Below are 288,358 nucleotides of genomic sequence, written 5' to 3'. Positions count from 1 at the left end.
AGCATCTCCGCGCCCCCACCACCTGACTGCAGGTGATCAAGTGTGTTGTTGGCGCTGCGTAGATCAATCAAAACATGAAAGTACCGCGAGAGTGAGTAGAAAGCATGCGGAGCAGTCTGCTCTCGCGATGCTTTGATATCATACGCCTCCATTTGCACGTTAATGGGCATTTCAAACAGTGTACGCGGCAACCGCAAACATGCGGAAAGCGGAGAGACGGGGGCGGTTACAGAGGTGAAGCGGAGTTGGTCCACAAGCCTTGCTCGTGCACCTAAGATCCTCTCCCTTTTACGGACACGACTCTTCATGGCAGTCGCTGTTGAAGATAAACACATTTCCACTAAATGCTGCACAAAACGCTTCCACTACATGAGAAACGCTGTAGCCGCGCGGCGATTCCGACCGGGAAGATGCAGCATTCTGGCTCCAAATGTAAAAGAAAAGTCCAAAATAAATCCCGTGCATCAGATCAGTTCAAAAAGCCTGTTAAAATCTATAGCTTTGATTGCTGACACCACCAGTATAACAATGTACAAATTTATATCATGTAACAGCTGTTTAAATGACATTGTGCTGCGTTGCGTTTTGAAACATTGTAAATATATCTATGCTAAAGACATTCGTTGTTTTGTATATGCTTAATAACTACACTTATTTATTATTTAAATAAACAAAACATACTTCGCTGAATACTTGAGTATTAAATCAATCAAACACCTGTACTGTTGAGAACATAACCATACATACCAACTTTGCTTTTCTTAATAGACATCTGATGTTTTCTTAAAGCTGACTTTTAATTTACTTACAAGAAAAACATTTAGTACTTCTCCAAAATTGCTTGGATTTATACTGACATTTAAGATCAGCTTTGTCACATTAGATTAAGCCAAAGTCCATTAGGTACACTGGTGGTAACGTACAGATGCAGAAATATAAACTATAATAATATATAATTACATATGTATGATTGTAGTTTGTGCTGCTGTCAAAATACAATTATAAATGTTAACAATAGCATATTTCTATTCTCACACATACTATAGTTGTGTGTGACCCATTTGACCTTGTGTGTGTGTGTGTGTTTGCTTAGACTACTTTTGTTTTGATTATGTAGACTTTTATGTAGACTCTTACGAACAGTCAAGTCACTCACTCAGAGGATAGTAAAATAAATATCTATTCAAATCAGAGCATCTTCCATGTCTGGAATGGATGTATTCTTGGGTCTATAAGGTAACAATAATATAACTTTTGTTTGAAATGGGTTTGGCTAAAAGAAAATATTGTTTTGTCTATAATACTATTAGGTCATTATACTATATGGGTTAAATAGAATTGCATTACTAAAAAGAGACTAAATACAATTTCACTGACTAAAACTAGACTAAAATGTCATCAGTTTTCGTCGACTAAAACTAGACTAAAATAGTAATGGATAAGTCTGACTAAAATAAGACTAAAATGGCAAGAATTTTAGTCGACTAAAACTTGACTAGACTAAAAAGAGTATGACATGACTAAAACTAATAAAAACTAAAATGACAGCTTGACACAAAGACTAGACTAAAACTAAAATGAAAACAGGCTGCCAAAAACAACACACGTGACATGACAACGTAAGAAAACATGAGTTTTGTCTCAAATCATTTTTATGTAAGTGTAAACTGTCAATGTCTTCAGACCGGAGATTTCTAACTTTATACATATGCAAAACTTTTGTCAGTTTACTTGTCTGATATTTCAGCTATAGACCATTTCAAAAGATGTAAACAACACTGGTCCAGAAACACTTCCCGTTTCAGTTTTTGACTGTTTTTTATTTTATTTGACATATATCATTATCTTTAAGGTGTTTCTTTGACTTTTTGATTTAGTTCTATATGTTCTGTTGGTTGTATTTTATCCCAACGTTTATCTAGTGTTAAAAAACTGAAACAAGAAGTGCTTCTGGACCAGTGTTGTTTACATCTTTTGACATGGTCTATAAGCTACATCAACATTGAGACTAGAGTTAATTTGTTAATTTAAAATGCCTGTCTATTCTGTGTTTGTATTCTTTTTTCTGTACTGTTTGTGTACGTTGCAGTTTTACACATACTGTAGAAGTGCCCTTCATAAGTATTCTTCTGTTTGTTGTGGAGTCAAGAAATGTCTAAACATTAAAAGATGAACATGAGACAAAAGTACAGAATCTGTCACATTATTTTTTTTAATGGTCACTTAGCTGTGTCCTGATTGTTTACACATGAAAAGCATAAAATGTGTAGGATCAGTTTGCTTCACTTATGTGCATTTGTGTACAACATACATAAGTCAGCATTTAATGCTGTTGTTCTTTGTTGTTAAAGCATGTATGTGTTGAAACATAAACAAAGGTTAATAAAATGTGACATTCTAAACTTCTGACATACTGATATTTATCTTACCAATTTCTGGTCTCCACAGCAAACAGAAAAATCTTGTCTTTACAGTTCTGATACTTATGGAGGGCACTGTATTGTGTGTGTGTGTGTGTGTGTGTGTGTGTGTGTGTGTGTGTTTGCGCGTGTATATCTAGATTTATTATTTCATGAGTAACTAGTAACTCGCTACTTGAGTATTATTTTCATTGCATACTTTTTACTTCTACTTGAGTAATTATTTATTAAGTTAATTGTACTTTTACTTGAGTAAAGTTTTTGGCTACTCTTTCCACCTCTGTTAAAATCTTCATGAATCTAGGCTGAGGTTGCCACGTTTAAGCCTAAATAATCAGACAGATAGCAGCTAGCTATCATAGCTTGCAGACAAGCAGCCTAGGCTAAAATGTTTTTGGTAGGCATTAGGCAAACATGTTTGCTGATTTTAATAAAGACCCTGTTATTCCCAGTCCTTCATATAGGCCGTGAGTTTAAATAAAAAAAATTTGGGGGGGGTGCCCTTTATATAGGTCAGAGCAACTGCCCCTAAAAAATCCTGTGCACGTCCCTGCCGACAGGTAACAGTGATTATTCTTTCTTTGGGGAATAATTATTGTTGTACTGTTATTCAGGTATATTGATGTTGTTCTTGTACTGTAGTTGTAAGGCAGTGACCTGTCTGCTACATGCTAGTTGAAATGGGAGTAGGGTAGACTGATCTAACGTTTTAACGTCTTATTTGTTTATTATCATCATTTCACATAATGAATCCACTGACGTGAGTCACGCGACACAGCATATGCCGGTGTTAAACAAACACTTGTGTTCAAATATTCGTGCATGAGTTTTGGAATGCGTTCCCTAGAAATGAGCTGTGAAGGAGGGAGGCTGTTTCTTACGCATGCGCTCATTTAAAAAACGCTTAGGTTACTCATGTAACCCCGGTTCCCTGAAATAACGGGAACGAAGCATTGCGTCAGTTTGCTGACGCTATGGGGGGGAAACTCCTGTTTACTCCGTGATTGAAGCCTATTGGTTAACGTCTGTAGAAAATACAGACCAATGACGTTTGAGCCCGCGCGGGGGCGTGGCACACGTCCCTATATAAGCCGGTGAAATACGTCAAGAGCTCATTATTATTCGACTGAAGCGCGCAGCCGAATAACACTCGCTGCGTAGACGTTTGTAGCACGGCCAGCGACGCAATGCTTCGTTCCCGTTATTTCAGGGAACCGGGGTTACATGAGTAACCTAAGCGTTCCCTTTCAATACGGTTCACTTCGCATTGCGTCAGTTTGCTGACGCTATGGGGGAACGTAATCCCATCCCGCCGTGCATACACAACGGACTGAGGTGCCCTTACCGGAGAGACACTGCATGTGGCCCTAACCCAGCATATACATAGCTCTAGCGAGCGCAAGTGTAAGCACCATATATGAGACAGTAATACGCATACAGTGAAGTTTCTAAACGCACCATGATGCATATACAATAGAGCACGAGACGGCGGGTTCCCTGAGCGCGCCGCGAGCTGTGCATGATTTATTAATAGGTAGCCATGACGGTGAGCTAGCAACGCACCGTGAAGGCATACAGAAACGCAATCGCGTGAATCATTAAGCCGATAAGACCTGTGCTTGTAAGGCAGGGACATCCAGGCTATAAAATCTGACAAACGTAGACGGCGAGGACCAGCCGGCCGCGTTACAAATGTCAACGATAGAAATCCCCGTAGACCAAGCCCAAGATGAAGCCATACCCCTCGTGGAGTGAGCTTTTAAACCAACTGGACAATGTTCATTCAGGGAGGCGTAAGCCAAAGCAATGGCTTCGACGATCCATTTAGATAGCCTCTGTTTAGTGAGCGGCATACCTAAGGAATGTTGTGCGAAGCTTACGAACAGCTGATCTGACTTGCGGTATGAGGCAGAACGGTCCGTGTATATTCTTAACGCTCTGACGGGGCAGAGCGTGTTCGGGGTTTGTTCGCCGTCCGCCGTTGGAAGGGCGAGAAGTGAAACCACCTGAACTCTAAATGGCGTGGTCAAAACTTTAGGAATGTATCCCGCTCTCGGTCTAAGGATCACTTTGCTATCGTTAGGACCGAATTCCAGACACGACGGGTCAATTGAAAACGCGTGTAAATCGCCCACTCGTTTAACCGATGCCAACGCCAGGAGGAGAGCGGTTTTAAACGAGAGAGCGCGCAGGTCAGCCTGCTCGAGGGGCTCGAAAGGGGGACCGCGCAGCGCTTTCAGGACCGTGGACAGATCCCAAGACGGGACCGTGTTAGGTCGCGGTGGGTGTAGTCTGCGAGCGCCTCTGAGGAATTTAATGATTAGATCATGTTTTCCCACGGTGCGACCGGCGATAAGGGCGTGATTCGCCGTTATTGCCGCCACATACACTTTAAGCGTCGAGGGCGCGCGACCGCTGTCCAGCATTTCCTGCAGAAAGGAGAGAATATGCTCCACTTCACAGGTGTTTGGGTTTAAGTCTTTCGTCGTGCACCAATCAGAAAAAATAGACCACTTTTGAGCGTAAAGGCGCCTGGTAGATGGGGCACTAGCTTCAGTTAGAGTATTTAACACTCGTCCTGAAAGGCGTGAAGGTTGCCGTTCAGAGACCAAACGTGTAGATTCCATAGCTCCGGCTGTGGATGCCATATCGTCCCTCTCGCCTGAGATAGGAGGTCTTTCCTCAGCGGTACTGGCCATGGTGCTGATGTTTTCAGCTGCCATAGGTCGGGGAGCCACGGTTGATTGTGCCAAAACGGAGCGACCAGAATTATCGCGCATTTCGTCTCTCTTATCCTCTGAAGGACCTGTGGTAACAGGGCCACCGGAGGAAAAGCATACAGAAGACACGCCGGCCATGCTTGCGACAGGGCATCGTGATGTCTCGAGAAGAAGATCGGGCAATGCGCGTTCTCGTCTGATGCAAACAGATCGATCTCCGCCCGGCCGAAGACGGTCCATATTCTCTCGACCGTCTGAGGATGCAGTCTCCATTCTCCCGGCGGCGGACCGTTGCGCGAGAGAATGTCTGCACCCGTATTGGCTACACCCGGTACGTGAGTCGCTTTTAACGAACGTACGTTCGCGTGAGCCCATAATAAAAGCCGTTTCGCCAGCCTGGATAGGGAGCGAGATCTCAGCCCTCCTTGGTGGTTTATGAACGAAACCACCGTCATACTGTCCGACCGCACTAGAACGTGTTGATGTTGGAGTTTCGGTCGAAAGTGTCGTAGCGCTAAGATAACCGCCCACATCTCGAGGTGGTTGATATGTAGCTGAGACAACTGGTTGTTCCACGCACCGAAGGCGAGCTCGCCGTCGCAGTGAGCGCCCCAACCCGTCGCAGACGCATCCGTAGTCACCACTTTCCTCCTGCTCACGGAGCCGAGCTCCGTGCCCGAGAGGAAAAGGTGAGGGGATGTCCATATCGAAAGCGCTTTCACGCAGCTGTACGTGATTTTGATTAATAAGCGGCCCGACAACCAAGCACGGGGCGGAACTTTCGCTTTCAACCAAAACTGAAGCGGCCTCATGAACAGCATTCCCAACGGTATTAGTGGGGATGCTGCTGCCATCAGACCCAGCATTTTCTGGAATCGTTTGAGAGGGAGATGTGAACCCGCTTTGAACGATGCCGCCTCGCGTCTGACCGTGAGCGCGCGTTCCTGTGTAAGCCATGCCCGCATCTTTAATGAGTCGAGCGTCGTGCCTAAGAACGTGATTCGCTGCGTGGGGGTGAGCAAACTCTTCTGGAGGTTGATTTTGAACCCCAAATTCTCCAAATGCTGGAGTACAACGGTCTTGTGCGCAGTAATTTCCCTCTCTGACTGTGCCAGAATAAGCCAATCGTCGAGGTAATTCAATATGCGGATGCCGCTCTGTCTGAGAGGGGCGAGAGCCGCATCCGCACATTTGGTAAATGTGCGTGGTGCCAGAGATAATCCGAAGGGCAGAACTTTGTACTGGTATGCTGTCCCGTCGAACGCGAATCTTAGGAACGGCCTGTGACGTGGCGCTATCGGAATGTGAAAGTAAGCGTCTTTCAGATCCACTGATATGAACCAATCGCCCGGTCGAATTAACGCCATGATTCGTCTGGCTGTAAGCATTTTGAACGGCCGTTTGGCAAGAGCGCGATTCAAAACGCGTAGATCCAATATCGGTCTGAGGCCGCCGTCTTTCTTTGGAACGAGAAATAACGACTGTTAAAGCCTGATTCGCTTTGATCCGCCGGGACCGTCTCTATCGCGTCTTTTAGTAATAAAGAACGCACCTCTTCCCTGAGGATCTGTATACGATCGTCTGGGACAGTGGTGTAGAGAACGCCGCGAAACCGGGGTGGTCTCCGGGCGAATTGAAGTGAATAACCGTGTTGGATTACGTTTAGAATCCAGCCCGGCATACCGGGGGTGGATTGCCAAACGTGAAATTTGACGGCGAGCGTCGATATGCTTATGGACGTTAAGCTGTGTGTGTGTGTTTGTGTGTACAGAGGAGGAAATTTGCTCTTTTTGTGAAAAGGTAAAAATTTGTGTTTCGCTGTTACAGCGAGGGTGTGTCCAGCGCCCGAGGGGACTGAAACACGCAGAACTTTCGAGGGCGGGCCGGCCGAAGCGGGACCAGAGCCTCTTTTCCTCCTCAGACGCTCTTCAGGGAGGCGGTGCCGGCGTCGGGTCCAGCGTAATCCTAGGACGGGGACCGCGGCGTCGAGGCGGGCCAGCCGGTCGTGCAGGACGCTGGCGCTTGACCTCCGGTTCAGCTCTCGGCTGGGGCTGAGCTGGTGCTGGCTTAGGGCGTTGAGTTGGCGGCGGTTTTGGGCGGCCGGTCTCAGACGCTGAGGCAGATCGTTTCGGTAGAAAATGCCGCATAGCCTGCGACGATTTCTGTGCCTCAGTGAAGCGCTGGGTGAACCCCTCCACAGCGGAGCCGAAGAGCCCCGACGGTGACACGGGCGAGTCAAGAAGGGCAACCCGGTCCGTGTCCTTGATTTCCGTCAAGTTCAGCCACAGATGTCTCTCCAGAACAACCAGGCTGGCCATGGCTCTTCCTACAGCCTGAGTGGCGACTTTAGTGGCGCGAAGGGCCAGATCAGTCGCGCTGCGCAGGTTTTGAAAGGTCGACGGGTCTGGACCTGACTCGTCCATGTCACGGAGGAGTTTTGCCTGGTATACCTGCAGTACCGCCATCGTATGGAGAGCGGATGCAGCGTGTCCGTCGGCGGCGTAGGATTTCGACGCCAGGGTCGATGTCAGGCGACAGGGCTTCGACGGATGGTTCAACTTAGCCCTCCATCCGCCGGCTGAAGACGGGCAGAGATGGGCGGCGACAGTTTCCTCGAGCGGCGGCATCTTAGAGTAGCCGTGTTCGTCGGCGCCGTCCACTACGGAGAGGACGTGGGAGACGGCGCTCTGGGCTCGGGTGGAGTGGGGAGCACGCCAGGATTTGGTGAGCTCCTGGTGAACCTCAGGGAAAAACGGCGCCTGCCGTTGGCAGGATGATTGACGGCGCCCGGGCTGCAGAAACCACTCGTCCAACCGGCTGAGTTGAGGCTCTGACGGCGGCGACCACTTGATATTGAGCTCCGCCGTAGCTTGCGTCAAGATGCGGATGAGCTCAGAGTCGTGAGGACGCGACTCGGTAGGTTCATCGGCGGCGGCTGCGTGGGCGTCGTCATCCGAAGCCGCCCAATCCTCCAACTCCTCAGAGGATGACATCATCTCCAAGTTGTCACCGGACCCAAAGGAAACCATGCCGCTAGCACTCGGCAGGGGGCGTAAGTCCTCACGGGCGAAGGTGACAGGATGACGGCGGGGAGACAGAGCACGCGGGGGATGAGCCGGCGTGGACTCGGTCTCAGGGCGTCTTCCAGCTTCACGGCTCCGCTGCTGTTTAGGCGGGAGAGCACGGGAAGCCTTCCGTTTAAAGATCTCGAGGCGGGAGCGCAGCACCGCGATAGGAAGGAGCTCGCAGTGGGCGCAGCCCGCCTCAGTGAGTACGGCCTCGGCGTGGGCAGGACCCAGACAGATGACGCACTCTTTGTGGAAATCCTCCACGGGCAAAGGGGCTCGGCAGGAGCCGCAATGCCGAAGCGACATTATCTCAACGCGCTTCTGCTCTTTTAGATACTCTTGTAGGCTCACCAGAAAGCGGCAGGGGAACACGCTGGTGTGTTGTAGTCCGCTGCAGTGCTTGGATCGACGGCGAGTAAGGGCTTCTTCTTCGGAGCAGCGAGAAGGTTCGCGCTGAAGGAGAAAAGTAAAGAGCTCTTGACGTATTTCACCGGCTTATATAGGGACGTGTGCCACGCCCCCGCGCGGGCTCAAACGTCATTGGTCTGTATTTTCTACAGACGTTAACCAATAGGCTTCAATCACGGAGTAAACAGGAGTTTCCCCCCCATAGCGTCAGCAAACTGACGCAATGCGAAGTGAACCGTATTGAAAGGGAACTAAGTAACCGTTTTTGGATTCTCAGTCGGCGAAAAACATCCTCTTTTGCGCCTTTAACTAAACCTAACGCACATATAAATCTCATCCCCCTTCATATCTTCACACAAGCATAAATGTAGTAATATGAACTTAGATATGTATTTAACTTTATTTTTCCTTTTTTTTTAAATGCACTGATAATTTGAAAATAAAGAATTAACTTTATACAGGGAGTGAGTAATGAGGAAATGCCATTTTACCTAATGCTTCGTCTCCTTCGTCCTCGCGATGGAAAGCAAGCAAGAATGCACAAATAAGAATTAAGAAGCATCCTCTCTCGCTGTATTTTGATGTCATTTGAATGCCTGTCTGCCTTGTGAAGTTGAATACACCCGTCGCCAAGGTTTTTTAAATGACTTTTTGCGAGACAAAATTACGTTTTAGCTGCATGACATCAATTAATGGAAACGCCATTATTTCGCAATAGTTTTTGAAGTTTACTTTCTTACAACTGCGCTTGAGAAAATTGTGAAACTTTGGAAAATCAATGTATGTCCAAAATGACTGAATCTCATTTGTTACAGACAGAGCGTAAAATACAATATTTATGCACAGTTCTGTAAAATTATCAAAATACACGCTGTCGCTGAAGCATTCACAGATATATCATCTGTATCATCCATTGGCTTGGGTTTTTTGTGCTTACATGAACACACAAGAGCCCATGGAGATTCTTTCTCCTCTAAATAACTTGTCATAGTCAAATAGTATTTTCAAAGGGTCCATTTATAATTGCATGTTTATCTTACCTTCTCATCGCTTGCTTTTATATCCACACACCACTGCCATAAAAGCTGTTGTGAAGACACTGAGGAAGATTTCTCACTAATTAAAACAGCATGTGACAAGAATCTCTCAAATACTAATGAATCAGTTCAGACATATTGAACCAGCACTTTCAATTAAAGCCGTATCCATGGCCTAGGGAGGGCAGACGCCTTAGGAAGGGCTGGGGTTTAACAAATGAATTAAACATGTGATGCAATCTCTACATGGCATTAATTATTCAGACCTTGTGTTGTATTTACACTGCTTAATATTACTTCTTCGCAAATTTAAGTGCTGATTCCTATCAGCATAATTTAAGGGTTAATTTTCCTAATCAGTAGACTGGCAAATGAAAATCTTCTAAAACGTAATTGTTCGGAAAAATAAACCGTTTCAAGTGCAAATCTTAAAAATAATTGAAATCACACAGGACTACAGTATAAATCCATCAATCACATGCCAGTCATCTCTTGTGAAATTGATGACATCGTGCAGGGATACAAATAATTTACTTTGGAACTTGGAAAATGTAAAAAAAAATAATTACTTGACGTAAATACATCACAAGCTTTGCGAAAAATCTCTCTTTGATTTTCCTGTCTTGGAGTCAGTTCATCAGACATGAAAGATTTGAAAATCCATCTATTTACGTAATCCTCCACCCATTCCAGAGTTGGACACAAATTGTCTGCGCAATGAGAAAAGTGTTACTCAGTTTGTGCTGGTGTGAACCATGACTTTTGTCTCTGACCTACTTTAATGATTAGAGCTCAGGCACTCTTATTGGATTAAAGGCTGATTCCTTTAAATGAGCTTGGCTGGTTCAATGCCCATTTTGGGAAATGTGATGATGTCGCGACACAAAGCCTGAGAGTTAATAGAGGCCTGCATTGAGTACAGCAGGTGAGAGAGATGGAATAAAGAAAGATAGAGACAGAGTGAGAATTTTCAACCACTTCCCACTAAACACAGGACGTCGGATAGACGTGCAGATCATGTCTATATTGGGTCCGTCGGTCCATGACCAATTCTGGACATCTATTCGACGTCCAAACTAGGTCCACTATTTGGACGTCCCACCATGACCCTATTTGGACGTCATAGTGACGGGCAACATTTGACGTTTGAACTGGGTAATTTTTGGACGTCATTTGGACGTCATATTTACGGGCAGCATTTGACGTTTAAACTGGGTAATTTTTGGACGTCTATGACAGGCCTATGTCTATATTACATGATTAGGCCTATAAAAATGTGTTTATTTACAAATATCAGCATTATTGTACCAACATGATTAATACATACGAATAGTCTATATTATTATTACAGTACTGTTTTTTTCTGCTTTCTTGAATTACATACAAAATTCATCTAAATGTACCATTAAAAATATGTAATTAAATGTGTAGTTCGTTATATTAAAAGTATATGACCATACTAACAATTTAACATGAAAATATTCTCATATATGTTGAGTTCATGATATGAATGCAATAAGAATGCTTTATATATGACATGAAAGTATGGCCGCGTGGTTAGAGAGACTTGTTTGTGACCCGGAGATCGAGGGTTTGAATCCCATAGCCGGCAGGAAATGTCTGAAGGGTTTCGGTGCGGTGGATGGGTGAAGTGTAGAGGCAATCATGTCTTTTCGCTTTTTTCATGTCTCTTTTCCTTACACGGCGGTCCTACAGTTGTCAACATTTTTAGACGTGCAGAACACGTCGAAAAAAGACGTCGCCTGGCGTTACAAAACAACCCCTTTTATGGACCGGATTCGGACGTCCAAAAATTACATGAAAGAAACGTAATTCCGACGTCACTTTGCGCAGTGGTGTTATGCTTGAATAGATACTAAAATTACTTGCCAACCTCTTTTCCACTTTTCTCTCACATCAATATTGGTATACTGTCCACATGCTCAGTATATTTATGCGGTACTAAGGATAAGCAATGTTCTCCAGGGTTTGACAATGTAGAGAGATACTTTAGCATTTCAGCATCCAGTTTCACACTTGATACCTGAAAAATATATGTTCAACTATATATGTATAACAATATATGTATTCTTTCTTTTACTGTTTGATTGTCAATGAGATGAATGCAGAGCCGATCCTGGCCTTAGCTTTAATACCCGAATGAAGACGCATGTTGACAGGCGCGTCAACCGCATGCGGAGCTGCATAGATAGACTGACAACTGGAATTAAAGTATCGTGAGATCAGACTGCTTGTTATAATTTTTAATGGCTCCCGTGGCACAATGATGTCACTCGCCAGCTGGTCTGTGCAGCACTGCATGAAGTTAAGAACAAAGGGGCCCCCTAGTGGTGCAGGGCCCTACGCAGCTCGCGTAGCCTGCGTATAGGGCGGATCGGCTCTGGATGGACGGTACTGTAATGCAAGAAACTAATATAATGTTACACATCAGATATTTTCACAAACAGTTAACCAAACATGTGGGGTGGTGATGGCGCAGTGGATAAGACACACACCTTTGGTGTGAGAGACCCGGGTTCGAATTAACTATGACACACCATTGTGTCCCTGAGCAAGACACTTAACTCCTAGTTGCTCCAGAGACTGCGACCTCTGACATTTATAGCAATTGTAAGTCGCTTTGGATAAAAGCGTCAGCTAAATGAATAAGTACTTAAGACATAATAGACTACGTTTGCGTGAATTCTGGGCAAGACAGATATTGTGTATATATGGGATATATCGCGAGCTGTCTGTTTGTGCGTATGCTTCAGATGTACCAGTCAGCGCAAGGAAGATCGTTTCCATGTCTTCTCGCTCTCAATTAGTCTTTTAACATCAAAGTCCTGCAATTTTTTTTCATTCCTGAATGTTTTAAAACCGTCAGAAGTTCTTCACTTCCGATTAACCCTCATGTTGTGTTTGGGTCATTTTGCCCTGGAGAGAATTTTCTTTTACCCAAAAATAATAAGCTGTTTTTTGCTTAAAAAAAAAAAAAAAAAAAAAAAAATATATATATATATATATATATATATATATAAATATATGATATATATATATCATTGATCTGATATTATGCACCATGGAAAATCATGATTTGTGAAAATATATGATATAATAAAATAAAACAATTTGATTTAATAGTGCCAATGTTAATCACGCTATAGTCTGCTTTAATGTTTAACCTGGAAGTTTGTTTGGAAACACTTTTATTTTGTACAATATGGCATAAAGTCACACTTGGTGTGTTCCTGGTCAGATTTGGGAGCAATTCTGAGTTTAAAAGACATGTAATAGCCGTCCAATCACAGTCCACACATCAACACTAAAACAAGGCAAAATTTGGGATGTCCGTAAAAAATTAAATAGACATCTAACCATAGCTCAAAAATAAATGAAATAAAATAAATAAATAAATAAAACCATGCACCTTATAATCACTGCTGACTTTCCTTAGAAATGACAGAGTTTCATACATCTCAAGTTATTTTGGCAAAACAAAATTCAAGGCTATTTTGTCTAGAAGTGTGTTACTCCCAAGACTAGTGGGTATATCTAGTTAACCTATATGGTAAAATGACGGCCATTGCTTGCTGGGAAGACTATATGTGTTAAGGTGCTTTGTGTTCGTGACAGCATTATTAAAGCGGTATATGACATGCCTTTAGACACAGGAATTATAACCCCAACGTACAGATTTCAGCAGGTTTGATCCAAATATGCACATGCACATCTCTAAAATCTAATGCATCCATTCACAGTAAGTTTATTTCTATCATAATCTCAGCATCAGGCAGTGAGCTGCATTAAATATTTTAATCCTTTAGTTTTATCCTCCAGCTGAACATTCAACAGCCCATCACAATATGGATGGGGTCATTTTCACTTAATAAATTAGTAAATATTTAGCCTCTGTTAACAAGATAAGACACATTTTCACGCTTATATATACAAAGTGAAAACAAAAACTTTTCAAAAGCCACATGTAATGAGGATGATCTTTCGTACCAATTAGGAAGATGCTGTATTTCATCTAGTATCAGATAGTAGCAATAATGGAGAGTGTGCTGTTAGAGCTGCCTTTGAATGTTTTATGAACACTAACACATGCCAGAAGTATTCACTCTCTCTGTCTGTTACTGCACCCAAAATACAAAAGTTTGATTCAGCCTTTTGTAAACATCTACATCTCTATTCGACTGTTCTGAAGACAGATTGGACAATCCTGACAAAACAGAAACAAATAATTTTGCATAACATGACAAACTACAGAATGAAAATGAAAGGTGTCCCTTATTCAAATTGCGGCCTTAAAATATGTCATTCTTTCTCCGGGATGCTAAGGATAGAACGAATGGATCCTTCGCAGCTTCGGCTATTCCAAGATTCATTGCGCGTCTGTTACGGCTGGATTTAAAACCTTTGTTATATAAAGCAATGTATTTTACATAATCAAAGATTCTTGTCACTGTTTTAGCATTATAAATTATGCTTTGTATTATTATTATTCTGTGTATGCTGCGTTTTACTTTCGTATATAGTATTTTTAAGGTTGATTAATTTGATATACTGTTAGTTTAATAAGCATTCAGTCTTTGCTCTTGCAAATTCCACCATGTAAATAGTTAATCTGGTGGAAGCGCTAGCTTTTAAAGGGAATGGGAGATGAGACTGTGACGGTTTATTGTTTATGTTACGCCCAAAACACACCATGACTTATTAACTAATTCCCCACCAGCCTTTTTTTTTTTAAAGTTGCCCGCCAGCATAAAAATGCCTTCCAGGAAAATTTTCTGACAAACAAACAAAACGGAGAAAAAAGTTTTGTCCTATCCTTATTTGTTCTTTTTATAACCTCTTTAGTTTCAAATTAATTAAATTAGTTTTTGCTTCAGTTTTTTATAAATTGGGTAAGAGCGCCGTCTAGTATAGTATAGCAGAATTACAGATTACCGTAAAAACTCATCAGGAAAGCAGGGAAATTACTCGTCAATGTCGGGGAAACAGTTAAAAGAATAAGTTCAACACTTTTGGACCATGCGCCTGGTGTGCTGACCGTTTTTCCGTCGTTACACTAGGGAAAGGCAATTCGGACACACCCTTGCACCTGTGCCATGCCCTTCAGACCATGCACTTGTATCATTACAATAGGGCCCCTAAGGTTATGAAGCCACTTAACAATCATTAGCAGAAATGCCAATACCGTCACGACCATAGTGGGAAAACGCTTTCTTGTTGAGTGTATGTATTTTTTACACTCTGTATTTAATAGTAAGCCCTCTTGAATGTCTCCCATAAAAACATGTATTAAACATATTAAAATAAAAACAAACATATTCTATATGTCATGGGGTTTAAAAGGTACTGCCCAACAGGAATGACCCAGAAATGCCCTATTGACCAGCCAATGTTAAAACAATGCTTATAAAGGGTAGAAATTGATGTTCAGCCATTGCAGTAAATTTGGCATTGCTCCTTTAATGTTCTCCACGTCTGTTCTGCTCCATTTGAAAGAAATATGCACATGAACTAGCATTGTTGATGTGTGAGCAGAAAGACTGCCATGGCACCATTACTCACTCGCTCTTTTATACTGAGCTACCTTCAGGGAAACACCAGCACCACACACTAAATACACCCATAAAACCTTATTACTGTCATGCAGTGGCAGCCGGTGACTTCTTTTTTCGAGGGCGCATGATGCGAAGTTCGTCACAACATGTATGTAGCCCGTCATGTGTGTGGTTTCTTTTTCAAAATATGTGTTCTGCGCGTCGAGAGATCCTATGTGCATTACGTGTCTTGTCAAAATAAGTGCCTTCTGCTGCCAGATACTCGCATAATCTCATGCGTAATCAGAGTTCAGTGTTAAGGGAGTGTCTTGTGTGTATTTTGTGAACGTAAGCATCTCTTTTATCATAAACGGTTTTGATGCGTACACTGTCAGAAATAAAGGTACACAACTGTACCTTTTTTGTCAGTGGGGCTGTACCCTTTCAAAAAGTACAGCTTTTCACCAAGGGACTTTATTTTAATACCTCAGAGCTACATACTGGGACCAAAGAGATCTTATTAGTACCTGAAAAATACATATTAGTATCTCAAAGGTACATATTGGTACTAAATGTTTACATATCTGTAACTAATGGTCCATACAATTACCTTCTTAAAGGGTGCTGCCCCACTGACAGCTAGGGTACATATTTTGACATTTTTCTAACAATGTAGGTCCTTAAGGTACGGTCGGTAATCTACCCAAAATTGTATTCTGTTTTGTATTCCTGTAAAGGAACCAAACGGAAACTTAGGGTACAGCCCCAGTGACAGAAAATGTAAAGTTTTGTACCTTTATTTCTGACAGTGTATGCAGCAGGCACTTATTTTGACAAAACACGTGATGCACATGGTTCACATGATGCAACAAACACATATTTTGAAAACACAAGCAACACACATGACACTCGGAACATATATTTTGAATTTGCACCCCTTGGATGAATTTCATTATGACTGCCACTAGGGGGCGAACTCAGACAGTCGTGTCCAAATGTCGTGTACAGTGGAAAGGTGGCTTAAGGGTGCCAAAAAAATTAATTTTTGAGAAAATCACCTTTAAAGTTGTGCAAATTAAGTCGGCAACACATATAACTAATGATAAATGATTTTTTTATACATTTATGGTATATTTACAAAATATATCTTCATGGAACATGATTTATATTTAATATGTAATGATGTTTGGCATAAAAGAAAAATGTATAATTTTAACCCGTACAATGTATTTTCGGCTATTGCTACAAATATACCCATGCAACTTATGACTGGTTTTGTGGTCCAGGGTCACATTTGCTCTTATTTTTTTACTATGTTGTAAAAGAGTTGCGTGTGTGGCCTCCACATCTTTAATCATTATAATAATACACTTTCTTGTCCTGAAAGGAAGAAAGAGAATACACAATCCAGTGTCCCTGGCTTACCCTCTCCATCATCTGTCAGCCGTTCTGAGAGCATCATACCGGGTGTCCCAGCCTCCCTCAGTGTTTTCTTCTGTTCTTTCTCTCTTCTGTTTTTTCTGTCTCTTGCTTAGGGTCCCTTCAACACCGCTGTGACAATGCCGGTTATGCTATGAAGCCAATTTGACAGCTGCTCCCACTGAACTCATTCAACATTCCCAAACTTCCACCTGTCCCTTAAGCCACAGCTGTTTGACAACAGACCCTAACGGAAAACTGGACATAAAAAAGACAGAGCACTGTAGGGGAGGAGTCTGATCCTGTGCAGATGAGATTTTAAATGACTAATGCTAGGACTCATGCCTGGCTGCCCGACAGACCTACATTACAGCTTAAAGCTAGAAAATCTCCCAGATACTCAAATACCGTGCTTTATTTTTCATCCAAGCAAAGGATATATGGACGGGATACAGGATTATTTTCCCTTGAGGAGACGTGTGGAGTAAATATCTTCCCATTGCACACCAGTTGATCCAAACACACACACATTGATTCGTTCGCTCAGTCCTATGTGATGGTGTAAACAAAATCATCATGTCGCTAAGCAACAGCCTCTATTAGTACAGCAGCTTGTTGTAATGTAAAGCCTGAGTATGTAAGCCAAATGCTTAAAGGGACATGAAATTTGACATTGACACATTCGGCAGATGCTTTTTTCCAAATCAGTATTTGTGTTGCCTTGGAATCAAACCCACAACCTCATGTGCTGCTAACACGATGCCCCAGCTACCAACTGAGCTGCAGGAAGACTGCAATATATAATACAATAATGCGTGTAGCAGCACTACAGTATATAGATCTATAGGAAACTTATTTGTGTACACTGCATCTTTCTTTGGTAATTTAGTCAACATGTTTATTGCTTATGCTACAAAACACATCAGGTGTAATGGCACAGGTTATTGTTATTAAAGTTATTGTTTTATTGCTTGTGCAAAGTTTGTTTCTGGTCTTTGTGAATAAGGAAATCCTGGGCAACATGAAGTGCACATTGCACTACCTCTCACAGCCTGAGGGTGGCACTGTTACCACATTTACAAAGCATATCCTGACTGAAGATTGGTACTCACGTTAAGGTCACTCACACAACCCTGTAAGCAGTTACTGTAGACACATTTATGCCATGCACAACAAAGCCGCAAGCCTTTACAACGCTCTTATATACTACAACCTGACATGAAAAGGTCAACAAAGAAAATAATAACTACAGCATGCTTTGTTTCCCCTGCAAAGATAGCCATACAGTTATCAATCATTCAGCTATTTTCAAAATAGGGTTTTAAAAATCTAAAACAGGCTGGATAATCCCTGCTTCACTGTCTTTAGAGTCGCTGCATATAAAGATTCAAATGAAGCTGCTAAATGAACCCACATGCATAATGAACAGGATGAATAATTAAACAGCTAAAGTGAAAACGCACTAATGAACAATACGGCGGCACATTTGCCAAACTCTGACATGATGAAGGATAATACGCATACGTTTACGCAAACATAGCCTCGGTCACAGTTTGCAGGCAGAGCGTAAATTGTTGATCAAGCCATTCAAAGCGTTCAATTCAAACACAAGAACAATCCGTTCACAGAGATTCGTTCTGCGCGTGTATAGTGCACCCCAATGAATGCGAGTAAACCCCTACACAAACTTCAATGACAAACTTCACACAGTTTTGCCATTAATGACTTTATTTTCTGACAGGTGTGACTTGCAAATTGCCCTGCACGTGGAACAGCATACACAAGTGGCTCCAATGCTGTCTGTAAGAGCAAATAACCAAAGTCAAGGCTATTTTTATGATAGCTATGACTAGCATTTGTAACCATAGTGACAGTGACCAAAGTACATATCAATAGTGGCTTCCATTGCAACAATACGTTGATCCTGTCTGTAAAGAGACAGGATAAAAAAAATTATATATATATATATATATATATATATATATATATATATATATATATATATATAACCTTTGTATAATTATTGACTAAAGTGAAACTTTGATGCTGCTAGTCTCATATCACAATATGTAGCTAATCAAAGTGCAAGTTTATTAATTTGAAACATCTCTGAGTGATCTTTTAAAGTGGTCACACCCAGACCACGAAACCTCCGGATGGCACGTGGCTCAGATCTCAATTGTCGTGAGTTACTTGAATCCCACACGGTTGTCAAGCAACACAAGTTTACTACACCAGACCAGATTAGGCATGTTGATTGGTTTAGCTGTGACCTTTCACCCCTGCTGAAACGCTTCTGCTTTGGTCACAATTGTCGGAGCAAGTCATCAATCACAAGCGGGTACCCGTTGAATTCTCAGCATCACATTATGGTTTTCTGCAATTCAGTAATGCGTTAAGGAGAAGGGTACGCAAGCGGTACAAAACACGCTTAACACGCCCACCTGCCGTAGCTCCTCTTGACATTGACAAACCTCTCCGGTTGATAAACGTTTAGGAAAATGGTGGCTGGTATGCGCACATGGTGTTTACACGCACGGATACACCTACTTACACAACTATACAAGCAAACAAATACACTGCATTCAACTTTCACTGACCTGAAGTGCTGCGTATGCAAGTTATAATATAATAACCAATAAAGCAGCAGTGCAATGGTAAGAAATGACTTAATTGGTGACATGCGCGGCAATATGACATCGGCACAGATCAATAGCATTTCTGTTAGCAGGTCTAAAGTCCTCACAGTGATCTCATCCCAGCCTTCACTTTACACATGGTATATTTAGATCAGAACCACTTAGACTTCAAAACAGTCCTCAAGCTCAGTTAACACACACATATCTCTGCATTCTTGCATGCTTTGCACTCACTCACCCTTTATTCCTCATGCAATCCTTCACTCTTCTATATTCATGTTGCCAAGAAGGAAAAAAATGCAACAGAGTTCCAACAAACAAGTGAACATGAACATCAGACACCGGAGCAGGCTGTGAAGAAAATGTCCTACCGGAATCTCATCCAGTGGGGAAGGGAGAAGGTGAACAGAGGCAAGGTATACGGAGATGGAGAAAAACGTGTCTGCCCGTGTACGCCTCCGCTCTGCTCCACCAAATCAATTTCACACTCTCTCACCTCCCAGTCGTTGTGATGTCATTCATTCATCAGCTTCCCGTTGCCATGGTAACGCTGGCCAGCGTGCCCCTCATTTAGCCATTCCTTGACACTGTTTTCTTGCATGGGAGTGCAACCCTTCTCATATCAGCGAGCGTGTCCCACCCTTCCACTCTGTAAGGTGTAGTACACGCCTCCTCCCCCACCAATTCACACTTAGCATGTGGGTCGTGTTCACATTCAAAAGCAGTGAAATCAGTGAAACACAACAGAAGGAATGATTTACCCAAACCAAATGATCTCACCTGTTAAAAGGAGAAGTTCACCCGAATTAATATACGATTTGAATAGTAACCACAGCTGTCAATCAAGATTTTCACTGAATTACACTAGTTATCATGTTACAATATGGCTTTAGAAGACTTGGAACATGGACTTGCGTACCTTACGTACCCAACTATGTTTAACCCTTCAAAGTCTGGTTTGTTTGGCGTGTGATCGCTCCGTACCTTACCCGGGTGCGATATGCCTAAGCAGAGGTGGACTTTGATAAGATTCAGTTTAGTTTGGGGGGCTGAAATGTTTTGATTGCTTACTGTGCCGGGTCACTAATCTGAAAGCTTGATGTAAATCATGCGACTGCTATTTCCACCCCAACTTTAACTGTCACGGTAAAAACTCCTCTGATACGTACAACACAATTACATGCAGCCGTGTGTCACCACGGCGCAAATGATCCCAAATAATGTGCTTGACAATATATGGCACTGTGTATAATAATTGGTTTAAGACATTAAATTACCCCAAGAGAGCTTTAAAAGCATATTAGGAGCAGTCTGCTCTCAAATCGCTCTTGTTTTACTTTATTGTCATGCCATTCGGTATGCGCAATGCGACATGAACAAACTTATAATAACAATGAACTCCATTGTGCTCACCAAGATAAGAGAGCTTGCATATCTTCCAGTTTTCTTCAAAACAATCGCATCATAATGAGGTTCATAAAGTTAAGACCAGCAGGGAGGGGGGGCAATTGCACTTGGTTACAGTTTGGTACGGTTAATTACAAAATGAGTACGCCCTAAACGACCCCATAGCAATTTTTGACAGTACCTTGTCACCATACTTATTGAGATTCATGAAAGCTACATATTTGTTTACTAAGGTTGAAATGACATGATGGCTAAATAAACAAACTGAACATTTTTATTTTTGGGTGAACTGTCCCTTTAAGGAGTATATCCCCTCAGGCACAGCAATAGAAATAGCGACTAATAAAGACCCTCGACAATCACCATGCAGAGTCGAGTCTCATTATCTCATACATCAAACACACACGCACACAAATGAACTGCTTTATTGGCACTCTATGACTGTAACCCCATGCCACCTTGTTGATTAGGCCAGTTTTTACTGTCAAACACACATACACCAACACACCACGCTGCAACCAAGTCTGGGTGCTCGAGTTAAGCTCCCCCAATTTCATTCAATGGTCTCCAGTAATGAATAGTTAATGGGACTGCCCCCCTTCATTATAGTGCACTCTATTCGTCTCTAGTCTGACCTTGGGGGTCCACATCTTCATACAGACCCTGTACCTCTTCATATTAATCATAGAGACGTTCAAGTCTGTAAAAGATAAGAGATTCGCCAGGAACCACCTTCCGGGCTCCTTATTACTGTCTGGAAGAGTACAGTCTTTATCACTTTTTTGCTACTAATATTACCAGTCTGAATAATTACAACTAAATTAAATCTAAATTGATTCTGTAAGAACACATTCAGGATGAGCTAACCATGCATTAGGTTTATATAACGATGTGTGAATGGAAATGACCTTGAACATAATAGCTGTTCTATTCCTTTTCTAAATTGACTTACTTGCAAATAATGAAGGTCATTTCACGTGACTGGCATTGAAGTCTGTAGAGCGAAGCGGCAGCTATGTTTGACCATGTTAGCCACTGACCTTTCAAAGGGCAACTTATAACTCCCACACAATTTGCAGGATGTATACAATATCTGTTTGCAACAGATCCAACTTTTTACCTAATTTTGATTGTTTAACACTGTATGTGACCCTATCAGGGTAAAGCCTCAAAATCTAATTATAAGATTAGGAGCATCAAAGTTTGATTTCAATCATTGATTTCATATGGATTTCAATGTTTGACATGACCTTACTCAGTCAATATAATAGGTTATATTTTCACAGATTTGTTTTATTATGTAGGATGTCTTAATGTAGAACACAATTTTAAAATTGATCTCAGCTATACAGTCTTGCTTTCACACAGATCCATACTTTTAAAGTATTTCAACAGTTATCTTGTTTGTTTTCCCGATGTTTATTTAACTAAGAATGGCCATGTAATCCATCCAATCAGCATGAAGAGGTCTCTAATAATAGCAGTCCCTCACCTCTGTCCCATGACAGTTTTGCAGCATCCCTCCTCCATCACCTCACTCTTACCGTGCGTTTACACCGCCACTGGCAAGAGCGTAAGTCATTTATTTTCAATGAGAGCCGGCGAGCAGTGGTGCGTATTGGACGGTGTGAGCATCAAGGAGAGTTGAAATTAGCTCAACTTTATGGTAATGAGCTATGACGCAGTTTGGCTGCAACCAATCGGAAGGTGGAAACCAACAGAAGTCCTCCGCTTGAGGAGATCGCTAGCGTCGTTGGCAGGGCAACCAGAGCGTTTTTCTAGAAAGACACTGTACACTCTGTGTACCAGCACTGGTACCAGCTACCACTGATATCCGAAAATGGGTAAAGAGGTGGGACGTTGGTGAAGCTGAGGTTGCTGGTCGTTGAAACCATGCCCTCCTAGCTCGACTATTGTGACAGCAATTGCTGTTCAACGTCACTCAAGTGGCAACGCCTTTAATTATGCAGAACTTTAAGGCTTAATATAATTTAAATGTATGAGTTACAAAAAAATTCACCCCTTCACAGTTGTCATGAAGGGCAAAATAAGCTATACAGACCAAAAACTATTTTTGTACCAGGCTGTAAACATATTTGTAAAGATGGGCATTTTAACATGGGGGTCTTTGGTAATTGACTTCCTGTAGCCAGCCTCTAGCGGCCAGTCAATGAATCACAGTTTGAATCACTTCCATATTGGCCTCATCAGAGAGATTCGAAGGTTGCCCCTCGGTGTAAACCAGAAAACTATCAGTTATTTACAAATAAACGGCATGAGCTCTGCCCTGGGACAAAGAAGGAAATTGTGACCATCTGCCCAGCAAAGAGGGGTCTGCATTACATTGTAGTTGTAGAAGTGAGTGATGTCTTACTGTATGATCAACAATTACTGTTTGCTTTATTACACCAGCAGACAGGAAATCAATCAGATTTCTTTGTTCTGTCACTAAGGCTGAATATAGTACAGGCAAAGACAGATCATGACAAATGGGGCATTTGGGGACAGAAAAAAGATTTAAAAGATCTCTCTAACTATCTCTCTCTCTCATCTATTTATCCACCCTTTCTTTCTTTTAATGTACCTTTGTCTTTCCGTATATAATCATTAGGGCCCTTTAGGCTGTTTCTGGTATTTATCAATCGGTCAAGATAATGGGGCGGTTTCCTGGACAGGGTTTAGATTAATCCAGGACTGGGCCTTAGTTATTTTAGGACACTTAAGTAGTTTATCAAAACAAACCTTACAAAAAAAAAACAATATGGGTGTGCATCTTGAGACAAAACAGTTGCACTGATATGTTAAGATACAGTGGTGTAAGAAAGTGTTGACCCACCTCCAGATTTCTTATGTTTTTGCATATTTACCACACTTTAATGTTTCAGATCACCAAACAAATTGGAATATTAATCAAAGATAACACAAGTGAATACAGCGTGCAGTTTTCAAATGAAGGGTTTTTTATTAAGGGAAAATATCCATGTGTGTCATCCAAGCCATTGGATACTTAGCAAGTAACAAGTACAGTAATATTACTGTCAGCAAAATAATAAGCAAGCCTGTGTACAAATTACGCTCAGTAAGGATCCCCTCATGACTTCTCCACGTAAACTGTGAAACTGTAATACTACATGACAGTTTTGAAAGCATGTGTAAGAAGATCCCACAGCAGTGGCAAAGCCTGACAGTACAGCCAATACCTTGCATACAGTAAATAAACAAAGCTCATTTGTCTATCAGTGCTCCTTAAGTCTACCAGTACAGCTAATCTGAATTACATGAATACAGCTGGCTCTCTCACAGTAGTGCATAAATAAAAAGTTATGCATTCATTCGGTTGGCTAAATCAGATTCAGTGTTCCCATATCAAGATAATGTCCTCCCAAAGTACGGTTTATGAAATGGATGACCATAATGTTCACCTCAGTGGGAATGAAAGTGTTTTATATGAAAGCTACAGCCAATGCACTGCTCGGGGGGAAATGGTGCGACAAAAAAGTATAAGAGAGCAAAAGTAGGTCATACACTATACACATCTCTAACTCACAGCCTTCCTCAAAAAAGACATCAAATAACAACGGATTGTAGGCAAGCAGGCACCGAAGATCAGAGATGTAAATGATTTATGAATTAATGACGATCTGTAGCTTTGAGCCTCACATACTCCCCACAAAACAAGACCGGAGAGAATCATGTCTCCTATGTAGATGGAAGTGGGGGGAATGGTTTTCAAGGGCTCTTGTACTTGTTGGGTTGAACAAACCCATTGCGCAGTAGTACAGTGTCCATTTTTTATTATATTAATTGTACTTTTCCTCATGGATTTAATGCAAAGCATGCAAGGATTTGCAAATGTTTGCCCATAGCATGCATCAAAACTTCTAAAGTCTCAGTAGACATCAATGGTTGGTAAATATTTCTACATCTACAAAGATGTTTAAGTATAATGCGGGTGGTAAAGACCACAATAATGACTGCACTGCACTGCCTGCAGGTATTAAGTGTTGATGATGTCACTTTGAAACGCCAGCTTGTCAACCCATTAGAAAAAAAACACAAAGATGAGATCTCCTTAGTATATTGACTATTTCTCATACACATCAATGAGATTAAATAGACAGCAAAAGAAAATAGTCTCCTGTCCTTAGTCTTAGATATGTCTCCTGAGATAAAGACTCAGAAATCTGCTTGTAGTCTCTATTAGTTTCTTATAACGCTGCTCATTGGAACACTCTAAAAACTATTTTGTTAAAAAAACACATTGGCCAGTCAACATTGGCAGGTTTGTTATGTAAGGGATAATGTAGAGGCAGCCGGTAGTTATCGGGAATTAAGCCCCGACAGTGTGATCAGGACCCGACGCGAAGGGGAGGTTCCAATCGCTGGTGCTAGTGCTGGTTTGGTGCTGGTTTAGCTGGTGCTAATGCTGGTCCTGATGCTGGTTTAGTTGGTGGTCACTAGAAAACTAGCACCAAAACACAGCATATGCTGGTCTTGCTGGTATGCTGTTTTTTCCAGCAGGGACGACAAATCGCTTGATTGTTTCCTTATCTTTGTAAGTCGCTTTGGATAAAAGTTTATTTTATGAGCTAAGACAGAGCAACATCTGAGCACTAACATTGGGTCTCATTCACTAAGCATGCATACGCACATTTTACAAACAAATTTGTGCGTACACATGCTTAGTGATCGAGAAAACGGACGTTTTAAATCATGATTGAACAAAAACTTTCCTACTAAAATTTATTTTATATGTATGCGAAAACGTAAGAACAACTTAGACCACACGTACGCAATAATCATGAACCAGGAAAAAGAACTCTAATATATGTGTTATATATTTTTTCCTTGGCTGGCATTGAATTTTGTTAATAAACACGCTTAATAACAGAAAGTAATTTACTGGAGGGAGTGAAAGTGGCGCATTAAATTTGGAAACCCATCTGGCTCAGCTGCAGTAATGTTTCTTGTCTTGTCACCTTAACAATCACGGCACAGCTTTTGATTACTAACATCTTTCTTGCACTTCTACTAACTGAGGTATTGCGCACCTGTCCTCTTTTGGTGGGTACGGCCATGGCCATGGTTGGATATTGCAGATTAAGGGGCGGTATTTGTGTAATAAGATCCCCTTTTGACATCAAAAGGGAACCAAATTTCAATGCCCTTTTTTACGTGCTTGCAGAGAAAGGTTTATCAAAACTAAGTTGTTTTTCACATGTTCTAGGTTGGTGGAAGCACAGGGGATCCAATTATAGCACTTAAATATGGAAAAGTCAGATTTTCATGATATGTCCCTTTTAAGTAGATACAACTGTCACTTTTTACTGTGTAGTAAACGATTATGGCACACCACAACTAGGGCTGGGCAAAAAAATAGATTTTTCGATTAATCGTTTTTTTTTACGTGGTCGATTCAGAATCGATTCTCAAAGAGCAGAATCGATTTTTTTCCTGCAAAAAATGAACGTAAGATTAACGTTAATCAAATTACTAGTCTTCTTCACTAGATGTCACCCTCTTTTTTGCCTTGCGCGATGTTACCAAGGAGCCTGTCATTCTTTCATTCAGTGCTTAAAATGGCGGTTTTAGGTGTTTCATCGACGTTGATGCCACCTAAACATAAAAAGTAAGAGGTATGGAAGCATCCCGAGAACCGGAATCGAAAATTTAATTGAGAATCGGAATCGAATCGATATGATAGCTTGTGAATCGAAATTGAATCGATCTGGAACATCTGAATCGATACCTAGCCCTAACCAGTGGCGGAACTAGAATTTATTTAATGGGGTGGCCAGGGGGTGGCCAAAGCTACTTTAGGGGGTCCATAGTCCATAAAAGAAAATGACGTGTAACCATGTATCAAGAAAGCATAAATTAATCTTTTGATCGCATTAGATGTAAACATAATCAATCTAAATAAAATCTTTCTACTGTATTTCTTACATCTGATTTACTGTCTGTAAAAGGGATTCACCCAAAAATGAAAATTCTGTCATCATTTACTCACCCTTATGTTGTTCTTAACCTGTATTTTATTTTAATAAATACAAAAGAAGATATTTTGATAAATGATGGTAAGCACACAATTAATGGTATATCCATTGAATTCCATCATGTTGTTTTTATTCCTACTATGGAAGTCAATGGTTAACAGCTGTGTGCTTACCATCATTTATCAAAATATCTTCTTTTGTGTTCATCAGAAATAAGAAATTCGTACAGGTTAAGAACAACATAAGGATGTAAAAATTATTTTCATTTTGTGAACTATCCCTTTAATGAAGCAAAAGATCAGGAAATCTAAACTCCATGATAAACCTTAAACTTACTTCAAATAGCAGAGCTCTACACAAGGATGTTTATTTACGAAGATACAGAAGATGCAAAAGTTTTCTTTTTTCTTTTGATATTTAATTAACTTTAATGACAGAGAGACTTCAACAGGTTAGGCTAAGACCGAATGCAATACAATGTTTATTCGTTTAAGACGTACAGTAACCAAATGTTTACTATGAAAATCACCAAGACAGCTATTTTGACATTTGAGCATTTGGCCGTTTAAACCAAAAAGACGCGAAGTTGCGAGCATGAAGGCGTTTAAGCTCTTGCTCTGCACGCGCTCTATCGGATATGTGCAACGCTCTTTCAAGTTCAATGTGGCTATCCAGTCGAATTAACAATCATACAGTAGCCTATAAATATCACATCAAGAATGAAAACATGGTGCTGGGTTTTGTTGTAAACAGAATTGGCAATCTTAGACTTTATTCAGTCCACAAGAAAATTACCACACATCCAGCATATACGGTGAAATCATGTAGTATTAGCAAATAAGACTTCACTTACATCATTTTAAAGAGATTCCAATTATGTAGACATGACATTTATCTTCTGATTGTATGAAAAGTATTCGTTAAGTTACAGTAATTTTTCTGACGTGTTTTTGAAAAGAAGTCACTGATGGAGAGATAACAGAACGCGCAGTATGTATATTTTCTTAATTTTGTGAAAAGCACAACATTCAGCTTTTATAGACATACAAAAAATGACACCTTAACGTTTTAAATGATGTATAAATAATATCTGTATGTCCAAAATCAGCAGAGTAATCAAAGTCTCTTTGCGCAGTGATTGAAAAATAAAGAGTTTGTGCCACGACCGCAGGGAGGGTTAATATTCATAATGTTTTTAACAATGTGCTGCGCTGCCGCACGTCGAAAATAAACATCGGGATTAAGTGAAAGTAGCGCATTAAATTTGGGTTATACCATGGTCTGTTTAAATACTCGATTCTGATTCGCTGGAAGGTGTGCATTAAAACCGTTTAACGCACAGGTAGTTCCAGTCAGTTTGATTAAAGTTAGAAATTAATCCACTACTATAAACATTGGTAACCATAGTAACACAGTTACACTTGCAGAGAGAGCGAGAGAGAGATTTCCAACTGTTTGATTTTTGTTTTCATTTAATTTAATCCATTTCAATAAATGTAATGTGTCCTTATATAGTAATCGTGGTTAGAGACGTCGGTTTTATTTCACACTTTACATAATTCATTTAAATAAATGATTAGTTCAAATAAAGATTGCCTTGTCACTGTCAGTGTTGGCTGTCATTCATAAATTATTTAATGAGTTTAAATAAATATGATAATTCATTTAAATAAATGCAATACAATGGCACTACTTTATTTAAAGCGGACGGAGTGCGAGCCTTAACTTAAGAAGATGACCGTCATTTTTTACCTGTCGGTTAAAATTACACTGTAAACATTAATTACAGCTTTAACTTGGCAAATAACCAAGGTATAAGCGGGATAATCCACGGCTAGCCATGCATTAAAGGGTTTTAATGCACTTCGCAGAGGCAACCACCCTCCGCTACGCGTCGGGTGGTTCTTCGCCTCTACGTCGTGCATTAAAACCCTTTAATGCATGGCTGGCCATGGATTATCCCTTACGTGGCACACGGGGTGGCCAGTGACCTGTCAAGGGTGTCCAGTGCCACCCTGGACACCCCTCTGGCTCCGCCACTGGCCCTAACCACAACAAACCTGAGTCTTTAAAAGTTCCCACGACTAAAAGCATCAGTTTTGTACCATGCTTGTGTCCCCAACACTGAAATGAGATTAACCCCAAATAAATTTACAGTGTTAGATAGCCCTTTAATAAGTTCACTGATCATTAGTCAAAAACTAATTATGATTTATATTCTGTAGTAATAAAGCAGGTCCGACAACAAATAAAATCACCCAGCTCACTCATTCATTAAAAACAGGTCGACAACAAATAAAATCACCCAGCTCACTCATTCATTAAAAACAGGTCGACAACAAATAAAATCACCCAGCTCACTCATTCATTAAAAACAGACATTATGCAGCAAATGCTCTTTTCTGCTTTAGTAACCTGCCAACGCGCCACCACATCGGCTATCAAAAACTCATTTCTGTCATTACTGATATATGACCGGGGGGAGCACTGGCTTGCTGTCAGTGTTTTAATGAAAAGATAAAACCTGTAGGGCAAATTCTGTAGGTAACTACTCAACACAAACATTTCAACCTCTATCACAGCATGCTGGATTTTCACAAACTGTAAAGACCACAAACATACATAGATTCTGCACTGGTTGCTAAATTGTATGCTAAAGGTGCCACCATTTTAGGGAGCTGTGTTTTTTCTGGATAAAACATACAATAATGCTTATATTTTTGTAAATTGATTGATTTTTGTAAGCGGTGTTCTGACCTAGAGCAAAAGAAACACTAAACTAAGTCCACCATAAAAATGTTTATGCATGTAGTGTAAATATATTATAAATAAAAATAAGCCAAATCAATGCGTGACAAGCGTAGCACAATTTGTTAATATGTTCAATGAACAACTTTACATGTCAAAATATCATAATGATAAGAAAATAAAGATGAAACATTTTTGTACTCCACATAGATCATAAACCTATAATGCAGCTGAGAAATGTACACGTTGTTGTGCTTTTTTAACCACTTGATTTTGTTTTTAGGACACACTCCACTATTTCATAAGTGCTAGGTCAAAAGCAGCAACCCGGTTCACACAAATAGGTGCGTTCGACTTCACAGAGCGCCGCAAGAACTGACAGGTGGATGACATTCAAGTATCGCGAGAGCATTTCAAAAGCAGACTCCTTTGTGTAATTTTTAAAATCACACTTGCTGTACTTTGATAAAGCCAAACACATCCAAATAAAATAAAATACACATTTTAAAGCCTGGCTTTTTTCCAGTGGTTGAGAGGACAGCAGGGAATGCTGTTATTAAAAGGCTGTGACAGCTGTCAATCAAACGTCAATCTAGATTTGTACCCTTTTGACCCAACGCTGTAATAAAAAGTAACATATGTAATAACTACATTTTCCAATTTCCAGCAACATGAGACATGATTGGTTCTTCCAGTGACTTTATGCAAATGAGCAATGGAAATGCACTCTTATCAACACACTCTTCCCAGACTTCAAAGCAGTCTGAACCACATTTTTCTTTCTCTTCTTCTCTGTCTGATGTATGATGAAGGTTTGTGTTTTGATTTGTTACAGTGACATGTTTCCTCACAAGCGGCTGCATTGATCTTTGACCCTGCTGTTAGATGACAGGATTGATTCTTTGTGGGGCAGTGCTGAGAGAGATGCATAGAGATCTCTGTTATTGTTACAGATCTGAAACTCCATCACACTATGACAGACTTTCTTCAAGCGTATTAATGCATTTTATATCATCACTTCCCAGAGCGTTCACTGACCAATGAGATTAAATGTCAGCGGCCACTACAGAGGACTTCATTTTACATCATAAAGATAAGGACTCAAGCTGCCGTACATCTGAGGAAAACAGTCAGACTGAGAGGTCAATCATGGACAAATTCACTATATATACATTTCTATTTTCTAATCTCTGAAATAAAATGACAGGAGCTGAAAGAATCACAAAGTTTCAAATGAAACATCATTTTCTAGGAGAAGAAAATCTCTCTCTCTCTCTCTCTCTCTCTCTCTCTCTCTCTTTAATATCATCATAAAATCAAAACTGACAATTGTAGCAGTGTTCATTCTAAACAATTTATTCATGTGGGTCATATTTTTTTAAATATTGATGTCCACTTTAAATCAGAATCTGTACTTCTGCCCTTTTGTGGCAATCCTACACTGATGACGTCTAGACGTAAGATAGACGTCTTGGGTGGAGTATCCATTAACCCCGCCCCTCTAACTGTCAGTCATTCCGTTTCACTCGGAAATATATCACAGTTTAGTAAAGTAAAGTCGGTTGCAACTTCCTGTTCATGGGGACTTTAAAAGCATGTATACAGATACTGTATAACCAATATCAGTTAATAATAACAGAATGACATTGTTTTCCTTTTTGGGTGATCTTTCCCTTAAAAAAAAAAATATAGAAACCATCATATAAATTCTAATGTATAAAATACAAATTCTAATGGTCTCCAATATGAACCATCACCTGCTACCCTTAAAACCATTACAAAATTCCTTTATATAGGCCGTTCTTAGTCTCATTACTCTATGATTTAATGGTGTTGGATCCCATCCAGATAACATCCCACCAATCCAACACATTACCAGCAGAGACTGGTAATATAATTCCCATTATAACCATTACATCTATATGAATTTACTTGATGGTTTCTATTGTTATTTTAGGAAGGGTTCTATTGTTGTTGTTGTTTTTTTGGCAGGGATCACTTTAATATTTGATTGTTCAGCTTCATCTACCACATTACCTACAGTACCAGAAGAACAAAAGAGAATGAGAGACAGTTAGATATGTGAATATGATGTCTTTTGTGTGCAAGTGATCTATCTTCTCACTAACCATCTGTTCATTCAGTAAATCGTCATATCTCTGCATGTATGTTGGGCTTGAGTGCTTCTGTCCAGTCAAGCAGCACAGAGCTGGCCAAAGGAGAACAAGCAATGAACTTGTAAAGAAGACAGACGTCTCACAAACCCCTTCTGATCCTCTTTAATCCAGCCAGTTATCCATTAATTTTCTCTATCGACCCCATCTGTTACATACATGCACATTCCTGGTTCTCTTTGTTCTTCTCTTTCACCCACATGACTTTGAGAGGTGGCATGTGCTCTTTATCTTTCATGTTTCATCTCTCATTACATATTCCATCTACTGCTCATTTCCACAGCATCTCTGTCCTCTTTGTCTCTTTCTCTTGATTTTTATATTTCTGTTCTCTCTCGCCCACCCTCTCTTCCTAAACTTAAAAGAGGCACTTTGAGTAACTTGTTATGCTGAATGGACTAAAATGAACTGAGATACCTCAGAGGCTGCACCGTCATTACTAAGGAAATTGAATGAAGTTCTCAATTGTATTGTATTTATAAGTGAAGTGTAATATCTTTGATAGTAAAATAGTTTTTCCTTTCTCACCTTGATGTTCAGAAACAACTACCAAAAAAGTAACATCATAGTAGATTTCAAAAGATGGTGAGGTATTCCTATAAGAATTAACTTGCTATGTTTTTGATGTGCACAAATTAACACAGAAGCATACATTATTGTGTTAACATAAATAAAAGTCCAGTAATTGTTTGCATGTATATGGGTTAGGGATCGTCTGCTCCATAGACAGTTTGTGTATGAGATCATTGATGCAGGATACGTCTGCCAATCTGCTCCATGCACCTGCCCACATTCCATTCCAAAGCCTGAAGAGCATGCCAGCTGTTCCCAAATCCCAAACACACACACACACACACACACGCACGCACGCACGCACGCACGCACGCACGCACGCACACACACACATTGCTCTGTTGGCACCCATAACATTTTACACATCTTCATGCAAATGATAACTAAAACCACTAAAACAAACAAACAAACAACTGCTGTACATTTGGCTATCCAGCTAACTGGCATCAAATCCTTGAAAGATACTTAAAGTTTTGTTTGAGGTGCTTAGGGTTACGTTTACATGAACTGTATACTTCAAAGTTTAAAAGTTTTCCTTACAGATGACACCGTTGTCTAAACAATCACCAGTCATACAATTCCATGCAAACAACTTTTGTGACTAAAAGTTTTTTTTTTTTGGGGGGGGGGGTTGTTTGTCATGTAAATAGCTTGTAAACAGCCTCTTTGTAGAAATGAAACTATAGATAGCTTAGATATTATAAATTTTGAGTTGCATCTATGATATAATCAGTATTTATTAGTTTTGGATAAACAGAAATTCAGGTTACAGTCTACACTCAGATTCATACATTAAATTTAGATTCAGATTAAGTAAGGGATAATGTAATGTAATAACAAAGGGCTACCTTTACATTGTCCCGCTTATTACAAAGCTGTTTAACTCATATGTGAGGTAAGGAACATTAAATATTGATTTGAAATATTTCATTTGATCATTTTTAACAAATGCAGACCTTTCTCAAGGAAAACCTGTTTACTTTCCGTGTTCAGATAAGACAAGACGTTTTTGCTTTAATCATTTGTAAATATAATGTCATATCGACCTCGGCATGCAGTAACATCGTCACTTCTGACTACTTCCCCTCTCGCTCAAACTTCCATCAATACTACTGCGCTCAAGGTCTTAAGCCCGATTTATAGTCGTGCGTAGGTTCTACGCCGTAGCTACGGCTATCCGTATCCTGTGCGTAGCTCTGCGTAGCCTGACGCGCACCCTGACGCGCACCTCACAAAAATTTTAACAGCGCGTCGGATCTACGCGCACCGCAAGCACTGCGATTGGTCCACCAGAACCCCTCCCATCAGATAAAAAACTGTGTCATAGGTATTTCTGTTTGTGAAGGTGAAAACAAAAAATAGCCATGTTCAGGAGTGATTTAACTCAAACTGCATCAAAAGTCGTTGTTTATTTACTTCCATCATTGCTGGTCTTCTCAAATTATACACAACAAGTTGCTGTTTCTTCTTCGTTTGTGGGTTAACTCGCTAAGCTTCTTCTTCTTTGACGTTCCCGCTGCTACTGTGGTTACACGAGTGGATACTGCCTACCAGCGGTCTGCGCGTGTGTTTGCACGTCGATGCGGACGATGACGCAAAAGTATAAATGAAAACCGACGCGGAACCTACGCCGTTGGACCTACGCACGACTATAACGAGCCCTTTAGTGCCGCAAACTAAGTGCTTTTCCACCACACAATATAGTTCTCATTTTTATCCTCTTAAAAAAAAACGCCACATTTTGTTGCCACCATACTTACTCGTGTAACTACTCATGACAGTCTTTAAATAGGGAAAACATGGAAGTGTTTGGTGGCTTCTAAATTCATCCCTGTCTGAATCCTAAGGAATGAATGGGGCTAGGCTAAATGCTAACACATTCACAACACAATGTACAAGGCTGTTGCCAGGATTTTTCAAATACCGCCCCCACCCCCCAAAAAAGACACTTGAGAAATACATTTTTGTATTTTTTAAACGACTTATTTATTTTCAATAAAAACATTATTTATAACATTATTACTACTATTTCCCTCTCTTCTCCTTCTAACTCTTTTTCCTCCTCAACTGCCTGACTTCTCTCTCCTTTCTCCTATGTTGAATTTAACATAATAATAATAATAAAAATAAAGTCTCACAACAGGCCAGAGCTCAGTTAACAGGTTTATTAACATACAAGCACAAAGTGCAGGTCATGCTTATTAAAAGCAACCTGATCTCACAAATTTCCGTGGCATAGTCACGGAATTTTGTGCTCATTTTTCCGTGGCATTCTCACGGATCTCCGCATTTTTCCGTGGCCCTGCTACGGACTGTCTTTTTCCGTGGCATTCTCACGGATTGGTTACTCAACTGTTTTGTCCTATTTTCTTACCATTTTCGCTTCGGTTTAGGGTTAGATTTACATGAAATGACATCCCTACCCAAACCCAACTCTAACCCCAACGCCAGGCGACAATTGTTTAAAGTTTAGAAAATATAAAAGAATAAATCAGAAAAAATTATATAAACCAATAGTTAAAGTGACATACTAATGCAAACACCAAATCTAACCCTAAACCGAAGTGAAAATGGTTTGAAAATAGGAAAAAACAGTTGAGTAACCAATCTGTGAGAATGCCACGGAAAAAGACAGTCCGTAGCAGGGCCACGGAAAAATGCGGAGATCCGTGAGAATGCCACGGAAAAATGAGCACAAAATTCCGTGACTATCCCACGGAACTTTGTGAGATCATGTTGATTAAAAGGGTAATAGGCTATCCCTTCACAACACATTAATTATCCATATATTATTTAGCTTAATTGTCAGTGCAGATTAGTTCAACATTTCAGTAGGATATAGGTTTGAATCTCATTGGTAGCCCTATCGCATCTTATATTGTAGGCTATTTGCTGCATAAGCATTAACTTTCTCACCTTCCCTCCTCCTCTTTGTCTGCTCATCTTCTGCTGGCTTTCCAAACGATAATTTAGTTTGTTGCAGCCTTTTCATTTTCAGTCATTTGAATGAAAATCACAGGCAGAAATTAGCATGGCGTCAGCTTTATTTTGAACAATGGATTTGTGGGTATTGGAGTTTATGTGAGATGTGCGAGACACTGTGTTGCGTTCTTTAATTGGTTAAGGAAACACTCCGCTATAGCCGACTTCTTTCGTTAAAATTAACAAAAAATGGCAATGGTATCTGCAAGTGCGTGTCACGTGATGGTCAGTAGATGCAAGGATAATTGTCTTGTTGGCTATTTTCACATCAAAATGAAACGAAACTTCAAGAAAAAACTATTGAGGACATGACCTCTGTGTCCTCAATGGTAGCTACGGCCATGGAACTGTACAAAGATTAAGTGCACACAATTAATAAAAATAAGTATGTATTAATTTGTCTAAGTTTAAAGGAGCATTTCTCCCGTAGAAACATTAATCTTTATTGAAAGTGTGTCATATTTGTAGTGGAAATGTAACATACATTTCGAATTTGGTGCCTATTTGACCAAGAAAAGGGGTGTTTGTAGTCTCACTCCCTCAACAAAGATATAGCACTTCCTTCTTTCAATGATGCAAAATGATGATTTTTACATCATTGAAAGAAGGAAGTGCAACACTGAAATCTGTATTTCTCCTGTCTCAGCGGCAACTGAGAAAATGATGCACGACCATTCAAAAACATGACTGGGGTTCTAACTATACAAAGCTTAATGCAAATGGGTGAAGTGTCCCTTTAAGAACATAGTAAAATATTGAAAACAGTGGTGCTTTCCTTTAAACTCACAAATCTATATGCAGCATGTTGAAGAAAAACAAACTGCATTTTGTCAATTTTTAGGTCTGTCGTGGAAGATTTATCCAGTTCTTGTAACTATTTCTTGACCAGAATAAGCTGTACTGGCATTTTAAACCTAAGTTGGTCCTAGTTGTCTGTCATAAATTAGGGCTTAATGATTCACTTTACAAATGTCCCCTCTTGACACTAACATGACCCTCCCGGTGCATGTCCTGACCGGCCCAGACATACAGTAGATTTTGACACTGTTACCCAGCCAGCACTATTTATAGCCTGGAATGAGAAACAGTTAGCAATGCCACCTATTGCTTGCCAGTAACAGGTGAACAAGTTGACATCTCAGTTTTGTAAGGGAAGTGAAATTAACAGCAAAGCTTACTTGCAATTTTTTATTTCTTTATTTTTTATTACGGATTATTTCTTAGAAAAAAGCTTTTTTCATTTATCTGGACTAAATGAGTGTGAAATGTTTTTTTATATATATATATATTTGTCTTCTTACAGCTTTATTTACAGTGGAAAGTTTTAGTGTAGAAAGACAGGATGAAGAATGAAACGAGATGAGAGAGGGAAAACAGGACCGTAAGCCAGGACTCAAACTTGTTGACAAACAGTCCAAAAAATGTCTCATGATGATTTGCCATATGCATGTTTGGTCACAAAAGACAACAACAACAAAAAAATCATTAAGATTCAAAGTTATAGAAAAATAAATATATTTGGGTGAACTATTCTTTTTAAAGCTCCAATTTTTCCTGTGTTTTCGAAGCTATGATTATGTTTACGGTGCGCAATAAAGACGGTTTCAGCAGTAACAAAATAAACAAGCGGCTGTCGCGGTCCGCACGTAACTTCTGGTAAACTCCGCTAATAATAAATAACCACAAAGTACTTTAAACGTAGTTTATTTATATAACAAGCAAAAAAACAACACATAGATTACCTAGGAAACCAAAACATTTGTTATTTTTGACGAGGCATTTGTTCAAGAGATCAGTTTAGCAACTAGTCAGACCATTAAAAAAACGAAACCGGAAGTAAAGTTCAGATCCAGACGTGTATCACGTGCGTCTGATGAAACCGTCATATATATTTTCTATACCGCTATTTTCACTGTCCTAAAAACGGGCTGATGTCTTCCTTGTTCTTGCAGTCCCTACTTCAGAAATACATATATGAGTTCTGATTGTGTAGTTTGTTAAGTGCCCTTTTTTGGCATATTCCTGTAGGCGGAGGTGGGTCAAAAATATATGTAAAACTTCAGAAAAATGAACCAGACATTTTTGTATCCTTGAAAAGTGAATTACGTTAAAGAAAATATATCGCTTGCCATTGAACTTTGAGCTTTATGATTTTGCAGGTATATTTATGCTCTAACAGCAACATTACACACTAAGTAAATAAATCTAGTTATAATTAAAAATGTGCATGAGACAAAACACCTTTTACTTGATAAATCACACTCAAAGACATTCGCTGAATCTTTTTTGAAAAAGTTATAGGGTCCTGCCTAACAGTATTGACCCACACTGTGAAATATTGCTCTGTAATGCTAAAAATGAGTTTGCTGTAGTGTTTCCTGTTGTCACTAACAAATCAGTCAGCAGCTGAGTGTAGAGACGTAAGAGGCTGAAACAGATCTGTACCATTTGGAAATATACCAAGATCCAAACAGGAAGCAGAGTAAGTTGAGCTACTTAAACTCAACCGCCCCAGAATAGAAATGAGCCAAAAGCATGGCCCTGTTTGATTGTCTGTGAATGTGTGTGTGAAATCAATTGTAACAAATGGCCAAAATCCTGAAGCATTCTCCAGATTTCCAACATTATTTTGGGATCAACTCCTACAAGTCATATCTTTAGCTACAGAGAACAAATTCAGAGCAGTTAAGCTCTCCTTCAGCAGCATTAGGATCAACTAACTGTCAGACAGGAGTCTCATTTCACTCTTTTGGAAACAAGCATTATATGTAAAGTCATCCATCATTTACTCCTCGGTGCTGTCTGAACATCACAGTGAGGAAGAGAAAAAGCCAGAAACCCTTTCAGAGCCGTTCAGCCTATTCAGAGTATAATGCATTTGACATCGCTTTTAACTTGCTATGAATCAATTATGTAATTAAATTATTTACATAAAGTTACATTTATTCAATTAGCAGACACATTTAATGAAATAACGCCCAAAAATATTCCAAACAACACACGGCATCAATTGTGAGTTAAAGTCAGTCCCTGCAAACCAGCAACGCACAGCAAGCAGCCACTGGTTATGAATTAATAAAGGATACCATTCTGTCTTCCCATAAGAAAAATATTTCTCCAAAGGCAATTTCTGAGAGGAGATAATCAAATTAGATTGTCAGAGAGTCGCGAAATGCCCCTGATGCACAGCATATAAAAGCAGGGAAGAAAATACAAGAGAGACAGATGATTGGTTCTCTCCCTTGGGAAAGATGCTGATTGGATCATAGTGAGATGTTCCCTCCCTCTTAAACAAGCACACACTCACGCAAACAAACAAACAAAAACATATACACTCATCTAAAGGATTATTAGGAACACCTGTTCAATTTTTCATTAATGCAATTATCTAATCAACCAATCACATGGCAGTTGCTTCAATGCATTTAGGGGTGTGGTCCTGGTAAAGACAATTTTCTTAACTCCAGTCTGAGTATTTCACAATCTGCTCAGTTACTGGGATTTTCACGCAAGTCATTTCTAGGGTTTGCAAAGAATGGTGTGAAAATGGAAAAACATCCAGTATGCGGCAGTCCTGTGGTGCCGTGTTGATGCTAAAGGTCAGAGGAGAATGGACCGACTGATTCAAGCTGATAGAAGAGCAACTTTGGCTGAAATAACCACTCGTTACAACCGAGGTATGCAGCAAAGCATTTGTGAAGCCACAACACGCACAACCTTTAGGCGGATGGGCTACAACAGCAGAAGACCCCACCGGGTACCACTCATCTCCACTACAAATAAGAAAAAGAGGCTACAATTTGAACAAGCTCACCAAAATTGGACAGTTGAAGACCAGAAAAATGTTGCTTGGTCTGATGAGTCTCGATTTCTGTTGAGACATTTAGATGGTAGAGTCAGAATTTGGCGTAAACAGAATGAGAACATGGATCCATCATGCCATGTTACCACTGTGCAGGCTGGTGGTGGTGGTGTAATGGTGTGGGGGATGTTTTCTTGTCACACTTTAGCAGAGGTGTAAAGTACTTGAGTAATTTTACTTGATTACTGTATTATTTTTGGGGATTTTTACTTTACTTGAGTACATTTTAAAATCAGTACTTTTACTTTTACTTAATTACATTTTTTAAGAAAAAAAGTACTTTTTACTCCTTACAATGTTATTTACAGTCAAAAAGTACTTATTTTTTAGAGATCACTTTATTCTATTTTCCCTTACTCTTACCTTACTTAAACTAATTGAATTGTGCTGACGGCCAGTTTAATTAAAATGTTATTTATTTTCCTTGGCCGAGATACAGCGTGTGCCACTGAAATTCATACGGTCGTAGCTCAGGCACCTTCAGTCCGGGGTGTTCGCCCTTCGGGTCCCTTATCCTACCCGAGAGGGCCTTTTCAACGAGCCAACCCCCGACTCTCTAACCCTTTCTGTGGCCGACGGTCTCCTGAATTTCAAACGTCCGTGGCTCGGTCGCTTTAAGTCCTAGGCATTCGCCCTTGGCATCCCTTATCCTACCTGAGAGGGCCTTTCCAACTAGCCAACCCTGACGCTCTAACCCTTTCCCCGGCTGAGATACAGCGGTCATTCCCCTGATTTTCCCACGACCGTAGCTTGGATGCCTTTGGGTCGCTTATACCCGAGGGGACTTAAGGTGCCCGAGCTACAGCCGTGGAAAAAATCAGGGAAAGGACCACCGTATCTCGGCCGGGGAAAGGGCTAGAGACTCGTGGATGGCTTGTTGGAAAGGCCCTCTTGGGTAGGATAAGGGACCCGAAGGGGGAACGCCCTGAACTTAAGGTGCCTGAGCTAAGGCCAAGGAAAAATCCGGGAAGGGTTGACCATATCTCGGCCCGAGAAAGGGCTAGAGACTCGCGAGTGGGCTCGTCGGATGAAGATTTTTTCGCTTCTTTGAAACCGACAACACATTAAGCTATTTTCTTAAATGTGTGCTATTTGCAGCCTCTCTATCAAGACTAAGACCTTGTTCACGCTGTCAGTCCAAATCTGATTTTGTTGCATGTCTGACTGGACAGACTCAATGTCCACATTGTGTATCACAACTGTTTAGGTCCGATCTGTGCGTCCTGTATGGGTTTTGCCATTTTCTGGATTATCTGCACTGTTTCTATGGCAATGACGTCACACTGGCACAAAAATCGTGTTTTACATTTTACGTGACGCAACAGCATGACGTAACCGAAAAGCTACAAAAATAAGATCAGAGCGGTCAGACTTAAATGTATTTCTGGAAATGTGATTTGAAAAGTATTTCAAACCACCTCTGGAAATAGCTTGAAACAGAAAAGAAAAAAACAGATTTCATGTGGTTTTTAGCCGTTCAAACGTTCTAAATGTGATTGGGTTCCAATCGAATATGCACCAAAATCAGATTTGGACTGGCAGTGTGAACAAGAACTAATAAGAACTAATAACTCTTTCTGCACTGGCTGTCTGTGAGATGCTTGATACTTAATTTTGAAAATCAGCTTCTGCTTTAGTTAAATTCAAGGTTTCAAAATTTTGAGTAGCATGTTGCATACTGAAATTAGGTCGTTTTATAGTTTGATAATGAAATACAATGAAATGCAAACAGTGTAAAGCAGGATAAAACCCTGTATGTGGTGCATTCACTTCATGTTTTTAGAGATTAAAAGCTTAAACAAGAATCTCTAGTTTAAATTTTTCCTGTTACTGTTACTTTTTTAATACTCAAGTAAAATTTTAATGTGGTACTTTTTACTTTTACTCTAGTATGATTCTGGCAAGATACTTTTACTTTTAATTGAGTAAAATTTACACTCAGTACTTGTACTTTCACTTGAGTAACATTTTTGAGTACTTTTTACACCTCTGCACTTTAGGCCCCTTAGTTACAATCAGGCATCGTTTAAATGCCACTGCCTACCTGAGCATTGTTTCTGACCATGTCCATCCCTTTATGATCACCATGTACCCATCCTCTGATGGCAACTTCCAGCAGGATAATGCACCATGTCACAAAGCTTGAATCATTTCAAATTGGTTTCTTGAACATGATAATGAGTGCACTGTACTAAAATGGCCCCCACAGTCACCAGATCTCAACCCAATAGAGCATCTTTGGGATGTGGTGGAATGTACAAACTGTACAAGGATGTAGAAAGAGAGAAAGTGTGTGTGAAACTAAAAATGGGAGTCTCGTTAGCTGCCCACTAAATCAGGTTAATGTTGTGGATTCGTTCCAGCACCCCGGTAGCTTCTACCTGAGCGCATGTCAGAAAGTTAAATTCTCAAAGACACCATCTGTACACATCATTACTCACTTATATTGCCTTCCACCATCTACACCCCATTACTCCTGACCCACTTTTATATCCTGAGATTGCTGTTTTTGATCAAATATTCCTGCGTGTGAACACTGAATATTACATTTTAGACACGCTGCATTTTCCCACTCTTCTAAGTGGTTTATAAAGTCCAGAGAGAGCTCAATGTTTAAAACAGCTGCTTAAATGCATAAACAAAACATAATGGCTATCATCAGTGGTTAATACTCTAAAAAAACAAACGGTGCTATATAGCACCAAAACTGTTGATTTGAATCGTAACCATAGAAGAACCGTTTTTAGTGCCATATAGCACCGGTGAAGCACCTGTGTAGAACCATATAGGGGCCATATAGCACCACTATAGCACCACATTTGGTTCTACATAGCACTATATGGTTCTACACAGGTGCTTCACCGGTGCTATATGGCACTAAAAACGGTTCTTCTATGATTACGAGCAAAGAACCACTTTTGGTGCTATATAGCACCGTTTGTTTTTAGAGTAAGGGATAATGTATAAGCAGCCGATTGTTATCGAAGAAATAAGCCCGACAGTCTGACCCGGTCTTGTATTACACACTGAAGGGTCTTATTTCGTCTGTACATTATCTTTCTTATAACATGGCTTTTTACCTCATAAGTGAGGTGGGAACATTAATATTGATTTGAAATATTTAATTTGCTCATTTTTAATGAATGCAGACCTTACATATGGAAAACCTGTTTACTTTTGGTTTTAAGATAAGATAAGACGTTCAAATGTCACGAATACAGTATTTTGTTCAATTATTTGTAAATATAATGTTATAAATGTTATTAAAATACATATTGATATTTCATTTTTGTGTTATATTAAGCTGTACCTGACAAAATTATTTGCAGCATCCGGGTTACCATGACAATGTCGCCACTGGCCAATTAGAATCAAGCATTCCAACGAGCCATGTAATAATCACGGATATTAATTTGAATGTTTCATCAGCTTGAAGCCAGAGAAAGGCAAAATGTTGTTCATCAACACAGTTTCAGCAGTAAAAAAAATCACCAAGTGCAACTATTTAAATCATTATGAACGTTGTTTCCCAAAATGTGTACTGTAGCTGACATACAAGTTTCCAACACAGAAACATATGTAAAATAATAAATTAAATGCCTTATCCAATACCACACAGTTTGAAAAGGGCATACTATGGTCAAATCTGACCCTGCCTGTGAAAACCCAGCTAAAGTCATATTTTGTAATTACTGTTTCATACAAAAAAATCATCCTATATAATTGTACATTTTTGTGAAAATATAACCTTGATATCTTTAATATTAATGGAGTATAAGTTCATGTCAAAGATTGAAATCAATGTGAAATCAGTGATTGAAATAAAATTTTGATACTCCTAATGAGACTTTAGCTTGGATTTCAAAGACAGGGTCACATATTAAAATGAATGTCTTTAATCAGACAGTAATACAATGGTAAGTTGAAAGGCAACATCCACTGGACAATTCTACATGAAAGCCATTAAAATAAAAATACAAGATAAAATGTTAAAATATTAAACATATTTCATACTAAAGAATAAGAAACAACTTTTTGGCCACTAGCACTGCCCATTCAGGGACCTCAGTACTATTTCTAGCTTCCCTTTGGACACTAACACATCTGAAGGGGTGTCTTGAAGACCCCTCAGAGAAGACAAAACCCACACTGCTGTTTGAATTTAATAAACACAGAAACGCACAATGAAATGAGAGCAGAAAGCTCAGACTTAGACCCAGTGTCTCCCAACTATAAGTCCCATTTTCAATTTTACTATCAATATTATGATAAAAAAATCATATAGTAATACTGTACTTTAAAGTTTACTATTTAAATTACCTAATCAGATAACAAATATTTTTCAAAAACTTTTTCTAATAATACAAAATGTAAGCTTTCCCAATATACAATGTCTTTATGTGTTACCTTAGGCTAGGTTCAGCACTTTGTTCAGTTCAGAAATAAGTTCGAAACACACACGCACACACGCACACTTACCTCGTTGTGATCTGATCCAGCACTTAGGATAACACTTCTGTATTGGTAATTTGTATAATCCAGAAATCTTCTACATCACTTCTCAACGGATCTCATTGTAACTCCCTTAAGTTTGTATCTCTCAGTCCCTCACTTCATACAGTCTTCCACAATTAACCCATCCATCTGCACGAACCGTTTCACAGCACTCGAGAGACAGAGAAAAGGGAGGAGCCACCGCAATGAATGAAAAGGAGGGTGTCTATTTGGGCGAACCGTTCTTTTTGAATGCAGACTCAATGGCATGAGGGAATTTGAAATAACCGAGTCGTCTAAAAATGAGCAGAGAGAGAGAGAGAGAGAGAGAGAGAGAGAGAGAGAGAGAGACATACATCTGCTTAGCAGCAAGCGAGCAGCTGCCCTCAGACACAGGACTTCTGGTGCTCATGAGATTTCTGCAGGGGGAGGGGATTTCATATCACCCACCTCTACCCCTTGACTTACCATCACCTGTTGACATTATTCGATTCAAAGTAAAACATCATTTATGAATTTAAGAATTACCTCAAATGTCATCATCAAGTCATTTTTAAAGATTTCTAAGTAGATTTTTGAAATGTGGCCCTGAAAGTCATAACAAAATCAACAAATTTCCTTACATGTTGGCATTTAGCAGATGCTTTTATCTAAAGATATAGAGCGAATCATCTTGAATATCTCACTAATGAAAGTGTACAGAAAAGACATAAGATTATTTAGTTTTTAGGACAAGTATCCGAGAAACCAGAGATCCAGGAGTCTCCATTTCCATCTAATATCCCAGACATCTGTTCTGGTTGTCAAGGAGAAACAGCTGAGATATTAAAGACATTTCTTTTGTAATTTTTCAAACATGTCTGTTCACATGGCTGTTGCTGCCCACCATCTGCATAACAAAGACACTTGACCCTTTAACGCTGACCTCTGGAAAAGAGAGAGAGAGAGAGATGATGAGAGTGGGAGAGTGAGAATTTTGTTTAGTCGCACCTCTACTCTACACATTTCTACCAGCATCACAATGTTGTTGACTTCAAAGTCTTTCTAAGCAGGTCGAGCAGACAACTTTTATGTGTAGCTAGATAAAAAAAACTGCAAACCATCATCCTAAGCTGAAGATAAACATCCGAAAGCACACATATGCTGGTCTTTTTTAAATTGAGGTCAGCTGGATAAACTCCAGCAGCGCATCTCCTAACTTTGGCCATTTCAGTATTTTAATCCCCCTACAGCATAGCATTTTGCTTAGATTAAGTTGTTTGTACTGTATGCCAGTATGCATTATGAATTAGTCAAATAGTTTCAACTTTACTCCCTTAGTATTGAGGCATAGTGTTTTGTACAAAATCAACACGTTTTAAATATAATAATGTGTTTTTTAGCAATTTAATGTACTGTAGTTCTAAATGCAGGTTCGAGAGGAGCCTATACATTTAGGCCTGTCAATCATCATTTTGGGCGTATATAAGGCAGCCTTCAGGCCTCCGGGTCCAGCTGCAATTTTTACGGCATCCCTCCTGCTCCCAATATCCTCCTTCCCTGCTCTCTTTTTTCCTCTTTGCAGTTTCTGTTGGGCGGTTTGAACTTGAGGCTCGAGCCCCAGGCTTAGGTTTGCTCTCTCTGAAGGTTCAGAGCTCTGGTGCAGAGCTCCCTTTGAGGACAGCAAGCCAAGTTCGTTTTCCATTAATCATTAAGACCTGAATGTGCAGGCAAACTCAGGGCCGGCCCTTGGGGTTATGGGGCCCTAAACGAGACCTTGAAAATGGGCTCCACTGGTGCAGTGTTAATTTTGGCAGCAAATTCTGATGTAGTCTTAGTCTTAGTCGTTTGAATAACACACCATTTAGTTCTAGTCATTTATTTAAGTCATCTGAAATATTTTAGTCTTAGTCTAGTTTTAGTCGACGAAATATCATAAGAGTTTTAGTCTTAGTCTAGTCTTAAGTTTTTTAGTCTGTTATGGAATGGTATTAAGGTTTGAATATGCAATACAGAGACAGATTTAATAGTTGTTAAAGAAAACACGTATTTTATTTTATTCTTAATGTCAAAAAACTGACCGTTGCTTTTTCACAAAAGATAATATCACATAAAATAAGCATAAGGCCCGCTCTACCTAAAAAATATACATGGTCCCTGAAAAAGATATGCCTTCTCCCTAAATGACATGCACACAGATACACACGCGCGCAGACACACAGACAGATACACACACATGGGCGTCGGAACCATTATACGTGGGTGGGACAGGACCCACCCACTTTTTAAGACCAATGATAATGGACCCACCCACTTTTTCTCTAATTTAGCGCATTTGTCTGTTCACTTATCAAAGCGCTGTTAGTCCAAATCCATTCCACTAGCAGGATCCCTAACCTTTGCTTTTTTTACACCGCGGACCCGTTTCAGCTTTTAAACATAATTCGCGGGGGTGAGTGGACGCTGAGTTGCTGTTCGAACATAGTGCTGAAAAACCTAATTTGCCAAATGTATAACGTTTTAAACAGAAGTAAATGTCAAACAACCATGCATTAGGAAAATTAATAACTGCTTTATTTATAGTATATTTTCTATAGACGTGTAATACCATATTATAGCGGATTATTTTACTTTCATTGTTTCACGAGTTTGCCTGCCCATTTAGTCTTAATAATTAACGGTAAACGAACTTAGCTTGCTGTTCTTAAAGGCAGCTCGAACCTTAGGTCGGACTCGAGCCCCAAGTTCAAGATACAGAAGAAAAAAGGAGGAGATAATGAGGAGAGATGCCCCAGAAGAATTGCGTCTGTCGCGGAGGCACAGAGATCCCGTTTTGCTTTTAATGATAATTAACACAGCACTAAATGTGGTTCCTTTCAAAGGTTAAAAGTATAGGCTACTTGTTAAAATATTATTACTGCTGTAAAATAGTTTTGATAATTTTGATTATGGCACGATCGCTGGATAATTTTCAAGTTTTTTTTACAGAAGCCAATTACTTTTCATTTGCGATATGAACGTCTTCACGTATTGTTATTATTTGCGAGGTACATTTGCAGATAATTCATAAAGTCATACCTCTGTTTAATCGATTGTGTTTTAGAAGTACACATGCTCAAACTCTTATGACAGCATTGTTTCCCGACGGATACCATAAAATAAAGTGATCTCATTTCCAGAATCTCACATTTATATTTCTCTAAGAGAGAGAAAGAGAGATTGGGTATAACAAATAAAAAAGGTATACAAAAGTTGTATCAGTTTACCTTCATTCGTTTTTCTTACCTTTTATTTCCTCAAAATAAAAAATAAACATTGTAGCCTACTGTCAGCAGAGTAGAGAAAAAAATGACACAGAGAAAGATAAATGAAACATGACATCTGTCGTTATTTGCAAAATATAATTAAAGGGCTATTTCCAGAATTTCGACCGTAATAGGCTACTGTCTTTAATTTAATAAACGCAAATGTTCAGGCTAATTAAAAGGAAACATGAAAATGTCATCTATTGCAGTAAATGTATTTTTCGGGGTTTGGGGTTATGTGTGGACCCACCCACTTTTCATTTGTTTCCGACGCCCATGTACACACACACGCACTTACACACGCACTTTGTCCAGTCATGTAAAACCACAACATATACTATGATAGTAACGTTACACATTTCATTCAATTTGAGGACACTGAATATTTATACTCAGTATTAATTCAGACAATCTAATACAATCAATACAGTTCAGATGTGTATTCCATTTGTTTCTATGTTATTCCAAGATTAGCGAAAACACGGTGGTTTATCTTATAAAATAACCTTAACGTGCATGTTTACCTTTGCATGTATTTCTGGATGAGTCATTTTTACAGGCTGTCGTCTTGTCATATTTGAAGTGTGACCAGATTAGACGCTAGCTCTGACATTGTTGTTGTTAATGAGACATGTCTTCAGACCGGGTGCACCGCAACACGTTAGCGTGTTGCTAACGAGCGAAGTCAACTGAAATCAGCCAAAGCTGGGTAACGAAGACTGTACAACTAAATATAATGTAAATAACCTGTTGTGAAAACGAACTTTGCCGCGGGTTTTTAAAATGCCTCTACTGCCTGCTGCCTGCGTAGATCAACCTACACTCAAAGATTCGCTCTGATTGGATCCCACAAAACTTTCCCCACAAAATGAGTAGCTCTGATTGGATCTCTTCTCCATTCGTCCCTCCCCAACATTTTCGTCTTATTTTTATTCGTTGACTAAAGTGTCAGTTATATTTCGTTACAGTCTTCGTAATCATATCTGACTTTTATTTAGTTTTTATTTAGTCTTCGTCCGTGAAAGAAGGTTCGTTGACGAATATTTTTCGTCATTGTCTTCGTCAACGAAATTTACACTGCACTGGTGTAAAAAATTTCATATCAATGCAATTTTGACAAGTGAAATTAAAAGTGAAGTATTCTGTATACTGATTTTGAACCCTACTATAGTATATTTTTAGTATTTAAGAATTTTACTATACAGTTTACTAGTAAATTATATAGTATAATAGTCTTTTTCATGTGGGTTAATTTAGAAAGGGTTATGGAAGTTTTTCTAATGTTTTTAAATTGGCATAGGCATTAAACAATGTAAAGCAGAAAATACCTTTACCTTGTGATTGCTTTTTCCTCTGCTTTTCTCTTTTTCTCTTCAGCTGCTAAAAGTTATCGTTTTAATGCCATTGTTTGCCAAAGCCTACCACCGCAACCTTACAAAAATAAGTCTTGTTTTTATCTTTATTAAAAGATGTAACGTAAACATTGCGTTGTTATACGATACTACATTACCCATAATTAAAATCGTTTCATTTCCAAGCATGCGCAATGAGACACACCTCCTCAAGTGCCATCGCGTCATTAACATTATGCAAATTAGCATACCCTGTTTTTAGTTTGTAATGTTTTATGTATTTACTTATACTAAGGTTTTGTATTTATTATCATTTTACTGTAGATTGTTGTGTGTGGAATTGATCCTGTCATTAAATCCCTGTGGGTTTTTTTACCTACTGTTTTTGTAATTCCTATTTTAATCAATAAGGTATTTGCGGAAGCCGCGCGTTCTGCTGATCACGTCTATGAGATTTGTGCAATGACAAAATAATTTTTAGGCATGGAGGGCCCTCGTCTTGTCACCGTCTTGTATTGCCTGTTGGATGGGCCGGCCCTGGGCGAACTAGTGAAATAGGGGCTCTTTAACATGAAACCGCAAGGACAGTGTAAGTTGCTCAGGCATGCCATGGATTTGCGCACATATGACTTTAAATGAGTACCAAGAGGCACAGATACTTAAACAGACATATTTTGTGGACATTCCATTGAAAGATGCAATGATATGTACTGTAACTGAAGCAACAAATTTTAGGTTATGCAGAAATGTAGGCAGAGGCACGCTACGGGAGCCAATGCTGTGCTGCACTTTTTCCCATGAGCTACACATTTGCTTTTGTCTGAAATAAAACGTTTACCGGTCCATCCATCAATAACAGCTCTTTGTAAATCCTACATTACATTGTGACAGGCCCACAAAACAATCCTGGTTGAAATGTACGTGGCACTGAGACCCTAAAGGTCAGTCTAAACTGATCAGAGACCCTAAATAAACGTCAGCCTTTCTTTTTTTGTTTAATGTTGACATACTTTTGAAGGATACACAGAGCAGCAGGTGCTGCACATACGCCTTATTCAACCTGCCACCATGTTGATTCCAAAACAAGGCTGTGAGGGATAGACGTCCAGAGCGTGAGCTTTAAATGCATTGTTTTGTACCGGGATGTTGGTCATTTAGCCATCAAAACACAGAAAATACATCATTTGATAAATTTCCACAGGACATAGAACCTGAGAAATCATGGATTGTTAAAATAAGAAGGGACATATGACCTAATTTTGAAATTAGAGCAGCGTAATATATATACAATCTGTTTTGCTATTAGCCTGTTGGCTTATCACTTTTCTTATGTTTTAAACATTGTAAGCAACACTATATAGTCATATAACTACAACCTCAAATCAGAAAAAGTTGGGACACTGTAGAAATTGTGAGTAATAATTTATAAATCTCATAAACTTATATTTTATTCACAATAGAATATAGATAACATATCAAATGTAGAAAGTGAGACATTTTGAAATGTCATGCCAAATATTGGCTCATTTTGGATTTCATGAGAGCTACACATTCCAAAAAAAGTTGGGACAGGTAGCAATAAGAAGCCAGAAAATTTAAATGTGCATATAAAGGAAGCAGCTGGAGGAGGACCAATGTTTAGGATTAGGAATGTTGTCCCATTCTTGTCTGAAACAGGCATCTAGTTGCTCAACTGTCTTAGGTCTTCTTTGTCGCATCTTCCTCTTTATGATGCGCCAAATGTTTTCTATGGGTAAAAAATCTGGACTGCAGGCTGGCCATTTCAGAACTCAGATCCTTCTTCTAGCAGTCTTGACGTTGTAATTGATGCAGTATGTGGTCTGGCATTGTCATGTTGGAAAATGCAAGGTCTTCCCTGAAAGAGACGACGGCGGAATGGGAGCATATGTTGCTCTAAACTTGGATAAACCTTTCAGCATTGATGATGCCTTTCCAGATGTGTAAGCTGCCCATGCCACACGCACTCATGCAACCCCAAACCATCAGAGATGCAGGTTTCTGAAATGAGCGCTAATAACAACTTGGGTTGTCATTGTCCTCTTTAGTCCAGCTGAAATGGCATCCCAGTTTTCAAAAAAAAACTTCAAATTTTGATTCGTCTTACCACAGAACAGTTTTCAACTTTGCCAAAGTCCATTTTAAATGAGCCTTGGCCCAGAGAAAACACCTGCGCTTCTGTGTCATGTTTAGATATGGCTTCTTTTTTTGACCTATAGAGTTTTAGCTGGCAACGGCGAATGGCACGGTGGATTGTGTTCACCGACAATGTTTTCTGGAAGTTTTCCTGAGCCCATGTTATGATTTCCATTACAGTAGCATTCCTGTATGTGATGCAGTGCCATCTAAGGGCACGAAGATCACAGGCATCCAGTATGGTTTTCTGGCCTTGACCCTTACGCACAGAGATTGTTCCAGATTCTCAGAATCTTTGGATGATATTATGCACTGTAGATGATGATAACTATAAACTCTTTGCAATTTTTCTCTGAGAAACTCAGAAAACTATTTTTCGCCGCAGCATTGGGGGAATTGGTGATTCTCTGCCCATCTTGACTTCTGACAGACACTGTCACTTTGACAGGCTTTTTTATACCCAATCATGTTGCCAATTGACCTAATAAGTTGCAAATTAGTCCTTAAGCTGTCCCTTAAATGTACATAAAATTTTTCTGACCTCTTATTGCTACCTGTCCCAACTTTTTTTGGAATGTGTAGCTCTCATGAAATCCAAAATGAGCCAATATTTGGCATGACATTTCAAAATATCTCACTTTCAACATTTGATATGATATCTATATTCTATTTGTAAATAAAATATAAATTTATGAGATTAGTAAATTATTCCATTCCTTTTTTTACTCACAAATTCTACAGTCTTTTTCTGATTTGGGGTTGTAAGTACATAACTACAATTCGTACAGAATACAAAAACGCAAGACATACGTTAAAAACTTTCCTCCAATAAAGTTTTTTTAAGCACATTGACTGGAATCAACATAAGCAGGATTCCTTTCTAACAAAATAACATTTGTAAAGTTACACAACTCTGGGGTTCATAAGGGGTTTTACATCTAACAATACTTGCACAATGAACTATCACATAAACAGCTTGTTATCAAGTGAATCACACATTATTAAGCTAATGTTCATGTTTTGAAAAAACATAACGAAGAAAATACATGGGGACATACTCTCATGTTTAATACAAACTGGAGATATATACTTACAGTAGTTGTTGTCATAAAATATTGTATTGTTGCACTATATTGGTGTTTTAAAAAAATAAACATTCTTACAACATTAGAAATTAGCGATTAGCCAACACACAATACGCTATACTCATCTCAAATTAAGTCATATGTCCCTTTTTATTTGAACAATCCATGATTTCTGAGGTTCTATGTCCTGTGGAAATTTATCGAATTATGTATTTTCTGTCTTTTGATGGCTAAATGACCCGGTACAAAACAATACATTTAAAGCGCACGCTTTCGACGTCTATCATTTTGGAATCAACATGGCAGCAGGCTGAATAAGGCATATAGGCAGGATTTTCATTAGTTCTAACTTTACTTCTGGTTTTATTGTACAATTAACCATTTTCCTTCATCTTTCCTTTTTTAGATGAAAGAAAATGCTTTACCGTATGATGTGACCACTTTAAAACTTTGTGTCTTGTCAAGCCTAATAATAAAATGTACTTTTGTGTGTGCTCATGTATATACTGCCATCAGCTTATTTCTGTATAACCTTCCTTATTGAACAGGTCATACTCAGTAATGACTTGAGTCCAGAAAAAAATCAGCTACTGTCTGTATATAATTAGACCAGTCATTATGTGAAATAACCTTTCCTCTATTCCATCAGCCACTCACATTTACATTATTACTATCACTGTGTGTGCCCTGGACAAGTGGGTTTCAATTTGCTTTGGCCTCACTGAATCAAAAATTATTATTCACATGCCCTTTAAATTGAATGGGGCTAACAAATCAGGAGCTCAGATGCAAAAGCCTCTAAACGCCACCTGCGTCAAAAATGAGATAATGGCATGAACCGAATGCTCTTGGCACTTTACATTCATCAAATACTTTTGCTTCAAATCTGCATAATTCTGGCCTTAGGCCGTTCAGAAATACCAGTTCATTGGCAGAATCCATTAAGGATTTAATAACAAATGCTCATTTACAAAAAAAAAAAAACGTCAGATGCTAAATATATTTCAATCACAATTTTTTTGATTTATTAAACTGAAATGGCAAAATAATAATATAGTATAGACACTGTAAAAAATATTTGCTGCTTTACATTTTTAAGTTTAATCAACTTGAATTTACGCATTACTTTAACTTACTATTATTTACCTTGACTATGAGTTCTAATAACTTGTAAAATATAGTTGAAATAAGTCACCTTCATTTTATAAGCTGTAGCAACTCATTTCTAGTCAAGATAAATAATTTGATTATACTTGAAAAATTAAAGACACGAAAATATATATATATATTTTAAATTTTACAGTACAGTATTGACAGTATTGCAGTTCAGAGTGAGTAAAAAAATTGTCACTTTATTTGAAATTAAAAACTAAATAAAAAACATGTTTGTTGCATGCAATTCCCTATAGCTTATATTAAATATTTGTGAAAATATTTTCATATTTTATTAGATTATTTGATAAGGTTACTGAAGTCATTCGATTAGAATTAGAAATTAGGATTTCATTTCATTTTGTTTGAGCCTGCAGGTTCCTGGTATTGCTCAAGTATGGGAGCTCACATTAACCCTTAAACAGGCAATGTGCACCACGGGATACGCTTTCTTCAGTGTCTTGTTTGGGGCATAAAAAAGATTTTTCAATCAAATCCTTATATGACTTATCAAACCTTGGTCTGTCTTGAATATGTGGGTAACATTATTTGCTTCAAGTTTTTTTTAATCAATTGGTCAGCCTGACCTAAATCCAACATGGCCACCAAGACAGTCAGATTTTGTGGTAAGTAAATGAATATTAATCTTACTTTTTTTCTTTAAAAAAAAATTAATACTGCTAATATTAATTGTGAACATTGTCTTAAGGTGCTAAAGAAGAAAATTTGGTTATATGTTAGCACATTTTGAAATATATGTATCCCCTGAGATACATTGCCTGATTAGGGTATAAAAAAGGGATTAACCACATATTGCCTATCTTTGTATTTTGAGTTGAAAAATGTAATAAATGATCAAATTTGCAGGTTAAACTGATATTCGTATAGGATATTTTCTTTTGCGACCTCACAACAGCTAATTTTATGGTATAAGGAATGATAGGGAATATGAGTTATAGAGCTGATACCAATGAATTCTTCAGATTTTGAGAAAAGTGACGAAGATGAATTTTTTTGTGACAATGCAGTGGTGTTTTAGAACCAATGAATTTAGGTAATTTTCCTCATGCCAGGCATGTATTCCTCTAAATTGCAGCCAATAAGAGGCACATATAGACACATATAGTTTACATTGAGGGGTAGTTCAGGTTGTATGCAAAATTAATCAATTCTTAAATAATTTAACAAACTATTATTATCTAAAAAATATAATTGTTTTGCAGGTGGAGCAGAAAAAGCACCAACGAAGCCAATGAAGACATTTAAAAACTGCTCATTCTTAGTTAGGCCTAGTTGGGTTATTTACATGCATTGTTACTAGTAAACCTGTTGTTTACACTGTTTAAACTGGATGAAAAAATATGTATGGCAATGTTTAAGAGCAAGAGAGGAAGTCAGAATCACATAATTTTTTCTGCAAATAAAAAATACATTTTGATGACTTAATCCTTTTTTATACCTTAATAGGGCAATGTATCCTGGGAGATACAACTCATAAAAATTTACATAAGTCCAGATGATACAAAAAATACTAATTTTACATATTTTCTGGTTGTATTCTAATAAAGAGACTGAAAATGATTATATATGGTCATTATACAATTGTAAAAACAACTCATCTAATTGTGTCGGTGGCCTAAAATGTTTGCACATAAGACATGTTTTACAAAGACACAATACATTCATTATTATGCATATGCCATTTCAGTTTCTCTGAATTTTTACTGTCCCACAGCAATTCAGACAAATCTTTTATTATTTCATTCCTTTAGTGCTATGTAGGAATTTCAATTTTCTCAAAAACTGTTTAAGGCTGGAGAATACAAATTATAATTCATTCTCCTGTTAAAAACTTGAGCAATATTGGAGGAGTTTACATTGTTTTGAGTGATTCACGAAATTTAGTTTATGTACAGTATACTGATTTAGCCACGATTTGTCACAATAAATGCGAAATGTTTATTGAAGGGTGCCTGTGGCCGAGTGTTAAAAAACAATAGGGCAAGTTTTGCATACATCATTAAATACCTTACAGAATAGCCCTAAGACAAACAATACGACTAAAAACTAGCTAAGCCTCCATACAGTATGTCCAACCCTGCAGCCCAAACCTGTAGCCGTTCATCTTTCAACCAGATCTGGAGACGACAGTCTACAGGCAGAAATAGTGGACTAGTGTTGTTTTATATTCATTTCCAATGTTATTTTCTTATTATTCCCTCCTAAAGCTGAAGGCCTTGAGTGGACGTGTGGTAAGGGAGCAATTTTTCATCGGTCTGTCCTTTGACAGAGGGTTTGATGAATAGACCTTAACTTCTCCTCACTACACATGAATTATTAAAGGCAATTTTCTGCGGCTCTTTCTGCAACAGTAGAAATGTAAAAACCACAAACAATGTGCACCAGCTGCGATACAAACAAAATTTTAAAGGTAAACCATAAATAAACTATTCATTGCTACTGCCATCATTACAAGCCTTTCAGTCATTGCATACATCTCAGAAACCTATTACACTCATACAGTATATTCCCATAAGGGAAACATCAATCTATCAAAGTTTATGCTGAACTGGCAAATGGGCTTTGTTTGTGTTCTCAAGTCTTGGCTTCACATATCAAACAAAACAGGGAATATTGTCACATGTTTGACACAAAGTGGCTTCAAGAGATTTAAATGCGATGTGATTAAACAGCTACTGTTTACCATGGCCGAGAAGTGCAAAACAAAAACAAAACAACTAATTGAAAACACAAAGGCACATCTAAAATCAAAGTGAAAAGTCAAAAAACACAACGATAAATTAACAAGTCAGAAAATAAATAAGTAGGAAAACAAAATCAAGATGCTCAAAGTCAGTGCTCCCAAAAATATTTAATATTACCAAGATCCGTTACTGGTATTGATATAAATGGGGGAGATAGCAATGGTCAGGACTTTATAGTGCCCTGCTTCCCAATTTGCCTACTGTGCATCCAAATAGTATTTGAAATTAGAATAAGTATGTCCAAAATAGCATGTATTATCCATAAAGTTCCCGTTTGGTCTCCCTTTTTAGGTGAAAATTTGAAATGTAGATCCATGGGCATTCAAACGGTGGGTGAGATTATATTTTAATCTCATTTCCAATTTAACCTACCATTTGCTATTCCACTTCCTCTATTATAATTTGAAAGCCATGAAATTCAATTTGCAATGGACTTTGCTTTTCCATTTAAAATTTGGTATACAATGTATGTTCGTGTAGGCGAAAATGCAAACAGTTGGCATTTGCGTTAATAAAGTCACATTTAACACCCACAAGTATGACACGCAATTGAAAATACAATTTGCAATTTCTTTTTAATATTGTCTGTGAAATAGTGATATTATGTACAATTATAAACATTTTATGAATTAGATAATAATTGTCTCATTACCATACAACTTACCTCAAATTGCTGGTAAAAAGGCATAAACTTTATTCTTCTTAATCTAACAGATACCTGTTATGTATGCCAGCTCCTTAAGCATTGCACATATTAAATCAACATATAAACAAATTTAATTTTCAAATAACTCTAAATTAAGAAATAAATTTCCTTAATTTAACTGGTGTGACAGCGCAACGATGCTGTACTTTTTTGGCATAGCAACTTGATACTTCATGTTTCCTTTTTTTGTGCGGACGTCCTATGAAGAACGTCTCGTTTAATACGAGGTTGAGGACTCTCCATACACCACATCCTTCAGAGGATGCAACCTCCGAAGGATGCAAAGGATGCAGCGTTCTAAAACGAGACCCAGGGTTTCTCAGTGTGTGCATACTGTGTTGTTTATATGTCATTATTTGTCATGTAATGTTTACTCTATTGTTTAATTGATTGATGCAGTGACGCATCATTTACATAATTTGTTAATTCTGTGTAGCGCAACTAAACTCTGCCCTCTCGCAGTCAGTTGTGGGTAATATCAGCCGAGTGTCCTACACTTCGAATATTTACCTAAAACAGTAGACCATCCGAGAACTTTATGGACACTTTTTCCTATGATTTGGGATTTCCCATACGGAAAAAAAATATTTTCCAAAATAATTTAACATATTTCAAAATATACAAAAAATTCCCAAAATATATGTACTAAACATTTTTTTTAAATAAATTTTAAAATAAAAATGTATTATAGGTTTGAAAAGATTCTAATTAAATATATTTTTTCAACTGCAAAAAATACTTATGATTTTATATTTATATACATACTTATATTTTTTGAACATATATTTTTGCCTTATGGGTTGTAAAATTAGAAATGTATTTGTTGTCCCTGAAATACATTTTGAAATATGTGAATAGCCTATATGAAGGTTTTTAAAAAATATATAGAGAGAGAATTTTATGTTTTTAGGTTATATTTAAAACATATTTTGGTCAAATAATTTTTTTATTTTTTTTATTTTTTGCCGTATGGAATAATAATTCTAATGTCCAATACTATTTAGGATGCATATTGGGCATGCCTCACTTTAATTGTTTAACACTACGGCATATGAAGCAAGATTAATAAATAATGCGCATTTGCCACCAACTGGACAGGGCCGAGCATTACATTTACAAGTTAAAATAAATCACTTTCAATGTAATGTCAAAATGACAGATGGCTTTTAGATTTTTCCGTCACTGCTAAGAAATTAGTCAAAGACAAAAGATTTTCGGTTTACACGACTTCTATCTGAAACATCCATTGACACAGGGTCTCTTTCAAAATTGGGATCTGAACCCACAGTTAGGGCAAAGCAGAAGGATAACATGCACACTGTGCTACCAGCTGTACTGTACGTTCACTGAATCTTGATTGGTGTCGTCCAATCAGCCGTAATTCTGTTTCCGCAATACACCTACCTTTATCAGTTGGTAGATTTGTTGTTGTGTTTTTATGATGTGTTATAGACCCCTTCACAGATAACGTCACAGGCGGTTCCCACTGCGCATGTCGGGGTCAGAAAAGTCATTACACAGATTGAGTTGCGTATTATTCGGTATCGTCAAAAATGCCTACTTACGTAGTGGGCTTTGAAAATCGCACCAGGTCTGCCGTTAAGTTTTTCAGGATTCCTGCAGAATCTCAAAAACAAAAAATACAACATCTGTGCCTGCAAGCAATTAAACGTGCAGACTGGGACAGTGCAAAGATCAAAGAGGCTTCTGTTTGTAGTGCTCACTTCATTCCAGGTAAGTCATTATTTTTCAACCCGGTTAGATTAAACTAGAAAGCCTTAATGGTATGAACAGTTTGACCCCATGCTGTGCGCGCACCCGATAGTCATTCAATGTTTACAAACCTTGAAGGGGTCTATTTTGTCCTTGGATTTGCCATTGTGTTTCTTGACTTGGCATTATGTTTTTAATTTGTTGTTTTGATTTTGCATTTCTCAGCCACTGTAACTGTTTGCATACATTTCAAAAAGCATCATATTTTTTTCCTGTTTTTGTTTATAATGTTAGTAAAAATATGCGCCAAACGCACAACATTCTGCACTAATGTGTCATTCAAACAGTGAAGGCATAGAAGAGCATCAAAGTTTGATTTTTGTGTAAAAAAAATAGAAAATTAAAAACAATACATAAAATGACATGAAATGCAAGTCGTGATAGGGACACAAAATACTATTTATAGAAATTCATGCTGCGTGACACGAAAAAAAAAAAACATTTGTGCTCAATGACACGAAAAAGCAGAAAATAGTCTCCATAAACACAAATAAATAAATCAAATATTTTCTGACTATACCACAAAATGCCTTGAGGTGGTTGGTTTTTATGGGGGGATTCATAGCAATGAGTTTGCCCACTAGAACAAAGCACTGTGGGGTCAAAAACAATGCTTATGTTAAAAATATTGTGTATATAACTGGAGGTAATATTGCAGTAAATGCATGCAGAACTCAAATTGGTATGGCGGTCTTGTGCGGGGGAACTGGTGCCAGGGAAGTGCTGTGAGAGGAGGAGACTGTGTTGTAGACGGGGAACATTTTAGATTCAGGAACCCCCTCTAGTATATATCAGACATGCCAAATAGGATATAAGGAGAAATCCAAGGAGAACAAAATGCCCATGGGAAAAAATATAGGCGATGCGTTTGGAGAGGAAGGAGTAGACAAATTAAGGGGCAATCTTGTTATTCAGTACTGTACATTCTGAGCTCTGTAGCCTTAAACTATTAATGTGCTTGTGTTGAAATTATAAATTAGCTTAGTTGACATGAATATCAATATCAAATTAATTTTCTTTATATTTAAAGCATATCTAACATACAGTATACACTATTAAAAGTGCTAGGTTGTTTTAAACCAAGGGCTGGATCAATAGTGGACAGAACACACCCATTGCTGCGTTGTTGTTACTGCCAGAGATATGGGCTGAAAAAGGAATATACAAGTCTTGGTCTTCTGGGAAAATATGTAAATGGGAACGCATGCATGTATGTTTGTGTGTGTGAATGGCCGGCCACATTGTGTGCACAGCTTGTTTCATTTCCTGCGGGACAAAAATGTCTCTGTCGCTGCATCTTTCTCCCCATCACCCCATTCGGATCCAATCTCCTCAGAACCACATTCACAATGACATCAGCTTCCGCCAACACACCAGCAGTTGCCATGGCAGCGCACAAAGACATTTTTGGGAGGGAGAGGGGCGTTGCTTGGCTGACACATTGAAGAGGCTGACCAATCCCCTCACCCTGGGTTCAATGAAGGTTTGCTGTACCAGATGCTGTGTTTTTCTTTAAAGCCATTGGTTGATTGCATGTTTGGCCTTTTCACTGGGCCTGCTGTTTTTTCTCCTCTACATTATAGATTGAACTTCAGCCACCCCTCCCCTGTGCATTCCTATTGTTTTTCGGACTGTGGTTTGCAAGCTGTAATGGTATGTGTCCCCAGACGGCAGGTTAAACAACTGTTACTACCGCACTAGTAGTGCAAGCTTGCAATCTGCAACAAAGGTTACATATTGTTTGCCCCAGACCAAACATCTATTTGCCTCCTTTTGACTCCTCAGCAAAATTGTAAAATTTTTCATAAGATGCATCCCCAAGTGCTTCTAGACAGACAGGAGAAGTTTTTAAATCAAATGTGTTTTATTAGTGTTTGCGTAAGCAATAAGGTACAAGCAGCTATGCTGTGTTATGAATAAGTCACGGCCAAAGGGCGTTGTAAGGCACGAAGCGAAAGTGGTCGATACAGCACCAACCTTGAGTACCTTATTGTTTTTGTCAAATATTAAAGAAAAAAATATTTATGAGCACAACTTTCATGAAGTAAAATCACTTAAAGTCTTCCTTCCACTGGATAAAATACTGTAGTCCCTGACCAACGATGAACAGCAACAGTTTCACATGTTCACAAAGGTGTTGTGCAGTGATACACAGAATCATTGGGTGCAGTGGTCCAATCAGAATCAAGGGTTGAATCTAAACATTTTATAAATTAAATTAGATAGTACTTAGTTAAATGGATAGTTGACAAAAATGATAATAAAACCCACAATTTACTCACCCTCAAGCTGTTTTTAGTAATTTTTGAAAATATATAGATCTTTCCGTTACAAAATTATATTTCCATTAAACAAAAATAACTAGCTTCCGGTAACGCCGCCATTATTTTCATTTATAAAGTTTTAAATATGGATATTTCTATGACAAACCTGCACTGATTACCCTCAGAAGGCCTTCATTTATCCTCCTGGAGTTGTTTAGATCACTTTTGTGAAGAATGGACGGTGGATCCCATACATTTATATTTTAAAAACGGAAAGATCTAGGACATTTTCTAAAATAACTGAAAATGTGTTCGTCTGAAAAATGATGGACCTAAATAATGGGTTTAATATAATTTTTGGCCGAACTATCCCTTTAACACACCTAAATCAGAAAGCAGATGACTCTGAGCTGGATCTGCACCGCATACGTACTGGAGCTGCTGACTTTGGTGCAAATCCGGTGTGGAACCGGTCCAAAGTCGTCTGCTAATGTTCTTTTTGTATACAATGTATATTCTTCAAATGCCATTCTATTAGGGTCCTGCCGAGGACCAGTCAATGGTTAATAATGAGGGAGTCATTAAAACAAGACAAATAATGATCCGTCCATCAATTCTCAAAATCCACTTGTCCTCTGCAGGATCTATTACAGCATCTCAAGATGTAGGCAGGTGACACCGTGGATAGCTATTGGCAAGTTATCAGTTGCAGGGAAAAAGTTATGATATTAATCTAAATACAACCTGTTGCTCATACAGGACTGAAGCTAACACAAACTATTAACTAAGGCAATAACAAAATCCTGGTCATATCGTGCATGATTCATTCAGTGGATTTATCAACATGTATGATCACTTCCACTTCTGATGAAACACACCCTAAATACTGTAACATATCTTGGTAATGTACACTTCTTGACACACATGCTGATAAAATGCATACCTTGAATGCACCACAGGTCACTTTGGATAAATGCATCGGTCAAATGCATAAAAATGTTTTTGTATTTTATTTTTTATAAATTTTTTGCAGAACAGCATAAGAATACTCAGGATCCATTTGATGGTGGTGCAGGACACCGTCTACAATACCATTCAATCTCCTCAATAATTTCCTTCTTCCTCACCTGCAACACCGTGAGCACACGGGAACATCAGAAATGTTGAGAAATGAGAAACATGTGATGAAATACAAACTAAAGTAGTACAGATGATGATAAGCAACAAAACATTTAAACATTTAACATTTAAAACAAACAATGCCTGCAGCATCCTTAAAAATCCCCATAACCTCTGAGGAAGTTCATGTTTCAAGTTTACACTTAATGTTTAAACACGTTTAAATATTTAGGGTCAGTGAGGATTAAACCAAGAAGAGATCTGTTAAAACACATAATTTATGTTTAATTCATACTGTAGCAGTCTTACATGAAAAAAAAAACTTTGACTGATTTCAAAGTATATTGCTTCAAACTAGAAAGTGTTTAGTTTGATAAATTGTAATGTAATTTCCATCCCTCATTCATTTTTACTGGAGGAGAGAAAAAACAAAACATGCAATACATGTAATAATTTCTGCATAGTGCGCCCCTAGTGGCCACATCTGGTTTGTGCACACATCATTAATTCTACATCCTCAAAATAAATCATTTATGTTAGACATGAATATTTTATTAACCTGTGTTGAGCAAGTTTAATAAAAATATTTTAATATCATTTTAGAGTTCTGGTTTTATTTCAAATAAATAAAATCCTACACGATGATGTCACAGGTAGGGGTGGACCCAGATGTAAATAAGGTCACGCCCCTTTCTCCACCTCGAGGAGATTCCCAAAGCCACCCCAATGACCAGACACACAAGGTAAGCATAAAATTAAAATATCCTTTATTAAATTACTTAAAAATATTAAATAGGGAAGGGGAAACGGGGGACTTAAAACAATGGCCACTCTAGGCTCTCCTCCACCACCACTGTATCTTCACACAGTCCATTCTCCTCATGTTCCTTCTCGTTTTCCGTTCTCTCCACAGGAGGCCACTAGGGCACAAAGACACTGTTACTGAGACTCCGAGTATTTCTCGCCTCCTCTGCTGTTTACAGCTTTCTGGGTAGGTATCACGTTCACAATTTGTTCTTCGATTATTCACTCTCGTTCTGCTCTCTCTCCACAGGTGGCCGCTAGGACACAAAGACACTGTTACTGAGACTTCGAGTATTTCTCACCGGCTCGGCTGGTTACAGCTTTCTGGGTAGGTATCACGTTCACAGTTTGTTCTTCTGTTATTCACTCTCGTTCTGCTCTCTCTCCACAGGTGGCCGCGGCTCTGCTGTTTACAGCTTTCTAGGTAAGTATGGTTCTTCTCTGTAAGTCAGCAGAGGGGCGAAGGTCACACACCACCTCACCGGGTCGAGCGCTGCCCTATCTCCAATGCCCATGGGCCGGTCGACTCCTGGACAGGGGCGCCCCTTTGTAGAGACCGCGGGGGCGGCGGACCCTTTCGCCTCTGACTCTGCGACAAAACAGACACAGGTAAATTTACACCACGAATATTTCCAATATTTACTCACGGTCACGGGCAGCTCTTAGTCTGCGTCCCTTCGTACTCCAAACAGCACACTACAAATAGTAACAGTAGTTTCTGAGGTCGTTGGCCTCTCCGTCTTCTGCCCAGTGGAAGAAAATGGATGATGCGGGGCTTCGTCTACAAGACACACAGCAACCCACAGCAATTACACAGCACCACTCCAACGTGAAAAGATTTATTACACAGTCTCACTCACCACACTATAAGTGCACCACAACAAGGGAAGCGCCCGGTGTCCTCCACTGCGCTTGGGCTACGATAAGGCGATGGGAAATACGACCACAATAAGTCTCGTTGCGGCGGCTGTTTGAATGTGTACTTCTAACGGCTCGCCCACCACACTCTGGTAGGGGTAGGGCCGCCCTCCTTTTCCTGGAGGTTTCCAATGGCTACACAAGTTAATTTTTGCCAGTTACTCCACACAGAAAGGGTATACTCACGGCGGATAGCCTTTATTTACGTTGTACCAGACGGTCAATATCTCTTCCTGCTTTACTCCTTCAGTATTGGTTAGAACAAAGTTCCTTCTTACCCATAGGGCTTTCCTGTTCACTCCAGCAGGTCCACAATAAGGACTGAAACGAGAGAGAGAGAGAGAAACACAGATAGCCACCACGTCCAAAAATGAGCACAGCTCCGTTTCCCAGCACACACTAAGCACAGGCTTGACAGCACAATGCTCTCTTCGGGGTGCTCCTTTTCTCCACTCACGTATCGCCTTTCTTTCACCCCAGGCAGCTCCTGTCTTCTTTCCGCGCGCTTCAAGCGCAGCCCGGATCAACAGAGCCTGCGGGCTCTTCAAAAGGTACGTAGTTACCTCTCCTGCCCTAAGCAGAGGAGCTCTCCCCGTGTCAATCCCCCTCTCGTGCCCGAACTCCGAACTGTGATCTAACCGTGCTTTATATACTCCTCTCTGTACTTCAGTCATCCAATTGCCCAGCGATCTCTTCAACTAGGCACAGCTGTGCCCAATCGGCTGATTACAGCCTCCGCGAATCTGCCGGATGTCCGGTGTTTCCGTTCTTCGGTCTGGGCGGAGACATCCGGGCGGAACCAAAGTTTCCCGACTTTTGGTTCCGCCCCGAAAAGATCGTCACCTTGTGACAATGATATCAAAGATCAAAACTCTATAGTTTAACATAACACATTCTCTGCGGGAATGTGCAAACCCCAAAAAACATTACAATTATTCCTGAACGAGCTCCTTTTATTCCTTTGTATGTCTCTTTTTCCATTCATCACACCAGGAAAAACTAATCGAACGATATGAAAAAAGTCTGCTACCTTTATCCTGCAAAAATGCCTGTTATTACCCTGAACCCTCCATTATTGTCATCCTCAAAGTCTTCTCGTGAACCACTGAACTCAACATAACCAAGTACATAAAAGACTTCCCATCTGGAATCTTGCCATGCACAGAGATCAACTTAATAGCATGAGACCTCTAAAATGATCAGCATAGCTTACAATCCGACTCTTTTTAAACAGAAGTCACCATTTTGAAAGCAAATCAATATAGAAACATTTTTAAAAAGTGAGGCTCAGCCGAGCGAGCCTTTTTTTGAAAAATAATCAAAAGAACCGGAGCAAGAGGCATTGCTGAACCCAGTTCATCGATCTTCATTGAGCTTTTCGATAGACTTGAAGTGTGTTTGACTGATCTGATCTCTGAAATTGGCCGTTCCCTCCGTGCTGCCGAGTCGATACCTCAGCATGAGAGACAATTTCAAGAAGCCATCTCTTCCTTGGGCTCCTTAAGCTACAAGTCTCTCACTGGGTGAGCTATTGAAGGATTTGGTCAATTTTCACAGAGATTTTGGCAGGCTTGATGCTCTTTTCTCAGTGGACTGTCTTTGATTTGAGCGTTGCTGAAGGATCTAAATCAATAAGAAGGTCCTGCCCCGGAAATTGCTAAGCAAGCACAATTGAATACTTTTAAGGTTTACAGTAAGTGTGACAGAAATGTTTTTTAGAGGTGCAGCATTTACTTTTCACACACTTGTTTGACACTTTACACATATTTTTAGATTCAAATAAAATATAAGCTAGTCCAGCAGTATTGATATATTACATTTACATGTGCATTTGGCAGGTTCTTTTATTCAGATTGACTTATAGTGCATTTCGAGGTACAAGGACAGAAAAAAGGTACAAATGCTGTCACTTGAGCAGGACCCCTACTGAAAAATCCAGCAAAAAGATTAGCATAAGCTGGTAGCTGGTGTTTGCTCGTTAAAAGTGGTAGTAGTAGTGGTAGAATTGTGGAACAAGATCTCAGGAGTCAGGAAGTAAATCTAACATTGGATTCGGACATGCCTTGATGCCTTCCTGCCTTGGAAAGCTGCCGCAAAAGGCAGCAATTTAGAGTTTTCGTACGGAGCCTTAGTTTTGCGTGCACACGTGAAGCTATTGCGTGCGCATATTAAACTATCACGTGCGCAAGTGAAAGCGAAAGTTTCACGTGCGTACGCGATAGTTTCATGTGCGCACGCAATAGTTTCACGTGTGTACGCAAAACTAAGGCTCCGTACGACAGGCATTTGAAGGCACAAGAAGGTTTCACGTGAGCACATGAAAGTAAACTTTAGATTTAGGATTTGGTAGATTTGATTGTAAAGTGTGCGTATGCAAAAATCCAAGTCCATATTTACAGTATAAAAAAACTCTCTTTTGAAAAGTGCTTAGCGCAGGGGCGTCAGTTTGTGTTGAAAAGTGGTGGGAACAAAAGATCAGATGAAAAAAAAAACATTACAGCAGGATGGGAAAAATATTGAATAACGGCGCATCAAAAATGGGCACAGTGAAGGCCGGTCAACAACACAAAAATACTCAGCATAAAACCCTCAACAAAAAATTCTTAAATTAAGATGCTTTTTCTTAAATAAGTCTAGTTTTTAGACCAAAAATACCAAACGTAAGTGGTTTTGTGCATAAAACAAGCAAAAAAATCTGCCAATGGGGTAAGCAAAAAATCTTGAACATTTTTCTTAAACACTAAATTCAAGAAAAATTCAAGAAAAAATTGCTTACCCCATTGACAGAATTTTTGCAAAATTGTTTAAATTTGATTTTTTTTAATTTAAGAATATTTTTTATATTTTTACTGAAAACAAGACAAAAATACTAAAAAAAAATCGAAATCTGACGTTCTTAGTATTTTTGTCTTGTTTTCAGTAGAAATACCTAAAATTCTTAAAGCAAGATGTATTTTCTTGATGAGCAAAATTACGTAAGAAAATAAGTCTAGTTTTTAGACCAAAAATAACAAACGTAAGTGGTTTTGTGTAAAACAAGCAAAAAAATCTGCCAATGGGGTAAGCAAAAAAATCTTGAACATTTTTCTTAAACACTAAATTCAAGAAAAATTCAAGAAAAAATTGCTTACCCCATTGACAGAATTTTTGCAAAATTGTTTAAATTTGATTTTTTTTAATTTAAGAATTTTTTTTATATTTTTACTGAAAACAAAACAAAAATACTAAAAAAAATTGAAATCTGACGTTCTTAGTATTTTTGTCTTGTTTTCAATAGAAATACCTAAAATTCTTAAAGCAAGATGTATTTTCTTGATGAGCAAAATTACGTAAGAAAATAAGTCTAGTTTTTAGACCAAAAATAACAAACGTAAGTGGTTTTGTGTAAAACAAGCAAAAAAATCTGCCAATGGGGTAAGCAAAAAAATCTTGAACATTTTTCTTAAACACTAAATTCAAGAAAAATTCAAGAAAAAATTGCTTACCCCATTGGCAGAATTTTTAGTCAAGTCTAGTTTTTAGACAAAAATTATACATTTTAAGTGAATTTGTGATTAAAACAAGCAAAAATTTCTGCCAATAGGGATGAGAAAATTTTGCTTAAATTAAGTGTTTAAGAAAAAAGAAATCTTATTTTTATTTTTGATAAATGATCATAAGATCAAATGTAGGATGTTTTCTACGAAGCATTTTATAAATGAGGCCCAGAAAAGTAAAGTAAACCGTGTAAGTGCATGTTTCTTCCTTTATGAATAGTTAAACTGATTTAACACCTAACAGCTAATTGCTCATTTCAAGGTCATGGGTAAAGTTATATTCATATACAGAAATATGAATATATTGATATTTAAATTTATGCATTTCGCAACACTTTTATTTAGAATTAAATATCATACATTTTTACCAGTTTTGTAAGTTATGAGCTGTAAGGAAAGATAGGGCGCATTACATTAAAAAAATATTAATTAGAGGCTTTGCATGTAACATCATCCACTCTCTATTTATGAATATAGATTAAATAAATCAAAAACCTGTTTAAATCCTATCAGGCCTGTTCATCTTTATTTGGGTGTTTTAAATGACTATGCTGCCGTCTAGTGGTCTGTAAATGTGCACACCACAAAACAGATCAAAACTCTGTTACACTTTAAAACCATGTGCACCCCAATGATCACGACAGGATTTACTTATAGGCTCGTAAAAAAGTCCTCTTTATTTTGTCAGTGCCCCATAAACAAATTAAAGCATCTTGTAATTGCAAACTATAATATGTAATAGAAAATTGTCACTTGCTAAACAAAGCAATCTGTTCTATTTCTTACAAAAGACACGAGACACTTCAGTAGTTAAGCAACTGTGTTTTGATGTATGATGCCATCTAATTTCTTCACAACATCTGCTCAGAGATTGAAGAGACAGGCTGTTTTTGTGAGAGTGACCTAAAGCACATACAGTACATACAGTAACACAAAGAAATGCTTTTACTTTAACGTCACAGTGGCTCCACAACGTGAAAATGTCGCCATCTGCTGTTCGAGAATGATGACAACTACATCTTAAACTGAAATGGTGTTAAATGATACTAAAGCCTTCTCCTGAAATAATTAAAGTGCTTTGTAAGCATTAACTGTCCATTAACCAATAGGCACAAAATATTTTTTTCTGTAACATTATAATAAACAATTTGTTTTCATTGTACTCTAAAAACACAAATAATTTTCCTTACAATACTAACAAATAAAGTGTATACAAAGAAAAGTAAATGTGTCATAGTCCAAAATGCAACGCAACAGCATGTGTTTCCAAGTGAAATGAAATATTCAGTATGGGATTAGATTTTAAGATTTGGAATTGAATGCACTAATATATTGTGCGAAATGTATTATATGTGTGAATCAAGTACATTCGTATTATATATGAACTGAGCTATGAGTCATGTGCGGTAAACACTCTGCATAAACAAAACAAGCGGAAAAAACATCATCACACATCCGTTCACGTCACTAGCGCCCGCGGTGAAAGTGCCACTGGGTTGTGAACTGTAGCTGGTGTTAAAAATTCCCTTTTCCGTCAGTTTTAGATTACTAAACAGCTCTTGTATGTACATGCATGAAGTCATGTCCAGATCGCAGTACCAGCACATGTGTCCCAAAGTCTTGCCCTATACTCAGGCCAGTTTAATTGCTCCAAAGAAAGTGGAATCCCCATCCAGAGAAATATTTGCTTGGGAACGAGGTATCAGAAGCTCCAGTTTGTCCCCAGGGTCCAGCTTCACTACACCTGCACATTACACAATCAGTTATATTTATTTATATTTGACAGTTCATGTATCTTTATATATTTATACACTATCTATCTATGCGTTCTTTTTGTAATGCTGATAAACATTAAGAAGTAAACTGACCCCCAGTGTAGCAGGTGTTGTAATACCGGACTTGATTTGTGCTCTGAATGCAGCGAAACAGAACCACGTGTTGACTCTCATCACCTACAACGTTCTTCTTTATACGAATCACAATGTGGCCCATGGCGAACATGGGGTCTATGTAGTACACCTGGGAAAAGGAGAGCTTCAAGTTTTGAGGAAGAAAACATAGCACTGTGTTGGGATGTCACAAAGTTTACTTGAAAGGTCAAAGAAGCCTCAAGCATGTGTGATACTGTAATAACATTGATGTACCTGACTATAGATGAAGAAGAATCCTTCTTCTTTGACTAAAATGGTGCCCTGGTCTTCCTCCAGGGCGGAGCCACGCTTAATTCCCGTCTGCCATGGGACCGCTGTGGACATTTCTAAAGCAAACTCTGAGCAAAAACAAATAAAATGTGCCACACAGACATTGTACTGAAATGATCAGGGAACTTAACCATAAACTTTAGTTACTCAGTAGTACTGTATGTACGCAGGTGCCAGAAACAACACAAGGTTTGATAACCACAGCCGTGGGTTTTATCAGTTTTATCAGTCTGGTTTTTATTACATAAAATGCCACTGACGCATAAATGCTCTGTTTTTGATGATATGAACCTTTAAAACAAAAACACTAGCAATTTATAACTCCTTCATTACCCTTCTGAAAGGTTTTTTTCTTATTGTCCCCCATCATCTGCAAGCACGGCTGAATTTCTGCGGAAAGTCAGAAGAGTTTATATTTGAACAGGCAAATGATGTACAATGATTAAGTTTTACATGTATTTGTGAATAATACAAAAAAAAACATCACAGCTGTGCATTGCTAGCAGTGGTGCTTTGGCAGCTTTAATAATAATCTAATCAGGTTTTGCATGCGGTGACTCATAAAGGAAGAGGATATGTAAATGGGTATTGGTGAACTATTGCACAATGTGCATGTTTTTAAATTAAGTGGTTTTAATCTTGCACCATCAAGGAGACTTTGTGTCCCACACCGTCGCTCTTAGCAAACGGTAAAAACCCCACATCTATTTAGAGTAAAGTGGAGAAAGAGACTTTAGCTGCATCTATCCACATCTTCAAAAATGCTCGAACAAACATCTACTGTAGGCAAAACGTGTCTGCACGAAAACAGATGGAGAACTGTAATGATATGATTGTAAGATAAATAATAGAGATGTGGGCTTGCCTGATAGTTGACCAAGACTTCTTTTTGTCATTTCATTGTGGTTTGGTGTGGTATTAACCATCTTAGTTTGCTGTAGACACTTGAAAAACACACAAAATGTGACTGATTTCAAACATACAGAGACCTGCTGAATATAACAGCTTAGACCAGTTTAGACAAGTTATGGTGTTAGTGGTGTTACAATAGGCTCTGGTTTGTTAGGTACATAAAAAAATACTTAAAAAAAAATTGATGCCATAGAAGTGAAGCCACAGAAGAACCCCCCTTCAAAAAAAAAAAAATTGTCGTATGTTACTATTTTTTTTCTTTTTCTTGTATATAATATTTTAAATAATTTTTGTTGAATGTATTTGAGTTAACATATTCATTATGAAACATAACATTATTTTTTGTAACGCTTAAGACTTGTTCCAGACTATTGTATGTTTGAGCTGTCATAACTAAAAAATAAAAACATCTTGCACTGACATATCTTAACATACATCAGTGCCTTAGTTTCGTCTCAAGATGCACACCAGTAATGTTTTTTGTAAGGAATGTTTATAAAAACTATTAGTCACACTTTATAATAAGGGTCCATGAATCATAGGGGCGGTTTCCCGGACAGGGATTACACTAGTCCAAGACTAAAATAAATGTAAGAGGTGTCCAAACTGCACAAACACAACCTGCACTGACATATCTTAACTTATACAACGGTTGGTTCCAATCCTTGATTCTGATTGGTCAATAGGTGTGCTTTATTCACCATAAAACACGGCTATGACCGCTTCACCCAACGGTTCTGTTTATCACTGCGCCCTTAGCAACACCCTTAGCAACCACACATATCGGTTTGTTGTTTTTATTTGAGCTTTCATGCATATTACACATTGGAACACATTTTTGTTAATGGTCAGGGACTATTTTTTCTAGCGGAAGGAATGCTTTTTATTGATTTAGCTTGATGAAAGTTGCACTAATATTTTTTTTACTTTAATATGATGTGGTAACCGATTATTCACGATAGAGCACAACCTCTCGTACCTAATTGCTTACATACATCAGTGCCCTTTGTTTAATCTCGAAATGCACACAAGCAATGTTTTTAGTAAGGCATATTTGTTAAAACTACACTGTAAAAAATTTCTGTAGAAATGACAGTATTACTGGCAACTGGTTGCCAGTAACTTACTGTAGATTTTACATTTATGTTATTTACTGGCAACAGTTTGTTCAAAGTTAATGCATAATTACAGCTAATTTTTTACAGTGTAGTTATATTTTCTAAGTAAACTAAGGCCTAGTCCTGGTTTTAGATAATCCCTGTCTGGGAAAACACCACCTAATGAACTAAGACATACATTCATTTTTACTTCAACATGAACTAATGCATGTACTAACAATAAACTAATGAAGAGTCTGTATAGGGACACTCCACTTTTTTGAAAATATGCTAATTTTGCAGCTCCCCTTGACTTAAACATTTGATTCTTACCCTTTTGGAATCATTGAGCTGATCTTCGGGTCTAGCAGTACCACTTTATCTTAGCATAATCCATTGAATGTGATTAGACCATTATCATCACACTAAAAAATAACCAAAGAGTTTCGATATTTTTTCTAAATAAACCTTGACTCTTCTGTAGTTACATTGTGTACTAAGACCGACGGAAAATTAAAAGTTGGGATTTTCTAGGCCAATATGGCTAGGAACTATACTTTCATTCTGGCGTAATAATCAAGGACTTTGCTGCTGTAACATGGCTGAAGCACCTGCCATTTAAGTAATCAAGGGGACTATTTTCGGGCAGTGCGTAATATCATTGCGGCTGCTGCAGCCATGTTACATCAGCAAAGTCCTTGATTATTACGGCAGAATGAGAGTATAGTTCCTAGCCATATTGGCCTAGAAAATCACAACTTTTAATTTTCTCTCGGTCTTTGTGCACGATGTAACTACAGAAGAGTCAAGATTTAAATAGGAAAAATATTGAAACTCTTTGGTTATTTTTTAACGAGATGCTAATGGTCTGATCAGATTCAATGGATTATGCTAAGCTATGCTAAAAGTGCTAGCGCCAGACCCGGAGATCGGACGAATGTATTCCAAAACGGTAAAAATCAAATGTTTAACTCTAGGGGAGATCGAAAATGAGCAAATTTTCAAAATGCGTGTTTGTGCTGCCTTACTTTAAAAACATCTTATACTGACATACCTTAAAATATATCAGTGCCATTGTTTTGTCTCAATATGCACACCAGCAGAGGTGTATAATACTTAAGTATTTTAGTTACATTCTCCAAGCATCTGTGCTTTATCAGAGTGTTTGTCTTGGGAAAAAATTTACTTTTCTTTAGTAAAAACTTTTCACTACATTCTAAAGCATAGAATCATACTGTGTATTCATTATATTTTGCATATGAAAATTGATTTAATGCCTAATTACATAAAAATTGTGTACTTTTACTTTCTTGAGTAAAAGTACAAACAATTACTAAATGTTTAATGTACTTAAATATTAAATATAAACAAAAAACTTCAAATTATGAAATATAGTGGAGTAAAAATTATGATAATGTGTTTTGGAATGTATGTTTTCCAAAGAAAAACACTAATAAGATACGATTAAATGAAAATTTACTTTTATGCAGAAAGTACAAACACTTAAGTACTATACAACTCTGCACACCAGTATTGTTTTTTGTAAGGTTTGTTTGTAAAACAAACATAAACTTACTAATACAACTTAAACCTGTCCGGGAAACTGCCCCAACATGTTTTTAGTTGTTAGTTAATGTATTAATGAATGAATTAATGTGTTGAGTCATATTTGTAGTTAGTTTATGATTAGTACATGCTTTAATTCAGCATTACTTCATATTTAAGTAAGAATTTATTTAGGTATTACTTTATTGTGATTCATGGAGCCTTATTATAAAGTTATATCAAACTATTAAATTTCCCGATATAACTATAAAAATATAACTAAGGCCTAGTCCTGGATTAATCCCACAGTTTAGTATTAAAACTGTATAAAAATGTAAACTGATGTGTCAAGTTTTTAAGGTAAACTCCCCTTCCACTTGAGCAATAACAGAAAACTGCAGGATCTCTTAAACCTAAATAAAATTAAATCCTAATGTCTAATTTTAAGAAATTAGTCTTTTTACTTCATTACGCTCAAGATGTGTTTAGTGCCAAGAGAGGTCACATTAAACACTGAGGATTTTTTTTTTTTACATATTTCCTGTATTTTCTGTTTGTACCTTATAGAATGAAAAATAAATATGGATGGACATTAAAACTTCTAAAACAACAAGTCTGGTGGTGGTGGCCTAAGACTTTTGCACAGTACCGTAGGTGTTTTGAAGTAAAGGCAGCTCAAACATGCATTTTAGTCTGGGTCTAGGATAAGCCCTGTCCAGGTAACCTCCCCTGTATGTTTTATGTATTAAGCTTATACGTATTGGAGTCCAGTATATATTTTCTGGTCATTCTCAAAAAGGCGATTTCCATATAGACACAAAGCTTAGAGTTTAAGATACAAAAAGCTATATTTGTAACAACCCGACTTGACTTGGTCTTCACTAATCATCAAGTTCCTTTTAAATAACTTTTACAAAGTACTCGATACAATTCATTCCAGGTATTATTGTCCTCACCTCAATTGTGTCCTGGCACTCCTCTTGTTTCTGGTGCTGGGTCAGTTTCTCTGCTCCCTCCACAGGTTCTTCCAGTTTCCCGCTGTGTTCCTCTCTCTTTCGGCCCACTTCGGCTCTCAGACCCTCCACCTCGGCCTGCAGAGCCAGAACATGATACAGGGAAAGAACAGAGAGGGAAGAAGAGGTGACGACGGCAAGAACCAGGACCACGAACACCCAGGGCAGCCTTCCACTTTCACCCCGACACGAGCCAATATCTCCAGCAGGCATGATGAAAACAAACTTCTAGAAAAGAGAATTATTCATGAGCAAAATCTCTTTGATATTTATTTTCTACAAGCTGATTTCAACTCACCTCAAAACATGACTTCAATCATTTGAGATCCTCGCAGTGAACATTTCTGGATCAGAGATAATCCACAGACTAAAGCTCTTCTGCATGAGCAACCTTGTTCCTGATGTCGTATCAGTTAAATTTGTAGATGTGGGGAAAAGAAAACTCTAGCTGTTAAAGGTTTTACAGTTCAAGTCTTGCCTTTACGTCTTTAGCTAACAGTTTGGTTTTCGCACCAATGTTCTCCCTTTCCTGCCAAGCTTTCCACGCCTACTGTACTGAGCGCTGCAATGCAACCGAAAGTTGCTTTGTCACCACCTCCAAAAAAAGCGGAAAATGTCATGGCAATGAATAGTGAATATGAAAGTGTCTTTGTTATATTTGTCCGTTATAAATCAACAGTGCATATGTAAGCATAAATTACAATGACTAATAAAAACACAGACTCTTTTTAAAGCATTGTATCCATGGTGAAAGAGGAAGCAGACACTTTAAAATCAGACGCTGGGCGGCAAAGTTATCAGAAGGGTTTGATTTCTTTATTGCATGTCACCAGACGGAAAATAGAAAGTGTGATTTAATTATATTTACATGAGAAAATGGTTCGACTAGAAAATCCATAGTTTAAAACACATATGTATTGAAAAAAGCATGAGACACATTCAGATCTTAAAGTCTTTTGCTGTAAAAATGCAAATGAGCAGGGCTTGATATTATATTTAATATATTCAGTTCAGGAACAAGATGAAATGAGAACATACAAACTAGCCCCAGATAACGGCCAGAACATGCCAAGAATATTTTTATCAGTCAAACTATGTATTTATATTAAATCATGACATTTTAGCATCTTTGTATCAATGTTTATGTTATACAGTATCCAAAAGTTACACTCAACCACACAGACATTCAAGAGAGTATCATGGCACATAACTGTGATTGAACAAAAGGCTTGGAAACAATGAAACTGAAAATCATATCATATTTAAATTGTGAAGAATTACCCACAATTCCTCAAATGACCATTTATCGTTCCAATGATAAAGTATTTCCTTTAAGTGAAAGATTTAAAGGTAAAAATAAAGGATGCATCTATGCAAAATTTCTGTGCCAACATTGATATTTAATTACTTTGAATGACATCCACTGAAAGTGATAGTTTTGCTTTGTAATTATTGTTTAAATTATTATGCTCTGAAATCCTAAAAGTGCACAGCGAACAAACTGCAACACTGTCACCCAATTCAAAATACAAAAGCAAAGCATGAGTTCTTATACAACTTTATCATTGGCTGCATAGTAGGATACAGGCCGATATATCGGTGCATCCCTACTAAACAATTATGTACGAAAACCACTCATTTGCCTTCCCCTGCATCAGCTGGTTCCCCCATCCCACTCCTTGGATACAACCATCCTGTTTTTACTAAAAAAACATAAATAACTCACAACTGAATATATCTAAAGCTTCTATACAAACAATCTCTCAATCACATCTGAAAACCAAAAGTCCTAATCAACCCAATCTTGAAAGGTGGACTTTGGAAGCCTGACATAACCCCTGGTTCAAAGATATCAATATTTGCATGCAAATGCTTCGAAATCTGTCATCACATTACAAGGAACGCAAATGGAAAAGTGCACCAGAGTTGAACAAAATGTGCTGATCGTCTAAAGCATGCAGTTATTACAGACTTGGATATGCATTGATGCAACACTACATGATGGAGCAGGGTTGCAAAGTCCACGGTTCAGGATCATTTAATACTAAAACCAAACTTATGGAAAAGACAAACTTTTACTGAACCTTCTTCCTGTGTTTTATCTCTGATGCATTATATTAACTGATCAAAATGTATGCCTTTCAAATTGAGAGTTCAATCGAATATACTTTAAAAATAATACTAAGGAAGTGAATGGTGCCCCAGCTCTGTTTGACTATTAACATAAAAAAAAAAATCAGCAGAACAAAGAAATGTATATAGGTTTGGAGCAAATTTTGGGTGAGTTAATCATGACATGATATTTATTTAAAAAAAATCTTATTTCCACCCAAACCTTTCAATCTGATTTGATTTGTCGAAAATTTAAATATGGAGTTAATGTTGTGCTATAGGTTTGACTCAATGATCAAATTTTACATGTCATGGACCAAACGTGACATGCATAGGTGAATATGCGAAAAGTTGAATTTTAAGAATAAAATTGTTTTTTTTTTTGTTGTCCACTGTTTACTTTCATCATTATTTAAAATTAACTCTGTGAGCTGGAAGGTAAAAATAATGGCAGCGTTTTATTTACCATTAACTTTTATTTTCTTTTAGGAAAAAAAAAACAGAATGTGGCTACAAATGGGCAGTCATTCAAACATGATCCAAATAAAACAGGTCATCGGCAGAGATTTGATGATAAGCACTTGTCCTGATTTAAATAATGGAAAAGTTTAATTTACAACCTGTGCAAATGGACTGTGCTTGGATCACTGTCAAGCAGCTGTTATGTGCGATTTCACTCGTTCTGTTAAAAGATCACAAAGCCTGAGAGACAGAGAAAAAAGATACTTTAGGCTTTTTGCAATGGTATTTTTGTTCAGCGCTCACAGTGTACTTCAGCCACCATCAACACTTCTCAAACACAGCTCGAAATGCAAATACAAAACGCGAGATTGAATCACAATGAGCCGATTTCCTGAGTGGATTTTAAACCTTCTGTTAAAAGAAGGCTGTGTTATAAATAAATCTCTAACAAATGACAGACGACTACAGTAAACTTGAATGAGTGAAATATGGTAGACAAGATGATTGGGATCAGTTGCCCGTGATCCATGACTGTATTCACTGGCATTTGAAAGGCAAAAATGATTCAAAGTATAACTGAGCCCTCTGTTCTGTTTCACATAAAAATCTAAATTGTAACACTTCACAATGTGGCTGTATACATAACAGCTTAACTGAATGAATACAGCATTTATTGACTTTGGCTAATGTGCATATTTTTTTTCCACTGAAAGTTGTTTACATTATTATTTGTTAAAAAAATGAAAATTCTGCCTCAAGTTTTTACAAACCTGCATACATTTCTTTATTCTGCTGAACACAAAGGAAATATTTTGAAAAATGTTTGTAACTTAAACATTTTTCAGACCCGCTGACTTCCAAAGTATTATTTTTCCTTTCTATGGAGGTCAATGGTGCTCATGCGTACCGCTTGATTACAAATATCTTGCTTTGTGTTCATTATACGGGTTTATAACAACATGAAGGTGAGTAAATGGCAGACTTTTCGTTTATTTTTGGGTAAACTATCCCTTTAACAATAAACCCAGTTGATAAATGCTGTTGCTGTTCATATGCATTAAAGGGACACACTACTTTTTTGAAAATATTTTCCAGTTCCCCTAGAGTTAAACATTTGATTTTTACCATTTTGGAATCAATTCAGCTGATTTCCGGGTCTGGCGGTCCCACTTTTAGCATAGCTTAGCACAATCCATTAAATCTGATTAGACCATTAGCATCACACCTAAAAATAACCAAAGAGTTTCGATATTTTTCCTGTTTAAAACTATTATAATCAAGGACTATTAAAAGTAACCAAGGGGACTATTTTCGGGCATGCAGTGCGTAACTATAGAAGAGTCAAGTTTTAAATAGGAAAATTATCGAAACTCCTTGGTTATTTTTTAACGTGATGCTAATGGTCTAATCAGATTCAATGGTTTATGCTAAGCTATGCTAAAAGTGGTCCCCTCAGACCCGGAGATCAGTTGAATGGATTCCAAAACAGTAAAAACCAAATGTTTAACTCTGGGGAGATAGAAAATTAGCATATTTTTTTTTTAAAGTGGATTGTCCCTTTAAGTTTTAAAGTACACAACCTTACTGTAAAGCGTTACCAGAATAATCTACACAATGTATACATATAGCCAAATTCATCGAATTTTATTTTCTAGTTTTTTTAATTTGCAGTTGGTGAGGACATTGTGTATACACTTGTTAGTCGATGTGGATGTATTTCCATGTAAAAATTACAAAGAAGTAAGAAGTGATTAAACGATGCATTCAAAAATCCCAATGACGTCCGGTGGCCTCCTTTAGGACATAATTTAAATAGTAAATAATAAATTCTTGTTGTGTGTGATCAATGAAAAAAAGCATAACGAGTTGGAAAAAAGAATAAACAAAAGCATAACTTGTACATTCTGATAGGGTTTAGATTCATAGCAGTTATTTTTTATATAATAGTGACATTAACTGCACCCTGGGCTGTCTCTTCTCTGGCGTGGTTTTTAAGCAGTTCCTTCATAAACTGCTCCAGAGCTGCGAAATACCCTTGGCACTGCCAGGTGTCATTGTGCGTACCCTCCGGAAAGATTCCAAGGCGTTTAGTCCGAGACGGAGACAATTCGTACAGCTGTTTCATCATTACAGGGGGGATGAGTTGGTCTGATAAGCCCGAGATAAAGAGAGACGGCATACGGCACCCTGTCACATGCCTATGGGACAGGAATTTGTTCTTGTAGCACCACAGAGGCAGGTAGCGCATGGGAAAGAACGAAAATAGTGTGGCCGCCATGTGCGGGATGCTCAGGAAAGTGTTCTCCACCATGATGGCGGCCACTCGGTGAGGGTTGCCCGAAGCCAGACGGATAGCTACCGCACCTCCCAACGACCGTCCGAACAGAACCACTTTCGTCTTGTCGATGTCCGGCCGGGTCATGATGTAATCTAACGTGGCCTCGGCGTCCTGGTAAAGTCCCTCCTCGCTAGGTTCCCCGTCGCTCTTTCCATAGCCTCTGTAGTCCACCAGAACCACGTTGGATTTTAGATTGACCAGCATAAGCAGGGCGTTAGGCACACGGTGGCCGATGTTCCCTGCGTTGCCATGGAAATACAAAATGGTTGGGGCGGAAGCAGGGTTTTCACCGGTGTAACGTAGCAGGATGAGGTTGAGCCGCACGCCGTCCTTAGTGCGGACGTACACGTTCTCGTGCGGGATTCCCGTTGGCATGGGAACGTAAAGGCGGGAGGATGATGGCTGATCGGGAAAGTAAAGCAGCACGTCCTGGAACTTGTACAGGATTCCCGCCACAGATGCCAAAATGAGTCCCAGCAGTATGAAGCCCCCGTATAGGTGGAAGGTCAGAATGAGGGCAAGCAGGGAGAGGCGACAGGCTCCCCAAGACCACGCGCAAAGGGTCAGCAAACACGCCTCCAGTGCCCCCCATAACCTCCATGGCTTCTCCATGACGACCGGGATGACAAGAGAGTCTCCAAACTCACTGTAGATGCAATCTGGAGAAATACAGCCAGTCAGATTGATAGTAGATTATTATTAACAAGTGTTATTATTATTAATAGTTGCTTATGGTCATCACAACTTGGCACGTTAATGTTGGATTTTATAAAATGCAGACATATGTGCATATATATAATCTATTTTACAATGGCTTTGAGTTAAAACTATTCATATGTTATATTAGATTTTCTGTTTTAAGTCATGATTTCATCCATCCTAAGCTGTCATCTTATACTTCATATTATGACTATATAGTTAAAAAAGAGGGAAAATATGCTGTATGTATGTTTATTTTTAAAGTGATATGCATGCGTGGCATAGCATTTCTTGTGCCCACCCCTACCATGGTATAAAAATGAAATACCAAAGTATGATACCATCAATGTACCACCACAGTACTCTTTGTAGTGCACTGTATGTTCAAATACATGCATATGAATATACATTATATAGATATTTAAAATCTGACTCATTTCAGGCCATCTCTGGTAAAACAGAAAGCTATGTTACACCCCTTAGGGTATTTAGGGACCAAGTCCAGTCTTGACCAGTCGTTCCACAATTACACTGGAATTCAGATCAGTTTTTATGCAGCCCATGTAAAGTTCAAACACCTGGTTTTCCTAAACAACATACTGTACAAATAAAATAAAATCATGTAAGTTAGTTAAACAGATCAATGTGTATCCGCATTACAGACCTCGCATTTAGCTCAAAATGTATGCTGGATTTTCAGTCAGCTGTTGACATCTTAAATGAGAAACACCCCAGATTCTAATACAGCTGACACGTATCATAAACACACAGATGACAGATTGATGTTGACAGTTTTTGACAGCAGCTTTCCCTCTGGACTTCATGTAAGTTACTGCACTGCTAATCAACCTGCTAGCACAGTCAAACACACATCTGCTAACAACCGCATATAAAACTACTCACGTTAGCGCATTATTTAGCGACACATCTTCGGAGAGGTCGGGTAACAAGCAGGTAAAATTGTCATCTACACACACATCCCGTGAAATTTCAGCTGGTCCACTGTGGCTAGCAACAAATCTAGCCTGAAATGCTGCTGTGCACTTGTGTCGCGTCTAGGAGCTTCCGGGTGGAAACGGCGGAACCAATTTGCTTACGGTTAGTTCAATGTTTTAGTTCAATACAATATTAAGAACAAACATTCTTTTATGAGGGATTTACAACAATAATAGGCTGCGTTTACATTTTGCATCAACATGCGATCTCGGTGATCCGTTCACGCAGATCCGATCATCCGTATATCAGGACACGGCGCGTTTACATTTGTCACATAAATGTGGCTTCTGTATCTGGATGTGTGATCGGATCCCGTGCGGGGAGACGCGCGCTGGGTGGATAGCTGTCAATCAAAGTGGGTACAGCTGTCTTTAGCCACACGATTTAGGGTTTTCGCGCTAACCGCAATCCCGTATTGTACAGTGCTACTGAACAGCAGAGAATAACTAGCAACCCCAACAACCGTGATGTCCACATTTTAAGCGTTATATTTTTTAGCTTTAAAAGCCTTATCTTTAAAAGCCTTATAGCGTCCGCACCGCGGATGAATGTCCTGTTTAACTTTACCTGAACTTGACTTTCACCCGCATGCTTTAAATCAACAACAAAATCCGTGTGAAACATGACCGACTCCACTGTTTTATTCTGCCGTAATAACGGGCTTTTGCCTCTGCCTAAACGTATATGTATATTTATATTTTAACCATAAACTGTTGTTAGTTATGTTTCCTGGTAATTTTAATATGATTTAATTAAAAGAGCTAAAAATTTCCTAAATTTCCTGTTCATAGTGCGTAAGAAGTAATGTAATTTACAAACACATATAAGTAACCTTGCATAAAACCAACACTGAATAAATGTATTTGGTTAATGTTATTATGGTTTGTACGTGTTTTAAAGTAACTTAAAATGTGTTAAATGAGACAGAAACAGCCGATTGACCAGAAACAAGCGGAACATTCACGTTGATATGTCGCCATGGAAACTCAAACATTATAACGATCCTGAATTCTGCCATTAAATATTAAATCTCTCTATGAATAGGAACATATAACATATGCCTGAATAACTTAAATACAGTCAGCAGTGTTAAAATGCTTTTGAATATCGATTTATTAAGATACTTTTAAGCGTAGCTTTCATTGCTCCACAAATATGAATGTATGCGTCTCTCACCTGCGCTCCATGACCTAACGTCCTTTATTTTTGACAGTTGTCAGTGAGAGGAGATGATAGTGGGCGGGGTTTTTTGTGACGTTGACCTGTAAATGCAGATACGATGGCTGGATTGCGTTTACATTACACTGAGATCCGATCACAAAGCGTCCTCGACTACCTCTGCATCAGGACACACAGATCGGATAACATTCCGATCACAGACGCGTTTACACTTGTCTTTTCAATGTGTATGTGGACAACATCCGGATACAGGTCGCATGTTAATGCCAAGTGTAAACGCAGCTGATAATAATAATAATTCAATCTTTACGAATCATGATTTGAAGATTGCATCATTCCCAGTTCTATTTTAAATGCGCTTTACATACTGTGGTAATGGTTTCCTGAAATATTTTTGTTAGCTTGTTGCAAGTATTTATTTTTTCATGTACTCTTGCAGTATTAACAACCAGCAGTATATCCTGTGTTGTAACTGTGTTTTGGCTGTAATTTAGTTTATGGTGTCTAAGAGAATACAAAGCTGGGTAAAAACATATTTACATTATGAAACATTATTAAACGTATACATTTGATAGGCCTAGCTTACACAAATTTAATTTTATATATAGACTACTACAACACTAATAGTAGGCTACTGTTTAGGTCTGTGCATTTTCTTCAGACAGTGTTTAAGTGTACATTAAGACCTTGGACGACAACCTGCAAAAAAAGGAAATAAACCCATCATATAAATTCTTATGGATTTAATATCTATTCGGATGCCTTATGATCCATAAGCTGATTACCATTTAAACAATAAAATTAAATTAAAATCAATAAAATATAGGGACTCAAAATGTGCTCAACCGTTTAGCTCGGCAGTTAAAGCAGGTTTTAATAAGCAAGGTTTTAATTTTAATTATACCACAGGACTGTCGAATGCTTTATTCTGATTGGTTGCGAAATGTTCCATAGGTGTTGATTATCATATTATATTTTTCGATAAACGCACACCTAACCTGTCAAATGTCTTAAAAATAGGCACCAGAGCAATGTTTGCCAGAGGAATAATTGACTCCGGTCCTTTGAATTATTTGAAAAAAATTTTTTTTTGGTATTATCAGACCTTATATAATAATTTGTATTGTTTTTATTACCTTAGAAGGGCCATTTTTATCTACACACCACAGGTCTCCTTATCGCAGCCATTTTTCTACAGTATCCATAAACAGACAAACTGCTCTAAAGTGGACGTTTTCGTCCCTACGTTGTCTCAGACAATGTGAGGTTGGTTGCAATTTGCAATCTCACCACTAGATGCCACAAAAAACCCACATTACAACTTTAATTAAAGTCACCCACAAAGCTAATAAATCACACAAAAGTGTAATCTACTGTAGGTCCTGTTTACACTGCACTAAGTGTTTCTGTAAACTAACTGTTGAGATAGACATTATTTGCATTCATTCCCAACTAGCAAAAGCAAAAAGTACTGCTGTGACATAATCTATAGTCTATTTATGAAGGGAGGATCCCTTTAACAGTGCTACTACACCCTAACTTCAGTTTCATGTGATATTTAATCATAAAGTTTGTCAAAAATTATCTTCTTTTAAAGTGCAATACAGTAATAATCACAATAATAAGCAAATAGTTTCTCTTGATATGGCTACAGTTTGCTCACAGTCCCAGAACATCTTTTTTTCCTCTCTGAAGCATATTACTACACTCAAAATCTTCAATACTGGCAAATTAATGGAGCTACATGTTTCTATTATAAGATTTTAAATCTTTTAAGAGCCTGCTGAAAAGGCTTTGTACAGACTTTACAGTCTTGGACTTTTGCATTAAAATGGTTTTATGTAGCCTAACTGTCTGCACAAACAACAAACTTGCAAGGTCTATTTGTGTCGTCTCACAGTCCTTGTGGCTTTACTTTTGCCTTGTCTGTCTGTGGGTGATGTTTTTTTGTTATTGTTATATCTGTAACCTGGTAGCATGTTGGCCTCAGTATAGGGTGTGGCAGTCCGGTTAATCAGGTCTGACCTTGTATAGTTGGATAGTTTACAGATGGGTCAAATGTCATAATCTTTATTAACAATAGCATTGTTCTTTTTATACTCAAATTGTTCATGCCTATAAACATATAGTGAAATCAAAACATGTTTATCATTTTGCAGGTATTATTTATGCTCTAACAGCGACATTACACACTAACTAAGGTTTGAAAAATGGGATCAGGAAGATTGTGACCTTTAAATAACTTCCCATTTCTACTATGATATGACCTTGCAACAGTGTAGTCTGCTTGACATTCACATCAACAATAATCAATTTCACAAAAAAAAAAAACATTTGTTTGCAGTGGCGACTTCTGACTTTTTTTCGAGGATCATGATGTGTGTTTCTCAACATGATCTCATGGAAAGTCATGTTATTCACAAACATTTTTGATCAATCTATTCATATCCATGGCACGAAATTCAGCTTTTTTCGCGCCTTGAGCACCAATGTCTTTTTCGTGTCACTTGTACAAATATCTATAAATAGTTTTTTGTGTCCATGGCATGATTTTCTTTTTCATGTCATTTTATGTATTGTTTTCTCATTTTTCACCCTATTTTTAAATCATTGTCATTAGGGCACGGGAAAAAAATCTATTTTTCGATTAATCGTTCTTTTTTCGTGATTGATTCAAAATCGATTCTCACAGGCCATGAATACATTTTTTCCAATTTTATTTCCGCAAACATTGAACGTAAGATTAACATTAATCTAATTCCTAGTATTCTCCACTAGATGTCACCCTTTTTTTGCCTTGCGCGATGTTACCAAGAAGCGAGAGGCGAGCCTGTCATTCATTCATTCAGTCAGTCTATATTCTAATATATTATATAATATTCTATATAATCTATATTCATTGAGTTGAATCAAGATTCAAGTATAAAAATCAAGTCGAGAATCGGAATCGAAAATTAGACAGAGAATAGAAATCAAATCGTTTTGATAGCTTGTGAATCGAAATCGAATCGATCTGGAACATCTGAATCGATACCCAGCCCTAATTGTAACTTGGGGTTGGGGTCAGATTTGGGGTTTGGGTTAGGATGTACTTTAATATATTGGTTTCTACATGTTTTTCTTCCGCTTTTAAATTCTTGCCTGGAGTTGGGGTTTGGATGTCAAAAAATAACAGAAAGTGATTCTGACCCCAACCCAAAGCGACATTGGTAAGAAATAGGGCTGGGTATCGATTCAGATGTTCCAGATCGATTCAATTTCGATTCACAAGCTATCAAATCGATTCAATTTCGATTCTCGATTCAATTTCCGATTCCGATTCTTGGGTCGGTTTTTATTCTCGATTCAACACAATGAATATAGATTTACTACAAATACTATATTGAAAAAAAATAACAGTGAACAGAAGTTTACAAGTGGGTAATTAATAAAAAGAAATTAAAAGCTACAACACTAACGTTGTTGTCTTGCTTGCGAAATCTAAAATACCTCCATACCTCTGACTTTTTATGTGAAGGTAGCATCAACGTCGATGAACCCCCTAAAACCGCCATTTTAAGCACTGAATGAAAGAATGACAGGCTCCTTCGTAACATCGAGCAAGGCAAAAAAGAGAGTGACATCTAGTGAAGAAGACTAGTAAGTTGATTAACGTTAATCTTACGTTCAATGTTTGCAGAAAAAATTATGGGGAAAAAAAATCGATTCTGCTCTTTGAGAATTGATTCTGAATCGACCACGTTTTAAAAAAACGATTAATCGAAAAATCTATTTTTTATGCCCAGCCCTAGTCAGAAAATAGGAAGTCGTGCCAAGGACATGATAAACAATTTATAGAAATTCACAATTTCAAAATTCTAAATTTTTTTTGAAATTCTAATTTTTTATAGAAATTTTCGTGACATGAAAAAGACATTCGTGCCCAGGGCAGTAAAAAAATGAATCACATTTTTTCGTGACTATAATACGACTTTCCGTGAGATCAGTCTGGTGTATAGCTTGTCATGTCAAAATATGTGTTCCATGCGTGATGTGAACCTCACGTCATGTCAAAATAAGTGCCTGCTACGGATGCTTTGTTAGGGTTTATGATAAAAGAGGCGCTTGCATTTACTTGTTTAATTTCATGTGTAATCAGAGTTTATTGTTAAGTAAGTGTCTTGTGAGACTTGAGCATCTCTTTTATCATGAACCCTTTCGATGCGTATTTTGACATGACACCTGATGCACATAGGTTCACATATTTTGACATGACAAGCCACACACGACACCCCTAACACACATTTAGTTAGTTTGGCTCTTCCCTGATGGCTTCATGAAGGATCACCTTTGACTTATAAATGTCACTTATTAGACCCAGCACACACTCTCAAAAACACACGACCACCCAAATAAACCACACAAAATAAATAAATGATTTTCTTATTTCATCAGAACACAACTTTAATCATTTTAGCAGTATAATCATACCTTTGAAAAGATCATAACTCGTGAGATTGTTTTATAAATTATTTCATCAAAGTTTGTAAAAAAATTAAATAGGTTACTCAACTAAATCATCTATAATATTACAATATACCGGTAGTATAATAATATCATTTTTTCAGTAGTCATAGTCATAATGTTATCTCTATATGCCTTTAAACCTTTTTTCTTTTCTTTTTCTTAAAGTCATTGCTTTGCACATCACATACCATCACAGCCTTCAGGTGCTAAGGTTGTGACCAAGAGGACAGTTCTTGCGATTAAAGCACTTCGCTCTCAGTTTAGATCTCAGCACAAACCAACCAGTGATCTCTGACACTTAAAAAAGAGGATTAAAAAAGGACACCAACTCAGAACACAAGGAAACCTCGAAATCAAACGGAGACACACATTGTTAAGCATTCTCGTAACGTATTTACAACAGAAAAACAACTGAGGTCGAGGGCTGCATAGGTCCACAGGATTCAAAAAGAGAAAAGAAAGTATTTCTGCTTGCTAAGTGTGTATTATGCCGTGTGATGTACTACTTACACAACTGGATCTGTACTCGGAAATGACCGTCAAACATGTGCAAGCATAAAATATGTCTTATATATTAGGTTTGGTGGTGTGATATTAGCAGGCATCTGTTACATTCAATCTTGTTGGTCGCTGAGACGTACTGTATGATGACTGGACCCCACAAACACAGAGAAACATGTTACGAGGGTAACAAAGTCAGACAAATCATGAAGGTTTTCATGTGAGTCGGTTTGCATGAATTGTATCCTTCATTTGCTTCCAATATGATGTCTGCAGTGGCATTCATCACATTGCACACATTAATATTCAAGGACAGATTATGAGCCGGGCACATAACCACGAGTTGAGAGAAACCCATAAACGCAAACATAGAAACAGGACTGTAAACTAAAGTGCTTCACATAAATAAAGTGTTCAATCTCATAAGGCCGACTTTATTTCTCACAACTGTGACTTTCAATTTCATTATGAATATAATGTTGTTATTTGGATATCTCGCAACTGTGAGAAAAGTGTGGTGTCTCCAATGAGGCGGGTGCCCGGGACCCCAATCCATCCTTGATTGACATAATTAAGAAACCGACACGGTGCAAACCCATTACAAAAAATATATACACACAAGTGAGGAGCACATATATGTACGTACGACTGATGTATGCATGTGTTGCTGTAACAAACATCCAGAAGTGAAAAGACACTGATGGACATCCATTCCTCCGCTCACCCTTCTGTTCTTACTATCTCCATTTTTCTGGCCCAGTTGAATTATTTGAAGAAAAACGGAGGGAACCATTTCTGTTCCATCTCCTGTCGAGCAGGTGGTGTCAGCCGAATGTCCAGGGTTATAAACTAGCTAATAAGCTCTCATGAGGCTCATCTCTCTCGCTCCCTGTGGTTTCTTCTAATTATTCATTAGTGAAATCCTCATCATACTGAATCCGATCCCTGCACACTGGACGACCCTTATGCATCCTAAATAGATTTCTGCCTGTTTTCCCTTAACATATGGACTGACTTGCTTCATCGTGATCTTGGGTCTGAAAGACATTGCATGACATCGTTTTAAAAAAAACAGGTTCATGAAAATAAATGATAGACAACATACTGCCGATACTGAATAAAAGCCCTAATTGTGATAATGTTAAAGGGATTGTTCACCCAAAAATGATTTATTCACCCTCATGTTGTTCAAAACCTGTATTCATTTCTTTATTATGTTGAACACAAATAAAGATATTTGGATAAATGATGGTAAGAACACAGTTTTTTCCCCATATTTGTTTATCCTACTATGGAAGTCAGTGGAAATCGTCAACCAATGTTCGAATTGAGCGGGGGCTGGGCCGGTCCCAGACCTCTTATAAGCATTGAGGGACCCCATATAAAGCACAAAAATATAAATTAGAGGGGTACCCTGCTTTTTAGAAAAAAAAAAAACAACAACATACATTTAAAATTCTTGTTCTAATTTCGCATTAAAATAATCCAAAAGATTTCTGTTTAAAATAAGTATAACTCTCAAGTACACCTCACGCTGCTTTCTAGGGGAATTGACAGATTGTTAGATTTATGATTGGTTCAGAGGCTTTTACCTCATTGCCAGCCTTTTTTTTTTTTTTTTTTTTGAAAAGTTGCCCGCCAACATTTTTTGCGATTTTCACAAAAGTTTCACAAAATGCTTTCCAGGAAAAAAATTTAAAGCACATATTCTACACAAATTTTAAATGAAAGAACAAGCCCTCTGCTTTCAAACAAACAATTAACAAACAAACAAACAAAAGGGGAAAAAAACTTTCACCCTATCGTTATTTTTTTCTTTGTTTATAAACTCTTAAATAAGTTTTTTTTTTCAAAAATTGTAAATGGAATTTTTTTAGAGATCAGATTCAGAATGATTATCAAAACATAAACGGAGTGTAAAATTAATAAATATTTGTTTGCTTAAGTTTTTTATAAATTGGATAAGTGCGCCATCCAGTGGAGACTTGGTATTACAGATTACCATAAACCATAATTACAATAAAAACTAATCAGGAACACGTTTTTTTTCATGCAAATGTTTTCTCTTAATTGACAAGATTATTTGTCAATGGCGGTGAAAGAGTTAAAAAATTCTTTCCAAACTATTATTTTACACTAATTTAAAGGAGCATTTCACCCATAGAAACATGAATCCCTATTGAAAGTGTGTCATATTTGTAGTCGAAATGTAACATACATTTAGAATTTGGTGCCTATTTGACCGAGAAAAGGGGTGTTTCTCCAAAGATATTGGACTTCCTTCTTTCAATGATGCAAAATGATTTTTACATCATTGAAAGAAGGAAGTGCAACACTGAAATCTTTATTCCTCCTGTTTCAGCGGGAACTGAGGAAATGAAGCATGACCATTCAAAAACATGACTGGGGTTCTAACTATGCATATAAAGCTTAATGCAAATGGGTGAAGTGTCCCTTTAAGGGGTAATAAATGGTTATAGGGTTTGAGTTAAGGTTAATTGGGGGTTTCTTTAATTAAAACGTTGATCCAGGATCACATCTTACTTTGTGAACTCACGGCGACCCTATAATGACCCTTAGAAAGGGGACCCACCATAATCTTTACCATAACACTGCCATCAACATTGTGATTATCATCTTCTTTTGTGTTCAACAGATGAAAGAAACTCATACAGGGGTAGAATAACAAGAGGGTGACTAAATGACACAATTTTCATTTTTGGATGAACTGTCCCTTTAATAATAGACTATTATATACCTGAATCAGCTTGAGAATAAATCAGTCATTAGATCAAACTCTGGACTAAATTCAAAAGCCTTAAATAGCCAAGAAGTAAATTAACACCTTGGTCCAAAAGTGCATTAATTTGCTGGGAATTGAAAAATAACTACATAAAGTAAAAGTATTTGGTCATTGAGGTTGAACACTTTTTTTTTTGTCTTTTTAAGTCCACCGAACATCATTAGCGAAAAAAATCACTTGTGCTTCTGACACCTCGAAATGTCATTCGCTAATGCTAATTTATATTGCAAAAGGGCAAATGGGTCGTTTCTTTAAGTGAAGATTTTACATTTTCTTAAGTGTTTTATCAACAACAAAAAATCGCTAATATTTCAGATCGTCAGCAATGCAAAAAAATTACAGCCACTCTTTTTGATTTTACGCTAATGAAGATTACATTTAAAAGTGGCAAATGTCACCCATTTGTATTCCTATTTGTTTGTTAAAAGACATGCATTATGTTGTCTATCAAAATGGTGGCTACTAAACACTTAGAATATATTTATTTTTATAGTTAGCATACTTAGCGCTAAATTACGAAATGTGCATGTTGTGTATGTAGAGGGCCAGTGTTACCTTTTGGACATGTTTGTGATGTTTTATGAGTTTTAACACTGTATGGAAACAGAAGTGTGACTGTATCATTTGACAGGTTCACACGGGATCTGTCTCTAAAAAGGCTTTAGTTTTTTGTGTGTGCGTCTGTGTCACAGCGACACATCCTCATTAGAGAGTAATACCTGTAGAAAACAAATAAAAATATAAAAGCCCTTAATGATGCCTTACTTTCTCATAAACAATGTTCATTTTAAATATCTTAAGGTTTATAACAAATGAATATAGTTTCCACTGAGTTGCTTAAGCCTCATGAATCTCTACATGCAAATGTTGCAGGAATGTCTGAATGTGTATGGAGTACACATGATGGGTAAGCCCTTTACTGTGGTAAGGAACGTAGTATTTAAAATAAACTGTACGATGGATCCTCTCTGTGTTTGGGGTGTTTCGTTTTATAAGCTCTGACTGGCTGGGTACGTGCTGCAAAATAGCAATTCGGATGCTATTTAAAATATGTGCCAAGAATACCTGGCTACCGGATTTGGATTTATTCCTTTGAAATTTAGCGGTGTGGTCAAAACAAGTGTGGTTATAAACTGATTATAACATGCAATTATACTGTATAGATAATATATAGTCGTAATAAAATAGATATGCCTACTACTAAGGGCAGAAAAATTGATTTGGGGACTTTTTGTTGTTCCTTTCCCGGGACAAACACAAAAAGGATTTCCAAGTCTGGATACAATAGGACCTTTTTAGTTTTAAGCACTTAAGCAAAATGTTTTAAACATACCCAGACCCCAAAGCTACCGTGACCTGGCCTACCAGGAAGTGACATTACATCAGCAACAAAAACATCAGGGATAGGATCTTAGTGGGAGAATCTGAGTTTCGGGGTATTTACCTAAGCAGATTTGTCAGAAATTCAAACATATATAAACTGCTATAGAGGCTCTAGAGAAACCCTCATAATGGATAGAGCAGCATTCAGAGAGTTTGTGATTACAAATAGAAAGAAGAACATCTAAGTGGACACACACGAATGCAAGCACAGGCACACATGCACACGCGCTCAACCAGTCACCCACATAGACACTCGCTCTTGAATATTCACTTTGATACTGTACATTTAACTCATCTGACTATGCCGATCCTTCCTGCACAAAGACCCGAATGAAAAGAAAGAAAGAAAGAAAAACATGAATTAGATTCTGCAGTCATCTAGTGCAACAGAAATCTAAATCATAGACACAGTGTAAAAAAACATGGTGCGAGAGAACTCCGCCCTCTTTCGACAAAGGCTACGGTGTTGTCCCTTGTTCTTGTTGCTTGATTAAATTTGTCCAGAGTTCGGTTCAGCTTTTCTCAGTTCGTTTTGTTTGCTTGGTTGATTGCACGTCCACAGTCTCCACCTGAACTGTACTAAAGGTCCCAAAAAGCATTACAGCAGTTACCCACGGTCCGTCACGCGATCGGGTTCGACACTGTAACCGAGTGGATACTCCCATCATTCCTCGTTGGAGGAGTTGGAGGAGGTGAGGTTGAAACCGGTGGGACTGTGGGATGCTGTGAGAGTGGCAACAGTATGAAGTAGGACGAGGACCAGCAGGCAGAATTTGAGTCTGCTGTTGCACAGTCTAGAGGCTGCTGACGATGTCAGGGATGTCCCGTGCTGACACGACGGGTGAGTTCTTTTGAGAGTGCCTTTGGAGCTGTTGTCCGTCCTGCTGTCCCATCGAACGTCGCAGCATTCTGTCTCTGCGTCTGAAGGGTTGTCCTCTTGGAGCCCTGAACAGCAAAACGCACATGTTAACCACAGCACAGGACATTACAGGAAGTTTATCCCCTTAACCGGATGGTGGCCAATAGGGGAGAAACGTATAATTATGGTTCTACTGAAGGAATATTTCACCCAAAATGTATGAAACGTGATGCCCAGCTGATGTCAGACCAACGACCACCAGCTGCCCCATATTATCTACTTATCTGTGCAAATATACATATATATAATGTTTTATCCCCATAAAATTGTAAAAAATTTTTTTTACCTATTATATAATATATCCTCTATAGAATCAGCTATGTTTGGCTCTCTCCCAAGGGTTTTATTTCCCTCCTAGGGGTTTATTACGCCCACCGGGTTTTTAGGTTTTTTCAACCCCTGGGAGTCTGTTGACATTGGCTTAACTTAGCACCCTCTTAGGTTAAATTTTTACTACGCTCGCTAGTATGGTTAATCTTAACCGTTGTATTCTGCTGTTTATGTTTTAAGATTTTTCTGTGTTTTTTCCTGCATCTATTCATGTAAAGCTACTTTGAAAAGATTGTGAAAAGCGCTTTATATAAATAAATAAAATAAAATTGAAATTTATATTTACTAACTTTCATGTTGGTCCAAACTTGGTATTATGCTCCATTTTGTGAAACATAAATAAACACGAACCCAATGCAAAAAGTACATTTCTTACTTACATGTTTTTGTCTTGATTTCCAGTACAAATACCTCAACATTCTTAAATCAAAATGCATTTGGTTAAGAAGCAAAATGATTATTGATATTAAGTGTTGTTTTCAGAAAAAAATCAAGTTATTTCTTACCCCATTTCTTACCATAAGCTCACTTGATTGTGGGTAATTTTACTTGTTTAACACTGTCAGAAAAAAATGGTTCTCACTGGGACCTTTCTAAAAGTACACCTAGGCACCCAAAGAGTTCATATTAGTACCGCAAAGGTACATATAGATGGATTTCAGTCATGTGACCTTTTACGTCATGCCGCCATCTTGAGGACCTACCGAGTACCAGTAGGCTACTGACAAGCATTGGCTAGCTTGCTACGATTTACGGATTTCTTATCTTTTCCTGTCTATGATTCTTACGGATACAGTAAAGGGCTACGAAAGACAACATGTCGCATCTCGACTGTCATAAAAATAAATGTACTTAAAAGAAATATATATTGGTTAGGGTGTGATGCCTACTCGATCCCTGATGCGTTCTTCCAGCCGCTGTCCGCTGCTACCGAACTACCACTATTTTACAACATAAGAAGAAACTTTGCACAACATGAAACTTTGCTCGAAGTATCACCTGGATCTCTACACATGAACGCGAGCATTGAAAACATTGTGTGTGTACACAGAGTTTACTAAAAAGAAAGGTTTTGTACAACTGACTTTGGGTGTTATGGTGTCCGCTCGTCATCTCTGCCAGACGTAAATAATCGATTTCCGAATGCGAATGAATGAATCTCATATGAGGCTCCTTTTTCAACTAGAAGGTCAATATTGTTTTTCACTTGCGACAAAACAACGAATTATCCGTGCATTTTTATGGAACTATGCTTTAGGAGCTATCCATCTTTACTCTCCTCCCTCCTTACGTCGCAATTGGAGATCGATACATCTTGACTGGGAAGAAGGCGGCGAGCGGACGCCAAATCATCCAAACACAGCATATTGAAGGCATAGCTTCTAGTTCTTTTGCGATCACTTCAGGTCCTCAAAATGGCGGACGACAAGTGATTGACGTCAGCTGATATTCATGTATTGGTACCAAATGTATACTGTCATATAAAGACTCAGATTCCCAGGGCTAGCACCATAACCCATCAGTCATGTTGACTACCACCACACCACACCTGTTTGTAATTACCATCATCACCATCACTTTGGGTACGTCGGAAAGTTCCAAGGTAGAAAGTCATCAAGGCACTCAGAATCCAATGTTTGGGTTACTTCCTGTCTCCTGAGATACCTTTATCAGTTCTATGTGTGTGAGGGAGAATGTGATTGGTTGAGCCTGGTCTCATTTCGTAAAAATAAATGAGGGCCAAGAAGGAACTGGAGCACAGTTTTAGTGTAAATAAAGTTTTTTTTTTTTACTTTTTACAGCTTTTGATAGCATTTCTTAGAGAGAAATGAGTATTGTTGTTTTTAAATATGAGATTAGTTATCACAAAGGCGCTTTCAGAATTCCATTACGCTCCCTATAAAGGCTGTCCGAATGCGTTTTCTAGAGCTGCCTTCATGACCAACGCTGCCTCCTAAATCACTGCCTCATTAGGGGTTAGTTCACACCAAAATTACAATTTTATCATGAAACATAAACCCCTGTGTCGTTTTAAACCTCCAAGTCCTTTTAGATTACATTTTAGATATTTTTAATGAAAACCGAGAGGCTTGTTACTGTCCCATAGACTGCAGTTTCCCAATCAAGCCCAGAAAAGAATAAAAGACATGGCCAAAAAGGTCCATGTGCCTAGCCTAGAAATCTAGACGCACCCTAGCGGCCGCAAAATATATTTGCTGCCAGGGTTTAGTCTAGGCACTCACAATACACTTAACCGGTCCAAAAACCAAAATTTGGTCAGGCCAATCACATCGTGTGTAGCGTCTGTGGGGCGGGCTTAACATGATGACGACAGAGCTGCAACGGTTCCTACTTGAAAACAGAGAATGGCTGCTGCTGCTGGCGAACAGCTATCTTTTGAAGCGGCTTTGGCCGCGACTCTGGAGGACTTAGACTTATGTTTTTCTTTGAGAGAAGAGCAAATAAACCCTACTGAAGTCCTTTTTAAGCAAGAAAGATGTGTTTGGAGTTTTGCCGACTGGTTACGGTAACTACGTCACCTTCTTCGTTGCTCTGATCCGTCATAGCGCTATCCTATTGCGTGCAGAGGCATTTTGAGGGACAACCTTATATCCCGCCCCTTCCATTGAGCCGTTTGTGTGAAGAGTTGCCAGACCTTACATCTTGATGTAGGTCTGGCTAACCAGGCTACCATGTGCCATCAGTAGTTTAATAATCATTTTATTTTATTAATAAAATATGGACCAAGGAGGAGAACATAATATTATTTTTGCACTACTGATGGACCATTTTTGGCCATGTCTTTCATACTTTTTTTTGGGTTTGATTGGGAAAGTCTAACTGCAGTCTAACTTTTCTCATCGAAAATTTCTAAAAAATGTGTTCTGAAGACAATCGAAAGACTTGATGGTTTAGAACGACACAGGGTAAGTGATTTATGATTAAATTGTACTTTTGGGGTGAACTAACACTTTAATCTTTCAGATGCCTCTAGTTCTCTTCAGTTTCAAGTTCTGTTCATTTGTTGGGTGCCAGTTCATGTAAGAGTAAAAGGAAATTAGTTGGCAGATGATTGTGCAAAAGAAGCAAAAAAATTTTTTTTTACATGTGAAGAACAGATGGCAAAAAAAAGAAAAATCATTTTTTAGAATTTGAAGAATTGATGGGAAGAAACCACAATCTTAAGTCTTAAAGACTTCTGCATTGTTTGCTGTCTATTATGCTGTGGTTGGTCGTTGTTATGGGGGTTTTGCTAAACACACTTCCATATTCTGCAAAACAGGTCGCATCTCGTCTGGTTCAGGTCTTCTGCAAGTGCTTGATTATGAATAGAGATGTTTAACTCTTTCTCTGCTATTGACGAAGAAAATCAACAATTAAATGAAAACGCTTCCCTGCCAATGACAAGTTTTTCCTGCAAATCGTATTTCCGCTATTTTCCACCAAGTGGCACTTTTACACAACTTATAAAACCCACAAGTATCCCCTTATGGCAAATACTTTCAACCCTGTGTATTGTATTTTTTTTTTTTTTTTAAGAAATCTACCCGTATTTGATAGGTGATAAAAAGATAACAAATAAGGGTAGGATGAAACTTTTTTTTGAAAGCAGAGGGTCTGTTGTTTTATTTGATATATCCCTATCTTGCAGCCAGCGCAATTGACTTTGTCAGTGACGCATGTATCATTCGTATTTTGCACCGGCGCACAGCGGGTTTTTCCCTCCACAGACGCACGTCGGCAAACTAGGGAATGAACTTGCGCTCCCTGGGCGGTTCAGCGCAAAAAAGGAGGCGTGTTCCGGGGCAAACCATCCCTGATGCGCGTTGTTCATTATGCTATTTTAAGGGCGCATGCTTGACCAAAATGTATAGCGTGCACAACGCGCACACACTTTGCTTATCTAATCTACACAGATGGAACAGTTATTTTTGCAAATCATAAATTGTTACAATAAAAAATATTAATACACGAGATAAGGGAAATCATTGTGGTGAGCATTGTGGTGATAGTTTTTATTTATTGTGTGGCTGCGTTAAAAAATTCTCATTCAAATAACGATTAAAATATTTTCATAAGTTTTTTGTGTGGCTGTATTATGTTTATTTGATGTAAATAATAATTAAAATGTTTTCATAAGAAACCTTAATGTATATGAACTTGATTTGTAAGAGTACTTTGGGGTTGGACCTTGGTTGCGTTTCTTGGGTCCGATTTCAAAGCCCCCAAACCCTTTCAGTGGTGAGGGTGGACGCAGCGATGTCCTCTGCTGGTGTCAGGTCATGTGTAGGCAGATCCACCTCCGGTTACATGGCGTGCCCGATTTATGCTTGCAAGCTTGGGATTCCCCCGTCTCCTGACATCATTGTAGCGCTTGGCGCAACGATGGGGATGCCAGCTGATGAGACAATTGTGGCTATTTCCTCTCACACCTGTTTAACCTACGCTGATTTGGGCGAGTTTCTCCTATCTCCATACAAAACAACTTCTCTGTCTTTGACTGCTCTTACAAGAATGTCGGTCTCCTCGGCTGTAAACCGCTCCTGACGGGCGCCTGGTAAATCCGTCATAATAATAGCAACCCGCCATGGAACTTGCGCACTTGCGTTTAAAGGGAATGTTGGATGACGTTCTGATTGGTTTATTTGACGCCCAAACCACACCTATGAATAATGAACCTACTTCAGATCAACCCCTTATTGATTTGCGCCTGGCGCAAGAGTTATTTCTCATGCCGGAAAAAATAGCGACAGCGCCCAAGATCCGCCCACAAAGTACTTGCGCTTTGCGCTTGGCACTTGCGTTTCAGATCGATAAAATAGAGCCCATAGTTTGTTAATGTATTTAATGCAAAAAGTTTTCTGTAAGGCATTAAACTTTTGAGAAAATCATAAACAAATGCTGGCACTGGCTGGCAACTTTTTTTTTTTAAATGCTGGCGGGGAAAAAGTTAACTCAAGATGCCCTAAAAAGCTATGAAAGATAAGCATAACCCATGTCTGTCACATATACAGATATTTTAGGGGCAGTTTCCCGGACAGGGTTTGGATTAATCCAGGACTAGGACTTAGTTAAATTAGGACATTTAAGTAGTTTTTGCAAACATACAATACTACTTTCTTTTTCTCCCTGACATTTGATTACTTAAACAGAATAAATGCAACAAACAAAAATAGCTAGCTAGGTTATCTAAGTGAAATAAAGTACACTTCCATAATGTACTTAAAGTGCTCTATTTTCAAATACTAATTTTGTACTGGACATGCTTCTTTAGTACTTCTTAAGAACATCTAAGTGTACATATCTGTGCTATTTGAAGACATGCTTTGTATAAAAGATGGGTTCAAGTTTACTACAAGTGGTAACTAAATACATTTTTTCATACAGAGATGAGAGTCTCAAAATAGCACAGATAAGTACATTATATTATGATGTTCTTAAGATTATCTTAAGAAGTACTAAAGAAGTTTTTTTTTTGTATATTAAGTACAAAATAAGTGCACAAAATAGAGCACTTTAAGTACATTATGAGAGTGTACTACGTTTTAACCTGGGTAGCTGAATACCTTAAAAATATAGATATAAATATACATACTACTGTTATCATTTTCCTGTCATCAGGATGAAAGATGAGACCTGTTTTCTTGTTTGTTTGCCAAAAATCCTATTAAGCCGGTGTTGGGATTGACCCCGTGGTTGGTTATTAAAGACTGTTTACCTTTATCATATCTGTGCACGTTTCATACAACACAGTCGTTTTGTGACACATCTGTACATAAATGGTACATATTAAGACCTTTGTAAAGGGTACTGTCCCAGTGAAAGCTAGGGATCATTTTGTTCTGACAGTTTAAAGTCCTTCTGTGCTGAGTAGAGGAAGTAACCAAAAATAACCCACAGTTGAAAGGGTTTTTTGCATTGCCTATATCCAACCGATTTAGCATATGCTGTCTCGTATGAATGCAAACTGTACTTTTATGCCACTATTATTGTGTTGTGTGATGTTTCAACTATAAAGTGTACTTTAGTGCTATGGAAATTATTTTTCATTTAACAGGCAAAAAAACACAAAGATGAGTAATAATAGCAGATTATAATCCTCTAAGGTAGTCTGATACGTTTACTGTTCCACTTGACCTTGCCACTTACATATCACCCATGACAGGTGTTTCAGATCATGTTGTGATGATAAGGGAGGCATATGTGTGGGAGTGGTAGGTATAAAGTTTAGCACCGTGAGTCAAGTCTGTGTTAAGTGCAGATACTTAAAGCGATTAAAGGGCATGTAATTACAGTCTGACCACTCAGCCGGCCTGTGTGCTTACGCTCTTCATTTATCATCAGTCTGTCTCATTATTACACAAGCCTGCAGGCCACTGGGAGGCCGAAGCGTTCGTTCATATGCAGTCATCGGCATGCATCCGCTAGGATTAGAAGATAAGCATTTCCTGATAAACAGCATCCAGTGCTTGGAGTACACCAGCCCTTTAGTTCTCAACATTCAGATGAGAGAAAGCCTTTTTCATGCCCTCCGGATTCATAACCATGATTGTTGTAATTATTCAAATCAAATGGCGGATAAATTAAAGATAAAGTGTTTATTAATCCGTCGAGTCAATTCGAGTAGTGTGCAAATAGGTTACAATCACGCTTATTCTTTTAATAAAAGATTACAGCGTCACAGAGGCTTGAATTGCACTTTTTGATTTGGCCACAAGGTGGTGACATAGACAAGGTGTTTGACAAAATCTGAAATATTTATTGAAATAGAACCTAAAGGCATTGAGGCACAGCTGAATTCACTGCTTGCATAGCATCCTGTCCACAGAAATGTTTAATAGGATATCCCACAAACTGCTGGACCCTGTGTTAGTGATCCCATTCCCCCAAAAAATATTTATGAAAAGATTAACTTATGAGATATTGTGGTGCCTTGTCGAAAGTAGTTTTCTTAGGATTTTTTTTCATGCAAAAACACACAACCAATAAATTATTTAGCTCCACCCGCTTGCAGCAAAACAAGAAACAACAGGTGATTTGTAGAAGAAAAGGTCAAATTGCCCACCTGTGCATATAAAACTGGGGCTTCCTCCGTAGATGAGCTCATCATTGTCAGGCAATATGAATGGACACCTCTGCTGGACCTCCAGGCAGTACTTCCTGCAAGGGATCCTGTTGCTGCAGTGCATCTGTGTGATGTGGAAGAACTGGGCACAGATCCACTGTTTATAGACAGTCTGCACAGAGAGCAGCACAGAAGGAGAGCCAGAAGGAGAGTTGTTAGTGCTCCAGAGTCTGGGTATCCATTGCAAAGAATTACATCATCAGTACCGCCATAACAATCGGCCCCTAAACCCTCCCACCTGTGTTTCTTAGCAACCTTGCAGCCTCCTCCTCCCTCCCATTTATCAGCTTTTAACATCAGTACCTTATTAAATTATATATCATAAACTATCATAAACCACATTAGCTAACTGCTTTACCTTTAGTATTATTTTTCATTAAATAGATAGTGCTCAAAAATGTCTGTCATCATTTTCTTATTCTCATGTTGTTCATAACCTGTATGAATTTATTTTTTCCTGATGAACACAAAAGAAAATATTTTAATAAATAAATAATGAAAAGCCGCTAAATGCAACCTCTGTCAAAAATGATGATGGGAAAGTAAAACTTGTGCATTGTAGGGCACATCACTCTGTTGTTAGGCTTGCATCATAATGCAACGTTTATAAAACTTTACTTCATTACGTCACCTATGAACATGATTTGTGAGTACTGTCAGATGGAGAATAAAGCTAAAGACTACAACTTCCATCATTCTATGCTCTTTTGCAGCGTCATCAAGCTTTGCTATTGTTGTTTAGCGACCTCTAGCAGCTAAAATTACATACTGTGCATTTAAAGTGATAGTTCGGCCAAAAATGAAAATTACCCCATGAATTACTCACCCTAAAACCATCCCAGTTACATATATCATCTTTAACATTTGGAGTTATTTTAGTAAATGTCATTGCTCTTTCAAGCTTTATAATAGTAGAAAAACAGAGATCGGGCAACAACTTCTGACTTTGAAGCCTAAAAAAGTGCATTCATCCCTCACAGAAGTAATCCACATGGCTCCAAAGGATTAATAAAGGTCTTCTGCGGGTAATCGATGCAGTTTTGTAAGAAAAATATTCATATTTCGAACTTTATAAACTATAATAGCTAGCTTTCGGTAACAACGCAGTGTTGGACTCACGGATTCACAAGAGTTTCACCTTTTTACCTTTATTAACCCCTTGGAGCCATGTGGATTACTTATGTGAAGGATGAATGCACTTTTGGGGGGTTTTAAGTAAGAAGTGGTTCCCTGATCCATGTTTTCTATTATTATAAAGTGTTGCAGAGCAAGGACATTTACTAAAAGTACTCTAAATGTGTTAGTTTGAAAGATGATGGACATGTGTATCTCAGATGACTTGAGTGTGAGTAAATCATGGGGTAATTTTGATATTTGGCTGGAGTATAGCTAATATAAGATAAATTACAGTTTTCCAAATGATCTAAATCAATGATTTCCAACCGGTAAGATACATGATCTAAAAGTCCATATTTGTTTGAATATCGCAACAGCAATCACGTCACGTCAGATAGAACGTATGTCCATTCAAATACAGTAACACTACATTAAAGGGGTCGCAAAACAGCACGTCCGCGTCGCACCGCTGTGACTCCGTGTGCGATAACCTGAAAGTAAGCAAAATCCTCACCCCTAGGTCAGTTTCAAACACACACAGGGTATGCCCTACTTTAGCACCACTTTTTGATGTACGCATCACAGTACGCATCACTTTTTAAGGGCTTAGGGTTCCCCCTCTTCAGCATCATTTGTTGAGTTCAGTCATATGACTTATGCATCAAATAAAGATGCATTTTAATTCACTGCATGTGTACAAGTAGAAATCCTTTGTCATACAGCCGCCGAAAAAATTAAGAGACCACTTCAGTTTTGCCTTTTGTCATCATTTATACATGTACATTCAAAAAAAAAAGAAAAAAAAATTATGCTAAAGAGCACTAAAAGCTTGCAATCATAAGTGAACCATTTTTAGTACTACTGTGTATATAGCACGTATAAGTACCTATGAAGAACTATATGTGGGTGATATAGCACCACTATAGCACCATATGGTTCTTTATAGCACAATATGGTTCTACACAGCTACTACACAGGTACTACATTGGTGCTATAATTAAAAATGGTTTCCCTATGATTATGAGCCAGTGTAACACTTTTAGTGCTATTTAGCACCGTCTGTTTTAGAGTGTAGCCTATTGCTATAATTTCAGTCCTTTGAGTTCTAACAGCGACCCTCAGGAGTGACAAAAAGTCACCCTAACATAAAAACAATGTACAAGACTGAGAGCATGAAAGCACACATGAAAGATGTGATTAAAAATCAGGGTTATTCCATAAAATATTGACTTTTGAATTGTTCCTAAAATAAATGTTTAAACCTTAGCATTGTGTTGTTAAAAATGAATTTGAACTTGTTTTAGCATATTCAAAATCTGAATCTTTTTTTGTTATTTTGACCATTTTTTCCTATTTCAATTTCAGTAAATAAATGCAAATAAAACATAAGACTATTTTTATTGGGAATTTGGCCGAAATGTTTTTTTTTTGGTAGTTGGTAGAATAAAACAAAAAAGTATCATTTTTATTTAAAGGTGCAGTGTGTAAATTTTAGCGGCATCTAGTGGTGAGGTTTGCGAATTGCAACCAATGGCTAAGTTCACTGCTCACCCCACGCTTTTGAAACACATAGAGAAACTATGGTATCCACCACCGGACAAACATGTCATATTCGGAGACAACTTAGTAAAAAAAGTTTGTCCATTAAGGGCTTCTGTATAAACATGGTGGCACAAAATGGTGACTTCCATGTAAGGGGACCCTCGGTATGTAGATAAAAACGTCTCATTCTAAGGTAATAAAAACATAGCGGTTCATTATAAAAGGTCTTTATACACCCCTGATGATATGGTTTTGTATATTATTTATTTTGCATTTCTGTCAAGAGAGCCTTCTAAAAATTACACACTGCACCTTTAAAACACATACTTATAAATAGTACAATTAGATGAAAATAAATCAGACTTAATTGTATTATTTTTTTTTAAAGGGTGAGAGATTACAGTCATTATGCTTATATAATAAACAAAGCCGATTCTTGAGTTAAATACTTGAGAGCTCTAATAAGTCTCAAAAGCTATGAAAGAGCAATCACTGAGCAATAAATTGTTCCACTGGGGTGAATTAAATGTAAGATACCTTTTGTTGGCCGTACATACATTTGTAATGTTAAAATTGTCATTAAATTAGATGAAAACAATCATAATGTCAACTAGGGCTGAAACCAAAACTCTTCTCAAGGGTTTCATCAGCTATAAATGTAAATGTGCAATATCAGACCAATAAAATAACAAAAAAGCCATTTGCTTTGACAGTTCTTCATGCACAACACAATAGCCTTGTTAAAACGCTGAATGAATGGACCTTAATGCATTAATGCTTTACGACTAAGAATCTCAGGTTTTCCAGCAGCCATGAGTCACAGCTGAGCTGACCTAACTCATGACATCACTTCCTCCCATCATGAGAGACTAAAGGAACTGAATCATCCTCCTGAACTCATCCCAATTTCATTTAGAGAAGGAACAGACTTAAGGATACCCTATTCTGCATTGGATTGTATCCGGTTTTCGTCAGCATCCAGAGGAATACGGGTAGGTCCTCAACGGTGTCTCCAACAAACCCCTCGGGCAATTATGATTGCAGTGAGTCACTGTCTTAAGCACAGAGTCTTGGTTGACTGCGCCCGCACACAGTTGTACATCATGTCACATCTCCATCCCAGATGAAATATTTATGTGGCGTCACTCGTGTAAACTCTTTAAAAAGCACATTTCCTTCCACAGCCTTGATTCTCTACCGCTGTGGTCGCCTGTAAGCGCTTATTAGATTTCCAGAGAGCCAACCTCTCAGCAGGCGTTTGCTAATGCCTGTTCATATAATGAATCCCTCCTGAGATGGAGGTAAAACAGACGTTTGTAAAGGATGACAGATCACAGAGTGGGGTACGACCACATCCTACTGTCTCTTCTCCTGGCCATTTCATGTATGAGTGATTGACATTCGAGGCGAGCAGTTTTTTACAGGTGAAATAATCTTTTGTGGAAGTTATCTGAGGACGTGATGCACTCGAGTCAGCATTATATCTGAACTTGACAGAGGGGGAACAATCGCTGGACTGCGGTAATACACATCAAAGATCTCGCAGAGCCAGGCTTTTGACCGTCAGCATAAGGTCTGGTCAACACTGCAGTCTATTCTGACTACAAAACTCCCACTTACACATAAAGAGACCTGAGTGACAGGTAAAATGGCTTTTGGTGTTAAAATGTAATTTAGGGGGCAGGGGTGTCTGAAATCAATGATGCCGCAATAATAGGCCAGTGTGGATAAAACTCATTTACCACTTTATCACATACTTGTGATTTTAAAAATAAGCAGCGATGTCACTAGCTTTCAACAACTCAAAAAGTATTTTTAAAAAAAAACAATCACGGATGTACTGCGATGAAAGTTTTATGAAACAAAGTTTTTAAAATTACTAACAAGTTATCGACACCCGTAGTGTGTCAGCTATTGTAAAAGTGCGTAAACACGTCAATGCTGTCAAAAAGATTAGCATTTACACAAACTCAAAAAGACAATAAAATACACTGTGCCAGTAGATGGAGATGTTACTTTGTAAAGAAACACTACATGGCTGCACACATACGCAATACAACAGAGCGATACTTACAAATGATATTAAAGGAATAGTCTACCCTTTTGCCATATTAAACTATGTTATTACCTCAACCTAGACGAATTAATACATACCTATCTTTTTTCAATGCGTGCACTGTACAGCGCGTTGCGAATATGTTAGCATTTAGCCTAGCCCCATTCATTCCTATGGTACCAAAAAAAGTTTTATTTTGTGGCACCATACTTACTGCTATAACTCCTCATGTAACAATCTTTAAATAGGGAAAACACGGAAGTGTTTGGTGGCTTCCCTGTTTGGTACCATAGGAATGAATGGGTCTAGGCTAAATGCTAACACATTCACAACACGCTGTACAGTGCACGCATTGAAAAAAGATAGATATGTATTAATTTTTCTAAGTTGAGGTAATAACATCGTTTAATATTGGAAAAGAGTAGACTATTCCTTTAAGACCAACAGAAAATTAAAAGTTGCGATTTTCTAGGAACTATACTCTCATTCTGGCGTAATAATCAAGAACTTTTCTGCCGTACCATGGCTGCAGTAGGCGCAATGATATTACACAGTGCGCAAAAATAGTCCCCTGCTATTGAAAGTTACTAAGGGGACTTTTTTCATTCGCTGCTTAATATCACTGACAAATACAGTTCCTAGCCATATCGGCCTAGAAAATTGAAACTTTTTATTTTACGTTGGTCTTAGTACATGATGTAAATACAGAAGAGTCAAGTTTTAAATGGGAAAAATAGCAAAACTCTTTTTAGCGTAATGCTAATGGTCTAATCAGATTCAATGGAATATGTTAACCTATGCTAAAAGTGGTACTGCCAAACCCGGAGATCAGCTGAAAGAATTCCAAAACGGTAAAAATTAAATGTTTAACTTTAGGGGTTTTTGGAAAATGTGCATATTTTCAAAAAAAGTGGAGTGTCACTTTGACCCCCCCCCCTCAAACTGAGGTTTCCACCCTAAATAATCCATTCACTGCCACCTATTGTTAGCAAAGAATATCGACACCATACCAACTTGTTTCTGATAAATATTTTTTTGTAAAAATAGTGTTATCAGTGCTCAGTTGTTCTCGCTTTTATTAATATTATCACGTAATAATAACTAACTAAAGGGGTCAGTCAGGTACAGTTTTCAAAACTTGCATCAAAAGGGTTTTTATAAACAGTGAGCCTTGTTGTTTATAGTCAGCTGCCATGTATACAACAGCATTCAACCAAAATACAACCTTTTAAGTACAACTCTTATTTGATCAACCCTATACAACATAGACATGTACGCCTTTGAAGAACACATACACTCTATACAAAGTGCTTTACAACTGCATTCAAGCTGTACTCTTTGTGACTTCCTTGTGATGTGAACCTATGACCTTGGCATTTCTTGCATTATGCTCTACCAGTGAACCAACTTGAATGCGCTCATACTGACTGTCATTCAAAATGTCATGCAAAGTGAACTTGAGATTCAGCTTAGCTTACATGGTATGCTTGCCCCCTCCGGAAAGGGAACATCCATGTCACCCTACAATTGGGATGAAAGAAGGTATACTAGATAGCAACATCGATTTCCATCTTATCGATTGATTGATCATTGATTGATAAAGTAAACAAATAAACTATGGAATAACACAACGGTTTCATCAGACACATTTGCGGTGACACGATTACGCTTTTAGATGGAACTTTACTTCCGGTTTGTTTGCTGGTCGGACTAGTTGCTAAACTGAACTTTTGAACAAATACCTTGTTAAAAAAAACAAATGTTTTGGTTTCCCAGGTAATCTACGTGTTGTTTATTTTGCTTTTACATAAATAAACTTCTTTTAAATGACTTTGTTGTGATTATTTACCGGAAGTTACGTGTGTTCCACAAAAGTCGCTTGTTTATGTTGTTACTGCTGAAACCATCTATACTTCAAAACAAGACTATAGGGAAAATGTTTTGTATGAATTTTTCACTGGAAAGGTACCTTTTAATATGTACTGTTTTGTTACAGATACCTTTGAGGAACCAGTGTGTACATTTTACGTACAAAAGTCTACTTTTTGAAAAGGTACCGCCCCAGTCTACTTTTGTACCTTCTTGTACCTTTTATTATTATAGTATTTCTTGGCTACAATCATAAAGATGTCACCTGTTTTACTTTTGTAGGTTGTGGTGCTTGTGTGCACTTAATAATGTTGCTACGATTACTCTATGCTTTTTACATTGTTTATGATATTTTTGCAAATTTCTTATGCAAATACCTGCTCTTAGATTACTTTTTTTCTTCTTTTAACTCTTTCCCCGCCATTGACGACTTATCTCATCAATTAAAAGAAAACATTTGAATGAAAAAAACGTGTTCCTGTTTTTATGATAATTATGGTTTATGGTAATCTGTAATACGGTGATTATCCACTAAATGGATAATTACCCAATTTATAAAAAAATATTTATTAATTTTACACTCCGTGTATGTTTTGATAATCGTTCTGAATCTGATCTCTAACAAAATGTCTTTACAAAAACGCAATTATTTCATATTTTTGCCAAAAAAATCTATTTTTGAAGAAAAATACACACATTTAAGAGTTTATAAGCAGTAAAAAAATAAGATTTACTTATAGCGCATCAGAAATGAGAATGTAAATGTGTTTAGAAAGATTTGCCCTAAATAACAGTCTCAACTAAAAAACATAGACATTTACTATGTTAACTTTATGATGAATAAATAATTTGTCAGGTCTTCCAAACAAGGATTTTATCCTACAAAGCAATAAAAGCCATGGTAAAAAGATGATGACAGCAGAGTGTCAGGTAATATCTGTGTCTGATAAATGCATGGTGCAGAGGAGGTTGTAAAACTCTTCAGAAAGACCAGTCATCATGTTTTTAAATACTTTGGGCCCTATTTTAACGATCTTAGCGCATCGTCTAAAGCGCACGGCGCACGGTCTAAATGGGCGTGTCCGATGCCACTTTTGCTATTTTAACAACGGGAAAAATGGTTTGTGCGCCGAGCGCAGGGTCGAAAAGGGTTGTACATATTTTCCTAGTGAGTAATGGGTGTGTTTTGGGCGTAACGTGCAGTAAACCAATGAGAGACTCAGCTATCATCCCCTTTAAAAGCCAGTTGCGCTGTCGCTGTGCAGAATCCCTATTTAGATAACGGACCTTGTAAACTGAAGAACTAAGCGGAGGAAGAAGGCCACCAGTTTAAGAATAATGTTAGGTTGTTTTCACATATGTTGGTGCGCACCGTGGTGCAGCCTCGGAGCGCACCAAAATACATTGTATCATTTTTCAGGTGTGGTCCGTGTTCACATATATATATTTTTTACTTTACTCGAAATGCCGCACCGTACACCATGTGACAACGGTCAGCGCTGTCATTGGTCTCTGACAGCTCTTACCGTCTCATGACCACCCCCACGTTTCCACGACAACCAGCCTGACAGGGAGAGCGCAGCTATCAAGATGTGGAGATAAACGATGCACGTCTTTGCGAAGTTTCTTTGCTTTAACGCGAAATTGCGTAGCTGTTCTATTAAAGCCTTTCTCACGGAGCCGTTTGCTAAAAAGCCCGTAATGTCACTATTTGTGTGTGGAGGACAGCTATGCATTTATAAAATCATCAGCTCAAACGTAAAGGAGACCGCGAATCTCTATGCAACGGACCAGGATTGGCTTGTTTGTTGTTAACCCACAATATAACACCCGGCTCACGTCACAACGAAAGCCCAGTGGCTCAAACATGTGGAGAACTTCCTGTATTTGGTTCGGCCCGAGGTCCAGCAGTGTTCACACCACAGGTGGTTCGCCCCAGAGTTAGGCAACAGCCGCTCCGAGACCACCTGTTTAGAGCGGTCTCGGAGCGGCCGTTTAGTGCGCACCCGAGTGCGGCTGTTGTGTTCACACTGACCCAAACGCACCGTACTCGGAGCGACACGTCATTTGGGCCGACCTAAACAGTGTATATGTGAAAACACCCTTAAAAAAGTGTTGTTTTCATTTTTATTGAATTTTTTATTATTAAAACCTTTAAAAGCCTTTTTCTTTTTCTTAGTCATAGAAGTACAAATATCAGGCTTTGAATTGCTGTCCTAAATGTATTGATATCTTACATAATCAATGTAATCGCATAAAATGATTAGCAAATATGCTAGAAAAGGTTTGTATTCTAAAAATACAAACAAAAGATAAAGGATTTACAAACGCGCAGAGAGCCGAACCGTTTCAGCACTAGAACAGCGCCATATGGCCGGGATTTTTTACAAAGCATTATTTAAAATGTTTCTCATCTTACCATATCCACAGGTACAGTGTCATCATGTACAATAAATCCGTAAGATAGCATTTAAAAACGTTTAAAAATAGATCCATTTGTTTAAGCAAAGCATTTATTTACTTACCAGACTGCAGGTGAAGCAGCTCTTTGTGCCTTCTAACGTCTCATAATCTGTCCTCATTTATGTCCAAGAGACTCAATAATAATCTTTTACATTCAATTCTTTAATCTTTCATATTTAAAAGCGTTTTTGTGCTGCTGCCATTCATGTATGTGATAAGCAAACCCGCGTTGTCGTCCCGTTTAGGCGCATATTACTAATGCGCTCTTTAAATAACAAAAAACACTATTGCGCCACTATTATAGTGTATTTTAGTTGCCTCAAAATAGCAACGCGCCAACAATGCATTTGATATTTAAACAACGTGGCGCTAAACGTGAAAATTATAATTGCGCAGGGTGGAAACTAGCAAAAGACACTTGCGTCGCGCATTGCGCTGCATTGCGCCGGGTGTAAGATAGAGCCCAATGACTTAAATAGTGAAATTTTTAAATTTAAAATATCTGCTAATGATGAGAACATTTGGATTATTATGTACATATAGAAAATCGGCCAAATATATCGGCCATCGGCTGCCCTGATTTCTAAATATCGGCATCGGCCAGAGAAAAAGCCATATCGGTCGACCTCTAGTCTAAACCTGTATGAGTTTCTTTCTTATGTTGAACACAAAATATATTTTAATTATAGATGTAAGCACACAGTTGACGGCACCCATTGACTTCCATTGTATTTGTTTTTCCTACTGTGGGAGTCGGGTACCGGTAATATGTTTGAAACAACTGAATTATTGTCTACAAAGTAACATTTACACATAGATCTTCAGATTATTATTTTTTTTTTATATCATGGCAGTGTTTCCAAACGCTTGGTACTGTACTGCACATTACATGTTTTTAAAAGGCTTACCAGTATCTATTATCATATATATATACTGAAACACCACTAGATGGCGCTGCAACGGCCTAGAGTAAATGTCAGCTATCAAATGGGTACGATTTTTACATCATAGTAACAATTTAATAGCCCAATAATTGAAATGATAAATGTAGGCAGCATGAATGAATACAAGATTATTCCTGCAAACACAAAGGCTTACAAACTAAAACAACAGGAATTGGACTTAGATGATAATTTCTAAAACAATTAATATTAAAACTGAACTCGTGAATACGCTGTGAAAAAATGTAAACAAGCTACCGAGACACAGCACTTAACTGTAGCTAACTCAAAGATATTATCCTTGAATATGAATCATGGCAGACTACAATGGTTGAGTGATGGGTGAAGTGTTGTGACACTCTTTTAACTGGCAAACAGTTTAAAGATGCACCAGCGTGATGAGATGACGGCCACACACGCACGTACACCTCAAACAGTTATACTCGCTTAAAATGTCCTGCATACATAACCATGTCCACGTGGCATGCACGAGCAGAGCCCTGGAGCCTGCGAGGGTGCCGGCATGCTGGTGGCATTTGGAGTTGGCACACGATGACATTAATCCAGGGCTCATTTACAGTGCCACCGTTTGCAAGCATGCTTATATGGAGAGAGAAGCTAATTCCTGTAAATCCGCAGAGGCTGGGCGTTGTGCGCAGACACGTGGAGACTTCAACGTGTCAATGTCAAATCTGTCTGAATCTGCCCCATAAACGCTGATATTTTCAACCAACTTGAGGTGCTTTCCATCCTAGTACTGGCCTTATCTGATAGATCTACTGTTTTTGCAGTAACCAATAACAGCTCTGCACAAGACCTTTGTCAGAAATAGCGGGCGTTCAGAAGCTAACTAACAAAGGTATGGAAACAGAGTACAATGTTAAAGCTCAGAGAGATTTCATGGCATTCTTAGTTAGGTTTTAGATATTATCTGCTTTAGTTGTTCTCCTAAAATGTCTTTTTTAATGAGATATTAAAATAGAAACATATAAGCGTAGATAGAAGTATGGATAGACAGTCTCCGCATAGTTTGATGCGAGGATAATGGTTTATATTTAAATCTTACATTTACATATGCATTATGCTTTATTCCAAAGTAACATACACTACAGTCAATTTTATTTATCAGCTTTCACCTTTGATTGACATGATGAATGTGAGATTACTTGATCTTTTTATGGAGAGACAAATCTAAAAAGGATGTTTTGTAGGCAATTTGCTGTCTATTTATTCTCATTACTGTCAAGGATACACAACACAGGTGCCAAATGTAATTTGTCTTTCATATCTCACCATGAACAAGGATTCCTATGTAACAGCTTTCACAGTGCATCACCTTTCACACACAAACCATTATTTCCCCCTACTTCCCTAAAAACTCTCATGACGTGTGAATATATTTTTTATTGCGCCGTAAGTACGGCATGACCCCCCTGAATCTCTCCTGTCCTGCGCTCCATTAGAGATGTGATGAGGGCCGAACCCTCGCAGATGAGAATAAATGCATTATCACTGCACCACACAACCTGAACGATCGAGGTGAGGTTGAATCACGGGCACAGTCTCTGCTGAAGGACACGGCATTGAAAGAGCCATAATAACTGAACAACACCGCACTGCCTGCCCCTGTCTTACCGTTCTGCTGTGACCCAAATATTTGCCTCTATCTGAACAATACAATATACAATACATTTATTTTTTATTAAATATGCATGTCAATTAATATAATGTCACAGACCTCGTGTATTAGAAAGCATAATCATTTCATCCAATCATCTTATCTCAAGTCTTTATTATCAGTTTGATGCTTAATGCACCGCTGACTCTGCTGTAGCGGCCAGCAGATGGAGGTAGCGTAAAACTGGACCACTGCAGGTTTCCTCATTCAGCACGGCAATGCTGCTTTCATCCTTCTTACTGCAGGACAAGTATACACTCACATATTCAAGATAGAGGGTCCATAAATGTCTCGATAGCCCTGCTTTTAGTGCTATTCAGATGTTTATACGTGATTTTACTATTAGCTTAACCACAATGTCACATGACCTAATCAGGTTGCAAGTGCTGGGAAGTTTTAATAAAGAAACACACAAATACAATGCACTGTATTTTTTAAGTTTAATCAACTATACATAACCGTGTTGATTCAAATCCAAGTTGATTAAACCTTATAACCGTTTAAACCGTTTAAAACCACATGTTTATTAATTTTGCTGGAAATTTATGTTTCACCCCAACCCTAACCGTAACTGAATCCTAAAATCTGAGGGAAATGATAAGTGAGATAAACAATGGTTGTAAGCTTCAACTTGAAACAAACTGTAAACTTATTTCTGAAATCTGATTGGTTGATTGAAATGCTGTCCCAAGGTCAACATAATGTTGCCTGAGCACATCAACCGCCGGATGGCTCCACCACAAAAAAGCTCTGTAATCAACAAAAGGAGACAATCTCCACAAATTTACACAACTTGTATAAATTTTGAAGTTTAAATGCATTTACTAGAAATTAAAAGCTAATCTTATTGCAATTAAAAATCTTATAACTTTATAATAAATCCTTTCAAACTTTTAAACACGTTCTCTAATAAGGTAATACCCATTTCTTTTCTTTTTTTTTGCAGTTGTGCAATGTAAAAAATAAAGGTACAAAAGCTGTCACTGGGATGGTACCATTAAAAAAAGTCCTTATATGGAAGAGTGCACATAACTTTTTTGGCCTGGTTCTCAAAGAAGCACGTGGAGATGTTGCTTGGTACTTACACTATTTATAGCACAGTCATCCTACATGCTGTAATCATCACTAATCTCCTGACTACTCTCTTCGCCATATTTTTGGGGTTTAAGCATGGTAGACAATGATGTACATAAAATAAAATACAGTACAGGTATCAACAACCAATAATTTTTTTTAGAGTGTACTGTCACTTTAAAGGCACACAAGGCAAGTCTGAGTATTATTTCTCTACTAGCTCCCCCTAGTGTCTGGGAGTAAATGCGTTCTATATCTAAGACTATACGAGACTGAAGGACACCGGGTCGGATACAGCGAACTTGCAAGTGGGGTATTCTTCCAACCCAGTCTCACCCCATGTCGTCAATATTTGACGACACTTGACCATTCGTCATATGTTGACGTGAAGGGTATACCTTTCGCGTCATTTTTTGACGAACTGGGGACTTCAATACTATTACGTCCGTTGCATTCTCTTTCCTATTTTATTACCATTTGCGCGTCGGTTTAGGGTTAGATTTACATAATGACATCCCTACCCAAACCTAACTCTAACCCCAACGCCAGGTGACAACTGTTTCATTTCGCGTACCTAACTCTAACCCCAACTCCAGGTGACAACTGTTTTAATTTCGCGTACACTGTTTAATTTTGCGTAATCTAACCCTAAACCGACGCGCAAATGGTAATAAAATAGGAAAGAGAATGCAACGGACGTAATAGTATTGAAGTCCCCAGTTCGTCAAAAAATGACGCGAAAGGTATACCCTTCACGTCAACATATGACGAATGGTCAAGTGTTGTCAAATATTGACGACATGGGGTGAGACTGTGTTAATTCTTCCTACAGACGGTAGGGGCGGGCAAGAGAGTCTTCATTCGTCATGTAATGAGTCATTTAACCATATACCGACTTACGAAGATGATTTATTAACATAAAAATGCTGCCTTGTGTCCCTTTAAGTGCATGGATCCAATATATTCTTACACGCACATTTTATTTCTCAACTGCTTATATTCATTTAATGTGTCAAAGACTGTGCAATACTACAATCACAGCGTTTTGAGATTATTTTGTGTTAAAATGTCCGCTCAAGTGCAAAAAAAAAACAATTTGCGTGCTTTCTTTACTATTCGCTTGTAGTGGCGTGCTGTCTGAAGCCTTGAGATGCAGATCGGGCTTACGCTTAGGGGTGCGGGCAAACAAAACTTATCAAATAAATCATCTTTAGCCCGGGATACACTGCAGGATTTTTACACTCCTATAACATATATCACACTGTGCGAAATGGATCGCTTAAACTAGGGTACGACAAGCATGTAGACTGGACGATTAGGCTTCTGCGGCAGCGTCACACGTTAGCGCAACGTCACCAGCATGCACTTATGGTAAACAAATACCGGTATGCAGGTCGTAGCAGCAAACACACTGTGTTTTGATCATGCTGGATTTCTGACACTGTCAGAAAACTATCGTAGGCTATCTCTGGACGCAAGACCGGGAAAACCTCTCTCACTGTACAACATAGAACCACTGATGAAGAGCCACGATCACAGAAATCGCGACGATTGTTTCATGTCGTCTGGGACAGCTAAAAATCGTGCAGTGTATCCCGGGATTTAGAGGTGCGTGTCTTTTTGAGCTTAAAGTCGCAATGAAATTGAAATGAAAAACTATATATATATTTTTAATATTGTGGTATTATTAACAAATGACTTATTTGTGAGCTTCATTATTTTTAAAAAATTTGTGTGTCCTCATAATCTTTAATCAAAAATACAAATCTCCTCCCCTCCTCAAAACGATCTCTTCTCACTTCTGGTCAAAAGTATGGCAGGTGGGCGGGGTCAGGGAGAAGATCGCAGCTATTAGCAATTAGCAACACGACCCAACTTCAAACGATCCAATCAGATCTCGATGGACAAATTCAAATCCAGCCCTGCCTTATTTAATCTCAAAAGCCGTTTCATTCGGATATACGTCACCACGGGGAAAATAAGGCAATCGCTACTTCCGTTTCATGGCGACTTTAAAGGCAGGGTGTGTGATCTAAAAAAAAAAACCACGCACCCCGCCTTTAAATATTTTAATTGGCCAATCGAGCCAGTGACTGTTGCATCGATGTAACAACACATTGATTTTAACATGTTTGTAATAATTCTCTTACCAATGATGCACAGAAAAATCCCTTGTCGTCACATTAAATTAGGTGACTATGTAACAAAATTACAGCAACGTTGGTACACAAAAGCGCCTTTTAGATCAGTGTCTGGGCACATTCTGCAAAAAAATACTTACTTAGTATTTTTGTCTTGTTTTAAGTAAAAATATCTAAAAATTATTTAATTAAGATGTATTTTCTTGATGAGCAAAATGACCTAGGAAAATAAGTCTAGTTTTAGACCAAAAATATAAACTTTAAATAAATTAGTGCTTAAAACAAGCAAAACAAATAATAAATTCTGCCAGTGGAATAAGAAAACATTTCTTGAAATAAGTTAATTAAGTTAATTAAGTAAGCACTTAATTCCAGAAAATTATTCGTATTTCACTGGCAGATTATTTTGCTTGTTTTAAGGACAAATTCAGTTACATTTTATATTTTTTTGTTTAAAAACTAGACGTATTTTCCTAGGTAATTTTGCTCATCAAGAAAATAAAACTTAATTTAGGAATTTTTTGATATTTTACTGAAAACAAGACAAAAATACTAAGTAAAAAAAATCATTTTTTGCAGTGCATTTTTATTTTAATTGCGCACATGCATTTAAGGTACAAAGGTGTACTTTTTGAAAGGTCTCGAACAAGTGACAGCTTTTGTACTTTTATTTCCGAGTGTGTGCCAATGTCGCATTGTTTTTGAGATTTTCATGCATGATGATGTTTAAATGTGATGACGTGATGATGTTTAAGGTTCAGATAACATCTGAATTCCTATGTAGCAACTTGTTAGCAACTGCCCTTTCAAAGACACATAACTTTAAAAATGTATTAGATGCATTTTATGTTGTACACAAAAAAATATATATATCTTGAACTTGTGTTAAGCTAAGACATTAATTGAAGGCGTTTAACCAAAACCTCATTTAAAACCCCAACTGTGGGACTAGTGAACAGGTACTAAAATGCTAACTCACTTCTGTGTTTTGCCTGCAAAAAGACGTAATGCCTGCAGCTCTCTATTCAATGCTGTTATATTGTAATGTGCTATGGGGAGAAATGGCCCGATTCAAGGCTTGTTGCAACCAAATCTGTGTCCCCCCCCCCAAAAAAAGTAATTGTGATGTATCATTGCAATTACTTTACTGTTCACAATCATGTCGGAGCATCCCAGATTCCAAAACAAATATCAAACAATAATAATATCTATTCAACTGGACATTGCATGCTTTATAACTAACACTGACGGCCAGAAATATGTCACTAATATGTCATGTAAGTTTCTGTAATATCTTGTGTCACTGTAGAATCAGTCAGGGGTGCGTTTCCCGAAAGCATCGTTAGCCAACTACGGTCGCAAGTTCCATCGTTTCAGCATAGTTCACCGATGCGGGTGTTTCCCGAAACCATCGTTCCAGCGGACATTCGCAAAGTGCATCGTAAAGTTGTGTCGTCGGAACTACAGCTCTTCACCTGTCGTTAGAAGCATCATTCCTTGATATTATTATATGTACGTTGATCATGCTTTTGAACTAAATAAGCATAAAACATGTAGTACAGTCTATCCATCATTCTAAATACATTAAAATTGTATTTTGCGTCTTTAAATTTGTAAACAGAATGAAAGCGCTGTATTTGAAAACTGCGCATGTGCTCGGCGAGCTTTAAGACCCTGGGGAATCCCTGGTAGGAGTGACGTAAGAGGAAACTTGCACATGAATGAAATATCTTGAAAATAAACAACAGATAACTAAATCACCATAACAAAATCAGTCTTCCGATGCAATAAATGTTATTTACAACAATAATCTGACATTAAACCGATTTGCACAGATTCATTAGTACTTCACCTCCCACGTGACATCATTAACTATGTTGGTAAACCAACATGGTTCAAACGACGAATGTGCGACAAAGTTACTATGCTTTCGGGAAACAGTCGTGACAAGGTAGTTCATTTCTCCAACTATGCATCGCACCCCAGCATGTGTGTTCAGAAGATTATAATGTTTACAATCAGTTTAAACACACACAGTTGTCCTCATGTCTGTGGTCAGTTATAATATAAAAAGATCAACTAGTGTGTCTTAGGCATAAGACTATGATAGTAGGCTGTTCATGTATGCATTTCTTATCCAAAGTGTCTTACATTCTTATTATTCAAGCTATACATTTATACTATACAAGTGTTTCCTGGAAATCAAACCCACATCCTAACACAATGCAGCTACGCTAGAGAAACACTATTTCATACTTATTCCATACTGTAACCTCTGTGCTCAAATAACCCACAGCTACCTCCTGTATCACATGATGAGCCAGAAGTTTAGCATCACACAAGCCAGATGCATCACCATGTTTGACAATGCAAAAAACGCAGGCGCAAACCTCACTTCTAAATCTAGGCGTGATGAGAAAAGCAGGGCAGGAACGCAGACTGAATCAAGAGCAGTTTCTGATGCAGGCTTTGTCACTTTTGCTCCCAGGCTGCAGTATAGAGTAGATGGTGTGATCTCATTAGTATGAAGAGCGGAGGGAGTGTTGGTGCCGGAGCTTTGAGAATCAGGCGACTGCTACAGTCTGTGCCCTACTTACCTAAACCCTGTGTAAGGACCTGCCTGAACCTGCTACATCAAACACTGCTTCAGCTTACATGATAAATGACCACAATACCTTAGACGCACACCATGTGAGAAAGAGAGAGGAACACATTTCCATCTTACATAATTCAGCTTCGTCTTTCCCTACATTATATTTATGTCCAAACCAATGGTGACCGGTGTCTTCGACCGGTGCAAAGCTCATCACAACATGTATGTAGCCGTCATATGTGGCTCATCATTTTAAAATATGTGTTCGGCACGTCATGTAAACTTATGTGCATCACATGTGATGTCAAAATATGAGCCTGCTGCAGACACGTCAAAGTGGTTACTTATAAAAGAGACGCTCGCAGTTAATCTCATGTGTAATCAGAGTTAACTGTTAAGGGAGTGTCTTGCGAGTATTTTGTGAACACAAGCGTCTCTTTTATCATAAACGCGTGTGCAGCAGGCACGATTTTGACAAAAGGCCTGATGCACATGTTTCACATGACGCAACAAACACATATTTTGAAATGATGAGCAATACACATGACACTCCGAACACATATTTTGAATTTGTGCCCCTCGGAAGAGAAGTCACCAGGTGCCACTGCTCCAAACGTCTGCCAGTGGGATTTTATTGCAAACCTAATATAAAATTTCTCATTACAAATTATATTGCTAGCATAAGGAGCTGAAGAATAAACAGGAATTTTGCTTCCTGTTCAAAAAATGTTTGCTTTTGTTCATCCAAAAAATTTAATTAAGTTTCTTACTATTTACTCCCTCATGTCTTTCAAACACCATAGGATTTGTGAAATAATAAAATATCCAGACTGCATTTCAAAGGAATAGTTTAGCCTGATCTCACGAGAATTCATACATATTTTATGAGTTGGCTGATTCGTATGAATTTATACGAAGTTAATCGTGCATACAATTCTCATTAAAAAAACAACAACAACAAAACCCAACCCCTAACCCCGCACCTAACCCCAACGTCACAGGGGTCAAGTCAAAAACTTACGAATGTGGTCGTATGAATTAAAATATGTACAATTTCTCGTCAGATAGTGTTGGATAGTTCACCTTAAAATTCTGTCAACATTTACTCACCCTCAAGTTTTAACTTTGTAAAAAGTTTTTTTTTTTTTTGCTAAACAAAAAAATAAGATATTTTTCATCGAGAAAGAAGCAAAAGCTCAAACTCTGTTTGGTATTTTTTTTATTTGTGTTTAGCATAACAAAGACATTTTTTCAGGTTTGGAACCACCTGAGGTGAGTTAATGATGGCAGAATTTTCATTTTTAGGTGAACTAGCCCTTTAAAAGGTACGGAGACCCTAATGCGGCTTTCACATAGGATGCGGTGTGCGTTGCGCTGCGCTATGAAACCCATTGATTTCAATGGCTTGCGCCGCGCAAGGGCGGTTTTTTGTTGCGCTGAGCAAAGCGCGAGTGCAGCTTGCGCGAGTGCAGCTTGCGCTCACGCCGCGGTCAAAGTTCAAAATAGTTTAACTTTTGCGCTGCGCTCTGTGACGATTACCCGCGCGGCCAATAGAAACAAGGCATCCAAACAAGCAAAATGGACGAAAGCTTATACTCGGGATTCTCAGAGCTGTATTATACAAGTTTATGCTCCTACAGAGACATCGGAATAAAAGCCGTGTCATGGAAACACGTAGCAATTCAAGTTGGCATGTCAGATGTGTTTTAAGTCAAGCAGCTTGTTGTAGGTATGCTGAAAGTAACGTGAAATGGAGACGAGCAACATCAGTCTCTGTATTCCTCGTCGACTATTTAACGCAAATTTAAACACTGTAGTAATTTATTGAAAACCCCGCCTACTTTGGTCTGGACATCAGAGCACAAATCGCTTGGCTGCGCCGAACCCAGCGGCGAGCGCAGCGCACACCGCATCCTATGTGAAAGCCGCATAAGGGGAAATGTAGCAAAAATTAAATAAAGTTTAGTTTCGCATGCGCATATGAAACTATCATTTATATAAACTTTTATGTTAGGCAGTCAAGAACATCAGTGAATATTACCCTTAATTATTTTAAAACAACCTTTATTTTGTGAATCTGTCCTCTAAAAGTTCAGGTGATCCAGGGTTTTTCAAACTGTGGGTTGGGTTCAGTCCAACTAATGACAAGCAATGACAATGATTTTGATACGGTACAAGGTAATGGTGGTGATGGTGCAGTGGATAAGACACTTGCCTTTGGTCTGAGAGACCTGGGTTCGAATCCACTGTGACACACCATTGTGTCCCTGAGCAAGGCGTGCGACCTCTGACATATACAGCAATTGTAAGTTGCTTTGGATAAAAGTATCAGCTAAATGAATAAATGTATTTTGATATTGCAATTAAATGTACATTTCAACAAAATAACACTGAAACAAGAAAAAACGACTTTTAAAGAGCACCTATTGTCCGACTCATGTTTTTATATTTACTTTGGTATTTAAGTGTGTATTAGTACATACGTTAACAATATGCAAAAGTAAAAATAATTACAAAATTTTAACCATAAACCATGCAAATACATTGTATTATACCAAAAACACAAAATAATGTTGTTTTTTAGCAATGAAATAGGTGCACTTTAATACAAGAGTATTTAAACAGATATTTTATAATTTTTTCTTTCTTTCTTTCTTTCTTCTCCGTTCGCCAATCACAGTTTCTTTTGACCTGTCGCTTTTAATCTGACAGTCTGTGTTTAACTTTCCATTCTCGGGCATTAGCCAAGCTGTCCTGGAGGACTGCATTATTCCATTATGAGCAGGCTAATAACATTGTAATTGACAAAAGGCCTTTCTGCAGTCTCAGTATTGGTTTTTAAAAGCCCCCATTGCCCTGTCAGTGCTTGCCTTTGATGTTTCATTTGCCGCCTCTGAAGCCCTAACCAGGAGACACGGCTCAGATTTGGTGTTAAACTCTCTTTAACTTACTCATCTCTTAGACACTTTCTTTTCCTCTGACAACTTTCAGATTCTCAAATCTCAAAGCAGCTAAAAGCAGGAGCTCCTCAAACAGGAGCACAGGATGTTTTTAGTGTCACTTTAATTTCCATCCATTATATAACCACATCTATAGGGCTAAATTAAGGCTAAACCCCTTTAATTGACTTCAAAATGTTTTCAAAATTCATATTATACTGGACATAACTCATCATTATAATCAATAAAGCTAATGTTCAATATTACAATGATTTAATCTTGAAAAAAATCTGCAATGCGATGTAAAATGAACGAAACAGTATCTTTAATGAAACACCTGAGCTTGCTTGTTTGACATTTTTGACACCTCAGATGACAGAGTCTAAATTTGATCTTATAAACACCTAAAGATAAGCTTATTAGCGAAACCCTAGTGACACCCTGGCAACCATCCAGAACACCATAGCAACCCGACGAGCAACTTGCTAATGAACACCTCACCATCTAGTTTATAAATGAATGCTTACGTGCCCTTCTATTTACACGTTATCAACCTTTAAAAAAGGCTATTTACTAGGGCCGGGACTTTAACGCGTTAATTAAGATTAATTAATTACACAAAAAATAACGCGTTAAACATTTTAACGCATTTTAATCGCACTTATTAATAGAGTCATTCGTAAATGCTGCAGACCCTGTTTTAGTTCGAGAACTCCGGGGTTGTGATGCAGTGTAAATAAAAGTAGACGGAACCTAAACGAACAGCTGATTTTAACGTGACAACGCATCAATTTCAAAGTAAAAATGATTTATTCTGGTAAATGGAGGTTTGCAACGGAGGTTTTGCCCAATAAACATCTACCAACAAACTACAGATTATTTTAACATGTATCCTAATGTCTGTTATATGTTAATGTTTGAGTATTGTTGGGTTTAAATATTGTTGTAATGTTGTTTTGTTTCAATTTAATTAGTTTATTACGAGTTTAATTTAAGTTTTGTTTGCTACTTTAAAACGAATTTCGTTTCAAATAATTTGTCTCGTAATTATAAACAATGTTTTGTTGTTAGGTTTTGTGAATATAAATTAAAAAGAACATTAAAAGCAACACCGTGCATCTCATTGATGCATATGCTACCGAATGCCAAAACATGCAGTGAGTAGCCTATATCACTTACTTTTCAAAAAATCAGCCTGGCAGTGCCCAGAAGTTAAATTTACACGCGCATTTAGAGCATACTGTAGCAGCACGTTTGATTTGCGGTGTGCTTAAGACTTTTAAAAATCAACTTCATATTAATTTTAATAGGCTACTTTGACGGAGGACACGCACAGAGAACAGCGACGGCAGGTAAAGGAAAAAAGTTAAACGAATAGAGTCAGTTTGTAAGAACATTTTTAAATTGACTATAAGATCATCAATATGAACTCTGAACAATGAACTATTATAAACATAACAGCAAGAAAAGCTGAAGAGGAACTCGCAACATTAAAGCAATAAGCATTTATGTAGGCTAAAGATATATATCACCTCTTATTTTTTTTAATTTAGTTAAGTTTCAATGGTAACACTAAAGGCGCGTACATTATGCAGCGCTTTTCACATCCGAATCCCACTTAAGAAACCTATAAACGATGTGCAACTTAAAAAATATATTATGCACATTTTTATATATTTTATATATAGTATATTATGTTTTGTTGTTTTTATACGCGAGGTGGGGCATCCGCGCACATAGGTACCAGAACACAGACAGTCAAAACCTGAGAAGTCCCGAACCCTGCAATATTAAACAAACTACTTTAAGAAATGCGGGCCAGGAAGCGGGTCGGGTATAATATATATATATTTTTCGTTGCGGTCCGAGTTGCGGGCGGGTTGTTTATACATTGACCCGCGCATCACTGGTAAGCGTCGATAAGAGCATGGTTGTGTGTAAGATATGGAACAAGGAATTCACATATCACCGCAGCACATCGAGCCTCAAGTATAATCTCAATGCAAAACATACAGCAGCTAGGGTGGACATTAGCCCGACTCCGGGTACAACGACATGGTTGAACAAAAATAAACAATATTTTGTTAAGCTTATGTATTCAGTCATTATTCATAAAAATCCATGTAAAAATTACTTCTTAATGTTCTCAGGTCAAATATTTATATGAGATTAAAATGCGATTAATTTAGATTAATTAATTACAAAGCCTCTAATTAATTAGATTAATTTTTTTAATCGAGTCCCGGCCCTACTATTTACATATCTTGTATGTTGGAAAACCACTAAAACTCAACAGGTAAAAATATTACCTGTCATTGATACACATTTTAATGCAACAACACGACTTACGGATAAAAAGCACAGGAGTTCAACAAAGAAAAATCAATACACCTGAAAACCTGCCTAAGTAGCGTTGGTTAGGAATCAGTCGTCTATTAAACAGCTCCAGTGAATCATCAGAGGTGAGAGGATGGCAGATGCCTCCTTCGGGGATTGAGGGGGTAAACGCATACAGGGCAGGTCAAAGAGCAGACCGCACAGGACCGGAGCAGTTACCGCAGAAGGAGTGCATTACAACACGCTCCATGTCACAGGTCACACCGCAATCTACCATCCTACTTTCAGCCTCACACTCCAAACAAAGTCAGTTTAATTAGTAGGAGACAGTGAGAGACCAAGTACATAAGTGAACAGTTCTGATTTCAGCATCTGGTACAAAAACCTGGGAAGAAGTCGTTCAACAGACTCATCAATATCCTTTTATAAAAACAAATGTCTTAAACATTGTTATTATAGCTGTATAAGATCTTTAAGGGGCAGTTTTCTGAACGGGGTTTAGATTTATCCAGGACTAGGTCTTCGTTATATTTGGATATTTAAGTAGTTTTTACAAACAAAGCTTACCAGTTGACCTACTGCTAAGCCACGCCCCCTCTACTCACTCGGACAAACAATCAACATTCGGTGACAGACGTTATGGCAGCTGTCACAGCTGGAGACATTTCACAGGAGGCAATTGATGATTTTTGGAGACAGAAAGACTATATATCATCTCAAAGTCACCAAAACAGAATAACTATGCATTGGAGGGTTATATTAATAATTTTATTTTTGAGAAGGTCGATGGAAAGCTTCAGCTCCATGCAAAAATGTACAGGTTTACAGTGTAAACGCAATAAACCACATCTCGTTCCCATCATGATCAAATTAAATATGTACAGGTCTAAGTTGCATACATTTTCAGGACAAGCCTTTTCACCTTCTTTACCAAGAGTACCTATCCGTTAGTTTGGTGCTACAGTATTTACACGAATCATTTAGCATAAAATTGCTATTAAAAATAGCATTTGTTATCTCGGTTATTTACAGATACGTTAATAAAGCTAAGTGACATTATGTCCAACACAGCTAGAAGCTAACGTTAACGTTTTCTAATGTTAGGCTAACGTTACGTTAGAGATGTTAAAGATAACGTTCAAATACGTTGTTGACTTAGCTTAGAACAGATGTAGACATCCTTGTTTAATTTATCCACGTTTAGTTGGTGTTGTGGTTTACAGCATAACTTAATCCAGAGCAAACACTTATTTGATGTGGCTTGGGAAAAGGTAAAAAAATACTGGTAAAAAATACACAACGTCGCCCAGCATCTCGGGATACCTAGTGTCGGAGTTGCATGTACCCATGCACACCGTTTGACCATTTCAAACTTAAAATGACAAGAAAAACATATAAAAACGAATGAAAACTGAATGAACTTTAATGGACGTGAAAGCAGAGAATGTCCGAGTGTATTAGGTTAGCTAGCGCACTGTTATTGGCTCATCGCGTTTGGGGACGTGGCTTAGCCATAGGTCAATTCTGAAGTAAGCATCTTATTAAGACAAGATATTTACAGCCAAATAATTTTTTTTTTTAAATAAAAATAATTTCATTTAATTTAAAGCACATTGTTTAGGCTCGATAGGTGCAAGGCCCTTGGGTCAATGCGGTGTCTTCATGAAGTAAAAGTGAGCCGGTATTTTGTGCACCTATACCTATACAAAACAAATGCCATACAGAAGGCATTGCATATTAATAAAGGGCATTTTTCATAGTATGTAAATTAAAGTGGACATTTCACAAGACATTTTTAACATTTTAAATAAATGTTTGCTGTCCCCAGAGTACGTATGTAAAGTTTTAGCTTAAAATACCATATAAATAATTTATTATAACATGATAAAATTGCCACTTTGGAGGTGTGAGCAAAAATGTGGCGTTTTTTGGGTGTGTCCTTAAAATGCAAATGAGCTGATCTCTGCACTAAAGTCTGTGGTTGGATAGTGCAGATTTATCAGCGGTATTATCCACTTCTGACATCACAAAGGGAGCCAAATTTCAATGAACTATTTTTTCACATGCTTGCAGAGAATGGTTTATTAAAACTAAGTTCCTGGGTTGGTCTTTTTCACATTTTCTAGGTTAAAAGAAGCACTGGGGACCCAATTATAGAACCCTAAACATGGAAAAAGTCAGATTTTAATGATTATGTCCCCTTAAATTAATGTTATGTTATGTTTTGGAGCAACATAAGTGTAAGTAAATAATGTAATGATGTTTATTTTAGGGGCTAATAATCTGTATCATGACTATGAAACTGCTAAATTCACTTTATTCATCATCTCTTAGCTGTCTAATAGGCTAAATAATTTTAGGGTGGCTAAGATGACAGACAGGGTGGCTGAAACCCCCCTAAAAGGCTTTAGAACCGCCCCTGCTATCAGCCATCCCTCAAGATTTTTATAAAATCCATCATTTTCTTTAACATTTTAGGACCTATACCATTTACATTTATGCATCTGACAGAGGCTTTTATGCAAAGCGACAAGTGCATTACAATATTTTATTATCAGTGGGTTTGAACACATCATCTTTTGCTGCTAACGCAATGCTCTACCACAAGGGCCTGAAATTAACACCCGACCACGCGCCAAATGCGGGTGGATTTTGCAATTGGCGGGTAACACTGTCAATCTACCAGCCACATTGGCGGGTAGCCAATGCGAATCAGTGATGCGCGGGTCAATGTATAAACAACCCACTCCCGACCGACATTTTCAACTAACCCGCCCGGAATTGTTCAAAATAGTTTTTAAACCCGACCGACTGACCGCGGCCCGAACATCATTAAAATATTTGTCTGGGTAACCGGCAACCGCTCATTTCTTATCAACCTGCGCATATCACTGATGCAAATTGAGTGATTCATTGAGAGGATGCGACTGCTGTTTCGCAACGTTCATGCGATTGGAAAGAAGATGAGGCACTTCTCTGACTACGTTTGGATGTGCGAGTAAGTATTAAACTGTTGATGAGATGGGATGAGAATGCAATGGTGACATAGACTACAGTATAATCACAGTTGCACAGATGTGTAGTGCTGCTGTGACGGATCAGAACTCTTGATGTGTAAACTTTAAAGAGAGTTGCGCTTCTGTGTCTTATACTGTAGTATATTAACATACATTTTGCGAATAGAGTAATGAAAAACAAACGTATGTGGGGCGTTTATGTGCGCAGTTTGTGCCCCCTCCGTATACTGTATGTGCGCGCGCGCGCGGGTTTAAGGGCACTCAATAGGGAACATCGGAGAGACGCCTTCCTCAAAGCAAGCGTACATAAAGTCTTTCTGCTCTTGACAGGGCACATATAATAAACAAAATAATCTCAACAGTATTTTTATTATAATAAAACATTTCGTTATGTCTTAACTTAAGTGTATGTATAGGGAGTCAAAAACTGTGTCTGTGATGGTCTTAAAGAGACAGTAACCTCAATTAACATACTTAAGTCTGTGTCATTAATGTTAATCAAACAACCTAAGACAAAGAGAAATTCACTTTTGTAGCTCTAAAAAATTATTATATTTAATTCATATATTAAAAACAGTGTTATCATTCACTATTCAGGCAAAAAAAAACTGGCTGGTAAAAAGTCACTGTGGCAGGTGGATTTCTAAATCCACCTGCCACAGTGGCTGGTGGTCAAAAAAGTTAACTTCAGGCCCTGTCTACCACTATACATGTACAGTATGCATATGAAAAAATTGTCTTTAACTAAAGAAAGGAAGTCATTTACAGTACATCTGTGATGGCATGAGGGTGAGTAAATTAAAATAATATTCATTTTTGTGCAAACTGGCTTTTCTTTTGAGGGGATATTGTATAAGGTTAACAGGATGATGATCATAATATTGAGGACATGCTATAAAATTATATCCAGTTAAAACCATAATGGGGACAAATGAAAGTGTTGATCATAACAAGAATGACCCACAATTAAGAAAACTGTACCTGTTAACCTCTAAACTACCTTTGCTTATTTGTGGAATATAAAGCGTGTAGCAATTACACTACTGTTATCATAGTTAAAAAGTCATTCGTCACACCAGCTGCTGTAAGATTACAAATAAGCAGTCAACCTAAATGAATGCACAAACAAAACCTAGCTTCACTGAAGACACATAAACCCCCCTAGCTAATTAAAATCCCACTGAAGCACACAGTGCAAAGTACATTTCCGACCCGTCAAACTGAATATCCGCAATAAAACATAAGAGCAATGTTTTATGTACAAACAATCCCAAAGAGGCGAATGCACTTCTAGTAGTCATAAAAATTAGCATAGCGCTAACAGACCTGTAGCCTTACTCTGAAGTATTTCGCGTTTTTTGCATCGCGTGATAAGATATACAGATGTACGCCGGCTAATAACGCTTGTTATTCAACAGGCCGGATCAGTGTGCTAAGCAACAGTAATTTTAGACTAAACAAAGCGGGTGGACGCAGGGGTTGGCTTGGCAACTCTCGTTCCTCATTATAGTTCCAGATAACGCCGTGCCCTAAACAAACTGCACACGGTAGTAGGGAAAAGATTATTGTCGTGTTGCCTTCTCTGTGCAGTGCAATAAAAGCGAGCTGTGAACCGGGAGGAGGTATAATGTGAGACTAAGCTAGTGCTTCACCTGCGGTACACTACACACCGAGGCAATGAGATGAAAAACCTTCTACTTCCTACAGTCAGCCAGATAATAAATAAAGCCTTTTAATATAGCATGCCCATGCCACGTAAATATCATTACCGACAGGCAGGCCTTATTGCGCGCTACAAAGCTTATTAAATATTAAAAACACAACTCGGACCAAATCACATTCAGCCGAAGCTAAGAGAAGTGGGCACCCCTTTTGTATTCGGTTGCGCTAAGGTTATGAAAAGAGAGAGAGGGAATGAAAGCATTTATTGAAGCAATGATTCATTTTAAGGGTTTTACATCAATGAATTGTACATTCATATTTCAAGCATTACATTTTTAGGTAATCATACTGAAAAATTTAAAGCGAACTCATTGGCTTATCGTATTCAGCCTTTTCTCTGCCTTATTTTTTATGTATCTTCAGCTTTCTTTTTTTTCTTTTCTTTTGATTATATAGCTGGGTCTTGTGCTCAGCATGAGTCTTAAACAGTGTTTCTCTTCTTCTAGCACTCCAGCAAGAGGTTTAATTGTCTCATCAGCTGTTTAAACAGCCAGCCAACGCAACACAATGAAAGAGAAAGCAGGGGTCTTGGGAGCTTTTTAAAATTTTTCAAACTTTACACAAGCAAAAATGTACACGTTTCAAACAAACGGCCCCTTCTTCTTTTAAGCCTACCAATATGCTTTTTGTTTCGGAGTGGTCTTTTCCACAGCAATTCGATTTCTTTTTTATTGTCTATGTAGCAGCGTTTCATTATCCGATACATGATTTTTGTTCGTGTATTTGACAAACAAACCAGCGCAGTGCCTCGCCATCTTTATTAAGCGTCAGATTCGGATGTGGTGCACACAGATGGGATGCCACCTCAGCCCAAGCCCACTCAATACAGCTATATATTATGTCAAGATTACATTCACTCCCCTTGTCTTGCCTTACAAAGGAATCAATAGCCGGACGGCCTTTAGAATGACAAGATAAGAGGAAAACACAGAGATTAGGCCTGAACCAGAATGAGTCTTGCCTACTAAGGATACAAAAAATAGAGAGAATGATAAAACTATTTTATGAAATAACATACAGTACAGACCTGGAATGTAGGGATTTCAAGAAAAGTCATGAACAAAACCAGCCACCTCTGAGATGAATCACGGCATTAGTAACAAGTGAACAAAAATGCTGTACTTAACATCTTTTATGAGGCAGTTAGCTGCTCACCCTATGAAGCATTGCCAATGACGTAATTGAATCAAATATGTTTGTCTGGCACAACTGTATGGCTCCCAATAAAATCAACAAAGCTGTCTACACTGCAAACAGTTAATGCTTGCACATAATGCATAGTAGATATCAGGAACATAGACATGTTTATGATGGTTTCGAAATAATTGAATTAGGGTTAATGAGTTTTTTTTAATGGCTTACAAGGTTCATTATACGATATGACAGACTACACATGACTGCCAAAAAACTGCATTACCACCTTATTATATTTTAAAATGGAGATATGACAGGTTGAACATTTACATCAATTAGCAGACACTTTTATCCAACGCAAATGAGAAACATCTCAAGCAATTTGCCATAGTAAATGTCTGCACGATCAAGTTGCTCTTGACAAATATACCTGAATATGTTCCAGAATCATGCTTTTTCCGTACTAAAATAGGTGCCAGATCCAATTCCAGACCTGCCAGATCTGACTTGTGCCGGCACACATTATCTCCTTGTGTTTTTGAAGATAATGGTGTTGGATTAATGGTAGAGTGACTCTTAATGCACTAGAAATGTGGGACTGATTTATGTAGCCATGTACTGGAAATCGTAACGCAAATGAAAAGTAAATGAAGCTGACAGGATGGTAAGAGGTGATAATCCAACCTTTTCTTGTTGTTTTTTTGTACACTACAGTACATTTTTCCATTATGTCATACAAGTCTTGGCCACTTCACATGATCAGACAGCTAAACTGGTAATATTTAATATTAAACCTGACATTCGCTTCAGCATTAACAAGACTCGAGGAATACAAACAACTGTAACACACGAAGTAGACACAGCAGTTGACTTATTAAACATACAAAAAATAACTGTCTGTTCGCTTAACCATACAAGTATAAAGCAGTCAACGTGGAATGGCATTCACAACCCATTTACTGCCGTGATTTACAGAATGTTCAGGAAGAACAAATATTTAAATTAATGATTAAATTGTGAAAAGTGGTCGGTTTGTACAAGAAAAGGAGAAAAAATTGAAGGACAATTGAATAGAAAATTCATTTTGGTTGTTTTTACATTAAATCAGGGGTTTTCAAACTGCACACAGTACAGTGAGATATGGTTGGTCATGCAAAGTCACTTGGCTTTTGCAGTGAATGACACAAAAAACTGTTTATTCGAATGGATGACAATTTTGGCTATTTTGATGCCATAAAGTATTTTCTAAAATACCAGGGTGTCTTCTAAAAAAAAAACCAAATGTTTGTTTCCCCATATTTCCATCTGAAAATATTGTGGTGGGTGACGAGATGCATAATGTACATGTTTACGTGAGTTGCAAAATGAAAGTTTGGGAACCCCTGCACTAGATTATGTCACAGTAGTCTTGTTGGAGAAGTTGAAGCTTTTCAAAAGCTTTCCACAAGATTTTTTTATGTCATACACTGTCAAAAAGTACAAAACTGTAAATTTTCTGCTGCTGTGGTGTGGTACACTAAGGTTCTGTTTTGTACCTTTACAGGTATACAAAACATAATACAATGTTTTAATATTTTGTGTACATTACTGTACATGTACTGTACTGTACATGAAAGTAGTCTACCCGCATTCACGAACATATGAAAAGTGCTAGACATCTCCGTTTCTCCTCCTTTAGAAATGTCTGCCCAATCTGAACAACGGATGCATATTATGTAAAAGCCCCCCACTTTCATTCAATTCCCTCACCTTCAAAATAATTTGCATACATCCGGCCTCTCGCCTCCAAAGTTCAAGGCGAAATGTCGAGTCACGTTCTGAGGTGTGCTCTTCAATCTGTAACATTTTGGTCTGTCCGTGTTCTGAAGACGGCCAAGTTTACATTCTTTTGAGTGGCAGCAAAGGCAGCCAATAAGCATCAAGTGCTTGCATTTCATAATGAAGTTGCCATTTAAGACCGAAGGGACACCACATATGTGCAAAACCATCCGTTTAAAATCCCCCACCTTAATATAGCTTTCTGAGAGAGGTTTTTAGGAAGCTTCTAAGGCATTACAGACCCAAACAAAATTTTGTTGTCTGTATGCCACATCACACAACAAGAATAAATACCCCGTTCAATCATTCTATGTCACCTTTAAGGATCAATTGTGTACATTTAAAGATACAGTGCAATGTTCTGTACCCCTAACATTTAACTGGTACAAAATTGCTCTTTAAAGGTAAACAATAATATTGTACCCCAAAAGTTGTTTGTTGTATACCCATAAAGATACATAAATCACCCCAGTGACAGAAAATGGACAGTTTTAAACTTTTTTTCTGACAGTGTATATGAACAGATATGAACAAGCTTATTTTACAGTACGGTGTGTGTGTAACCTAAAGAAAATGATGATGAGGAGTATAAAATAAACATGATGTTACTGCGTGCCGGGGTTGAGTGCTGCAAACTAAGTGCTCTTCCGCCACACAATATAGTTTTCATTTTTTGGCAGCTACCTTAGCTTCTCATTGCATTTCGAAATTGAGGTTGGATGCAATGCACAATCTTACCACTAGAAGCCGCTTACTGTACCTTTAAAGGTTCTTTACGATACCCCCCAAAAATAGTTATTCTCTAGCACCTTTATTTTTAAGTGTATCAGGTGTCTGAGACTCTCCCCTCTTTCTGCCATTGGTTGGGCCAAAAGATAACCTGAACCGACTGAACCGAGCAATGCCAAATGCACTACAGAGCCAAATCAATGGCTTACTTATAGTTGTCTCTGCGTATAAAACTGAGATAGGAGTGTTTTAACATCTAAAACAATTCCTGCATTTCCCACAAATTCAGTTACCGTATGTTTTCATTTTCTGCCATTTACACTGACATATGAAATCAACATTTATATTTGCTCAATATACTGTGGAAAAGAATCATGCAGAGAGAGAGAGAGAGAGAGAAAGAGAGAGACAACCCTGCTTTAGGCTATTCTAAATATAAAATATTGATTAAATTCAAGGTGCCTTTGCAGTCACAAACAACACAACCAATACAGACAATATCACGCACCTAGTGTTATATATTTACTGATGCCGATCAAATGCACTGCCATTGAAACGTCCCTTACACGCGTCCTTATGAGAAATGAAATACCATTTGGCAACTGGTTGAAAATATTTTCTTATCTGTGTCACAAAACATTTCCAGACATTTTCAAATGATAAAGGACCGGGTCATAGTTGAGAGAGAGCTCAGGGAAATAAAAGGACAGAAATGATGTTTATTAGATTTAGTTCCGCAGAGCCATGATTAGCTTTCTTCTGAGCCCATCTGCAGTGTGTTCTGCAGCAGACACACGCTGAATGAAAACTGTACCACAGCCTGCAAGGTTACAGCAAACACAGTACAGTGAAAAGCAAAAACAACACTTTCATCCATAAACACCGAATGCTCAGTAATCAGATAAACTACCAATTTAAATAGCTTTATTCAAGCTATCTAAAAGAAATTTTTTTCTCACACACATACACGACTGCAGTTCGAGACTCCGATGTTGGGTGTTTGTACATATTTGCCTCATTTAAGCCATTAATTACCAGGTTTTAATTGAGCGTGGCCACTGTGGAGACAGAGCAGTCTGATCCGGATAGATTTAACCGAGCGAACTGCAAACTGGGAATGGAAGTGTGGGTTGAAATTAACACCGCTCACTTTTCCCAATGCTACTGACTCTATCCATCTCATCGCATAAACACAACTATCCACAGTGTGAGTAGATGATAAACCAGTTGCACTATTTTACGTAGAGGAGCACAGAGAAAGCAGAGCTACTGTAGCATCCGTTGATGGATTGTCTCTACAGCTAATTCTGTTAGATCACAGGGGTTGATAGTGCTGATGGTCTTGTTGCAAACCAAAACAAATTAAGACCTGTTTATCGGTCCAGTAGATGGATGTCAAAATGTCCCTGAGGTTATCACTATTTATTCTATTAAAAAATGCATTAATTCATGCACACATAGGATTATAATGTAGGTGATTTACTTTCGTACGTGGTTTAGTCGATTACTGTGTTTGGATTTTATAAAATAAACTGTAAAAAATCTCTGACATGCACATCAAAACAGGCAAATAAGGCTAAAACTCACTGCACATCTTCAAAGGCTATCAAAGTAACACATGTGCATGGGTTTGTGTGTGTCTGCCCGTGGTACAGACCAGAAAATCAAAGGCAGAGGTGAAGGGTAACTCTCTTCAAAGCCGGTTGCCATGCACGGCAGGCGCGCCGTTTAATTAAAGCGGCATTTAGGAAGAAGATCATGGCCTCTTTATCCCACACACGCAGCTTTGGCTCAAATACGAAGAACGGGAAGCAATCAACACTCGATTCCAAGCTGTTCTTATCGTGATGCTAATGGTGTGTATGGATCATCCAGTACAACATTCATGAGAAATACGAGGCGGGTTCAGGGCTCGCTTTGGAGTGTGCACGACTATCCAAATAGCTACTATCCATACTATCCAAATAGGTATTTTTTTAAATCTGCATCAGACCTTAATGTAAAACATACACATACAAAAATCTCTGGGTTGTTTTTAAACCATGCTGGGTAAAGATTGGACAAAACACAGTGTTGGGATAAACTTGACCCAATGCTGGGTTGTTTTAACCCAACTGCTGGGTTACTATAACCCATGGGGACATAACAACAAACCAACATTGAAAATGAGCAGATGCCTAACATGACTGAATTGATTGATTTCCAAGTTTGTTCGAATGTTATACATAATGAGCAATCTATAAAACAAAAACCTCAAAATCAAAGTTAAAATGTTATACTGTTCAAGTTTGTGAGCTTGAGGGGAATTTCAAATGTTGGTATATTGAAGTGTTGATCTGATGTCCATTGAAATGGGCAACAATTTACAATTAAAGAGTATTTCATTTTTATTATTATTTGGTCTCATTTATAGAAGCATAAAGAACTGTAAAAATGTACTTTTAAATGGTTCTCACACTTGGAACATTATTCAGGTTTAAAGGGGTTAAAACCAGATAATCTTGTTAGATCCAGCTATTTTTTTTACTGGATGGAGCAGACAGCAGACAACCGTGGGACAGATCTGCACCGGATCTCCACCAAAGTCAGCACCTCAGGTGCAGATCCGGCCCGACAAGTGCATTATTGTTAACAGAATGAGGAATAGACTTTCACTGAAGCAGGTAAACATCATTGTTTTTTTTTTTACAACAACATGTAAAACTTAATAAATAAATAAGATAACCGTATGTGGACTTTACTTTCTGTTATGTAGCCTACATTTATTTATTCGCTCCACGTGGGTTTAAACACATTTTTAAAGTTTTCAAATTGAAACAAATATACAGAATATAATGTGTGTTGCTGATATTTTATAATTTTACGCTTGTCCTGAAATTAGGGAGATAAACTGAAAAAAACATGAAAATCTCAAAATCTCATGCCTTAAAGGGGCTGTGTGTAGTTTTCAGCGGCCTCTAGCGGTGATGTTTCAGATTGCAACCAATAAGTTTACAAGCGCGTGCTCGAACTCATGAGCGACGGCCAGACTGAGATGCTACACACCGGAGAAAGCACCACACAACATGCTGGAAACTCAGGTAAACTCCAACTGCAACGTTAAATTGACTGCATTTAGCCTATGTAATGTGGCGTTACATAGGTACATTTACGGTAAGATAACGAAAACGGTCGAGTGGTCACATTGTGCGATCAATATCGTAGTTAAATCCATGTCACACTGTATAATCTCTTTTTATACCCAAAACAAAGCGGAGGTTTCTCCATAATTCAAATGCCCTGCCGATGTTAATCCGTGTTTTTGTACGAAGTTGATCCGATTCACGTTTGGCTTTACGAGCTTCAGCAGATAATTTTTTCCTTCACAATATGTGGAGTTTGTGTTGAAGTCTGTTGTGCTGGGAGCAGGTCGTTTCTTAATGTTATCAGACATGTTGCAGTGTCGTTGCTGTTGAGTGCAAAGTCAGTAAACAAGGCGAGAGGCTCGGGAGCGCGCATGCAGGTGACGTCACTGGATTTCGCGCCAAATCCGGCCCAGTACTTTCACATAAAAATAATAATATTTTTTTTCAGAGGTAATAGCAAAACCCACAAAGTGGATCATTTTAATGTGAGATTACAACCCCTTCACACAAAGGCAATTGAAAAGAGATTAGTTTAAGTAGAAACACTGCGTACAGCTCCCTTAAATGGAACATATTATGCCCATTTTTACAAAATGTAATACAAGTCTCAAGTGTGCCCAGAATGTGTCTGAAATTTCAGCTCACAGATTATTTGTCATATCATAAAGCAAAAAGCGCTGTTTTTATGTGTGTACTTTAAAATGCAAATGAGCTACTGACTTCACTACTTTACCACAATGAGCACTTTTGGTTAAAAATAGATCTCATTCCAGTGAATAAAGTCTGAGACAATACTATGTTTAGGCGCATTAGTGCTAAAAACACTTTTAGAAAAGCTTTTTGATCAAATTAAGCAATCAGTCAGTGGCCATGGGTAGGACTTTGTTTGTGTGACGTCACATTAACAAGGAAATCAAAATGGCATATCTTATGAGATTGCTTTGGTTTAATGGGGATTAAAAAGGAAAGGGGGGATTTTTTCATTGTAGGGTTGTTGTGTTTACACTTTTCAAATATTCAAATAACATTACTGAAAAAAGCCCATCATTCATTCAATTATGTCATTTTTAATGCAAATACGACATTGTTTGAGATGTCTTTGTTATGAGAACTTGACATACCAAGACAACATGACTGACCACTTGATACAAATTGAATTTGTCATTAAACTGTCATTAAGTGTTAATACTCTGTCAGATGTCATATTTATGACAGATTTATGACAATTTATCATGTATTGGTTTATGTCAAGTTAACCAACCATAACAAACAATGTCATCTCTGCATTAAAATGGACACAAATGAACAAATGACACTTAAAGAAGGTTGTTATAAATGTGCATAAAATCCCCTTCATATTCATGACACATGACAGTTCTTTCTGGTTCTCGAATCTGAAGAGCTCTTCCCAGCTATGCAATATTCTACTATTAACACCACAGTAACCGCTTCACCGTTTGTATCATTCCACCGCCACCTACTGGTCATTTTAGAATTAGTGAGGGAGGTTTCCTTAAAGAGGCCCTTCCACATAAAACCGTTTTTACTTGTATTTTTTGATATGTGTTAGGTTCATATGTGTTTGTGTTGTGTCGTGAATGTGAAAATTAACTTCCACCTCCTCTGTCAGCTCTAGCCACTGAAAAGAAATAAGCGGAGAAATCAGGTCAGTTTAAAAAGCTTATCAGTGTGACGTGGAACTGATCGAGGTCATTAATATTCATGAGCTCTTCAACTTGAGACCGCGCCCACATATTACGTGTAGTTGAGTTAGTTTTCATAACAAGTTACTGCAAGGATGGCTAAACGTTAACCGTACCATATTCGGGCCATTGTTTTTCGTCAAGAGACATCATTCCTATTAAACGAGGTAATCATACCAGTTGCTACATGTTCGGATGTTCAGAAGAACGCTGGATTTGAAGAGAGACTGCGATTAAAAAGCAATGCTCCTCTATCAATATTGGATCCGGACGTAATGGTGGCGCAGCTTATGTGAGTAAAACGCTTTAGTACTGTGTGTCACTGTGGCGGCCGGTGTTTTCTCTTCCGAGGGACGCGAATTCATGCTGCACACTCTTTGATAGGGTTTATGATAAAAGACACGCGTGTTTGTGGGAGTAAAACACTTTAGTACTATGTGTCACTGTGGTGGCCGGTGTTTTCTCTTCCGAGGGACGCGAATTCATGCTGCACACTCTTTGAAAGGGTTTATGATAAAAGACGCGTGTTTGTGGGAGTAAAACGCTTTAGTACTATGTGTCACTGTGGTGGCCGGTGTTTTCTCTTCCGAGGGACGCGAATTCATGCTGCACACTCTTTGAAAGGGTTTATGATAAAAGACGCGTGTTTGTGGGAGTAAAACACTTTAGTACTATGTGTCACTGTGGCGGCCGGTGTTTTCTCTTCCGAGGGACGCGAACTCATGCTGCACACTCTTTGAAAGGGTTTATGATAAAAGACACGCGTGTTTGTGGGAGTAAAACGCTTTAGTACTATGTGTCACTGTGGCGGCCGGTGTTTTCTCTTCCGAGGGACGCGAATTCATGCTGCACACTCTTTGAAAGGGTTTATGATAAAAGACACGCGTGTTTGTGGGAGTAAAACGCTTTAGTACTATGTGTCACTGTGGCGGCCGGTGTTTTCTCTTCCGAGGGACGCGAATTCATGCTGCACACTCTTTGAAAGGGTTTATGATAAAAGACACGCGTGTTTGTGGGAGTAAAACACTTTAGTACTATGTGTCACTGTGGTGGCCGGTGTTTTCTCTTCCGAGGGACGCGAATTCATGCTGCACACTCTTTGAAAGGGTTTATGATAAAAGACGCGTGTTTGTGGGAGTAAAACGCTTTAGTACTATGTGTCACTGTGGCGGCCGGTGTTTTCTCTTCCGAGGGACGCGAATTCATGCTGCACACTCTTTGAAAGGGTTTATGATAAAAGACGCGTGTTTGTGGGAGTAAAACGCTTTAGTACTATGTGTCACTGTGGTGGCCGGTGTTTTCTCTTCCGAGGGACGCGAATTCATGCTGCACACTCTTTGAAAGGGTTTATGATAAAAGACACGCGTGTTTGTGGGAGTAAAACACTTTAGTACTATGTGTCACTGTGGTGGCCGGTGTTTTCTCTTCCGAGGGACGCGAATTCATGCTGCACACTCTTTGAAAGGGTTTATGATAAAAGACGCGTGTTTGTGGGAGTAAAACGTCTCGGTTACGGATGTAACCCTCGTTCCCTGAAGGAGGGAACGGAGACGTCACGTCGTGACCGACGAATTGGGAACTCGCTTAGAGAGACCAATCTGCTTCGTATACTACTAAAACGCCAATGAACTTGGCATTGAGATATTTGCATAATGCTGGCGCCGCCCCGCCAGGTGCATATATAAGCAGCAGGTGCAAATAGGGAAATTAGCTTCTTATTCGCTGAGAAAGCCGGAAAGTGTGACCGGCCGTAACAGCAGGTGGCAGCACCTGTGGCGACGGGACGTGACGTCTCCGTTCCCTCCTTCAGGGAACGAGGGTTACATCCGTAACCGAGACGTTCCCTTTCAGTCGGTCACTACGACGTCACGTCGTGACCGACGAATTGGGAATCCCTACCAAAACGCCACTAGGGGCTGACCTCTTCCAGTGACTGCGTAAAAGCCCTCCGGTTCCACTTAAGGAGGAGGAGATAGGTTTTAAGGCAGAAGGCCGGGCACTAGATGTTCCATAACCCCACAGTAGTGCCAGCGACTGGGAAGCGCCCTACCTGAGCGGGATAGGAACGCTGCGGAAGCCACCACCCGTCTTAAGGGCTAATGGTGGGCGAAAGTCAACCGTAGTTGAGGAAAAAAGACAGCCGTGGCTGTGTAAGCAAAGCAGTGCTCTGCTAAGGGAAACGTGGGCTGGTAGGATTAACCCCACGGAAAAATACTCACAAAGGAACCCGGTGGGACACAATGTGGAGCCCGAGCCAGACACGTAGGTTCGCGAGGATACAGCTAGTGAAAGGCTGACAGCCAATGCTCCGCAACAAAGGCTGCCAAGGCAGCGGAGGAAGAACAATTCAAACCATTACGCATTTTTGTTCTGAAGGCCTTCCATACTGACACAGTTATGAAGCATCAGTTGGAGGCTGCAAGCCGACCTGCGAGACTGTTCTCCGTGCTCCCCCTGGTGAGGAAAGAACACGAGAGGATACAGGCTCGATACGAACACTGTAAAATCTAATGAACGTATTAGGTGTCGCCCAACCAGCAGCTCTACAGATGTCTGTTAGCGAGGAACCACGAGCTAAAGCCCAAGATGAGGCAACACTCCGTGTGGAGTGCGCTCTCAAATTAAAGGGGCAAGGAATACCCTGAAGATTATAAGCCAGGGCGATAGTATCAACTATCCAATGAGACATCCTCTGCTTAGTGACAGCTTTCCCTTTCTGCTGGCCACCATAACAAACAAAGAGCTGGTCTGAGGTCCTGAGGCTTTGCGTGCGAACCACGTAGAGTCGCAGTGCGCGTACGGGGCACAACAAAGCCATGGTTGGGTCTGCGTCCTCCGGGGGCAGCGCTTGCAAGCTCACCACCTTATCTCTGAAGGGAGTGGTGGGAACTTTGGGCACGTAGCCTGGTCTGGGTCTCAGTGAGACAGCAGGACCAAACTAAAGCACGAATCGTCAACAGAGAATGCATGTAAATCCCCTACTCTCTTCATGGAGGCCAATGCTATCAGGGTCAGAGTTTTCATTGATAAAAACATCAGACTCGTAGACTGCAAAGGCTCAAAAGGGAGACCTGAAGGCTTCAGCACCATGGACAGGTCTCAGGCGGAAAGAGGGAGGGCGCGAGGGGTTTAGCCTACGAGCGCCTCTTAAAATGTAATAATTAAATCATGCTGGCCAACTGATCTGCCGTTGATAAGTGAGTGATAAGCAGAAATAGCGGCGATATCAACTTTAATGGCGGAGGGACAGCCTACCATCTAACCTATGTTAAAGATATAAAAGCACAATGTTAATGGCATTCTCTGGGGTCCTCGCGTTTGCGAAGAGCACCGGTGACGAAAAAGGTTTCATTAAGCGCGTAAGCCCGTCTTGTGGACGGTGCTCGAACCGCGTCGATGGTGTTAGATACCGCTTGCGATAAATCACCTAAACCTTGCGCGCGCTCAACGACCATACATGGAAATCCCACAGGTCGGGGCGCGGGTGCCATAATGTGCCCCTTCCTGAGAAAGAAAGTCTTTCCTCAGGGGAAATCGTCAGGGAGGGGCTGTCGCGAGGAGCATTAACTCTGAAAACCCATTCCTGGTAGTCCAGTACGGGCGACTAATAAAAAGGCTCTCCTCGTCCTGCCTGACTTTGCACAGTGTCTGCGCAATAAAGCTCACTGGAAGGAATGCGTATTTACGCACCCCCCGCGGCCAGCTGTGTGCCAACGCATCCACGCCGAGGCTGCCCTCGGTTAGTGAATAAAATAGGCGACAGTGGGTATCGTCCGGCGACGCAAACATATCCATCTACGCACAACCAAACTTCTTCCCATTTAGCTGGACCGTCTGGAGGTGGAGTCGCCATTCGCCGGGGGCGCAGCTCGGGAAGCGCGTCTGCCGCTGAATTGAGCGAACCCGGGATGTAAATGGCACGAAGGGACCTCAGATGCTTCTGACTCCAAAGGAGGAGATGACGAGCGAGATGCGACAGGTGACGAGAGCGCAAAACCGCCTTAACGGTAAATAACGCAACAGTCGCAATGTTATTGGTGTCGGCTAATACATCCTTCCCTCGCATCTCCATAGCGGAGCGTACAAGTCCCAGATATACAGCGCACCGCTCGCGGCAGTTGGGGTGCTATGCACACCCCTGAGACTGCAAGCCCGTCATACGTGGCTGATCATCCCGTGCTGAGGGCATTGCAATATACAGAATGCCAGGAGACCCCTCAGGGGCATATCTTCTATCGGAAATGCCGGGTCTACCACGGGGAAAAATTGAAATGACACGCAGGTGCAATGTTTACACGGTGTATGTCGGTGTGCCACGCTCTCCTCGAGACTCGATCGTAAGCCAACGCTGAAGCGGTCTCATATGAAGCAGCTCGGGCGGCGTCACAGCCGCAGCATGCTGTCATATGTCCAGGAGCTTCTGAAATTGTTTCAGAGGGACCGCGTACTTCCCTCGAATTAAACCGAGGCAAGTCAGAACTGACTGGTTGCGCGCTCTTGTTAAACACGCCAATTAGTCGATCGAGTCTTATTTCCATACTGAGAAAAAGGATCCTCTGCACGGGGCAAAGTTGCTCTTTCCCAGTCGACCTGAAGACTAAAACGAGCGAGATGCCGAAGCATTAACTCTCTGTGTTCGCGCACGTCTGCCAAGAACGGGCTATTATAAGTCGACGTAGAAAAAAGCAGAATGCGAACAACGCTCTCTCTCTGACATTTTAATGCCGTGACTAGCACATGGAGACACGGAGAGAGAGAGACAGCTCGAATGGTGTACTTAGTATTAATATGCCCACCCCACGACGCAGAGCGAAAAACGGTCTAAAGCGAGGGGAGATGGACACATAAAGTACACGTCTTACAGGTCTAAGGCTGCAAACCGATCTGAATATTGAAATACGAGCCTCGGCGTTATCATCCAAAAAGAACATCTTCGTAGAGCCGGTGCGTAAATCAAATCGATCGTAACCCGCCGCGTATTTTGGGTACTATGAGATAAGGCTGGAAAAACCCTATCATCATCATCATCTCGGTAAGAGGGACCGGCTCGAACATCCTTCGCCAACAGGATATCGACTTTTGCACGCAGTACATGTGCATCGGACGCTTTCACCACAGTGAAACGAAAGCCCGAATTTTGGGGTGTGCCGGATTCGTAACCGAGGCGGATCGTGCGTAAAACCCAACGAAACGGGCTGGGAACTGAAGCCAAGCACCCAGGCACCGTACGAGGAGAATAACGACACTACCGAAGTACCCGCGGTGGGGCAGCGAAGCGAGACAGGTGGGACTGCCGGTGCGTCTGCTGTGACAGCATAAACATCTACAGTATGTGTGTGTGACACTGACCTGAGCCCGCTGAGGGTGACGGTCGTCTGGTCTCCTCTGCGGAGAGCGCAGACTCCGATAAGGGTGCTGGTGGTCCGGTCTCCTCAGCGGAGAGCTCGGACTCCTCAGGTCACCCGCTGGCGATAGAGGAGAGGTAGGGTGAGCTGGTGTGTGCCCGCTCACGGCTCTCTCGATCCTCTGGAGACCTGGAGAGGGAAGAGGAATGCACTCTATGTGTGGTTAGTGGGTACCGGCTAAACAGCCGGTGGAACATATGCAAACCAAGGATTTTCCACCCGACCCTCTATCGGGGGAAGGAGCTCCATCTCCTGAAGAGTGATCCTCTGCCAATCCGGGTCGCCCTTCACTGGCCACTTAAACTCCCGATTTTCACGGGAAGCGGCTAAGCGGGCGGGGCGAGCTGCTGACGACCGGTTCCCCTGCGCTGCCGAGATGGGGTCCGAGGAGGGGAACGGAGGTGGTCGCCGCAGGACGCCGACGGCGAGAGGCAGACTGAGGAGCCGGCGTGGTGGACCAAGGGCAGCTCTGTTCCGCCGGGGCATGACCTAGGAGATCGCCTCAGTCTGTGCAGCGGAGCTGTACGACTCCCCTGGCTCGCCGAAGAGGCCGGTCTGTGAGACAGGAGCATTCAAGTTGTTCTCGTCTGCGTCCGTCATGTCAGCCAGACACAGCCAAAGGTGGCGATCTTGAACCACTGAGGTGGACATCGCACGACTGAAGGTCGCGGCCTCCCTGGTAAATCCTTTGTGAGCCTGCAGCAACGTTATTACGTGCAGGGCTGAAGCCGCCTCTCCGGCATGCCTGATGGGCAGCGTCCGTAACCGGACGACTGTCTACAAACACGGGAGGGAAGGGTTGGGTGGTCCCTCCAGGAACGCATCCCGCTCCACTGAAGGGGTCCCCGCCCTTAGCGGCTCCGTTGGTGAGGGAGGTGAGGGGTGAAAGCTGAACGGCCGGACGGCCGCAAATCACGTCAGCTCTTCGTGCCGTCGGGGAAGAAAGGCACAGGAGGAGAGGACCGAGAGGCCCGAGCAGCTCCGAAGTACCAATCATGTGGGCGGGACGGTTCGGGCGGAGAGGGGTTAACCTTTCCAACTCTACCGTCTCCGCCGCTCGCGGGCACGGCCGCCATCTCCGGAACGACTCTGCCTCGGAGGAAAAATGGACACCCCTCTGATGCTGCAGAAGTGACGGGACCAGCAGGAGGTCCAATGGATTCGGCAGACATCGTAGAACACGACTCTGCAGTCTCCACCGGAGCCTCAACCGGCTGAGGATGAGAAGGCCGGTAGGTGGAGGACGCATCCTCCGTCCTACTCAGCGTAGTGACGCGAAGGGCGCCCTGCGAGCGCTTGACAGCCGCACCATGGCGGCGTCAGCACTGCAAAGGCGCGGACAGCGTTCCCGTAGAAACGACAGTCGTCTCCGCAATCCAAGAGGGTTATGCTCTCACAGAGAGAACAGAAAGTCTCCACGAACGCAGCCCCGGAGTGCTCGATGCCTGAGCACGAAGACAGCGCTCGTGACCGTCACTGGAACCCTTATACTTCTCGCACCCAAGATCGCACGGGCGAAAAGCTATCCTGAAAAGGACGCTGATCGCCGTATATACGAGAGAGTGGCTGCCTTTAAAAAGACACAGAGCTCTCACGTATCACTCTTTTAGGGAAATCACTCTTTAGGTGCTCAGCTGATGATGCGCACAGGGAAGGCAACGCACACACTAAACTCAAAACAAAAAAGATGCAGAGCCGTGGAATACTGCGAGCGTCCGCTGTGTTAGTACTGCTTGTCAATCAACTTCAGCAACCGTTCCCAGAAGAGCAGAGAGTAGCTTCTCAGTAGCAGATAAAGCCGGCTTTCGAAGCGAAAAAGCTAATTTCCCTATTTGCACCTGCTGCTTATATATGCACCTGGCGGGGCGGCGCCAGCATTATGCAAATATCTCAATGCCAAGTTCATTGGCGTTTTAGTAGTATACGAAGCAGATTGGTCTCTCTAAGCGAGTTCCCAATTCGTCGGTCACGACGTGACGTCGTAGTGACCGACTGAAAGGGAACGCTTTAGTACTATGTGTCACTGTGGTGGCCGGTGTTTTCTCTTCCGAGGGACGCGAATTCATGCTGCACACTCTTTGAAAGGGTTTATGATAAAAGACACGCGTGTTTGTGGGAGTAAAACGCTTTAGTACTATGTGTCACTGTGGCGGCCGGTGTTTTCTCTTCCGAGGGACGCGAATTCATGCTGCACACTCTTTGAAAGGGTTTATGATAAAAGACGCGTGTTTGTGGGAGTAAAACGCTTTAGTACTATGTGTCACTGTGGTGGCCGGTGTTTTCTCTTCCGAGGGACGCGAATTCATGCTGCACACTCTTTGAAAGGGTTTATGATAAAAGACGCGTGTTTGTGGGAGTAAAACACTTTAGTACTATGTGTCACTGTGGTGGCCGGTGTTTTCTCTTCCGAGGGACGCGAATTCATGCTGCACACTCTTTGAAAGGGTTTATGATAAAAGACGCGTGTTTGTGGGAGTAAAACGCTTTAGTACTATGTGTCACTGTGGCGGCCGGTGTTTTCTCTTCCGAGGGACGCGAATTCATGCTGCACACTCTTTGAAAGGGTTTATGATAAAAGACGCGTGTTTGTGGGAGTAAAACGCTTTAGTACTATGTGTCACTGTGGTGGCCGGTGTTTTCTCTTCCGAGGGACGCGAATTCATGCTGCACACTCTTTGAAAGGGTTTATGATAAAAGACGCGTGTTTGTGGGAGTAAAACGCTTTAGTACTATGTGTCACTGTGGCGGCCGGTGTTTTCTCTTCCGAGGGACGCGAATTCATGCTGCACACTCTTTGAAAGGGTTTATGATAAAAGACGCGTGTTTGTGGGAGTAAAACACTTTAGTACTATGTGTCACTGTGGCGGCCGGTGTTTTCTCTTCCGAGGGACGCGAATTCATGCTGCACACTCTTTGAAAGGGTTTATGATAAAAGACACGCGTGTTTGTGGGAGTAAAACACTTTAGTACTATGTGTCACTGTGGCGGCCGGTGTTTTCTCTTCCGAGGGACGCGAATTCATGCTGCACACTCTTTGAAAGGGTTTATGATAAAAGACGCGTGTTTGTGGGAGTAAAACGCTTTAGTACTATGTGTCACTGTGGCGGCCGGTGTTTTCTCTTCCGAGGGACGCGAATTCATGCTGCACACTCTTTGAAAGGGTTTATGATAAAAGACGCGTGTTTGTGGGAGTAAAACGCTTTAGTACTATGTGTCACTGTGGTGGCCGGTGTTTTCTCTTCCGAGGGACGCGAATTCATGCTGCACACTCTTTGAAAGGGTTTATGATAAAAGACGCGTGTTTGTGGGAGTAAAACGCTTTAGTACTATGTGTCACTGTGGCGGCCGGTGTTTTCTCTTCCGAGGGACGCGAATTCATGCTGTACACTCTTTGAAAGGGTTTATGATAAAAGACACGCGTGTTTGTGGGAGTAAAACACTTTAGTACTATGTGTCACTGTGGCGGCCGGTGTTTTCTCTTCCGAGGGACGCGAATTCATGCTGCACACTCTTTGAAAGGGTTTATGATAAAAGACACGCGTGTTTGTGGGAGTAAAACACTTTAGTACTATGTGTCACTGTGGTGGCCGGTGTTTTCTCTTCCGAGGGACGCGAATTCATGCTGCACACTCTTTGAAAGGGTTTATGATAAAAGACGCGTGTTTGTGGGAGTAAAACGCTTTAGTACTATGTGTCACTGTGGCGGCCGGTGTTTTCTCTTCCGAGGGACGCGAATTCATGCTGCACACTCTTTGAAAGGGTTTATGATAAAAGACACGCGTGTTTGTGGGAGTAAAACACTTTAGTACTATGTGTCACTGTGGCGGCCGGTGTTTTCTCTTCCGAGGGACGCGAATTCATGCTGCACACTCTTTGAAAGGGTTTATGATAAAAGACGCGTGTTTGTGGGAGTAAAACACTTTAGTACTATGTGTCACTGTGGCGGCCGGTGTTTTCTCTTCCGAGGGACGCGAATTCATGCTGCACACTCTTTGAAAGGGTTTATGATAAAAGACGCGTGTTTGTGGGAGTAAAACGCTTTAGTACTATGTGTCACTGTGGTGGCCGGTGTTTTCTCTTCCGAGGGACGCGAATTCATGCTGCACACTCTTTGAAAGGGTTTATGATAAAAGACACGCGTGTTTGTGGGAGTAAAACACTTTAGTACTATGTGTCACTGTGGTGGCCGGTGTTTTCTCTTCCGAGGGACGCGAATTCATGCTGCACACTCTTTGAAAGGGTTTATGATAAAAGACGCGTGTTTGTGGGAGTAAAACGCTTTAGTACTATGTGTCACTGTGGCGGCCGGTGTTTTCTCTTCCGAGGGACGCGAATTCATGCTGCACACTCTTTGAAAGGGTTTATGATAAAAGACGCGTGTTTGTGGGAGTAAAACGCTTTAGTACTATGTGTCACTGTGGTGGCCGGTGTTTTCTCTTCCGAGGGACGCGAATTCATGCTGCACACTCTTTGAAAGGGTTTATGATAAAAGACGCGTGTTTGTGGGAGTAAAACGCTTTAGTACTATGTGTCACTGTGGCGGCCGGTGTTTTCTCTTCCGAGGGACGCGAATTCATGCTGCACACTCTTTGAAAGGGTTTATGATAAAAGACGCGTGTTTGTGGGAGTAAAACGCTTTAGTACTATGTGTCACTGTGGTGGCCGGTGTTTTCTCTTCCGAGGGACGCGAATTCATGCTGCACACTCTTTGAAAGGGTTTATGATAAAAGACGCGTGTTTGTGGGAGTAAAACACTTTAGTACTATGTGTCACTGTGGCGGCCGGTGTTTTCTCTTCCGAGGGACGCGAATTCATGCTGCACACTCTTTGAAAGGGTTTATGATAAAAGACACTCGTGTTTGTGTGAGTTATTAAATGTGATAAAAAAACACATGTGTGTGTTTGTGCATTCGTTACACACGCATCGAAGGGTTTATGTAAAAGGGTTTGTGTGTGTGTGTGCGCGTGTGCGTGTGTGCTGCTACACGCACAACGAAAGGGTTTACGATAAAAGACACGTGTACGTTTGTGTTTGTGTGTGTGTTTTTGTGCGTGGGTTTACGATAAAAGACAGGCGTGTGTGTGTCAAAAGGGTTTATGATAAAATATGCGTGTGTAAGAAAGACACTGTGTCTTAAGACACTCACTTAACATTAAACTGATTACACATGAGATTAAATTGAAAGTTAGTTTGAACGAAAAACTGTTATCCAATCATAGCAGTGGGCGTTTACTTCCAAGTCGTCAATCCAGCCCGCCCATTAAAACGGATCACTTCTCTAACCAGCCTCAAAATCAGGGTACAAAATAGCCTATTACTTATTGCTTTTGATGTTTTTGGATGTAAAAACCATGCAAACGTCATGAGTAGACCTCAGACAACAGTCTAAAACAATAAAAACGCCAGAGGAAGGGCACCTTTAAACACGTGAGTCATTCGCTCATCTCTGCCTGGAAAAAGCTGCTTCCAGTGCAGATGGTCACACACACGGGCACAAACACGCTAATGTTAAACACTTTATGTGTGTCTCAATAAGTTCCCTAGCTCGTGAATCAGTCTGTGAATCCCAATCAGAAGTGATTATCCCTAAGTCCGTCGAAGATCAGCGCCCTTGGATGTAAACTTTCGGGGATGTAATGTTACCACAATTACAGTATGTCACATCGTGTGGACGATTAAAATACACTTTGAATAAAGCAATGAAAACTTTTCTCTGGAGCGATCTTTTTTTTGCATCTATCCTCCCATTAAGGGCGGTTTCATATTTGGTGGGATTGCCTGGTCCGAACCCGAGTTCGATTGCTCCCCCCTCCCCATGCCCCCCATGGACTGTGTTCACATATTATTTTTGCATCCGAACCACGGTACGCTTGCATCATCAAGCTGCAGCCGGCGCGTTCTCATGTTGCTTGGCAACCGCTGTAAATGAGAAGACGACAAGTGTGATTGACTAACTGCAAGCAGAAAGATGATTTCTGAATGCCTCCGCAAAAATTGACGTTGGCGGACAGACCGCGTTGTCATCGAAACGACTTTAGTATGTTTGCGGAAGACAGACGAATGTGCGTTTCTGTATTATTTCTTTGAAAACAAAACCAAAGGTTTAAAAAAATAAGAACAAAACTCAAGCAAGCATTCTATGCATTTTGTTGTCAAGGTAAGTGCACGCACACAAACACACACGTCTGTTTTGGTGGGACATTCTATATAATACGTAATTAACAGCGGTTCATTTCCGCGATTTGGTACGATTGCGCTCACATTAGCAGCGAACCGATCTGGAGTTCACATGAAACGAACCCCAGACCACCCTTTTTAAGCAGACTCGAGTACGTTTCGCGAGTGCGCACCCGAGTTCGGAAGACAGCGTTCACATCATCCAAATGTACCGAACTCTGATGTCAATCGAACCCGGGTGCGCACCAAAAGTGCTAATGTGAAAACGCCCTAAAAGGATGCAAAACACAGTTTGGAACCGCAGGTAAAGATACTGGCTCTTACATTGGGACACTTGATAATTTATTTTCACGTGACTATTAAACACATTGTGAGATATCACCATTGATATTTATAAGCAACTTATCTCTGACTTATAAAAAAACTGGTTACAATATAAAACACTTAATTATTCTGTTTTATGTAGTACTGACAAGAACAAACTCCAGCAAATAAAGCGAGTGCTCCTACCGCATTAAAATTAAATGGAAATCAATAGTATATAAATATAGTTTTATTAACTTTTACCTTTTTTGCCAAAACAATAACAACACAAAATACACTAAATATGAATAAAAAAACAAGACATAGTTTCATGCTATCAAATTCTGCTGGTTTGATCTCATTTTTGGTCATCAAACACAGATAGGCCTACATCAGAGCCAGGGAATCCCTGTCAGAGATGTAGCCCAGATTAGGCTGTGGTCAGCGTGGTGCGTCTGGGTCTTGTCTGAATATTTCTAAGCAGATGTTCAAATAGGCGCTATCCTTACTAATCGACTGCAGATTTGAATATTATACATATATTCTCGACTGAACTACGCTTTGTGACTAAGAAACGGTAATATTAAAAAAAGAGCTATTCCGTCTATTGAGTTATTATTACATTCAAACGGTACCTATTATCTTTGATGTGTTGAGTAAAGCCAACCTGATAGCTTTGTCACTGCTAACATGCCGCTGAAACAGTATTTAACAGCTTAATTGTGACCATGCAGAGTTATGACAGAAAGCATGCTTTCAACCTGCCAGCTCCCCTGTGAACCTATCCGAAGAAAGACTGATTGCTTCTGTCGGCGAACACACAACACAGGGGATGCGTGGCTCCACACATGCCCGCGCACTCGGCGGAAATAAATGTACGCTCTTTCTTTAATTACCAGACGAATAACTCTATAACCGTGCAGGCATATTAATAATAGAAAAAGTCATCCAAACTCTGAAACCATTAGCGCCTACTGTGTTGGGACTAATGCATCTTTTTAATAGGGTGCGGAAGTGTCATTGCTTAAGGAGACAGGCATCCTCTAAGACCCTGAGCCCCTCCTTGCTTCAAATGCTGTGATCAAGTGGAACAGCTGTGAGTAGGATCTCGTTTTTTCCATTACCTTCTCTATAGTCTGTCTAGTATCACTGCATGCAAATGTAGGGTACACAGACGCTTTTATCCAATACACTTATATAACAGCGACCAGTCTCCTGTAACCTGGATTTAAAGAAACAGTGTCATTTTTTGTTCACTTCCTCTTGCTGTTTCACTATGTGTTTCAAAAGGAAGGGGTGAGCTATGGACTGAGTTCTTGGTTGCAATTCACAGTGTCACCACTAAATGTCCCACATTGCTACTTTAACCCTTTCCCCGCCATTGTCGAGTTAACTTGTCAATTAAGAGAAAACGCTTCCCTGCCAATGACGAGTATTTCCGGCTTTCCGCAATACCGCTATTTTTCACCAGGTGTCGCAACTTATACAACCCGGAAGTAACGCCTCACGTGAAAGAACTCAGTGTATGTTTTTGAGGATCTCTCTGAGGTCTCTTCTTTCATTTAATATATGATAAGTTTATATATTTAAAGAAGAACATTTTCTGTCAGCAATTAAACTTTGGTGAAATTCATGAAAAGTGCTGGCGCTGGCTGGCAACTTTTTTTAAAAACGCTGGTGGGAAAGAGTTACAGCGCATTCACACGAGGCGTAAGCGTTGACGCTTCCCATTCACTTTTAATGGGTGACGTCAAGCGTTGGCGATATGAATTGTGGATCCGTCGGCGCCAGGTCACTGCCGTTGCTCGCGGCAGAAGTTGAACGTTTCTCAACTTTTCAAGCGGCAACGCGAGCGTCTGCCAATCAGATTGCCTTATGCAAATAACCTAGGTAGAGCCAGCCAATTACGTTTATGGAAGACCGGAGCATGTGCTGCGGCCACTGTGATTGGCTGTTGGCCACGCTTCAGACAAGCCTTCCGTCAAGCGTTAACGCTTTCGCCCCGTGTGAATAGGCCGTTAATCTTTTTGCAAATACTACCCATTTTTCGTTGACTGGACAAACATGTACAGTAGTGTTGTCAAAATATAAATCGGAAATAAAAGCTGCAATCCATAACTTTGTGTCTATATCACCATTTCTGTTTGAATCATCAAATTGTTATGATGGCAACATACGGTTTTACGGTAAACCATTAGCTTAAGATAAGCAATTTCACCAGGGTTTCCCGCAGCACTTTTCAGTTCGGGCGGCCCACCTAAGCTGGGATACCCTACCACCTTAACTAGGTCCTCCAAAAAAATAATTCCACCAAACGCCACATGGCCGAAATAAGAGAAAGACATGGTCCGTCACTGTCTGAAGAATAACTAGCCTGTTGATAAAACATTTCATTCATTAATAATCTAGTATGTGTTCATTTTCTGTCATAGTTTCTTCAAAATTGAGTTTTATTAGAGTGTTTTAAATAAAAATATTTTTATCATGACGCATACGCCTCGCCCCTTTGATTGCCACGCCCCCGGCCCACCCACCTGCACAACCCTACCACCTTAACTAACACATTTTCTGCGGGAAACCCTGTTCACCATTGTTTTATATTTTAATAGCAACTCAATAAAATGTGACCCTGCTTTTGAAATCCAGGCAAAAACGTTTAATCAATCATTGATTTTACACATTGATCTTTGACATGACCTTACTCAGTCAATATAAAATATATCAAAATTATAATTTTATAGACTATTCACTAAATTATGTAGGAAAATGTGAATTTCTCGTGAAATGTCAGTGTTTTACATGAAATCAGGCCCAATAAATTGCAGATTTAACTAACAATAATTAACAACAATATTGCTGCATATCAAAATCAAAATATCTCTACTCAAATATCTCGATCTTGATGCTTTACGCTCACAAGTTGCTGTTGACAGAAAGTAGGTGACTTTGAAAGCAATAACAATGCCACAAATATCCATCCGTCCAGGACCTCACATAACCCATTTATAATTTGGTTCCCCTGTAACTAGTGACAAAATTCAAATGCTGAACTGGCATAGGTATTGTTGCCCTGTACTTTATTATTATATACTTTATTATTGCCAGTGGCATCCAGAGCCCTCAGCGACATTTTCAGATTTTTCAAAGCAGGCAGTGAGCTGTTTTAGGACATATTGGGCTCTGACACACGCTCTCGCATATAAATATACCTCCTCTGGGCACATCATCTGAATTTCACACTCACAGAGATGTCGCTGCCATATTCATCTCTCCCATTAAATCTTTCCACGTGACAGTGTGCAGTTTCTCCCACTGAGGAACAACATGTCTCTCTCTCTCTCTCTCTCTCTCTCTCTCTCTCTCTCTCTCTCTCTCTCTCTCTCTCTCTCTCTCTCTCTTCCCAGGAAGATGTGCTGCTCTTCATCTTAATCAATATATTAGAGTGCAAACTGTTATGCACACTGAGGAGGGAGACAGTGGCCATAGAAGGAACTACAGCATTTAGTACACTTGCAAAACCCTACTAAGCGTTCTGCACTGTTTGTTGCCATATTACAATACTGTAGTGTATTCCGCTCAATCTACTGATTCATTCATTCATCCAATCTCCCTATTTACATTACGTGCCTTAGGCCACATCCACACAAACCAAACACGTCACATGAACCCACCAAAACCGACTTAAATCGATTTAGTACTGTATACATGCCAGACCTATGTGATGCTGTACGGAGACACAAAAAAACAGCAAAGAAGATTTGGAGCATGGGCATAAACCTTGTTGTTGTCCATGATCATTTGTTGCTCACAATAGTAGAAGATAAAAAGATTTTGCTTTAGGAAAGCTTATAGGCTCATTACCTTCTGCAGCACGAACACAATCTGCCATTGTTGTTGTTGTTGCTGTTAAGGCCGAAGTATTGTACCGTTTTTACCCATACATGAGGGTCAGCGTTCAGTGCCCGTGACGCAATTTTTGTCATCAGAAGAGTGCGCCCGCCCTTTACTGTACGCTCACCATTAAATTTTTCAAACCCTGCATACATTGTAGGCGTAGGTCGTGCATGCACCTACAGGAGAATGCAGTATGTAGCCACATTCGCCAAACGTCTTTGTACACGTACGAGTCAAATAAACTACATTTTGCAAGGCAATACGTTCAAATGTGAAATCACTCCATTACTAGAGCACTTTCATATTTTCAGCATCAGGATTTTAGCAAAAATGGTACTAAGATTAAGTACACTAAGAGGGTTTGGATGGCCCAGTATTTTAGCATTAGAGTATGTTGACAACAGTTTAGACCTACAGTGATAACATACAGTAGGTAGACGAAAATTTACTTCTTATCATCTGTGATAAAATGTAACTAAGGCAATAAAAACACCTAAAATAAAGCTTTTCCTCTCTGCAGACGGTGACAAATCGGCCATTAATAAACTTTACTTCACCACTTCATCAATATTTTACAAAGGACCACTGCATTCTCTGTGCCTATAAACTCTCATTGCATATAAAACAAACAGCAAAATGTTATTTATAACAGAAACGGCTTTCTGTCGTCTCACCATGACAATGTGATGTATGCAATTGAAAATGTCTCCTATGCTAAAAGTTAAGGATGCTCAGGGAAAAATGCTATATAAATAAATACAACATTACCAAACAGGTTAAGTTAATCTAGACAAAGGGTCTCCAACACGTCGCTCGTAAGCTACTGGTAGCTCGTGTCTTAACTCTTTCCCAGAGGTTGCACCACAGGTGTATTTCAAGGACCAGTAGGTGGTATTATCTTATGAAACAATCCAGCATTTATGAATCTTAAAGCATCCTAACCCTAATACTGTATTCATTGTAAATATATTAAGACACATACTGTACTTGCTTAAAGGCGCTATGAATACATGATTTAATACAAATAGTGAATAGAGTCCTACATACAAATATTTTTACAGTAACGCTAATGTTTGTACTTAATGCCATTCCAGCATCTATGGCTATATTAAAGGTGAGAACTGGTTAATCAATACACAAGTTAATAAGTACACAGATTTGGGGAGGGGCAATTCCCAATTCACCTAACTCGTGTGTTTTTGGCCTGTGGAAGGAAACCGGAGTACCCGTAAACCCACGCTGACATCCGGAGAACATGCAAACTCCACAATGAAAAGACACCTGACCTAGCCGGGGGCTCGAATCAGAAACCTTCTTGCTGTAAGGCAACATTGCTACCAACTGAGCCATGTAACTAACTCATCTGTAGTCAAGTTACAATAAAGAGGAAAAAACATAGCAGAAAATCAAACATTTGCGAGAAAAACACCTAACACTGCATGACTGATTCCTCGAAAGGTCGACCGGAGACAAACAGTGATTGCAGAACGGTGTCTGTTTCGGATCAACACAGCCATTTCACCCCACACAAATACACAACAGAAGAGACTAGTGTTACAATAGAGGGAGATTGACAGTTAACCAAATTATGATGCATCCTTACCCATCATGTGTCTACTTCTGCTAATCAATATCCTGTGCAGAAAGACAGCTGATTGGGATCAATAGATGTCCGCTCTCTCAATTAATCCATTTGTCATTCCACACCATTAGCGAGGATAGTTCAATAAAATCACAGGATTTGATTAATTCACGTTTAGTGTTGCACTATTTTTTAGAAAAGAAAGAGAAAGAGAGAGAATGCATATCCATGTTTTGGTGTTGTAAGCATAAAACAGTATAATGTTTTTTTTCTTCCTGTAGCTCAGCTGGTAGAGCATTGCATTAGCAGTGCAAGGGTTGTGGGTTTTGAACTTACTAATAAAAATGTAAACTGTATCCTTTAATGTTCTGTAGGATGAAGCATCTGCCAAGGGCGTAAATGTAAATGGCGCTACAAACAGCCAAGAGCAACAGAGTTTGAAACACCTCAGTACAAAGTACAAACAATACAGTAATGAACAAAAAATCCTGTAGCTCACTTGGTAAAACTGTGGTTCAATCCCCAGGCAACATACTGTACATGCAGCACTAATAAAAATGTATGGATGAAAAGAGTATTTTGTATTTTTAGTATTTCAATAATCAAAGAGATCCTAAAATTTTACATCAACCTCCCATCTCTATCTCAGCAACCATTTTACTGTAGCTATTGGAAACACACTCAAGCTGTCCATGTGAACTCCATGCCTGTAATATTACTCCCCTTTTAATAAAGCGAATTAGAGCTCTTCAACCATTTATGTCTTGCTAATGCTTGAGCTGAGAGATCGAGTCTCTGAGGGGTGATATCCATGTAAAAAGACTAAACAGGCACAGAGGCGGGGGAGACGCAAAAGAGAGACAGACAGAGAGAGAAAGAGGTTTGCCACATTAACAAACAGATGCAAATGGTCAGATGGGGCATTAGGACCATGCAGTCTAGTGAGCGCCATCTTTCCTTATACTATGCTTTAGAATTTTCCTTGTCGTCCTCTAAATCATCCTTGCTCATTTTCTTCATACTGTCATGGCTTTAAATCAGCGTGCGGAGTAAAACTGGAACAAACCCAGTGGCTCTATAGACTCCATGGGTGAGACTTTCATTAGCACTATTGGTTTTCTAACTCTCCTAAAAACATTATGTCTTTCAAGACTGCCAATGCGTGCATTTATACAGTAAATACATGTTGGCGCACAAGCACAATGTGTTATAGCAGGGGTCTCCAACCTAAAGGCTACCCCAATTTATAAAACAAACTGGAGGGCTACTTTTTTGATATACTTTTTATTTTACTTGTTGTTTTATTTTATTTTACTTGTAAATATGTTTTATCATTGTTTAAAATGTTAATATACATAAAATAAGCCGATTGTGTGTAAAATCTGCTGGTCTCTCTAGTTTTCCCTCATAACCTCGCCGCAATCTATTGGTTTAACAAACCACTACACAAAAATTGTCCCAAGCTGTTACTGGGTCTTAATATGTACCATTTAGGTACAGATACAGTATGTATACTTTTGGTACCAATTGAGATACCTTTTGAGGTACTATGAACTCTTTAGGTGCAAAGATCTCCTTTTTTTAAAAAAAAAAAGTACTGCTCCAATGACAGCTAACAGAGAGTGAATGAATATTTGAATTTTAATATCACGTCACAATTGAATAAACTAAACTCCCACTGAGTTTATGTATATTTGTGTGTTTGTTTTGTATAGAGTTACCTTAAACTCAAAAGTATTCTCTTTCCCCTTCATTAGCTGTTATCTACCTTTAAGGCAGAATAGTGCTGCTCTTATGCTCATGTTTACCCTCTGTTGCTTTCCAAGAATAGCAGAGAGCATCGGACCACCCACAGTCCACATCCTCTCCTCCAGGTCAAAAGCTGCGGTGCACACAGTACCCTCGTACTGTCAATTGCATTTAATCGATTTGGCTCCAACAATAGCATGCTGAACTCAAAGTATTATCTAAAACCACACCACAGACCCACAGAATTTGGTAAGATCGACTTAACCTGCACACTCGGTTCACAAACAGTTCCTCCATGGGAGGTCGAAAGTTTCGTGCACTTAAATTAGCTTCTTGCAAAGAGCCCTGAAGTGCCTACAGCTGGAACATCGGTTAGGAGGATTCTGGGAAGCTTAGGAAATTTAAAATATGTTTTTTTTTTTGGTTAAAAAACATTAAATACAGTAATAGCTTCATTATTTACTTACATAACAGGCACTTTGTTCAATAGGTTGTACTGTTTGGCCATGTCTAATGTTTCTGTACTGTAGCTCAACTAGTAGAGCATTGCATTAGATTATGAGTTTGATTTCCAGGAAAACCACATACTGATAAAAGAAATACACAGTAGCTTGAATCTACTGTAAGTCGCTTTGGAGAGAATAATTTAATATATGACATATGTATAGGTAAACTCGAAAAGTCTTGTGCAGAGGTGGAAAGTAACGAATTACATTTACTTGCAGTACTGTAATTAAGTCATTTTTTGGGTACTTCTACTTTTCGAAGTAGATTTTAAAATCTATCATTTTAATCAAGTATGTTTTGTTTAAAGTATTGTACTTTACCACAACTTAAATCTTATCCGTTACTGAGTAAAAAAAAATAACGCAAGGTGTCCAAGGTCTAGCAGCTTTGCGTAAACTCGGAGAGGGAGATAAAGGTAAAAAAAAACATTAAAACCATTGTATAGCTTGAATCCACTGTAAGCTGCAATATGTAAAAACGCATATATATATATATATATATATATTTTAACTCTGTATTTATTACATTTTTGTTGTAAAACCCCCCAAAGAACATTCCAAAATATACAATTTAAACAATTATAGAACACCATTCCCCACCCCGGCCGACAAAAATAAATAAATAGACAATAAATAAATAAATAAATAAAATGAAGTTCAAGAAAACATAGATAAATAAATAAATAAATAATTAACACAAACAACAACTACTGTGCGTATACATACTTTCATACATACAAGTACCCAAAGAATAATTACAAATGTTCACATGCAAATGTCGGTTGTTGAAAGAAAAATATATTTAAAAGCAACCAGTCTTTACTTTTCACTTTGTCTATCTATTCACAAATTGCACAAAGGGGACCATATCTTTTTAAACACCTCTGCTTTACCTCTAGTTGCATAGGTCAATTTTTCAAGAGCAAGATTAGAAATCATCTCTTTAGTCCAGTGTGAGAGAGCAGGTCTCTGAATATTTTTCCACTCAAGTGCAACTACGCGTTTGGCTTGTAGTAGACTGAAATCTACCAGATTTCGGTATACTTGCGTTAACAGATACATTTAAAGGATATATATGTAGTAAACATAGTTTAGGGTCCAAAGGAATATTCTCTCCAATCATTTCAGAAATCACATCCAAAACCTCCTTTCAGAATTCCTTTAACTCTTTACATTGCCACATGCAATGAAACAATGTACCAGTTTCATCATTACATTTTATGCAGTTGTCTGGTATGTTAGGGTTGATCCTATGCAATTTAACTGGGGTGATATATGTCCTAAACATCCATTTATACTGTAGTATTCTACATCTAGTATTGATTGACTAAGTTTGGGCTAAGAGGCAAAATTGTTCCCACTCTTCCACAGTGATCTCCACCTAGAGATCTCTTTTCCATGCTGAGAGAGGTATGCCTGGGAGCTCTCTTTTGATCCAGATAGTAATGTCTTGTAAAGCACAGAGATCTTTCCTCTTAAAACGCATATATTTATATGTAATATTTTTTATAAAAAACAAATGATATGGCCTTTTAATGTTGCATTAGCTGAGCAATAGACAGAAATATAGACAACAATACATCACAATGCAAGCTAGCTTTGAAAGATCCCGCCCTCCCTCTAGAGTGCTTTCTAATTCATACGGGTTGTCAGCGTTAACGCTTCTTTTTTACTTTTAAATGGGTGACATCATGCATTGCTGAACTGAATTGTGGATCGTCTGCGTTACGTCATTGGCATTGCTTTCAATAGAAGTTTAACATTTCACAACTTTTCTAAAACCAACGCAGGCGTCAGCCAATCCGATCGCCTTATGCAAATAACTTAGTGCAGACGTTTACCTATCTCTAGCCAATAGCCATGTGTTGCAGTCCACTGTGATTGGTTGATGTTGCTATGACAATCACTTCAGGGCTACGCTTCCGAAACATAACTGTACAGTAAAGCCACGCCTCCTCCAAAACACATGAACTTTGCTTTTAGCTATCCAGGTATTACTAAGATTATCTCTGTTTTTTCCTTCCTTTTCTTGTGCCATGTATGTATTTTGTCAGTCAAGAGGAACATCAGGTAATTGGTGTTTGCATTCGGTCTTCATACGTTTTTCAAATGTCTTCTGAAGCGAAGCATTGGTTTTTGTAAAGAAAACTTTTACATTTCAGTCTTTATAAGCTATGCTCACTGGCTTCTGGCAATGGCAGTACACACATTCAAAAATTAGTCGAGTTGAAATACGAATATTTGTATTATATATTTGAAAAATAGTCAGAATATTATTAAATATAACTCTGGTTGAGTTCAACTGAAATAAGTCAGTCACAGTGGCTTAATGGTGAGTAAAATATGTGCTGATTTTCATTTTAGGGTGAACTATTCCTTAAACACATTCAATAGCATTTTTCCAAGTAAGCTTGACTCAGATTAAAGGTGTCACTGTAAAGTTAATCCAAATATGAGATAAAATAAAAGAGCAGGTCCTTTTTAAGATAATCCACAGACTTTCATGTGTCTTATAAGTCCATTGCTGCCCGCTGATCAAACAGAAAACATGAAATGCTGTGAAATCCCCACATAAAGTGATCCATTAGCCAGAGAGATCCTGAGATGAAAGGGATCCTTGCATCCTGCCCCACCAACACAAAGTTCAGTGTAAATAAAATTTTGCTCCGAATACTGCCCATACATATTCAGAGAGAGAGAGAGAGAGAGACGGAGAGAGAAATATAGAGAGAGGAAACATCTACAGTTTGTGTGTAAGCAACAGAGCGAGAGAATTAATGCACGTCATGACGGTCTGATTATTTTCCAGGTAAAACCAACGCCATAAATCTTACATTCATAATAACAGACACAGACGCACACACATGCACACACGCACACACTGTGCTCCCATGTGTCATCCATACAGTTGCATTTAGCACTATTTGTTTTTGTATACAGTGATAAACATGATATCAAATCAACATATACTGGTCAAACAATAAATCTGGAATCTTAAACACGTGAATACACACGCACAGTGCTGTAGAAATATTATTGCCTTTTTGTCCTATAAATATTAATTGAAAATAAATTCCATTTTAATCTATTTACATTTTAATCAAAATTATTACATCATACGCTGTGTTATTCATCAAAGTAATGACAATTAATCACATTTATGAATGGCTGCTGTGAAAAGCCCCCAAATAAGTGCAATTCAAAGACAATACATTATTGTGGCAGATCAGTAAATCTTGGATATGCATTACAAAGCTGCCTTAAGTTAACATATTGGTATTTGTTATATATATTGTTTGAATACTATGATTGGATTTAATACGAACCTTATTGCAGTATGCCACTGTATTCAAAAGATATAAGTATGACATTTGTGTACATTTACTTTTTTGTACTGGTTGCCATTAATATATTTTGTGCATGACTGCATGAATGCCATAACACAATTTTTTTTTCAAAAAATCAAAATATGACCAAGCATGATATGGTTTTTAAAGTATGCCTTCCTACATTATGCAACCTTTTTATATTAAAGAACTACATAGATGCAGATGTCATCTTTCAATTAGTGTGCACACACTGAATGGTGTATTCGACTTCATGCGACGCTGTGCAGAACGATCAGCGGCTGACTTAAAGCAGCACATGCCGGTTAGTAATTTGGTCCGACTTGAGCTGGCACTGAAGGCACGTGACTGTGTCATATGGTTTAAAGAACCACGAGAGCGATTCGAGATCAGCCGCCTGAGTCAGCCAGCGCAGTTCGCAAAGAGGAGCTGCACAGGCTGTAATGACGACACAGCTGTTACATGATTGGTCGGATTCACCACACGCCCTTAGCTCCACGAATGCTCACAAATCTGTATTTTTATACTACAACTTTTCATGTAGTCACAATGTTATATTGTGTCAAGTTCATCAAAATAAAATGGATAAAAACCGTAGACCCCACTACATTGGTATTTAATATATGCTTATGTTAAACTTTACTCCTGTAAAAACAGATGCTGCAAGTCTCTTCAGTTCCACTAATGCTCATACATGGATATTCAAAACAGTATAATTCACTTTTTATGTTGTTTACACTTTACAAATCATGTTTACTGCGATAAAGCAAGCAAATGGCACGTGATCAGCCATGCCTGACGTAAATGCAGCAAACTACGGGAACCACAGCGTGTCCGACTTCATGTCTCCGTTTTCAGCTCCTCCCCGCCTGCACGCGGCTAATCTCGCCGATCGGTTACATCCAGCCGCAGCCGATGTCGAACACACCTAATATCTGCAGGTTATTTACTAAAAATGCGCAAAATAAATAACACAGGTGCAACAGCTGATTTCCATAATGACCAACGCAATCTACCAAGAGCTGCGCAAATTAGTTCAGGGTCGCAAATAAGCAGAGCTGATGTTTCTGCAGGTGCAGGTGATCTACTTACACCTGATGCACTTAAGTTCAGTGCCACGGACATCTCAGCAAACAACTCAGGGTGTGAAATGCCGCTAACAAAGTACAAAAAAACTGGAGGAGAAAAAATAAAGGGTTACAAGAAGTTTTGAAACACCTGCTATTGTGTGACTTCTCCTAGTGACTCCTCTTTTATTTCCTCCTCCAGCAAATAAAAAATAACATGCCTTGGCAAACAATATTTTTGAATTCCTCTAGCATTCCAAATAAACGGCACAAATACCAGTAATATAGCATCCACAAACATTAGAAAATCACATTGCGTAAATCATTTACAACAAATTTATGGTTTGCGCTGATGCAAGCTGTTAGTAAATCTGGCCCCTGGACTGTTATAGTTTGTATCTATATAAACTAACTTGGAACATGGAAGAAGGCACCCAATCTGTCAAAATATAATAGAAACTTGTTGCATCTTTGTCGCTGTGTGTCGCCCATCTCTTTCAATGAGGTCGTTCCTAATTCTGGTTGTCCACAATTATAAACAAATGAGTAACTGTACACTGCAGTAAATGATGAGAGATCGATAACATGAACTCCACTGCTTCACTCCCATTGCAAGTCACTCTCGAAAGTCGCCGATCATGTGCATAAAGTTGTACTTTTCCAAAATTTTTAGAGTAGCTAGACACACCCACTTCCTGTTACAACTTGGTCAATGAGCTTTCACTGACATGAACGAGACGGCATCTTTCTGCCGTTGCTAGTCGCTGGTTGTGTGCACGCAGCTTTAGCAATTGGCTCTTTTAACGTAAGCAACCGCATGGCAATACCCTGACAAACACCCAAGCTTTGTGGTGGCAGGCTCTGGATGACTCACATTTTGTAAAAAATCTCGGTCAAATTTAGTCTGGTTGTGGCTTTTAGAAAAATTAATATTTCTGTGCTTTTCCAATTGAACATGTGGTAAATGAAACTGGCTTTTATACGACTACATCTATTCAAAGCTCAAATCAAATGCTTTTTGTATTCGTCTGAGTAAGTGTCCGTGTTTATTAGACACAGAAGCTGTTATGGAGAAAGCAGCAACCTTCCCTTTAGACAGAGCAGATCTGCAGTGTCGAGTCTCTGTGTTAATGAAGTCATTATTAGCTGCCACTGACATAGAGCTAAAGTAGCTTGTTTTCATTAAGATTCATGCCAAGATTTTCATCTTTGCCACAAATCACGCAGCTGATCTCACTTCATCTTTTGGACTGTTACAGCTTGTCTCTATGGGAGCTACTGGGAATAATCTCGCTATATTATTATTTATATTATAAATAGCATGTTGTAAAAAATGTTAGACAATACTGTTTGCACCAGTGTATATAGTGGTTAACTGATAGGAGTTTACCCTTACAGGAAACCACATGAATTTCAAAAAAACGTGCACTGTGCGAAAAAACATGATCATGGAAACCCATGGGATCACATGTCAACTTTGATGTCAACACATTTCATATGCAGTCCCATGGGTTTTTATATTTACATGGGATTGGATAAAATTTATGTGGATCCATAATCATTTGAAAAACCTTTTAAAATAAAAGTGTATATATTAGCCCTGTGATGTAATGTCCTTGTGCGTTTGTGTTGGTTAGGGATGGCTGCCAGTGTTGGTGTTGCACACTGCTCAACAAATGGGAGTTGCTCCCGGGGTCCAAAATTAACACGTGCCAAGTGCCAAATGCAAAAAAAAATTGGCTTTAGGATACAAGGGAGTTACTCGCCAGTTGGCCGGAAACTTTATTAGCAACTCCAGCATTGCACAGCGTGAAGCAAATTGTAAGAGGTGTGTATGAATAAATGACAAAAAAATGTCTGGTTTAAAAATCATCTGTTCTTAGGAACTCCATGTGGCGACACATATGCGCAATACTTCTCACATTACATGACCAAATTTTTAAAAATAAATAAGAGAAACCAATCGCCCTTTACGTTACAGTTTTACAGAGAGATGGAGACTGAGTCATCATACTTATGACGTTCCACCTACATTCAAAATTATGGTGGGTTATTTTCAGCCCAAATTTGGGTCAAAAAGGATCAATCCGAACTTAAACAGTTTCTTGGTTAATTTAATTAACAGCTAGGTTCGTCCTATTTTGATTATTTATTTTATTTTATAAAAACTAATGCAATAAAGGTAATGAGTTCGGAAAAATATAAAAAGCCAAATACTTTCCACTGGGTCTTTATTATGTATGACATCACTAAGGTGCCGAATTGAAGGTATAGTTACTGACTGTTACAGATTTGCTGCGCAAAATGTGTATATATATATATATATATATATATATATATATATATATATATATATATATATATATATATATATACAACAGCAAATCTGTAACAGTCAGTAACTATACCTTCAATTTGGCACCTTAGTGATGTCACACAAACTTTTGCGAAATGAAAGCGTTTCCACTAACCGTTGACATTCAACTAAAACTTTTTTTCTTGCGATAACCCGTTACAAACATCACATCGACAGATGTTGGTAGGTTTACTACCCAATCCACTGCACTAGCTATTATTTTTAATCAAATTAGGGGTGCTATCCAAACATTAATGTCAAGAGAAGCGGCAATGTATGAGGTGTTTCTTATAGGTAATACATTATTTTAAATCGAAGGAGATGTAGGGGATAATCCAAACATTATTGGCAAGGAAACTTCTTATTAGTGTAATTGGAATCAGACATGTATTGAGGTGTTTCTGGGAGGTTTTAGTACAGTACATACGGCGACATCTTCAAATAATGATTATGTACTTATGTACGTCAAGTGACCTGAAAATGACAATAAACTTTCCATTGCAGTTTTGCAAAATACAAATTTTCAGAATTGCCTGAAAAACACCACCTCATGCAAGTGTAAAAACTTTTTTGGCAATATATGGGAGTATTTGTTTCCATTTGCCGTATTTTCAACTCGCAATCTCAATTTGCGCAATTTGAAGGGTAATGGAAATGAAGCTTGTTTGCATAGAAATGATTACAGAACAAAATGCAAAATTCCATAGCATGACAAACTCAACAAAGATGCCAGGGAACGTTAGTTGGATAATCATCAAAACATTTACAGTATCTATACAAGCCCACTGCAATAAGTTGGAGTGCAGACCCCACATTGCTGCCTCCAACCTCGTATATGAATATCGTCGACTACCTTATTGCAGCTTATGGTATAAATGAAAATACTTCTGAACAATTTACTACTATAAATATATAAACTATAAATCACGTAAAGCCCACAGAAATGTAAGGAATAGCAGGGTACAGGATTTATTTACATCTCGACAAAAGCACAGCGACAACATGCACAAAACATCAAAGGTAGAGTGGCTGTAATGAAAATGATGTCATGTTATATTGTATATCATCATTGCCTGTTTTCATTATTGCCTGTTTAAGGATTGTCATGCTTCCCTCAGACACGTAAAAAAACTATAGTAACAATTATTTTGAATGATTTAATCCTATTCCCTCATAAAATCAAATATTTCAAAATATTTGTTTTCTTAGTTTTATCATCCATTATGCAAGAAACCAGAAACACTGTTTTAATAAAAAACATCATCACCATCTAACAAACAGTGTGACATACTGTTTAAGTAAACCAGAATGTATTTAAAATGTAATAGTGTATTTAATTAGCACGTTCACAGCCAAAGTAAATTGCAAAGTTATTGACCTCTTCTATTATGAGGCTTACTATTACAGCCGACAAGAACGTACCATTTGAATTATAAAATCAAGTGAATGAAATAAAAACATTTTTTCTCCTATTGAACTCCTCGGCTTTAACACCTTACAAATACCATACACCCATAATGCATTTTTGTTCTGCCGATTGTGATGTCACCTGATAAAAAACCATTAGTGTAATATATCAAATGGACCCACAATGAATGGTTGGATGTACAGAAAAACTGATGAATTTATGAATGTTCATACATATGAAGAAATTAATAGATGGCTGCCTTGATTGATAGATGATGTATACAGTAGATGAATGTACAGGTGCATTCATGGATGAATGGATAGATGTGATGTCATGAATGCACACTGCATTATCTAAAAGAAAAGTTTAATAGCAGGTGTTGATCTGGGCCCATCACTTTCTCAGAAACAGCATCCTGAATGTGGTCAGGATTAACAGGGATGGAAGGAAGGGACAGTAAGCACCTCACTGTCTCACACTCTGAATACTCAATAGAGCAGAAGGTGATGTGGGAATGTCAACGGCTCTTTGAGTGCTGAACAGTCTGATTAAACAGGTCAGGCAGCAGGCTGAAAGGATTTTGTGTGCTTATGAGTGTGTGTATATAATGGGAATGAGTCAGTGTGCTTGCACATGTTTTATAGCTCAGGACATCACAGTGAAGACGTGGATGAAGGCTAGCGGGGTCTAGCTTTACAATACAGGCTTGATGTAGTTCTATTATGATTGACAGAGTTAGATATTCAACAGGTCATGCAAATCCTGGTGTATAGTGTAGATTTAAATGCAAACCTCATTCGCAAACATCTGCTTCCACTGTATTGGGTTTTACTGATTACATTTTCCTGCAGGTGTCCTCCCACAATTGTGCTTCAACAATGGAGTTCACACACGATGAAGCTCTCTTCCCACATAATGAGAGCCGTGAAGGGTTTATATTTCATCTGTATTCATTAACAGCACCGTTCGGCATTTCTACATGCATTATCATTTATAAAGACGAAATCAGCTTCTAAAGCAGATACGAATGTGGGTCATAAAATAAACATAGGGAAACTCATATTAAACAGAGCCAAGAATCGGAGACTGATGAAAGATGCTTCAACTATACCAATAACTGACTGTCTTCTTATAACTACAATAACATATTCTTTTGTATTTATCTTCATTTCTTTTATATTCATCTGTTAGTGTTTCTACTTATCTCAGTGGTACAGACATTTTTCAGTCGGTTACTTCAGTCAGCACAATCTTATGGCAATATATACCCATTTTATGAGGCGAGTAATTTGTATGAGACAAAATCAATCATACAATTGCATTCATACGTTTTAGTGCGATTTGCCCCTGTGACGTTCGGGGGGAAAGTCCTTTAGAGCAATGGTTCTCAAACTGGGGGCCTTTGAGATTGTGCCAGGGGGGCCCCAGTTTTATGACATTTTATTAAATACATTTATCATGAATTCTGTGTAATTAAACCTCAGAAAAAGAAGGCCCCCAACACTGTATATTTTAATAAGTTTTGTTTAATTCAAATGCTATGTTTTATATGGTTTTATGTTATACATTTTCTTTGGGGGGGCACTGTACACAAAGAAGTTCCGACCCTTATGAAAATTAACCATGGTTTTAGTGTGGTAAAAGTGTAGTAACCATGTTTTTTTTTTTTTTTTGGTGTATTGATTACTATTAGCAAAACCATGTTTTTACTATACTAACCATGTTTTAACTATGTTTTTTGAAAACAATGGTTGTCAAAACGATGGTTATTTTGTGGTTACCGTGGTATTACTACAGTGGTTTTAACTGTAGTAAAACCATGGTTAATTTTCGTAAGGGGAACACCGGAGAAGTTTGAGAACCACTGCTTTAGGGACTTGCCAGACATGTTTGCTATTTCAGTCATGCAAGAGTAAAGTCGTATCTACTTGAATGGGGAAAGACAGATATTTCTAAAATTGCGTGCTAAAATCACAATTAAACAACATATTTTAGATAAACAAATAAACATGACATCAACTGTACTTTTGTTTCGTAAGCTCAAATTGTGCTAAAAACATGATATGAATATATTTCCTTGGATTTAAATATATGGAAGGCCAAATATATTTTTAATGCTTTAAAATGTATTTATTTTTAATATTTCAAAATATACTAGGGCTGTCAATAGATTTAAATATTTAATCTAGATTAATCGCATGATTTCATGAGTTAACTCGCGATTAATCGCAATTTAATCGCACATTTTTATCTGTTCTAAATTTACCTAAATGTAACACTTTTTAAGTTTTTAATGCTCTGATCAGCATGGATTTGGTCAATATATATGCTATATGCAAATGTATGTTTACAAAAGCCTGTTTACATTTTCAACAGAACCATCAGCCATAGTTTTATATATGATTTTCGCTTTAGAAGACTTTGTTCTTTCTCCATTTCTGTTTGCTGCTGCATCATTTGTGACCTGTGTTGGCAAATTGAGTTGGGATGAGCAAATTTTCAAAAATGTTTCATTTATATTTTAACATTCTCTATTAAAAAACTTCAAAACAGTTGGAACAATTGTTGGAATCTGACAAAACATGACAGAACTATACCTGTTTACGCAGAGCAAAAACAATATCAATATATGTTACATATATGTTTTTCTTTTATTGTTTAATTTTGACATTGAGACAGACCTCTTTAAGATCCTCTATGCAAGGGTTTAATATAATGTTACACAACAGATACTTTTCCTCAACAGTTAACCAAACATTCACTTCAGATATAACAGATTATTGGTCATACCTGCGTGAATTCTTGTCAAAACAGATATTTTTAAAACTGTAATTTTGTGTTAGATGTCTGTTTATATCGGGGTCACGCACTCACGTGTTTGTGTGCATGCGCTTCAGACGTCTGCGTCAGACATCACTTTTGAGTAATAACTCTTAAACATCAATCAGGTCCCGAACTTTATCTCTCTTAATAATTATTTTAACATCAAGCAAGTCCTACAGTCAATTTTCTATCATTTCTGAATGCTTTAAAAACAAAAATAAAAAGTGAAAGAAGACGCATCTTTGCTTTATTATGGATTTGGGACGGTACACCTCTCAGAAAACGAGATAATTTTAGATGTTTAATGACCATTTACAGCATTGGATTCGCTAGACGAGAGCTTAATATTCTTATTTTAAAGACTCATCTAGACAGCGCGGGTCACTTGCTGCGTCTCAATTCATCCAGCTCTGGGTCAAACAGAAATTGCATGTTGCGTTAATCACGCGTTAATAAGATTAGTGCCTTTAAAATGAATTTGCGTTAACATGTTATTAACACGTTAATTTTGACAGCCCTAAAATATACAAAAAAAATGCCCCAAAAATATATATCGGTGAAAAATATATTTTTGTGAACATATATTTCAGCAAATATATTTTTTGGCTATTAATTATATATTTACAAATACATTAAAATGTATATTTAAAAATATCGATTTTTTGCCATATGGGTGCAGACGCTTCAAAAGAGTTTATGATAAAAGGACGCTTTTTTATTTGTTTCCAATGGTAGCGCAGCGTTTTTAAAAAGAGCCAGCAGCTGGCGGGTTTTGTCTTTCCGCGTTCAGGGCTGAGCTCGCAGAGTTAAAAATGTTCAACTTTGTGTCAAGCTCACAACTTGACAATATCACTTTTCAGTCAGCTGTCCAATCACAGTGGAGAAGGACAAATAACACAACAACAAACCACCGCATAGTGTCAATGACTAATCAACAAACAGAAGTATCACAGGTTTTAACTGGACCATGCTAACCAGTCAACCTCTGATCTTTTGGTGTTTCTTGAAAAAAAAAAAACATTTGAAAGCACACAACTTCAAATTTTATCCTTTTAAATGGTCAAAGATGTCGAAAAATATTTTTACAGTGACAAATGTTTAATATATAAATGTAAATTCCATGTGTGTGAAGTTTGAAAATTGAGCGTTAGAGGTTTATTTAAAATATCAAGTGATGTTTGATTTTTCATTTCATAAAACCCTTTTTACCATCAATGCCTAAATGAAACCACCAATCAAAATCCTATAATCCAAGTGCCCTTCCATGTGGTTTTCTTCATGTAAATTTTTCTTCATGAACACTTTTCACCCCTACATGAAATCAGCCAACTTCACCATTTCTTATCCATTCTCATTTGCTGATATTACAGCATACAGACTGGCCATATGTTTAGCTTTTTCTACTTTTCAACGCTTTCACTCAAGTGCCTCTAACATCCCCTGTAGGGGAGATGGGCTACGGTACAGTCATACATCATACAGCTAAATATGCCCCTTAAATAAACCTCTGAGCCACAATGTCAAAGCGTTGACTGTTGCTGCGGCACCAGAATAGACTTTAAATATGATTTTCCTGTCGAAAATGACATGTAGCATGAAGCCGCTGATAGCTCAATTACAATAACTCAAATGCCATGTTTCGGTATGATTACGCCATTCACCGCATCCTAAATCAAGCAATAATTAATAAACCACGCTCACAGCATGACAACTCGTGACAGTAGAGAATATAATTATCCATATGAAAAAATACGAGTCAGCATTAGGAAGAAATCTTTTTTCACAGGAAGAGAACAGATGGTTGCACACTTCAATGTGAAATGGAAACACGTAGAGTATCTCAGATGTAAAGGCATGACTAGACCGGAAAATTACGGATGTAATTTCTTTGCTGCTTTGGGTTTGTTTAAAATAATCTTTTACTAGACATGCACGACTTTCTTCTGTAAAAAAACAAAACAAAAGGAAAGATTTGAATAACATACTAGTTTTTTATGCAATTACAACAAATGACAACGGAAGCATTAAGGTTTAAAAAAGCACTATTAAAAGCCCTATTTAATAAAAGAAGTATTTAATATGTGTCTTATGTTCAAAGACTTTTGAAGCCATGTGATACAGTAGCTTTGTGTGAGAGAAATTTGTTATTCATGATAATCTTCCCATCGAGTGGACTCATAACTCAAGAGCTCTTATTGATAAGTCAGTGAGTTCAACTTAGACTGAATTGAGTACAAATCATTCAGACGGGTTTGGTGAAGCTTCTAAACTGACATCTGACATTTTAAAAGAATCATTTTTTTTCATGAGCTCTTCGTGAGAGCTGGGTAAATAGAGAAGTGATCTGTAACTTTTGCCTCTCTATCGCCATCTCTGTTGGAAACATATTACATATTGAAGTCAAATGACGTCAATTGACATTTGCCATAAAATCCGAACTGACAGTTCATCTTACTGTTGCGAATCAGAGTAAGGACAGAAGACAAGATTAAAAACTGATTTTTATCTTCTTGATCAATAACTGGTTTTTGTGTATGGGCCTAATAATCTTTAATCAAAAATGTTAACCTCCTCAAAATGACCCCTCTTTGAGTAATTTTACTTGATTTAGCTAGATAATTATTATTAAAAAATAAAACGTATTATTAGATTAGATGCAGATTGACTTTCAAATGCAGATTGACCACCCAATTTCCTGTCATGAAAAATAATGATGGTTCATTCGTGAACAATTTGTTCCCGATGACTCTGGAGTAACGAGTCGTCTCAGAGAATAATTCATTTATTTTGTGTTGACCGCATATGTGCAAAATCCATTGGCTCTGTGCCGGAAAGAGAATTGATTAGTTCACCTCTCAAGTCTTCGGGTCCGTAGAAGTCGTGTGTTCCTTTCACAGATGACAACCCAACAGTGTTGTGCCTGAACGAGTTCATTGAACGAAAGCTCATGAACTCGTTCATATTTTGGGCAAACGTAAACTAAACGTACTGTTTTACTGCCTGATGAACGTTACTGTGAACTCGTTCATTCTGGTGCTTGTGAACGGCACGCTCTCAGTTTAACATCGTTCAATAGGGTGCCAGATTTCTATAAAAAAAAGGCCTAAATGTGTAGCGGAAAAAACACCCAATCTGGCAACTCCCGCGTTTCACGGCTGTATGCGTCATCAAAACAAAGAGCAGCATGGAGGTGACGGACTGGACGCTGCTGGAAGCCAAGAAACGCCAGAGTCTGGAATGCCTGGATTTATGACGTTGTAGAGATTTTTAACACCAGCAACAACTGCTTTTGTAGCCCCGCCCACAGGTTCGTGTGTAGGGAAGTAACACATATGAGGTTCAACAAACCGTATGCAGCGTCCCAACAATCAGCAAACATGCCTTTAAAAATTGCCAAAGTTTGTACATTGTGAAAGACCACAGTCGCTGTATAACCTTCCCTCGAAACCTAACATTAGGAACGCCTGGTTGAAGTTTGTTTTCAATGAAGTTCCAGCTAACGTGGGGAAAACAGAGTGGTTGTTTACTTCATTGTATCTCAGATTTATTTGTAAAGAAGTCGATGCTGGATTTGCAAAGAGACATGTAATGTCGGGAAATGATGCTATCCAATTATGGCAGTGGTCGTTTACTTCTAAGTCTTCAATGCGGCCCTCCCATCAAAACCGATTATTTCTCAAGCCCTTAGCTCTAAACCAGGGTACAAAATAGCTTATTATTTATTGCATTTGATACATATGTCAAAATGTCATATGTAGACTTCAGACAGTAGTATCAAACAATAAAAACAGCTGATTTATTACCCCTGTAACAATTTGTTTGTTGAACTAAATCATATTTGTTTTGTAGTGTAAATATAAATTATAATTGAATCATCCATTTAATGCATCACTATCAGACTCATTACATATAACATCCCTTCAACTGGAAAAAGCCAGTGTGCATAACTTAAAATGAAGGCATAAGGGAGCGATTTCGCTGACGATATCATCTATCTCTGCCAAATGAACTGACAGATCTCCTGTAACTGTTAAAATGATCAATAGTTTATCAAGCAAGGGATTTCCGTGTTCATTCAGCGCATCGTTGGTCAGCCAATAGAAACAGCTTACATCCCAGCAGCCATTGTCAGCAGTGTCCCCCATCATTTGTCATCATTTGTTTCTGTTTGTGCTGGCTTGTTCAGTTTAGCCTTATTTAAAGACTTTAAATACACGCATAAATCGATTCCTGGAAACCCACTGAATGCATGTGGTTAATCCACTCAACCATGTATCAGTGTGTGCCAGGTTATAGGTGTCTGTGGGGGTATTAGCATGGCATTTATGTTTGATCCATGTTTGGGAACAACAAAACCATATTTCTGAGAGAACAAGACTATGCTTTTGACAATTGGGTCATGCTGGGGTCACACTAGACGTTATACGCAGGTCCATGTATATATGGATATGATATCACGAGCTTTAACTCTTTCACCGCCAGCGTTTTAAAAAAAAGTTGCCAGCCAGCGCCAGCGTTTTTCATGATTTTCACCAAAGTTTAATGCCTTCCAGAAAATGTTCTTCTTTAAATATATAAACATACAATATACCAAATGAAAGAACAGACCCTCTGCTTTCAAACAAAAAAACCGTTTCATCCTACCTTTGTTGGTTCTTTTGCAATCAGCTTTTGAATATGGGTAGGTTTTTGCAAAAACACCATATTTTGAGCAAAAAGCAAAGATAATTTCATTTTTGTGATGGACTTTTCATAGATATCCCATTCAGAGCGATCTTTAAAACAGACACGGACATGCAGCAGCTTGCCATAGGGCAATACTTCCGGTTTTAAAAAGTTGCGGAAGGGCGCCACCTGGTGGATAATAGCGGTATTGCGGAAAGACTGAAAATCTCGTCATTGGAAGCGTCATTGGAAGCGTTTTCTCTTAATTGACGAGATATCTCGTCAATGGCGGGGAAAGAGTTAAGGGGGTCGCACACTGGACCAGAAGCGCCGTGCCATGTCGTGTCGCGTCTAGGACACCGGAAGTGCCGTACACCAGAAGTGCACATTAAATAGCGTTAAATAGCGTCTACTCCAAAATGCTAAATATATGTTAGCAGCCAATGTTATTCGTTAATGATTTGGGAGAAATATGATGTTATTTAATGTTAAACTATGTGAGTGGCGCTCTGTGGCGCGACAGGGATTTGATCAACTTCCTGAGTCGTAGCTGGGCGGCACAGACAGGCGCCACCTGTCGGTGCGCGTATACTTTGTAGCGCACCAAAATGCAATGCATCATTTTGCATGGGTTTGAAAATAATCTAGTGTGACCATGGCATTGGGACAGCTTTTGCCGAAGTATACACGCTTTAGATGATCAATCTGAAAGTGCTTTTCCTTTTTAAAATTTATATAACCACATCATCCTGATTCAGCACAGGACTAGCATGCAACAACCGTCACTCAACCCTGACACTTCACGCTGTCACTTTCCTAGCTCCAAAGCCTGCTGGGCTGTTAAAATGGCCCGGAAGCTTCCTGTTGTTGAATGACATCAATGCCTCTTTTTTTGGCTTTTTTCATGAATGGTCTCACAACCTGGGTCACGTTCAACGAGACCCCCTCTCTCTTTTCAAGCCTACAAGCCTCCCACGCTCTCTCCCAGGGGAGTAAAGACCAAACTTGATCGATACGTATGCAGCTCAGGTCTCGCTTGTGAAGAGGACGACTTCATTAAGAACATACCACCCGTTTGTCACAGGTAGTACAGGAAGTACACTATTAAAAAGACAAATTTGCATTAGCAAAAAGTAATTTTGAACTGTAATATGTAAAAAGAGTACTAAACAAGTCAATCTTTTTAAAAGTTAAGCGGTGAGTTCATGTAAAGTGAGAATACAATAAGAATACAAACATCTGCATTCACCCAGACCTTGTTAAAAAAAAGGCCACAGGTTCTGGTATGACAAACATCTGCGTTTCCTGCTGCATTATTTATTTGCTTGCTATGATAAAGCTCATCTGGTGCATCAATAAATCTCACAACCAAATATAAATAAATACTAATCAAAAATGGTACTACACTTGAGTGCAACTGAAAGCACATGGCATCAACCCTCATTACCTCATTATCAAGTACACATAGTGCCACCCAATGCATTCACATGCAATGCAGAGATTAAGGTGAGTCTGAGGGGTAAAGTTTTTATTGCAGAAACAGGCCTAAGATCAATGTGAGAGAGTCATCTGAATAGTGTTTCTATCAGTTGATGCAGAGCAATCACTTACTAACGCAGATACCTACTATATACAGTACCAGCAATACTGTTTTGTGTGTGAAGGCAAGATTGATAGTTACAGAGAAAGAAACAGAGAGAGAGAGGGAGGGAGGGAGAGAGAGAGATGGGGGTACAGGTAAGCATTTACACCGGGCTGGTGCATTGCAGGTGAGTGCTGCAGTGCTTTACAGAATGACCCTTTTTCAACACACTCACAAGGACACACAAACACCAGCAAGGACACAAATTTACATTCTGTTACTCTCACTTTACATTTTACAAGCTCATATATATGAGGCTACTATTACGTCCTCCAGATCCCCTATACTCTTTAAAATAAAGGTGCTGCACGATGCCACACAGAACCATTTTTAGTTTAATGCAGGGTTTTTCATGCATAGAGATTTTGGAGGCAGATTTTGGAGGCCAAATTTCGTGCCGCCTCCGGTTTCTCTGTCATTCACGGAAAACATGAACACTCCTTGCATTCAGTGGATTATCATTTGTAAGGGCAGCTGCGGTCTTACGCCACTATGGTGGCGCTGTTTTATTGTCAGCACAGTAAAGCCGCGGTCACACTAGACTTTGAGAATGAGAATATGGCCCTGTCGCGAATGGCTAGCCTGGCTAACACCAGACCAGTCTCATAGAGAATGAGACGTGGTCTGGGAACCATATGCTCATTTTCTCATATTTGAGGCATGGTTTACGAATGCCCAGAGCCATTTATTGGGCGCTACGAATGTCTATCAAATGCGTCTGTACGTAGCTCATGGCCAATTGTTTCAATAATAACAGATGACGTATGTAGAGCGACATAAATTCAAATGTAAACGACTTTTATCAGTGCGTGTGCACACAGCTGAAAGCTATGCAACTAAACCGGTACCGGAAAAGCAACACAATTTAGTGGCAATCACAGTACAGGCATAATGACAATATGATATTAATGAATACCACGTACCATTTATACGTTAATTGTACTTCGTTTACGACGATGCCTAGCATGTTGGTCCTATAAAACTCCATGGTTGTCATTCTTTGCTATATCCAGGTGACTTCCTTCTTGGATATGAAATTGTTTAACGCCAAAAGTTGCTATTTTTTTAAATAAACTTGCGTTCAAAACTACTTAGGACATTATCTAAGGCTGCATTGAAAAGTAACTTCGTGTCTGCTCCCGTGTTGGATAAACAAAACTGCTTTGGTGGGTTGCATAAACGTCGTCATCGTCTTGCTGCCCCCTCCCCGTTCTGTGATTGGTTCCCTATTTCAGGGGCAAAAAAGGTCCATAGTTTGAAATGACAGATGGGACACCGTACTACTGACTCGTAGAGTAAGTGAGCACGTGCAATTTAAGGCCATGAGACCAAGTCTACATGAAGTGCGTAATTTGGGACAGGTCCTATTTGCCAGATGTTGCTGCGGAAAGATCACGGGGAAAAGCTCATCAATATGATCATTGGCTTTGTCCATTTGTACTTTTCAGTAGAGAGAAAGGTCAAGCAGTGACATACTGGTTACAACGCTCCATGTGATACAAATTGGCAAATATCGTTGCACGAGCTTGTGTTTCCGGTCTGACTTATTTGCATTGGTATGAATGGAAGTCAATGAAATGAAAGTCTAATGTAACCGGCCCTTAAGGCGTGAACAAACTTAACAAGAACTGCAATTTATGGAGTTCCACCTGAGCTATATTAGCTATATTCCAAGGATGTGCAGGTAAATCACTACAGACATAAGCTGCAGCAGTATTCCTGCATGAAATTTTTCGGTGTTTCAACATCACAATCACGTTGGCGCGTTTAATACACAAAACTTGTTTCACGTGTAAAAAAACGCTTAGGTTACTCACGTAACCCCGGTTCCCTGAAATAACGGGAACGAAGCATTGCGTCAGTTAGCTGACGCTATGGGGGAAACTCCTGTTTACTCCGTGACTGAAGCCTATTGGTTAACGTCTGTACAAAGTACAGACCAATGACGTTTGAACCCGCGCGCGGGAGGAACGCGTCCCTATATAAGCGCGGTTCAATCGTCAGGAGCTCATTATATTCGACTGAAGCGCGCAGCCGAATAACACTCGCTGCGTAGACGTTTGTAGCACGGCAAGAGACGCAATGCTTCGTTCCCGTTATTTCAGGGAACCGGGGTTACGTGAGTAACCTAAGCGTTCCCTTTCAATACGGTTCACTTCGCATTGCGTCAGTTCGCTGACGCTATGGGGGAACGTAATCCCATCATGCCGTGCATACACAACGTACTGAAGTGCCTTACCGGAGAGACACTGCGTGTGGCCCTATACCCGGCATATTCACAGCTTTAAAAGCAAATGTGTAAGCACCATATAAATTGTTGACGCGCACACGGTGGGGTTTTAAACGCACCGGGGGCACATAACATAGCACAAGACGGCGAGGTACCGAGCGCGCCGCGGCTGTGCGAGATAAGTAAATTCAGAGTCACGTTGGTGAGCTCGCTGAGCGCACCGTGGTGTACACATAAAACGCATGAGCGTGCATGATTGAGCCGAGAGAACCTGCGCTCGTAGGGCAGGGACGTCTAAGCTGTACAATCTGACAACGTAGACGGCGAAGACCAGCCGGCCGCGTAGCAGATATCAAATATAGATATAGATACCCCTGTAGACCAAGTTCATGAAGAAGCCAAACTCGCACAGAGTGGGCTCTATATAGGACATAGCTCATAGAGGGGCGTGAGCCAGTGCGATGGTTTCAACGATCCATCTAAATAACCACTGTTAGCAACAGACATACGTAGTGAGTGATCTGCGCAGCTCACGAACGGCCGATCTGACTATAATATGCGGCAGAACGGTTCGTAGCGTGGGATTATACAGATACCACAATAGTGTGAACCCAGGTGCACCCTCGAGCGCATCGGGATGCATATAGGTAGTATTATAGTGCACAGATCGGTGAGCTTTCCAAGCGCGCCGTAAATGTGTATTGACTATAAATTGCACGGGCACAGGTGAACACTTGAATACATCGTGAATGCATATAGATGAATCAGAGTGTTATAATGCACAGGCCGGCAAGATTCTCGAGCGCGCCGTCATGTGTTCTGATAATAAATTGTGCGCACACGGGTGAACTCTTCAGTGCACCGTGAATGCGTATAGATAAATCAGTGCACAGAACGCGCCGTGAATGTGTACAGATATGATTGATGAACGTAACGGTGGGCACCCAACGCACCGTGAACGTACACAGATGAACAACAATGTATGTGTCACAAAGCATAACACAGCTGTGTATACAGGTGAGCTTTCCCAAGCGCATCTTATTGTATACCAAAATGTTATAGCGTGTACATGTGAGCTTCTCTAAGCGCACGGTGGACGCATATAATTAAAAACCATATCGTGCATACAGGTGAGCTAATGGGCGCACCTTTAATGCAACAAACCTCAGTAGTGCGCGAAGCAGGGATGTCGAAGCTGTAAACTGACAACGTGGACGGCGGGGACCAGCCGGCCGTGTCACAATTGTCAATGAGAAACCTCTAAGACCATGCCCATGCTCTAAGACAAGTGAGCATAATTGTCACGGGAGGTGATAACGTCAACGATCCATAAATAGCCTGTATTGACAGGTGCTCTAGTGAGTGATCTGTGACGCAGATGAACAGCTGATCGTCTGATGTACGTCAGACGTATGTGTCATACAGGACCTTGGACAGTTCCAGAGCGCTGTGCCTCGGGCACCGTCCGCATCTGAGAAATGACAGGCTTATGAATAAAGTGAATGGCCAGCCGTAAAAGCATGGTTCGCTGTTACCGCCGCCGTCCGCATCTGAGAGATGACAGGCTTGTGAATTAAATGAATGGTCGGTCGTAAAAGCGTGGTTCGCTGTTATCACGGCCACATAGATATAGGTAGGGGAGAGAGCCGCCGTGCCTCTGTAGTGAGGAGAAAAGTGTTCCACCGGCGATTCGCGGGGGGTTTTGACTTTCAAATGTCACTAGACAGAATGGATCAGACTTTGCATAAGGACGCCTCGTGAAAGGGGTCCTAGCAGCTTGTGTCAATGTGTCATAAGGCACGTAATGTAGGTCGTGTCCCACGGATGCCATCTCCGCACGCCCATCGTAATGGGTTAATATTGGTAGTTAAGCATGAGATGCGTATCACTCTGATTGAACATAGCTTATAAAGCGATGCAATGAGTTTATAAAGGAGATGACTCGTCAGCTTGTTCAGGGGGCGAGATCTCAGTCTGGTTCGGTAAATAATGAAACCACCGTAGATTGCCCGACCGCATTATCACAATAACACGGTCGAGAGTGCTGCAGTGCTAAATCATCCTCTTAATGTACCGTATTCACAGTACAAGGTGATTTATATGAGACAAACGGCGTTCCACGCGCCGAAGGCTGATTGCCGTCGTAAAGCGTGTTCAACCCACAGCAAATGCTGGGCTAGCTCGTAATGACAGCACTTCATGCAACCGTGTGTAACTTAAGCAAGCTTCCCGGCCGTCAGCTCGGGGCGGGACCTTTGCTTAGTCAAACTGAAGTGGACTTATGAACAGAATGCCACGATATTCAGCTTTCTGAGGCTCGTTAGAGGGGTACGTGTGCCCGTCTTAAACGAGATGCCGCGCGCGTCTGACTGTGCGCGCGCTTTAAGCTTTGAAACTTATTGTGGCGGGTAGCAAGCTCACTTGAGGTTGATATTACCCTTAATATCTCAGAGTATTGGAGCGGAGGTGTGAGCGTCTTCGGATCCGCTAATATAAATCAGCTATATGGCCGAAAAACGTCATAAACCGCTTGGCTGTAAGCCTTTGAGTGGCCGTCCGGAGAGGGCGCGATTCAAACGCTTGGAGCCATGCAAAAGTCTGAGGCTGTCCTTCCTCTAGGAAGAGAGAATAACAGCCGTAAGACCGTGCTCGTTTGCGCCATCAGCATCGTAGCGGAGAAACTGAGGTGGGCTGCGAGCGAATTTGGCAGAAAGGTGTTAGAGACACCGTACAGTCGTGGGGTGTCAATACACAGTATATGGCCAAACCGGGGTTTTTTCGGCTAGCGTCGATAGAATTATGGACAGCGGGCCGTGTGTGCGTATTACTGATTGCTTGTCAGTAAGGCGATAAAGTGTTTAGAGACACCGTACAACCGTGGGTGTCAAAACACAGTATAGTAAGCACGGAAATTACTCTTTTTAGAGGAATTAAATACCGTTCGCCACTATAGTGAGGTCGCATAGCCGACAGTATTACACAGTATGTTTGGATAAACAGCACACAGAAAACATTTCAGGGCAGTCCAGCCGAGGCGCGACATAACCCCTTTTCTCCCAGACAGTTTCGTTCTCTGTTGATGCAGCTGTGCTGCGGAGACCAGAGCTCAGCCGTTCAGGTGCACAAGCCTCAGTAGTGACGGTGACCGAACGGCTCACGGAGCAGGGTAGTATGTCTAGGTGGTTTAATGTCAGACTGAACCCATCGCAGAGAGGAAGTCTGCCGTGAGGCCCGCGGTTTTGCCGTTTATTAAAAGGGCAGAAAAACCGGGTATATATATAAGAATGTACCAATATTCAGCGCACTGATATAGGACGGGACTGAATAAAGGGAGGTATTCGGGCCTCAGTATATTATAAACAAATTCGTTCTGCCTCTGATTCCGTCTAAACCAGAGAGAAATTACCAGGCAGACAAAGAATGAGCTATCTGAAGTGAGATCGGCTCAGGCCAGTAAAGCTCTATAATAAGTGTTTTAGCGCTCCAATAGAGGCGTGTCCGCCTTATCGAGCAGACGAATGAGATCGTGCCGCTCCAGGAGGGGAGGGGCATGAAGCTCTCTTATAATGAGTGTTCTTGGTGCTCCAATAGCGGCGAATCGGCCCTATCGAGCAGACGAATGAGATCGCGCCGCTCCAGGAGGGGAGGGGCATGAAGCTCTGTAATCGTTGAACACTGGACAGCTGCATTTAGAGGCAGCGAGCCGTAATACCGCGTGCTAGCTAAGCCGTTAAGAGACCTCACCACTGTGGGGAAAGGAGCGAGGGACTCCGCGAGCGTGGAGCACGAGTGGCTGTGCTATGACAGAGACAGGGGCAGACCGCCCGTGTTTGCTTGTCGTATGCATCTATCCAGGTCTACGGTTCCCCGCTTGTTCATCTCAACAAGAGAGGAACGGCAGAGGGGAGCAGCAACACAGACAGAACAGCCATGCGTCGTGACGGTATCACCCGATGCACTCGGGGGATTAATATATGTGCCAGAGATCTCGCCACTGAATGTAAGAGGAGCGAAGGGACTCTGTAAGCATGAACGGTTGCGGTGTGACAGAACACAGGGGGGGTTAGTCCGTGTGTGCTTGTCTATGCATCCATCTAGTCTCATGGCTCGCCGTGTGTTCAGCCCGGCGAGAGAGGAACAGCAGGGGGAGCACGAAACATGGATAAGACAACCAAAGCATAAGCGCGGTCCCGGCGTGGGAGGTGCCAGACCGGTAACGCGCTCGGAGGAAATTCATAGCAGAGAGGCTCACCGAGCCGCTGTGCTGGACGCTATTACAACAGCGCCTGCTCTTTTAGCTTATAGCTTTATATTAAAAATATTGATCTTACCGGGCGGCCGCAGGGGAGACCTCGTCAGGCGTGTGTCCGCTGCACAGGGCTCGTACCACGGCAAGCGAAGGCTATCTTCGGTTCTCGACCGGAAAGCGGCAGGGGAAGACGCTAGACCTGGACTCTGCTATCTTCGGTTCTCAGCCGGAAAACGGCAGGGGAAGACGCTAGGCCTGGACTCCGCTGCAGGGCTTTTGTCAACGGCGAGGTAAGGCTTCTTCTTTTTCTTCGGAGCAGCGAGAGGTTCGCGCTGAAGGAGAAAATAATGAGCTCCTGACGATTGAACCGCGCTTATATAGGGACGCGTTCCTCCCGCGCGCGGGTTCAAACGTCATTGGTCTGTACTTTGTACAGACGTTAACCAATAGGCTTCAGTCACGGAGTAAACAGGAGTTTCCCCCATAGCGTCAGCTAACTGACGCAATGCGAAGTGAACCGTATTGAAAGGGAACACACTATTTTTCACACAATTTACTTATCTCTATATCGCTGTTTTCACTGTCCTAAAAACAGGTTGATGTCTTTCTTGTTCCATGAAGTCCCTCCTTCAGAAATATGTATTGAGTTCTGATTGTGTAGTTTGTTTAGTGTGTTGTGATTCGATAGCAGCTTAGCTTAGCCAGAGCCGTTTGAGCTTAGCTGGCGACTGACGTTCTACTGTTCTACTGACATCATTAAAGCAGGAAGTAGAGGGCTGTAGTCCAAACCGGCCGTTCGCTGTAGGTTTTAAAATGTGAATTCTGTTGAAAGGGGACAGAGAATGAAAAACCATTTTTACCTTGTCTTTGTTGAATAATGGTAGTCTACCCGCATTCACGAACATACAAAAAGTGCTAGACATGCTGAACATCTCAGTCTCATAGAAATTCCTCTTTTAGAAATGTCAGCCAGAAAACGGCCCAATCTGAAAAACTGATGCTTATGACATCACAGGCATCTCACTGCCCCTCCACTTTAAAATAATTGGCTAAATTTTTTGAGTGGCAGCAAAGTCAGCCAATCAGTAATGAGATTGCAAGTTAAGCCAGTAGGGGGAGCCAAATAGGTGCAAAACCACTTGTTTAAAATCCCCCACCCTGTCACCTTTGAAGAAAATATATTGCCTGACAGTGAACTTTGAGCTTTATCATTTTGCAGGTATAATTTATTATATTATAGCAACATTACACACTAACCAAAATTTGATAAATAGGATCAGAAAGAACGTGACCTTTAAAGAATCATTGACTGGATGGTTCTTTGGGGAACCAAAAATGGTTATTCTATTGCATCGCTACAAAAACCTTTCGCAACACCTTTATTCTTAGCAGTCTACTCACTCAAGCCTCTTAAATATTTGTATATTTTTGCATAATTTACAAAAAATACCCTTTGTACACTTTCCCTGACAGACTATAATTTCCTTGCTACAAATACAAAGATTGCAGTGTTGTGATTCGTCTTAGTCAGTATTTGGCTTAGTTCAAAGCCCACAAAAGTATTTGTTAAATTGCCTATGATTTAATGTCACAGATAGGAAAAATTCATTCCTGGTACTTTTTAATACTTTGCACTCCATGCATTACCCCAATCACATCTGCATATTTCAATTTTTGTTACATTATGCATTGGGCAGTCACTTTTATCCAAAGAAAATTACAATGCCCTAAAGCAGGCGTGGGGAATCCTGGTCCTGGAGGGCCACTGTCCTGCACAGTTTAGTTCCAACCATAATCAAACACACCTGAAAAATCCAATCAAAGCCTTCAGGATTACATGGAAATTAAATGCAGGTGTGTTTGATTAGGGTTTAAATTAAACTGTGCAGGACAGTGGCCCTCCAGGACCCAGGGTTCCCCACCCCTGCACTAAAGCCATAAAGGATTATAAGTATGCATGTTACCCGGGCATATAACCCACAACCTTTCGCAAGCAACGCAATGCTCTACCAACAAAGTTACAAGAGCAAATCTAACACAAAGTGACACAGTATTTTGCTCTTGAACTGTCTCTTTAAATACTACGGCGCGAGATCTCACCCACATTTTACAGTGCCTACAGGTTCATACTGTTTATCATTTATTTATGTTGATCATTTATTTGGAAATGAAGAGGATAAAAAGCATTACGCCGCTTCAGCATTGATCAAAGCTACACATCAATCTAGTAGTGGCTAATGCATTTTTTAGTTTTGCTTGGTTGATATTAAGACTGTGTCAGGCACTGTAAATATTTGATGTAGTGGAGGTATAGAGACACACACACACATAAAGACAGAGAGAAAGAGATGTGGGTGTGAAATAAATCTGCTTTCTTTCCTTATTTTTCTTTCTCTTACTTTCTGCCTCTTTTTCTTCCTACACTTTCTCGACGCTTTATTCTTCCCACACTTGCCGTTCTCATCCCACTATTTAAATTCCCCACCGTCTCAGTGTCTTACTCTGTATGTGTAGTCATCTGTATCTGTTGTGAGCCATTCGGCGAGGCATAAAGCATTCTGATGTATTATACATCACACCTTTCATTATTAGAGCACAAAGTATGATCCTGGCTCTGAGCCTATTCATTACCAAACTAACTGATCCTTGTCTACAACAAACCACCATCTGATCTGTGCGCCGGCACGCATGCGATGTTTGGTGTTGGTGAGAGGGTCATTTGAGGCTTTCAGAGTGGTTCATGAGAGGGTGACTCAGAACATTAATGGACCATGGATGCAGAGCTTTGATAGGGGTCATTACGGAGTAACGCCAGTAAGTGGCGGTTAGAAGAGGTGGACGCCAGCAAGAGGTGCCTGCGAGAGGGTTGCTTGATTTGGCCGGTTTATTAAAAGGACAAGCAACCCTGTTTGACTGCAATAAGTATCGAGTCTTTTCCGGCACGGGTTCGTTCTTTTGTTTTACCAAAAACAGTGCTAATAATTTGTTAAATTGCTGATATGTTTTGTGCTGCTTGTAAAACGTCATGCGTTTCATCTCCTCCTTTCAAAAGGAGATGACAGAATAATCAATACTAATAAATCTTCCTGCGTGTATGAGTGGGCGGGGGAATGCATGAAGGCACAAAAGTAATCAAAAATAGCAAGCTGTAGCTAGCAAGGGTGAAGGGTCAGTCAATGAGGATTAAGCAATCAACATAGTGACTTGTGAGATGTCTTGGATAGGAGGCTGTCTACCTATTTAAACGAATAACAGACCAATTTAGAAACTCAAGCAGGTCAATACTTTATTTATTTATTTTTTCTTTTCTGCAGATTTTGGGGGAATAGTACGGAAGATGTTTAGAGCTCATGAATAAATATAAGCAACTCTTCGTAGGTGGCAATGCGGTTAATCAGCCACTTACACGCGAGACGTAAATGGCGCACCACACGTGAACCACATAAGAGACTAATTAACTGACATTAGCATGTAGCTAAGCCAACAATTTAAGGATTCTAATAAGCACAAGCCAGCGAGCACAAATACTCAGAGAAATTATTAATTACATCTCGATTTGATGGTTTTAATTATAATACTGAATGTTATGAATTCATATGTTTAGAATAAACAAATCTCAGTTGCATTCGCCATCTTTCACTGAACTCTATACAGTGCATTATGGGACCCCAGAGAAAAATTTTATTGCTCTGCTTATATAACTAAGGAGATTTGATGGAGTTCTCAGTTTTGTCTTAGTGTACAAAACTTAGTGTTAGATATTCTATAAAATAATAATAATAATGAGACAATTGTCAAAATACATTTGTCAGTGTAATCTGTCATGATTCTGCCCTTTTGTCCTGGTTATACTCTTACACTGCGTCTGAAAGCGCATACTTCCATACCATATAGTACTGGAAGTAGGCGGTTTCGGACGCATCTTTCCTATTGAGGCAGGATCATGACAGTTTTTTGTGGTAGCACATGGCCTTTGTTTGAGCTGTGTGCTTCCTTGGCTAAGTCCGAAATTGCATACTGTGACAGTAGATACTGAATTAGATGAAGGTAAAACAGTTAGAACAGTCCGTTCTATATAGCATGAATATGGATAGTATGGATGAATTTGGATGTACTACATTCGCAATGTTGAAACATCACGTAACATACATCATCAAAACAAACAGTTTAGTAGTTAACTAGATTTAAAAAAAAAAAAAATTCAATAAAACAACAACTTTATTGGACATTTTGGACAATTTTCAATAAAACAACGACTCTCCTTATTCTTCTTTGGCCCTGTCCCAAATGGCGCAGTTCATGTGGAATTTCGTTCTTGTAGCCTTAAATTGCACATGATCTTCTAGTCTACGAGTCTGTAGGGCCGGGGTGTCCACAATTTTTTGTGTGGTGATCTACTTTTAAAATGATAAAGCTGACAAGATATACCTGCTTAAAAACACGGTTAATAATTTTTATAACACTTTAAATGCTTGTTAGGACTATACCTCTACATTGAATTTAGGGCTGTCACCATTACTCTATTCTTTTTGAGGAGTTTAAAAAAAATTCTTGAGTACATGTGGAGTGCTCCTTAAAATAGCGGAGACGCGGTTTAGTAAAACAAACTAGAAAATGACAACAGTATCAGAGGCATACAAATCAGCGCTACGCTGCCTCTATCCCTCTCTTGTTTGCTCGCTCACGCACACACACACACACACACCGTGCGCGTGGATCAGCTCCTGCATGAAGGCAAGAATGTGCATCCTGGTGAATTTTGGAAGTTAGACGACTGAGCTGCAGCAACCTGGCATAACATTTATAAAAACAAATTTCAGAAGAAAGGCACAGACCATAATTACTCTAAGACCATAATGCCAATTTCGCATGTGGAGCAGCATTTAACTTATGTGCGATCTACCGGCATTGCCTTTGCGATTAACTGGTCGATCGGGATCCACGTATTGGACACCCCTGCTTTAGGGTGTCCCACCTGTCATTTTTATGCTCCGATGTGTGCTCATCAGCGCCCCCTTTGCACCCTTGATGCTGTCTTCGGCGACTTCTCTTCCTATTTCCGGCGTGACGCCAGAATACGACTCAAGTCAAGGGTCCCTAAGGTCTGCACTACATTATGTCATCAAAGTGTGGACTCTGAGGAGGCCCACAAGTTAGGAGTGTGCCATCTGGGACAGGGTCTTTGTTTGATAACTCCTCTCCCGGGGGCTCACAGGATAGCAAAGTGTCCATCGAATGAACACTTCGGGATCTTGCCGGAAGTAGTAGCTTATCCGGGTACTTTTCGCCTAATGTTTTTGGAATGTTATGAATTCGGACATGCTACTCGACTTACCTACTGCTTTTTGCCTACTTTATAGTATGGAAGTAGGCAGTTTCGGATGCAGCCCTTGTCTCGTCTCCTGACCCCGCCCCCTCGTCTCCTTGTTAATCACCATGTTATTGTTTCATGATTGTCACCTGTTGCCCTCTTGATTTGCTCCTCTATTTAATGCCCTTGTGTTTGCTGTCCTGTGCTGGTTTGTTTTGTGCTTATTCTGTGAGTACGTTGTCAGTAAAGCGAATTTGTGCCAAGTCAAGTTTACTGTGGAGTTTTGTTAAGTTTAGTCAAGTTCTGTCATTTAGCATAAGTCCTGTCAAGTCTGTTGTAGTTATTTTTCCTTTTGATTCAATACAAAGTACTTTCAAGACAGGCATCGCCAATACCGATACTTCGATAGTGATTACTATTACCACATTGCTTCTTGGGATGGGCGACACCACTTTTACAATGTGCAATGCTGATACTTTTTTTGTACACGTTTAATGATGCCAATACCAGTGCGTGCGCACGTGTAGGAAACATATCCATCACAGAAAACTTACATTTTTGAAAAGCATAATTATGTATGATTTATATGCTGCTTCCCTCATGGAGTCCTAAAATGTCCACAGAACGCTATAATTTGATGTTCTTACTATATTTATTTTGTGGAGATGTTTTGGTCCCCAACGTAACCAGGACACGTGCGCACACACGTGCACACGCACTTTTATATTTATTCTTATTCATCTAATAGTAACAACAAAGAGAGGGAGTGCAGTTATTAAGTTAACTATGTCCTCTTATAGCTGGATAGGGTCTCTTTCTGAAAACTCTAACAGACTGAGGGAGACTTGGCAGCTTGTTTTTGTTCAGCCTCTTTATAAGTTTTAGGGTGTGTTGTTTGTAAATGTTTAAACAACAGTGAAACTCCACCCCTAACCCCCACGTCATGGGGGCGAAATCAAATCATATAAAACTTACAATTGTGGTCGTACGAATTAGCCACCTCATAAAATGCATACGAATTGCAGTGGGATTGTGTTGATAACATTGACTCTTGACTTTCAGACTTTCTCTGAGCTCTAGTGGGGACATCTGTGATTTTCATATGTGACCCGTCACGGAAACCAGGGACTCAAGTCGGCAGCACAAGTTTCGAGAAAATGAGAAACAAAGTTTTTTTTTCGAAATTTGTGATTTTCGTTTTATTGCAGAATCTGTTAGTTGAGATCACGAAGAAGCCTCTCCATGTTTGAGATAGCAGTTTTTGTATATTTAAAAGCGTACATTTTGCGGTTAAAATAGGCTTGTTTTTCCGGAGATTCTAGCGTGCAGCGGGGGGCGTCATTGTCTGTGTGTATATTTACAAACTGTATAAGCTTGTGTTTTCGCCTCCGCCCACAAAGGGAACAGCGTGACTACTACATAAGGATAGTTCGCCCAAAAATGAAAATAATGTAATTAATGACTCACCCTTATGTCGTTCTAAACTCGGAAGACCTCCGTTCATCTTCGGAACACAGTTTAAGATGTTTTATCGTTAGATTTAGTCCGAGAGCTTTCCCCTTCATTGAAAATCTATGTATGGTTTCCATGTCCAGAAAGTTAATAAAAACATCATCAAAGTAGTCCTTGTGACATCAGTGGGTCAGTAAGATTGTGTTGATGCATCGAAAATACAGTTTGGTCCAAAAATAGCAGAATTACGACTTTATTCAGCATTGTCTTCTCTTCCGGCTCGAGCGTGAAGTCACGTGACTGTAGTGATGCGCTGCCCTGTTCCTCAGACATGTTTGCTAAGTTTTTTTTTTTTTCAAACTTATAGCCTGCGTCTCCCCAGACTGTAAAGCTCGGGCGCACAAAACAAAAGAAAAATAAAAGAAGCTGGGGCGGAACAAATAACAGTCAGCCGCATCGTACGTCAGCCGCGTCACTGACTTTATGCGGCGCCGCAGTCGGATGACGTCAAATTCCCGCGGGAGCTCTTCAAGAAATCTTACGGAGTAGTTTAATTTCGACTCGCTCTCGCGGTACTTTGACGTCATCTGTATGTCAGTTCTTGCAGCGCAGCATGAGTCCAAACACACAGAAGTTACACAGATATAGTTGTATTCTTCATATAATTGGCTACATGTTTTGTCTATCAATATTTTCCATGAAGTCATTGGCTGATGGAGGAACGAGCGAGCCATTGGTAACATCTCTAAAGGATGTCACGTTTTCGACGGCGCTGTTTGGATGATCTATTATACACTACTTCCCTATTTTAAATACAAACTTTGAAGGCGGGTTCATGTGTTTAACGGAATGTAAGCTCATATACCCTTACATGTTACGATTTAAATAGTCTTAAGATTATATATTATATTGTATTACCAGACATTCATGCGAAATCTGATGTAAACAATCTATATTTCACGGATTATACGCATTTGTGGACAAATATGGACATTGGATAATCTGAAACAGACTGGATTCGACTTGTGATCCCCACAAAGGTAAAAGAGTCATGTTTATTTTTGCGGGTTGTCATTTGGTCATAAAATACTACATATGATGCTAGAACATCTCAAAAAGGGTTTTACAGGGGGCATGGCTTAGCTAAATGAGATGTAAATGAGCCCTATTGTCTCCCCCAGCTGAAAAGAAGAGTCCCTTTCGTCTTGATTTTCTCGGTTTGAGTATTTCTGAGTTCCTATATTCAAATGGCCACAACTTCTCCAAATCTTATCAGATTTCCATGTGTTACACATCGTTGGAAAGCTTAGAAACTGCACTTTCAGAATCTGTGAATAACTCAAAATGCCCAGATCCGACTTGTGTCCCTACTTTCCGTGACTGGTCACATATGTGTTTATTTCAGGAGAAATACAGTAGGATATATGAGACGATAGTTTTCTTTTGTTCTCCATTTACTTTCATTGAAACAATAATGGATTAAAAATATCTCATCTGTGATTTTGCTTTTTTATCAAATGTCTAATTCATGTAGAGTATTGAGGTATCATATTGTGTTTCACAGTCATTTTCCAAAAATCTCAATGCATGCTATGGTACATTTACGCTTTCATCCAAAGCAGCTTACAGTGCATAACAAGGTACACATTTGATCAATGATCTACCAGGTGAGTTACAGTCTAGGTCATAGGCTTGCAAAGTCTTATAGGAAATGCACAAACATATATAATGTACAGCTTCAATGTGTACGAATCCAAATTTAACTCCTTCGTTAAACAGAATGAAACCAGCATGAGCCTCATTAGGCGCTGATGATGAGGTCATCACAGTGGGACACGGGTGAGTGGCGGCAGTAGTGCTTATGGGTTATCAATAAAAGCACTTGCCTGATAGATGGACAGTCATTTAAAATGCACCCCATCCAAAACTAAATCACCTGTGTAATCTTTCACTTTAGAGACATGTGTTCCTGCACGTGTTCGTGTGTATTTAAGAAAGTGACCATGATTGTGTTTTAACGACGGGGCCATTGAGGGGCTTAATTGTCTGTGTAATCCTTTATGTTCTACATCATTGACAGTAAGACTGCTGAAAGATTGTTGTAATGTCTTATTTTCCTTTCTTAACTGTTCTGACTTTTAAATGCCAGACCTATCACAGAGAAAGTGCATATTGTGTATCATTATCTATGGAACTTGAACGATATGTGTTCAATTAGTGTCCCTTTTTAATGATGTCACCAGATTTACCAGAATGCAACTCCTTTTCTGAGTCAGGGAAAATCAAGGTCAGACTTTAAAAACAATATCCATACCTTCTGCTAAGCAAGAAACAAAAATTAATGTAAAAAGTACAACTTTTCTCGTCATCATTCGCCTTTCTACTAGGTCCATTGAAACATATCAAGGGCAAGCACAGATTAAATCTGCTGATTCCTTTATAGCTATGTTTTTTATTGAAAATCCAAGGATGAATTTTCTGCAAAAGGGATTTCAACGTGTCAAATGGAGCTCAAATGGATCTGAGGAGTTGCTGAATGCATTATGAAATTAGCCAAAATGGGTTAAAAAAGAAGAGCGAGGGATTTTAATGACAACCATTTGAATCTTGCTGAAATGTGAGGAGCTTTTCATGAAATTTTGCTTATGCAAATATCATGCAGGTCTGCTGATAGGCAGAAAGTGACGATCACAAGCCATATGGCATCACTGTAAGCCTTGTTGGTGCTGAAATGTGTGTTGAAACAGTGAAACAAGAATGACAGCTGAGGTTTGCATTAATAAGCTCCAAGTCTCTATACAACAACATTTTATTAGTGGTGCCTTAGTTTGCATAACATTTTTCACATGATTATGGTTAGGGCTTAATCTAACCATACACTAACCGTGTTACAGATGTGCATTCTACAAACCTTAGGCATACATTGATGAAGACCTGAGTCATATTAAATGAATCAGTAAAGAGAATAGAAGTGGGCTCTTTTGACTTGGTCCAGTAGGCAACTGCCCACAACACCCTAACAGCTACAGTACCTATTATTGTCTTATCAAACTCCCACAACATCACTGCAGTGAGATTTGCACTTTCTTTAGAAAATGTATTCTTTCTGTTAAAGCTGCAATCTGTAACTTTTGCCTCTCTCTGTTTGCAACATAAAATTGCAGTTATTTGTTATTTTCTGTATGTCTGCTGTGCTTCAACAGATGAATCTGTGATTGCTGCATCAGGGAGGATCTGTCATTATACATTGGCATGACAGTTAGAAGTACATCCTAAAATGGTCATCTGAACAGGTTATATATCTGCCACGTTTGACTTAAAGGACAAGTTCGGTATTTTACACTTAAAGCCCTGTTTTCAGATGGTTTATGATGAAATAGAACGGTTTTGACTGAAATTTGGACATATGATGCTTGCCCGAGAATTTTCGGGGGTTTGTTCTATCACCTCCCACCTCTACAATAGCTGCATAGGTGCACTGGAACAAAAATGCCTTCCTAAAATGCATTAAACTTTCGTTTACAAAGACGTGAAACTCACCGAGTGGTCAGGGGTGTTCACTGATATGCTCACACAAAAATCACTGCAAAAGATTTTTTTTCAGTATGGACCTACAAAACATAACTGTAGCTTAACTGTAATTGTAGAACTTCAACCTAAATGCTAGCATATAGCATAAACTAGCATGTAGCGTTAACTCAACAGTCACAACTTTGGTTTTAGCATTGTAACAACATTGTAAGTAGTTTAATGTATAATTTAATGTTGGGGTGTACATCAAGACTTTAACGTCACTAGGGGTGCGACGAATCACAAAACTCACATTGCGGTTTTTGAAGCACAGATCAGATCATTTATCGGATCTGCAAAAAAAAAGGATGGGAAAAAATCTAATAACAAATCAAGAAATTACAAACATTTATCAAAAAGAACAAAGTTGTACATTAAGTAAGGTCTAAAATTATCATTAGATACAGAAATCGAATCAAATGAATAATTACACTGTCTTTATTGTATTAATTAAATGTAATTATTATTTTTTTAGAGCTTCAAAAGTGATTTTCTCTTTATCTTGGTTTGTTTGATTAACATTAATGACACAGACTTAAGTAGGTTAATTGAGTTTACTGTCTCTTTAAGACCAACTTGCACAGACTGGTTTCTGTTCGCTTGCTTTTTGAAACACGTCTCTCTGTTTTCTCACCCCATTGGCAGATATTTTTGCTTGTTTTAAGCACAAATTCACTTACATTTTATATTTTTAGACTTTTTTTAGGTCATTTTGCTCAAAAACACCATTGTTAAAGAATTTTTAGATATTTCTACTGAAAACGAAGACAAAAATACTAAGTTAGAAAATAATTTTTTGCAGTGTAAGTTGTCCAAAGATAGTGGGAAAATGCTTTGCATGAGTTGCTTGCTCTTGACTCACTCCACCTGTGGTACACCTCCAAGGGAATGTTTTTTTATATATAAAACTAAAGACTCTTCAGAGATATGAAGGATGCAATCCCACTAAACATGAGATTAGCAGAAACACTATGCATTATGTGACCTTTATATCAATACCTAACAATAAAAAAATTGTGCTGGGAAAAGATTAATCGCAATTAATCACTTTCAAAATAAGTATGATAATATAAATAGTGTAAATATATGATAGTATAAATATATGAGTGTGTGCTGTGTGTAATTATTATGTATATATAAATACAAACACACACACATTCATGTATGTATCTAAGAAACATTTACATGTGTATATATATATTTATGTATATTTTTATATATTCTACATTATATTTTTATAAAAAAATATATATTTAATTTAAAAAATCTGAAATGACTATATGTATGTGTTTGTGGTTAAATATACATAATAATTTCACTCAGTACACACACACACACACACATATTATGCAAAAAATAACTTTTATTTTGAATGCGATTAATCGTGATTAATCTTTTCCAAGCACAAAAAAATACTATATTTAGTCTTGTGTAAACTTTTTTTTACTTTTGCACGTTATTTTAATTTTGATTTTTGAGAATGACGGCATGTCCAGTCAGACTGACATATGACTTTTGGCTCAAACTACAAAAATTAGATATGGTTGCATTTTCTCCCATTAAAAGTTGATAAGCTTGTTTATTTTGCCGTCTTATCTATACATAAATAATTCTACTAGTTGCAAGTAGCAAATTAAAATATTTGCATTCAGCTTTCTTTTCTCATTGCCATCCATGATCCATAGAAATCCATAATGTTTTAACCAAAATTCAATCATCTATCTTATAAGGACTGATACAGGAAATTAATAATAACATGTGAGACCAAACAGACATGTGTTTAGGCATGTTCACACATTACTGTACATTATGCACGTCAAGCTGTATCTATAACATACATGATTTTCACAGCTTCTATATTATCACACTTATCTGCTTTTCTCTCACTTGAGTGCTTGTGTGAACGTGTGTTTGTGTGCATGTTGAGACGATTGATAGGGAAGCGTGCGTGTATATGTGTGTGCGTATGTGCACGCTACCTTCATCGTAACTCATTCATGCTTTCTTGGTGAGTGACACATTGGGGGCTGTCTGTGGTTGCTAAGCAGTCTCTCTCCGGTTCCACCTCAGCACCCTGCCGCGATCTCTCCAGCAGAGCTGAGCTCACACGCTCCCTGCTGCAAACCCCAACATGCTGCAAATCACCCAATAAATGTCTGCTTGACCCAATAAACATCCATCATCTGGCCACTACACAAAATACTACATTTCCCGAGCTGAGCATTGGTGAGCGTAGCTCAATGCCCTTCATAAAGGTCAGGAAGCCCTGCTGCAGTGGACAAAGGATTCTACAGATTCATGTGATGCAATCACATGACCCCTCGCAAGGTCTTCTGATTCATTACATTGTGACATTGTGGCAGTTATTAGATTTTGAGTCTTCATACTGTTTCACATGGATGACGTGTAACTTGCCAGTATTGGATGATGGCTATTATATTTCTAAAGGTAATGAAATGTAGAAAACATTGACATTTATTCATTTGACAGACACGGTTTAAAATTAACACGACTGATACCTGTGAATCTCAAAAGTGACTTTGGCATTGTTACTGTAGCACCACATGCAAAAATTCAAATGTGTAGACAATAAATAAATATTTTAGCTAGGTAAGTGGATGATTTTTGTCAGTTTGGCATTAATGAATGCCTTACAATGCACAATTCACTAATTACTGTAAAATACTGAATTTTTAAAAATAAAATATACAGCATGTGCTGTATTACATTCACATTTATGGATCTGGTAGACACTTTTATCCAAGTAACACAGTGCATTACAAGGTATATGCATTTTATTAGTGTGTATAGATCGAACCCATGACCTTTTGTGCTGCTAATGTAATTATATCCGAATACATTAATATATTTATATTTAATTCAGACTCTTTCATTTTCAGAGAGGCCTCGGCGTTTCAACTATTTAATTTTGAAGAAAAAAATTATTCAAGGGTACAGAAACATTCAACCATTAAAATGTATTTTTCTACTAATTAAATAACTGTAATTGGCCATCTGAATAAAAAAATAAAAAAGTGCTTTACCATTTTTCCTGCCTTTCTTATAAATCAGTAAATTAAAAAAAATTCAAGGATAACAACAATTATTATATTTCAGCATTAGAAATACTACTGTGACTAAAAAGCTGACACATACTGCTGGATTCACCGTTACAGAAACATACAAACAATTTTTGTATTGGCAAATACTGTTAGTTTAGGGCAGCGGTGGAACAAACCAAACATTGGTTTAGGGTTGTAACTGTATACCGTTATGACGGTTTACCATGGTATCAACATGCATGGTTATCATGCCATGAACATTTGTTTATCCACGATTTTGGGGAAAAAAATTATAGCAGATCTCAACTGTACTGCTGCACATATGCAACTTCATTCCACGTGACTATTTATATAATAGACCGTAAAAATTCAACCACGGCAATCATAACAACTGTCCTGTTTCTATAGACGGTTTCAGCAGTAACAACATAAACAACGGCTTTCGTGGAACACCCGTTACTTCCGGAAAACTCCGCTAAAAATCAATAACAACAAAGTCCTTTTAGAGAAGTTTATTTCTGATAACAAACAAAATAAACAACAAGTGGATTACCTTAGTTCATATTTCATAGCTACACGTATAAAAAGCTACACAGAGCTAGCGTTGCTGTGTAAAATGTGTACTATAATGTATACAATGTTAACCACAAACCGGCTGCTAAACATCCCTTCACAAAGCAGTGATCCATGATCCCTGTCTCTCCTTGTCTCAAGGAAACAAAAACAATTGTTATTTTCGACAAGGTATTTGTACCAGAGTTCAGTTTGGCCACTAGCCAGACCATTAAACAAACGGAGACCGGAAGTAAAGGTCCATCCAGACACGCAACCGCAACAACCAACACAGTCTCACACCCATGGCGTCAATATTTGACGACACTTGACCATGCGTCAATATGTTGACGCGGAGGGTATACCTTTCGCGTCACTTTTTGACGAACTGGGGACTTCAATACTATTAGGTACGCGAAATTAAACAGTTGTCAACTGACATTGGGGTTAGGGATAGGTTTGGGTAGGGATGTCATTATGTAAATCTAACCCTAAACCGACGCGAAAATGGTAGAAAATGGTAAGAAAATAGGAAAGAGAATTTCGCGTACCTGATAGTATTGAAGTCCCCAGTTCGTCAAAAAGTGACGCGAAAGGTATACCCTCCGCGTCAACATATTGACGCATGGTCAAGTGTCGTCAAATATTGACGCCATGGGGTGAGACTGGGTTGCGACAACACACGTGCATCCAATGAAACATGACGGCAACTTTCATGTAAGGGGACCTGCAGTGTATATGGATAAAAACAGCTCATTCTAAGGTAATAAAGACACTACAGTTCATTATGTAAGGTCTTTATACACCACTCATAATATAGTTATTATATTATATTATATTGCATTTCTATCCTTAAAAATTTGAGCAGCATCTAGTGGTGAGGTTGCGAATTGCAACCAACGGCTCAGTCCACTGCCCACCCCTCGCTTTTGAAACGCATAGAGAAGCTACAGTAGCCTCCCGGAAAAACATGTCATCAACGGAGACAACTTGTTAAAAAAGTTTGTCCTTTAAGGGCTTCTGTAGAACCATGGCGGCACAAAATGGCGACTTCCATGTAAGGGGACCCTCAGTGTATGTAGATAAAAATGCCTCATTCTGAGGTAATAAAAACATAACGGTTCATTATAAAAAGGTCTTTATACACCCCTGATAATATAGTTTTGTATACTATTTTGCATTTCTGTCAAGAGATCCTTTAAAAAAATTACACACTGCACCTTTAAATTATATTAAGCCTTAAAATCTAATTAAGGTCGGGACCCCTTGAGTGACTGGTGAATTGGCACTTGTGTGGGCATGGTTTCAGAAAACCAGTCAACTTAGCCGATTCTCGGTTATGTGGGCTGGAAAGATGACAACGGCAGGCTATATCAAATTTGGGCTTCAAAAATGTTCTTCACAAACCTACGGGTGACATCATGGACATAACGTCCATATTTTTTAGAGTCTATAATATAAATATACATATGTACAGCATGGCAGTATGCAGTATGATCAATTTCAAGTTCAATTTTCAATCATTCTTTCTTCATTTCCTGATGGTCTTGTTTTGTGCAGCAGGTGTTGTACAGTAACTGAGAGGGAACAGAGCGCAGAGCTCAGGTGTGAAGAGATGAATTAGCACCATGGCCACCAACTATAAAAAGAACTTGAGTCATGAGTGGTGTCAGTAACCTGCATTAGCTAATAACAGCAGGTTTATCTGACAAAACTGTTTCTAGGTATCTACAGTATGTGTACACTGTACACAATGCAGAGTAAAAAACAAAATATACACATTTCATTTTTCAAAATCAATAATAAGCAACAAAACATATACTGTCTGATCTTTCATATTCAGTGCACTGAATAAACCTAAAGTAATTACTGCCTTTCCTTTCAAATGTTATATTATATATTAGATATGCAGTTATTATTATGAAAAAAATCCTATTGACTTACATTGCAAAAGGGTCTAAGAGAGAATGTTACAGTGTTTTCTTAACATATGTCAGTAAGCAACCCTGTATAACACTGTACTGTAAGAATCACATACAACACTTTAGCAACTGTGCTGCAATGGCTTGGCAACCACCCACAGCATCGTGGTGGTAATTGCAGAGGTGATTTTTTTCTCTCCAAAAAATATGTGTTATATACCTTGACAACTGTAATATATCTAGACACAACTGCAAACAAATGGAAAAAGAACCAGCTGCATGCCACCTCTTGCCGTATTAAGTTTTCCCAATACATTGCCAGAGGACGTCACTTACTGTTTATGCACACGTACAGAAGCTTTGTGTTGTTGAAAAGTCCAAATCCAAACAGCATTAGCTCAGCGCACGACTCTCCCGCTAGGAGGTTGCAGCACTGTGGTAACAATAACAGCTCATAAATAGAGGTGAGAAGCCGAAAACAGAAGTGCCAGACTAACCTGTAGCTTGTGTGTAATTATGTGTATTTCTGTACTGTGTAATAAATGAGAATATTTAAAGTATTCGCCAAGTATCTGAATACACAAAAGAACAAATGAAACATGTTTTTGAAAATTATGCACTGGAAAATAATACCAATTGACAACTAATGGGACTCATTCTCTTATAATTGCGTGCATTTTTGGTATGTATACGCACATTTGAACTTCTCACGAAAACATCTAATTTATGTGTATACACTGTAAAAAAAGTTTAATCAACATAAATTTAAATATCAATTAATTTTAACTTTCTTGACTATTGTGAATGTACTCTCATTAAAATTATTTAAAAAAAAAGTTTAAAAGTTATTTCAATTTTATTTTTATAATTTATAGCAACTCCTCAAAGTTGAAATATTTGTAATTTCAAATTGATTTAACTTAAAAAGTGTAACATGGAATTTGTTATTGCATATGCATGTGATATAAGTTGTTATTGCATTTTTATGGGAAAATCAGAATACATTTTTGTAAAAATTTTTTTATTAAATCATGATTTATTCGTAAAAACGTCTGTACGCATATTTCATGTACAAATTTTGCGTACACATGCTCGAGACCCATCCTTTTTTTAAAGATAAAACTTTTAAAGGACAACGGCTATATATTTCTTTTTTTATTAAATAACTGCAACTTATCACATGACTTTAAAAATCACGGTAACACTTTACTATAAGGTTGTATTTGTTCAATAAATGCACTAACTAACATGAACAAAAAATAATCAAAATAGTTTTTTTCAGCATTTATTAATCTTTGTTAATGGTAGTTAATTCACTATGCAACTTTAAAGGTTAACAGTTACAACTTTTGATTTAAAAAATGTGTCAGTAAATGCTGAAATTAACATGAACTAAGATTAATAAATGCTAAAGAAGATTGTTTATTGTTACTTCATGCTAGCTAAACCATTAACTACTGTTAACCAGTACAACATTTTTTCTTTTAAATATACCTTAGTCATATTTCCAGTCTACATTTTAAGTGAAAATTTTAAGTTGAATATTTTTTTATATTTTAGGTGTTACTAATTGAAATATTTTTGGAGGTTTTTTTTCACTTAAAATGAGAAAATGTAAGTTTATAAAGCTTAATTGTTTTTAAGTTTTACCAATTGAAGTAGTTTTTTTCAAGTCGAGCAGCTTTCAATTTTTACAGTGTAAAAGAATTGACATTTTTATCTTACAATAACAAAGTAAGCATACATATTTTAAAAAATTGAAAAAATAAGATTACAAGTGCAAACAACCTATATGCATATCCTTCACGGCATTGCATATCAAATCCAAATAGCAGATTAATATGGTTGTATTACATTAAAATATTTACAATAAATCAATGCTGCATTTGTTTAAAACCAATGAAATGTCAAGCAAATTGCCAAACTAAAATTGTACACACTTAGTATGCTTGTACAGTTTCTACCGGATCTCAGATTGAGGACTCAATGAGTCTATTGACCTGCATTAATAACTCATGAAATCACCACTGACACAAGTAAAACATCTAAGGAAACATGCTGTTTAGAAAAGTCCCCCCAGTTTATTTTGACCAAAGGCATATTGGTAAGAGTTTTAGATCTTTAACCACTAGGCTTTACCAGCTTCAGCTTTCACGCTGCATTGCCTATTGTCTTGTATGATCAGGTGGATGTTAACACCTGCAGGTTTTGTTTACTTTCTAAGGTCTGTGTACTGGATGTGAGGCACGTTTGAATTGTATGTGTGGACGGAATTGGTGAACACCTGCTATGAGCTCTCATCGTTCCCTTCGTATGTCTTTGTTCCTTATCAGTGCGAGAGAGAAAGAGAGAGATTTTGAGTACTAGTATGGGCAGAAATGTAATTAATAAAACAGTCGACAGAGCCACTGGGACTGTGTTTATCTGTAATACCTCTAATTAATTTGCACATCCAATCCTCTGGACTTACGATGTGTGTGTCCGGCATTTTTGTAAGGATCCGTCATCATGTTTCCCTGCCTCAAAAGAGCTTAGTTTATTACAATTAAATTGCACCATAAAATACAAAACAGGCCATAGAGAATGTTTTATGTGTGAGTATGTGTGTGGTTTTTGTGTACTGTATGAGCAAAAAAGAAACAAGCTTTTGTAACAAAACATTTCAGTGGATTGTTTCCGTAGTCTGTATACTATTCCCACACTTTTTCACCAGTTAATTTCAAATTATACCCACTTATACGCACTTCTTTATTAGTCGACATGGCGTATACCTACTCTTTATTAGTTGTCATTGCGTATATCCTAGGGATGCCACAATTCTCAATATAATATTGAACCATTCGGTTCGACCCCCACGGTCCAATACGCGCATGTGAAATGCAGTTGTTCGGTTTATCCATCAAAATCTGTCCGTTTTATATTCCCTGCACTTTGGTTACTGTGTGCATGCCCGCATGATCTGCGCACTGGGATATATAACTTAAACGCCTTACAGCTAGTTGATATCCAGTCACTATATGCTAGCTGTTAGCATTAAACTCTGCTTGCAATGCAGGTGTCAGATTTCATTCGCACACACACAACATGGTGATCACGAGCAGAGAAGTCCGATAACAAAAAGAGGCAGCACCACTGTCCTAAATCTGTGGTGTGGGTTAATTATTTGCGCGAGTAGATTACATACAACATCAATGTAAAGATGCAAATTCGTGTGGGGGAATGCGAATGACACAAATTTGAGGTTTGTTATTGCCGGAAACATGCGTCATTTGCCTCAAACGCTTCTTCCACGCAAGTTAAAAAAGTTTAAATCAAGAAGAGAACTTGCATGATGCTAAGGTAAATCCCATCAGTAATCTTGATTGAGGAACACATTTTTTTGGTTTCTACACAAGCCTTCATTTACAATGTAAAGTTTAATTTACTAAGTACAGGTATAAAAAAAATTGCCAATTTATGTTTACATGTGTTTATTTTCAAAATGTACCAATTCACATGTTTGAATAGGATATAATTTTTATATATATTTATTTGATTATATCTTATATTATTTTATTAATACACAAGAAATGTGTAAGATGATTTTTGCATTTACATAAAATAAAGAGCTTTTTTGCTTCTGAACATCTCACTGTTCCTGTTACCTAAGCATAGAATAATAAAAACAAACACTTTAATAGGCCAAGCCATCAGAACCGAACTGAAAACAGTGGATAAGAACCGAATTTTTTTTTTGAAATTTTATTCAACAATTAACTGTATTGTTGCATCCCTAGTATATCCACTTCTTTATTTGTCGGCATTGCATATATCCACTTCTTTTTTAGTGTGCACGGCGTATACCCACTTATTTATTAGTCAGCATTACGTATATCCACTTCTTTATTAGTCAGCATTGCGTATTCCCACTTCTTTATTAGTCAGCACTGCGTATATCCACTTCTTTATTAGTCACCATTGCGTATATCCACTTCTTTATTAGTCAGCATTGCGCATATCCACATATTTATTAGTCGGCACTGCATATATCCACTTCTTTATTAGTCTGCCCTGCGTATATCCACTTCTTTATTAGTCGGCATTGCGTATATCCAAATATTTATTAGTCGGCACTGCATACATCCACTTCTTTATTAGTCTGCCCTGCGTATATCCACTTCTGTATTAGTCAGCATTGCGCATATCCACATATTTATTAGTCGGCACTGCATATATCCACTTCTTTATTAGTCGGCATTGCGTATATCCAAATATTTATTAGTCGGCACTGCATACATCCACTTCTTTATTAGTCTGCCCTGCGTATATCTACTTCTTTATTAGTCTGCCCTGCGTATATCCACTTCTTTATTAGTCAGCATTGCGTATACCCACTTCTGTATTAGTCAGCATTGCGTATATCCACTTCTTTATTAGTCGGCATTTCGTATATTCACATATTTATTATTCGGCACTGCGCATACCCACTTCTTTATTAGTCAGCATTGCATATATCCACTTCTTTATTAGTCTGCCCTGCGTATATCCACTTCTTTATTAGTTGGCATTGCGTATATTCAAATATTTATTAGTCGGCACTGCATACATCCACTTCTTTATTAGTCTGCCCTGCGTATATCCACTTCTTTATTAGTCTGCCCTGCGTATATCTACTTCTTTATTAGTCTGCCCTGCGTATATCCACTTCTTTATTAGTCTGCCCTGCGTATATCCACTTCTTTATTAGTCTGCCCTGCGTATATCCACTTCTTTATTAGTTGGCATTGCGTATATTCAAATATTTATTAGTCGGCACTGCATACATCCACTTCTTTATTAGTCTGCACTGCATACATCCACTTCTTTATTAGTCTGCCCTGCGTATATCTACTTCTTTATTAGTCTGCCCTGCGTATATCCACTTCTTTATTAGTCAGCATTGCGTATACCCACTTCTGTATTAGTCAGCATTTCGTATATCCACTTCTTTATTAGTCGGCACTGCATACATCCACTTCTTTATTAGTCTGCCCTGCGTATATCTACTTCTTTATTAGTCTGCCCTGCGTATATCCACTTCTTTATTAGTCAGCATTGCGTATACCCACTTCTGTATTAGTCAGCATTTCGTATATCCACTTCTTTATTAGTCGGCACTGCATACATCCACTTCTTTATTAGTCTGCCCTGCGTATATCTACTTCTTTATTAGTCTGCCCTGCGTATATCCACTTCTTTATTAGTCAGCATTGCGTATACCCACTTCTGTATTAGTCAGCATTGCGTATATCCACTTCTTTATTAGTCGGCACTGCATACATCCACTTCTTTATTAGTCTGCCCTGCGTATATCTACTTCTTTATTAGTCTGCCCTGCGTATATCCACTTCTTTATTAGTCAGCATTGCGTATACCCACTTCTGTATTAGTCAGCATTGCGTATATCCACTTCTTTATTAGTCGGCATTTCGTATATTCACATATTTATTATTCGGCACTGCGCATACCCACTTCTTTATTAGTCAGCATTGCGTATATCCACTTCTTTATTAGTCGGCATTTCGTATATTCACATATTTATTATTCGGCACTGCGCATACCCACTTCTTTATTAGTCAGCATTGCATATATCCCCTTCTTTATTAGTCTGCCCTGCGTATATCCACTTCTTTATTAGTCGGCATTGCGTATATCCAAATATTTATTAGTCGGCACTGCATACATCCACTTCTTTATTAGTCTGCCCTGCGTATATCCACTTCTTTATTAGTCTGCCCTGCTTATATCCACTTCTTTATTAGTCAGCATTGCGTATATCCACTTCTTTATTAGTCGGCATTTCGTATATTCACATATTTATTATTCGGCACTGCGCATACCCACTTCTTTATTAGTCAGCATTGCGTATATCTACTTCTTTATTAGTCATCATTGCGTATATCCACTAATTTATTAGTCAGCATTGCGTATATCCACTTCTTTATTAGTCAGCATTGCATATATCCACTTCTTAATTAGACGGCATTGCGTATATTCACATATTTATTATTCGGAACTGCGCATACCAACTTCTTTATTAGTCAGCATTGCGTATATCCACTTCTTTATTAGTTGGCACTGCGTATACCCACTTCTTTATTAGTCGACATTGCGTATACCCACTTCTTTATTAGTCGGCATTTCGTATATTCACATATTTATTATTCGGCACTGCGCATACCCACTTCTTTATTAGTCAGCATTGCATATATCCACTTCTTTATTAGTCTGCCCTGCGTATATCCACTTCTTTATTAGTTGGCATTGCGTATATTCAAATATTTATTAGTCGGCACTGCATACATCCACTTCTTTATTAGTCTGCCCTGCGTATATCCACTTCTTTATTAGTCTGCCCTGCGTATATCTACTTCTTTATTAGTCTGCCCTGCGTATATCCACTTCTTTATTAGTCTGCCCTGCGTATATCCACTTCTTTATTAGTCTGCCCTGCGTATATCCACTTCTTTATTAGTTGGCATTGCGTATATTCAAATATTTATTAGTCGGCACTGCATACATCCACTTCTTTATTAGTCTGCACTGCATACATCCACTTCTTTATTAGTCTGCCCTGCGTATATCTACTTCTTTATTAGTCTGCCCTGCGTATATCCACTTCTTTATTAGTCAGCATTGCGTATACCCACTTCTGTATTAGTCAGCATTTCGTATATCCACTTCTTTATTAGTCGGCACTGCATACATCCACTTCTTTATTAGTCTGCCCTGCGTATATCTACTTCTTTATTAGTCTGCCCTGCGTATATCCACTTCTTTATTAGTCAGCATTGCGTATACCCACTTCTGTATTAGTCAGCATTTCGTATATCCACTTCTTTATTAGTCGGCACTGCATACATCCACTTCTTTATTAGTCTGCCCTGCGTATATCTACTTCTTTATTAGTCTGCCCTGCGTATATCCACTTCTTTATTAGTCAGCATTGCGTATACCCACTTCTGTATTAGTCAGCATTGCGTATATCCACTTCTTTATTAGTCGGCACTGCATACATCCACTTCTTTATTAGTCTGCCCTGCGTATATCTACTTCTTTATTAGTCTGCCCTGCGTATATCCACTTCTTTATTAGTCAGCATTGCGTATACCCACTTCTGTATTAGTCAGCATTGCGTATATCCACTTCTTTATTAGTCGGCATTTCGTATATTCACATATTTATTATTCGGCACTGCGCATACCCACTTCTTTATTAGTCAGCATTGCGTATATCCACTTCTTTATTAGTCGGCATTTCGTATATTCACATATTTATTATTCGGCACTGCGCATACCCACTTCTTTATTAGTCAGCATTGCATATATCCCCTTCTTTATTAGTCTGCCCTGCGTATATCCACTTCTTTATTAGTCGGCATTGCGTATATCCAAATATTTATTAGTCGGCACTGCATACATCCACTTCTTTATTAGTCTGCCCTGCGTATATCCACTTCTTTATTAGTCTGCCCTGCTTATATCCACTTCTTTATTAGTCAGCATTGCGTATATCCACTTCTTTATTAGTCGGCATTTCGTATATTCACATATTTATTATTCGGCACTGCGCATACCCACTTCTTTATTAGTCAGCATTGCGTATATCTACTTCTTTATTAGTCATCATTGCGTATATCCACTAATTTATTAGTCAGCATTGCGTATATCCACTTCTTTATTAGTCAGCATTGCATATATCCACTTCTTAATTAGACGGCATTGCGTATATTCACATATTTATTATTCGGAACTGCGCATACCAACTTCTTTATTAGTCAGCATTGCGTATATCCACTTCTTTATTAGTTGGCACTGCGTATACCCACTTCTTTATTAGTCGACATTGCGTATACCCACTTCTTTATTAGTCGACATTGCGTATAACCACTTCTTTATTAGTCGACATTGCGTATACTCAGTTCTTTATTAGTCGGCACTGCGTATCCCCACTTCTTTATTAGTCGCCATTGAGTATACCCACTCAGTACTTTATTAGTCAGAATTGCGTATATCCACTTCTTTATTAGTCAACATTGCGTATACCCACTTCTTTATTAGTCGACATTGCGTATACTTAGTTCTTTATTAGTCAGAATTGCGTATATCCACTTCTTTATTAGTTGGCACTGCGTATCCCCGCTTCTTTATTAGTCGCCATTGCGTATATCCACTTCTTTATTAGTCAGCATTGCGTATATCCACTTCTTTATTAGTCGGCATTGCATGAATCCACATATTTATTATTCGGCACTGTGCATACCCACTTCTTTATTATGGCGCTTTTCCATTGCATAGTACCCCACGGTTTAGTTTAGTTTGGGTCGGGTCAGTTTACTTTTGGGAGCTTTTCCATTGGGTGCAGTACGTAGTACCCGATACTTTTTTTCGTACCACCTCGGTTGGGGTTCCAAGCGACCCGAGCTGATACCAAACGTGACGCGAAAACACTCTAGATCACTGATTGGTCTGAGAGAATCGTCACGTCATCGCTATAATGTAAATATTAGCTTTAGCTTACTGCTAGCTTGCGCTGTCTCAAGCAAACATGTTGTTATCTGTGTTCTGCTATAAGTTTCCAAACACCCTTAGCGCGATGAAAAACATCCGCAGGTTGAGAATCCGGGACACTATAACAGTTTTTCCAGACTTGCAGTTTGTGGCGGCACATTCGCGATGAGCACGTCCGCATTATATATGCTTATATGCAACTTGAATGAGGCTCAGCGGAGCGCCGTCGACTGACGCCACGGGTCGGGTGTTTGAACAGAAACTGTCATGTGAGACAGAGGTAGTTATAAACGCGATGTGCAAACATCTATTTGTGGTGGCCAATTTTAATTTTGTGGCAGACTGAGAAATACATGAATGTATGGGAATGTACAACAACGCTCTCACGTGTATGATGTCACAGCAGTAGGCAGCGTAAATATAACGACACGCCTATAATCCCTCCCACTCCGAAGTGATACTAAACTCGATGGAAAAGCTAACCACGCCAAAGTGAGGTGAGCTGACCCGACCCAAACTAAACTAAACCGTGGGGTACTATGCAATGGAAAAGCGCCATTAGTCAGCATTGTATATATCCACTTCTTTATTAGTCTGCCCTGCGTATATCCACTTCTTTATTAGTCGCCATTGCATATACCCACTTCTTTATTAGTCTGCACTGCGTAACCACTTTTTATTAGTCTGCACCCACTACTTTATTAGTGTTCATTACCCAGTAAAGACTGTTAGGACTGGAGGTGCTTGTGTTCTGAGATATTTGGTGTCTTAGACCCATTACGGACATAAATATTCATTCATTAAATATTTATTTCATTCTTAAATCAGAAACTGTCTGCAGTAACGCAATTACATTTCAGCATCGGACGAAGTTACTTTTTAAAATATCTATTTAGCCATGCACAATAGTTTGTTAATCTGGTCATGAGTTTTGTTTGATTTAATGATTACAGCCATTGATTTGCCAGCTGATCATTTTTAAATGCTTCTAAATGAGCCAACAAGCATTAAAGGTGCTGTGTGTAGATTTTAGCAGGGATCTAGTGGCGATATTGCGAATTGCAACTAACAGCCCAGTCCACAGCTCACCCCTCCCTTTCAAAACACATGTAGAAGCTACGGTAGCTTACAGCAGGGTTGCTGTAGAAAAATGCAGCCGCAAAATGGCGACTTCCATGTAAGAGATACAGCAGTGTATGTAGATAAAAACATAGCATTCGAAGGTAAAAAAGACAATATAGTTTAATATGTAAGGTCTTTATACACCACTGAAAATATAGTTAAGTAGATTATATTGCATTTCGGTCAAAAGATCATCCTAAAATGTACACAGCGCACCTTTAAGTATTACTGTTATAGGTTATACAGTACATATGTTGGAAAACTTTTGAATTACTAATATGATTTCCCATGACTAAGGGAAGTCTGGTTGTAACATAGGCCCGTGCATAATATCTGCAGTGAATCAGAGGAAGTTGTACCACATCAGGCCTAAAATAAGAATAAAATAAGCGCATTATTCATAGACAGCATAAATTTTTACTCACACACAACAGGGAAAAATCTCCCCGCTGGCAACTGGCAGCAACACACTCTGCGGCGACCTGCCTCGGTTGTAAATGTAAATATACATTGTGTGCGTTCCTATGATTACCTGGCAATCAGATTCAAGTTCATAGCTCTCATCCCTACAGGGGTCTCTTCATCCAGACTCATATTAACTCACTCCCTCAACATGGAGCTTTATGAAAATCACCCCAGCAGGAAAGAGGGGTTCCCGAAAGGTCTCGGCGAGCGTTTGACGTTTAATGTTGCACCCACAATCCGTAGTCCATCAAACCTGCATGGAAATGGGGGGGTTGTACAAGCCCAATCACCTAATACAGCCCTGCTGTAGCTCACAGAGACAGGAGGTCTTTCATATGATAATACCAAAGTGATTGTACACCACCTGACATATGCTCTCCCCTCTCTCAGTATCTCATAGTCTACCTGAAATGCACTCTTTCTCTTTTTTCTCTATGTCTGGCCGTATCTCTGTTTTTCTCTCTGAACGCCCTTTAAAAAACTGAAATAACCCTTGACATGGCTATGTATACACACACAAACACACATCTCTATGGTAGGAATGAAATAGCACTTTGGTATTTCCATGGATGACGTCTAACAGGAGGACGTCTAATGGGTAAACGCACAAAGCTTGGAAACAGAAATGCTTTACATATTCTACACAATATCTCTTATAAGACACACACACACACACACACACACACACATGGTTTTATGTGCCCTGAAGCTTGAGCTTTAATTAGCTTATGAAATATTAAATGCTCATCTTGCATTGTTCTAAGTTAAGGCTGTGTGTGGCCGGGAATATTTAGAGCAGATGAAAGTCTGTAGCTTCAGACCCTCTTTTGCATTATGTCCTTGCGTAGTTCTTATGCTGACTTTATGTCAAAATTTACAAGATGAGCAAATGCCTATGAGACCAGGGTTGCCAGGTTTTCACAGCAAAACCCAGCCCAATCGCAAGTAGAAGGAGGTTCTCTGGTAAAAATTGTGTTCTGGGGGTAAAAGGCCAGGTTCATCTGTTCAATTTCGCATTCCCGGGGCTACATTTCAAATTATTATGGCTGCTTCAACCTGCAGCGGACATAAAAAACAGCCGGCGATTAGAGGGTTAAGTATAGCCTAAAGACTTGGCAACCCTGTTTAAGACATTCTGGATTTCCTAGGATTTTATGAGTTGAACGTGATTTCACCAAGTAGGATGTGATCCTGTTGGTCCTGGATCAACATTTTCATTAACCAATCAGATTGCAGGATTAGGATTAGTGTGTATGTTCGATTTAGTTTAGGACTGGGTAAGGAGCTTTAAAGAAATAGTCCTCAAACTATTATTTCACACTAATTTGAGGGTTTAAAAATGGTTAGGGTTTGAGTTAAGGGTAAATTGGGGGTATCTTTAATTAAACGATGATCCAGGATTAACAAAAAATGTGATCATGTTTTACTTTTGAAAATCAAGGCGACCGTGACTGACCAAAGGTTAGGTGAATTTTCACTTTCGGGAATATGTTGTTTCATTGTAATTTTAAAAAGATTTTAAATCTATTGCTAAATCAAATATGTAATACTTGAAGAAAGCAATCCATTAGCATTCCCATTCATCTCACGACTACTTGACTGACCTTCAATGGACAAAGCCCTCAAAAGGGTGCAGTAACAAATCTACGGGCAAGGCCATATTGAACCATGCAAACCAGCCATTATTCCCCCTTGGTTATAATTTGTCTATATATTTTATTCTAATAGCTCTAAAAAAAGCTTCCTGTCTTTGTATGGAAAGTAAATCAGAGAAAGAAATCTATTTTGTTTACAGCAAAACATAGTACGACTTCATCTTCAATCTGTCTTTTATCTACATACCTGCACTTCCTGTTACGAGGAAAACGCAGCCACAATTCCTCAAAAGCATAATTGGTTTGTTTGGATAGTGTGTAGATATACAGTAATAGGATCATTGTGCTCACGTATGTACTTTTCCTTGAAATGTGAGATACTTCGGTCCTTGGTAGTTAATGTAATTGTACGCCACAGGTCATGACACATGCTAACACAATGTTACCTGGGTAATGAGCAGGTTCAATTGTGACATTTCACTGGTACAAATGCACTGCACCCACACACACTGTAGTAATACAGTACAACTGCTATACACTTATAGTATAAAAATTCATCACAGCCACAGAATAAAGCAAAAAGGTATATTCCTGCTATAAAATGGCCTGCTAAAAATATCAGATTAATGGATGCAAAATTGCGGTCCACTACTGGATATATCCCATATTGTCTGTATCTCACAACAATGAATCTAAGTGACTGAACAATTTTTCCAGGTTGCCGCTTTGATGAAGAGTAGATCATTATTTATCAGCCGATTATCTGTGTGTTCACTGTGTGACATCACAATGAGAGGGCCTGTTAAAGAGGCAAGTTCATCACACCGCAATTTCTGCCAAATTATCAGGATGGATTCTGCGTCTTAATGTTGATTTCAGCAGGCAAATGATGCTGAATCGACACAGATCCAATCAGTTTCCCACAGGGCAGAGATGGAGTGCAGAAAAATGAAACCCATTTCCAATATCTGATGAGAAACATGGGGAGAGAGAAATAGGTTATGTTCACAAAGCAGGAGAATATGGATGTCAGGCCTGTTCTCTTCAGACACAATTCAGTCATGAATGAGTGACAACTAAATTTTGTAACCAGAGAAACTTTTGTGTCTTTTTATTTCAAGCTTAGTTTTTTTGTCTTGTCGAAATAATTTATATAACCTGGAACACATTTACTAAAAATGTTATATAATGTTACTAAAGCAACGAAGTAGGCACAAGCATTCAGATGGAATGATGAGTTTTACAAGCATTCATTTACCCCGGATTAAACTGGATGTTTTGTCGTCAACACATTCTACCAAGCTTTATGAATTTTTCCATAACTTTTCAACCATTTGCGCTATCAGAAAAATTTGAATTTAGAAAAAATTAGAAAATTTTGTTTTTTTCTGAAATTTGTGGTATTTTTACAGTTTTCTTGGTTGCTTTGGAGTTTTCCTTAGATCAGAAATGAATTTTCCAAACAATTTGTTCAACCTTCACATCATCAAGTCAGTTGTGCACAACATAAAAGCAAATTCTCTTTGTTCTGGACAAATTGCAAATGCTTTGATACAACCATGGAGTGAATATGTACAATTGTCTGCTGTTTGCTACTTTTTCAATTGCTTTTTTATTTTTATTAAAATACATTATACTGGTTTCCGTTGAATAGTCGTACACCTCAAAACATTTAACAATTAGTTCATTGCATAAGTCATGACATGCAGAACTTTTGAGCTTTTTGTAATCTGTTTTCCATTCTGTTTTGTAGCCTGTAAACTAAATTGATAAATTGCTGAAGGGAAATGAATGTGTGAAGTGTTAGATGACTGTATAAGACATTCTGAGTGATTATTTGCTAGGTGGCAAGGAAAGATGTGGATGTTGAAATGTGCATGAAAGAATCTGCCTGACAGCCAGGGACATCAGGATGTCCATCAGGAAAATATTTTGAGTTGAGATTTGAATTTGTATTACCTTATTATTTGTTATTATGTATTTGTAGTGTAAAATATGATTATTCAATATTACATATGTGTAACCTTTTTATAGAAAAAAGTTAAGGTGTAAATGTGAATTTTGTCCAATGTCTTGCAATCAATTTGACATACACAAATGAGTTACTTCATATTGTTCGAAATTGGTAAAAGTGCAGCCATATTTATTTGCAATCATTATTATCAAAACTTTAGCTTGTTTATTGAAAACACGGCTAAACATTTGGCTGTATGTTTATGAACACATAAGGGCTTTTGAAGGGACATAAAAAACAGACATATAAAATTACTTTTGAAAGATGAACTAAGGATTTTTAACACCATGAAATCCATGAAATAGTTTGTACAAATTGTTCTTAGAAATGCACTTATTTTATTTTACTTTAATTATTTAGCAAATTTAAGAATAATTTAAGAAATGCTCAAAAACTGTAGGTAACCTAAAAATAACTTATACAGAAGGTTCCCTAATGGTTATGTTTATTTATTTCATTGCCACATTTGGGAGAAAAACAAATGTGTTTTATTTCGCCTTCACGTCTATTCACTGATTGTATCTATTTTATTTTTGTTAGGAAATGTATGAAAACATAAACCAAATTGTAAGTCTGATATGTTTCTCTGTTTCACTTTTCTCCAGCATGTGCTTTCTCTTGTGCTCCGCATAAAGCCGCGAATGCGTCGTTTAAAAATAAATGGTTGTTTAGTTTTACCTCACAAACTAACATAATTTTATTTATAAAGTTTTTTTCTTTTAATAACTTAAATATGTGAGAACGAATATGAATTTTAGTGATTTACAATCAATCTGCAACGCAATTTGCCATGAAAATAATATGATGTTAGTAAGTAAGAAGCTTTTGATGGTTGTATCTGAAAATGAAGATCTAAACTGCTGTGGTAAGATCTGTTATCCGTTTTAACTCCTCTATATTGTGCTCAAGTCATTGGATATTCATACATTTCATAAAATACAATGTTATCTAAGTACAATGATGTTGAGGTATTTTATAAAAATGTATTATATTTTATATTTTTTATTCTAATAGTATTTTTATTCTAGATAAAAACAGTAGCATTTATTTTGTATTTAACTGTCTATTTAAAGTCTAAACATGCAGTAATAAACCGTAATTGTAATAATTTAAAAACTATTTATTTTCTTTAAAAAAAGATACCTTGCACTGGATGATAGCACATTTCAGTCAAAAATAAATAAAGAAATAAATAAAAGTTAAATTGTTTAAAAAATGCCTATTTTTGCTTCATGTTCTATAGGGTTCAAATTTACGCAAGATGTCATAATTTTTTTTTTTTTTTTGGAGTCTTAAATATTTATTTGTCATCAATTAAGTCAACTTTCTACTCAGAAATTCTCAGAAAGTTGGCAAAAAACTGGCACTTGTATCGATTCGTGTAACAATAATATACATCTTATAAATACCATGCATTCTAAACCCGCATATTCTTGGAATTGTCCTATTTTCATTGAATTTTCCTTCCTTATGTCTCTTTTGTTTTTCTAAAGTCGCTGCTGTTTGTTCCAAAATGTAGTTTCGGTAAAGCAAAACAGCGCTTCAGCAGTAAAAATTTTTTTAATTAAGTCTTGTTGTCACAGAATCGCAATTAAAGACTATTTAGGTCTAAAACAAAACAACAATCCGAAGTAGGAAAATATTTTGCTGTTAGTCTATTAAGATTTGACAGACGAACTCCCTTCTCCATTTGACTTTATTAAAAAGCACAAGCTGTAATGAGCCTGTTTGTGTTGAGTAAAAAAGATGACTTAATTAAATAGTCATGACACATGGTAATTCAGTCTCTAGTTGAATTGTATTGAGAGTATAGTGCCCAGAATAAAGCCCAAAAACAGCAAAAGCAGTGTAACTGTTCTGTAAATGTGTTCCCTCCTTCAAAAAGCATGGAGTCTATAGAAATAAACCGGCGCACAGAATGTAAGGGTGCGCACCCAGAGCAGTCGGTTCAATGACAGTCTTTCTCAGCCACTCAATTCTCTGGAGCTACAGTCTGATTGACAGACCTGTGCAGTGCTTGTCAATAACTTTGACCCGCCACTGCCAGAGGGGTGGGGCGGGTGGGGCTAAAGTCGCCCCCTCTTCTCTTCTGCTGCTATATTTGGGTTGCAAGTGTCCTGGCCTGCCAGCGGGGGCGCTTTATGATGCTGAAGGACAGAGTGGGGAGGACTTGGGGGCTCCCGCTGTCAACCAGTAAACAGGGGAAATCCCGTGGAGCCCTATCAATCACCCATAGCACAAACAATGCAGACACACCACCAATGGACATACGGTCCCATTGGGGAGAGAAAAAAAAGAGAAGAACAGCCAGCCTCGATAACTGTCAGAAGTTACACAACCTCAAGGAATAAACCTGACAGCAGGTTTAGAAGAATACAAAGAGAAACAACCTAAAAATTCCCTCACCTTCCTACATCACAGAGAAACGCAGACCAGAGAAGAAAGGCAAAGTGAAAACAATTTTCCTTCGCACAAACTCAGGCGCGCGTGCTCAGCCACACCTGGAGCTGTTATAACAGTCATTATCAGCATTATATAAATAACTCATATAGAAGGCTTCACTGACAATTTCTGACAAACTGATCAGCTCTGCTGCCTAAGTGAAACTCCGGAAGCATCCATAAAGCATTCGTGTGTCTGTCAGTCTCCCATCTGAATTCATTCAGCAAAACTGATCTTCAGATGTCTGTCATAATGTCTTTTCCAGTGAAGTTGATGTGCGGATTTACACTGGAAAAAAAATCAGTGCACTAAAAATTTGAGTGTACTCTAATTGCTACCGTAGGTAAGTAGGCAGGTAGAGCATTGGATTAGAACCACAAAAGGTTGTGTGTTCAAATCAGGGAAGACAAATACTGATACAATTTATACCTTGCAATGCACAGATAGACAGATAGATACACAGACAGACAGACAGACAGACAGACAGACATAGAGATGGAAGAAAGCATCTGCCAAATGCATAAATGGACATTCAGGTAGATAGACAGACAGGTAGACAAACAGACAGGTAGACAGACAGACAGACAGACAGACAGACAGATGTATTAAAACATCTGCCAAATGCATAGATAGATAGACAGACAGACAGGTAGATAGATAGACAGACAGACAGGTAGACAGACAGACAGCAGATGGATTAAAGCATCTGCCAAATGCATAGATAGACAAACAGAGATGTAGACAGACACACAGACATGTAGACAGACAGACGGATTGATTAAAGCATCTGCCAAAAGCATAGACAGACAGGTAGACAGACAGACAGCCAGATGGATTTAAGCGTCTGCCTAATGCATATATAGACAGGCAGGTAGATAGACAGACAGGTAGACAGACAGACAGATGGATTTAAGCGTCTGCCTAATGCATATATAGACAGGCAGGTAGATAGACAGACAGGTAGACAGACAGACAGATGGATTAAAGCATCTTCCAAATGCATACAGACAGACAGACAGACAGACAGACAGACAGGTAGATACACAGACAGACAGACAGACAGACAGACAGACAGACAGATGGATTAAAGCGTCTGCCTAATGCATAGATAGACATGCAGGTAGATAGACAGACAGGTAGATACACAGACAGACAGACAGACATGTAGACAAACAGACAGGTAGACAGACAGACAGATGTATTAAAACATCTGCCAAATGCATAGATAGATAGACAGGCAGGCAGATAGACAGACAGACAGGTAGACAGACAGATGGATTAAAGCATCTGCCAAATGCATAGACAGACAGACATGTAGACAGACAGACAGATGGATTAAAACATCTGCCAAATGCATAGATAGATAGACAGACAGGTAGATAGACAGACAGACAGACAGGTAGAAAGACAGACAGATTAATTAAAGCATCTGCCAAATGCATAGAAAGACAGACAGGTAGACAAACAGACAGGTAGACAGACAGACAAATGGATTAAAACATCTGCCAAATGCATAGATAGATAGACAGACAGGTAGAAAGACAGACAGACAGGTAGAAAGACAGACAGATTAATTAAAGCATCTGCCAAATGCATTGATAGACAGACAGGTAGACAGACTGACAGGTAGACAGACAGACAAATGGATTAAAGCATCTGCCAAATGCATAGACAGACGGGTATATAGACAGACAGACAGACCGACAGACAGACAAATGGATAAAATAATCTGGCAAATGCATATTTAGATAAACATCCCCAAAACAAGAAAAGAACAACAATCGAAGGTACAGTAAAACAACTATTTTCCTATTAGTTAATTGTGTCCTTAGAACTCCCTTATTAATTTGACATGATTTGTCATTAAAGGTCTTTTCACACCTGAGTGTTTGTTTCAGAACCTGATCCTCCCTTGGTTCACCTCGTTTAGGCATATTTGACCAAGGCATATCATGCTTGGATCCGCACCAAAACAACTTTCAAGTCTCAGAGACCGCCTGAATGATGTGGGCTCGGCTCAATTGCTGAAGGAACTCTTCACATGTAGTGAGAAAGCAATTTGACCCAAGGCAAGGCACCAACAAAAAAGGCTGAATATGATGGGGAAATGGCATACAAGCAGCAGTATATTTTGCAAACACTGTCTGGCAAACATATTTCAACTGTCTGAATTTGTATAAAAAACTATTTACAAGGTGTTTAGCGAGCATCTCGAAGAGATAGGCTTTAATCGCTCAGTGGAACAGTGCTGTAATCAAAATGATTAAATAATATAAGGACAGCTACAAAGAAACCCACAATAAACCCACAGCTGTTGTCTGACAGATGAGGGCTACGAGCAGAAACCTGGAACATACACGAGTGAAATTCTAACCAAAGAGACACTTAAATCTCACATGAGTTTTATTGACAAATATTAACAGTAGAAAATGCAACATTGTAACTGTTGTAATCCCTGTTTTGAAATAAAGCAAACAGTTTACAGGTTTGAAAATTCCCTTCTCCTCCTTGTTCCATTATTTAAATGCAAGAACAGATCTTCAGATTTTTGGTTTCTGCGACAGACATAAAACCCGGTCGGTCATCCACTAGCCGAAAATATCATTATTAGGCAGAGATTAACAATGTGCTAGAATGAACTGAATAATGCAAATAGCATAATGATGAATGAAGGCTAATGTAGTTCATATCTAATCCAGTGACACACACACAGATGGTATATAAGAACAGGTGAGATTACTTCCCCATCAGTACTTTTATAAATGAGTTAGTGGACAGCTGGGCTATCCAGCGCGCTGGACACATATTGGCCCGACTGTAACAGGCAATTACAGCATCCACAGGGTGAAGATTAGAGTCATTAACAGTGCTTAACACCAGGCAACGCACCAGTGAATTATTAAAGACCTGGGAATCGGCACCTAATATCAGCACTTCTTGTTCTTACACGAGTACAGTGCGCACCTGAACTACCCTGCTGAAAGACCAGCTGGTCACTAGTATGGGTGTTACATGTTTTTGTAGCTCAGACGGTAGAGCATTATGCTAGCGGCGCAAAGGGTCATGGGTTTGACACACATACTGATCAAATGTACAGCTTGAATGCACTGTAAGTAAGAGCATCTGACAAATGCATGGATTTGCAACAGGACCAAGGTGTTACCAAGATGGTCATAAAGTAAGCTGACCAGCCTTAAATGAACTTTTGTGAATAAATGCTATACAGATGCAATGCTTGTATCCACAGTAACAGTAGATCCTGTAATTGGTCGATCTTACTTCAGTATTCACAACCTAGAGCTCACAAATTCAATTTTTGTTTTTAGGTGTATGCTGTACCACTGTATTTTCCTTTTTAATACCATCTTTTCCCTGTCCAACTGTAGCAGAATCATGTTTCTTGCATGGCTGCCTTTGCATGCATCAAGGTTATGAAACCCAACAGTTCATGAGTGATGGCCAGTGTTTTACACATTGACCTCTGGGCCCTGTGCAAACTAAGTGTGCAATAACTCATTGAGATACATACTGCTTATGTACTGCACATTCACTGTGGCCATTTTCCTACTGAAAAATGAAGTGTAAAGAAGCAGTTCACCCAAAAATGAAAATTCTGTCATCATTTACTCTCATGTTGTTACAAACCTGTATAATTCTTTTGTTCTGATGAACCCAAAGGAAGATATTTTGAGGTATGTTTTTAACCAAACCATTCGTGGAATTTTCATTTTTAGATGAAATATCCCTTTAATGCATTGGCTTTGTTTTGAAACAGGTGTTTTGTTTTCATTTTGTTTCCTTGGCTTTGGATGGGTACAATACTCCAACTAGTCATTTATCAACTGAATATTCAGTTAGTGGTGCTCACTAATTTAAAGCATATTTTTTTAGTCTGGATATTTTACTGGTGGCGTTTTAAGTTTTAATAAGCTGATAGCCTCCTGCTATGCTTTGTTGCACTGAATTATTTTATTTTGTGTGCATAGTCTTTTAAGTAGCCTATCTTAAAAAATTCATCCCTTTTTAAAGTATCTTCTCTGCAGAGCATCATTGCCCATTGCATAATATCTTGTGTAGTTTTTGAGAGTCCTGCCATGAGGGTTGCATTTTTAAGACGTCAAGTTAAAAACAGTTAAACTTTTAAAAACACATCTCGAGCGACCCTGCTGTTCCAGGCTGTTTTACCTTGTCTTGCTGTTTTTTACGCATGTATTTTTATGTAAATGCCATCTTAGAAACAGTCCGATCATAGTCATGAAATCATAACCATAAAACCAGCCTAAATACTGTATTCAGGGCTTTCTTCTATGGTCCGGTTCACGATTATACATTTCCTTTGGTGTTTAAGTGTGTATTAGTACATGTTAACAATATGCAAAAGGTACAAATCCCAAAGTAAACGATGACACATGTTATCATCTCCTCTTTTCTTGGAATACAACAAACACATGGATTATAGGCAACCGTTTACTTCCTTGGATTGGTGATGTAGACAAGACTGACATGATCATAATTCCTCCGGCTTCAGACTCACAGCCTGTAAGTTAACTCCTGTTAGCATTGCATTGTGAGCGAATCTTTCAAACATGGTAAGGAGCATCACATTTCCGGCTGACGTCAGAGGTATTCAGGCCAATCACAACATACAAATTAGCTGGCCAATCAGGGACACCGCGTTTTTCAAATCGATGAGATGTAAATATTTTTTGAACAAAAACACCAGGTATTTTATATATTATATTTACATATTTTCTTTATGTTTGTACTGTTTTTACTACAGTGGCTCTGCAACAATGAAAAAAATGTTAAAAGGTTTACAGAAAAAAATTAAAAATAAAATCATACTATTACTAAACCTAACCTGCAAAAGCAGGTTCACCCTTCACTTTGACTACAGTATATGAAAAATTGGAAATTACAGTTTTTTTCTCTGTATATACACTATACTGTGGCAAAGCTCATAAAGCACAGAATGATATACGAGGAAATGAAGCTGGAGAACATAAAGATGAAAGACATTTTAGAAGGCCCATGTTGTTCTCATTAGGACGGTGACCCCTCATTCATGGTATAAACATGGTTGCCAAGCAGAAAGGAATTCACTCATTAGCATCATTTGAGCGATTTGACTTCCTATCAGCTCATGTAGTGCATCTGTGTGCGTACATAGAGTAGACATGTTGACTTGCTCAGAAGACATGGGAGATCTTCAGCTTGGTTTGGCTGTTGTTAGCTGTGCACTGCTGATATTGACATAATAGAAAATTACAAAGGTGTAGCCGCAGGGGTCTGAAGTTTTAAAGTTGCTGTCGAAGAGATTCACAAAGTCAGCATGTTTGACCAACAGCTTTAGTACTCTGTACACCCTGAATGCAATTGTTTCCAAATAGAAATTGGATTATTGGCTGAAACATAATAAGTCTTTGATCTATTTAAAGCAAATATCTACCAAGGGCGATAGGATTTCAGCCTTGAAGGAACTAATCTGCCAATCACCTTAGACGTTGTGGTGTGGGGGTAAAGTATGAGACTTGCTTGACAGAAATCTTCTATGACTGACATTTGTGGATGTCTGAGCATGTGGAGGGGACGGGTTTGGGAGGGTTCTTTGCAGCTGCTATGTCCTTGAAAAATATGTCCCTGAAGTTCAAAACCCAGCTCGACACATCTTTAGTTTCAAAGGAACGACACAGTGTGTCAAAGCTGCAAAATGTAATAACCTGTTTATTCTGCTAGGTCATAATTACTTCATAAAAACCACATGACATTGCATGAAATGGCAGAATATCATGCTGTGCTCTACTCTGATGTGTCTTCAGAATCCTACTGAATGAATCATCGCCACCATCTGTCTGCATTACTTGAGCCGATTGCCCAGAAAATATCTCCTGTCCCACCTGCCCCTCTTCCGCTGTATCCTTACTTCACTCCCAGAGGAATATGAGAAAATATATTACACATTCGGAGAAATGTGAGAAGGAATTCTGTGGCAATGTAAGATAGATTTCAACATCGAAAACATCATCATTTAGGACCAACAGGCTATTTTCTAGTTTCCGATATTCTCTTCGTAACACACAGTTTTGTTAGGTGTGCCCCTTTAAAACCTGGAAGTCCACTGCGAACAATTTTACATATTAAATAATTTTTAATGCCCCTTCATTACAACAACATACACCTTAAAATACCAAAGATACTCCAATCTGTTAGATACTTATTGTATTATATTAGTGTTTAACCTAGTACACCACACAAATGTATTTATCTCCTTCCATATTGTAGTTAAAACTAGAGATGCACCGATATTAATACGATTATTCCCATTATTCAAACTGATATCTGCCGATACTGATAGTTCGGTGGTTATATTAACTTGAATGAACTAAATTCTAAAAATAAAACTTTCTGAATGTTATTCATTCATACAATGACCATTAATATTAAACGTTACGCTAGTGATATTTCTTAACATTTTCTGGTAATTGACATGATATATCAGCCATGACTATCGGTTGTTTTTAAATTATCGGCCGATAACCTTTTCATGAATATCAGCTAACGTCACTCACATCTCAAACTTGTCTTCCGCCATTTTGTGTACCTGATGTTATCGTAAAAGAACTAGAAGCTGTGCCTTCAATACCCTTACATGTTACGATGCAAATAGTCCTTAGATTGTATATTATATTCTATTACCAGACGTTCATGCGAAATCTGAGGTAAACAATAGACTATATATCTATATTTCACAGATTATACGTATTTGTGGACAAAAATGGTCATTGGAAGATTCACATCTGAAACAGGATGGATTTGACTTGTGATCCCAACAAAGGTCCTGTTTATTTTTGCATGTTGTCATCCTGATTTCTGTCATAAAATACTACATATGATGCTAGAACATCTGTATCTCAAAAGAGCTTTACAGGGGGTATGGCTTAGCTAAATGAGATGTAAATGAGCCCTATTGTCTCTCCCGGCAGGGAAAAGTGTTAACTTTTCTTTGTCTATTTTTCTATAGAGTTCCTATATTCAAATGGCCACAACTTCTCCAAATCTTATAAGATTTCCATGTGTTACACATTGCACTTTCAGAATCTGTGAATAACTCAAAATCCCCCAGATCCAACTTGTGTCCCTACTTTCCGTGACAGGTCACATATGTTGTGAGCATCAAAATCGCTATTATTACAACTGTAAGAAGGCTCGACACAACATGATATTTTGCTCGAAGTATCACCTATGCCTTTACCCGTGATCTCGAGCATTGAGAACATTGTTTGTGAACACAGAGATTATTAAAAAGAAGGTTTTGAACAACTGACTTTGGCTGTTTTTATGTCCACTCACCCCCATCTTGCCAGTCAAGAGGTATTGATCTCCGAATACAACATTAGGAGGGAGGAGAGTAAAGATGGATAGCTCCTAAAGCATAGTTTCATATAAATGCACGGACAATTTGTTGTTTTGTCACAAGTGAAAAACAATATTGACCTTCTAGTTGAAAAAGGAGCCTCATATGAGATTCATTCTTTATGTCTGGCAAAGATGGCGAGCGGATACCATAACAGCCAAAGTCAGTTCAAAACCTTTCTTTTTAGTAATCTCTATGTACACAATCAATGTTCTCAAGGCTCGCGTGCATGTGTAGCGATCCAGGTGATACTTCGAGCAAAGTTTCATGTTGTGAGCCTTCTTAGTGTTGTAAAAATAGTGTTTTTTTGGTAGCATCTGACAGCGGCTGGAAGAGCCCATCAGGTAGGCATCGACTAGGCATCACACCCTAACCAAAATATTTTTTTAAAGTAGCATTTCTTTTCACGACAGTCGAGGTGCGAAATGTTGTCTTTCGTAGCCAATTCCCGTATCCGTAAGAATCATAGACAGTAAAAGATAAGAAATTCTTAAATTGTAGAAAGCTAGCCAATGCTTGTCAGTAGCCCACTGGTACTCGGTAGGTCCTCAAGAAGGCGGCAGACAAATGGAATGAAGTAAAAGGTCACATGACTGATATTCATCAATACAGTACATTATCCCTTACAAAGCGATCACGCAATGATAGTTTCTAAACAGTAATATGCCTTGTTGGGATGTGACCTCTACATATTGCATGTTTAATGTAGCGACATTGAAACATATTAAATACAAAATGTTATTTTTCATTGTTAAATCCATTGTTTTTGCACGAATGCAGCTTATTTTTCAAAAAGAATTAGAAGGTCAAGAGACATGGATTACATTGTGGGATTCAGTATTCCCTGGATTACACCCTAATGTGTATGGTTTATTTTGGTAAATGCAGTAGGTTATCTGAGCCTTCCAGGCATGTAGTTGATTCTCATACAGCACACAATATACTATACACTGCTGTATTAGTATGCATCTAATGCCAGCTTGCTTATCCGAACATACAGCTCTTAACATCACTGTCTCTGTCTCTAATGAAATCAACAGACAGTGTATTTCTCAGATGTGATGAGTCCTGTGTGTTTCTCTGGCCTTTGAAGTTATACAAGACAGCAAAGCTCCCTGTAGGGTTCCAGAATCCACACCACAAGAAGCTTTAATGATCTGTCTTAAAGCAGATGCAATAATCAGGTTAGCACCTCAAACAGAGCACAGCATAATTTAGTTTGAACTGTTTATAAGAACCGTACAACTACCGAGTCACAACAGGAAGCAATAAACCATGCCGTCCAAGTCCAGAAAACAAAGCTTCCTCTGCAAGGAGTTTGTCCTTCGAAACCGGATGGGATCCTGTTGTTGCCCAGGTGCTTTGTCATGGTTGTAATCTGTGTCTGCCTTCCCACAAGAGCCACAGAAAACCCAAAGTGTCAGTGCAGTGCAATTTGTTGAAAAAAGGAATTCCTGCCTTCCCTGATGGAAGAACATTTTGGGAACACAGCTTTTAAACAGTTGCATCCTCAGATTCAGGAATGACTATTTCTTAATTTAAAAATCATAAAAAATTGAATGATCGTTGATTGTGCTGGTCGCAATAAATATCCACCTCTTATAATCTATTAAGTGATGCAATCACATACACCACTGCATTGCACAAATCAATCTAAACATCCCTTAACAGAATGTAAGGGTGCACTGATGGCCAATAGCCTAGCTTGTCGGCTGTGAAGCGTCAAGTCTGGGATGTCCGGGTACCATATCCAATAAATGCAAGGACACATAAAGTGAATGCACTGGAAAGAGACTAATCTTTGGAGAAAAGGCAAGCTGTTTTAATAGCACCGTGACAGGTAAAGACGATATGTTTATTACGTTCCTCCTCTGTAACGTCCGCTGCTGTCGGGAGCTGCAGGGCAGGTGATTAAACAGATGTGGCAGCTCTCAGTGACAAATGTCTCTTCTTGTTACTTTTCATCACGTTACCCGTTATTTGCAACGTATCTGGCTATATTACTCATTTTACTACAGCGATAAACTGTTTAATGGATTGTAAAATACATATAATCATCTTCTCAGCCTGGTTAATCATCTTTTTATATTAATGATAGGTTTATAATAGTAAGTTACAATTTCTCTTACTGCTCAACTATTTACTTCTTTTCGGAAGACATCAACAAACAGCTAAATGTAACAACCTGCAAATTCATCATAGCAAACAAAACTTATCGCAGGTGACAGTTTTAAGTAAGAGATAATGCACATAATCCTGAAGAATAAATCAGGACTCTAACGCAAAGCAGAAGGGTATAGTATTATACTTTAGGGATTATACTGCTGGCTTTACAGTATATGTTATCCCACTTATTACACAACTATGTGTCACGAGTAAATATATAAACATGAGATCCTTTCCTTGCCTAGACGCAAAGTTGACCAACATGCAACTTGGTTAAAGAGCACCTATTGTCCGATTCACATTTTTACTTTTCGTTTGGTGTGTATATTAGTACACGATAACAATATGCAAAAGGTACAAACCCCAATTTAAATGTTGACACGAGTCTCCAACTTAAATCTCTTTTCTTGGCTACAACAAACACTGGATTGTAGGCAACAGTTTACTTCCTGGGATTGATGATGTAGACATGACCGACATTATAGTAAATCCTTCTGCTTGGACCCATAGCCTGTTAGTTAACTCTTGTTAGCATTGCATTGTGAGCGAATTTTTCAAACAGGGTAAGGAGCGTCACATTTTCAGCTGACGTCAGAGGTATTTAGGCCAATCACAACATACAAATTAGCTGGCCAATCAGGGACACAGCGTTTCAGGAAGAGAGTAAAATCTGGAGCTACAAAAATGTCTGGTATGTGGAAATTAAAGTGATTTTTTTTAACCATAAACCACGCAAACACATTATATTATAACAAATACACAAAATAACGTCGTTTTTTAGCAATGAATTAGGTGCACTTTAAAACATTTGTAATCCAATTTGTTATTAATTATGCATTTATATCTAAATAAATATTGAATTTATGTGTACGTATTAAACAGTACCTTTCGATAAAGCCTACGCAGTAGGCTGTTATCCGTTTCAGGTGGTTGTTATCTGGGAATAACAAACCTTGCAATGTCACGACTGGCCAATCAGAATCAAGCATGCCAGAATGCCATCCTGATAATAGAGTTTAAACTTTAAATAATTCATTTGTATCGTTGTTTAAAAATTAAACGGTGCTCAAATTGAAATAAAACTTAACTGGCTTTATTTTTCCTTTAACTTCCTAACTACTGATGCTGTTTCAGAGGTTTACACAAAATACAGCTGTCGTGACCATGTCCCAGCTCTCTCTGTTCTTCAGTCTGTGACCTTCTCACCTTGTTCCATATCCCTGCTGAAGGTTTGCTGGCCCCGTCTGAGACACAGAGTAACTAGAGCTCAGGTAGACAGAGGGGAAATCTCTCTAAAGTGATGTCTCATCAGCTCATGCAGAGCAGCCATCAAAAGATCACTTACTGCAAGGGCAGCAGTGACATGGATCATAAATCTTTACACCATCCTGTACTAGCCTTTTCCCTTCTGGGTTGAACAAAACACATGCAAGATGTATGTAAACAAAACAAAAACTATTTAGCAGAATGCTAACGCTTGTAAAAGAATGCAGTTTAACATCATAAAGGGTATACGGTATATATGAAGCCTGATTGTGATGGTATTGTAACTTAACACTTTTGTTAAATCAAATTTGCACTGTGTGTAAATAGCGTTCCTTGTTGGCAATATCATTGCTTGGTTGGAACACTAAAGTTTAAAAAAGACGTGCTAAATTCAATGGCTTTATTGGGCAGGTGGTAGAGCACACGGCTCATGGTTAAAATCCGCCTTTTGCCGAGCTCTTCTCCCTTTCCTATCACATATCAGATTGAGAAAGTATTTATTTTAAATAAAATTAAGAAAATGTTTAAAAAGAGGAAACATTGTGGCTAATGTACCGAGCCCCTAAGGTGACATTGGAGTAAAAAAATCTCAAGTTTAGTTTCATGTGCTCAAGTGAAACTTAGTTTTGCTTTCACTTTGCGCGCAATAGTTTCATGTGAGCACGCGATAGTTTCACGTGCTCGCGCGATACCTTCACGTGAGCCCGTGAAACTAAACGTAAAATGAAGGTTTCATGTAAGCACATGAAAGTTTCGTGTGAGCACATGAAAGTTTCACGTGAGCACATAAAACTAAACTTTATTTAATTTTTGCTCCATGTCCCCTTAGGGGCTCCGTACTAATGAGAGTGTTTATTGAGAATTAAAGTATTTATTTGGTAGGGAAAGGGGTCGATGTAGGGAAGGCTTTTATTCCCCCAACAATGCAGCATCCATTTAATAATTTTAATAAATATAATCATTTACACTTTGTTATTATTGCATCCTGTTAATCTACAGACATACTGAGGTGAAAATAGTATCTGACAATATAGACGGTTTCATCGGACGCACCTGATACACGTCTGGATCCGAACCTTACTTCCGGTTTCGTTTTTTTTAATGGTCTGACTAGTTACTAAACTGATCTCTTGAACAAATGCCTCGTCGAAAATAACAAATGTTTTGTTTTCCTAGGTAATCTATGTGTTGTTTTTTTGCTTGTTATATAAATAAACTATGTTTAAAGAACTTTGTTGTTATTTATTATTAGCAGAGTTTACCGGAAGTTACGTGCGGACCGCGACAGCCGCTTGTTTATGTTGTTACTGCTGAAACGGTCTATAGATAGCATATTTTTATATTATGTTATAATTTATAAAATAATATTAATCAGTGAAATTCATTTTATAAGTTGTAGCAACTCGTCTATCTCTTTCAAGATAAATAATTGTAAGTTAAAATTGCTTCTTTTAAAATCTGAGTTGATTGAACAAAAACATTAAGGCACCGAATAATTTTTTAAAGGGGACATATCATGAAAATCTGACTTTTTCCATGTTTAAGAGATATAATTGGGTCCCCAGTGCTTTTATCAGCCTAGAAAATGTGAAAAAGATCAACCCACTAACTTAGTTTTCGTAAACCATTCTCTGTAGGTATGTGAAAAAATATGTAATTGAAATTTGGCTCCCCTTGTGATGTCAGAAGGGGATAATACCACCCCTTAATCTATCTCATTTGCTAGTACTATCCAGCTCATTTGCATTTTAAAGGACACACCCAAAAACGGCACATTTTTGCTTACACTTAGAAAGTGGAAATGCTATAATAAATCATCATATTTTGAGCTAAAACTTCACAATACATACTCTGGGGACACCAAAGATTTATTTCACATTTTAAAAACGTCTTGTAAAATTTCCCCTCGATCCTAATGATCGCAGTTTCTGCTGCCTCATTCTCAATGGTAATATTTCTTGAATTAGTTTTTTGACAGTTCTGTAAAAAATTACATGCTGCTTGAAATACTTTTCATTTATTATTTGGGTGTTTGTGCACTTAAAATAGACTATTGGTTCATTTGGAAAATTCGGGCATGGATTAAAATGGATCATTACGTGTGGAAGCGCTAACCGTAATACTCCATTCCTGATTTTGCTGTTGTTTACACTATTGCCTGGGAGCATTTTTACTTATATTAAATTCATATATCTTTATTTTAAGCCGTTTACATGGCAGTTTGAAGACCATTAATCATTAATCAAATTTTGTCACCACCAAGGTTAAAAAATAATTAATCAGAGGCAGGGATATAAAGACCAGAGGTGGAGTAAATCCCCCCAGCAAATAACACCCTGCATATCTAATGGTAAGTATAGGACCTTTGTAAATGGTACTGCCCAACTGACAGCTTGGTAGTGTATTGTTAGCATAACAATGAATGCTGTTAAAATCCAACAACGCCTATGAAAGATGTAGTAATCCCTTAACCTTACATGGTTAGACAGTGCTGTGGAGCAGTAAAAAAATCAATTATACGGTGAAATGCAAAATTCAATCTCTCACCTCACTGCCATGGTTTTTGAATAAAACAAAATGTTTTTGGAAATGCTACATTTTTTAATCAGCCAAATAGCATTCTGTGGTTTAAGAATGTTTTGGCCACTCATCTACATATTATAAAAGAAAGGCAATAAAAAGCTCTCGACAAATCAGAACAATATTAAAGTAGTTATTTACTGATAATCTAACCTGGTGCAGTCCACATCTGTATCCACTCAAATGGCCTTTGACAAATCATTGCCCAAATTCCAGTTTGAGTATTAACTGTTTATTTGAAGAAATCACTGATATATAAAGTATTCAAATTCACATTTATACATATAGAGTCTCTTTATTTTACTTCATCACTATCAAAGTACTCATCAATAATGGAGAATTTTTTGACAGTTTTATGATGCAGTATTTTAGTGAGGTGCTCTAAATATGACAGCCAATCGGATAGCTCAAAAGGGAGGCAATCCTCTGATCCATTCATATTCTGATACATATTCTGAGCACGCTCACGCTCATACATGTGCAGGAGCACACAAACCGCTGCATCATCACGGGAGGGCCATCAGGAGAAAAAGCTTTGAAGGTTACACAATCACACTAACGCACACACACTCACATAATGGTAACAATGAGAGCATCCTCAAAGAGAGGGATGAGAAGAGGAGGACAATGGACAGGGAAAAACACTGCCATATGCCAGGGGTCTGTTACTATAGCAACGCCACACTTCCTATCTTTCTCTCTCTCTCTCTCACTCTCTCTCTCATGAATCTTTGCCTGGATGGAAGGAATAAAGGAAACCAGATGTAGTATAGCTCATCTGCATCCATTGAAACCGGATAGTATGAAAACAAAGAATGACGACCTGTTCCGAGTCGCAGATTTCATTTATTAAATCACAAACGGTTTGGTTGTTTGGTGCAGACAGAGACAGTAAATAAGGCGATGGATCACTTACAGTATAAACGAATGTGAGGAATTGTATCTTTCAGTAAGGCAGCTGCAGAAACACAGATTCTGGCTTTTAGTAAACAGAGCCTAATTGTATTTTTGAGATCCAAACAGTTTTGGAGAATTCATTATTTCCCCATTTAAGAAGGTACAGTAAGAGCTTTGGTTTTATTGTAGTCTTATTGCAGGGCTGCCCTGGCCCTATATAGATTGCTAAGCCTGGCAGAGATTGACTTTGGTAATATTTGCACTGTAGAGATGCAAACCTGTTAAACAAACCATCCCAAAATCTGTTACACATTTACTATGTGCTATGAAATTATCATATAATTTGAACAAACTCAGTATTAAATTTTTTATTAGCTGTCCATTTACAAAAAATGGGCAGTGATAGAGCAATTGGCTGTTTTACAATAAAAATAGATATACGACATTTAAGTCATTTTTTGGAACAGCTAATGGCACTAATTATCTGTCTAATTGCTATTATTATTGTGGTTAAATCATTTCTGACCTTCACACAGCCAGTTTGTGAGGACTTATTCGTTTTTTTTAAATAGTCATAAAACTCTCGAAGGACATGCTGATAGTTTCTAGTTTTTCAATCCGCCAGTCAAACAGCAAGACCCAAACTGATTAGCTTTTAGGTAATACGTAGTTAATGACACTGCACATTTTTCTACCTCTGTATTTAAATAGTCAGAGATTTTATAATTACCCACCTCCACCCCCAGCTCCACCTGTCTACAGTGGTGTTGACAGGATATTTTGCTTTATGTTGCGAAGACACCAAAAGCGAATTTAACTTAGCACAAGTAGCTTACGTATAAGGGTGTCACGATTTCGATTTTAAATTGAAATCGATCAAAATTAAGTCACAACCTCCAACTTCGAAATTAATCCCTGCTGAAAAAAAAACAGCATACCAGTAAGACCAGCATATGTTGTGTTTTGGTGCTAGTTTGCTAGTGAACACCAGCTAAACCAGCACCAAACCAGCATCAGCACCAGCATTAGCACCAGCACCAAACCAGCATCAGCACCAGCATCCCATGCTGGTCATACCAGCAAGACCAGCATATGTTGTGTTTTGGTGCTGGTATGATGGTGACCACCAGCTAAACCAGCATAGACCAGCATAATTCCCATACTGGTTTGATGCTGTTTTTTTTTCAGCAGGGATGGAATCGTCGATACTGCCACGCCCCCATGTCACGTGCGGTCGGCCTGCCAAGAAGGAAAAAAACACCAGTTAAGTGCTGCGGGTCAACCTCCACTAACTTCGCTAGCTACAGGCAGTGAAAAGATAGCATGGCAGATGCAGGAGAAACAACGCGAGCTGCTCTTTACATGGAAAACAAAAAACAGCAAGCGCCTCCCGCCTTCAGCTAAACTCAATCAGAACAGAGCATGCACGCATGCCAGTCATTTCTCTGAACTGAGATCTGTTTAAGTTTCACAACAACTTATTTCAGTTGCTAAGAGTTATGAAAACAGCATTAAAACATGAATTATTGGGGTATAGTCTCACAATTTCAACTAACGGTAATAAAAGCGTGTTTTAAGGTGCAGAGTACTGACAGGAATGCTTATCTGACAGTAGGGATGTAACGGTATCAAAAATTCACGGTACGGTAGTATTTCGGTATGATGCCCACGGTACGGTAATTATTGAAACTTTGCATGAAGAAAACAAAAACAAATGAAGACTTGGAAAAACTCCCATAAGTGTTTATTAAACAAGACTGAACATTACAATGTACAAAGTGTAGTGAAGTGTTTACAATTTTCATAAAAAGGACAAAAAAATTAAGTTTCATTTTAGTTTGTCGACTTTAAACAACTCCCAATCAGTCAGGTTTTAAGAATTGAGTGACTCCCTCAATTGACCTAGTTTTAATTATTATTAAAATTAATGCTAATGCTTGGTACTCCTATGAAAGCAACGGTTGTGATTGTAGAATTAAGAAAAGATGATGGGTTTTAAGATGGGTCAATTCCTGAAAACAAAAACAACCCAGTAAAAAATGAAAATTGCTTACTTATTGTAGCTGGACTTAGAGCTGAGGTCCGCTCACTTAATACAGGGGCGCGTTTCCCAATCGGAAGTCTGCAGCCTCTATGGGTCGCATTTGTAGGCTGCATACGTAACGAAGACCGTCTTATTTCAAAATATTAACATTTTTCAAGTTGACTATTATTCTTATTTAATCGTATATTATTGTAACACGCTTATGACTTGCGAATGTAATACTCAGTTAACTTAAATACACCAGGCGTTTAATGACGGATGCAGCCTGCATATGCGACCTAAGGAGGCTGCAACCTTCTAATTGAGAAACGGCATACACACTCTGCTCATTCACGGATTTACTCACTCGTTTTTTGAATGTCCATCACATTTTGTCCTTCCTCGTTTCTTGTCACAGCGAACGCGAACTTTTTCGACACATCAGATTTAAAATCCGTGTTTCTTTTTCTTCCGCCATTGCCGCTCCACTTGTAGAGAGGCGTCAGAGTAGCACGCATGGGATTATGGGAATTGTAGTTCCCGCGTCCCTCCACTCGCTTTACTTGACCGAAAAAAAAACTACACGTGTTGCCCGGAAGACCTTACGTTTTACCGATCATGTGACCACGGTGGTACCGGGAAAATCTTCTACCGCAATACCACGAAATTTATAATACCGTTACATCCCTATCTGACAGGAATTTTTGTTTTATCAGGTATGTACGTGTACCATATTTTTCCACTGGCAGCACGACTAACATGGCAGGGCATCTCAAGGTCAGATATTATATTTCATAAAAGTCTAGTCAAAAAATGTCATAGCATTTTTTTTTGTTCTTTCAAAAAAAAAAGTAAAAATCGAGAGTCGAATCGTGACCTTCGAAAGGATTTGGAGAACCGTGACACCACTACTTATGTTCAAAGTCAATTACCAAGACACGAATAGATGTTAATTAGCCTTTGGTTGGGTTGAAAATATTCAACTTCGCATGACGTGAACTTAAACCCCGCGTGTAATCTAGAGTGAGTAACGCGATGCTTCAGGTTTGGTGCATAACACTGCAGCGGCATCACGTGCATGCTTACTGCAGTATGTGTGGATTAGCTGTAGCAAATCTGCATACCTGCCCTGCAACAGTAGCGTAAGAAGATCTAGTTCCACCATATACATTGCCATGTCATGACAAACGACATGCTAACATTTATCCAGAGAGTTGTTTTTTATGTCAACATGTGTAGAGATTATATTTCCTTTGTTTTCAGTATTGACATCCCATGATGCATATAATAATTAAAACATTTCCATGTCCAGCAACACATTAAAGAAAAAATAATAATTTAAAGGAATATTATCAAATTGATATCAAAGCATTTGATGGTTATAGACAGCAATATTTAATCGTCAATTTAAACTGTGCTTAAGCAAATACCTCCATCATGTCATACTTTAAATGATTGTTTTAGACCACATCCCAAACACACATATTCACAATGCAAACACGCTCTCGCATGCATTTAGACCATTGAGGTCACCTCAACAGATACACAGGGCAGAATAAAATAGTGGTTGCCTCAACAGGTTCACAGGGCAGAAGAAAATAGTGGTCGCCTCAACAGATACACAGGGCAGAAGGAAATAGTGGTCGCCAGGCAACAGCTAATGGGAACCCCAACAAACAAACAATAAACCTGACACTCCACAACAATCCACACACAGACAAAGCCTAAGTTCCCACTCGCTCGTAGCCCTGGGCAGTGGAGGGTAATGTCTAGGTGAGCACCCTGCCGGTCTTCATTTTCCTTTACTGTCAGTCTTTATCCTGAGAACAGACTGATACCCCTCGGGCAAGCCCCGCTTTTCCCACTGAACCTCTGTCGCAGGTTATACACACACAATGCGAACCTGTTGGTCAAAGGTACACACAAATACACGCATAAAAGAAATATGGAAAAAAAAAACTTACATATAATGGCACCAAGTATATGAATCAATTAGATTCGCTTTTGGGTTTAACCCTTTATGTACGTTTTATATTCTATGACTCACCCCCTTAGGAAGCGCGAACAATGCGCTGATTCAGCGCCAGCTGAAAGCACGGATACACTAGAACAGTGGTAGGCATTCCTGGTCCTGGAGGGCCACTGTCCTGCAAAGTTTAGCTCCAACCCTAATCAAACACACCTGAATGTCATTTCCAAGTCATACTGAAGCCTTTGATTGAGATTTTCAGGTGTGTTTGATTAGGGTTGGAGCTAAACTTTGCAGGACAGTGGAATGCCCACCCCTGCACCAGAATGTGTTACAAACAACTCGGTATAGTGTCCCTAATCTAAGCTATGGTAATAGTAGGTTATAGTAAGTGCACTTTTAGGGTGCAAATCTGTATTACAAACATTAAGAATGACATGTTGTCGCTTTTGTAGCCAACAACACCTTATAGGCGAATGGTGTCTAGTAGCAGTGATTCATCTATAGGCTAATAGACTATCGGAGCACTAAATCTCTCTCACCTTCTTCAATACTGTGTCATCCATCACATCGTTCTCTTTACTCCACCACTGGTACGTTATGTTCCATTTTTTGGTGTTTCTTCAACTTCAAGGACTTTTATGTCCTAGAGGTTCACTTTTATTAAAATCTTTATTTGCTGTGAAGGTCACATTAAAACTGACCTTGGAAACTTTTCAGTACATTTTATTTCTTCTTCTATTTTTTATACTTGTCAAATACATTTAGTATCTTGAGCCAATGTCACATACCCATCATACAAATATGATTTTTTTTTTTTATTTAATAATGTTTAATTATTTTATTTTTACAACACACAGAACACACTGGTCGATCTCCATTTTGTATTAGCTGTGGTTGATTTCTAAAGAAGTCCTAATATGTAGGGGTGCACGGGGCACAAACTAACGTAAGGTTAATTGTAACACGGGCCGTTTACATTGTTGCACAGGGTTGAGTGATTTGTTTTTTTCAATATTGTTTTCATGTTGCCAAAAGACATCTCCTGCAAATGTATGGAAATGTATAATGTTTTTTCCATAGAGTTATTGATGAACGAGTGTTTTGGTGGCATATACTAAAGCCAATGTTATGTCATCTTAACCAAGGTTTTGTTAACTTAAACATAGCATAATTTTGAAATATGTCTGCAGCTCTTAGCAACTTTTTTGGTTGGCTTGAAAATATTTTCACCCCTCAGCACTTACAATATGAAAACCTTAACATTTAACTTAACATTGTTTTAAATAGGCTACACACTAATGATTGCTGGCTGCCAACTAAATGAATGTGCCTGTCTTATCAAATTATTAAAATTGTGTGTCAAAATGTATTTTTGTTTATATCTTTAATATTGATTGAATAAGGTCACGTCAAAGATTGAAATCATAATGAAATGAATGGCTAAAATCAGTCTTTGATACTCATTATCTCAGAATTTGACTTTAAGATTTTTTTGTCATAATTGTGCGTTTTTTTCTTAAATATTTAGGCATTTGTATCCATTTGAACTATGGTTAGATGAGGGATGAAAAGTGTAGATACCTGTCTATTATAGACAGATATATAAACAATATCCACTTCAAGTTAACAAAATAGTATTGACATATTTGCCTGCAAACCTAATTTTTAGCAAGTGTTACAACTACCCCTTGCCTGTTACAATTAACCCCACCTATGGTGTAAGTTGTAAAGTTTGCACTTTTGTCACGTTTGGTGTAATTGTCCAAGAATGGCAAGTATAATAGAAACACAATTCAAATGTCCATTTGTAGCAGAGATGTGTGTGTTGCTTGTGTCAAAATATAATTCATCAAACTCAAATATTTTTTGAATGATTGAGCCAAAACCAAAAAAGTTAGGTTGTGCCCTGCTCTCCCCTACCATTAGGTACAGATATGTATACTTTTGGTACCAATATGCACATTTTAGGTACTAATAAGCTCTCTTTGGTACAATTGTGTACCTATGAGGTATTAAAATGAACTCTTTAGGTGCAAAGCTGTACTTTTTGAAATGCTACAGCCCTAGTGACAGCTCGGGTTCATATTTTGACCATTTCTTCTGACAGTATAACAAGCACACTTTTGACACTCAAAATGCTGTCTAAAGCCCTATTCGGACTGTAATTGTTTCTCATGAGGATATTTATAAAAATATCATGCCTCGTCCGTGATAAAACTCATACATTTGGATGAAGATAAATTTGCGATGGATGTGTGAGTTTATAATTTGAAACACCTGGAAATGCGCTGCACGTGTGGTTAATTACACGATCATGCACATGACCCGGATACTTAATTAAAGGTATATGAAATAGCCTACTGTTGTGTAATTGAATACATTTTAAAATTGTATCTAGCACTTGTTGCTACTGATAATAGACATTTTAAAAGTTTTCATGGTTTTCTTCTCTTTATTTATATCAGCTCCCACTCACTGTAGAAGAGCGATGAAAGATTGTACCCATACTTCTCATCATTTTAGTTATGAAGATGTCAATGTTTAAAATGCTCTGCATCTCTGGTGCAGAATAAATGTGAAGAACGTGACCATACAATGCTTTTTAGTGGTCTAAAAGAAAGTGCGAATAACTTTAACATTGATCCCCTTTTATAAGATGTGGATTCTGACGGCAATTAAATTACCACACGACCTTGGTGTTTGTCAAAAAACATTAAGTAATTTGGCCCGGAATGTTAAATTTTTTATAATCTAGAACCTTACTTCACTATAAATAATATTTGGTGCAAAAGAAAGTTTCTGTGGATTTTTTAAAAAGTGTACAGTTGGGCGCTTTTATGATGTTTACACTCAGGGTTGGGTCGAAAAAGGTCAAACTCAGCCCGTTGGGTTGTAATTTAACCTATGATGGGTTGTTTTAACCCAAATATCTGGGTTGTTTTAACCCATTGTTGGGTTAATTATCCTAAAGGCTGCCCTCGACCTTTTTTGACCCAATGCTGGGTTAAAAAAAAATAACTTAATGCCTGATGCATTAATATGACTAACAAAAAACGCATTACTGCACAGTGTAAATAAAGTATGACTTGCATTTGTTCCTGAACGAAAATGCCAGCATACCTGTAGTTCACTGGTACAGGTATATTGTAATTTAAACAGACAGAGCAAAGATTTTAGATATGCAACTCAATAGGTTTTAACCGACGTTTTACTGAATATCTTTGGCCTTAAATATCTTTGAAGAAACGATTCTTTTCAATGACACTTTTAGTTATTCAAACTTTGCCCCTTTATTAAAATCTATCCAGCACATTCTTCTTCTGCAGCCCAATTCTGCCAGACCCGGGCATTTCCCCCGAGGATAGCACAGGATGAGCCAGCTTAAAATTACCTTACTAAATTCTCCTTTTTATTCTTCTTTTCTGTCTCTCTCCAAAGCTTTCTGTCATTTCGTCCTCCATTCTTTTTCCAGTATCCTTCGTTCACACCCATCCTTCTGCCATTATGCATAAAGGACTTGAACTGAATGGCTGATTACATTGAAGCCATAAGGAAAGTACAATCACATGCCACTAAGAAGGTACAGTATACCCAGAGCCTATAGAGACCTAGACAGGAAAGACATTTAAAGAAGCAAAGGATAAGAGAAGACTTCGATTAAAGAATGAGGGAAGAAGATAAGAGTGTATTAGGGTCAACGGTGAGGTCATCTAGCTGGATTACAGCTAATTTACCATATCTTCAACGTTCACTTTTCCAGCCGGAAACCCTGAGGATTACACACATAACACAAGCTTGTGCACACATACACAACATGTCCAAGTAAACTCTTCCAGAAGAGTCTTGAAAGCCCGATGCCATGGGACGACCTCTCATGTTCTGCCGAAAATCAATGGAGATATACTTTACTGAGTTTTTCTCAGGGTAGCTTTTTTCTGACTCTATTGGGCATAGAGAAACTACTGAATGTTTTGAACGGCATCCACCATGATAAAGATAAAAATCATTAAACTGTTTGAGACAATAAACCAACATATAGTGGGAAATGTTTTCATGCCATATGAGCGAACATTAAAGGTAAGACCAAAGATATTGTTCTTGGCTTACAAAAAATATGATGAACTTCTTTCCAACGCTATACCATGGAAATTCGTACATGGATTTTGCAAGGTGGCTACTTCGTATTCATTCATACGACCACATTCGTATATTTTTGTATACTTTGCTTTTGCCCCAGTGATGTTGGGGTTAGGGGTGAGGTTCAATTATTGGTTTTTTTTATGATAATTGTATGTTTTTATACAATTCACTTCGTACTAGTGTTGTTCATATTGACCAGTAAACTTAAGGTAACTGAAGATAAGAATTTATGACCTATTAATATTACAAGTTAAAAATATATATATTTATACCACGGGTCTGTTGAATGCTGTATTCTGATAGAATGAGAAATGTTCCGTGGGTATGCATTAATTTCTGATAACCGCACACCTAACTTGTCAAATGTCTTAAAAATAGGCACCAGAGCAATGTTTGTGGTAACCGTGGTATAAGAGGAATAATTGACTCCGGTCCTTTGAATTATTTGAAAATAATGCACACCCATGGTGTAACGGCACTCCGCGAAGGGTGTGCATTATTTTCTTATAATTCAATGGCCCGTCATCACTTATTCCTTACATATTTGATAACGCATGGTGGCGACACGTGCCTACAGACATTTCGCCACATTTCTATTCTTAATTTGTGAATGGCCTGTAAAGCTGCATGGAGACGCGCATGTGTGTGCGCAAGATGAAGCTTTCCGTGTCCGTCTCGCATGCGTCCGGACAAACCTTCGCTGATAGCCTACGTCCTAGACAGCGGCGGAACTAGAATTTTTTTAATGGGGTGTCCAGGGGGTGGCCAGAGCTACTTTAGGGGTCCATAAAAGAAAATGACGTGTAACCATGTATCAAGAAAGCATAAATGAATCTTTTGATCGCATTAGATGTAAACATAATAGGGTGAATTTTAAATCTTTCAACTGTATTTCTTACATCTGATTTACTGTCTGTTAAAGGGATTCACCCAAAAATGAAAATTCTGTCATCATTTACTCACACTTATGTTGTTCTAAACCTGTATTTTATTTTAATAAACACAAAAGAAGATATTTTGATAAATGATGGTAAGCACACAATTAATGGTATATCCATTGAATTCCATCATGTTGTTTTTATTCCTACTATGGAAGTCAATGGTTACAGCTGTGTGCATACCATCATTTATCAAAATATCTTCTTCGTACAGGTTTAGGTCTGTGTATGAATGTGTGAGTGAATGGGTGAATGTGAGGCAAAATTGTAAAGCGCTTTGGATGGCCATTGGTCTATGAAAGCGCTATATAAATGCAGTCCATTTACCATTTAGAACAACATAAGGATGTAAAAATGATGACAGAATTTTCATTTTGTGAACTATCCCTTTAATGAAGCAAAAGATCAGGAAATCTAAACTCCATGATAAACCTTAAACTTACTTCAAATAGCAGAGCTCAACACAAAGGATGTTTGGATTAATCTATTTACGAAGATACAGAAGATGCAAAAGTTCTTTTTTCTTTTGATATTTAATTAACTTTAATGACAGAGAGACTTCAACAGGTTAGGCTAAGACCGAATGCAATAAAATGTTTATTCGTTTAAGACGTACAGTAATCAAATGTTTAGTATGAAAATCACCAAGACCGCTATTTTGACATATGAGCATTTGTCCGTTTAAGCCAAAAAGACGCGAACATGAAGTCGTTTAAGCTCTGGCTGTGCACGCGGATAATGTGGCAATCCAGTTGAATTAACAATCATACAGTAGCCTATAAAGATCACGTCAAGAATGAAAACATGGTGCTGGGTTTTGTTGTAAACAGAATTGGCAATCTTTATTCAGTCCACAAAAAAATTACCACACTTCCAGCATATACGGTGAAATCATGTAGTATTAGCAATGTATGACGTCACTTACATCATTTTAACACTCTCACCGCCAGCGTTTTAAAAAAAAGTTGCCAGCCAGTGCCAGCGTTTTTCATGATTTTCACCAAAGTTTAATGCCTTCCAGAAAATGTTCTTCTTTAAATATATAAACATACAATATACCAAATGAAAGAACAGACCCTCTGCTTTCAAACAAAAAAAAACCGTTTCGTCCTACCTTTAGTGGTTCTTTTGCAATCAGCTTTTGAATATGGGTAGGTTTTTGCAAAAACACCATATTTTGAGCAAAAAGCAATAATTCCATTTTTATGACGGACTTTTCATAGAGATCCCATTCAGAGCGATCTTTAAAACAGACACGGACATGCAGCCGCTTGCCATAGGGCAATACTTCCGGTTTTAAAAAGTTGCGGATAATAACGGTATTGCGGAAAGACGGAAAATCTCGTCATTGGCGGGGAAGTGTTTTCTCTTAATTGACGAGATATCTCGTCAATGGCGGGGAAAGAGTTAAAGAGATTCCAAGCATTATGTAGACATGACATTTATCTTCTGATGGTATGAAAAATATTCGTTAAGTTACAGTAATTTTTCTGACGCGTTTTTGAAAAGACGACACTGATGGAGAGATAACAGAACGCGCATTATGTATATTTTCTTAATTTTGTGAAAAGCACAACATTCAGTTTTTATAGACACACAGATAATGACACTTTAACATTTTAATGATGTATAAATCATATATGTATGTCCAAAATCAACAGAGTAATCCAAGTCTCTTTGCGCAGTGATTGAAAAATAAAGAGTTTTCGCCGCGACCGCATGGAGGGTTAATATTCATAATGTTTGTTTTTAACAATGTGCTGCGTTGCTGCACGTCGAAAATAAACATAGCGATTAAGTGAAAGTAAATTTGGGGTGGCACACGGGGTGGCCAGTGACATGTCAAGGGTGTCCAGTGCCACCCTGGACACACCTCTGGCTCCGTCACTGGTCCTAGACCCTGACCATAAACATCTCTCTTTTTGCACAAACGTAGAAAGATGACGCAAAAGCAAAACTTTTTTGGAATGTGTCCTTCTTTAGAAATGGCCACTGTGGTACATAAAAAAGAGACAATCTGTGGATCTATCCTCTATGGGTATTAATCCTCTGGACTAATCTTTTGACAATGTAATGTTGCGTGAAAATGTGATAATGTATGAAATAAAAATATTAAATAAAATTTTTGTATTGTTTTAAACGGGTCTCAGACAAATGTCAACTGTATTTTTACTCATTGACAAAATATTGAAACGTTATTATTTAACAGTTAATGTTCAGTTAACAAGCTGCGGTTATCGGTCGGGAAAATTCACTGAAATGAACATCCCTACTTCGTACAAATTCATACGAATTAGCCAACTTTAAAAATACATACAAATTCTTAAATTCATAGATGAAAAGGGGAACGACTAAGAGCAATAGCAGTGTGTAATACAATTTCAGGCTGAAATTTCATTGTCCTTTAAATATATTTTTAATTTGATAGTAACCTCAATTGAATTTTAAAATTGACGAGTGTGGGATTCACAAAAATTATTCAGATTTTATGGGTTATTATAAAACTTTCATGGCGCCATGTCACAACTTCCATGTGTGACAACTAGCCCCGGTCTATTGTGTTCTTGCTAATAAGAGGGTTCACTGAATCTAGTATGCTATAAAGGAGCGTAAATGAACCTTCATAGACAAATCAACTTGTAGAGCAATTTCCTGCAACATCTGCGCCTGGATCAGCTGCGGCACCAAATGTTTGAGGCGCACGGTGGTTTTGTGCTCATCAAAATTCAACTGTGGGTCAATAATGCATGAGCCAACCAGGTCCGACTAAAGCCGAACAACTGAACGCACAGCGAGGAAGAGTTTCACAAGAATAACAAATATGCGACACAAGCTAAGACTTCCTGCCGGCGGCACGGACAATGTATCCGTGCATTGTAAAATGCCTGACAATCGATGGCAATTTCACCTCTGAAACATTCACAATTGTCACTCCCAAGCCTTTACGCTGTGTACATGGCCCTTTTTTGCAAAGCCTTTTATTTAAATTGTGCTGAATTGAATTGAGGTAGGCCATTATGACATTACGGCAGAGCAAATGAAATGGGGAGGCAGGGAAGATCCCCTGATGGGACGAAGGGTGCAGATTTGTGGCTGGGAGAGATGAGTAGATAGAGAATGGATAGAGGGGGGGATAAAAGAGGGATGGGGAGATGGAGGTGATGGAGGGCCACTTACGGCCCGAGGTGATGGATAGAGGGAATGTCACGGGGCAGGTGGAGAGGGTTTGCCCTCTAATGATTTTTTCTCCATTCTGCGGTGAAATACAGGTCTCTCTGGCTGTATATTCCCTCTCTCTCTCTCTCTTTCTGTAGCTCATGCTCTCTGACTCACTTTTTCTCTCTGTGATGCTATCTCGCTCTCCTTCTCTCTATGTGTGTCTCTTTTACATGCAAACACACACATATGTATTGCTCAAGCGGGGATGAGAGGTCATGCGTTTGGCAGGACTTGTTCTGGGAAAATGTGGTGCAGTAAAAGCCTCTAGCAGAAGCAGCATTCTCTCTCTCCCTCCCTCTCTCTCTCTCTCTCTCTCTCTCTCTCTCTCTCTATCTCTCTCTCTCGACCACCAGTTATGTGGGTGTCTGCTTGTATTACCTGCTCTGAGCCCAAACCACCTCAATTCATTGACACAAGCTGCCTGCCAGAACCATCCAGATCTCCATTTCTAAAACAGATGCTCAAAGCAGACTGCAGCGTTTCGAGTGCCCCTTTGGCTGTTTAGTCTTTTCTGTAGTGTTCATTTGGGACTGCGGTACATGGACGAACTGGGGCTAACTAAGATGAACTGAAAAGAAAATTATTTTGTACATTTTGTGTCTGAAGCATTGTGCGTCCCTATAGACAAGAAGAAACACGAATGAAATCACATCTCAATTTGTTTCTCCAAGACAGCAATAAGAAGAACTGAATGGGAAATGTTTTGGCATTATAATAATATATAACATGCTACGGATGAAATGTGATGACAGAAAGAGATTTGACTATATAGTATGTATATGTGTGGATATCACCTGTTTTACAAAGGGCTTTGAATATGTAGAGGTCTTGAGTCTTCGCAGTAGCGATTTCGGGATCAGTCCTGCGCAGTAGTGAGCAGGAAGTAAAGTCGCGAAATCAAGACCCCCCCTTGCTCGAGCAGAATGCGCATTTCACAGCTATCAATCATGACGTGACACCACCGTTTTTATACCATTAAATAACTAACCAAACACAAACTTATTTTAAAAACAAACATTTGAATCAACATCAGCGTGATAAAAACTACAGTAAACAACAGAAACCGGAAAAAAGATAATTGAAGTGTAATTACATTTTTTTGTTGGTCTCAAGTCTCATTGAATAACATGGGGAGGCGGGGTTAATGACTTATACTGGGACCAGTCACTGGGGGGCGATCGAGACGTTTTGGCTTCACTTTTCAGGGCTTGTGCGGCACGCTTGGTTGTAATGATAATTTTACTTTAGTTTGATCTCATAACACTCATCTATTGAGTTTTTATTTGCTTGTCAGCAATACTTTTCTTTTGGTCTAAGTTACAAATAGAAAACTTACTAACAAAATAAGATAAAAATACATTTTGTTTATGATTATTTAATACATGTAAATCACCAGAAATAGGCATAACCATGTGGTTTTTTAGTTTTATTACACAGCTTGTTGGAATGCTAGATTCTGATTGGCCAGTGGTGACATTTGCAGGTTTGTTATTCACAGAGAACAAACGTTCAAAATGAATAACACACCGTAACCTGGATGCTGCAGGAACAGTTTAATATTACACACAAATTTTATATAAATATGTCTTTTAATAACATATATGAAATTATATTTACAAATGATTAAGCAAAATAGTGTATTTATGCCATTTGAACGTCTTGTCTGACCTTAATACGTATATAATCGGGTCTGCATTCGCTAAAAATTAGCTAATAAAATATTTCATATCAATATTTAAAGGTATTGCAGAGGATTTTCTTTTTCCGGGTGGATCATCAAGACTATTGGTCCTCCTAGTTGTCAATCAGGAGTGTTGTGCAATTGCATTTTTTTTTTAAAGTGGAAAAGGCGGTTCTTTTCTAAAATTCGAGAAAATCCTCCGCTACACCTTTAATGTTCCCTATCTTACTTAAAATTGTATTTGTCATGTAATAAGCAGGAGAATGTACAGGCAGCCAGTTGTTATCATGAAATAAGCCTCTTCAGTGTGATACAAGACCCTCCCCTTGCGTCGGGTCCTAATCACACTGTCAGGACTTTTTTCTGTGATAACAACCGGCTGTCTATACATTATCCCTTATTTGTAAATAGTCAATAGTCCCTTTCACACATACAGTCTTTACTGGTAAATTACTGGTAAATTGCAGTTAACAGGTCATGTGTGAACAGAACCTTTCTGGTAAATCAGTGCTGCCAATTTACCAGTAAAAGAGGTTGTAAGATTACCAGTAATTTACCTAAGTAAACGGGTCTGCATTTGTTAAAAAATGTGCAAATAATATATTTTTCACTAGTTATATAATTTACTAGTAGGCGCTATGTGGATGTGGAATAAGGATTACCGTCATTACAACGGACGAAATCAGAATGCGAACACAAGCTGACAGCTTCGGGCCAATCATTACGTTTTCGTAATACAGATGACTCAAACTTTTACAAACAGGTACCGTTGTTGTCTCTGTGTAAACAACAAATTCGTGAAAATGCTGATGTCAGGTGCATGCGTGTGACATCACTAACAACTGGGCTGGGATGCGTAATACAGGCTTTTAAGTCATTTTTGTGGATCCATGTGAACAGGGATCATTTCTGTACATCCGCACATGAAAAACGCAAAGGAAAACTTTTCTGTCATAAGTACATTGTTGTCATGTAAATGTACCCTGAATTTCCAGCAAAAGTAATAACTATTATGGTGATTTAAATTATGCTACCCATCCCTACATTTAACTTTAAAAAGCCCGTGTTTTTACTGTACGAGTGTGCAAAAAACATGTCACCTATGTGAACAAGCAGAAACTGATTTCCACAAAAGCCTTTGACCATCCTGTTACTTAACCTCAACTGAAAGGGGTCGCTTTTATAAGTCTCTTACACACGGGTAAATGGTCAGGATTACAGAGACACTGCACGCAGACAGGTCATATGTTGGGTTGGCTAAAATACTGTATGTTCCCTGACCCAGAAAACAATAGACTCCGAGCAAATCCACACGTACCCTAATGTAAACAAAACACTCAAAGGCTCCCCCGATAGCAGTTGACTCCGGGTCGGATCCACACTGGATCCGCTGTCAATTCGGGGTCTACTGCTATCTGGGGAGCCTTTGAGTGATTTGTTTACATTAGGGCTTTGGTTTTACGTCACCTCCTTCTACGATATATTACATTATTATAAGATCTTCATCTCAAAATTCTTCATCAAAAGTCTAAAAACTCAATCTGAAGTTCTCAATTATTTCTCATCCCATTCTTCCTAGAGTAAATTATCCAAGCTTTGCTATCCATATTAATGACACTTCCAATTTATCAACATTCACTTCATTTGTATTCATTTGTATTTTCCTCTGAGGCACAGGTGTTACTTCAAATAAACTTAACTAAGAACCCCATTACTTTAACACAGCGGCCTCAGCAATAAAACTTTCCTCTGGGTTACCAAGTCGGTGTCGGCTGATTACAATCAACTGTGTGTGAGTGTGTGTGACAGAGCTCCAGCGATCTGTGATTTAGATCTGTTTCATTAGCTTGCTCTTATTCACACTGATGATACTTCATGAAAAAAAAAATGCATCTCTGCTCATAACTCGTCTCGTCTAAACACGTCTACATGAGCCTGCTATTCATATTTAATGCCACTGAGACCAGCTGGGAATCTGAGCCAATTATCATCACCGAACGCTTCACACTCAGTCAGACTTTACTGTAAAGAGAGAAAGAGAGCGAGAGAGAGTGAAGGAAAAGAGGTAGAGATGCAGAAAGACAGGGGGCTTGTTGAGACAGCGCTCTTCCATTAGCGATGTGCCGTGTATCCTCTGGGACGTGAGAGAGAGAAAGGCCAGGCCACTCAAGCGCAATGTTGACCACATCACAGCATGCACACAGTTCACCTGCATGCACTTCATGGGCAACTGGGCAAGGTGGCCGAATGTCTCACAACAATGGATGTTGTGGGGATCTTGATTAACACAATGAAAATATGACTGTACACTTAACAAGCTTGTCGTAAAATAATATTGTAATAAAAAATTTTTTTTTAAGAAAACAAAAAGGAAACACTTTAAGGTAATCATTAATTTTTTGTTTGTTTTTTGTTTGTTCGCTTCCATAATAGGAAAAAATTATACTATGGAAGTAAATGGGGTCCACGAACGGTTTGGTAACAACAATTTCTCGAAAAATCTTCCTTTGTGTTCATCAGAACAATGAAATTTATACAGGTTTGTAACAACATGAGGGTGAGTAAATAATAACAGATTTTTCATTTTTGGGTAAACTATCCCTTTAAGGGCCTTTGGTAATGTAACTGGCATTTTCGTGAAATAGTCATGGATTATTTTGCTCAGTTTTGCGTGACATTGTCACGTATTTCCACCATATTACGTGCCCCTGACACGACTTTCTTTTCCGTGACAGTTTCACGTATTGGTTACTCAACTGTTTTTCCTATTTTTAAACAATTGTCGCTTCAGTTTGGGGTTAGATTTGCTGTTTGCGTTAGGATGTCACTTAATGTATTGGTTTATAAAAAATGTTCGTATGCTTTTTAAACCATCGTCGCCTGACGTTAGGGTTAGAGTTGGGTTTGGGTAAGGATGTCATTTTATGTAACAGAAAGTTGTTCTAACCCCAAACCGAAGCGACAATTGTTTAAAAATAGGAAAAACAGTTGAGTGACCAATACGTGAAACTGTCACGGAAAAGAAAGTCGTGTCAAGGGCACGTAATATGGTGGAAATACGTGACAATGTCACGCAAAACTGAGCAAAATAATGCGTGACTATTTCACGTATTTTGTGAGATCAGGTTGGGCCTGGCATGCATTATACAGCATTTTTATATTTTTTTGCGTCGTTATTGTTTTAATAATTTTATAGTTTTACCATGTAATCATTTTATCATTTTCGTCCATGTAAATGCAGATTGTTTTGACAACAGTGTCGTGTACACGTTCTTTTATCACCAGCAAAATTATCATTGATTTATTATAAATATTAAATACTTTAAGTCAATATACTGGCATATGAATATAATATACTGCAATCATTCAGTACAAGCGTCTGAAACCATCACTGTACGTCTATCATCACAGCACTACAGTTTTTTTGTTTGGGAAGAGCGAGTTGCATTTTTAAGAGGCAATAAACTATTTAAACAGCCTGAGATTTCTCCAAACATTGCATTATTTTCATCTGTGTGAATATGTTTTGCCCCAGGTCCTACTTGATGTTTAGTGCATGCAGTGGCCATTTTATTTGGTATTTTGTTTTTTCTTAAAGGTACGGTTCACCCGATAATGAAAATGTATTCACCATCAAGTTGTTCTGAACTGGCATGACTTTCTTTCTTCTGAGGCACTCAAAAGAGAGATATTATAAAATAGAGAGATATTCAATTTTTATTTAATGATTAAAGCTGCCAGTCCCTAACATTTGGCTAATCTCATTTGCATTTATCTGCTGTCAGTGAGAGTTACTATCTATTGGAGGATTGTAATGGAAGGACATTGATGTGCCGAGCATAACTCCAGCTTTTCTTTAACACCTGCCTGTAATTTTCAAGCTATCCAGAAGGCCTTTATAAAGTCGCTAAGATGTCCTGAGATGGCCCTCCAGGACTGAAGTTTGACTCCTGTGGTCTAATGACTCACATTTCCTTATCCATTTCCTAGTTCTCCCTTCCTATACTCATTTCCTACATAGATACGCTTTCTCTCCGTTCTTCTCTGTCTTATCTTGCTGGACGATCTTTATTTTCTCTGACAGTGATAGTGATCTTTGGGAGACTGTGGGATCATAAAGGATGTGTTTACATTAGGACGAGTGGTCCACAATGCATCTCCCGATGTCCAGTCTGCTCCTATCGGCTGATAATGTCTTTAATGACAAGCACAAATGCAGTTATCTCCACATGCTGGCTCGGTCTCAGACGATGTCTTGTTTCTTATAGCCATTGTTTAGGTATTGGGTTTTATAGATTTGTGATGCAAGTAGAAACGCACAGCAACAAGGGAAGGGCAGCATGATGATACATTTTGTGTGAATGTAAAATGTGTGAACCATTAGAGATTGTACTTTATACAGACTGTAAAAAAAGGATTTGTTGCACTTACATTTGTAAGTTTAATCAATCTAGATTATGATGATGTTACTGTGCACCAAGACCGAATGCTACAAACAAAGTGCTCTTCCGCCATACAATATAGTTCTCATTTAATTTTGTGCCAACATACTTACATGTGTAACTACTCATGTAACAGTCCTTAAAGGAACAGTATGTAGGATTGTGGCCAAAACTGGTATTGCAATCACAAAACATGTGGCTAAAGCTGGTACTGCAATCACACAGCTGGTGGCCAATATACAAAACGACAACATAAACATCAGTTGAGGGCTGCAACTCCACTTTTTCAATGATAATATCCTGGTTATACCACTGTTGTCAGTGATATAAGTATTTGAAATGAAAATTATTTCTTAATGTCTAGTGACATTTCAGGTCCATTTAATGATTAATTGATATAAATTTCTTACATACTGTTCCTTTAAATACGGAAAACATGGAAGTGTTTGGTGACTCCTAAATTCATCCCTGTTTGGATCCTAAGGAATGAATGGGGCTAGGCTAAATGCTAACACATTCACAACGCGCTGTACGGAGATAAAGTGTACCCATTGAAAAAAGATAGGTATGTATTAATTTGTCTAAGTTGAGGTAAGAACATCGTAAAATATTGAAAAAACAATGTTTTTTTATTTTTAAATTAAGTGCAACAAGGACTTTTTTAGTGGAGTTATATTTGCTAAGCATTGGTAGGCACACTTTATGGACCCCAACACTTAACAGTTTTAATGCAGTTTAAAATTTCAGTTTCAAAGGACTCTAAACGATCCCAAAAGAGGCATAAGGGTCTTATGATTATCTAGCGAAACGATTGTCATTTTTTGCAAGAAAAATAAAAAAATGCACTTTTAAACCACAACTTCTCGTCTTCCTCCGGTCCTGTGACGCACCAGAGCGACCTCATTTAATACGTCATCACGGATGACATATGCGAAACTACACCCAGTGTTTACAAGTGTGGAGAAAGAGGACAGTTCCAAAGTTGTTGTATGTCGAATGATATTAATAAATATCTTTGTGTCAGTTTATTGTTTAAAATGGTCCGCAAATATGCGTTTCATATATGTAACACGTGACCTTTCCACGTCATTACGCAATTACGTGAGGTTGCACTGGCGCATCACAGGAACGGAGGAAGATGAGAAGTTGTGGTTTAAAAATGTATATTTTTTTCATGGCCAAAAATGACAATCGTTTCGTTAGATAAGACCCTTACGCCTGGGATCGTTTAGGGTACTTTGAAACTGCAATTTTAAACTGCATTAAAATTGTTAAGTGTTGGGGTCCATTAAAATAAGAAAAATCCTGGAATGTTTTCCTCAAAAAACATAATTTCTTTTCAACTGAACAAAGAAAGACATCAACATTTTGGACGACATGGTGGTGAGAAAATTATTTGGATTTTTCTTTTAAGAAAATGGACTAATCCTTTAATGTGAGAGTAGTGGTGAAACATGAATTAATGCAAAAATAGTATGACATGGCTCAAACGAGTCAAAACATGAAAAACTTATTATTAAGTTATTAAGCGATGGTGAACAACAAAAAGGTGTTTAGCCATCCATGGTTGCTGAACAATGTTGCAACTTGCCACATTCATATAAAATTCAATTGATTTGCAGTCACAGGTGTTTTACAATATCAGCTTTTTTACATTAGCTTCAAATTTGGCTCATTCGATCAGAATTTTAAGTTGGAACCGTCTGTTTCATATTACTATTTTATATCAGAGCATATACACATAGAAATATATTAAATATTGTAATCCCACATGTGCCTCTTCTAAAGATTCAGATCAATTGAAACAATATTCACTTTTGATATCAGGTTTCTCAAGATACCAAAGTCTGAAAAAAAGAGATTCCCAGGGATATTAGTGTAGACAGTGGGCCTATTATTATAATTAATCCATGAAGACAGTTTGATCTCTGTTGTTTTGCATTTTACACCACTACAGGGTTCTCACAGCGTACTAGACCACAAAAGTAACATTGGTTTAGCAACAAAATAGTTGCTCTTTAACTCTTTCCCCGCCATTGACGAGATATCTCGTCAATTAAGAGAAAACGCTTCCCCGCCAATGACGAGATTTTCCGTCTTTCCGCAATACCGCTATTATCCACCAGGTGGCATAACGCCCTTCCGTAACTTTTTAAAACCGGAAGTATTGCCCTATGGCAAGCTGCTGCATGTCCGTGTCTGTTTTAAAGATCGCTCTGAATGGAATATCTTTGAAAAGTTCGTCACAAAAATGGAATTCTCTCTGCTTTTTGCTCAAAATGTGGTGTTTTTGCAGAAACCTACCCATATTCAAAAGCTGATTGCAAAAGAACCACTGAAGGTAGGATGAAACGGTTGTTTTGTTTGAAAGCAGAGGGTCTGTTCTTTCATTTGGTATATTGTATGTTTATATATTTAAAGAAGAACATTTTCTGGAAGGCATTAAACTTTGGTGAAAATCATGAAAAGCGCTGGCTGGCAACTTTTTTTTAAAACGCTGGCGGTGAAAGAGTTAAGATATTACCTGAGACGACACCACAACTACAACAATAAAGATACATAGAAACCTTGATGTCTGGATCACTTTGTGAGCGATTATTTTCAGCTCTTAAAAACGCTAAAACACCTATATTTCCCTTGTTTTCACCATTTGTTGCCCTCAGGACTACATTTCCCATCATCCTCTATGTTCCTTCACCTGTCTCATCTCTTTAATCATCCTAACCAGACAATGATCATCCTCATTATCTCCTACCCATTTAAACTCGCCTGTTATCCACAGTGTTTGTCCGGTCTCAGTCGTATTTAGTATGTGTTTCCATGCCTGTCTGCCAGTTCTTTGTATTATTGTAATAAAAATTTATTGTCTTAATCGTTTTTGTGAGTCTCCAGTCTCCACACGCACCGCTGACACTAAGTGCATCTGACATGTTTTCTTGTAAATGAGCATTTTTTTATCAGACTCTTAATGGATTCGGCCAACAAACCGATATTTCTGAATGACCCGAGGCTGGGATTAAGCAAATTTTATTTGATAAACAACCTAAATATGGCAGATGTGGCTTTTAGAGGCATTTGCATTTGAGCTCGTATGTCTTATTACATTTTCTCAATTTTTTCTTAATTTCAACCAAGACATTTTACGAGAAACATCTAATCCCAAGCTGAAGTGAAACATGAAACTGACTACATTAAGTCTCTCAAGCAATGAAAAATTCCAAAAATGAAGCTTTAAAATGAAGATATTCATTTGAACGAAGCGAATAATTGAAGATAATCCAACTCTCATATGCAACAAGCCAACCATAAAAGCAAACTAGGTATTATGAGTTGAGAGAATGAAAAGGGCAATTTTTGACAGTGAAGAATTCAACGTGTATGTTATACACTTTCATGCTCCAGCTTTACTGCACTGGCTTGGGTGAAAGAGGCATTTAGCATTGAAACAGTCATAATGGCTGGTCACACTCTCACGCTGTTTTCCTTAATCTCATTCTGCTTCGTAATCCATTTGACACGCCGGCCCAGCGGCAGAATACAGCCGCAAATAAGCAGAGTACGGCGGGAAGATAAAGCACCGTCTCCATCCCCAGATTGGAAACGAGAGCCGCAGAGAAAAGACTGGCACTCCACGACATGTGCGGGAAGGAGTCAACAGGAAATGACATGATTACTGGTAATGTCGGACAGGAGGCGACAGCAGAACAGAACCGACACTGCCAACGCTGAAGAGAGAGTAATGAGGCAATTTTATGTAAGCAGAAAGGCAACTGTATGTAAATGCTGCAAGACATCACAACGGCATAAAGACACAGCTGTTGGCTTATGATTCAGTCAACAACCTGCATTATGGGAAATTGGGTGCGAAAATGGCAGGAGTGTTTGCTTTATGTGAGAAGTCAATGCTGGTATATATTGTTGTGCCTAAAACAGGAATGTATGAATAAATTGGAAAACAGAGCTTGCCTTGCTCATCATTGCCTATATAGCCAGCTGTATTTTAAAGGAATAGCGCACCCTAAAATAAAAATGTAATCACCCTCATGCCATCCAGGATGTACATGACTTCCTTTCTTCAGTTGAAGACAAACATATAATTTTATTGTATAATTCTATCATCTTCCTATATCAGGGCTTGGCATTTCTAGTCCTTGTTTCGACATTAGCTTCGCCGTCTTGAGTACCATAAAAGAAGATGAAATGACGGCATTTTTTGGTTTGTTTTGAGTAGTCAATTGGAAAAAACTTTTTTTTTTTAAATTGGGAGAGAATTTTCATATTTAGGTAAACTATTCCTTTAAACAGAATTTGGAATGCTGTATTGCATATAGACATTGTTTAAGTTTGGTGATTTTAAGTTTGGTGAATAATATTTTACTTTGTCTTCCACCAGGGAGGACGTTTTGACTCTAAAGGGATTAGACTAGTCCTAGACTAAAATAGATGTAAGAGCTGTCCAAACTGAGAACAACTTGCACTGACATATCTTAAAATACATCAGTGCCCTTTGTTTTGCTTCAAAATGCACACAAGGCATGTTTGTTAAAACTAGTTATATTTCTTAATTAAACTAAGGCCAAGTCCTGGCTTAAGATAATCCCTGTCCGGGAAACCACCCCTAAATGTTAAAAGAAGTCCTTTATCTCAAGATCAAGAGATCATAGAAAATGTTACTAACCATAGTCTACGGCAAAAAATATATATAAATATATTTAAATATCAATATATTTTTTGGCCATTTCTTTTTATATTTTGAAATATATTTCAAAGTAAATATATTTTAAAGAATTAAAAAATATACCGTATTTTCTGGACTATAAGTCACACTTTCTTTTCATAGTTTGGTTGGTCCTGTGACTTCTAGTCAGGCGCGAATTGAACGTCATTATGAATTAATTTTGACATACAGTATATGAACCAAGAGACAACATTATCATCTATAGCCGCGGGAGTCTGCTATATGCTGCTCCTGTATTTATGAAATTTAATGCAGTGGTTCTCAAACTGGGGTCCGGGGCCCCCAGGGAGGCCACGAGATGGTGCCAGGGGGGCCCCAGTTTTATGAAATTTTTATAAAATACATTAATTTATCATGAATTCTGTGAAATTAAACCTAAAAAAAATAAGGCAGCACTACTTTGTATAATTTAATGTTTTGTTTAATTAAAATGTGAAGTTTTAGAACTGTTTTTTGTCATAAATTTTCTTTGGGGGGGGGCCGCGAAGGAATGCACCGTACACAAAGGGGGCCGCACACTGAAAAAGTTTGAGAATCAATGATTTAATGTATTCAGGTATGTGAAATGACGAGTCTGTGAACTTGATGCTCATTGGCTTGTTCTGTCCATTTATTCAGCCTTCCAGGTTGTTTACTATGCTATTGTGTATCGTGTAAATAACTGATAATGTGACATTAACATACGGACATCTATTCAGCCTGCTGTTCTGTTTGCTATTGTTTAGTTGAACAACTTGCCTTTCCAGATTAAATGTCGGTTCTTCGGCTTGGATTTTATGAAATAATTTTCTAAATAAATGCGACGTGTAGTCCATTCCGACTTATATATGTTTTTTCGTCTTTATGACGCATTTTTGATTGATGCGACTTATAGACAGTTTCATCAAACGCACGTGCGGTGACGCCATAAGCGTCTGGGCCGAACTTTACTTCCGGTTTCAGTTTTTTTAAAGGAGACATATCATGCTAAATCCACTTTCTTAGCTCTTAAATGCATTTAGTTGTATATTTATAGTGTTTAGAAGTACATAAAAGTTGAAATTAGTCTCTTCAGGTGCTTTGTTGATATCTTTTATATTCTGTTTTGGTCATATTTTTCAACCTGTTCTGATTTTTCTATTATCTATTACGTTTTTTGATAAAATTACATCACAGTATTTGCAGCGGAACTGCCAAATAAGGACATCGACTCCCAGTCCAACACTACGAGCAATCCGCCATTTTCAATTTCTCGCTGCGATATTGTAGTCCAAGCTCAAGTATGCAGAAGTTACGAGAGAGTAAATCAAAATGTTTGGTTGTTGAACCTGTGCCTGGTTGAGTTTTATTTTTCACAGAAATTTCATTTTTTATTGCGCGAAGCACTTCAAGGATAACTATTTCACCAACCTCCACCAGTATAAAGTAGGATTTGCCGATAGACTTCGTCTGATTGAGGGGTCAATTACTTCTATCTTTGGAGACGACGAGCAGAGCACTTCGGTAAGCTGTAAATAACTTTAAAAACAGTAAAGTACACGGTGGTCATGGTTTAGCAGTGCTGTTTCTCAATCCGAAGGCTGCAGCCTGTGGATGTTGCATGTGGTCATCAACCTGGGATTAAGTTATAGCATATTACAACAACTTACAATTAACTAAGAATAATAGTCAACTTTATAATTGTTAATATTCTGAAATAAGACAGCCGGCATTAACACACCATTGCGATACCTCCATATGAAGACGTTGTTCTGCAGGTTCGTCGTCTTCATTTTCATCTCGCTCCATTTCCGACTCTGGCGCGAACATTTAAGGCTGGATGGATAAGTCTTCCGTTGTTGACATTTTGTGAATAACGAGTAAATAAAAAGTTTCTGTGCAGCTAGATAATCGTATCTCTGCTATAAAACTACAAAAATGGCCGAACGGGGTGGAGTTTAACCGAGTGTCACCTCTGCAACCTGGAGAGGGGGCAGGGTATGACGTGCATTTAAAAAGACAGTACCAAAACGAGTTGCTCTCAGATGCACATCAGAAAAGGGGTAGAAAGGGGGCCTGTGGAGCTATAATAATGAGGAATTCAGACCCAAGCATTGCAGTTTCGCTTTATATAGACCACAAATAGATGATTTATATGTAAAAGGGACAGATTTAAAAGCATGATATGTCTGCTTTAATGGTCTGCTAAACTGAACTCTTGAACAAATACCTCGTTAAAAATAACAAATGTTTTTGTTTCCTATGTAATCTACGTGTTGTTTATTTTGCTTGTTATATAAATAACTACGTTAAAATTTCTTTGTTGTTATTTATTCTTAGCGGAGTTTACTGGAAGTTACTCGAAAACCGCTTGTGTATGTTGTTACTGCTGAAACCGTCTATACTCCGAAGTGACTTATAGTCCGGAAAATACGGTTTTAGCCCTCCCATATATTTTAATCCAAGAAAATATATTTATGTCGTATTTCGAGAAAAACTTTGTTTATGTTATGAACCTGTAAACATAACAATTTTAAAAAGGAATGTATTTTCAAATTCAAAATTATACTTCATAAAATGTACTTGTATTTAGCATATATTTAAAATATATTTATGCAAAAAAATACATTTTTAAAATATATTATTGGCAAGAGAAATGTATTTTTTTGCCGTATGATATTCGGGACATGACCTCTTACAAAATGGGTTTAGAGTCATAAAGTAATACTCCTCAAACCGTTGATTTTACATAAAAAATAAGAGACTAAAGTAAAAAATCTAATATATCAAAATATATAAATATAAAGTAATGTATTTAAAATCAACACAGCTCTCTCGAAAGCCATAATCCCCCTCCAACACGCGGTGAAGAAAACACTGCCTTGTCAACGAGACACTCATGATTTCTCAAGAGACACCAACGCTGCCATTTCCAATGACGTGGAGTTTCCCTCCAGTTCTGCTGTTTGAGCAACAAAAAACCAACAATGCTCTCATTAAACTAGACATCACCTTCACAAAAGATGAAGAGAGAGGAAAAGTGCAAGTTGACCTCATCAGTGAATCTGACAAAATTTGTGTCTCTTGCAAGCTCACAGGTACGCAACTAGTGACTAGCAGTCAAATTTGAAAAGTCTTTCATCCTAGGGTCATATAAACAAATCCTGTTCCTTTCACTTACCGCTTTCCCAGGAGAAAGCGTTAATGAGTTGCTCTGTTTTATTCAAATTCATAATAACCATTACACCCCACTCTTAATTACCTACAGCACAGCACCTCCAGCTAAACATCCACCTCAGTCCCTATAGACTTTGATTAGTTTGAAACCTGAGTCTTGTGCCTACGATTACAGATTCATTATTATCAATCAGAAAAACACCCAAAATTATAGACAGAAGTAAATTAAATCTTACAACCCTATTACATGCTATGAAAATTACTACAAGACACCAGGCTGATACTATGCTGTTAGCTATTCCTAGCTGTCACTGGGGTGGTACCCCCGTAAAAATTGCAGCTTTGTACCTTTGTAAAGAGTTCACATTAGTACCTCAGAGGTACATTCTGGTACCAAAGAGTGTGTGTATTAGTACCTCAAAGGTACACATTTTTACCTAAATACAGGGTTTCCCGCAGCACATTTCAGTTCATGCGGCCCACCTTTGCTTGGAAACTCTACCGCCTTATCTAGGTCATCCAAAAAATAATAATAATTCCGCTGCACAAAAGGCGTCAAGTGCATCTCGGAGAATAGCGCGTACTCGCTTCACACCGCGAGCGGGGCCACGCGCCACATGGCCGAAATGAGAAAGCCGTGGTGGGGACCGTCACTGTCTGGAGGATAACTAGCCAGTTGATAAAACATCTCGGAGAAAAGCGCAGACGCGCTTCACACTGCGAGCGTGCACGCGTGCCACACGGCCGAAATGAGATAAAGACGTGGTCCGTCATGTCTGGAGGATGGCCAGTTGATAAAACACGTGTCAGTGAGAACTGTAAGTGGACTTATGTTTTGGGGTTATTTAAACCTGTTATTGTATTCGTCTATAGTTCTTGCAAATTTAAAGTAAGCTGGTGATTTTGTTGTTTGAGCAACCTGCTAGCTAGGTTTCACGTGCCTGTTGATAAGATATAATTGTTTTCATCATGACGCATACGCCCCGCCCCTTTGATTGTCACGCCTATTGCCCCGCCCACTCGCCCAACCCTACCACCTTAACTAACAAATTTTCTGCAGGAAACCCCATTACGACATTTGTAAAGGTGACTGTGCCATTGACTGCTATGGATCATTTTGACCATTTTTTTTGTGTGTAAAGTTGAAAATACGTATAACAATCCAGTCTTTTTACAGTTATTTCAGTACAGTGTATTCACTCTCATACTGTCTGACTAAAACGCTGCTTTCAAACATACAAGACATTTACTTGTATGCACATGCTGTGTTAATATGTACTTTGCCGTAATATTGATGTGTATATGAATAGTCAAGTAAATGTTTACTGAATGTGCATTAGCCTTAGAGTCTAACAGACCTGACATTTTCTAACGTGTTATAAGTTGGAAAGAAAAAAGAGAAATTCACTCACTGCTTTTATTTAAGGTCTTAGTTCTTTACTTTATCGTTTTACTTGGAAAAATACTTAATACATCAGCAATGTTGATATGCTGAGATAACTTTACGTCATTGCCTATCATTTGTTATTATAATTCATTTTGTTTTTCAAAGTAGTATGCACTTTTAAATATAAAGGTGCTTAAAATTGCATTTGTCCAATTTTTGGTTCCTCGAAGAACCCTTCAGTCAAAGAATCATTTCTTTCATGCCTTTTTACAATCTAAAGAACATGTTTTACTCTGAAGAACCTTTTAAAAGTTTTTTATAAAACCATTCAGCCAAAAATGCTTGTTCTGTAGCATCGTAAAGCACCTTTACTTTTAAGAGTGCATTCGAAGTGTGTATTTGTCATGTAGTCATGGTAACCTAACATTTACTGTACATACTAGGTCTACTTGTACTAGAGTTACTATGCAAGGCGCTTCACCCACGACTGCTTCAGAGAATTGTCCTTGAATTTATTGTACTATAAATAGCGTTGGGTAAAACATATCTGCAAAATGTACCTTGATGTAAAAATACATTTTGTACCGTTACAAAAATGCCTTGCAATTCCAAACATGTAGCGCTTCCCTACCTGTGCACCCATCTCATTTGGTTTATGGCATCGGAATTGCTTTTATACTCTCATGATCGCTCTATCTGCATTTATTGGTGCACATTGTTTCTGTTATATTCAATCTGCATTGATAGCTGCCCAATGCTCCAGCCTCCAGGTGTTTGTGTGTGTTCAGGACTTGCAGTGCGTGTGTTCACTACTCTGGATGGGATAAATGCAGAGGTCACATTCACAATGTATGGGTTACTATACTGTAGGTTGGTCTTTAGGTCACTTTCACTTTAACCCTCCGACTTTATACACTAGCAATTGACAGAGAACCACCTCACAGGCCAGTGAAAATATTGGCAAGGTAAAAAAAATTTAAACCGACTAACTAGGGATGCACCGATACCGATACTGGTATCGGCCTCGATACCACATTTTCTAAAGTGCTAGTACTCGTTAAAAGTCCCCCGATACCTGGAATCGATACCACCGGTTTGAAATATCTATGTTTGAGCGGCGTGTAAGGAGTTAATGCCTCGTGTTGTCCAATGAGGCAGAGTTTACAACAAACTGGAAAACTACTCCTTTGTTTTTTTGTTAAATTATATGATTAAAGCTGTTACCTGTAAATTTAAATCATGTTTTTTTATTAAGTACTCAGTATCAGTAACGGCAAGTACTGAAATGCAAGTACTCGTACTCGTATTCCAAAAAGTGGTATCGGTGCATCCCTACGACTAACCCAATAAAAAATCCTTAGCCCTGCCTGAATTACCACTAACATTAACGTTATAACATTATTTATGTCTTTATTTATATTGTAAATTATAATGTATATCATTTACTTATGAGCTGATCAAACCATGATTCTAAGGTGGGAAGGTTTTAATACAAGGAAAGGGGCCAAAAATTGCTACTGTATGTTCTTGAGCTTTGGATTACCTTAAGGTTTATCCCTGGATCTCTTTAGACACTGCGTGTTTTCACACCACATGCTTGTTTTTATGACTAGAGAGACTAGAAATTTAAAATGTGTCCTGTGCAGACAGAATGAGCTAATTTTCAAAAATGAGTTATTTATAATTTGACAAACGTATGATTTGTTGGAATCTGACAAAAAAGTGACACCTGTTTGAAGTTGATGAAGTTGGCAAAGTCAATTTTGAGAAAAAAAAATGTGAACGTTAAAAAACAAAATCACAGCATCCATACTTTTAAATCACTGGTAAAACTAACTGATTTGGCACACACAAAGTCAAAAATAAAATCTATCTGAGACTTTTAGATATCTAAACATCAGATATCAGATATTCACTTCCATGTTTTCTTTGGCCTCGGCGCACAGTAACATCATCACTCCTGACGTCTCCCCCTCTCGCTCAAACCCTTCATAAATATTACTGCGCTCGAGGTCGAAGTGCTGCATACTAAGTGCTCTTCTGCCATACAATATAGTTCTTATTTTTTATTTGCTTAAAAAATCTGCATGTTTTATTTTGTGTCACCATACTTACTCGTGTAACTACTCATGTAACAGTCTTTAAATAGGGAAAACATGGAAGTGTTTGGTGGCTTCTAAATTCATCCCTGTTTGGATCCTAAGAAATAAATGGGGCTAGGCTAAATGCTAACATATTCATGACGCGCTGTACAAAGATTAAGTGCACGCATTGAATAAAGATAGGTATGTATTAATTTGTCTAAGTTGAGGTAAGAACATAGTAAAATATTGAAAAACGGTAATCTTGTTCAGCAACAGACAACCAACTATAAACCACTTCAATGCTTACCTCATTACATATTCATGATCTTTGTTCAGTACTTTTGAAAGCTGTGTTTGATTTAGAAAGAAATGCATGAACTAGAGTTTGTAAAGACCATTTAGATTTTTTTTATGTTTAGGGCTTAAAATGTAACCACTTATTGACGTGGCTACAGATGGACAAACAAGCCCTGTTCCTGTCACTAGCTTGACTGATCAATGTTATTGACCTCATTAATATGAACAGTAAATAAGCACAGTAACCCATGGTTTACAAATGAACATTATGAAATCTTCACAGCCAGTTTTAATTATTAACCCACAGAACAATAAAACAATAAAAATCAGGATTTATGACCCTCGGTTCACATTTTGCATGAAAGGCTATAAATAAGCATCATGTAAAATGTAACGGTTGCTTTTCTGTAAAAATAATAATAATCCTCTATGATGTATGCGGTCGACAAATACGACCTCCGGAAGACGCACTCGAAATCCTGGCCAGGACGAGTCCGGGAAGAATGGCACGTATGGTCACCGTAAATTATTCTTATATTATTTTTACTGTAATACAGTAATTTTGCTGAATTACATAAAAATATGAATAATTTTTTACACTAGCGTAGCAGCTAGCTCTGTGCGATTACATCTCTTTTCGTCTGATTTTGAATAATGCTAACATAAGAACCTGAACTAATTCCATGATAATAAAGCAGATTTCTAGATTTTAGAGATGTCCTCCAATACTGTTACAGTAGCCCGAAGGTAGGATTAGTTCAGTAAAACAACTAGCTGTCAGGGTATGAATCCCCCAGCACACATACTTATACTGGAAGACAGACAGAAGAAACACCTGTCTTAACTGCCATGTTCTAGAGTCAGTCCTGAGGGAACCCTGAAATTCTGACTGGGCCTGCAGAAATATAAAGCGATTCCAACATACGGATAGTAAGAGATGTGTTTTAGAAAGTGAAGGTCTGAGAGAAAATCACTTCTCTGCTGCTAGAGCGGGTACAAAAGAAGACTTTGGCTACAGAAGGAGATAAGTGATGTAACCTCACAGACCGTAAGGGTGAGCGAGCGAGCGAGAGAGAGAGAGAGGCGGGGGGAGTTGGTGCTGGAGGAAGAGACCAACTACAGCAGAGAGAATGAGGAGGTTGCAAATTGAATTAGGCCGGAAGAGAAGGCCAGGTCTGGACCTGCAGGAAACAGCACTCCAGAGATACACAATTACTGCCTGTTTACTTTAATGCGTGTGTGGGGGAAAAGTGTGTGTCTGTGAGTGTGATATGTGTTATGTCTGTAGTGTTGCGTAATCTTCAGCCAATCATAGTTCAAACAGTACATGATGTGAGATGAGAAAATATTCCTGTTTGCATAATGTAACCTGCACCTAGAATTTTTTTAGTTTAGGGTCCCACTTAGTATTAGACTCTTTATGTACCTGCACTAAAAACATACTAACTGGCTAATGTTTAACTACCCACACACAATAACATGTATGTACATAGTACACTATAAACATTAAATGAGCAGTGATCATTTAAAGGTGCACTGTGTAACTTTTTGAAGGATCTTTTGACAGAAAAGCAATTTAATATACATAACTATTTTATCAGTGGTGTATAAAAACCTTACATAATGAGCCATATTGATTTTATTACCTTAGAATGAGCTGTGTTTATCTACCTATCCTTACATGGAAGTCGCCATCATGTTTCTACAGTAGCCCTAAACGGACAAACTGTTTCGTCCATACGTTGTCTCAGACTTTGACATGTTGTCCCGTGGCAGCAACCGTAGCTTCTCTTTGCATTTCGAAATTGAGGTTGGTTGCAATACGCAATCTCACCGCTAAAAAATCCACACTGTTCCTTTAAATTATACTTGTTATGTTGTGTTTTAGAGCCAAAAATGTAACCTGATCTCACAGGAATTCATACATATTTTACGAGTTGGTTAATTCATATGAATGTGTACAAAGTAAATCGTATAAAAATATGTGTTTATTAGAAAGAAAGCAATAATGATGCCCCGCCCCTAAACCCAACACCAGAGGGGCGAAAGTAAATCACACAAAATCTTACGAATTTGGTTGTACGAATTCATAAAAATTACTCGCCTACGTACAAATAAAATACGTACAAATTGCCATGAGATTGTGTTGAAATATCAAAACATTTTGTCTAAAAACTATTTTCATAATATTTAAAATCTTTTGCACAAAATGCCACGAGAAATACCAAAAAGCCCTTGCACCTGAATATTATTATATTTGGTCAAAGAATAGACAGATGAGGAATTTAAATGGTTGAAAATAAAAGGTTATAAAGTTTTTAAGCTTATTTTATTATATTGATGATGTGTTAATGCAAATTATAAAATTTAGTGACTTAACTCATTCCCCGCCAGCCATTTTTTTGAAAAGTTGCCCACCAGCATTTTTTTTCACAAAAGTTTCCCAAAATGCCTTCCAGGAAAATTTCCTTCTAAAATATATATAAACATACAAATATATCAAATGAAAGAACAGACCTTCTGCTTTCTAACAAACAATAAAAAAGCTAAAATAATTGCCTTTTTGTGAAGAAATTTTGTTAGAGATAAGATTCAGAATGATTATCAAAACATACACAGTTTAAAATTAGTAAATAAAGTTTTGGCTTCAGTTTTTTCATAAATTGGGTAAGTGGATCCATCTAGCAGTATTGCAAAGTAACATAAAAAATTTTCAGGAACACTTTTTTTATGCAAATATTTTCTCTTAATTGACGCGATAACTCATGACTGGCGGAAAAAGAGTTAATACACTGCAAAAAAATTATTTTCGAAAAAAAAAAATCTTGGCATTTTTGTCTTGTTTTCAGTAAAAATATCAAAAAATTCTTAAATTAAGATGCTTTTTCTTCATGAGCAAAACAACCCAAGAAAATAAGTCTAGTTTTTAGACCAAAAATATCAAATTAAGTGATTTTGTGCATAAAACAAGCAAAACAAAATCTGCCAATGTGGTAAGCTAATTTTTCTTGAATTTAGTGTTTAAGAAAATTGTTCAAGATATTTTTGCTTACAAGGTTTTTTTCTTGTTTTATGCACAAAATTACTTAAATTTGATATTTTTGGTCTAGAAACTAGACTTATTTTCTTGGGTCGTTTTGATCATCAAGAAGAAGCATCTTAATTTAAGAATTTTTTGATATTTTTACTGAAAACAAGTAAGTTTTTTTTTCTTGAAAATATTTTTTTGCAGTGTATAAAGTAAGATATAATATAGTCATTACATCATTGGACTGGACACACAGTGCAACATGCTGTCTGATTTTCTACCAAATCATTTGATCATTGAAAGCAGGTATGAATGCTTTTGCTCTACTACTCTAGTCATGTGACAATTTACGACCATTCATTGCGATGGGGAAAAGACACTTTCTCACTTCCAGCTTTACTTATCCACCATTTCATGTCTTTCTCGTTTCATAATGGCAACCCACAACACATCGGTAAATATACCCATGTGTGCACAATGCTGACAGTAATTGCTTGTGGTTTTACAAGTGTTCCAGGCAGGGGAAAACAATGATCACATGAGTGCCCTACGGGCTGCGAGCGCAACTCTGGCCCATGCGGTGACAGTAGAACATGATCGTGATCCTTGGCTTTGTCCCCTGGCTTTCTGTTGAGCTTCTGTGTCGTGTCAAAAAGGCCCCAGGGCTGAGGACGATAAGCCAACTCCAGGGACACGGAGTGCCATATGAGCCTCTGAGCCAAAGACGCGCTTCTCCACCAACTCTCTTTTCACCAAAGGTTAAAGAGTACTCAAGTAGGAAGCATTGATTTCAACGATTTGGAGACCGCTCTAGTTGGAAAGGATTAAGGAGCTACCTGCTGCTCTGGCAGGGACAGGGCTAAATGAAAGGTTCGGTTACTGTGTGTTCATGACCATGTGGTTGGTTTTAGTGCAGAGATGCAGGCCGATGAACCCTGCGGGGCTAGATTATTGGGCACTTGAGAAGAGTAAAGCCTTACACTTGCCAGTTTTGTCGTCTAATAAATATTGTGTGTGTGTGTGTGAAGGTATAGCTGGGTGTGGTAAAGCAATATTGACCATATATAATACTGCTTATTACACTGCTCTTGGAATGCTTGATTCTGATTGGCCAGTTGTAACATTTCCAGGTTTGGTATTCCCAAATAACCGCTCCCAAATTCCCAAATAAACCAAATTCGTGACATTTAAACATCTTGTTTTACCTTAAAACAAAAAGTAAATGGGTTTTCCTCATGGAACGTCTGTATTCGTTAAAAAAGAGCTAATCAAATATTTCAAATGAATATTTAATGTTCCTTACCTTACGTAATAAGCGCAATAATGTAAAGGCAGCCGGTTGTTTTCGCAAAATAGTGATCACACATTTGGGGTTTATTTTTGCATAAACTGCACTGTTAGATGTCGCTGTAGATTTAGCAGCACTGTACTGTAAAAATCCACAGTACTATACTGTATGTGTACATTACAGTACAGTACTGCAGTTCATAATGCATTCTGGGTAAATTTGTTTGAGCGGGAAAATTTTACAGTATATTTTGGTCTTGATGTAACCTTGCTGTAGCCATTGCTGTAATGTGCCAGGTGTACTTGCAATAATCAGTGAAAGTGCGCCAACGTCAAATCACACAGACAGAGGGAGAGCACAACTCTTGGCTGCAGCTGAAGGAGGACGATTGATTTCTGGCAGTTCGGTAAGTTTGAAATATTTCTGTTTCATGAAAACTTAATTTTTAGTTTAAGAATGTTGTCAATAGTTTGTCACAATATTGTTTTAAACGTGCAATGAGAGAGAAAAACGGTCGCCAACAAAGTTTCAATCTCCCTCAGAAAGTAAGCTAACGTAAACGTTACACACAGATGTCTACCGCTGCTTTAACTCGCTTTACACCTTTTTAAATGAATATAGGGTTGTTTTAACTAAATTATGACGGTTTGGTGAGTTTATATTGTGTTGAAAGTGTGGTGACAATGAAACTATTTTTAACGAAATGGACAAAGACAACCCGCCAGCGCGGTCTTGCGGTCCCAGCATAACGGTCGTTGACGGCGTTTCATCCGTTCAGTTAGCGTCAGAGAAAAGTATGAAGTTCGACTGTTTGGTAAGGCTGACTCGTGGTTGTAAACAGATAGGACTTGACACGCCGTACACAGCATACTGTAGTACCGAACTCCTCCACAGAAGTGAAAACAAGAAACCTCATATTTAACTGGATACATGCATCGAACTCATCGCAGCTTTAACTTCGACCAAATATAATTCAGACCTGGGCTCATCTTAATATCAGATGAACGAAAGGGATTGCCGCGCTTATTGTTGTTGTTATTATATTACGGTAACTTATATCAGCAAAAGCAGAGAATATCTTCTCTTAAGCGTTTTACACGCCCAGTAAGTTGTCCAATACATTTTTATGGCATATTGTTTCCACCACTTCAGATGCATTACACGCTGTATATATAAGTTTCCAAAACACATCAAATCAATGCACGAAAAGAGAATGGGCTCCGCATTTACGTACCTTTGTCTTCTCGTCTCTGTCATCTGATCCTTCATCTCTTGATGTAAAAATAGTCCATTATAACATCGTGTAGAAAACTGGCATCACCAGGATTGCTCAGATTTAGGCGATCATGTTTATCTTTAAAGTGAGCAGCTAGCTACTAACTTGTTAAAAAACTTTGCGTGAAATAGTGTTACACCGCAGCCGTCCGGGTAAAACATTAAAGGGACAGTCTTTTTACCTTGTCACTATAAATCGCTATTTTCTGCACTAAACGAGACATTTTCAGAGATTTTCTGTAGACAAGATGTTATAGAATAATAATTTAAAAAAGACTTATTTAGATATTTATATATAATATATAATATAACAACTAATATATATATATATATATATATATATATATATATATATATATATATATATATATTTGTTTTACAACTGACTTAACACTTACAGTAATGTTTTATTTGTTAGCATAGCATGATATAAGATTTAAACACTTAATACATTTTTAAATCAATCACTTTGTCTCTGCACAATGAACATTATCAAATATTATTAATGTTGTAAAATATATTGTTCATTGTTAGTTCATATTAGCTAAGGCATTACCAAATGTTAAGGAATAAACTCTTATAGTAAAGTGTTACTAAATTTTCTTTTACCATTTCCTTCACAATGTCTACTTATTTCTATGGCTAACAGATTTTGTAACATTTGTCTTTTTTACAGTCTTACCATTGCTTGTAAGCTGGATTGGGTAAGATGGATCATCTTTAAAGGCACCAGGCAAGTACATGATGTACAGTTACAAGTCATGTATTTTTTCGACTGCAATATTAAATACTTTCACGTCACATGTGAAAGTACACAGGAATGTGCTGATCACTTTTTATTTGTAGTTTACATGAGTGTCATTGCACTTTTCAGGAGTTAAGGCAGATGTGGAGGCACAATGGGTGACACCAGACACACACCAAGCACATTGTTCGGTAAGTTTGCACTTTACCACTACAGTTTCTTTAAATACCCATGTATACACTCATTCACAATTCCCACACACAACACTGTAACACGACCATACACAACATGTACACAATTGTCTTAGTTTGCCATGTAGAAATATACAAACAGAAATATTCAGACTTTGGTTATAAGAAATTTAATTTAATAATTGTATTTATTTAGCAGAGGTGTCCCTGGACTTTATTGACAAAAGATTTTGTTTTCAGAATAAAAAGTTGTGTCCAAATCAGTAACAATTGTACTTTCTGTTCAGGACATTCAATCATGACATGATCCAGGTGGATGCTGTCCATTGAGGAAAGAGTTTGTTCAGCGGTAAGTGAATCTTCTGTATTTTAATGTAATTAGGTGTGGAACAGTAGAATAAGAGCAAAAGGTTTCAGAATAGGGGTAAATTCAAGGCTGAGTTAAATTTTTAAAGAATCTTTTTCTATCTTATATTTGTTGACTTAATGTATATGATATTTCTAACAGGTTTCTGGATAGAATTAATTCCAAAGATGGGAAAAAGTGCACATCCAGACAAGGAGCAAGCAAAAAGACAAGGAACTTGGTGCAGAGAAAAGCTGTGGCCATTAACCCCCATGTGAACAGCTTCATGCAGTCCCTGATTGAGTTCGAATGGACGACTTCAAAGTAAAGGCCACTGTGGTCTGTCTGCCACAGTTTAATGCATTTATTTTTAGTGTTAAATGAAATTCAAGTAGAATATTTAAAACTATGGGCCAGTGTTCTTTTTACCACAGTGAAATGTTACCTTTTAGTCGATGATGGACTTTAAACTGAAAACTTCAAACTAGGGAACAGTGTTCTATTTGCCAGAGTTAAATATGTTACAGCAGGGGTCTCCAAACTTGTTTATACTTGTTGATTTTATTTTATGTTACTTGATTATATGTTTATTATTGTTTAAAATCTTGTTTTAAATGTTTTGTTTCAATTAAATGTTTTTTTAAATAAAATTTTGATACAAACATTGCTTGGATTGCCTTTTAATTCATTATGTCATGTCAAGGATAGCATTTTTACCATATTAATAACTATAGATTTAAACCTAAATCTCTATCTATTTTATATAATATTATTGTATTAACTGTAATAAGTAATAAATAGTATTTATGGGTCAATATAGACATTACAGTAAATTACTGTAAAAATAGACTACTGTAATAAAATATTGTAAAATTACAGTACAGTACTGCTTTGTAACTATACAGTACTAGTTTGTGTACTGTAAAATGGTATTACAGTACAGTACTGTAAACCCAAAATACAGTAACTTACTGGCAACCGTGCTGCCAGTACCGTACTGTAAAAATACAGGGAAATCGTTAACAGTGTGCCTTTACATTTACATTATCCCTTATAGGTGTCCAGTATAGACGGTTTCATCGGACGCATGTGATACACGTCTGGATCCGAACTTTACTTCCGGTTTCGTTTTTTTTAATGGTCTAACTAGTTGCTAAACTGATCTCTTGAACAAATGCCTCATCGAAAATAACAAATGTTTTGGTTTCCTAGGTAATCTATGTGTTGTTGGTTTTTTTGCTTGTTCTATAAATAAATTACGTTTAAAGAACTTTGTTGTTTTTTGTTCTTAGCGGAGTTTACCAGAAGTTATGTGCGGACCGTGACAGCCGCTTGTTTATGTTGTTACTGCTGAAACCGTCTATAGATTGTGGATAGACTGGTGGATTGTTGTTGAATATGCTTTACTTTTTCAGCCGTGTGTTTTGAATTTCCTCACTGTGCCCCCAGCGTGAGTAAATACTGAGTGAGACCAAATATGCATTTTTCTACTGGGAAGTGAGAACAAGCTGGAGGCTAAAAACATAAGAGCTGATATTTTATATACTGTACTTGGCAAGTACAAGTTGCATCTAATGCACAATTGAGGGTGCTAGACTAAAAAACAATCAAATGACACTTTGTACGCTGCAAAAAATGGCTTGCTTACTCAATATTTTTGTCTGGTTTTCAGTACATATATCCAAACATTTTTAAATCAAGATGCATTTTCTTTATGAGCAAAATGACCTAAGAAAATAAGGCTAGTTTATAGACAAAAAATATTAAATTTAAGTGAATTTGTGCATAAAACAAGCAAAAAAAATCTGCCAATGGGGTAAGCAAATTTTTCATAAATTAAGTGTTTAAGAAAAAAGTTTAAGATTTTTTTCTTACCCCATTGGTAGATTGTTTTGCTTGTTTTGTGCACAGATTCACTTTGTATATTTTTTGTTTAAAACTAGACTTATTTTCCTGCTCTTGAAAAAAACGAGTTACTGCCAAAATCAGTATTGTATCTGGTCAGTATTTAAAAGTAAACTCTTAAAGGAACAGTATGTAGGATTGTGGCCAAGACTGTTATTGCAATCACAAAACTTGTGGCTAAAACTGGTACTGCAATCACACAACTGGTGGCCAAAAAAACAAAATGACAACATAAACATCAGTTGAGGGCTGCAACTCCATTTTTAAAATGACAATATCCTGGCCAGACTACTGTTGTCAGTGATATAAGTATTTGAAATGAAAATGATTTCTAAATGTCTAGTGACATATCAGGGCCATTTTATGATTCATTGATATAAATTTCTTACATACAATACAATATCCGTCATGTTATTCTGTCATCTTTTCTCCCTTTTTTCCCAAAACGCAATAAACGGCACTCCTCCTTTTCTACAGAATGCAATAAATCCGCTCAACAAATAACAGCGCACCATTCCACACATTGTAAACAAACAATGGTGACGCGTTGAAAACACACATAATCCTCATCTTTTACTTCATGATCAACAAACAAACAAAAATCAAATAATACTTTAATGGCATTGCTAAACCTGTGGTGGTTTTCTGTGACGGGAAAGAAATGAGAGCCATCAACATATAATAATTTATGTGAGAGACACTTGGGTGATGGAAAATGCCGGTTGCTTATTCTCCCGACAGCATCAAGCTTCTCTCGTGCTAACACATTGACCCCAGGGGATCTTATGAAAACTTTTATTTTATGCAAAGCCAATGAAAATAGAGCAGGACCAAACATTTTACAGTTGATCGCTGTCAAAAAAGTTCAGCGACGACGTCCCAAGTATAACCGTAGCAATGACAGTATACTTAATATGTCAACGTAAGTGTTTTGATTAATGCCATTAATGTTTATTTTTTACTCAGTGGATACCACTACTCAACTAAATGAATATAACATGGCAAAGATGAATGCACATTTATATATTGATTCAATAGAAAAGGTGATATTTTTATGGATGTAAAAATACTAGTTTAATATGCAGTGACAAATAGCCTTTAGCTTTCCCCAAAAAATGTGTTACCAAAGCATTGCCCTGTTTCCAGCCTCCAGACAGGTTAGTAGATGATTTATTACTAAATAAACAAGTAACTTTTCTAATTTATGCAAAAATAATGTTTTTGTTTGAAAGTAGGCTAAGATAGGTTTTTGTGTGGGTAGGTGGTTAAGCTTAAGCAATATTTACAGTCTGGTACGTGCATGTACAAAGAACCTTTCTCATGACTGCGCATAAATTACTCATGTGTTTAATTTGGAGAACAAATGTGTTCGTGCACGTGTACATAATGCTGTCTGGTCTAAAAATCCAGGTTGGTTTGCCTTTCTAAAACATCCTTGCATCAGTCTAAGGGATCCCCACGGGGCGGATGTTTATCGCTAAAAAAAATACCAAAACTACCGTTACTGGATACGTACATGGGGCAGCGTGTTGGAAACTGCCATCTTTCCGTCTCATTAATTTTTCCTGCAAACAGACATCCGGCGGACTATGACTCTTTAGTCCCATTCATATTTAATGTCCCAAGAAAGTGGACGCAGAGGGCTAGGTTCTGCTTTTTATGCAGTCACCGTGGCTTAGTCAGTGAATAAAGCACCCTTACAAAAACACACTGTCGTACTGTCAAGTGGGTAGCCTTTCGCCAAAAATATCATTATCTCCCCACTTGTGTGCAACAATGCACGGGCCACTGGAGGTGAGAGGAAGAGCAAACACGCGGAGAGAGAGAGAGAGAGAGAGAGAGAGAGAGAGAAGAAGCCAAAAAGATGCTTTTAGAAAGGAGAGAAAAGAGACAAAGCGAGATATGATTGTTTTCTCCCAAACATAATTTCAGTGCAAGAAGTGTAGGGGTCATTAAATTGACATTCCACAATTCAAGACAAAGTGCTGTGCTTATGCAAAGGTCAGGCGGACATAAGAACGGATTTGCAATTTAGATTGTGTTCAAAGACTGCGAGTTCCCCTACAGTATATTGAGATTTTTATGTCTTCAGGTGGACACTGATTGCTCCAACGTAATCAACAGCTTGCTTTTCCCTCGCTGATTAGGTGATGAATAGAAGACAGACAGAAAAAGATGAGTTTTGCTTTAAACACATATTGTATTGCAATGCAAAACCATTTGAACACGTGTAGAAAACAATAAGATATTATTATGGTAATTCCAGTCTTTCTCTGTGGACCAATAATTTGAATATAAAATGCACAAGTATTTAATATTTCAATTACTAATGTTTCCTTAATAAACAGTGTAAGGATTCTTGATTTCATGATGTTTGGTTATGAGCGCCAATAGTTAAAGGTAACTAAAAAGGTGCGTTTCTTCTACAGCTAGCCCAGGACTGCCCCTTTAAAAAAAACCTGTTCATCTTCCAAAGAGGACACCTGGGGCCATTCGTATCCATCGGCAGCTGTCAGTCAACATCACTCAATCAAATTTATTCTAACCGACAAAAATCCTTGGATGAACAAGCATCCCTCCAGTAAGTCCTCCTGGGAAGAGTCTTGCGTTGCCAGACATATGGTATAAATTCTGGTCAACAATTTTTTTCTGGGCCAGAACCAACCACTAGGACAGAAAATAACATGTAAAATAATCAACATGATCTCACAAAAAGTTCCATGGGATAGTCACAGAATTTTATGGCATTTTTCATGTGGCATTCTCACGGATCTCCAAATTTTTCCATTGCATTCCCACTGATTGGTCACTTAACTGCTTTTTCCTATTTAGATTTGGTGTTTGCATTAGTATGTCACTTTAACTATTGGTTCATAAAAAAAAAATTCTTATGTTTGTTTTATATTTTCTAAACTGTAACAATTGTCCCCTGGCGTTGGGGTTTGAGTTGGGTTTGGGTAGGGATGTCATTTTATGTAAATCTAACCCTAAACCGAAGCGACAATGGTAAGAAAATAGGACAGAACAGTTGAGTAACCAATCCGTGAGAATACCACGGAAAAGCAAGTCCGTGAGATCATGTTGATTATTTTACATGTCATTTTCTTTGAGATCAGGTTGAAAATAATCAACAGCAGTTTTATTTGTTACTGACAGTAAAATGTTACAAGTAAGGGATAATGTATAGGCAGCAGGTTGTAATCGCAGGAATTAGCCTTAAACGTGTGATCAGGTCCTGTATCACACAAAACATCCGGCTGCCATGTATTATCCCACTTATTACAAGGCTGTTAACCTCTTAGCTAAAAATGGCTGGGTTATTTTTGACCCATGATGGGTATATAAATATAATATTTAATTTGACAGAATGCATGATGGGTTAAAAATGACCCAATTTTAACCCAGGTGTGTTCTGTCCAATATTTACCCAATATGTGTCAAAATTAACCCAGCAATTTTTAGAGTGTGAGGATCATTAATACTGATTTGAAATATTTTATTTGCAAATTTTTAACGAATGCAGACCTTCCGCAACCTGTTTCCTTTTGGTTTTAAGATAAGACGAGACGTTTAAATATCACAAACAAACTATTTAATTTAAATATAATCTCATATTTGTTATTAAAAGACATATTCATATTCAACTTTTGTGTAATATTAAACAGTACCTCTCAAATTGATTTGCAGCATCCTGGTTACCATGTGATATTAGTTTCAGGTGGTTGTTATCTCGGAATAACATTCTGTACATTGGAATGTCGCGACTGGCCCATCAGAATCAAGCATTTTAGAGTGCCGTGTAAAAATAAGATAGTAAAGAACAATTGAAAAAATAAGTATTTATTTTACAGACACAGGTATGTTCCTAGATTTCAGGTTTCCTTTGGGAGTTCCAGTCGCGTGTCATTACTTTAAAAGTGTTCACTGTCTCAACCTGTTCACACTGTTCACTGTAAAGTTAGCCTTCTTAACCTTTGAATCGTAACCTTGTTTCTGGAGATTGCATGAAGCCAATCAGATTTAAGAAAGTGCTTGCCAATTTTGTGTGCAATATGGATAAGAACGATCAGTGGACTATGGGCGATCTGCGGGGACGCTGTTTGAGGCTAGGGCGAGGTAACAAGACACAAATCTCTCTCATATCTTGTTTGCTTTGCACATACTTTGCTGAACTTCATTTCACTAACGCATACACAGACATTTACACAGATAGAAGATTACAAATCAATTTCTTCCAAATACATGCTATTTAACTGACATTCTTAACAAGCTTGGATTTTAAACTTTGGGCACTTAAATTTGGAAGAGTTTATTCAAGGAGTGTCTAAACAATCTAATGATGTGAGTGGCTACAGTCATACAGAACATGACCAATTCCTTACTGATGCTTACTGTTTTTGGTTCACTTTATAAATGGAAATTTTAAAAAAATATTGGCATTTCATGCATTTGGCAGGTGCCTTTAAACAAAGTGATTTTATCTTTCCATGCATTTTCTGGAATCCAACCTATGACCTTGAAGTCATGCTGTGCTCCATAGACACTCTTAAAAATAGTGGGTAATTTTCAAAACATGGTTGTGTATAAAAGGGACAAACATAACTATAGGGTTATAATTTAACATTTGTTGGGATGTTTTAGTCCATGATGGGGTCATTTTTTTTCTAGGTTTATTTAAACTAACAGTTTGGTGTGTCCTTTTTTAATCCAACCATGGGTCAAAATAACACAGTATTTTTATAGTGCTATAAAAGGAAATAAAATGGAAAACTGATATGTGAGTTGAAACAAAGTATCCCATTTCTCTTATGACTCTGCAACATGTGTCATTATTTAAGTATTACTTACTGTAAAAGAGAGTGGAATTTAAGATAAAGGATTTTTGTTGCATTGCCATGTGTGAATATATGTTGTATTCTGCAAAGAAACGCACTAAGTAGAGATTTCAGCACCATGGACAGGGAACAACCCACTATATTCTGTGAACCTCAACAAAACTACACAAATGCAGAAAGAGAGGGACCGAGGGAGGGGGAGGGGCCATAAAAAAAAAGAGAGAAACAACAATCTGCCGCACACTTAGTTAAACACTGTGTAGTGTAACGTGTTAGGTGGCAGGACATTTTGCCCTTTCACATCACATTGAAGATGAGCTCCAAACCTTGACCCTGACTACAGCTGATGTACTCCTTTCACATGACTGCTGCATCTGTTTAGTAGTCTAATGCCATATAGTGGTGCAGTCCTACTTCATGTATGTGCAAAAGCAATGGTACTCAGCGCTATGATTGAAGAGGAAAACACCTAAACAAAGGCGGGAATAAAATAGCTTTCCTCCCGAGGATTACACAGGACAATCACTACTGCGCTATTACCGTTATTGAAATTCCATAAAGCACTGCGCCATCTCTCTCTCTCTCTCTCTCTCTCTCTCTCTCTCTCTCTCTCTCTCTCTCTCTCTCTCTCTCTCTCTTACACACATACATACAGATACGCAATCTTTGTGTTGTTCCCTTGCAGATAGGACACCTAGAATCGTAGGCCTACAGATATAATTACTGACAATGAGAGCAGCTATACACCTGGAATCACAATATTGTCATCTAGACACGACTCTCTAGATTACTGCTGTCATGTATCATGCATGAGCACAGCTGCGTTATAGTAGCCTACATTTGCATAACGTTTTAATGGCGGGATGGGCGCTTAACGCGGTCATATTTCGTTACACGTTTTCTTCTATCCAACCCAAACTTGTTTATTAAAGCCCGCAAAAAAAATCTGCCTTCACCTTTCTTTTAGATCCACAAGTGCGCGCGCACCGTGTCCCCACATCCGCGCTCTCGCGCGCAGATGACAAAACGGCAGATCCCGGGCGAACACATGTACCGGTTTTGCATACATTAAATATGAAAGGCCAATGTTTATTCACCGTGGCGGTTTATAAAAATAGAAAATGACCCGGCCAGATGCAGATGAAAAGGTATCATGTTCCTACCGTGCACTCTTCCATGCATGTCCGCACCGAATATACATCCGTTTCATATTTCTGAACCATAATCTCAAACTCTCGATATGTCTCCTGAGCTCGTCGGTCGTAGAGTTGGTAAGCCTGAACGCATCGGCTGCATCCCGATATGTTACCGCCAGCAGCCACGTCCAAGCTACAGGTCAAATTGTCCGGACTCGTAAACCCGTAAAACAAATCCAAAAGAGAGTAGGAATTACAAAAAGAAAGATAGAAATCGCTCAGGTTCCACTCGGAAAGGCCCGAGCACACGTCGTGCGCGTCGGCGAAAGTCAAGCAGTTTTTGGAGAGGCTGTCGGGATGACAAGTTTCAAGTCTCCGCAGAGGTTTGGTAGAATTGCCTATAAAAATAAGACTCTGCTCTGTGACGGGCTGATGGCTGGGTGAATGTATATGGTTCGTGTGCTCCACCGCGTCCATGGCGGCGAACTTGTCTCGAGTCCTCGTCAATTTCGCCTCGGCGCAGAACCACAGATGATCAGAGAGCAAAACGGTGATAAACAAAAGAGAGGCTAAGGACAGTCGCCATCTCTGGGCCCTTTCTGAATCGGTGAATAATGGCTTTTCGTCCTCCCGGGGTGCAAACCAGATTTTTAAGCCGTCATCTTGCTGCCGACACGTCCAAACACCCCTGGTCATATTTCAGCAAAGAGCAGCACTGGCCGACTCCACCGCGACGGCTCCTCTGCCACAAAATGCATTGACTTGAAATGTCAAATTTTCCCGTTTAAACAGCTGCTGTATCCGAGTCGATCGGCTAGATGAAGCCACGCGCGGTCATATCGCCGTTATTCCGCGTAGCTCCCCGGAGAAAAAGCGACTTCTGTGTGACAACATGCCTCCTCTCTTGCCTCCTCTCCCCATAGACCCTCGGAGAGCAGCAGCTGCTGTTCCCAAACCTGCCTGTGTCCCTGCGTCTCCTTAAGGGAAGGCGAGATCCTGAACGAGCTGCTCTTTCCGTTTCTGGGGGGATTGCCTTCGATCTTCTCTGTTCTGAGCGAGACTCATCATCATCATCATCGTCTTAGGTCCTGTGTTAAGTTGCCGCCATGTTTGTCTTGAAACACTTTTTGGGGAGCTGGGTCATTTGCGTCATCTCCATCCTGGCGCAGTAACACAGATCTAGTCTATGGATACGCACAGACACGCGCGCCCGTTCGTTTATGACAATAAAATGGACATTTCAATACGAGAGATAATTCATAACGCACATTTGGCGAATAAAAAAGATGCCCGTCTCAGACCTGTGTGTTTTTCTGTGACATATAATTGCGCATTTAAAAGCCAGTCATCTTTTCGTCCTTTCCCTTTTACCTCCTAGTCCACTTATGATCCATTCGCCCCCTTAAAGTCCTTACAAACGTCGATGTTAGACCTGACGACGCACGATCCTTTCATTTCAAGCTCCAAACGAAATAAACTGATTAAAAGATGTCCGTAATGTCGTTAATAAACATCATTTTTGAGGTGCCATGCAATGCGTAATGCCCTTCAACTGCGCAAAGGCAAAAGGAAAAGATGTCAACGTGTTGAGTGGAGCAGACTCAACGTGTGAAAGAGATATGAAATGACATTTCTATGTTTCGTTCATCTCGTTTTTCCCGTTCAAGCTGAAGTTTATTAGTATGCACCGTGTAACATGTGTGTAAGGAGCCGGGCACAGGAGACATCTGGGCGTCAAAGCGGCACGTTGGAAAGCAAGCGCGGAAACGTGAGGCGTTTGTGTGAGTGAGTGCATGCGTATGTGTGTGTGCAAAAGACCGGGAGTGGAGAATGAGAGAGACATACTGTATATTTGCCCTCTAACAGACTAACCTTGTGCGCACGATAATGTTATCGGCGTTTCAAAGCAAACAAAGTGTACGCGCAGTGCGCAATCAACATACGTTTAGCGTTTGTCCTTCTTTCTCTGTTGGTGTGTGTAACGTGACAGGGAGGCGAGGTTGGCATCTGAATGAGAGCTTTTTAAATTTCCATCGTTACAGTGGGCAAATCACTGTCAGGTTGAATTGCTTGGAGTCCTACCAAGAACACTGTCCTTAATATAAATTGTCCCTTTAAACCCCCATGTTCTGTTGAGAGCAACAGACAACATTACATTTCAACAATGTTCCCGTAGCTCAACTGATAGAGACATTAGCCACACAAAGGTCATGAGTTTGAACCCAGGGAACACATCTATGACAGAATCAATATCTTGAGTTAGCCATAAGTCGATTCTGATAAAAGCATCTGCCAAATGCATAAATGTACATTTAAAATGAAATCAAATGTTCTGAAGAATCAAAAAATATATTTGAAGTAGACAAAGTAGACATGAACCTGTGTGTACAACAAAATGTTATGTAACATAATGTGTCATCAATTCATATAAAAATTGTATTTTTCAATCCAATGTATTATTTTTGACAATTTAGCTGTGATTGTGGTCTCGAATAGCACATTGACAGTTCAAGAGACCGCGCCAAATCCGGTTTGGAAAGGCACACAAAGATTTGTTCGTGTGAAAACCTCTGCTGTTGTCATGGCGTCGTAGCTATCATGAATTCCAGATTATATTACATAAATCTTTCCTGAGTTCAAGATTTCAGCACTTATCACTCATTCATGAAAATCAGCTGATAGTGCAAGCGGAAATCAAAGATTCACACAGAAAATAATGAGGATTAACAGTGCCAAGAGCGATCATCTGTCGCCGATTTAAATAGAATTCACCCTTCCCCCTATCCAATAATTCATGGACAGAGATGGCAATAAAGTCCCAGCTAACATTACAATGTCAACGTTTCCTAGCAAGAAATGTTTTCATGTTGTTTGGAAAAAAGCAGCTCTTGTGACCTAAACTTGTGACCAAAACTCTTGTGAAGTTGCTTTTGTTTTTCTCTAAACCTGAATATCATCTTCCTTTGGAGTAGTTAAAATCGCCTGATTCTTGAATATTTTCAGAGCTCTCACACAAGACTTTCAGCATACTCATCTAGAGATCTAAATTATGAATTGTGAACAGGGCCGGGGTGAAAATGTCCTCATTAAAATCAAGTAGCACCTCCCCATCTCAGTTTTGATGATGTTTACAGACTTGCCTTGACAAGAGCTTTGTCTTGTCGGACTATCAATAAGTTATGCCAATGTTATATTGTGCCCGATGGGCAATAAAATATAATGACATAACAGCTCAATGACACGCACACACTTCAAACCATCGCACATGCTGACGGGCTGTAGGTGGGTGTTTCCGTTTCCCTTTACCCATCTGTCACCAGTTGCTCGTTCACCGTCAAAGTTTAATATGGGAAATCAATTGAAGACTTCTAAGAAAAACGCATTTCTTTTGAGCAAATATTCATTGCAGCGTTGATCAAGAAAGAAGATGATGACCTCTGTTTCACCTCCCATTGTCATAGCAACAGAGTAGCCCGCAAGACCTGACAGAACACCCGGAGGGTACAGATGTAGTGCTGGTATCATTTGTCAAACAGAACCAAGTATCCTCGAGTTCTGTGGATGGTGCGGTTTAAGAAATTGTACAGGAATAAATGGTAGAGGAATTAAGCCAAAGATAGGAGTTAACCCACGGGCAATTTCTGCTTTGAGTCGAGACAATGAAATATAGCCAATCATCTCTAACAACCTGGTAGACCGCAGTAAAGACATCTGATCTGTTCTCTTTAATGGATCAAGCATGAGCTACGATGATGTACTGTGACATGTGCTTTACTGCATGGAGAGGTACAGTATATTGCGCAACTGTATGCATATATCCACCGATTCTGGTGATTCGCACATGGCTTTTATTTGGGTTTACTGTTAAAATAATTGTCTGGAAAATAAGAAATTTTGGTAAAATATAATGTATAGCAGGGGTCTCCAACCCTACTGTCCTGCAGATTTTAGCTTTAGATTTTAGCCCACCTAACTGAAAAATCCAGCTGGTTTTAGCTGGTTTAAGGTAGCAGTAGCTGGTTCAAGATGGTCCTCCCAGCCTGGCAAAGCTGGTCAAGCTGGTGCACTGCAAAAAATGATTTTCAAGAAAAAAAAATTCAGTAAAAATATCAAAAAATTCTTAAATCCAGACGCTTTTCCTTGATGAGCAAAATGACCCAAGAAAATAAGTCTAGTTTTAAGACCAAAAATATTAAATTTAAGTGATTTTGTCCATAAAACAAGCAAAACAAATCTGCCAATGGGGTAAGCAAAAAATCTTGAACATTTTTGTTAAACACTAAATTCAAGAAAAATTAGCTTACCCCATTGGCAGATTTTTTTAGCTTGTTTTATGCATAAAATCACTCAAATTTGATATTTTTAGTCTAAAAACGACTTATTTTCTTGGGTCGTTTTGCTCATCAAGAAAAAGCATCTTATTTTAAGATTTTTTAGATATTTTCACTGAAAACAAGACAAAAATATTAAGAATTTTTTTCTTGAAAATAATTTTTTGCAGTGTGGATCAGCTGGTCTTCCAGTCTTACCAGCTAAGTCCAGCTAGACCAGCTTAAAAAGTGACCAAAACACAGCTAGACCATCTTGCTAAACCAGCAAAACCAGCTAAAACCAAGCTGGTAGACCAGGTAAACCAGCTCACCAGCTTATTTTTCAGTAGGGCAATCAAACACAGGTGAAGCATCTAATCAAGGTGTTCAGTGTTGCTTGGAACCGAAGTCTTCAGGACCGTAGCTCACCAGGAGCAGGGGTGGAGACGCCTGATGTATGAAATATTTTTTATGTAACTGTGTCGCCTAGCAAGGTTTTATTCAGGTTATTTTATGCATGCGTCCAAAAGCTGTAAAATTTGAAGGCATCAAGGCACGTCCGAATACAATGTTTGGTGTACTTCCTGAGATACCTTCATCGCCTTGTCCCACAACTCTATGCGTGGCATGGGGAATGTGATTGGCGGAGCATGGTCGAGACATTCTGCTCGTAAATTCAGCACAAAAATCGATATTTGCCGAGAAACAGTGAACATGTTGTTCCGAATTTATTCTTCTGCAAAAGCCAAACAAAGGTAAATATTTTAAGAGTTTTCAGTAAAGCTTACTTTTGTTATATTGCAATGTTCCTGTAGCTCTAAACATAGATAATGGAATAATCAATCTCAAGGTTAATGGGTTCAATCTTCAAAAAACATACTGTGATAAAATGCGCACCTTGAATGTGAGCTGATTTGTATAAAAGCTTGCATAAATATAAGCTGTATGATGAAGTTTTGTTTAAAATCTGTTGCCGTTGAATGTTTATTAAGGACATTTATTAAGACCAGACTAAAACTGGTCACCAAACATTTTTTTCTCACTTCTCAGTTTTCAGACGAGAAGAACGAAAGCCTGAATCAATTAGGCTGAGGTATCACAGGGGTTCTGTAATTAAATGTGTTGTGAGTCTCAGGGTCCTTGCACCGCCCCCAAGGCCCGTGTTAAATGAATGAGCAGATCTCAGGGTTGATAAATGCATACAAAATAACACGGAGAGGTACAGGGCAGGACCGCTGACTTGGTTATTTCAACCACGTTGGTTCTAACTTAAATAGCTGTTTATTTGCTCGTTCATTTATTGTATGGCTTGTTTAGACATGCTTACATTTGCCAATAAATCATAGCCTCTGGTCCCAGTGGGAATGTCGGAAGTGTCATGCATATACAGGCAAGGTCAGTGTTTGAGGATGCAAAATTGGATCCCTGTTCGACTCTATGAAAAAAATATACTGGCCATGTGGTGTTTGCAGAAAGCTTTATGAATGTAATGAATTCAGACTGCTTTAAGTGTCAGAAGTTATTCTAGATAGACACATAGTCTGTTTTAATGAGCATGTGTATGTGAGGTGTCAAATTATTCCTGTCAACCTTTCAGTTCTTTTGGGAAGGTTACAAAACAGTTTCGATCTGTTTCTTTAGATGACGTAGTCACTAAAACAGAAAGCAAAAAAATGAAATGTACTGTAAAGACCTTCAGAGAAAACACAATGGATGTTAATATCACAAAAAAAACAGTGCAAAATGTTTTATATTCTTATTTCAGAATCAAATTAAAGAAGAAATGCTTAGCACATTTTTCTCAAATTGTTTTTTTACTAAAATACAAGCAGAAACACAGCAATGAATAAAACATTACCAAAAAATATATATCATTAATGTATTTGAGTATTTTTTTATCATACACAATATAGATTATTTACAATATCAGTACCATTAGACAAATAATTATTTCCAAGCTTTACACTGTTTCAGTCACAAAGATGAACGTAGAATCAATTTCTTTATGTTTAGCAAAGAAACAGATGCTTTTAGGTACATACAAAGTACCTTTAGGGATGTTATGCCACTAGGCGGACATGTTTGCAATATTTCTGGGCAGTTATTTCAGTCATGCCAGACTAAAGTCCTGAATGGGGAAAGACAGATATATCTAAAATCACAATTAAACAACATATTTCTGACCAACAATTGAACTTGTTATTGTTATTGATACTGTGTGAATACTATGTTTTTACGTAAATCTAGTTTTTTGTATCCTGATTATGTAATCCGTTACTCCCCAACTTTGTTGGCAAGGATCCCACGCATCTTTATTGATTTATGATAACCACACTGTAAAAAATACTTTGCTGCCTTAAATTTTTTGTCATGTCAACAGAGATGAGTTGTCATAACTTATAAAATATAGTTGAGAAAAGTCAACTTAATTTTATAAGTTACAACAACTCACCTGTAGTTATAACAACTCATCTTTTGTCAAGATAAATAATAGTAAGTTGAAATGACTTGTAAATCCGAGTTGATTCAACAAAAATTTTTAAAATTCTATCGCCATTTGTACCTTAAGCAATATGAATAATAGCGTGTTCTGAATTGAATGTGCCTCTACAAAACTAAATTTATTTTCCTGTTGTCTGCTGATTGTTAGCCAGATCTCCTGGTGTGAGGAGCTCAAAACGTTGTCTGCTCTCTTCACGGTTTCTCCTGCAGTAATTTGTTGGCGAAAACAGTGAGCATTCAAACAGAGCCCAGTCGTGAAAGCTCAGGGCTCGGATATTTACTTCACGAGTTCTGCGGGAAATATCTGAGGTGTGACATTTGACCTGTCATCCTCACAGCTCTCAGACGCACCCTCGCAGCATCATCGCACGACTTCCCCTGTGTTTTACATCACAGCTTTCAATAACTAAATCGCAGGTACATAAACACGCCGTCCCAACCCTGGGCTGCAGTTCATAAAGTTCTCACAGCGGACCGATGTACCTGCTGAGATTTTAATATGTGAAACCCCTTCTGGTGTACAGAGAGCTCGACTAAAAAAGAGAGCCAGAAGTCTCTTCAAACAAAAGGATCAAGGTTTGACTGGTTTGGAGGGATTAGTTAGCCCCTGCTGGTGTACGCAGTAACTGCACCATTATGAGTGCATGGGAAATCATCTTAGCTGTGTAAGTATCTGAGGAAGAAACATTTTAAAATGTTTTTTTTTTTACATAAAATCATAATACATAACGTGAAAAATATTTTGCGAAATATAACCTTGATAAATTCAATATTCACTGAGTAAGGTCATGACGAAGATTGAAATCAATGATTGAAAATAATTTATGAGCGTGCATTTCACAGACAGGGTATTTTATAAAACTAAAATGTAGATGCATTTCTTGTTTCATTTAAAAACGTTTTTATGCTTGGTGAAAAAGCAGAACGCTCACCGATAGTTGCAAGATTGGGAGCATTTTGCCATCCCCCGAGGGACAACCAGGGCTAAGGAAGAAACGATAACAAATTGTGTTCAGAATTAATTTTGTCAAATAAAGCACTTTCAAATTAAATTGTGAAAGAGAAAACTCGGTTTGCTGAGAAAATTAAAGACACCTTTCAATGCCGAGAGACACAAAATGCTCACGCCTCTCACGTCAATTCAGTCACCCACCATATTTCATTCGTTCCTGGTCACATAGCTGTCACTCAGACCCACAATCTCCGCCCCTTCCCGGTCAGCCCATCTCACCTCATTCCATTTGTGGATCCGAACATATGCCACCAACCAACGCGTCTACCCACGTGCCCGTTTGAAATTTCACTTCCCCGCCCTGTTATAAACATATTACGTATGAATATCAACACACGCATACACACAATCCGCGACACCTGAAAGGTGGCCAATCAACAACATATGTGTGTGGGGTGTGCCAAAGCCAAAGAGGCATCTCTTTAATTAGCTGCCCGCTGGTTTCTGGCAGCAAGGAGATGGAGGGAGAGCGCCCGCGTTCACGTGTCCCCCGTCCGAGCTTCTCACGGCAGTCTGGAGTTTTCTTCTTTCCGACAGACGTGACTCAGACCCGACAGGAGAGATGGTGATTTGCAAACACGCAGCTGAGTAATGCTGAGACGCCTGATGGAGGGGAACAGCCATAATGTTTGTATAAACTCATGCGGTGCAGTCACTGTGTGCTTGCCATACAAAATACTGCAGTGCTGTGGTGTGTGGTGACCTTATAAAAGCAGAAGTCCCCCTGCACTCTTAAAAATAAAGGTTTTAAAAGGGCATCGATGCAGGGATGAGACAGAAGAATCATTTTGGCTCTTCAAAGATTCTTTTAAGTCAACGTGCTACATAAAGAAAAACAGGAAATCGCTCCATATGACCCCTTTCAAAGACTGGATGCAGAGATTGTAACTTTTCTTTGCCTCAAACATATCTTCATTATAACAGTAACAAACATATTTGTGTGTCTTTTTCTAATACTACTGAGTTGTGTTTAGCTATTATCATTATTAATAATCACCTCCTTTTTGGATCATTAGCCAACAAATCCTCTGTAAACAAACATCAGTGGTATGAAGGTCGCGGAGATACAGGCTGTATGTTATCCGAGTGTAGTGCTTGCTTAAAACAGGCTCAAACGTAATGATTTCTAATCATTTCAATTTATTCCAGGTCTTGTATTAGGTGTGTGTCGGTCATTTGATTGAAGCAGCAATTTTTAATAGGGTAGGGTGGGGTAATCTCAACCTGTGGATAAGTCGACCCACTTCCCGTATCCAGGCAACTGTACAACGTTTGGGAAACGTAACCTTAAAACAGAAAGTTTTTGTCATTTATGTTTGCCTGTAAAGAGGACAAAACACAGGAAAAAGGGTACACATTATTACTTGTATTACCACACAATATTTTTTTAGGTTATGTAAGTTACTTTCTTTTCTTTTTTTTAAAGAAAAGGAGGAGTCACCGCAACCCTTTGCTCTTCATAGAAAATGTCTCTGAATCAGTGATGCTTTATGGCACCTGCTCCACACTGTCCCTGACCCCCAGGCCTCGTGGATAGAGGTGGTCGCTGTAACCAGATCAGGGAGCCTTTGATATGAAACCGACCTCCAGATGAGCTCAACCCTGATCTACAGCTGCAGACATGCAACATAAAAGAACATAGCGGATGCTGGTGGAGGCCACAGATGCGCGCGCTGACACACACACACACACGCACGCACAAACCTAACTAAATATGTTATGTAGTGATCAAACAGACAGAAATGGTATCAAACATCCTGAGTCTGACTTTATCTGCCATTTGTGGTTCTGTTTGGAACAGTCCATCTGTTCAGTTTCCATAGTATTCCATATGTTAAATCTTTTACATCTATTCATTCAAAAATAACCAGCAAACATGAGCAGTCACAAAGTCAAATAAACGTATTCGTCTGAAAGTGTGAAATGGCTCTAGTTCTGTTCAGCTTTGAGTCTTAAGTGAGATCTGCATCACTGCAGGCAACATCACACTGCTGTACCCACCAAATGATGTTAGTCCACAAGCTTCAAACACACTGTAAAAAATGGAGCATGAAGTTAAAACAACATGGTTTTGCAGGCCAATTCAACCTACACTGTAAAAATTGATTGCTGCCTTATTTTTTGTTTAATCGACTCAGATTTACAAGTCATTTCAACTTAATATTATTTATTTTCACAAGAGATGAGTTATTAAAAAAAAAAAATGTATAAAACGATACTATATTTAGCAATTCATCTCTAGTCAATATAAAAAATAATAATTTTTGGTACCGTCTAAACCAGTGATCTTCTGTCAGGAACAGGGATGGTAGAAACCAAATGCAGGCGATGTCGGGGGGTGAACAGACAACACTTTTATTTAACAAAACAAAACAAGAGCCCACGTGGGGGCAAAAACAGGAAACAAGAAACTCAGACACTTGACACTTTGACATGAACACTAAACCAGACTTAAACACTTGACAAGACTACACCTGACTACATGCAGTCAATACAAAACGAACGAGCACAGGACAAGAAACACAAGAGCTGTGTCTGAAACCGTTCACTCATTCACTATTCCCTATATGGGGAATGACAATTTGAGTCCACTATATAGGGAAGAAGCAAATGAAAATGAGTGAGCGATTTTGGACACTGACGTAAATATCATGCGTCGTAGAGCTGTCGCAGAGATTCGTGTACTGTGAAATGGTAAAGTTTACTTTCTTACTGTTTTTCACTTTTGTAATGTTTATTGTATTAGTTGATAATAAAGAGGGTAAAAAAAACAAATGCTTATCATATTTATTTATTGATGTTTTTTATCTTTTAATAAAAATCTGTATTAGATTTTAAATAAAAGATATCACAATTATTTTTTATTTGTTTATTTTCAAGAAGTAGAAAATAACAGACAACAAGAACTAATAAAAGTGTATAAACGTAAATGTTACTGTCAGTATCCTTCAGCTGATTTAAGTTAGGCATTCGTCTCCCGTTGCATCATGAGAAATAGTGAGTGAGCGAGTGTACATCGGATGTACCCTCAAAATCAGAGTGCATTGTGGGTAAAAAGTAGTGAATGAATGCAGGGGGTGCGTTCCACTCCAGTTATAGACACACACTCGCGAACTTTCCTAAGCACTTCCCCTCTGGGGAATCCCTGTCGCCATTTTGAAGTGCGTTCCACTTCGTCAAGTGGATGAGGGAAGTTTGTATGGACAGACCCTCGCTCCCTCGATTTTGACCGAGGGAGCGAGTCTACTTCATATGTACACTTCATGCAGCTTCATATCCCACAATGCAACACGATTGTGACGTCACTTCAGCAACTCGCGCTTTGCACATGGAGGGGGCGGTCTCCACTTTCCATGTGATCAAGAGCTTAGGGTGATCCATTTGAACCCACTTCAAGTGTTCTAGAAGTAGTGGGCACTCGTACAACGTAAGCAATGACGTACATCCGAGTGAACGAGACTGAGGGAAGTTAGCGAAGGAAGTTCATAAAAAACGAACTGGAACGCAGGGAGGGAATGAAGTTGTTCACTCAGGTTTCGGACACCACTACAAAATGGCAGACACCCGATATAGTGCACTATATAGTGAATAGGGAGCGGTTTGGACACAGCTAAGGGCATTAAATAAGGGAGCAAATCAAGAGGGGAACAGGTGATAGGGATCAAACAATCAAACTAATGAAAATGACAAGGGAGCGGGGTAAAAGAGACGAGACAAGGAAAACACGTGGCCTGATATCAACAAACGAAGGCCACCTGTTCCCACACAGAACATGATACTGTCAGAACCCTGTCAATTTAAACTAGACATTAAAACAAGAAAGCATTCTGACAGGATCCTGACATCTTCAACATCTCAACCAGGTAGCCTGCACATCTCTGAGTTGCCCGCCAAAGCCTATTCTATTAATAGCCTCAATTTTACATTTATTTATTAGATATATGTATATAAGCTTGGTTTTTTATGTATGTTAACATTTTAAACAATGATAAAAAATATCAACAAGTAAAATAAAATAAATTCAACAAATAAATCAAAAATGTTTTAAGTAAACTATATCAAAAAGCTAGCCTGGCTCCGCCCTCCTACGCGCCCTCCACTTAATTTTCATTTCGCTTCAGTACTACGTCTGGGACTGCTGTGTGAGTTTCGTTTTCTCCTGCAAAAATCTGCAGGTCCAATCAGCGAACAGATGGGGGTGGCTAAGAACGATGACGTTGAGGTCGTGCGTCAGTTTCAGTTGTAGTTCAGTAATGGCAGTGGAGAAAGACGTGAGAAAAGCTATTCGGTCCGTTGTTGCAAAACTGCCGAATATACAGAAGTTAAAGCCGGAGCAAGAACCAGGTTTGCTAAGTTTTGTTGGTCTGATCATTCGGACTTGTTGTCTCCAGCCAGTTTCGGTGCATTATATACGTCACGACCACACGTTAGTGATCACCTATGGCAGATCCTGAGTGACTCTGGGCAGATCCAATAGTTTTAAACTTCAACAGAGGACCCTCCTTAACAGAAGTAACGCTTTGCAATGGAGCATGGCCAGACTCTGTACAAATGAAATGAATGTACGAGAGTCTGGTTGGACCAGTCTATCAAAAAGTAGCCCTCCAGATTGTTTTATCCATTGTGGTAGCCCCTGCTCACAAAAAGGTTAGAGACCCCTGGTCTAAACATACCTTTTGGTCCAGCCTGATCTCACCCTAACGTCAGGCGACAATGGTTTTAAAAGCATATGTAAAAATAGTAAACAGTTGAGCAACCAATACGTGAAACTGTCACGGAAAAGAAAGTCGTGGCAGGGGCACATAAAATGGTGGAAATACGTGACAATGTCACGCAAAACTGAGCAAAATAATGCGTGACTATTTCATGGAAATTTGTGGGATCAGGTTGTTTTGGTCTACTGTCCTTGTTTCTGTGACTGCTGTTCTAGGTACAGTGGTATATTGTGTTCTAAATTACATACACTATCAGAAAATAGTGGGGCAATACTCTTTAAAAAGGCCCCAATATGTTACAATAAGGTATAAAACTATATTCAATTCAATTCAATTTTATTTATATAGCGCTTTTCACAACTGTTAATTGTTGCAAAGCAGCTTTACATGAGTAGATGTAGGGGAGAACACAGAAAATCAATAGATAATATAAGAAGTTGAATATAGCGGCTAAGGTTAAACCATACAAGCGAGCATATTAATAATGTAACGTATACAGTAAAGTGCTAAGTTAAGCCAAAGTTGGCTGACTCTTCCGGGGACTAAAAACCCCCTAGGAGAAAACCCGGTGGGAAAAACTCCTAGAAGGACAAAAACCCTTGGGATATATATATATATATATATATATATATATATATATATATATATATATATAAACAAGGTAGGGATAGGAAGCAGGTAAGCGGACTAAACTGGTTCAGCCGGTGGTCGCGTATCGGCTGGGCATCACGTTGAAGGACAGCCAGTAGATCAGTGGTGTGATGACCTTCACAGCAACAGGAACTGGGTCTGTTTGTCTCATTGTCCTCGGGGTCGAGGACGAGACAGGGAGACAAAAACAGAATTCTATTAGCGTAGGGGCCTTTCGGATGTAATGCAAGTGTCATACATTATAGTGGTTTAAGTCAACTCAGTTCCAGACAGGCTAACTATTGCAGCAATAGTATATTACCCATAGGAGGTATGTGAGTGCTTTGTTCTAGACAAAATAACTATTGCGGGATAAGTTCATTTACTGGAAATTTTATGTGAATGCCTTGTTAAAGAAGAATGTCTTCAGTTTAGATTTAAATTGATCGACTGTGTCTGATACTCGAACATTATTTGGTAAATCATTCCAGAGCTTAGGGGCTTAGGGGCTAAGTAGGAAAAGGATATACCCATATGTACAATGGAAAAACTAATCTGCAATATTTTGTATCAGTATGCACCTCTGTAGGAGAGAAGCACTAAACATACTTCAACTTTATCATTTCAAAAGCCCCTTTTCATTGTTGCTGATTTTTGTTTTAATTATAATGTGAATAACAGGCTATTCATTGATTGAACCTGTTTTTTTTTTTAGGTGATTCAATCAAAAGTGGCCATGCTTTTTTTTACCTGCGGGTTGTTTTTAACCCAGGGCTGGGTAAATATTGTACAGGACACACAGCCCTGGCGTGCAATGCTGCTGGACAGCTGAGTAGGCAACTCTTCATATTTACCCAAAAGATATAGTGACGGATAACCTATATGTTTAACTCACAAAAATGTGACCCTATAGTGAAATCCAGGCTAAAGTTTTTAATCCAATGATGAGATTTGGAGCATTACAGTTTGATCATTTTATCATTGATTTTACATTGATTTTAATCTTTGTCATGACCTTACTCAGTCAATATTAAATATGTCAAGGTTATACTTTCAAACCACGTTCTTTACATTTTTTTTTATGTAGAAAAAAGTGAAACACAAAAATTACTCACATTCACAGATTGTAATGTGGTCACCTTCGATTACCTAAAATTATATATTGAGTTAACGGTATATTGTAATAATCGAGAAAAGACCAAAAGTAAAAGTTGAACTTAAAAGCGAGCACAATTTGGCCTGTTTATAAATTTGAAACCCATTAGTGTTGGCTAATATTATGTCGTTGGCGGTATGAAAGATCAAACACTAACAGTCCTTTAAATGTCATGCTGATTTAGCAAATACACATGATTTTAAACCATTAGTGTTAATCATACAACATCAGAGGATTCAAATGATAACAGTATGGACGCATTTTCCAGATACGCCTGTGTGAGTTATTTGACAGCTTTGTAGTGCATTACCCACTCATTGTAAATGCATTGCGTGTCCTCACTGAAGCACACTGAGCACATGCCAAGACACCTACGACCTCATGCGGTCAAACCCTTCAAGATCCCCGATTGGCCATCGCGTGACAATTGAATGCTGTGATTGGCTTGATCAATAAGAAGGGGGGACGCAATGAATGTTGAGAAAACAAAGATTACTCTTAACCTCGAGCGTTTCCTCTCCTCTCGTGGCCTTCTTCATCACTCGAATGCACCAGGTGTCTCGCTGATGCAGCTTGACGATTTGGCCTAGATTCCCACAATCCAATCAGGATCCTCTTCTTCACATCTCTGCTTTCAAACAGACAGCTCTAAGGAATAGTTATTTCACTCCATCACCAATGTCTGATGGAGAATCCATAGCTTTGTGATCTGGACAGATGAGAAATGGCATTTTGTTTTAGGGATTTTGGAGGATTTTCTGTGGTTCATGTTGAGGGTCTTTATTATTGTTTTATCCAACTGTTTGTCTTCATGGACTAAACCTGCCCTCCGGCTAAAGTTCATCCCACAATGATGTCGTTCTTCAAACGCCATTTCTTAGAAATGTTTAGGGGGTTAGAGTCTGTTTTCCTGCACAATGGGTGAAGTTTGCTCAAGTTTTCTCAACAGCATGTCTTTGTTTGTACAACCTTCACATCTTCTGATATGATTTTCTTGCACTTTTTTGTTCTGATCTCCTTTCATCCTGCCTCTCTGATAGCACAGGGAAGCTTAGCGGTGGGTCAGGTCTCTGAATACTGGCCAGATGGAAGGTGCAGACCCCTTTTGGAGCTGGAAGAAGCTCTTGCATAAACAGCAGAAGGCTGAAGCTTCAGGGGTTCTGGGGCTGAGAGTTTGCTTCAAAATCCCAGTCGAGAGGTCTGGATCCAGGCCCAGATTCCTTGCTCACTCCTGTCTTCTCCACTGGAGCTGTGGAAAAGTGGAGTGTTTGCCACCCAGGAGAGATCACAGAAGTGAATCGATGTGCACTTGCCAAGTCTCTAGAGAAAATAGAGGGCATAAGATGAGATGCTTTAAGGGTAGGAAGTAAAAGGTCTTAAAATAAAGTTAATAAATGTCACAATAATTCTTGCAAGGCAGTCTCTTTAGCGCTTAATTTTAGCATCTTTTCATCACTGTCAAATTAACTTATGTAGGCTCATATCCTGTAATTACAGTTTAATAATATTGTGCTATATGTGAGTGAATATATTCAGCGCCTGGTCTTTTGTGCTCCTTTAGACCACCATTAAACGTTTAATGGAGACTAAGGCTTTACTTACAAAGTTAAAACTTAAAAACTTAAAAAATTTAATGTAACCGATCTCTAAAAATTCTTTCGAGCAATGCAATTTTCAGGCTTAATGTCTATGGTGCGTAAAACATTGTGCTACAGGTTTAACACTCACCTACACTCACCTAAAGGATTATTAGGAACACCATACTAATACTGTGTTGGACAGTGCTGGGAACGTTACTTTAAAAAAGTAATTAGTTATAGGTACTAATTACTTCTCACAAATAGAAACGTCTCGGTTACGGATGTAACCCTCGTTCCCTGAAGGAGGGAACGGAGACGTCACGTCGTGACCGACGAATTGGGAACTCGCTTAGAGAGACCAATCTGCTTCGAATACTACTAAAACGCCAATGAACTTGGCATTGAGATATTTGCATAATGCTGGCGCCGCCCCGCCAGGTGCGTATATAAGCAGCAGGTGCCAATAAGGAAATTAGCTTCTTTTTCGCTGAGAAAGCCGGAAAGTGTGACCGGCCGTAACAGCAGGTGGCAGCACCTGTGGCGACGGGACGTGACGTCTCCGTTCCCTCCTTCAGGGAACGAGGGTTACATCCGTAACCGAGACGTTCCCTTTCAGTCGGTCACTACGACGGCACGTCGTGACCGACGAATTGGGAATCCCTATCAAAACGCCACTAGGGGCTGACCTCTTCCAGTGACTGCGTAAAAGCCCTCCGGTTCCACTTAAGGAGGAGGAGGTAGGTTTTAAGGCAGAAGGCCGGGCACTAGATGTTCCTTTAACCCCACAGAAGTGCCAGCGACTGGGAAGCGCCCTACCTGAGCGGGATAGGAACGCTGCGGAAGCCACCACCCGTCTTAAGGGCTAATGGTGGGCGAAAGTCAACTGTAGTTGAGGAATAAAGACAGCCGTGGCTGTGTAAGCAAAGCAGTGCTCTGCTAAGGGAAACGTGGGCTGGTAGGATTAACCCCACGGAAAAATACTCACAAAGGAACCCGGTGGGACACAATGTGGAGCCCGAGCCAGACACGTAGGTTCGCGAGGATACAGCTAGTGAAAGGCTGACAGCCAATGCTCCGCAACAAAAGCTGCCAGGGCAGCGGAGGAAGAACAATTCAAACCATTACGCATTTTTGTTCTGAAGGCCTTCCATACTGACACAGTTATGAAGCATCAGTTGGAGGCTGCAAGCCGACCTGCGAGACTGTTCTCCGTGCTCCCCCTGGTGAGGAAAGAACACGAGAGGATACAGGCTCAATACGAACACTGTAAAATCTAATGAACGTATTAGGTGTCGCCCAACCAGCAGCTCTACAGATGTCTGTTAGCGAGGAACCACGAGCTAGAGCCCAAGATGAGGCAACGCTCCGTGTGGAGTGTGCTCTCAAATTAAAGGGGCAAGGAATACCCTGAAGATTATAAGCCAGGGCGATAGTATCAACTATCCAATGAGACATCCTCTGCTTAGTGACAGCTTTCCCTTTCTGCTGGCCACCATAACAAACAAAGAGCTGGTCTGAGGTCCTGAGGCTTTGCGTGCGATCCACGTAGAGTCGCAGTGCGCGTACGGGGCACAACAAAGCCATGGTTGGGTCTGCGTCCTCCGGAGGCAGCGCTTGCAAGCTCACCACTTGATCTCTGAAAGGAGTAGTGGGAACTTTGGGCACGTAGCCTGGTCTGGGCCTCAATGTTACGCTTGAGGCAGCAGGACCAAACTGAAGGCACGAGTCGTCAACAGAGAATGCATGTAAATCCCCTACTCTCTTCACTGAGGCCAATGCTAGCAGGGTCAGAGCTTTCATTGATAAAAGCTTCAGACTCACAGACTGCAAAGGCTCGAACGGGGGGGCCTGAAGGGCTTTCAGCACCATGGACAGGTCCCAGGGAGGAATAGAAGGAGGGCGCGAGGGGTTTAGCCTACGAGCGCCTCTTAAAAATCTAATAACCAAATCATGCTGGCCAACTGATCTGCCGTTAATAGGTGAGTGATGAGCAGAAATAGCAGCGATATCAACTTTAATGGTGGAGGGTGACAGCCTACCGTCTAACCTATGTTGAAGATATAAAAGCACGATGTTAATAGGGCATTCTCTGGGGTCCTCGCGTTGCGAAGAGCACCAGGTGACGAAAAGGTTCCATTTAAACGCGTAAGCCCGTCTCGTAGACGGAGCTCGTGCCGCGTTGATTGTGTTAGATACCGCTTGCGGTAAATCACCTAAACCTTGCGCGCGCTCAACGACCACACATGGAGATCCCACAGGTCGGGGCACGGGTGCCATAATGTGCCCCCTTCTTGAGAAAGAAGGTCCTTCCTCAGGGGAATCCGCCAGGGAGGGGCTGTCGCGAGGAGCATTAACTCTGGAAACCAATTCTTGCTCGTCCAATATGGGGCGATCAGTAAAAGGCTCTCCTCGTCCTGCCTGACTTTGCACAGTGTCTGTGCGATTAAGCTCACTGGGGGGAATGCGTATTTGCGCATCCCCCGAGGCCAGCTGTGTGCCAATGCGTCCACGCCGAGGCTGCCCTCGGTTAGTGAATAAAATAGGCGACAGTGGGTATCGTCCGGCGACGCAAACAGGTCTATCTGCGCACGACCGAACTTCTTCCAAATTAGCTGGACCGTCTGGGGGTGGAGTCGCCATTCGCCGGGGCGCGCAGCTCGAGAAAGCGCGTCCGCTGCTGTATTGAGCGAGCCCGGAATGTGAATGGCACGAAGGGACCTCAGATGCTTCTGACTCCAAAGGAGGAGATGACGAGCGAGATGCGACAGGTGACGGGAGCGCAAACCGCCTTGACGGTTGATATACGCAACGGTCGCAGTGTTGTCGGTGCGTACTAGTACATCCTTCCCTCGCAGCTCCGTAGCGAAGCGTACAAGTCCCAGATATACTGCCCACAACTCTCGGCAATTGATATGCCAGTGCAACTGGGGTGCTGTCCACACCCCTGAAGCTGTAAGCTCGTCGTACGTGGCACCCCAGCCCGTGTCGGACGCATCTGTGTGTACAACAGCATGCCGAGCGATCTGTCTCATGGACACACCGGACCTGAGAAACGCGGGGTCCGACCACGGGGGGAATGTTAGGCGACACGCAGGTGTAATGGTTACACGATGGATGCCGGCGCGCAACGCTCTCCTCGGGACTCGATCGTGAAGCCAACGCTGAAGCGGTCTCATATGGAGCAGCCCGAGCGGTGTCACGGCCGCTGCTGCTGCCATATGCCCCAGGAGCTTTTGAAATTGTTTCAGCGGGACCGCATTCTTCCCTCGGAATGAACCGAGGCAAGTCAGAATTGACTGGACGCGCTCTTCTGTCAAACGCGCCGATAAATCGATCGAGTCCAGTTCCATCCCGAG

General features: G+C 38.7%; 3 protein-coding genes and 1 long non-coding RNA gene across 8 annotated transcripts; 1 reads left to right on the top strand and 3 right to left on the bottom strand.

Moving 5' to 3' along the window:
- Positions 1–67,074: 67,074 nt before the first annotated feature.
- Positions 67,075–73,773, bottom strand: tnfsf13b (TNF superfamily member 13b). 3 transcript variants are annotated; one of them, XM_065292935.2, is made up of 7 exons: positions 73,478–73,773; positions 73,123–73,404; positions 69,478–69,556; positions 68,946–69,002; positions 68,556–68,680; positions 68,280–68,445; positions 67,075–68,155 (listed from the first exon to the last, which is right to left on the bottom strand). In XM_065292935.2, exons 2-7 carry the CDS (start codon positions 73,390–73,392, stop codon positions 68,043–68,045), a joined length of 810 nt encoding a protein of 269 aa, XP_065149007.1. In that variant the 5' UTR covers positions 73,393–73,404; positions 73,478–73,773; the 3' UTR covers positions 67,075–68,042. The 3 variants fall into 3 exon arrangements, with proteins under 3 accessions (XP_065149007.1, XP_065149006.1, XP_065149009.1); XM_065292934.2 differs by having other exon boundaries at positions 73,123–73,407; positions 73,478–73,758; XM_065292937.2 differs by having other exon boundaries at positions 68,280–68,430; positions 73,123–73,407; positions 73,478–73,756.
- A 3,471-nt stretch (positions 73,774–77,244) lies between these two features.
- Positions 77,245–79,843, bottom strand: abhd13 (abhydrolase domain containing 13). The gene is made up of 2 exons (XM_065292933.2): positions 79,694–79,843; positions 77,245–78,750 (listed from the first exon to the last, which is right to left on the bottom strand). Exon 2 carries the CDS (start codon positions 78,701–78,703, stop codon positions 77,690–77,692), a length of 1,014 nt encoding a protein of 337 aa, XP_065149005.1. The 5' UTR covers positions 78,704–78,750; positions 79,694–79,843; the 3' UTR covers positions 77,245–77,689.
- A 5,545-nt stretch (positions 79,844–85,388) lies between these two features.
- nalf1b (NALCN channel auxiliary factor 1b) lies at positions 85,389–270,977 on the bottom strand. Its single transcript, XM_065292932.1, has 3 exons — positions 269,125–270,977; positions 98,474–98,645; positions 85,389–91,103 (listed from the first exon to the last, which is right to left on the bottom strand). Exons 1-3 carry the CDS (start codon positions 269,791–269,793, stop codon positions 90,823–90,825), a joined length of 1,122 nt encoding a protein of 373 aa, XP_065149004.1. The 5' UTR covers positions 269,794–270,977; the 3' UTR covers positions 85,389–90,822.
- On the top strand, positions 258,768–262,241 carry LOC135782566 (uncharacterized). Of its 3 annotated transcripts, none has more exons than XR_012335123.1 (4): positions 258,768–259,070; positions 260,616–260,672; positions 260,814–261,224; positions 261,384–262,241. It is a non-coding gene; the product is annotated as an uncharacterized lncRNA (long non-coding RNA). The 3 variants fall into 3 exon arrangements; XR_010545435.2 differs by lacking the exon at positions 258,768–259,070 and having other exon boundaries at positions 260,414–260,672; positions 260,814–260,875; positions 261,163–261,224; XR_012335122.1 differs by lacking the exon at positions 258,768–259,070 and having other exon boundaries at positions 260,414–260,672.
- Positions 270,978–288,358: the final 17,381 nt, after the last annotated feature.

This window comes from Paramisgurnus dabryanus, chromosome 15, assembly GCF_030506205.2.
Source record: "Paramisgurnus dabryanus chromosome 15, PD_genome_1.1, whole genome shotgun sequence".
In the NCBI taxonomy this organism is placed as follows: domain Eukaryota; kingdom Metazoa; phylum Chordata; class Actinopteri; order Cypriniformes; family Cobitidae; genus Paramisgurnus; species Paramisgurnus dabryanus.
Note: the sequence above shows the minus strand (reverse complement) of the source record. Positions and strands in the feature narration are given on the sequence as shown.

Coding starts and splice junctions, on each gene's coding strand:
- tnfsf13b (XM_065292935.2), bottom strand. CDS start 73,392: ATGCCTGCTGGAGATATTGGCTCGTGTCGGGGTGAAAGTGGAAGGCTG. Junction 69,557..73,122: donor AGTGCCAGGACACAATTGAG/GTGAGGACAATA, acceptor GTGTTTTTCAAG/TGTCTACAGCAAACTAAGAT. Junction 68,681..68,945: donor GAAAAAAACCTTTCAGAAGG/GTAATGAAGGAG, acceptor GTTTTTGCTCAG/AGTTTGCTTTAGAAATGTCC.
- abhd13 (XM_065292933.2), bottom strand. CDS start 78,703: ATGGAGAAGCCATGGAGGTTATGGGGGGCACTGGAGGCGTGTTTGCTG.
- nalf1b (XM_065292932.1), bottom strand. CDS start 269,793: ATGACCAGGGGTGTTTGGACGTGTCGGCAGCAAGATGACGGCTTAAAA. Junction 98,646..269,124: donor CATGCATGGAAGAGTGCACG/GTAGGAACATGA, acceptor CTCTCTGTGCAG/ACTGTCTATAAACAGTGGAT. Junction 91,104..98,473: donor CCCCAGTTTTATATGCACAG/GTGGGCAATTTG, acceptor TTTGCTGTTCAG/GGCTCCAAGAGGACAACCCT.